This window comes from Tubulanus polymorphus, chromosome 2 (assembly GCF_964204645.1).
Source record: "Tubulanus polymorphus chromosome 2, tnTubPoly1.2, whole genome shotgun sequence".
Classification (NCBI taxonomy): Eukaryota; Metazoa; Nemertea; class Palaeonemertea; order Tubulaniformes; family Tubulanidae; genus Tubulanus; species Tubulanus polymorphus.
This window is the reverse complement of record NC_134026.1, coordinates 4,435,942-4,668,685: the sequence shown is the minus strand read 5'-3', so window position 1 is coordinate 4,668,685 and position 232,744 is coordinate 4,435,942. Positions and strand designations below refer to the sequence as shown.

Below are 232,744 nucleotides of genomic sequence, written 5' to 3'. Positions count from 1 at the left end.
TCGCCCGCCATCAAATGAAATTTCTCTTCGCAACAACACTTACTCGCCGATAGTTACTAGCGTTCGACCGCTGCCAAACCGATGGGGCATGTTGCTTCACCCGCGACTAGAAACTGATAGCGAAAACTGATATATTACTGGTTGATACAACCGCAGAAATCGATGAACACCATCACGGCACTGTGGTGATACGATCCTTCAAATATTATGCTTTGAACGTGGCATGAAAAACCACACGCGCGCGTCGCGTTCGATGGAGTTTCAGTTTCGATAAAACCTTCCTAGAACAATTTTGGCCCCACACCGACGAACGCACACCGTGACGTCACGACGATCAGCATAATTCGGTAACATACCACGTGGTGTACCGGCGATGCGACTGTTAGGTGTTCGCTGAACGCCAAATAGTTTCCATGGTTACATGGATGTTGCAGTATTCATATTAAAGTGACACATAGCTCGCCATAAAATAGTTGAATGGTTGCAGCAGCGACAGATCTGTCTGCACCAACCTAAAACGTCAAACCCTGGGCCACGACGAGCCTACGGTTCGATCCATAATGGATGTAGATATGAAACGAAAGCCAGCCTGTAACAGATGGTTCAAATATATTTTCAGCATTATTCTGCCTTCATCTTGCCATGGATAACAATTTCAGCGAGTTCTTCATATCATAATACAGAACAAGCGTGGGCGTCAATGGAGTTGAAATTCGATCTAAAATTGGCACGTTTTCTTTTTTTCTTTTCTCGAATAGATTTTCATGCGATGGTTTTATAATTCAATTACGATTCATTAAGCGATCTGGCAAAAATCACCGGAATGTCTGCGCATAAGCAAAATATGACGCATGATTCGTAACTCGAAATATCGGCAGCCAAATTAACATCGACCGTTGAATATTTAATGAACAGGGTCGTCTAGTTGTCTACTCGACTAGCCGCAGTCGTCACCGAAAACCACCCGGCATGTGCCTGCCGAAAAAAAACCCGATATAAATGGATACAGATCATATAAACTGCATACGTTTTTGCGGTAAATTGATCTAGTAGGCCTGTATATTATATTAGAACAGGCACGGATTTTGTAGTAATATATATCGTCAATAATGACAGATGTATGTATATATATATATACCGTTTCAAAAGAGACCTGTTGTTGTAATGGCGGCATGTGTTTAGTTTGCAAACTGTATTATAATATTAGATAAGTATATATTATACATAAGCATCATCTGTTTGATGAATCACGTAGATTCCATAGCCATCAATTTCATCTACGTATTTCAGGTATCTAAACATAATATCTGGAGGTATATATCTAAAAAACCTTTCCTGTCTCGTTATTCGTTAATATTGTTTAATTGATTTTTTTGTACTTATATTAAATATTTTCAATGTTATAATGCGCATTATTTCGTCGGCTAGCAGATAAGCGTAGGTACCGCGTCATCAAGATTTCGTGCCATCAAAATCAAATGTGATTATGGAACTTCGTCCTTCTTTACCGAAAAAAATGTTAACGATGAAATGTTGTCTGGTCGGCGAGCAATGCAATAAATCGGTTTTGACCTAGCTTATTCTCGAGGAGCGGGATTTCGATGTAACCATAGAAACTGCACTACGCAGAGACCATTGACTCTAAGTGTTAACTAAGCAGGACCGGCGAATCGACGTTTGAATACGTAGAATTACGATGGAATATTGTTTTCATATGTGTCCACCAATCGTAATGCAATATTCACCAGAAACACAGCCCGTCGTCGGGACTTAATCCCACCCGTTACTTCGGTGAGGTAAATGGATTTGTAAAATGCGCCTACAGGAACCGGGTTCACCACGAAACTGTATACATGTGTTAGCTGAAAGCTTCGTTTGAAATATTAACTTTCCCGCAACAATTAACTCACAATTTCTGCCGAGTAAACTGACTCCGATACTGAATTTATTCAAAAGTGGTTTATTTAAGAAAGATAAAGAACAATAACTTTTTATTAGTATCAATAGGTTTACATATCACAATTGATGGACGGATTGTTAAAACGTGCAAATCACGAATATTCGGTTATGTCAAAAAGAGTGGATTGCTCATGTTTGTTCATTCTGCCGCAACTGCTTTTCTCGTTTTTTATGGTGTTTTATTGCTTCACTCGCATTTTCCACAAATGCCTACATTCGATATAAATATAAAACCACATATATATACTTATACAAAAAGCTCATTTCTAACTGCATTTAGGAATTATACTTGCCATTAGTTCCTTAGACATGTAATAGGGTTTGACGATACCGTCGTTTCTTTCGCAATCTTCGCAGAAACACAGGAATATCGTGTCGATCGCCATCTATGAGAATATGCGAGGTTAGTAGCCACGAATATCCCGCTATTAAACCGTAAATATCTACCCTCATTGACTTACCTCGTAAACAGTGAAAAAACAATGGGCAATTAGGAATGCAAATATACCGGCTATGACCAAAGGGACCCAGATATAGAACAGCTCTTCATCATCCTACAAGAAAAAATGCCAAAATAAAATGATATTCGAGTATATAAATGGTGCAATATAGGCTGTTGACCCGGAGGAAAATCCAGAAGACTGGAATATGGAGTTGGTAAAGATTATAACCATTCTTTATTGTTAAATTGAAAAAACAAAATACGATGATATACATGTATATATATACCTTGAAGAAAAGTAATCCTATTCCAGTGACAATTCCGACGGTAGATAATTTTCCGATAAATAGAACAAAGTCTCCGACTGAATTGATAGCTGCAACCCGCAGGGCGTTACTCACAATCAGACTAAATGCCTTTTGAGCAGCCTTGCAAAAACTGTAACCATATATAGCTAGGATAGAAATAGAAAAATAAATCATGAATTTTCTGGCATATTAATACATGATTTCATGGATGGAAAAAATATGACATTACTACAGAACGAAGCGATATATGCACATAATGCGTGGTAATACACGCGCATATTATCAAAACGTAGAAAAGCGCTCCGGGTTTGAACTGATTAAGGTTGTAGTAAGGTTTACCTATTTCGATGTAGGCGTTGCGGTTTACGAACTTCAGAAACTTCTCAAAACACCATAGGCAGCACTGTAAACATTTCAGTATGAAATCTACGAGAGGGCCAGCCTTTCCCGCGACTCTGAAGATAATCCAATAACTCAAATGAATAAATCCTGATGCAAATAAATTGTGTGGAATTTAATGACATGCGTTGGTTTTATAATGCGAGAATATGCTAGGCGCGTACTTTTTCTGAATATATGCAAGAATAAGCCGGGCAAACTTGACAAGGGCTATAATGAACGACCCGAAAGCGGCGGATCCTAAATGATAGCGAATCAGTCGACCGATCGATGCCAATATTGGCGAACAGCAACCTAATTTCTTTTTGTTCCTGAAAAGAGAATTAGTTTTAGGTAACGATCTTGCGATTTTTTGTCGGGGATAAACATCACGCGCGGATAAACGTATAACGCCATTTACTGCTACAGGGTGAAAGACGGTGTAAATTAGCCGCCTGAGGTTTCAGCAGAATGTGAGCAGATTGGAGACTTATATGAATCGTATTGCACGAAAAATGTAAGAAAAGGTTGATTTCAGAGATAATTAATAGATAACTATCGAAACAAATCAAATCACACGAAAGTATTATTTGAAAACTTGAATTCTGTGTATAGGCCCACGCGTGCGCGCGCACTGAACGGGCTGAGTGACCTCGGACATCGGTCTCTGAAGTGGTCCCCTTTTCAGAGGACTCGATTTCGGTCGGCCTACCCAGTTAGGCATGCTGACCGGGGATTCGGTTTTTAGCCGGAAAATCATTTCGAATCAAACATGTCGTCATTCACGTAAGCGAGATCTCCGGCGAGGCCCTTCCTCGGCATATAGATGTGTACACGAGTAGACGATGGCTTATCGAGATTTTCGACGGTTTCACGCGGATGTAACGATATCGGAAATCTCGTGAAGCCGTCGAGCGTAATAAAGCAACGTTGTTAACACACGGCGAAATACGACCGAGCTTTAATGGAACGTACCTTGTGAAGAACCACGTTGCGATGGCTCCTGCGATAACGATCTCGTGACAAGCGACTACAAACTGCGTCAACCACAGAAACCCAAATACATAGAACCATTTCAAGTACTGAAAATATCGATTAGAGAATTTTCGATATACCGTGTTCAACAATGAGTCCTCGACATTTCTTAAGTTCTTTTACCAGACCTAATTAAAAGAATATCATAGCGTTGTGTGTGAACGAAATATTATGGGTTATTTTCTAAATGATTGTGTCGAGTTCATCACAAAATTACATTATCGATTACAACCGAGATTAGTAGACCGAAATGTATGGATCATGCATGTTAATAATTTACAGCTAATTCAGTATTCGTCTTCTTGATGAAGATGGTATCGACATATATTAGTCGTTTAATTTTACATGTGACGGATCTCGACGAAGAGCTATTTGAAATGAAAATGCAGTCAAGTACAGATATACATTCTTAATCACTAGCGACTGATACACCCAAAATAACAGAGTTTTTTTTTACATAGAATTTCATTTCGCTTTAAATGGTACGTACGAATAATACTTTGTCATCTTCATAGGAAACGAATCCCGTAGAATAATCGACAGTAGGATGTTCTACAAGATTGAAAAGGAATAAAGCGTATTTTATATGTAGACGCATTAAGACTACGTTCGAAAGATGGCTGACTGACTTACTGGCTGTAAGCAAGTAAAGAAATACATATCCCATTCCGCCTACTACTCCAGTCAGAATGATTAGTGTCTGAAAACAGGTTTGAACGAAATACTCTAGATGATTCAATTGATTAGATTTTAATCGTAGGTGAGTTGATACTTGCAGTGAAAATTTACCTACCCATAAAGGTTGTAGCAGCAAAAGTGGCATTTTCCCTATTGCTTTACCGGCCTCCTTGAATAGTTGCACTACCTGAGATAATAAAGCATCTAATTCTACATGTTTGTAAATTATAAAGAATTGCGTTCGGTATTTGATGTAAATTATATCAGTGATGTATTCGTATGAAGTTCTCAATCGGATATTTTCCGACATGTTGGGCACTTACCAATTGTATACGCTTTCTCATTATCAACAAAATGAATAGAATGATCACCTAAAATGAATGCAAAATATATTCAATTCGAAACAGCATTTAGGTTAAAGATTGGACTCGAAATGCTGAATCTCTACTCACAGTTACGCCGGTCGCAACGCCTGCATATATCGTCCAGTTTCGTACGGTAGTTTCGTCCATCTCGTGGACGTATTTCTTCTCGTACCACAGATACCAAAGAAAACCGGTCCCGCCGAGTGAACCGATGGCCAACACGAAAACCATCGTCCAAATCAGGATACAGGCAGCGAACCGCATCAGTATAACCATAAAAAGTGCCGCACCTGAGGTATTGAATATAGGATTACTGCCAGGAGCATATCAAAAAAGGGCAAGGTACTTGTTATAAGCTTTTTTCTAGAAAGTCGAAATGGTCAAATTTTGCTTTAACCTTTAACAGCCAGATAAGTCCAATTACAATCCCCTTGTTTGACATCGAAACCGTAGAATTGGTTCCTATGTATACTCACCAAATCCAATCGCGCACAAGTAGAGAATCTTAATCCAGGTTCTTTCCACATCGCTTACGAATTTCTGGAAAAGAAAAGAAAAATAGATACGTCAAAACATGTCGAGACTAATGAGTTGAAGTGATAATCACAGTGTTGTTAAATATACCTCGGTAAAGTTTGTATCGATTGTATTGAGAATGTTACCAATTGAAGAAAGTAACCCTTTAGCAATGTCCAAGAGTGTTTCGGGTAGACATTTGTGAAGAACCGGGTATCTGTAAGCATGATATTATACTTGTTTCGATAAAATGGTAATCAAGCATAACATCAATGGCAATGTGGGGCTTGTGTTTGTAAAAAGTTTAAATCTCTGCCTTCGTTAAAAAAGTTATGTTGTACTTCAAATCTTAGTTCCGTCTTAGGAATAACTGAAATGCGATGGGGATTTTATGATTTCATATATGGCGACTATATACGTACGTTTTTTGAATCGGAAGAATTGGACAGTCTTCGCTGAGCGAATTAAATTTACTCGTATAATCAGCTGGTAAAACGTCGTAATGACAAAGATACGAATTATTTACGGTGGCGAATGCTTCCACGTCTTCAGCTTGCTGCAGCTCTTGTGTTGGGCATTCCTTGACGCAAATTTTGGGCTTGTTCGTCGCAAATCCGGTGGCTGTCATACTGAAGTAATACAGGTTTCTGAAAAAGAATTTTGAAAATATTTATCAGCGGTGTGACTCGAGTGTTGTCTGTTTTGTTGATGGAATGTGCTGTATTCTAATTAATTCTCACTTCAGTCCAGTCATATCTCTTCCCGAATCGGATATATTTGCAATAGGTTCGTTGGGCTTATTGCATGTATTTCCCCAACTATCGACGCCGTATATTAACCGATCAGGGTCGCCGTACATGTAGCCAAGATAGCCCACATAAGCCTAAAATTTAATTAAGATACAAAATTAATTTATCTATAGGCCTAATCGGCATTGGGGTCAGTAAAAAGTCTTCGATTAAAAGGGTTGAAACTAATTGCCCACCATTCCGCCAAGTAGTCCTAATAATATGATACAAAACGGTACATCACGGCAACTTCGCTTTTTCAAAGGTCCATCAAAATCATCCTCTAAATCATGCTGCACCTGGCCATCCTTTAAAAAAAATCATTCAGAATGACGAGCTTTAATCTAGAATAATTTGCCAACTTCCTGAAATTTGTACTCCCGATGACTTTTTCTCTGTGATGTTACCTCAAGACCAACGCCTTTCACATCGACCGCCGAATGGTTAGTTTCTTCGGCATTCATGCTTGTTAATTATTTCATAATCATTTTTCTCTATCTCCCCGGCATTTTTATCCCCGGCAACAATGAAATCCGATTTAATGTTAGGGCAACGAAACCCGATTTGAATCAATGATTCATTCAAGCATTTGAGATTAATGACATCTCATGTTGACTGAATGTTAGAAAAGTAACCCCTATTTTCCAAAAATTCATAAGAAAGTATTACATAGGCCTAAACGATGAAACATACCTTCAATGGCTGAATTTTCGTGTTTCCATTTCCACAACAGCTCATGGTTTAGCTAGCTTCGTTCCCACTTGATCTAGAAAATTGTACTTAATTCGCATCGATATAGACCTTTCAATTTTAAGAACTTATAATATAAGCATAAATGGATGTTAGTTAATTCATGAATAGCCCCATTATCTAGGCATTGGACGATTTCCAAGTTGGAAGGTGGACGTGGCGATCCATTATTAACGGTTGCGTTGGAAACACTTGACATCGGACAAGACCTATGTACCTATGATATCATCACGCGAAACCGCAAGTGAAGCCTTTATACAACTATGTATTTCAGTTCTAATATCTTAGCATGGATTAGAGCTGAATGAGAGTAGCTATATGCCTAATTAGACCGTCCTTCCATGTAATTTTGGCTACTGAAAATACCATCAAATCACGGAATTGGATTCGAAATATATATACTTTCATTTTCGTAGTAGGCCTATCTTATTGAGTGATTTAACCGAAGAGCATCACAGGACTTACCTCAGAAAATATGACACTATTTTGTCTCATCATCACCCACAACAACAATGCAATCCGGTGGTTTTTGAAAAATAGAATTATTTTCAAAAGGATTTCGATTAAGCATACGTACATGCATCCCCTCCCAACACAGATCTACATCAAATGTGTAACCAACGTAACTGCGCAACTGTTTGCAGTACCTGGACTTCATATTGTTATTATATTACCTCACAAAGGGTTGTATTGATAATCCAGATAGTCGAGGTGTTCGTTATCAGATTAAGTGGGCGCATTGTAGGGCCTATATATAGGTCTACACCGATTAACGGCCTGCTTAAATAGAAGAACATTAATTTCATGTTTAAAACACGATGAAATATTTGTGTCTAATATTAGATCCAATAAGGCGTATTCATCCATTTCTGTCGTATCTTGGGGATATTAACGGTGGTTATTAATCAAACTGTTAATGTTTATACAACCTCTAAAATGTTGACAGGCTGAGCTGGTGGATGCATCGTCGTTGTATATGAAAAAGATAGACTGATTAAAGAGAGACCTCTTGCATCAAGTTGAATTTTTGAATTCGTGAATTCCAAACATCTGTATCCGTCTTGCTTGTCATCCAAATTTGATACTTCCGGTCTATGAGTTTCAAAATTACATTTTAGATAGGGCCTGGGAGTCCAGGTTTTAGTGGGCTACTTCCATTTGATTACAGCATTAAGATCTTTGAGAATCACTTTACCAAAGCAAATGCCATACGATACAACAGGACTCAGGTTGTATAGAAATGAAATTTGTGTATTTGATATATAAACAATGATTATAATGAGTCATAAAGATATAGTCGCCTTGTTTTAAGTCTATATATATGCCGGCGTGGGCGCGTCTTAGAGTTTCTCCTTATCTTAGAACGCTAACTCGTTCTGGCTTTTTGGCCGGCGGTTTTCGAGGTTTCGGTTTGAAGGTCGGAATATCCAGATTCTTCATCACGTTTCGATTGACTATCGCGCTGGCGACGCTTTCCTCGATGATGTTGATCCGGCCGCGCAGACCAAACGACTGTTCGCAATCGACGATCCACGTTTCAATGCGAGCGAGCAAATCTGCCGGCAATTTCGCTTCCAGCTCGTCGGCAGTCGTCCTACCGAGATGTGCGGTTTGATTGAGAAAATTTACAAACTGAATGAGCTTCTGTTGGTCCTCTTCCAAAGCGTCGTCTTTGAACGCCTCGAAACGACGTTTCTCATATTCGCAAAACAACTTCACTTTCGAATAAGACTCTACGTAGTCTAACTTCGACCGAAATCGCATCTCGTCTTGGACGAACGGCGAAATCTTTTGCTTTTTACGGCCCAATCGACTGCTACGTTTCGTCGACTCCTGTTTCTCCTCCTGGTCTCTTGACGACGAGTTTTCTCTCGGATCCCCGACACCTTTAGACTGAAGGAAATTGCTCAAATCGGTCGGTAAAAATCTATGGCGACGACGGATCGTACCGGTAGAACTATCAAACTCGGCTGACGACGTCGTTGATTCGGAGTTAGCGTCGTCGCTGTCCTCTTTTTTAGTGCCTCTCCTTCCCATTTCGCGGCTTCTAATAGTGGACTTCGTTAGACGAAGCGGTGCAGTCGAAGGGGGCTCTTGGCCAGCGAAAGCCACTTTAGTTTTTCTACGCCTGTCTCGGACGAAAGCCGGGGCTGTTTTGGCTCTTTCGTAGAATGGACAATCCAGATTTAGGTTTTGATACATTTGAAAGCATGACTCCAACTGAAAAAGAAGAATTTCTAAGAATTTACATGAATAGAACAACAGTATAACTTCAGGCTTATTTGCTGAAATAAATTCCAAATGAAAATGAATAGATAAAATAATGAAATGATTTCATAATCATAATCTTTAAAATATTATGATAAGACTTATTCATGGAGACTTTACCTGTTTTCTGTATGTTTCTTTACCCAAATGCTTGTTACTTTTTTTCTTTCTGCCCCCGAAATATTCCGTAGATTCGTCACCACTCATGTTTCCTATATGCGTGTATATATAACGTTCTGATATCCAACTACGAAAAATCTACGATTTAAAGTTAATCAGCTTGTTTCGAACAGAACCCTTTCATTTTATTGTGATCATCGTAAAAGTCAGCTTGAAAACAACTTAAGTGGAGTTTTGCCGAAGTAGAGCCGCTTTATATCCGATCTTGTACATACGTAAAGAGTCAATAATCCCTTACGATTTTATAGCTTAAATTGCAATTCGAAAGTGTGACGCATACAAATATAAAACTCACTTAGTTATTACCGTCGAATTGTTGTTGCCTTATATTTATTACTCTGCCCTTCAAGCAAATCGAATATCTTGTGCCGTTGTCGTTGAATGACACTTAACTATTTTATAAATAGAGGTTTCAGTCGGGTCGTTTTCAACTTTAATTTGATTCGCGCTCAAATATTCTATACTTCGTTATTTTGATGGTTTCGAATAAATCAAAAGTTTCACAAAGTTTTCTACTTCAGATATTCGGTGGAATTCAACTGGAAAACACAATCGCACGCTAACGCATTTGCCCCCAAAGCCGTCATTTCTTATTCGGATCACGTTTCTTAAATATCGTCAAAACAACACGCAATCAAACAAAGACTCGGGGCGGTAGGCTTAATGCCCTACAGATTGTTAGGCTTCGGAAAAAATATCGCAAATTTTCTCTCATTACCTATATCCACGCTCTATTCGAATACAAATAGAGAAAAGGAGTGTGGGAACGTTCTCGGGAAATTAATTTCACTGGTTTTTCATGATTGTACATAAAAAGTATGAATACAATGGTACATTATATTTAAACTGTGCGAAGAGTACTTTATAAGTGTATTATAACAAACTTTATCCCATAAATATTAGTTACGGCTCAGCTATACAGTTTCAAAACAGTTCCTTTTGTCCGATATGCAAAAATCCGTAAACCCTGACATATCCATAATTAAACACACTGCACAACGAAAGAAAGACACCAATGAATATGCTTACGGTTCGTTTGACGAATTCAAATTAATCACAAAATTCGCTTTTTGTTCACGGACGACTGTAGGCTAAATAAGGTCATTAAACGCCTAAATACGTTAAGATTTAGTACATCTCGAAACCACGATGGTTGGATTTATAGCTACCGTTTCTACTCGACTAATAGCTTCGCAAATCACAGAAACGAATCGACGTTAAAGTATATGCTAAAAAATATAAACGATATCTTAAAAATGTATGATAAAAAAACCGTTAAGTTTAAACTCGGTTCTCCGAACCTATCCCCACTGTTCAGTTATACTTATATAAAATAGAGATATGGAAAATGATTTGCAAAATAATCGGGCCAGTCATATCATGTATCTATTTACGTATACACATGTATGACCGCTCATAAAGCAACCATAATCTACTTATGAGTATGAGAAACTGAGTTTAAGATTCTCAGTTTTATCCGATCGAAACATCCCGTTGTCAATAATTTACTGCCAACTACCAATTGAATAGTGGCGCACATGAATAACGCATAATCTGTGTCTGACTGAGAAATAATGCTGAACGCCGAGGGGTGTTCTACACGACTGGTAATCATTTCGTGCGATTGTTTTTCCCTGCGACGTATAGTCATCCGAGAATCAGATGTGTTCCCGCTGCTCTAAGCTGAAATACTTACTCATGACCTTCGTGAACAAAAACATTATGTCCTGAGCGTATCAGAAATTATTGTATTTATTGAGAAAAAAACAGATATAACTAATGAACTTAAATTAATCTAAGTAATCCGTTCATTTCATTTTTAAATGTTTCATATCTTGATATTTGGATATCATTGTTGCAGCAGAAAACTTTGAGCAAAAAAAAACACAATGCCATAGAAATGAAACCATTGAGCGGATTTCATTCGATACTTGTTGTCTACGAGAAACGTAAAACATGATGAGATACGCGATGAGAGACGTAAGACGATTACGTCTTGAATTGAATTACGATTAAACCCACTCGTTGATTAAACTTTCATATACTGCGACAGACGCAGCAAAGGAGATAGTATAAAACAACGTTATGTCCCCTTCTAGTTGCTGCTGCGACGTGTCACCGGCGGTACGCAACTGTCGCTGTACGCCATCATACAGGCGACGACGACTACCGATCAAAGTAATAACCACGAGATACCGCTTGATTTGATACATTGCCGCTGCTTCGCGAATATGTCGACTTAGTACCCGTTGATTTCGAAACGGCTTTCTAAGCCGCATTCGGTTGGGTAATAAACGTAACAAGATATGTCCGCATTCATGGCTAACGATATTGTGTGGATTTGTGTTTTTGCATCGTTTCATCTGGCATTTTTTACTTTACCGCCAAAATCCGTGGCAGGTAAGTTTCGTTGCATTCATCTATAACCATCTTAATTCAGATTCTACGTGACTACCTTTGTATTTGTTACTAACTTCAGATGAGTAAATGTTGTAGCAACTACATAAGTAGAATATATTCATTTAATTTCTTATATTCGAAAAACTGAAATCATGGTTTATTTCTGCTATACAGTACAGTGAATGTGCAAGTCATAGATATGAAAAAATAAATATATGATTTCTTAAAGAGTACGAACTTTCGCTACTAGTGCATATAGCAGCTTTATTGGGTAAATGATTTTGACAGCAAGACGGCTCCTCTTAGATCGTGGTAATCTTTCATTCTCAATAATGAATTCGTTTCATTCTCGATTCAAAACCCATTTTATTTTTCTCCGGTTGTTTAGTATACGATGCACTGGCGAGAAGTCAATTCTAATGCATCGGTCGCTTTGAAACTTCAAGATTAACGCGACGCGGCGCAGAATCTAATAATCTACGACGTTTTGTTTCCGCGGAAATTCCTTGACATTAATCAAAAGCCAAAACGATATCTGATACGCTGTATCTTTCTTTGCTGACGGGCACAATTTCGCATTTGACGCGGACGGTTTGTGGCAGCGCAAATCGGAATTGATGAATCTTTTTTTACGAAATAAATTACAATGAACTGTAATAGATCGTTCGTTGGATAGAAGTCTCGATACCCACGTTCCGAGACAAACTCCATACATATATGTGTACATGGGAAGGTGTATCATTGCATCCGTCACAGACGCCTACCGTGACATGGAATCCTTCGGAGCTTTTAGCGAGACGGGTTATCATTAACGATTATTCACATTGGGATTTTTCGCGCTCGCGCAGCCTTCGGTCGGTAAATTGAGTTTTGTCAATTCCGAAGGTGTTGAATCGGCGTGCGGCAAGTGTTCTCTGCTAGATTATGCAGCAGTCGGGCCCTGCGAAAACGAATTATCGCCCGACAGCGAACAAATCAAAATGACAATATGGCGTTGATTTTCGAAGCTCGTTTCACCTGTGCCCTCCGCCTGGATAGTCTATAGGTTTTAATATATGTTTTTGTAGCGTCGTAGTTTGTGAAATAGATGAACATTTTGTATGAATACGATTCAAATCAACGAAATTTCCGAATATAGATTACTGTAAATGATATATGATATTTTTAACCGACACGAATATCCTATCCTAACACGCAATTGGCACGTATTACATCAAATGATATCCTTATTCTTTTTTCATAATCATGACTTAATTTCTCTATACTATCTATACACCCAGTTCCACAGTTGTTGTTTTATGTTTGACACATTTTGAAAGTTAAAATTTGTATGATTCAATGTTTAGACACTAGAATTCTAACCGAGATTATGATCCCGGCTAATATACACTACATTAGCTTTCAAAACGATGTGAAAATTGCTTCTTCCGGCTAATTAGTTAAGAGCCTCGTGATAGAATTTACACTTGCACCTGACTTAATCTACTGGCTCTATAAAATCCACGAATTGACGAAACTATTCGATGGATAATTCGTTCGGCGCTTAGCGATAAACGTGGTTATTTGGCCGGTGGGATTGCTAGAAGATTTTCCCATCAAAGGCAAATCTCCCGGTGGCTTGTTTGAAGTGAATAGGCAGCATGTCATCCGCACACGTATACACAATCCGCCCCGGGGAGGGAAGATAAATAAATCAACTGTCTTATATGTATCCGTCAGTTTTTGCGTGCGGTTTATTACTTTGCTTGGTTGTGACAAATTAATGAAAGCTTCGCTGGATATTGACCAACAAGTATCGGGCTGACATTAACCGGCGCCAATAGCACGCGTAATACTAACAATGGTCAACACGTCTTGCTCGATCTTGTCACCAGATCTGCAACAGGTCATTAGGCAAATAATCTTCCGGATGATACACACCTTTTCTTCCGCCGAGTTCTTATCATGGCCGCGTTTCGGGCTGGCCGCTTATCAGTATGCATGTCTGACTCGCCGATCGTCTTCGTACAGCTCCACGGACTCCTTTGACGAGATGGAGAAATAATAATGAACAGCATTCCTCCCCGCCAGATAAAATACCTTGACGGCAACCCCCAAAAAATATCTATACACTTGGTCAGTAGTACAAATTCCCAAGAGAATGAAACAAAACAGAATAAACTTTCAGGCATAAGAGATCCGATCATAAATCATTGAGCTTCGAGCTGTATTCTCGTTCCTGAACCCTGAATATTTCGAAGTATCTTCAAAGCGAACTCGCATTTCGCTCTTGTTTGATGGTGACGGTCTTCTTTAGGTTCTGACAACTTCAAAGAGACTCGATATTGGTTTATAATACCCATGCATCAAACATGAAAACTAGTAAAATGTAATTACCTACTCTGAAAATGCATTTCCATGTATATCGAGAATCTTTTCATAAGTGTCTAATCCTTCTGTAGCTTCAATGAGTTCCGAAGTAATACGTTTAGCATTGATAGGACCGATGGCGACATCTTTCTCTGCCCGTTTGATAATCTGATAATCAATAATTGTTTTTTGATTGATAGAGATTCGGTTTGTCATCGAAATAATTCCTCTGGTGCATAATTCATATTTTCTCTAATGACCTGTATATATCTTTCTTTTAACGTGTATTTTCTTCGTTACAAACTGACAGGTATTATCGTTATCGTATGACTAATGAGCTAATACATCATATCCACCTATTCTCCAAGCTGACCGGGGAATATCGAGCGATTTGTGGCCGTAATTGCGTACGAGTTTTCTGGCGCAATCCAATTTTCTTCGACTGGCTGATGGTGGCTCGTAGATTTCTATCGGTCACTCTTTCTCAGAGTTTAGGAAAACGGATAGTAATAGAGCAGTGAAACCTTATTTTCTGTTGCAAAAATGTTTTATCTTTGGGTTTAGTGCTTCGAATTTGTTTTTATACATATACTAACAGGCTTTTACACTTTGAGGCTGTTTCTTGATATTTTCAATTTGCACGAGCTTAACTGTTCTACCAAAATAATCCGAATAATCTGCATAGAGATGTCATGAAATTGGCTTCTTGTAGCGATTGCGTGAAACATGCATTCTGATTTTTGTCAAAGCGTCTTTCCTGCATTTAATGATGTCGAACATTTGTTGTGTAGCTACGTAGATTCGACCTCGTCATTCTCTTATTCAATGATCAAATGAATTCTCGGTAAAACATTGAAGCAACCGTTACCGGCTTTCAGGGCAGTATCACGCAAACCGGTAGACTTGAGTATGTGCCGAATGCATGTGTGTGTGGGTGTGTTTGATGTTGGTGGCACAATAACATACATAAATATCAAGACATTGTTTTATTTTCCGAAAAAGGTCTTACATTGAGTAGATATTTGCAAAAACCAAACGTGAAGTCATAGTTAGGATTGTCAAACCTATCGGGAAATTATCGGTTATCGAAACACTCAAAGGATGTTAAGAAGAGCACGTTCATGGTTATCATAATAAGCAGTTCGTGATTCGGAAGTCCCGTGGATTCTACATGTGGTTTAGGGGTAACCATGACGATTATGATGGCATTATAACAATAAGGTGATTTTCGCCCAGTCCTCTGCGATTAATGTGACCGATCAATAATCAATATATCTGTATCGATATCGATAGGGCAGCATATGAATCAATATGAAAATGGAGAGAAGAAACCAGGTCCTCGGAGAAAGCTAAATTTCCGCTCGCAAACGGATATGCCGACTCGCGCGGAACTTCCATCGACAGGCTTCTATGCATCCTGTTTAACCAAATGACCATTCGACCCTTGTCAAGAAACCGCTGCATGAAACAAGACTGAACTTGGGAAATTGAAGTGTGACTTGATCACGTTGCTTTGTTTGATGTTTGGGTTGAATTGAGATTCGTGTACTTTGAAAGTCTCTAAATGTTTCACCTCTTATTGGATTGTGCCACTGCTGCCGCCGGCCAACGCGAGGATTTTTAGCGTCGCAAATCCAATAAAGCCAGCTCGCCAGCGGAAAATATCTTCTATCGATCTAGAATTTAGGTAAACGATCTTCTTCGCCAACGAGTGTTTTGGATTCCACGATGGCGAATAATTGATTTTAGCCGGTAGTTTAAGCGTCTGATCGCCCATCATTTACTTTTCGGCCGGAAAATACTTCAGGTTCCCGAGTCAACACTTGAGACAAGGCGAGACTTAAATCAATTTGGTAGATAAAGATCATATGGCCAATTTTCGGAAATAATCCCGGGCTTTCTCCAGCCCCCTTTACAAAGCTCTATATATGGTGCTTTAAAGCCATAATATCAAGTTAAGGTATAGATCTTATTCATAGGCTCTATACTCACTTTATTATTAGGAAATGAGATTAATTATTTCATAATCATAGACAAAAATGGAACAGATTCCAAGACGTAGAACCGACAGCGAGACAACCTTTCAGTGAGACAACCTGTCAGTGGGATAATCTACCAGTGAGACAATCTGCCAGTGAGACAACCTGCCAGTGAGACAGCCTGCCAGTGTGACAGCCTGCCTACGACGTCCTTTCCAGCGCCACTTAAAAAATAATTATTACAATACCACGTTCCGAAATCATAAAGAAACCCTTAGTATACATGCCTGACATTTTATCTGATGAACATATTATCTTTCAGGAGAAGATGTACCGTTATTGCGATGTAACTTTTCTAAAGATTCCTGTAATTGGAAAGCAGACCCGCAAGGTTCCTGGCTCATCAGTACGTCGAGCAGTTCACCTAACTATAACCAACCTAATACAGGTAAGCGTCCGACATCTACGCGTACGACATCTATGATGTTTGTATATATTGACTATCAGTCTATTCCTTAAGGGGAAAATTTAAGAAAATCATTATGTTTTAGATTCTCGAGAATTGTGAAGTAATTTCATACAGTTTTATCGTAATATCAACATCCAAAATCCTCGTTGAGTGGATCGCCCTGTAGACTTATCTATAGGTTTGTAGGTTTGTTAGTAAAATCCTGACGACAGAAAGAGAGTTTCCATTATCGGCTACGTCAACCATGGTTTCCCGAGTATTGGACGGGTGTCCGGTTGTATTTCCGGCCGTCGGGAATCACTAATGAGCCATTTCTGACGGTAGAGGATTAAGTGATATCCGCCATTCCCGTTGCAAACGAAACTGTCGGAGGCAAAATATATATTCACCTGCAATGTGGGCGGAAATGATCAATCCAATTGCAGCCACTGAACACTGTCAATGCAGTATTAAAACTTTCTGAAAACAGAAGTACTACCCAAATGGGGGAAGCGTTGTAAACAAATAGAAAGGTGTTATTTACACTTTATGTATATCCTAGATACATGGCCATTTACGTATATATATATAATGAAAGTTCGCCAAAATGAAAGTTCGTTTTGGTGGGGGCGCCAAAACGGAATTTTCTCCGTTTTGGCGCGCCAAAACGAACTTTCAGAGAAATTTCGACGTTTTTTTTCGTTTTGGCGTTCTGGCGTTCTGGCGCCCTCATTTACATACCAGGAATTTTACGCTATGGCCCTTATCAGCCACCATAGTATGTAAATAGATTTCAAATGTTTAAAAGAAAAACATCTATATGTATATTGCTTCGATGGCCATGGCGTATACCGTATTTGAATGGTGTAGTATTTCTCTTATGGAACCGCTTCATAGAAGTTAAAAGCAGTTTGAAATGACATATAATGCGCTTCCAGAATTAAGACGCTTACTGACGCGATTGTCATTTTGACTTTGTCTGACGCTCGTATTGCCTGCTGATAATGTCTTCAGATTTTTGTCATAACCAACGTGCTGTTGATTTTGCTGTTGTAGGGTTGCACAACGGTCGTTATCTATACGTTAACGACTCTCATAACGAAACGCGTTGGCAAAGAGCATCGCTACATAGTCCATGGATACCGGCTAATAAAACGCACATTGCCTGCCTATATTTCTGGTTTTTCGCCAGGAACACGTTCGCCGTTCGAGAATCGGAAATAAAAGTGGTCGAATTGCGACGTGGCAAAATCGGTGTATTGGGAACGATCTCACTTGATTCAGACACTGATATTTGGATGAATAGAAAAATCAATTTATATCCCGCCGGTCCGTATTATCAGGTAAATTGTTGGACAAGTTGATATATGGCTGATATGAGATACTACGTAGAAAGAAAACCACCGCTCACTGTATACAGTGTTTTGCAGGTCAGAATTACCTACGTCTGGGAAAGAATAATCGTATCTGATCCGTTGGAAGTATTCATTGATGACGTCACTATAATGGACAACGAATGTAGCAAATATGGTATGTTGTCTCACAGTCGTTTCTAGCTGCTTATAAAGCAGTCGAAAAATGTTTGTTTTTAGTTTTCGTATGTGTATGATCAGCATATTAACTGAACACTATTTTCGTCGGCTTTTCCGTCGTTTTATCACAAAAATTAAATCGATTAGGATAGAACTGAAGGTTTCCTGTATTTCTTTAAGATTTACCGCCCGTCCCTTGTCCAGATGGTAAATTATGGAGATGTCGAAACGCACGCTGTATACCGCTAGGATCAGTCTGTGATGGTAATGATGACTGTGGTGACTATTCCGACGAACAATATGAAAGTTGCGATGCCAGTCGGGGTAAGATATTTCAGGACGAAAACTGTGCGACGATCGTGTATGATTTCAGAGTAATGACTACTTGATAGCAGTTTTCAATTTACATAAAGATTTGCACCATTGTTAACAGCGGTGTTTGGTTTTCAATTTACATAACGCATAAACTATAGATTTAATAGATTTGCATCATTGTTATTTTGTTTTGCTGCCAAGCTTCATGCAAAGTGAATCTGTATTTGTTAAATGATATATATAATGAGCGATTTACAAAACAGTTACCTATAACATTAGGAAATATATCTGGCATACTTGGTGACAAGATTAATCATTTTGGGACTTGGAGCAAGAACTAGCCGAACAATTCGCTGTTATTGCTTCTCATTGATCAATATGAAAATACTGTTGGCCTTATGCTAAACAGCACACGATCTTCTTAATTTTTATTGCAGGGACTGTTAATAGATTTCTCTACCACTTATTATTTTCCAGTGCGATCAATGGCTTGGAAATTAGCGGGTCCACTGACCGCGTTTGTCATCGTTCTCGTTCTACTTTTCCTCATGTGTTGCGTCCATCGTATGAAGACCAAGGAATCGCCGCTAGGTGGCGCAGAAGACCGCATGAAGTACAGGGGCTACGATTTATATACGGTGTCCGATTCGGTGATGGACACTTACACTAATGAAGGTGATGGCGGGAATATGAAGAAATCATCGTCACAGCGATATCTAGTAGATGATGGATAACTTTTAATTCGAAAGTCGTGTTTTAGATTCACTTTTCACTGCAGTTTCTCTCAATATTGATAATGAAAAAACGTTCCAAGAAGATAAATACTAATGTAGCCTAGATCCACGTGTAAACATTCGCAAGTATTTCGGCACCTCTCCACAAAGAAAGAATTGTAATAGAAACATATATGCCTACACCTACGTCGAATTATGTTATCAGTCAATAATATATTGTGTTGATAAGGACGAATTTTTTCTATCCGTTATTTTGTAGACTTAAAGCAATAAAATTGTCAAAATCTCGAACTAAAAAAGTTTCTAATTCCATTTTCCGACTCGATACACTCCTCGTACACCTCGAGTTATGTGGTCAGATACGCTCCAACGAAGTGCGATAGGATTGATGGACCCTTCGGCTCGGTGCTGTCAAACGACACGATCTGTGTCTGCCGATCTACTTATCAAGCTAATTTATTGCGCCAGTCTTTGGTGACATTTCAATGTACATATTACACGATATACGAACCAAAATGTGACGAATGGAACAAAACTACATAATAAGATTTTTATTCTAAGCAAATCTAAATACACAAGTTCGTACTAAAAGACATTTTTAAAATACGCGGTCAAATCTTGAAATGCGCGAACGTGGTGTTCCTTCATAAAGGGATTGCGTGCCTGAATTAATAAGTCAAATGTTTCCAAGAAGGAAGCGATCTACTTACATCACATATCGATTATTCAAAAACTGTTAACTTGATATCCATTTACAGTCACGTATAATGTATGATGTAAATATATGAAACATTGCCGGCAATATTCTTCTGACAATTGAGGGAAGTGTTTAAAAACGGCTCATCGGGAAAATGAATTAATGATGGTTAAAAAATGCGCGCAAATATTAGCGCAAAAAACTGCAGATAAAAACGCGCGTTGACCTCCCGCTATTCATCCGATGGGACATGAACGGAATCGCGTTCTCTTTTTCGGAGAAGAACGTTTGTATCGTAGTCGGAAAGGCGATCAGAATCTGGCTGATGAGAAGGCACCTCCGCTTCGATGGACACCGAGCGCGATTTATCCGTCGAGTCGTCACCGCATTCGTCTTGCGATTCTGATCGGGAACGCGGTTTGTCCGGTGTTTGCTCCAATTCATTCTCAATCGATACCGAGCGAGATCGAGATCTATCGCGGTCGTCGTTCTGTTGTTCAGAAACTGTTTCCAGTTGACGGTGAGTTTCGGTTAGATCGGACTGCGGCGGTGGTAATTTCACTTCATCTTCGCTTTTGTTTTTCTTGTCGGAGCCCTCCCCGCTCCCACCACTCCCACCACTGCCGATTTTCTCGAAGTCTATACCTAGTCGATTCTTCGCAAAGTTGCCGGCTTTCGTTTTCATATTCGATATCAATTCATCGAAGAATTCGATGAATACGTTGATCGTCATTGATATGAGTGAAAGTCCGATGAAAATATAAAACATCGAAAAAAAGAACATTCTCTGATCGTTAGGAAGGACGTCGCCGAAACCTATTGTGCTCACGGATATGAACACGAAATACAAAGCCTCCAAGTAACCCCAATCTTCCCAGCCTAAATACATGAATGTACCATCGAAAAGATAGGCTAGGACAACTATCAACGCAATAGGGACTGGCAGATTGAATTCATCATCAATCTCATAAACATCTTCGCCCTTTTCATCGTCACCCATCTCATCGTCGTCCACGTCATCGTCATCGTTCGCTTCGTCGCTATCTTTCCGGCGGATAAATTTCGCCTGACCGGCCGCAGCTTTTCTACGCAGTTTCTGGCAGTTTCCGGTGTAATAAAATCGACGCACAAATGCCCAGACGAATTTGATAGCGCGAGTGATCAGTTTCCCGAGATCAGCCAGGATTATGAGACACAAGGGAATTCCAATTAAAGCGTAGATTATCGTTGCTACTCGCCCGCCGTCCGTGTTTGGAGCAATATGTCCGTACCCTGACAAAGAAAAAAAAAAGAAACGAGATAAGTTAAGAGATCACTGGATCAGATAAGATGATTAAGGAAAATGCGCCCATGTCAATTTCTTTAAAATAGTTATTCCTCATCACTTGGCAGGCGAACTATACGGCATTCATCACCAGACTAGAAAAAGCGTATTGAATTTCTGGAGATATGTGATGCATAGATTGTGAAGCCAAGCGCTATTGGGTGACGTGATAGGAATGCACATTGATGTCAGTACGGTTTGAAGATATTCCCGGGATAGTTATAGTCGCTTACCGATGGTCGTATAAACTGTGATACAATAGACCAACGAACCCATAAACGTCCAAGTTGGTCCTTGCTCCATCTTCTCTGCATTTAAACCATGCTCGAAAAATTTCTTCAGCTGTTGTTCGTAGCTGATTATCAGCTTGTGCGCCTCTGCAAGATCTCCGCGCTGCAGAACTACGGTCAGATTCCCGAGTAGCCCCTCTCTGTTCAGACTATATTGCTCTATTTCGACAGTCTCTTCGTCGCCTTCTAAATATCTGAAAAGGTATGCCCCTATTACGCTGTATATGCCCAGAATAATGAGCAGCCCTACTGTAGATTTTACGGCCCGAAATATGGCTCTCAGAATTTGATTTATTCGTATCATTAGATCTATCGGTTTTTGCGCCGCTGAGGTAACGATGTTCTTCGCCGTGGTGGCTGCGTTGGATTTCGGCGTCATGATGGGTGACTCGTGCCTGTCGCCCTGGAAATAAGCAAAAAACCATTCACCATGATATCATTTTACTTCGGCAAGGCATGACTGACCCTTGCATCAATAGATGTGAACCCGTAACGTACCACCGGCAACCTATCTGACGTAGAAGTCAGCGTTCCTCGGTATCTAAGCTCCGCCATGATGCACACAGTATTCAAATCCTTACGTAAGGGTATTCCGCATCTAGCACATAGCTTGTAGGTTTTATTGGAAATGGTAATAAGCTTCGAACATAACGCATGCACATATAAACGCCACTATTTGTCGCATATGTTGTCTACATAAGTACTGATAGTGTATGCGTTATGGGATTGTTTTACAGTCAGCAATGGCATATTTTGTCAGAAATCACTACACATAGGGTCAGTGGTATGTCAAACGATCATTGAAAGATAAATGCTGCCACAATCTAAATCACAATCATGTGGAAACTCGCCAATAAAAATGGCTGCATATGTAAGAGTTCAAAGCGCGCGGTTCGAACCAATATCGTTTACTTCGCGATTTCGAGAGAAATACTGCAGAACCAAGAGTCATTGAGATACACAGTAAGTACTGTCTATACTCGAGGTTAACTTCGAACCAATATCTCTACTTCTTGAGGTTAGGATGGAAAAAGTAATAAAGATCGTACCGAAGAGTCACTTCTCGGGGTTAAAATGAATATTACAATTAATAAGGACGAAATAAAGACTGTACCGAAGGTTCATTGAAATGTACGTATGGTATATAGCACTTAGAAAGTCATATTTATCAAAAGCCACAATATCACGGCCTCGCCAGCTATTTATCATATACATTTATATCTGCATCTAAAGGGTTAACTTATTAAGTCTTACTCTGAGAAAACTTTTTGAGGGAATTCCCACTGAAAAGTAGTCGGAAATTATTGTTAATTCGTCTCGTTCAACATTCAAATGAATGATCTAAATAAGTGATCTTGATATTTTCGGTAATTTATTTTCAAAAAGAATGTCCGAACTTAAAATGATTTCCTGAAGAAAATACGAATGCTCATTGAAGATTATGAATAGATTTTTTTGTCTCGATCCATCGAAGTGAATGTCCAAATGAAGCACTTCCTGGCAATATGATCCGACCTGCCTGACTAGTTGCATGGTCTATTGTACACCAGGTTTTACAAATTTTTGTAAAAATCCATAGAACAGCAATTAGTAATAGGTATGCGACCTAAATATTCATATATATGTATATAATATAATATAAAACCAGTCGAGTGTCTTTAAACCTTCGAATGAAACAACATGTTGGTAAATTTGCTGGAGTTTATTGCTGGAAACCAGACTATTGCGTGTGTATTGCTGATTGTAATTCTTTGGTTTATCACTCGTTACATATCAAAACCGCTCAATCTACCGCCGGGTCCGACAGGATTACCACTGCTCGGAAATGTATTCTCTATTCGCAAACTGGCAAACATACACAAAAACATACGTAGTTTTAAGTCAACCTGTCAAACGGATATCGTTCACTTGCGCCTATTCAATAGGCACTTGGTTATTTTCTACCGTTACAAATTGTTGCGACGAGCCTTCCTGAGCGGCGATTTCAACTCCAGGCCGCTGACAATTGCGAACGAACTGTTCGATAACCACGGCATCATTTCGTCGTCCGGAGAACTTTGGAAAGTGCATCGTCGTTTAGCGTTAAAGGTCCTACGAGATTTCGGCTTGGGTAAGATTGTGATAGAGAATAGGATCCACGAGGAATTTCATTATCTCGAAAACGAATTAATTAACGCTGTAGGAACAGGCGGGTTCGATATATGTTCATTACTGGAAACGTCAGTGTCGAACATCATTTGTAGTGTGTGTTTTGGCAATCGTTTCGAATACGGTGATGAAACTTTCGATTGGTTGAGGTCGCTTATTAACGAAACGATGGACCAAGTATCGAAAATGCAAATACTGAATTTTTTTCCTTGGTTGAAGTATCTCCCCGGTGACCGGTTCCACTATCATCGAGTCAAGAAATCTATCGCGGATTTAAAGTCGTACATTCAAAAGCGCGTTGACGAACATAAAGAAGGATTCCAAGTACATCATGTTAACGATTTCATCGCTGCTTACAGCGCTGCGTGTAAAGCAGAGGACGAGACAAACGTTTTGTTTAGGGAGAGACAACTCGTACAGGTGATCCTCGATCTATTCATCGCCGGAACAGAAACCACCACTACGACTCTACGATGGACGATTCTGGCCATGGTACTGAAACCAGCCGTACAACGAAAAGTCCAAGCCGAAATCGACCGAAATGTACCGCGAAGCCGCAGTCCAACCATGGCGGATAAAGCGAGGCTTCCTTATACTTCAGCCGTATTGAACGAAATCCAGCGATACTTCTATATATTTCCGATAGGCATAGCGCGTGCTAACCCGGTTCAGGTGAAACTTCTCGACTACGACATCCCGGCACAGAGCATAATTATGTATTCTTCTATCAATATAATGCGGGATCCGAATGCCTGGCCAAATCCCGATGAATTCGACCCCGAAGGGAATTTCCTCGACGAAAAAGGAAATTTACTACAGCGCGATAATTTCATTCCTTTTTCAATAGGAAAGCGATCATGTCTCGGCGAATCATTGGCTAAAATGGAGCTGTTCATTTTTTTCGCATCATTGCTTCAAAAGTTTACGTTCGGTGTTGATAGAGAAAAGCCCACGCCCAATTTCACAACCGAACCTAGATTCATTACGAAACCAAAACCATTCACTGTTTCAGTTCAGTTAAGGGATTAACTTTTTTTCGCTTCCAATGCAACCAATTATCATTCCTATAACAACGCACGCCGTTTTCAACTCATAAAATTCATTCGAAAAAAAATCTGGGAATTCGATTTAACTCATGCATTTCAGTGATATTCAGCATCGAGTGCTCCAAACGTAAATTAAAATTTCATTTTTTTGTGACTCATAATGTCGAAAACGAATTTATTTCATATCATTCTGGAACGAGCATGAGTGTATTAATGAGATTAGGATCATTTTGATAAGATAAGCGTTAGTCTAATGATATAAGAATGACCGCCGAGGGAGGGCCTCATTTACTTCGCTTGCAAATATTATGGTCGTTCGGCGTGGAATCTTCACTCAACATCATACTGGTTGTAAGAAGATATGCACGTTGAATGAAGTTTCTGTTATTGACAATATAATAAAGCTGTTCTATAGGTAGTTAATTATTCATTAACTAACGCACACACAACTGAAGCATTTTCGCCGATATCGAATGATTATGTGCACTCTTGCTATTTTGCAGTGCAATACAGGAAACTATAAATCGCTTTAATTCCAGCAGTTTTCCTCGGTAGTTCGTATTCTATTTTTTCATATCAATGCACGTTGTTGCTTGAACAAGATGCTGTAATTTTATATGAATATCAAATAATTTATATGAATATATAAATATATATGAATATATATAAAAAAATTTTACATCTAGTTTAAAGATTAACACATTTTCATCTATTGACGGATCATTAAGTTCTAGTTCCCTCTGAAAATTATGTTCGATATTTTTTAAGAAATACATCTAAAAGAGTACAATAATTGCGTGGTTTGCTTGACGTCGTCTTTATTCAGGTTTTCGTTTCAAGACGGTATCTTTGCGAACCGTAATACCGTAACAGGTGAAAACTGTTCGTCTGCAAATGGCTGCCCCACGACAGTCCTTCCTTCACACGAGACAGGATGATGAAAAAATAACATCGCAACTTCGAATCCTCCACAACCACACGGTGCGAATTTTGAAATAGCAGAAGAAGCTAAAAGAGTGATGTATACTTACTAATGATATTCCCTGGCACGTCTATTCCTCCGTAGACATAGCAGTTGCGTTCTCATGTATATATAAATATACTCTCTGTTCAAGCGTCAGCTTCTAGAAATAACGCACCGTATCCCGGATTAAATTCTGTCGAGGCAACATGAGCAAACGCTGATGTTATATACGCAATTCTGCAGTCGTGTATGAACGAAATGAACGGTAGTCTATCATCTAATTGGAATTTTTCAATTCACACGTATCAATTAGAATTCAATTCTCATCATGATGTGTTTGCACACATCGTTCGAAACGGATGTATACATATTTATATTCAAGCGCCTATCGCGTATCATCAGCAGCCGATCTACTCGTCCCCGAATGTGTAATAATGGTTCTTCAAGCAATCATCAAATTGACATTCTGGACATTTACAAGCACTTCAATGAGCGACGGCAGCGACAGATATCGAAGAAAGTATTTTCTTTTCGATTCGTGAAACCCTCGACAAGTTGTATTATGAACACGTATGCCTATACGTACATGTAATAATTTTGACATTAGCTTTGGTATATTCCATAAGGAAGATATATCATTCTGCACAATTTATCATTAGTCATCGCTTCTTTCGGAAATTGTCTCTAAAACAGACGTGGTTTTATTCAGTTTCAGTTTTTATACATGAATGCTACAATATACATAAAATGGATGTTATTTCATCGCGTATGATATGAAACAGAATCCTCATCTGCGGATGAATAAAGCATTAATAGTTAATTGCTCACTTTGCCACTACACTATTTTAATCACGTGATTAGCACGAGTGGCGTCCTTCTATCGCTGCTGATGGGCTATACTTTTGAATAAATGCATTTCGTATATTAGGTATACAAGCCCTTGACTTCATTTCAGCAAATCAGTAATCATTTTACTTGCAAGTACGAGATTAATGAATATTCGCACTAAAAATGGCGTCTTATAGTGAAATGAGAAATTAGGTACTTGCACGAGAAATTGGTTTTTTATGTCGATTGATTGAAATTTGTTTTTATTTTTATACAATCGAGTTGTTGTGAATTTGGCATCGTTTGCAATTGACAGAGTTACACCAGTGAAATGTAACATCTACGCAAGCAAAGACAGTTTTAGGGGGTGGTCTCGGGGTCCAGGCCCCTGCCTTCCCTCTTCGGCAAGACAGAGGTCGTTAAAACCTGCAAGTTTGACGTCGTTGTCCTCGGTCTCGTAAATGCATCTTTTGGCAATTATTTCTTCAAAGATATCTGAAACAGGGGGTGGATAGAGGCCTTTGACATAGTTACTATATCTGAGACGTAATTTCAATTTTCTTCTAGACCCCGGTTTTTTAATTTTCCTAGATCCGTACCTGGGCAGAGTATGGTGGTCGGCACGCATGACCATGCAGTCTCTCAGTCGTTTAAGAATGTTCGTGCTAAAGGTATTGATATATAGAGGGCAGCTTGGTTCTGGATTGAGAAACATTTCCCTTTCGATTCGCCCCTGTACCATGCATCTGTTATCCTAGTTAGTTACCTAATCGTTGGTGGTAAGCTTTAACAACTAAAAACCACAGTCAGGTTACTGGCTACCGTTATCCGAGACGGGGACAGAAAACGACTAAGACGATCTTTAATTTTACTTTTCTTATTTATTATTCCTTTTCCTCAAATTTGAACAATAAGTTAATATGTATATATATAATACGATGATAAATCGGATCTGTCGGAGTACCTTGGATAGATCGATAACATTCTATAAGATTTGTTTATCACAATATATAATATATTCCCACAAATAGGAAATCCCACAATAAGTCCAAATATCCGCTGGAATATTCTCAACGATAAAACGCTATTATATATATATATATATATATATATATATATATATATATATATATATATATATATATATATATATATATATAATATATATATATATATATATATATATATATATATATCCACTTTTTACGGAACATTTCGTCTTTTTGAAATTATTGTAGGATCTTCTAGATATAATCTTCTTGCGCGGAAATTGTTTTTTTTTCGCACAATTTATTCCCATATTTAGATTAGATTACAGTTTCGTATCATATACAGCGACGCAAATGATATATATATATATATATATATATATATATATATATATATATATATATATATATATATATATATATATCTATTCAATATATTTACCACATATTCTCGAGTAAAAGTTACAACAAATAATACAAGAATATAGGACTCATTATTTTGCACCCGTATTCGTGTATAGAAAATATGTATATCACTAATAATCATTGAGTTTTACCCTCAACGTAGTTTACAGGCCTTTCCAATCATTCCACTGCGAAAGGAATGTATCACACCCGTATATTTAATAATAAGGCATTCTCTCGTTTTTCAAATGTTATTTCAGTTTTCTCTGTATTTATGTATATATATTTCACCCGCAATATTCCGCGATGCAGTTCGGCATTCTATTCAGAATTTATAGAGCCGTTGCGATTAGTACGGCTAGCACGATTAGTCGCAGTAACGATAGATGGTGGTGGCTAGAACCGTTGTTGCTGTTGCGATGCTTCACCAACGTGGCCGGCCTCGGTGTTGACTGCGGAACTGGTTTGAAAATCGGGCTGAAATAAAATCGGGAAAAAATGAAAATAGAATTATGTTTGTATTTCGAAATGGAGTTCATCTGATACTTCTATATATAATTGAAAGTATCAATGTATCTACAATTAATTGTATCTCATTAATCACAATCCAATCGAATTTATTTTTGCACTAGCCGAGATGATTTCAATTACTATATCTATTTGTTCTTCTAGACGTTTCTAACTAGAAAATTAATACTAAATTAGTCCGATAAATGTATACAGTATTGAAATATTCAAATCATTTCTAACGAGCACCGATGTCTGTTAATTACCTATTAGGGTCGAGCCGAACCCAAAGATCGTTGAAATTAGCGCCGAAATCAAACGGTCTCACTCGTTCTTTACGCTTTCTCTTTCGTTTCTTTTTCTTTCTGTGTCGCATTTTATGTTTATCCATTCTTCTCCTTTATTTCGAAGAAATAGTAAAAAATCTTCTAGAAATCGTCATTCATTCATAGCTTTCTAATTACGGTATAATCCTCGCCTTTAATGCTCGCACGTGGCCAAAACGGACTTTTGACTAACTCGAAATCATTTTTCTTACTTCCTAACGTATTTACCTATCCATAACTCGGACTTCGCTTGCCTCGGATCAATATTGCTGTTACGAGTTAGGCGAGGGTTTGCTTTAACACGATATTGAAGGCGGATTGAATTCAGCATATTTACCTGGATTTTCGGAATGGCCTGAACTGTTCGCTGATCATTTTAGCCGATAACGGAGGGCCGTTCTGTTCCGTATCTGAAATGCTGAAACAAATATGGAAAATAAAACGTTAACGAATAAACGATTATTCCTTGTTAGCTCATTATGAGCTGGTCGATGTTTGAACATTCGGGTCAACGCGCGACACTTACCGAGCTGGAATGAGGTCAGTTGATAGGACGCGACTTATTTCAAATCCCTTTTGTTGCATATGGTCTAAAACGGTGTTATTCCCCAAAAAGTGGCCTAGAAAAAAAATTATCATATAAGTTTGGACTAACGGTACACTGTGGAAGTGTGGTAAGGACATGATTTAAAAAAAACAATTTTTCTGTCACTTAATTTATTTCTTTCCGATTTTTATGTGACTTTATTTTTTCCAGACCCTTCCGCAGTACACCGAATGTTTTAGAATCGAGATCTATTTCAGAAAAGAGAGGTAGGGATGAAATGTTATCGATTTTACGCTGATTAAATCAGTCAAATTCAGCGCTGTAAAATTGTTTGCTTGACGATAACAATCCGAGGGATCAAGTTCATATTAAGATGACAAGAATCAATTGGCAAATTTCTGTCGGTGTCTTTGATATTCGGCGAACCTGATTAAGAACACGAGAAACAGAAGCGGTTTGGTTAGAGACAATGGGGTTGATAAATGAGCCCGAAGAGGCCTATTGTCTCATGTTGTTGTCTCAGTAGTTCTAACGGGAACACATGGAATACATGAATCTATTCATGCCCTCTAAAATGAAGACCGTTTTAGAGTCCAAGGTTTTAGCAAGATTCATTGTCACATTCAAGTTTAGTCCATTTTTGGGAGAAAGTATAACGAGATGACTATACCTGCTCCGAATGCAAATATGAAACTTTTATTGGGATGAGCTTTGAGAAGCTCAATGACTCGTTCTCCCATCCTTCGGTTACGTTTGTAAATAAGCTCTTGGCGGAAATATTCGTCTATCTTTCTCGCCGTTCTTGTGTCTTTGACGTCGTGTGACAAATTGACGAGATCGGGAACTTTAGCCGTATCGTGATTGAATATAACCGAGTTCAGGTCACCGCAATTGTAGTGTTTAATGAGATCTTCTGAACTGTACGTCGGTCGCTTACTCTTCTGTCGCGTATTCTCGTGATGCCACAGGGTTTGGTTCAGGGCGAATAAAACCTGCAATGAATAGATTTTAAGAATAATCTAAGATTTTTTTTTAGATTCCACCACCAAAAAGACAACATGATTGTACCGCGTGTTAACTTTTTCAAACGTTTTATCTATCCGTTTTCAAAAGGTCTCGAACGTTATTAGCTGAAACATTTTTCGTTCAACACGTGTAAGATCGTCGGGAAACACGGCGAACACGATTTCGAGGAAGTGAGTGGCTTCGCTTCAACGATAAACAGAATAGTTCAACTGCGGCCGATGAACGATATCTAAGGAAAGTATAGTGTTGAAAATTTGCGGTACATTACATGATAAATCAACCTTTTGTACAATCGGCGCTAGCGTCTCTTTGAAATCTACTCGAATTGCGTACAGTTTAATCGTCGTAAAATTGTTTCCGGGTGCTGTTATTTACAGTCGATATCGGGCTATTGTGCGGCCCACGTTTCTTGTTAACCCCTACACGCATCTCAAGTTTGTGTATATCCATCTTATGTTCACTAGAAAATGCTATTCAATTACGTCATGAATTTATACGTACTGAATATATGTGTACGTGCGTAAATCCATGGACTGTAAATCGTTTTATTAGAGTCCATGGTAAATCATCAGACGATATAGAAAGCTTGAAAAGTAAGAAGATTGAGAAAAGGATGTTGATCTGGTAACGTTTCGGTCGTATCCCAACAGCCGATATCAGAGGTATATTTCTTGAGTATTTACGCTCGTCGGAAATTGGGGGTGAAATTGTGCCAGGGACCCCGGTGCCTGCTGCGGACGTGTTGGCCATAACGTGTTCGTCTATTTCCACCGATATGGATGTGTATATATACGGTATCGGTTACATTTTGAGTTCCTCATACAGTTTGAGGACTCTTCGCCACCGGAAAATGCTACTAACCATGCGGATATTGCTAGTTCTGGTTGTAATTCAATGCAGGTTTATTGAGGTGTGATGTAAAAAAAAATCATCGATATTCACGTGAATAATCGACCGAATTTCTCCTCGACGTCATTATTGAAAATTACGACCGCTGTGTACGGCACGATCATTAACGATCGACGATAACATGTTTTCAATTTGAGTTCATTAATCTAATGACAATCAATCTATCTCATGAAAACTAGAATTAAAAATCAAAGTTTGATTTCATCACGCGTACACTGAAAACGACAAAATTACACGTGTCTGCCCCAGAGTCATGGCTTTGATCCCGATGTTCGGATATTGTAGTATGTAATGTATATACCATCTACAAAGGTTCTAATCGGACAAAGAGGTTTTTGATATGAAAATATACGGCCGTAGGTGAAGCGATCAAAGCAGCTATTTTTCACTGAAGAACTTTGTAAGCTGTTGATCAAAACTTTTATTCAGATCTACTGAGGAAAAGGGGAGAATACTGGAACAATCGGCTATCGGCTTGATTGGCGGTATTTTGGAAATTGCTTCGAAGGCGCACAACATTTGCCAATAATGATTCGTTTGTATTTTCTTAAAATGCCACAGCAAATCTAATGGTCGATAAATTCACCGACGATTTCCTTTGTCTTTGTTCGAACCCGAACGAGGTTTTGAGCGAGCGTTTCTTCTTATTTTTGTGTTTTTCTAAGTCACAACCAGACGAAACTAACAGGCCTACATAATAATTGGTGGACAAGTGTGTACTGAGAAAGGTAATTAAGCACAAAAACTGACTAACATTTCGCTCGTGGTTTTCTTTTGCTATACCACCATCTAAGTGAACCACGAAGCAATAAAAGCCGACCCTTTTATTTCATCGAGTTGCGCCATTCGTAACTTTGGTAGCTCGAACGGAGTAAAACTGGATACTAAAACTGGCAACTTAAGCTGACCATTAAACGTGAGGTAACGTCGATTGGGTATATTTTTCACTATCGCGTACTATATACAACCGAATGATACATCTCGGACAGGTGTTGCGCCTCAACTGTTAGATAAACCCGTATCTTCACCAACCTCAGCATTCCTCCGACGCGATGCCTCGTTGGCGTTAACGAGATAATTCATTTTAAAAGTATATTTCACCAGTGATTTTACATGATATTCTATTAAAAATTCATGTCAAGGCATATACGTCGAACGATTTCGTACGTTACGCCATTTCTAGAAAAGCGAATAAAATGCACGGGTTTAACGCTGGATATGACATCGATGTCGGGATTTTGTTCTGGAGTTTTCGGTCAAGAGTACTTAAAAGCGACAATCGGTGAAAATGTACAATCAATCGTTACAACCGGTATATCTGTAACTCAACACGAAACGTGCCGCGCTCACATACACATACTAATCACTAAATAGCTTCATGGGACTCCATGTTGCATCTTAAAGAACAGAATCTCGAGTGATACTTCAGGTATGGCCGCGTCCGTTCCGTCCTCCAGTTTACAAGTACATCTTTATTAGCGGAGTTCGTCAATTTTTCGTCTGAACGTTGCTCGATGTATACAGCATCCACAAACATAAGACTAAACAGTCCATCTAAATCCCGCTGCACATTTTGACTGTGTCGACGATACGCACACTATACCCGCGTCGAGGGTATCTCGTCACATAAGGTCATTTACCTGGCGAAAAGAAGGGGTGCCTTTTCGTCATACGTGCCATTTCCTTTTTTCTTTATATAAAAGCTTATGTGACGTTTGGAATCTTTAGTTCATATTACTTCCCCATTGCAAAAAATTAGATATATTGCTGCTGTTGCCTTTTTGTTGACCCTTATAGAAAACATAAACTTCACCTGTTGAACCACGTCTCACATCAAAGGGTAAATCCTGTCCATCGATCCCGTGGTAACTTATTTTTCGAAAAACCGTGGTCAGTCAAATAGTCGCTATCAATTCTGCGAAATGTAAATGATTGACAATGATAACTGGAAATGGATGGCCGGATCTGTTCGGATGGCCTCGTAATGCTTCCTCGTGACTTCCGACGGAGCTGTAATAGGGCTTTCCGACAACAATGATTTGCAAATATGACAACGAAAATCACGAGACTCATTTTGAACATCATCGATATTATAACATAATCAACCCATTCGCTATCTGCAGTTCTGTGTGCGTCATCATTTATCAGCTACTTCGAGAATTGACAGAACGTACGAAATGTTAACTGTATTTTGTGTTAACCGCAACAGACTTTCTGCCAACGTAACAAACGGCCCATAACTTACGATAACAAACGTTACTTGTAGGCTGCCAAAGCTAATAAATCTATACAGGCAAACTAACTAATAATACGTTCGGGATTTTTTTTTCAAATCTTACCTGAATAAACTTTTCACTTGTAATTAAGTCTACTATGTGGTAATGATGGTGTGCCATTTAGAAGGAGGCAAACGAAAATCAGGAGACGCGCTCGGCGGAACGAATTAACGAGTTTAATGGTGTTCTCTATGGAAGAAGTACAACACTATATCGTCGGATTCTCTTTCAGTTAATTGGCTTCAACTGAGTTTCAGCTTTAGACACGCGCGAAAAAGAACCGGCTGATTAATTGTTAAATTGCCGAAAGAAATTGTAGCGGTAAGTTAAGTTAGGTAAACAATTTACAAACATTTCCTGGCTCTTATGTCACAACTTGTAGTTTGCAAGCGCCGGGTAGCCGAAGACGTGTTTAACTTGTTAGCCGACGAACCTGTTGAAATAGCGCTGCGTGATAAAACTGTTTAATGATACTGTTAAGAAAGCCAATGGAGAATGATCTGACTTGAACAAACGATGTGGCCAGGTGCCCTCATCGCTATTGCTTTCGATACCTTTGTACACATTTCTTTACGGTAAAATAGATTTATATTCATATACATTCATGTGCATCCCTGGGGCGTTATTTTTCCCCAAAAAGTTGCCATTTAATTCATGAATCGTCCACCGGGTGTACATACGTGACGTAGTTTTGCGTGGCCGCCGAAACTTGAGAACATTTGAAAATTCGACGCGCCAACGCCGAATCAATAAGTATGTTTGCTTACAATTAGCGAAAGGGGAATCTGATTACTCGAATAAATACATATACTAGTACACAGCAAATCCGACAACATCAAAGAGAATTTGCCGCTGTCCAAAGTATTGAGTAAATGCGGATTAGTATGGCGTGGTGAAATCTAAACAGCTGATGAGGATTGCCTTCTTGTAAACGGGAAGCAAAACACCATAGGAGCTTGGTTTTCCATGTTTGCATTACGACACGGTTTCCAAGAAATAATAATCTTCTGGCAAATTACTGAGTCAGAAAACATACAAGTTATATCATTAAATGATGCCGCATTTGCTGATATTTCATATTGATATGAAACTGGACTTTTTTCGATTAAGTTTGAACGGCCCTCGACCCAAAAGCATCGGTCCCAGATTGCACGTAGATATGTCACGAATTGTTTTGAAAATACGCGTGAAGTACAAAATCCTCAAAATGTACATATTTGTCGAGTACAATCACTTGAAAAGTTGTCAAATGTACAGGTAGAATCGTTTTTAATGTAAGCGGTCCCTTGACACATGCTGTGCTATTTCCTTCGCCAATTATGTACGAAACTTACAAGGCAATTAATAAAAAAGATACTTCTCAGCGTGAATACCATACCGTAGAGCTAGATCAGCGTTTGCATTTGATATTCAATTTCCGTGTCTTAATTTTTGTTCTATATTTAATTCGACTATTCGTAACGCGTGTTTTTATTCGGTCAGACTTTCTCGGCTTCAGTTACTTATGTAATATTTCGTTCGTGCGGGAATTTCTACGCAAAACTGAACATGATCTATATCTAGACTTTCGAATTAACATAACACTTCAAATATCTTTATTTCATCGCTAAGTTTCGTTGCCATTGAATGCGTAATTCTGAATATTACTAATGTGAATGTTAACTCCTGCAAGAGTTGGCAACAAATTGCGCTGGAAAGTATCTGCTCCGATACTCAAAAGACATAAGATCGACTGTTTAAATTAGGCTTTCTATTTGTGACATAAAAACCTCAACGGGGTAGTTTTTCGAAAGGTCACCGAGTGCAAGCAGTGGATGACAACGCGGCGTCCCAAGAATCTCGGTTCGTATATGTCAGGTCACAGAATGACAGTTGCCAAGTTTGCACACGATTGGCCCCATACCTGTCCATGAATGCCCAATTAAGAATAGACAGAAGGAGAGAGTGGTATACATATACGAGAAAGATCCACCTTATTTCATACCGGCACAAAATAACAATCTGTCGACGCGGTAAATGTGCGAGCAAGCGTGCAAGCAAAACAGCGTCGAACTATGGGAACATGCATTATAATTAGGTATCGTAAATAATGAGAGTGTCACATGCGGTGGTCACCGGGCGTCAACAAGAGTGGAAATAACAGCTGGATTCGTGATGTCTCAATCATAATATCAAAACTACCGAAAATATGCCGAGAAAAATTTGTTTTAATTTTGGATGCAAAATGAACCGAGACCTGCGGTAGTTTCCCGAAGCCAATATTCCTTCGGCAAACTCCGTAATGAACTATCGATCACCGGGACGGGCGACGAGACGACGGGTCGCGACAGTTCATCCGACAGTGCTTCCACCTTCAAATACACTCAGGATCGGAAAGATCAAAGTGAAATCGGTGATAACCAATAATATCCGATTGATACATCAAAGGATATTGAAAACAGAAGAGACATTCACAAGAACTCGTCTCATTAGCGCTATGTGAATATCTACTGGTCAACTAGGCGAACACTGAAATTGACGCAAACACTATATACATATATGTACATGTATATGTGCGGGTTGAAAATTACAAAGGGCCTGCTACATGAGACTGCGTGAAATTCAGGCGGCAAACTCCTTTGATCTTGCCACTCTAATTGCACGCACAGTATCGAAGATGTAATGACATCGCGGACATGCTCTCGCTGAAGACCTTCACCAATCTCGTAATGATAATCCTGTTTAAACGATCTTGCATACAGTAGACATCCTCTTGATCTTTCGATATATCAGTTTGTCGATCATCATTAATCAGTAATCGGCTCTTCCTTCTCAGAGGAAATGACGAATTAATTAAGATATTAATTTCTTTTAATGAAATTTTTCGATCTGAGCCTTTTTGTGTGTATGGGAAAATGATTTTTTTTCGATCTGGGCTTTTTGCGTGAGGAAGATCTGTGTTTTACAAAAAGCTCATGTGGCTTCGAATGGTGCCATAGATGTTTCGCACTTACCTGTGAGAAATTGAGATCGTTTAACGGGAGACACTGTTCCTCGACCCTTTCTACGGCGCCTGTCTGCTTCCCGAGTCTTTCGGCCTCTTGAGCCAGGTACAAATCTAAAACCGGGATGCCGCGAGTTCTGATATCCGCTTCAGTCAACGAGTTTACCAGTAACATCACCCATACGGGACGTTTTCGTTCCCAGTTTCCGGCTAGCGCGTTAAATAGATAATCAGCGTACCATCCCCTCCCTCGCTGGTCAGAGGTCATCCACACGGGCAACATGTCTTTCACATAATCGAAGTGCTTTTTCAGTCTGTAAAACAGCTCTTTCGGCAGAATGTTCGAAAGGTATTCCCCTTGAGGTAACAGTTGGCAGTTGGCAAGGGCCGATATGGTAAACGGATCGGTTAGGTCTAGTTCGAAGAAGACGTATTGCGATCTCAGGAATGCCCGTTTTGTGTTGTCGGGGATGAAGTCCCAAACTTTCGTGTACGGCACGTGAATCGTGCCGAAGAAGTACGATGGCGGATCTCTGTTCTCGATCGTCCATAAGAATGAATTGAGAGAACTTTGCTGAAAAGAAAGAGAGTAAACGCTTTAAACGGCATTCCCACTATACGATACGCCTTGATAATTACCAAAGGCATCTTCTGTGATGTTGAAAATAGAATATATGCATATTGGCAAATCAGGAGCGGGCCCAGAGGAGTTCGAACCAAGTGCCCTCTGGAAAGTTACAGGTGAAAAATTCCACCCGACATGACGAAAGTGCAAAGTATTGCTTAAATCAGCAAAATGCACTAAAATTACGTACATAGATTCGTAAAAAGTTCCCTTCTCATATGAGGTTTTCTTCTAGCCTGGATCCGCCCCTGCAAATTCCACGATGTTATGGAAAACACGAGGCCTGCGTGGAATTTCTGCCGTATTTGAAGAGAAACTTAATCGTGAAACGATTTGAATTTTCAAATAAGATTTGCTTATTTTCACCGTTGATTATCTAATTTTCGCATCTGAATGAACGGTTATAGAAGATGTATGTTTAGAGGCCAAATGTGGCGCGTCACTACGATTACGTAACAAGTTGAGAACAATACTGACTAATGTGTGAAAAGCGATTGATTGCGACAATAGGACGAGATCGGAAACCGTAGAACACTAATGACCCCATTAGCACCCCGCCTTTAATATTTCAATGGCTACAATGTGGAACTACATGTATTTACAATTAACGAATTGAATGTTGTCGTTTCCGATTTAAATCGTCACCATCAAAAGCAACAGCTGCGTGTTTAACATTGGTACGAAACGTGCAGAAATTCAAGAAGGTTTTGATATTTTCAATCTGCATTGAGTACCAGAAATGAAAGCGTTTTGGGCTCTGACTCGAGGATTGCTAAATCAAAATAAATTGAATGTCGACATCTCAATTTCTAACAGTGAGCAGACACTTGTTCTATCTTTTATGATAATATCCATATTAAACTCGCTAGATTTGTAAATGTCGACTATATCTATCATTATTCTATTCTATGTTCATTTTCGTTTTCTATTTAAAGTTTTGTAAATTCTGAATTTTCTAGTTAGAGAGAAATATAGAATATTCTATTTTCTTTTAACGTCTCTTCAAAGTCACGGTTTTTAGACCTTAACCTTCAGTGACTGTGCACCGGACGTACACGCGCAGTTTACCGGATCGAATGCCTTAATTCAATTTGTCGACGCCGTGGCTGTCGTGAAAAACATTTTCCGATCTCAGCGCGAGCGGCTAAATAACTCGCAACGATTTCTGATAATTCCCAAATTAATCGTATTACAATCCTTGCATTGATCGTGCGCGTTGCGTGTGTGGTCGTTTCTTAATTTCTCATTACCCTTCAACTCCGAGCGTCAACGATAATTTCCGATAACGATATTTAATGGACGGATAGAACCAATAAAAACGATACGCCAGAAAAAGTAACTATATCGATCCGGTAAATGATTCTTTTTGGAAATCATTAACGGTTTCTGTCACTGGCGGTTTATTGAATTGCGATTTCAATTTTCCGACTAGCGAAGCTAAACAATTCCGGACGTATTTCGTTCAAGGTTCAATAGATTGCAGGCAGTTTCTTCTATTGCTGAGCTGTGTAATATGTTCATGAAATCAATCAATTATTTCATAAAGCAACTGACCTTCAAAAAACTTAAAGATTGTTAGGTTATTTTCGGAGAAATTCTAATGGCTGCCACGTTGAATGATTCAATTTGTGAATATGTACGACGCGGCTATTACAAAAAATCTAATGGAATTCTTGCCCCTCGCTGATAAACAACGTTTGTTAAGAAAAGTTACGACAGGCGAATTTACGGAAATAATGCGTATGAAGCAGGAATCAATTAATTAGCATCATTCCGCAGCTGTTTATCAGAAACCTGGGCAGAAAGAAGCGAATGTAATATCTGAGAAATCGAGAAATTAGTGCGTTACTATTGTGATAGCTACACCTGCTCGCCATCACGCCTGATGCCCGCCGTGTTCTCTTGTAGTCCTTTTCATGCGAAGCGAAAAATTCCAACAACATTTTCACGCGCTCATAACGCAAAGTTTGCCTTTGAAATCTTTGAAAATCATGTCTTTGGCAATGGCCCTTTTATCTATACTGCTACGAGTATATTTTCTTATACATTTAAGCGTGAAACTGGTGCTTGCCCGGTCGATTTAATTCTACTTTCTATCATGAGTAAGATTAGGTGATAATTCATTTAGATAGTCAAGAAGAAAATCCGAATAAGATTCAAAAGAAACGTTAGTTTGATGTTAATCCACAACGATTACCTTAATCCTCTCTAATGGGGCATGGAATATAGTGCCACGAGTTCTATCAAGGTTTCTGTATTGATATTCGGTATCTTATTTTATATCGATGTAAATTAAATATAGATACGTATGATCGAAACGTTTCTCGTTAACAGTCACTTCGATTCGGCGAATCGATTTGAAATTCGCGTGACAGCGTCCGTTGGTGGTCTCTTAACTTATCGGGAAAATCATCACCTGTGAAACTTCGCGGAAACTAACAGTGAATTATTGAATTATGAAGTCTCGGACCCCTCAGTGTTACCATACACGGAAACGACCACAAATTAGTTGTCAATAATTGCCTGATAAATGAAAGATTGCCCGGAGACGTATGCAGCACGGGCATTCTTCGATTGACACGGCTCCGGTGGTCGCTAAGAGAAAACAAGATATACACTTATAGATTGTAATAGGATTAGATAAATGTTAGGCTTGCCCGATTAACGGATGGAAAATAATGCGTATATCTTCGCAATCGTAATTCCTACTCGGCCGCGTTCAAACAGTACGTCGTCGAGTGGTTGCGTTAAAACACTTATGATCGAAAGTGGCCTACTTGAAATATCTGTTGTTTCTGGGAATTACGGGAGCTAAACGCCTTTAATCTCGGCAGTGACAACACCGAGGTCTCGACAAGTGGAATTAACACTTCAATGATCAACGTACTCTTCGTGACATCTGCGCGTTACAGTAAACAAACAACCACACCCTGTCGTGACAGAAATATTATTTGCTGGTCAATATTGCGTGTGAACCTAGTTTCCAGTTCTCGCTATGACCTATAAATCGCCACGAATAAATCGGAATGCTTTTATACCAAAATGCCTCTTTAACTCCTAAAGTTGTTACTTCCACAAGTAAGAATTAAATTAGTTAAAAATGAATCGAAAAAAAACTTCCGAATAAAAAAAAACCGAAAAATCTGAAAATACTGTACTCACGTTGGTGGAATGTTGGCACGACGGTTTATTCGGCCGATTTTTATGCCTGGGAGTGTGTTTGACGTTATTAGGCCACATACTTTGTAACAAGAACATAGCGAATACCATCCAGTGGAACATGGTTGACCGCGATCCATCGAGCGAGTGACACGAAGTTTCACCGCCAAACGAAGTCACCCGTTTGCCCGCCGAGGAGCCGGAATTTGGCGCTGTGGTCCATCAGTGTCTCGGAAGCTGCAGATCGCGAGTGCTAAATTCTAAATCCGATTCGGTAGCACATTTCGAGCGCAACGTGCGGTGTTCATCCACTGACTCGCTCTCTCTCTGCGTCTCGAGATGCACCTTTAAACTCACGAACGCGATTAGATCGTCTATACGCTTAATAAAACTTGAGTCGATCCAACCGTCCAATCAGCACTAATGATTGCTCACGCCGCTCGCTATGTCGGCATCCGAGTAGTTTTGAGTTTCTTCCTCGTCTATAGTCACCGGCCGACTTTTTATTTTCATGAATGGTCGTTTTTATTGCTAACACCGTATACAGTTCGAACAAGAGTTCAAAGACATTGAACAGGCCCAATAAACTAAGCCTTTTATAGTATCATTAATATTGTGTGTGACTTGCTTACCATTCATACTTCAAACGTCGTATCTATGTAATGTATAAAGGAGTCAGATTTTTCAAAGAAACTACAATCGACCGTGTAAACATAAAAACGCCAGTGAATTCGAGGGGTATGTTTAAAAAAAGAAGTTTTTATGCGTCAGCTGTGGATTAGTACCATAGGGTAAAAATGCGCCCATGTTGTGTGAAGATGACAGAACTAATTTTTGTTAAACTTGAGGTAATTGATCACCGGCTCCGTGGACATAACGAGAGGTTTATTCGGAATATGCTGACAAGAAATGTTTTGAGACAAAATGCATTTACGAAGTGCAACTAATTGGAATGGGAATTTTCACACTCGACCGCATCTTGTTTGTGGCACGCAATTAAAACCGTCAGATTCCCGCTAAGCTTCGTCGAATCCAAACAACATAAACAAGTTCATTTATCGATAGAAATGTTGAAAGTGACACCTCAAAACAAAGCCAAGTTACCATCTCAGACAAACATGCCAAAATTACTATCGGTATCAAGACAATATAAAGCCCCTCGCAGATTAATTACCCTTTGTAAAACTACCCTCACAGCTCCCCCATTGAGAGTGCGCGTAGGAAACCACGTGGCCACAGTCACCCGTTTTTTACGTTCGTCAAGTTAACCGGCGATAATTTGCACATTGTCTGTGGGGGGGGGGGGGGGTGGTATTGTTCCACAAATCCTCCGCGTACTTTGGATGCATGTTTCTCGGAAATCAGAGGTATGAGATTCCACAGAAGTGGAAGCAACAAAAACAACAAGAGCCTCGACGAGAATATATTACAGAAACATGGAAACATATTATTATTATTATCATCATAAAAAAGAACTACACGGTTTGTAAATTTTCTTTACAAAAATTACATGATTATTTTACAGCACACATTCAAGTAAGTTACATAATAAAATACATATCAACGGGAACTGCCGTCTGCGAACTAATTCATTCCACGACCTTTTCCGGGTGGTTTTCCTCGGCCACCGCCTCGTCCGCCACCACGGCCGCCGAATGTACCTGCAATTTCGTAAGATAAAAAGCCCGTATTAATAAGATTTAAAGCCGAAAAAAGCTAAAACGCGAGTGAGATGATGTAACATTCATAAAAAGCGTGTCTAGACATCTCAAGAAATCTATAAAACTTATTTCGTGTACAGATCCGACACTATTATGACCGGAATAAATGGTTCGTTCGTTCTTAATCTCCGAGATAATGATACGAAAACATATGTTCAGGAGCTTCTCAGATGACTGACGCAAGTCTTAACAAGCACTTACGTTGAGTGACTATTTGTAATAAGTAAGAGAACGACTGAGAATAATAAACGAAAACCTGAAACGCATAATACCTAGTTGTAGTAAAACATTACGATGAATTAGTTTTCGTCTGACAGGACAACAAATTTGTTCGCTCAACGTTCTTTGGTCGGTACCATTTATTGGCACTTAGGCTGACAGGAATATGAATATATCGGGGGCTTCTTGCCAGATAAGAATGCTCTGAAACATTTACTGCGTTCGTTTAGAGCTTAATGAAGCCAATATATAATCGCAGCTCGCTTTAAAAAATCCATTCAATGCAGCACTCATGCTCTGAGGGGGAAACGTTTAAAAAGGGAAAACTGTATGACTCAAATATTTATGGCAGTAAATCAGATTTCTGAGAACTAAGACTCACAACATTTTAATTCCTGCATGAAATACAAGTCGTAAATATAGAAGTTCTTTCTTACAGCGATGGAGATTAATTTCTCGGAAAGCGAGAATCATACATTTAATAGACCTTTTGGGCATTGAAATAGCAGAGAGCTATGTCATTCGACAAAATATTCTTGGAGCCAATCAATCGCTGGTTTAAGTCGACTGATAACTGATAAAACCTATGCAATAACAACCTCCGTAAAAATCAATGCCGAGAAACGACCGTAAGATGAACGTACATGGTAACAATTTCCACATAAAGAAGAAACGACTGTTAGACAAATAATTTGATTACCTCTTCCAGGACCTCCTCGTCCTCGCTGCGGTCCACCTCGTCCTCGACCCTCACCACGACCTCTCGACTTCTGAAGTACGTCCTCTTTAACCATGTCGATCACCTCATCGGGTATCCGCAGATATTTTATCGTGCTGCCACGAATATAACATTCAGGCATTTTCCAAAATTTATCACCATCCTGTAAAAAATGCACCCATCTCAAAATATAGATGAAACTTTAAGACAAGAGCCCTTTAATTTTTGATTCAATAAAGTTTTATCAAACCTACCCTTGATGTGCAAATCACTTCTCTGAGATTTATGTTCATCCAATTATCACAACTTACTAAATGTCCATTGTATGTTTCTCCATTTTTCAATTCAACCAACTGTAATTTAGAATTCAGTAATGAATCACACCTAAAATCCTGATTATGGTGCATCGGGACCTGGTTCCACAGTTCTGAATTAAGTTTCACTTTGAAAGTTAAAATTACTTTATTAGATTTACCAATGTTTTAATCATTAAGTCAAATCCCTTGAACTGTGGAACTGGATCGGTATTTCACATAAAAATATCAGAAACAAATTTGCCACGTATAACCCAGAAATTCCTCTTCAGGAACTAGGAGACAAAAAAAGGTTTCTTACCATAGGATGGTTCACTGCCGTCTTCAGTAGTGACAGAGGTAACTGAAAAAACAAAAAGATTTAAGCTTGTGTATCCTCCGTTTGAATTTGATGGTTCAAACAAATTATCCATCAAACTTTCGAACAGAACTGCATTGCCATTCATTAGATGGATAGCCTCTGTATCTAACCATCTACCGATCATCTGATAAGCACAATCTTTATCATTGCTACATTTGCAATAGGAAGAGAGATGGGGAGCGAAGGGATTCCAGGATTGCCTGCCCTTGGGCGCCTGGCTAGCAAAAAAAAGATTAAAGAAACAAGAACCATTCAAATTCGGTAGAATTCAAACTCACCATATTTACAGTTTCGCGTGTTCGGTTCCCTGAAAAATGCTTTGACAGTTTTTGTCAAACAACAAAGCCCCTGAAAAGCCTGTAATTCTGTCAAACAATACAGTTCAAAAACCAACAAAACAGACCCGGAAATGAAACCTCCACAACTTAACGACATTCGAAGCCGTTTTACGATATGAAAATTGTAAATTTCTTCAATAACACTTAAATTTCTATCCTTTGAAAATCAATCGATCGTATCATTATTTTCCCATTCAAAACTTTGAAACAAATCTAAAGATATTTCATCGATTAATTCAATTCTGGACTCTGGTTTCGGAATATGTCATCCAGCGTTTAGTGGCGACTTTCGAGCAAAATGGCCGCCAGTTTTTGTCTTTCTTGAAAAAAATCGGAAAATTTTCATTAATTTGCCAATTCTCGATCGCCAACGTTAGATAATCAATCGAAATTTACTGTAACAATAAAGATCTGAAGTTGACAGCAATCTGAGCAATGACTGATGAGTCTGCTATCGTCGAAGTGGCTTCAGAAGAGGTGAAAGTGCGTGAACTGTCAGAAAATGCAGCGCCCCCTACTGGCCTCACTCGAAGAACAGGAGGGAAGGCTAAAAGTAAAGAAGTTCGAATTTCGCATTTACCTGAAATAAACGTGGAATACTTGAAAGATGATTTTAGACATCAGTTCGCTTCAGCATTTTCTGACAGAAGGAATTTTATGCAAGGAAATGGTGAGTTTTATTCAACCCGTCCACCACATATAGGGCCTGGCCTGACACAAAAAGTTTTTGAACCAAATTAGTATCCTAGGTACTATGTGAAAAATTCATTTTGGTAATATTATTATACAGTACCTCCAGTACTGGGGTCAAATTTCAAAACTTTTTGTATCAGGCCCCCTGTGAACCCGTCCCTACCCAGGCTGTCCCACTCCAAGACCATCACAGATCTGACCTAATTTAATCGATTAGTAATACACTTCATTCACTAGGGGGATAACTAATTTAAGTAGGAATAACCAATCATTGGGATAGCTCCGGGTGAGTGCCTATTTGAAAGATGCTTTATCTTAACTTGTGGTATTTTTTGCTGATGTTTACAGGTAGTCTCATTGATGAACCGTTCCTGTGCGGAACGCTCGATAATTTCATCGCTGATGAACAGTTTCTAGACGGTCTGAAAGATGAATTATTGGATCAGATATTCCACGAAAAGAATAATGACCTCTACAAATTTCAACAGGTAGCTTCTATTCCCTAGGCTGTATCTGATATCTCTCTATATTCTACAACTTATGAGAACATTATGAAAATATCCAAATATTCATTTCAGTCTGAGGACCTAAAAAAGATGTCTTCACCTCATGTGAAATTTCTAAGGTAACTCATTTGATACGTGCTCAGAAACTAGCTATGAAGGCCTACTATCCGGATTATTTTGATTTTGAATTTTTAGGAAGATGTTTAGTACAGAGTTGTTGAATTGGATGAGACAGGTCACGGGAATCCCATTATCGGATAAGATTGATATGACGTGTTCGAAATATGACTATACAGGTAGATATATATATTCAACTGGTTGTAGAGCAATTCATTTTATATTGCAGCCCTCTAAGAGTACGTTTCTGTTGTAGATACTCTATTGTGCCACGATGATGAACTAGAAGGCAGGCGTATTGCATTCATTTTATATCTAGTGCCACCTTGGAAGCCAGAAGATGGCGGCGCACTCGATCTATTTAATGTAGATGGTAAGTAATGTGAAGATGAGAGTTCTATCTGAAAAACTCCGTTCATGGCTCAACTGATATTTCTTTTTTTCGTTCAGATAATGGCCAGCCTAGTACCGTGGCTAAATCGATTTTTCCCGCCTGGAATAAATTTGCATTTTTTGAAGTCAGTCCAGTCTCATTCCATCAGGTAAATCATCATTCATCCATTGTCGACTGTATTACGTTTATATAGTCAACGTATTCGTTATTTCGTCGTCGACTTTCCACAGGTCGCTGAAGTTTTAACGGAAGACAAAACAAGGTTATCAGTAAATGGTTGGTTTCACGGGCCGAATATTAAAAGGCCGTCTCCGTATGTGGAAGCTGCTCGAAGATTTTTTCCCTATGTAACAGTGGATGTAAGAAACCGGAGAAATTCTTCGAAATTTTGATACCTACGGATGCAGTAGACTCGCTACTCGATGCTAGTCAATTTCCCTGACCCTATATATTTTCAGGACAGTATACTCGGTGAATGGATTAGTCCTATATACCTAGATCTGGAAGTTCAAGCACAGATTCAAGACAAATTCGAACAAGAGTCTGAGATAGAATTACAGGGTTTTTTAAAGGCAAGTTCGCCTAGTTCCTTTCTTTTTTACGTGTATTTCTTCTTCACGTTTCGACTTCGAAAAATCTACTCCCATTTTAGGAGGAAAAATATGCAGAACTAGTCGAAGCCTTGAAGATGGGAGCTATAAGATGGGAGCAGCTCGGACCACCTAATAAAAGGTGAGAACAAGATCTTACGTTTCAAATCAGATCTAAATGCAATAGGGGACCATTCAAGTGTGTGACTGAGTAGAAAGGGTTAAAATAATTAAAAAAGGAAATTTGGCATTTTCTCCGACTATCCAAACGTGTTCTATACTGGTAAATCATTTTCACAGGAACTATTGTCGAGCGAAAGAAGACAGTATACCCGACATAGTAAAACAATGTCAAACATTCTTCCAATCGGAGGCAATGTTTCTCGTGCTGTCGAACCTGACCGGTTTATCACTGCACGAATTCGCACCCTGTGATACTGACGACGATGACGATGAAGAGGACAACGCTCGCGCCGAGTCGGAAGGCGCATGCGCGACGGCGACGCCGGATAGCGGCAGCGAAAGCGATAGTAAACTAGAACGGCGGCGTATAAAACGTCGGAAAACCGAAGAAGAAGAAGAAGACAATCTTATTACTTCAACTGCTGAAGAAGAATCCATGCAAGTAGATAAAGGTACTGAATTTCATCCCTCTATAGCAGACCTGACCGCTACTGCTACTATTTGAGAGTTTCTACCGGTTAAGAACAGAACTACTCCCAAAAATATCAAAATAGCGTAAAAATCAGAATAATTTCTAGTTCATTTTCAAATCAACTACCGTGAAATAACATTTTTGTGAAAAAACTACTACAATTGGAGATATCAATTAGTCTGATCTGTTACTAACCTAATCGAATAGATTCTGTAGCATATTCCCCTTACAACTTACAGAATCACCGAAGAAGAAGAAATCTATACGTATCAGGAATCCTCGATGTCGAGTTGAAACACGCCGTTGGAAACAAGGCTGTTATACACTAGTACACGATACTGATCAGGAAGCAGCTGAATACGCCCTGGATCTGATTCTCTATTTGAACTGCAAATGTAAGTCTCTGATCCATTCCTCTTCCGGTCCCTGTTTTCTTGCTCTATAGAAAAAACGTTGACAATCTTTAGCCAAACTTTTTAGCTATCGAGGGAATTCTTTCATTTGCAGCTTGGAATGATGAAGCAGGTGGCTTTACATCTTACATCGCTAAAGGGGAAGATGAAGAGGTAATTACGATTCTATTGAACTCATGAAATCTTTAGATTCGTTTCCGAAAAGGGAGAATTTTAGTCGTTACGAATGAATTTTACCGCATCATCGCCTTCTTCGTATTTCAGTTGTTAACGGTGAACCCAGCTGAGAACTCATTAGCGCTGGTCTACAGAGATAAACATACGTTAAAGTTTGTGAAACATATCAATAATCAAGTGAATAACTGTCAAAGTGATACAGGATTTTATGACATTGCTGCTGTCTATTACGAATAATTGTGGTGCTCCATTGATGTACATTTTCATGCCTTTAGACTCGAGATCAAAGCCTTATTTTCTATTTGTTGTGCATGTCAGAGCTCTGGCATATTTTAAAGATTGAATGTAAATCTAGTCCATTCCAAATATCAATACTCAGTCACGGCGGGGTTACGCTCTTATCGTGCTAAGGGAGTGTTAATTTACTGTAGTTTTTACTTGAAAATTTTTTATTTCTTAAAAAATGTATATAAGCGATAGGTTCACAAAAAAAGTTTAATTAATCTCAAATTTGAATTTTTTATGTGAAACGGGGCCGAGAGCCCAGTTCGACAGTTAACATGATTGAAAACGAACTACGAATCAAATTTCCTGAGAACAGTGCAACTGATTGAGATTTTTTAGCATCAAATCACCCATTGGTAGAGATCCCGCTTTAATGATGGCTGTGAAATAATTACTGCTCCGTTTTGTATGATTGCTGCGCTTTTTTGGTGTTTACATAAATAATGTGTTGCGTTATAATTAGCATATCACGACATACCTGCATTTCATTAAAATCAAAAGAAACGCAGCTGTGTTAACAAAACAGAGGAATGTATTTTGTTAATGGGTATAATAAAAAAAAAACGATTATTATTTGTACATAAAATTCTCGAGTTGTTTTTGTTTGAGGTTGCCTATGTTCTTTCTGGGGAATTGTATCCATAATCAATTGTGGACTCTGTTACTGGGATTCATAAGTTTCACTGCTAAGAATTTGTGCATACACATCACAGGTACACTGGTCTCTTAAGAAGCAACAATCTGAATACAACAGCTGGGAAAGTCTAGCTCTCTTCCATGGACTGTTCTTAGCTGTAGAATTTTCCAAAGGACAAATATTCAGAGCCAGACATTCCAACCATTGATCAGATAAATTAATTATGATGTGAATATATTGTATATATATTGGATTCCCGATTAGTTTCCAGCTGCAAAAATCTGAGGTACAGAATTTCTAGACCATAAAATGAACAATCAACCCGCATGAAAAGAAATTAAAGATCGAAAAGTTTTTTATTTACTGGTTTTTCTATAAATGTAAACATCTTCAGCATTAATATACAATCAAGCAAGAATTGGAACATTACCTTGAACCATTAATACATAGAGAAAAACTGTACACTTGTTTGACATAATGTACAATAACATTCATATATGAATATATCTGTAATAAAAAAATTTGGTTATATATGATATGCACCAATTTACAGCGCTTTTCCGTACATCGAGGGAAAAATTATGCTCACAGCATAGAAAATATCTACATACGAAGTATTGTCGTAGTAGCATACCGGGTATTACAGACAACAGATATAGCACATTCACAATTGTATCATCACTCAACAAACCAGTTAGAAAATTATAATGATTCTAATTGCGAACATTATTGCTAACCAGCAACTATTCAAGCATTGTTTACCCAAGAGCAAAATTGCGTAATGCCGACAAAACTGGTACTTAAACTGATAGAAATAAATATATTGATTACAAAAAATGAATGAATGGATGAATGATAAACGTTTACCAAAATACAGGTACATGTAGTTCTGTTGAGCAGATTAAGGGCGACCAGAATATGAACGTTAAGACACTAGAATTGAAACTTGAGATTGTATAAGTTTTAAGTACGTGTACATGATGTAAGCAGGGATCAGTAGATCCGAAAGGAAAGTGTTACCAAGTATATACCGTACATAACAACCAACAACGTCGATTTTACTCTAAAAAAATTTTAATATCAATATTACAATGATGAAAGAAATAGGCCTATCGCAGAAAATTCTCAATGATACTTGTACGGTATTTCTTCTTAAGAAATGGAGCACATAATAGCCTGCATCCGAATACATCTAACATCGAACACTATTGTGTCTAGAATGAACCTCAACACTATTGCATCAAATATCAATCTACCTCTCTGAGAAAATATATATACTGTATTACGCTCCGATACATAACACAGATATAGCTCAGAGAAAATATTTTAAACTGACAATTGTTGAATTTTTGTCTGGCCTGCTTCCCATTTTGCATAAAGTATTCTGATGTATTATTGTGTATGGACGATTTGATCAAATTTCATAGTTATTTTGTTTGATCTAACAGCAAAAAATCAACACCCTAAATAGTCTCTATAAGGGTCTTAAAGATGCAATTTTGGTGTCCACAAAAATGGCCGTCAACAAAAAAACCCATTTATTCATTGTCCACTACAAAAATGTTGGCATACACGCATGCATATTATAACAAGGTTGTCACTTCAATCGCTACCTCGGGAGAAGAGTACAGGCATACGAAATAGATTTATAGGTCCACGAGGGAAAAAAAGCGGAGAACCCAAATTAATCAGCACGTATTGCGAGATTAAGTCGTAGGGTCATTTCATCTACGACGGGCCGTAATATTCTACTGGCCTACAGAGTATCCGCGTTAATAACAGATCTCGTAAGAAGAGCGACTGCAGCAGACAGAACTCCCTGTGTGTATGAGAACAGCTGCGTCCGATAATATTCATATTAGAAATATCTTTTCATCACGCTCTGCATCAGTCGCCTCTGTTATCTTTATATCTCTCTCATACATTTTCATTTTGACTCCTAACATAGAAAACATCGATTAAATCACTGATCGATAGTATAGGCTGGGTTTATAATTGAATTTAGGAGGTATTTTTTCATAAAAGCCCATGTATAAAACTATACACTATTTTTGAATAAATCAGTTCTTCGTTAAAATCGTTTCTTCGTGCATATCCTTTTGCGATAAACTTCATATTTACAATGGCTATCAATTAAACAAATTATATTAATCTCGCTGAAATGACGATCTACCGAAAAATCATTTAGAAATGACATTCTGACATTCTAATAGCGAATTCATTGAATTAAACATCGCAAATCTAATAGCAATGAACGTTAAAATCCCTTCGCAGTTCGACTTAGCAATGAAAACACGAATTCGCATTGAACTTGATGTGAAACTTGGGAAATCAAAGAGATTATAACGAGCGACCGTTTGAAAGAATTATGAAAAATTACCGTAGTACGCCGAAAATTGAATTAGAATCACACGGCCAACACTCCATTTACAGTTTTAAGTGTTAATGACGCATTTCTATCAACAACCCTGTAATTCAACCTTAACACATTATCATATATATGTGGTATATATCAGCAATAACTGAGATATGAACAATTAATTAATTGACATACTTTGTCACGAGTGGAAAACTAGTCTTCGCAAGATCGATTGACGACTCGAGGGTCGTCGAAAAATGTTGCATTGCCGCAATACATAAATCCCAGGACCTAGTTCCATAGTACCGAGTCAGATCTGACTCTAGAGCATTTTTTTTAAATCACTCTGAGCACAGTTCTGGGGTGCAGAATTCTGGCAAAAAAATCATCAAAAATATTTTCTTGGTCCGCCGCCGTGTTATAGACCAAAAAAATTTCGTTTTATTTTCTTAATTTTTCCATCTTAATTTCCATTCTAGATATTATCAAATGTCAGTTTTCTTCATCTTTCCCATCATTTAAATTCAAGTCAACAGAATTTTGACAAGTCCATCCAAGATTTTATGCGGAAACACTGGAATAATGTAAAAGAATTATTTTCCCCTGTTCCCTTCCATTTCAAAACGCCTTCAACAGAATGTCTTTTTTTATACTTTTCCTTTTATTTTCCATCGCCCTTCCCTTGTTTTTCTTTAAAAAAATGCATATGCTAAACGTCAGAATTATGGATCCGAGTCCAGCAGGTTGATATCAGATATAAAAAGTCGATCTATCTATCTATCTATACATGAATGTATTGTAGTCCGGCGATCAGCAGAAACCCGACGAAAACTAGAACTAACTTAATGATATCTCGATTATGATGTCCGATTTCGTTCGGTAAAACTTCCAGGAAGATGACGTATATGAACGTGCCGGCCGCAATCGCTTGTAATATCGCCGACGAGAGCCCGCCGGCGAACCCTTCGACGTTACCGACGCCGATGCCCAGCCCGACGCCGGCCGGGATCATCAACGACAGCACTAACGACAACTGCACGGCCGCTTTCAACGACACGTTTATCTTCGCGATGCTGACGCCCATCGCGAAAAACACGAGGCTCTCGTGGATGACGACGGCGATGAATAAATTGATCGTTTTCGCCGCGTCCTCCTGTAAACCTAACGCCATACCCTCGAATACGGAATGTACGCTCAACGCGAGCAGTAGTATATAACTACGCACGGACGATTCGGAATCGACGCCGATTCCGGCGACGTCGTGGCAGTGACCGTGGTTATTATCGCGTTCGGGCGCCGACTTATTTGCGAGCGGGTGCTCCTCTTGCGAGAAAACGGCCAGGTCTTCGTCGCTCGGCGGCATATCCGTGTAACTAGTCTCGGCGGTGCCGCCGTTCGCGTCGTTATCTTTCACCGGCAGCGAGTTCATTTCGACGACGGCGAATTCGCCGCGGTGATTCGCTCGTTTCTCCTGACACGCCATGATCAACTGCTCGACGAAGACGATCACGAAAAATCCGAACACGACCGTCAACTCGGAGACCGGGTAGTGAACGTCGATCGCGTTCGTTTCGAGCACCTCGGTGAACTTGTGCGTCAAGGCCGGAATCAAACCGATGAAGCAGACGCCGAGGAACACCCCGCCGGCGAAACAGTTGCAATAGCTCAGAATCTTTTTCGAACGTTTGTCGACGTATTCGGCGCGATTTTTCGGAATGATTTTCAGCGGCAGACAGCAGCAAAATACGCATATCACGTAAATCGAGATCAGGAATATGACTTTCAGCAAAACTAAATCCATTTCGTCGCCTTCGGTACTCAAGGAAATCGGGTTAAATATCTAGAACTCGGTGCCGTCGTTAGAGCACATCACCTGCAAATAGAGAATGGTTCGAAAATAGATCAATAATTTCATATAATCGAAACAGCTGCGTGCGCGACAAAAGCGTTGATAAGCGCGAAATATTTTCCGCGCAGCTGTATGAAATGATAACAGAAATGGAATTTTGATTCATAAAATAAAGTTCAACTCAATTTTTCATATCGAGTATCTGCTAAACTTTTACATGATCCCACAGCAAAAACATTTTACTTTTGCAATTGATAATTCATTGGTTGTTTAATGGTTTCTGCACTGTGATATCTTACATTTGTAGGCCTCTACATGTATGTAGGCTAGTAAACAGGCTTTCGAGAATTTGACGCTAAATACCAAATCGGGATGGCCACTTATACTTGCCATTATTTAATTTTCCCCGGCTATTCCCTGACATGTACCCTGACTCGATCTGCTTAGAATCCAATCAATTAACACAATCAAATACAGAAAACATAGATGGAAAACGTTTGATTATATGCGCGATCTAGCAATCTCAACATACTCAAAGTTGGTTAAAGATAACCAGTGGATAGATACCATAGTAACAATGAAATTGTAACTGTCACTTTGTCAACTATCCACTGGTTAACTGTAAAAAACTTTTGAGCAACAGATCTTTATTCTTTTTTTTTACAAAATTTCCCAACTATTGGCTAACTTAACGCAAAAAAAAATAAATTTCCCCCACTTTTTCCTAATTTCCAGGTAAGTGGCCACCTTATAAACTTAAATAATAGAATCCAGCGAAAGAAAGTCAACAACTGGATGCAATGCAAGCACATACCATGGCGATTAAATGATGGGGTTAGATTTTATGACACTAAGCCATATATCACTCAGTTTGAAATTTACTGCGATGCGTTAAAAGGTTCCGTAACACACTGGATCTCAATAATGAGCCCAGGATAAAACATCATTTAATGATGCTTGTGGGAAAAGTTGAATTCCAATGATCATTATTCCAATGGAAATTCAAGCATGCGATTATCAACCAGTTCTGCGTAGGTACGTCCCAGCTGTTAATTAATTATTTCAGATAAGAACTCATGGACGGGATTAATACGCAAAAGCACTGTATGATTATCAAACTATGAAGCGATATAGTTTGCAATACAGGTATACTTAATTGATACAAAAAGCACGGCAGCTGGCTTTATTATAATAAGAAATAGGCCTCTGCATTGTTATCTATATAAATAGTGAGGCAAAGTAAAAACACACAGCACATCTAGTAGCCTACTACAAATATAGATTTCCTATCTATAATAGTAATCTGTAAATTTGTATAGCGCCTGTTTCATTTTAAAACCAGCGCTTTGCGGTTAGTGAAAAAACTACATCTACAGTCCGGCTTTACAGAAAAGCAGGTGTTTCAGACAGTGTTCAAATCTGTTCAGATCTGTTCTGTTCAATTTTCCAAATCTCCGAATCCAAAGAGTTCCTCAAAGATGAGGCAATAGATTAGGCCTAGAAGCAAGATCTGTTGTGGGGATAAAAGATTGCCAGCCCTTGATCGGAGTGGACGTGCTGGTACGTGTAAAACTATCAAATCCTGTTGGCCTAAGTAACAAGAAGTCCGAGCCAGTTTGTAGACACCTGAACACACTTGAATTATAGCAAGGGGGAAAAACTGGAAAGTGGTTAATCAATACCCAATAGCTAACTTCTCAAGTTTATGTAATCAATGTTCAAGATTTTTCTTGCCAATTTGACTAGTCTTTTACCTCTAAATGATTCATTTAGAGCCTGGAAAATGTCTCTAAAGCCTCCAATTTTCAAAAAGTTTTTTTGGGGAGGCCCACCAAACACCAGACATTGTGCTTGGATGCATTTACATTAACATTAACATTTTACGTTAACAGATTGTGGTCAGCTAAACAGAGATGCTAGGGCCAAAGTACCAAAATTCCGGAATTCAGAACCGGGGTCTTTTTGCGTTTTTTGCATCGCCGGAAATGCGTTCTAGAGCGATCTGGGTATCTGAAAATACGACGGCAGGCATTGGTTGTGCTTCACATCCCTCGCTGCTTATGCCGCGCGCTATCCGGGTGACGAAGAATATCTTTTTTCCAGCCACTACCGTATTTGACCTGGTCTTTACAAACGACGCAATACACCACGCCAGCTAAGTCTAACTTACGAATGTAGTTCGATAAGTAGTCCCCGTTACTGTCCTTACACTCTAGCCAGTGCCAGTTAAATTTATTTTTTATACCGCTGTCAATTGCCTTTATATCGGCCGACTCCCGACTGACAATCTTTCCGTGCGGGCTCATTTTGCAGACCGTCCCGCTTGACAGCTGCAGGCAAAAAGAAAGTTTCAAAGCTGTGTGCCTCAGGACATAGCACGCACGTGGTAATAATTAAGATGATATTTATTAGATATCATCTTAATTAGTACCACGTGCATCTTCACATTGTTGGCCGTCAGTGGGACGATGTACAACGGCGCGTAAAGATAATTGACTTTAATTGGAAATGGCGTCACAACAGTGGCGCTACGCCTACGCACGCACAGATACCACAACAAGCACACATATATACATTGTAGCAGAATGTCCTCGGAAACAGAGACCAAGATAAGATAACACAGAAGCGACGACGAGTACAAGCAAATGAACGCTTTTACGGTCCGTGCCATTACTGGTCGCCGCGAGGAATTCTCACCCAATTTCCGGAATTGACATCGGCGATCCTAAATTTCCGGAATTCCGGATATTTCCGGAAAACTAGCATCTCTGGCTAAAAAAGGTACATGCCCAGGTACATGCACAGTTTAGATTATGGTGTCATTATAAGCAAATCAGAAATTTGGTTTCATCTTAGCCTGGATTTTTTAATTTATACTTTATCCGTGAAATTTGCTCAGCGATTATGGCAATCTGATTTGCGCCTTAAGTTTTTGTGCGGCGAACCTGCGCACCCCATCTAGTGTGGCAGGGTTTCATGTCATGGCCGAGGTTAGTGATGCCATCAGGTTCAAATCCCTGCCTAGAGATGTAGTACATAGCTGTGTATGTAGCGAAAGCTCATAGTCATAGTAGGTCTATGCCTATGCCTGCCTATTCGTAATCATGGTAATATTGCAATGCAAATGAAATCTTCTTATCACCTACTCACCTACATTGGGTCAAAAATTGAAAGTCAACTTTTCAAGTTAATTGTGTTTTGAAAGTTTACCTACCTACACCACATGAATGTCATGATGATTGTATCCGTAAACTCGTATGCACAACAGGCACAGCATCCAACAATCATCAACATATAATTTAAAACAACACCTTTAAATCCACACAACCGGTTCAGGATATCGATGCCAGCAGCATTACCCGCTCTCAGCTATTTCAAACAAACCACTCACTTAGTCAAAACACGGCCAGATCAATTACAAGCTCATCCAGCAACACGTTAGCCAACCAACCGCGTCCACTGCACTGTTAAGTGCTGACTGACAGTTGTCAGTGGTTGAGTAAACGGTAAAACACGGAACTGGAATGCGGAATGCGTTACGCTAGAGACTCGACGACCTTGGGATGAGAGGGGGCTATTTTAAATGTATGAAATCTTCTCTAGCCGAAAAATAATGATACCGAACGATATTCTTGCCAAAAACAACCGATTTGACTCAATGATCTCTGCAATATTGATTATTTAGGTAGTTCATTCACACGTTATTGTATCATGAGCATTTAATTGGTTAAAATTTAAGACGTTTCGTGATGTTATTGTTGGTCGACGTTCTCTAAATCGGATCCCAAATCACATTCACAGGGCTCGTATCATAAGTTTGGGGGTGAACTGTAGCTTAGATCATCCAGTATCCCTGGTCCTTATATATATAGGACCAGGGATACTGGATGATCTAAGCTACAGTTCACCCCCCAAACTTATGATACGAGCCCCTGTGTGTGTCCCAAATCTTAAGACTATACACACTATACACATACTATAATGATACTAACATCTAATAAATGACAGAAATATGACCATTTAAAATATGTAGTAAAGTTAGCCACAGTTGTAGGACTGTGTTTAGGCACTGCCGTTTATCAGAACACGTATTTTTGAAGTCGATTGATTTGTGCGATTGATCATGACTCCTGTTAGTGCAGCTGTATTTGTCATTTGAATTAGGGTTATTATGCTATTATGCTTGTATGCTAGTATCACTAGAAAGGACTTTATTCAGTAGACATGTACAGGTATCATCATGTTCTTCAAATTCTTCTTAGTCCTTGAATTCTGAAATGACTGACCTGTAATAGGTAGGCTACCCTGATTTTGATAATTGCAGAGTTTGCTAAGCTGAGAAAGAGCTGACAAAGACCAGAATGGTGGCTCATAAAGTGAAAGTTGTCGTGCGTTTGAGGCCGAAATTCTCCGACGAAGAGGAAGTTTGTGTTGAAGCCGTTAGTGATACAGCAGTTGATATTCTGAATTCCAGAAACCAAGGAGAATGTCTTCGTTATGAGTAAGTTAATATATTTATATCTTTGTGGAAGTTTGATGACATCGGCTTAAAAAGGAGCCTGGATTCAGTGTGGGTTTGCCCTGCTGTAGCATTTCGACCATCTTGTCTTTTATAAATCTTCAACATTTTACTCTATTCAACTGCACAGGCCCACCTGATCGAATGTGTTCAACTAGTAACAAATCTTTACGAGCCAATATGCTCCCAATGATTATTATTACACAATATATTTCAAAAAGTAATGGCCTGCTGCAAACTAGCTAAAAAAATGTAATTCGACAGCACCTGTCAATCAGTGTGAAATATCATTAATAATCGATACACCGCACTGCGATATAGATGCACTACGGCCATTATACATCATGCTGCAGGGGTGGAATTTTCATAAATATTCAATAGATAAAACTGAACTTATTTTCAGGTTTTCAAAGGTTTTCAATCACGAGACGAGCCAAAATGAAGTGTTCGAATATTGCGTAAAGCCGTTACTGTACGACGTGACGCACGGGCAAAACGTATCGACATTCGCGTACGGCCCGACCGGAGCCGGAAAAACTCACACGATATTGGGAACAGTCGAAGACCCGGGTATAATTCCTCGTACGTTGTTAGAGCTGTTCGCTATCACGTCGAAACAGATGAAAGAAGACGATACGTGGAAATTCACGATTAGATTCTCTTATCTCGAGATATACAATGAGAAGGTGAGTAACCACTGCTTAATCTGGATAACATTGAAATCTGGATTTTGATCCAATCCTTATCACAGTGAAACCCCGTTATCACGAGCTCAGACAATTTTGATTATTTCATACTGGATATTACGAAATATCGGTTTATAACGAATATGTTTTCTGTTCTCCAGAAATTTGTTGTTATGAAGTTCCGCTGTGTCATGTATATCTTAATTCAGTCTGACTACCGTACGCTGTTGGGGAACGGTTAGAATCTAAGATACTAGACTGATCTTGATTGCAAGGCTAGATACTAGACTGATCTTGATTGCAACAATTTTCATCCGAATTTCTAATAAGCCAAGAAGATTTCATTCTGATTCCTGAGTACTACCTGGGCCACCTCGGTTGTCTGAGGTAGTCGACGATAGTCGAACTAAACGAAACTGAATGTCCGGAACTATATGCGGATATAGTTCGAAAATCAAGCGCTTTTGATTATTAGTTCCGACCACTAGTCGACTAGCTACGAAAACCGAATTTGGCCCTGGTAGTCCATATACGTCAGTTGCATGCATTTTAGTACTCTATCAAACTTATTAGTTTAGGAGCAAATCTGAAAAATACATTTTCAGCTTATTCATCTCTACTTGAATCACATACGTGTCTATACTGAATTGAATCTCATTCGACCTTTCTCTGTAGGCAATAGATCTGTTAAGTGAAAATAAGTCTCAAGATTTACCGATTCGCGAGGATAAAAGAAAACGTGTATTCATCGCTGGATTAACGGAATTAGAAATCAAAACCTACGACGACTTCAAACGCGCCTTCGGTCCAGCTTCACAGAATAGGTACAGCATAAACGGCCACCTGCTTTCTGATCTATTTCAGTTCTCTCAGTAATCTTCAGCTTAATTATTTCATCGAATATTAGCAACAACGATGGAAACGTTTTAAACTGATTGCGATCGAAACGATTTATGAAGCTACATCGCTTTTTACAGAACTACCGCATCAACGAAGCTGAACGAACATTCTAGTCGAAGTCATAGCATTTTGATAATCAAAGTCGCCAAACACCAGCAATGCGAGCCGTATAGAAAACTGACTGGGAAAATGCACCTGATTGATCTCGCTGGGAGCGAAAACAACAAACGAACTGGAAACAAGGGTATAAGGTAAGAGCGTTGCATGGCATTGGCGGAAAAAACCGTATACAGTTAGCTAGACCGTATTTCACTGTTCGAGATTTCTATTTCATCTTCGCAGACTTAAAGAAAGTGGTGCAATAAACACATCCCTTTTTGTGTTGGGACAAGTAGTCGATGCGTTAAATCAAGGCCTGGTACGTTTTCTTACATTATACTACATAAGAGATTTCTTTCTAAATGGTCTGAATTTACCTTACTGTTTGTTCGAACTTTAAATATTATATTTTTATAGCCACATATTCCATACAGAGACAGTAAATTAACACGGTTACTGCAGGTAAGTCTCGCCCTGTATAGAATCAATAGCAGATCTGACTACAACTACTGTTTTTGAGAGTAGTCTATTTTTAAGAACTCAACTACGGTCAAAAATATCAGAATTCTCTCAAAATCAGAATTTTATCGTTCATTTTCAATGAAACTACGATTTTTGTCAAATTACTCTCATTTTTGCTGAAAACTACTACAATTAGAGATATCAGGTAGTCTGGTCTGCAATTGTCTAACTCTGCCTTGAAATACAGAATGATTAGTTCCCATTCGTTTGCTACTTTATTTCAGGATTCGTTAGGCGGAAACAGTCATTCGGTAATGATTACGAACCTATCACCGGAAATGTGTATGTACCTGGATACGTATACGAGTTTAAACATCGCGCAGAAAACGCGATCGGTCGTTAACAAAACTATCGTAAACGAGGAGCTCGAAAGACCCAAACTCGGAAAGCGTGTTCTACCCGATAAACATAAGGCGGCAAAACGTGTGCGATTATCCGATAAAGAGAATTCGGACGACGAACTAGACGATATCGAGTCTCTCACGGAGGACGAAAGTTCGTCGAGTATCAGATTGGACCCGGCGCCGTATCTGAGTCCGTTGTTGCGAAAGCAGAACGACGCGGACGAAGCGTTGCAAGTTTTAACCGACCGTTTAGAAGATCTGGAACGGAAATTCATGCAGAAAATTAACGCGGAAAGCGATCGGGTCGCGGAAGCGAATGTCTTGAAAGAGCAAAGGAACGAAATACGACAGTTGAAGGAAAGCATATCGAAATCTTTCAAGACGAAAAAAGGAGCATTAGAAGGTAGGGTTTTGTTCTGGCTTAACCGTATGTGCTGTACCTCTACAACATTAGATACGGACACGTAAACTATGCATTGATACTCTTACAGATATAAAGTCAAATGCGATACGTCAAATAACTAGTAGTCCGTTGTTCTTCAATCCAATCGGAAGAATAAAACGCAAGCCGTTTAAGTCCACAGCTCGCAGAAAAATCTTATCAGGTGCGGCATCCACTGAGAGCTTTGCTCGTGATATTCTTTACGTCTTCAAAATTCGAGAAAATCCTAACCATATGATACTAATCTACTTAGCTGAAAGATTTTAATTCTCGTTAATTTTTGTGTGCATATTCATAGACTCCGAGTCTGATGACGAAAATCGTAGTAATAAACGTGAAACGTCGCCCGTTCAGCCAGCTGTGAACACCGACGTCGTTGAACGATTCAGTAAGTTCATTGCAGCGAGGATTTTCTTCCAGGTGGAAAGAATGTTGTTCAGTTTCCTTAATGTTGGTTAATATTTGTTATAGGTCAGGAAATCCTTAGAACATTGAATACCGGATCCGAGAAGGATATCCTTCAATTGCAAACTGTCGGCAAAAAACGCTGTCTCCTCATAATCAAGTATAGAGAAGTGAATGGAAGTTTTGCTTGTGTAAGTTGAAACTAATTCTTTTATGAAATCTATGAACCAGCTACAGAAGACTCTGCCTATGACAGTCTACTGTCAAGGTCAGATCGGTCATTCCTGGATATAAGCAATGTTTAAACTGAAAATTTAGATTTCGAGGAAACGCCTGCATCACTTTCACATCCCAATAATTGTAGACTCCACCTAATTGGTACTGTTCATCTCTATAAACCATTAACTCGGTGGTTTCATAAGAAAATTTCTATCCTTTACGCTGCTAAACTCGATTTTTTATTCGGTAACCATCTAATGGGGCTAAAAAAAATCCTGGTCCCAACTGTACCGAATTAGATGTAATCTAAAAAATTTCTCAAAATGAAAGTTTTGGGCATTTTGCTCAAATCAAAAGAGCTCCAAGCACCATTAAAAAAATTTTCCAATTAGAAAGAGTTTTAAAGGATTCGTAGGGACCCTGACTGTATTAATTATCGTTGGTTTGCTGTTAATCTATATTTGACATATGCATCTTTTTATCAGATCGATGACTTGGATCAAGTGCCTGGTTTCAGCGCAACTTTCGTTCAAAGTTTTAAAAAGGTAGGTTCACATTTTCTTGTCCCTCGTGTACGAGTCATCGTAACTTGGCGCCACCTTGATCGTATTTTCCTTTCTTTATCTTTACAGAAAAATCTGATTTCAACATGAGACACGAAAATATGGATAACTGAGATTTTGTATTGTAAATAAAATATTTTGATTGTGATTATGTATAACGAACAACTTGTTCATCTGAATGAAGTTTACATGTTTATAATGGATGAAAATTTAATAAACTTTTTGATATATTATTCTTGTTCTTCTGCCGTAATTGTTTCCTCACAGACAACAACATTCCCGACGACTGGTTTTCTCCACTAGTTTACTGAGTTAGCAGCACATAGCTAATTTTGGATCTTTTATTAATTAGTGCTTTAGTCGACAATGCATCCGGTTTTCCTGGTATCATTAACCCACTCTTAGTGCAATTGATACCGTAGAACTGTCATTGGCAATGTACGCTGCCTTTACACTTGATGTATGCTAACTTGAAAACTCGGACCGTATTTGGGGGTTTTCCAACTGTTCATTGAGTAAAGTGCCCCATACCAGCCTTTAGAAAATTTGATCATCAATTTCAAAAGATCCACTCGTTGGTGACACTTTTTCATGCATTTCCTTATGTAAAATGTGCACATGCTTTCAAAATTTTCACCCCAAATATGCTGCAAGTTCTGAAATTGCTTCTCGGTACCCAACATTTGCATATGAGCACAATACGAAAAGTTCCTCTTACATGAAAATCTACAGCACTCCAACTGAAATCATACAACTTTGTTCCAACAATCAATAATTTATTTGACAGTTCACCATTCAAATTAGTCAGTAAATCATGGGATTATTCTACAACCGTAAACAGAGATCAAATTTAAGAACACACTGGATGTTAAAATAATACGTGAATAAATCTATTTTTGTTCAAAGCAAGAACTAGAAAAACTACTTCTATTTCACTCCTGAGCGATAGACTAAGTTATATCGTACATCAGCACATTTTCTACATTTCATAAAAGTTTGTGAATCATCTGAGCCATGTTACTGAAGACCTGCAAAAAGATTGAATCAGTAAAGAACAATATCAATTGCCGAAGGGTGATGACATGGAGAGAGGTTTGAGCTAAACTTAACATGAACATTGCCTTATCCCAAAACTACAATATAAACAAACAAAATGTATGTGTGGAATACAGGCTGCTATAAAGGCTAACTTACCATTAGCTAATTTACATTGTCGCAAAGATTCGTTAAAAGCTTGACACAATGATAAATCGTGTTGATTTTGGGCGCAGTCCATGAATTGTTTCATCTCGAATTCGCAAACTCTTCCCTGATATTGCTGTTGCTGAGGTACATCTTGATATTGCTGAATCTGCTGAGGAGGAGCAGCTTCGACTTCTTGCCTTCCACCACTGAGTGAATTACCTATCATATGTCCCTAAATAGAAAACGACAAGAAAATCAAGAAGACTTTTAAATAATTATCTGGAACGAATTGTTATTGATTAAGATCGTTATCTACATACCACAGCTGAACCAATGGCCACTCCACCAGCAGTCGCCGCCATCTGTCCAAATAATCCAGGACCGGCCGATTGCGTCGGGGCTGCCGGGGTAGGGGAAGCCGCAGGGGCCCTTGCAGGCAACCTCTGAGCAGGCGCAGGTGGTTGACGGTACTGCATCTTTGGTGGAGCACGGCTGAAAAAAGAAATCAATGTCTTAATCTCTTATTCAAAAATCGTGACATTAGCCTCAAGTAAATGTTATTTCATTAAATTGATGAATATTGAATTGAATTGTCCTCTCTGACCCCTCAACGATTTCACTTCACATTCGACACTTATAATAGTTTCTACATACCTCGGGGCTCCTCTCATTCCACCCATTGGAGATGATCTTCTTCGCGGCATTATTGTTTTTTCGATTACCAATAGTGAAATATACTCAACCGAAGTGTCGAGGATGATATATCTTGACGTTTCTTATGCAACCAACACGCCGATTTGTAATTGACCAGCTCGCCACCTGATGGCAGAATAAAGAATTGGTACTGCGCGGATATGGGATCGGATTCACTCCCGGACTTGTCATTTTTTTATTCACAGTCGAGAAGAGTCCCGGGCACAACTTAAACTTAATGTTATTGCTCTGAATAATTACAAATCATATATAGGAGATACATGCAATAAAATATGAACACCAATAGGCCTACTCAATACAGGACGGTACCGGTACTGCATACTATGACTCGGGACTAGACTGAGGCGGCGCGAGTGCCCATGCCCGGTATAGCTACTACGATCCTATGGAGCGTAATTATTTTCAAATGATAATTACTCCAAGCTAATACATCCACTTTTCGAGGATCTATTAAATCTTTGTCGCTTTTATATCTGCGAAGCTTTTGCCTCTCAGGGCGAATTAGATAATCGGCTAGAATGGATTAAAAAACCAAAAGTAGTTCTTGTCAGTTCTTGACCGTCAAGTGCTAACCCAAGATATTACATTGACGGCGAATATGTGAACTAGCCCGCTAACGGAGTATTCCTACTGTGGCATGCGAACAATAGCATAGGTGGCGGCACTTGACGGCCACCAATTCCACCAACCCGGAAAACCACAATAATCACACGAATATATTTTCACTGCACTAAAACGTATGTTCTGTGTGCGTCTTATAATCATGTTCTTTGATCTAAGGCCCCAACTATAGGCAGTATAGTGATGATTCTTCTCGGGCAACTGGCGTGTGCGTTTAAACCCTTATGAGGTGAGAAAGTGAAATTGAATCATCAAAATTACGCTTTTTGGCTTTTCCCTTGTTTTTTTCGGTTGTTCAGCCTCATCAGGAGAGAAAAGTTGAAAAGTTTAACGATGCTGCCAAAAAAAATGCAGACAGTGATCTCAGCATCCAGAGTGTACAGTTGTAGTTGCAGTGTTCGGCCTCTTGTGTATATATTTGTAACTTTGTGGCTGATTTCCAGTCAAACTACGAACAGTAAGAATATCGCAGATACAGCTATCGACACTTCGCACTACCATCATTACGACGAGTTAACGCGACTTTTAAAATCGTACGCCGTGAAACACGCGACGATCGCCAAGCTACACACGATCGGTAAAAGCAGCCGAGGTCGCGAATTATGGGCGATTCAAATAACGGACAATATAAATACGGTGGAAGCCGGTGAACCGATGTTTAAATACGTCGGAAATATGCACGGAAACGAGGTGATCTCTCGGCAGATTCTGATTTATCTCATCCAGCATTTATTGGATAACTACGAACACGATCCGGCCGTGAAAGATTTAGTCGATTCGACGAATATTTATATAATGCCGTCGATGAATCCGGACGGTTTCGAAACGGCCACCGTCGGAGATTGCACCGGCGTTCGCGGCCGGCGCAACGGACAAAACGTCGATTTGAACCGTAATTTCCCCGATCAGTACGAGAATAATTCGCGAAAAGTTTACGCGCCCGAAACGGTAGCCATGATGAATTGGATTACGCGTAATAAGTTTGTGTTATCGGCGAATCTTCACGGAGGTAGCGTAGTCGCTAGTTATCCGTACGACGATTCGAAATCGCACGAGGAATCCGGTTATTACAGCCCCGCTCCTGACGACGCCGTTTTTAAGCATCTGGCGACGGTTTATTCGCAGAATCACCGGACGATGCACACCGAGGTGGAATGTTTTAGAGGAGAAAAGTTTAAAGGTGGAATTACGAATGGCGCGCATTGGTATGATGTACCAGGTATGTGATACCGGCGTTGAAAAAGAGCCCACAATTAAAAGTACAAAATTTCTTAGTATACTTTCTATAAAAGTATCTTAACATTGATTTAAGCCATTTTCAGTCATGATATTTGATTCTAAAGGCTTTGAATTTTTCTAAATGGTTCCTACAGCCCTTAATATTCCTTAGGATCTAATGATTTTTGGTTTGTGTATGGTCTGGAAACCATTGTTTGTGATTGATTAGTTATTTTGTTACGAAAACTAAAGAAACTTTTATTTTGTTTACAAAAACTAAAGAAAGTTTTGTAAATACAATAACTAATCAATAAGTCAAGATTCTTTTCAAATCTAGAAAAGGATTGTGACTCAGTTTCATCATACTTGAACTTCAGAACCGCCCAGCATATCACAAATACGCACCAATAATGATGATAATTTATTAGCTATTGAGTACGGATGTTTATTAGTTAAGCATTATGTAGGCCTACATGGGAAATTGGCCAATTTTTTAAAACTCTATGAATGGCCCCTAAAGCTTTTCCAAATATTTCTTCGGAGTAATTTCTTCTGTTTGTTACATCTGGGAGGTAGTAAATGGTTTAGCTAAGCCTCTTTCTGATAGGGATTAACGATTTGTATTCATTTCATATCTAAATCAAGGTGGTATGCAAGACTTCAATTATCTGCACAGTAACTGTATGGAGATTACTATCGAGTTATCGTGTTGTAAATATCCTTTGCCCGGTAATCTTACTACCGAATGGCGTAACAACAAACCTGCGCTCCTGGCCTACATGCACGAAGTAAGTATTCGAAAAATCTACAGCGCATGCTGTTAGTTGTATTTCAAGGATTGCATAGCTTTTCTAAGTAAGCTTTTTCGTGTTTAGGTTCACAAAGGTGTTAAAGGTTATGTAGTTGATTCAACAAATCAGAATCCTATAGAAAATGCCACGATCTCGGTGAAAGGAATCAATCACAAACTTTTGACGGCCTCGCACGGGGATTACTGGCGTATTTTAGTTCCTGGTACTTACGAAATAACCGCCTCTAAAAATGGGTAAGTTCATGTCTTGGAATTGATGAAACTTAAAACAGAAAATATTTGTAACAATTGACTGACAATTATCACGATTTTGAATTTTTCAGGTATGACAGCGTGACGAAGAATGTTGAAGTTAAATCAGGAAAAGCGGTTGAAATAAATTTCAAACTGAATTCGAAACTGAATAATTCTAATGTACGAGGATCATCAGCAGTCAACGTGGGGTAGGATATTGCAGTTATCAGTTCTATTTCAATCCCCTTAAAAATATATTTGTCCTTTTGTATATGTATCGCATTTTTCATTCGCAATGGAGGATTTATGATTAAATCTTAATCGTGTTATATATAAATGTAACAGCTTGGAGAATCACTGAGTGAATTTTCATTGCAATGAATCAACACAAGAATTGGACTCATTAATATTGATTTTTCCATGTGTTTCACTGGTATATAAAACGTTGTCCTAAGAGGGATATTCATCTGCTAGTTGTTGATCATATTTCAAATGCCTGCTAGTGGCCATCTGCTGGATGACGACGACAGCTGGAATGCGGACAAAAATCTCAGCGATTCATAGTTTCTTGGTCAATTGTTCTTTTCTGGTCTCTTTCCCATCAAAAATGAAATGTGAACCTGCTAATTATTGCGAGTCTATGTTTGAAAAAAAGTTGTAAAAATTTCATGTTTCACAAACTTAAATTTCTAAAATCCATCCATGAATTTGAGCGTAGATTGTTCCTCCCTACTTATCCTGTTAGGCCCTACCTAAAAACTATTGTCATTGGATTTACAGAGAACAAGTTGCTGATGCGGCTACTAAGAAATTCATTGCTTCTCTGAAAAATGTTTCCGATTATTCGCACCACGAAAGACTCAAGTTGATCGAGCCTACCGTATTCAAACACCATAACCACGCAGAAATGATGGCGTTCATGAAAAAATACCACGAAAAATGTCCGACAATATCGCGACTTTATTCGGTCGGAAAGTCAGTCGTTGGACGCAATTTAGAAGTGTTCGAAATATCCAGCCATCCCGGCAAACATGAACCAGGTAAAGAATTGATCGTTATTGGTGTAGATCATTGGGGAACTTCCAACGCTACTGCAGCAGCAATTCAGGATTCCACTCACGGCAAGGTGAAATTCGCCAGGTTCACTAGTAGTAACTCAGTCTTCAGTGTTCAATTTCTTCTACATTTTAATCAATGAATTTTTCCCTTGAATGAATCGATGAAAACTTTGATAATCAGTGAGTAAAAAAGAAGTAATTTATAGTAATAGCATATTTGGTGGGTCCTGTGAGATGTATGGATTCGGGCGCCCAAAAATCCAGTGCATAGTTGATTGAAAATGAACTAATTTTGACAACGACTGAGTGCTCATCACACGATGTAGCAGGATAGCTCGCATTTCGGCTTCCAAATTTAAAGCGTACCATATAGGTCTAAACAAATGTTTGCAAAAATTGTATTTAGTTAGTAATCTGGTCGTTGATGCTTTTATAAGCTTATGCTTTTATGGCCTTAAACCAACCGAAAATATCTAATCGTGAAACTAAACCACAGACACGTTACTGACTAGTTTTTAATTATGATAAATTGCAGGTGAACCAGAGTTTAAATACGTCGGAAATATGCACGGCAACGAAGTGGTCGGTCGCGAAGTCTTACTCTTACTGATCCAAACTTTGTGTGAGAATTACGGAAAAAATGATTTCATTACGTATTTAATCGACCACACGCGCATTCATATAATGCCGAGCATGAACCCGGACGGGCACGAGATCGCGCAGGTCGGCGACGTTCAAGGCGAATACGGCCGCGCGAATCAGAACGGCGTCGATTTGAATCGTAATTTTCCCGACCGGTTTCCGGCGGTCGCTCGACACGCCCTCGAACCCGAAACTAAGGCCGTCATGAACTGGATGAAATCGATTCCGTTTGTTTTATCAGCGAATCTCCACGGCGGATCGCTCGTCGCCAATTATCCGTACGACGATACCGAATCGGGAACCAGCGTGTACGCTAAATGTCCCGACGATAAAACCTTTCAAATTTTAGCTGAATCTTATTCACTGGTAAGGCTCTAAAATACTTAATCATAAAATTCAGGGGTCAGTTGCTCAAAGATTGGTTAAAGATAACCAGTTGATAAAAACCATAGTGACAATGAAATGACACTATGTCACCTTAAAAACCATAGTGACAATGAACTTTTAATGACACTATGTCAACTATTCGCTGGTTAAGTCGAACCAACTTTTGAGTGACTGGCTCCACGATTGCTATAGATCTGAATCATGCAAAATAGTACTTGTTACTAGACTACAAATATACGTGGCCACCCTGTGAACAGACATGTTAAGATTGAGTAAATTTTTCTTGGCTTTTCAGGCTCATTCCAAAATGCATGGTGGTAAACCCTGTCCGAACCTTTTTCCAAATGAATACTTCACTGACGGCATTACTAACGGAGCTAAGTGGTACAGCATACATGGTTCGTATTTTTGTTGTTAATTTCCTGCATTAAACCTCCTATGAATCGACAATATTCGTTGTGTTAATTCTCATTACCAGGCAGTATGCAGGACTGGAATTATCTGCATACAAATTGCTTCGAGGTGACTCTTGAACTCGGCTGCGTCAAATACCCACTCGCGAAAGATATGCAGAAATACTGGAACGCGAATAAGTACTCGTTGCTCGTATTCATGGGTCAGATTCATAAAGGAGTGAAAGGGTTCGTGATGTCGCTGACCACTGGCAAGGGAATACCGGAAGCCGAAGTACGGGTTAAAGGAATTAATCATGTAATCAGCTCGGCAAAAGATGGGGATTATTGGAGGTTATTAGCTCCTGGTATTTATGAAATCACTGCCTCTGCACTTGGGTATGTTAATTTAATTTGCTTAGTTTAAGTTACTGTTTGATTCATGAAACGGGCTCCCTACAACTCCTTCATTCCTTGAAAATTCCTTCTTAACGGAAAATTGTTTTAAAGGTGCTTGAAACTCCTTAGATTTAAGTGAAATGCCCTAAACTCCTAATACGCCTAAATTGGTGCAGTTGGGATATGTTTTCACACCATTAAAGCGGTTACCAAATTAGAAACGAGTTTAGGTAGTCTTAAGGATAAAAATTTGCTTTACAATGAATTTATGGTTCACCGCAGATAAACAGCACCGATTTAGGAAGAGTCTACAGTAATTGGGATATGAAAGTGATGCAGACACTTCCTCAAAATTTGATATTTTCTCCTTTAAAATTCCTTATATCCAGAAATGACTGATCTGTAGGGACCCTGTTGAAAATACATCAATAATGACATTTTTTTCATTTTGGCTTTCAGGTATCAAAGCGTCACTCATAAAGTGAATGTGACGGACAAAGGCGCGGTACAAGTGAACTTCACGCTAGAAAAAGATACGTCGTTAATTGCCTGGTCAGAACACCACGATTTCAACATCACCGAAAATCTTCAATTCAAATACACGCAATATCAGTCAGCGCTCGTAGAATTGGATCATCTCGCCAAACAGAACCCGACGATATTCAAATATTCAGTACTCGGAAAATCTTCGTCGTCGACGAATGATATTTCGCTGTTTGAATTAGCGGAGAATGTGAATTCGGTTGAGGATAAAGTCGAACGTGCGCATGTAGGAATTATTGGTGGATTGAACGATGAGGTTTTCGGATATGAGATGATTGTTAGACTCGTACGACATTTTGCCACAGGTATGTCAACATTAAGTCTTATTTACGGTGTTCGATCTTCTGTGTAATGAGTGTGTCAATGTTTTGGATACTATCCGGCATGGTTGTCTACTTGCTACTTCTTAGTGCTACTTTTTTGGACAAGTATTTGTTAGGAAGACTCTGAATTGTGCTTACTTTTCACAAAAATGTCAATATGTGCTGGAAAGTGCTACTTACAGTAATCTGAAAAATTTTGTCACCACATAAACAAGGCCAAGCATACATCACTTCTGAGCAATAAAGATATCCATGACATAAGTGATTTGTCCAGAAAATTATGGTTTGACAAATCATGATGAGTTACTATTTTATCGTAAGGCACGATTCACTAAAAAGTGCTATTTTTCCTCACAGAAAGTGTTGGGAAACTTTGGGAGAAGCCTTACTGCTACAAATCATCCCGGGGTTTTATGTTTCTCTTTCAGGTTACTCCAAACGTTCCGAAGAAATTCTGGACATGTTGAATAAAACTCATTTATATCTGATACCGTTGGCAAACCCAGATATAACGAATAAACTGACCCAGGGTAATTGTAGCAGTCATTCGAACAAATTCAACGGACTGAAAAATCTGTTCGACAAGCAAACTAAGGTACCTACCAGTATATTGTATTTTAAGAATTCTGTTTTGTTCCCACCACATTCAAAATCCTTGATATGAATATGATGTTCTAATCAGTCTCGGAACTATAGGCCTTATGTATCATATTTATTGCAGGTTGCGCTTCCAAAAGAATATAATGTACTTGTGAAGTTCCTGAATGACTATCCACTGCATATGGTAGTTAGTCTGGAGGCCGGGGCTCTGGCAATGAGGTTAGTACCCTCGGATTGATTCAACCACCATCATTCTCGGGACTTAATGAATGCATATTATAATCAAACACGAATTTTCGTTAAAATGTTATTCCCTTGTTACTTATATCGTAGAATTCCCTACGATCAGAAACAAAGAAACTCGTTCGGTAAATCGACGTCAAGCACCGATGATGACGCTGTTTTTGAAATGCTCGCTCAGACGTACGTCGATAGACATCCGAACATGAAATCCGGCGGTCGATGCAATGTTAAACCGGCTAAGGGAGGAATATTCCACGGAGCCAATCACCAACCGCTTTCAAATTCAGTCATGGATTTCATGTACATAAAGAATGACTGTTTCATGGTAAGACTGATAACATTTAATTAATTTTTCAGTCAACTAGTCAATGGATTTATCAATCTGACCCTATTTTCTGCAGTTAGCAGCCCATATTTCGTGCTGTAACTATCCAAGTGGCTCGCACTTGCCGTATATATGGAATGAGAATTTACTGTCGCTGAAACAGATCATCAAAAAGTCGCAACAAGGTAAACATTCCCAATACAAACTTAAACCTTCAATAAGAAACCAGATTTTGTGATATTTTGCAATATTATAGTACTAGAAATAAAAGATATCTTGTAGTTTGTAAGCTATTGTGTATGAGATCGAATGCTAATGTAATTTTCTCTCTGTACAGCGGTAAAAGGACAGATATTAGATGAGAGAGGATTCCCGTTGAATAAAGCCGTATTAAAACTGGGTAATCGTGAACATAACGTAACGGTGAATAAATTTGGAGAGTACTATCGCATCTTGACGAAAGGCGATCATCTTATAAATATCGTAGCAGATGGTAAGATTACGCTTCATTTTTCGAGTATCATAAAAGTTGGGATTTTGACCCTTTCAGTGCTGGCTAATTAATACCCGAAAGTGTGTTGAATAACAGGCATATAGTGCACTATAATGCATCTACACTGCGGTGTAGAGTATCGTTCACTATGTTTGACTGACAAGTGCTGCTATTTCAGTGTTTTCAATAAGAGCCAGGTCCCAGGTAAAGGACCCGCCTGTTTTTCAAACCAGCTTTTGTTTCAGGGACTGTGACATAGGGGGGACCCTCCTGTTTTTCAAAGGGACCTGGCTTGTTAATTTCTTGAAAACACTGTATTTATGAATAGAGATAACTAGTTACTAATGACATCAATCATCAATACACCATGAGGCGGTGTACTAACTAAGTCCATCGCTGATTTACACACCACATTGCGGTGTAGATGCACTGAAAGGATTAATGATTCAATGATTTAATGATTCTACTACCGGTATTAATGAATTTTTCTTTGTCATAGGTTATAATCCGCTCGTGAAAAAAGTCGAAATCGAAGCGGACGAAAGTACACAGCTCAACACTCGACTTTCTAAAGAGATTAATATGATGTCTTACCACAATTACACGCAGATGACTAAACTTCTGTATAAGATATACAAAACGCATGAAAAGATCGTTGATCTGAGAAGGTATGAATTTCCTATATTGAAAATGCTAAAAAAAACTTTGAATAACGACATTCAGTGAAACTCGCTGCTTTCAAGTCGTCATAGTTGGGATCATGATTATGTTGATGACTTACACTACCAAATGACAACTTACACTTAGTGAATTGAGTTGGAAATACAAATTGGGACTTAGAAATAGTGACAAGTTAAGCTATGTGATGGCTTAAGTAAGTTTGTCTGTAATAGCTGGTCCCGCGCAAGATCCTAGACGAGCTGAGTCTACTGTATTATAATGATTTCAGTGAATTGTTGTTCATTTCAGTCTCGGGAAATCAGTAAAAGGTAATGAAATATGGTCCGTAGAAATCAGCAGTCGTCCGGGAATACACGAGACCGGAGAGCCGGAAATACAGTTCGTCGGTAATGTTCGCGGCGATGAAGTCGTCGGTCGCGAGATTCTACTGCAGTTCATCGATTATCTCACTTCGAACTACAACAAAGATGATGAAATAACAGCAGTAAGTGTAATTTACAACAGATTTTTGAACGATTTTGTGTCAAATTTGTGGCATGAAAATGTTTTCAATTCAAAGGACGGGTTAACGAATGCATTCCTTTTCAGTTGATTGATAGCACGAGGATCCATATCATTCCTTCGTTAAACCCTGATGGTGCTGATTTGGCCAAAGAAGGAGTTTGCTCCGGTAAACCTGATAATGCTAATGGCATCGATCTGTCCACAAGTTTTCCAACATTGAGTAAGTTTTTCTTCAGGCATCATTGATTAGTAATTGACCTTTAATAACCAGTAACTTGAAATCCAGAATACGGGAGTCAAATGCACATAGTTGCCTCTCATTGCTCATGAAGACTGTTGATGTTCATGTTTTTTTTTGCCTATCTCGTTCTTTTAGATGATGTTTACTATGGTCAAGTGGACTTCACGAATAGCAGCGGTCAATTACAGCCAGAGATAATGGCGTTGTTAAGCCTGTCATCCAAGAATCCATTCCTTCTATCCATTGCATTCCAGGGCGCTACGTTAGTCGCCGCCTATCCTTATTTCGCTCCGTTTAATGATACAGGTATGATTTTCAAACGATCTTGATGGGATTACAGATATGCAATCAGCTATAAGAAATTGACTTTGTATTTTCATTGATGTACCCATGTTTCAGATGGATCACTGAGCCATCCTACTGCCGATGATGAAATATTGAAATCGATCGCTGCGTCTTACGCTAACAAACACCCGACAATGAACCTCGGTAAACCGAGCTGCCCTCAACAACCAGGTATGTATATATGTTGATAAATACATACCAGTACGTTGACTTTTGCAAAGTAAATCGAATTTAAGTGATTCAATTCAGAAGATATTTTTTTCTGCTTACAGGACAATCATTTAAAGGTGGTATTGTGAATGGAGCCGAATGGGAATCAGAGACTGGGACTTTACAGGTAATGAACTGTAAATACCGGTAGTTGAAAGTTTCTGTTTCTTTCCAAAATTATATGGGTTAGCTTTGAGATATCTCGTAGAGACAACAGACATTGTCAGAGCTTATATTTGGCAGTCAATGTGTCAATGAATATTTTTGGTATCCTACATTCCCATCAAAGATGAGCTATGATATTTCACTTTGTGTTTCTGTTTCAGGATTTTATGTACCAGATGTACGGAACATTACCTATTGCCATTGCTCCCGATTGTTGCGCATACCCGAAAAGTAATTCTCTTCCTCGTATTTGGAACATGCATAAAGCATCGTTAATTACGATGTTGAAACAGGTATACCAGTATTGAAATGAATCTCATTGAAACGAAGGTTCTCCTGGTGTCACAGACTCGGCGAGCGCTCTTGCCGATTACTGAATAAATCATTCTTGATTGTAGGCACATCGTGGTATCAAAGGTATCGTGAAAGACAAGAAAGGAAATGCTTTAAGAGGGGCTCACGTGCGCTTCGAGGGTGTTAAAAAAGATGCGAAAACGTCAACTCAAGGTGATTACTGGAAGTACGTGTTGCCTGGCACGTACAAAGTGACGGCTGCATTATTTGGATACGGTCCTGTTAGCAAGGTGAGTGAGAAAGTTGCATCTACATTATCGATATCAACCGAATGTTTGCTGAAGATTCTTACTCTAAAAGATTTCTCGAAATGGTGAATTAGATTAAAGCAACGTGAATTTTTTTTTTATTTTCAGACCGTAGAAGTCAAGGCTGGTCACGTTGTTCATTTAGATTTCATGTTGGAAATTGATTCTTTTATTCTTGGAACTGGACCTATCGTTGTGTTAGCAGTATCAGGTTTGTATTTCATTCAATTTTACGTCTCAATATTGAAAATAGTAACATAGAATATAGCCACTATTCACATAGATGTGCCGTGTAGTACTGGTGTAGTTCCTTAGTTGATTATAAAGGTTTTGTGTGCTGGCTTCGAATAGACTGGGTATCAAGACTGTCTCTAGCTCAGTACTAGCTTCATGAAATATCATGCTGTAATACATTATACCACTCTAATGCTTATGTACCAGCCATGCATTTCTACAATCATTATAGAATATTGAAACTACCGTAGTTTATTTGGCAGTTAGTGGTAAATCATTGCTAAATACAATCTGTGGAATCTATCTTAAGTGTGATTTATTTAGTAATTTGAAACCCATATTATTTTCCTTTCCATCCGCAAAATATCCTAATGAATGCAATCAACTTTATGGTATATGAAATATCTAATTGGTAAGTTAATTTGTTTACTAACTGCATGAAATAGAAACTATTAATTATTGAATATACAATCTATATCGCCGCTTGCTGAAAATAAATCATTTAAGCCTTATAGTGCTGATTAATTAATACCCCAAAGTGCTGGAAATAATTTTGAAAATTAAAAAAAGGGTTTGTTTAATCTGAAGATATGTTCACATTAATGAGAATTTATTTCCTATCGAATGATATTTTCTCAGGCGAATTTGTTTTCTGATTTCAGTTACAGCGTTGATGTTGGTTGTCGTATTACTGGTGATTTTGACGATGGTGCGACGATGGGGCGCTCAGCCGGTAACGTACAAACAGCTGAACACGAACGGTTACCCCGACGAAGCGAACGGAATAAACGGCGGCCAGAAAAAGTCGCTCCTGACGAACGAATATCACGACGATTCGAGTTCAGAGGACGACGTTTACTTCAGTCGACGATCATGATCGTTTCCGTTAAGAAAATCAAAATTTAAATCTCGAAAGTCCCGGATTCATTAACTTCTCAGTTTCATTGACTGAACATACTGACTATATCGATTAGTGAAACCAGGCAATGATTATAACAGTGGAACCTCATTTACAATGAACTTCAGAAGCCCATGAAATGTATCCGTAATAACCGTATAACTGGTCGTTATATCTAGTATAACATTTTTGAACTTGTCCTATTTGTGACAAATTCTAGGTTTTTGGTAACCAATAAATCGTTATATCTGAGGTCGTTTTAACGAGGATCCACTGCATAGATATTCTGGCATTTCTGACTACGGTAGTCTTTAAGTCTTAAGTGTAACGAATGTCCAGTTTTAGGGCTGGTCCCTTTGTCACTGATATGATTGAATGTATGAATGTCTATCTATTGGTCTTTACGTGAGTTACTAATTTCACTGGTGATTGGCTTTCAACTATTAACAATAGAACTTGTACCTGATGGACTCCGTGCCACAACTTTGACATCGGGTCAGAATTCTTGTGAGGAAAATGGTATTCTAATGAATTAATAGCATGATTTAGAACCTTGGGTATATGTATTCTGCTAGATAGAAAAAAGATCACAAAGATATAAATGTAATTTTGGGTGAAGGTGTTTAAAGGTATATACAGTATTAGCAAGTGATGAAGGATATATTTTTGACAAATTTTCTCGAATAATCTACATGGTGCATCCATTATTGTATGGAATAGATGTTTGATATACCAGTATAGATTGTATATTATATAGAATTGCAGCTGTATACTTATATGTAGAATATTATGAGCTTTAAGTTTGTATGAGCGCGCTGCCCTTTTCGTTCCCCATCTAGTGCCTTATCTCGCTACTTTTTCCTTTTTTTCGTTCTCGAAAACGTTTATATTTTACACTTGTTTTTTGAATTGAAAAGTAACAAAATCAAAATCTTCTATTCGAACTTGTAAATGTGAAAGTTAATCATTGTTCCGATGAGAGGACTGTATGATCTCATCCAATCATTTGGCCAGTTTGCAATCAAGTAATTTACATTTCACTGTTGAATTTTTTTTTAAAGTTTATGTCGCACTAAATGTGCATGGGGGATGGGGATGAATATTTGTTGTTGACTCTTTAACTTTAATGAGGTAATTGAAATGGGCGAGTTGAACTTGATAAAATGGCAATCAAATGTAATCGAAATATTAAACGCAGTCGCAGTGCCGATTGAAAATTTTTTCTCCAGTTGATTCAGTTAAAGATTTTATTTTAGTGTATATTCGGGTTTGCTGTGTGTGTATTCTGTGGTCGGGGAAAAAAGCTTTATATTTATAATATAATAATGATAATAATAATAATGGAATAATTGCAAGACTATTTATTTGCTTATATTTAGTGTGGCTCGCTCAACTTTTGAATAGTAGAGACTTAGGATTGAGACAATTTCCCTCCGCATGACAACTTTTTTAGTACAGTGGGATTGAGATACGTTCCTCAGCCTGAATGACCCTCCGATAATAGGAGACTTGCGACTGAAAACTGGTGCCTTTAAAATCATAAGTTTCGTTTTCATGTGTCGACCAATTTTAGTATTATTCATCTACTAAGGTGAGCAAAATGATTGATCAATAAATTGTTTAAATTTGAATTTTCCCGAACTCGGATACCCGATAGATCTGACTGATATCGGGTATTGTAGACACCGATATCAAAAGCTTCATTAGCAACGCCGTGATTTTCATGATTTCACGCACTTTTTTGACGACACTATTTTATTTACGGCCGCATTATTAACGACAAATACCTATGTATAACCGTAGTAAAGCTGTGAAGATCCCATATATTGTTTATTGAGATGATTGGTGAGTAGTATTATGGATATTATCGTCCAATAAAAGCGAATAAAAATTCAGAGAAGCTCATCCAACCAAAATCCATCCATTCTCAAAAATCCACGGGACTGCTTAAAAGCGTTAAAAACTAACTCAACAATGAATTAAGAATTTTAAGCCCAGCCCAGTGCCTGGGTATGTGCCTGATTGATGTCCCTTTTTATTTCACAGGAGTGAGATTGACACAAAAATTGTGAACAATTCTTTAAAGTTTGTGTGGAAAATGTGTGAAATTATTTCGCAGAAGATTTTTATCTGCCTTCTCTGCGAAGAACAGAGTGTTCTTTCGCTTTCACTTGAAAAGATGCGTATGTGCATGTACCCGTATTTCGCCCATTGTTTTTACCTGTTGACATCGGCCTCTGCTTGCATCAATAACTAAGTTGTCCCGCTGTAAGAGCCAAGGATACTAACCGTTTCTTAGCTGTTTGATAATGACACTACTCGCCACCAGAAATCAGTGACAGAGTTTATCCTTATCGTTCAAGAATTGCAAAGATCAGCAATCAGTTTCCACCAAGACTCACATAGCTGAAAAGCTGTAGCGGTTGTAACTTATAGAAACGCCTACGTGATTATCTAAATCTACCAAAAAAACTGAATTTTTTACAAAGGTTATTATTTTATTTTTTCAGATCTGGCTACATGCACTTCACTTAAAGTTATTTTGTGTGCAATTGAATTGATCTGATTGAAAGCAGTCGTCTTAGAAAAGAAAGATGTTTACGTTGAGAGGAAGCAGTTCTATGTCCTCTATTGATAAAGGTATATATAATCGTTACACAGATTTCTGGTTTCAGCAGAAAGCTTCAATTATGGTTTCGATTTTCTCTGGGAGAAGAGCCCTGCCCTTAACCTATCTGTTTTGTAACAGTGTGCATTGTAATGTTCTTTCTGTATAAACTGTAATATATGTTGTATTTTAGGTCATTCCTTATTGATAATGGTTTCATAGTGAAAAAACTGAAAATTCTGATTTGAAAAACTTGGTTTTAAAGTTTTGACATTTTAACTTTTTGGCTTCGTGATTGTCTCTATCTGTTTTGCATTGAGCCTCGGGTACTAACCTTATCAAGGCTCTTCTTTTCAAGGCTTATCACCCCTGCCTTTGAAAGATGTACTGTGTAGTAACTCTGTGGATATATCTGTGCGTTCTCTGTGTGCCTGACAGCCAGTGCTTCAATGGCGAGACAGGATTCACTCGGCTTGCTATTAAATCAGACTGTGAAATAATGTACTTGATTTCGAATACCGGGTTTTGAAAACAATGCCTTTTTAAAGGTTTTCGAATTCGATATTCAATTATAGTTTTCTGTTTTCTGCCAGAAATAAGAAAATGATAGCTTGTTTCTCCTAATTGGCCGGCTCATTTTGTAAACAGCAATGATATTAGTAATCAGTTCATTTCTATAACTGTCGGATCTGTTATCGTTAGCTTGACCATGACTTTTTAAAAAGTAATGTACAGGGCAAGCAGAAATGAGAAGCAAAGTATCATATTTCAACCTATCGAATCGTATCGGTTACAACCAACGGGAGGCATTATATGCCTATTTCTAGGTTGTCAAACCCAACTTTGAAGATATTTTTCTTGGGAAAAGAATAAACTACGAATTGGAGCTGTCCCACTGTGTCTACGATGTTGTTAACTGTTTCTACAATATGAAAAATACTTCCATGGTCTACTGTTTTTAACTCTATGACTCAATAGTCGGAGAATAAAGGTGTCGCGATTAATTATTCAACGTTTTATGCAATCAATTTTCGAACCGATCATTGGTTATAAGCGAATATAAGAGAATCCGTAATCAGAATTTATAAACCTGTTGCAAGGTTATCCTTTGTGACTTCTGGAACAAACAAAAAAGTAACCGAAATAACACTTTTACATTCACTTGCGTTCCTATTGACTATTGTGAAGCTATTGTGCGTTCAGTTGTTGGTGAAAGTTTGATAATGCATTCGTAGCGTGAGATAAAGTGAAATGCATACATGACTGGTCTATATGAATATATATATATATATATATAATACATCAACTTCGCTGATATCGGTCACTTAGTCAACACCGTTAAGACATAGGCCGATATGTGATGAATAAACATTTCGTTCGATTTCCTCGGAGGATATCTTGGAAAAGTGATATCTAACGCTGGAGAAAAATGAAACCGGACCGTCGAAAACCGTTCTTTCCGAAACTCGACGCGGAAAAGGGATATATTCTTAATACGGTTGAAGGTATGGAATTGAATGAAGTCGCTTCAACTCGAAGAATGGACCTGTTTCTATCGCTAAATGCTAGGGATGTTTTTAGAATTAATCTATTATTTCCAAAGTAGAAAATGAGAAAAACTACGACAACTGAAACTTTAATTGATTGTTCCCTGGAATTAAAATCATGTCTATCAAACCAGTTTCATATTCCTATTTCCTAAAAATCGGAATTGTTTACTTGATTGTGTTAACACCTGAGGTTCATTATACTGTCTTTACCCACATGATATCAAATCTAAATCCGACACTTTTCTACTAAAAAAGATTTCACTAACATCTTTGTTACTTGAATTACTTATATTAGAGTAATATGATGAAATTGCTAAATTTTTTTCCCCATAATGAGCGTTAATAGAATGTGACAAAATACCCATAACCAAAACTAGCATGTGGGTATTGTTTGCGTAACACCTCATTAGATTAACTTTATTTGCTGTTGTTACAGGCTATAGCCTGAATCTGACAAATATTTCAGGTCTTTCACAGTTTCAGACTGGTAACTGTGTGGTATTAAACACAGGTCAAACACGTTCACATAGTCTTTCGCAATTTTCACCCTGTCTGACATAGCTGAAATAAAAGCCTCTTATAAAAAGCAATTTGCGCTTGGGTGTTAAGATTTTCACGGACTTTCTATTTTAATGTGTCAAGATAATGGATCCATTTGGTATGACACGCTAAAACTTGAAACTAGCACCTTAATTAGTTTAGTCATGATTTATTTCCTAATTGATCGGCCAGAATTTTTCAATATTTAAATCTGAAAAACGTAGCTAAGAACTAAATTGGGTGTTTTCCTCTTTAAAATGGAATCTGCAGAAACTGGTTTTTTTGTGTTAAATTAAGTTCTATATATAGGTAGGGAAGAAAGCAGACTTTTCTACGAGCAGCACTCAGAGGAGAAACTAGTTTTTTTTTTTTCATTTTTGCGTCCTGTTTTGTGATAAAGAGAGTTTTTTACAAACATCAACAATGCTGTATATCGCATGCAAAACTTTCCATTCAAAATGAAACCCTTTTGCCATGTAGTTCACCTTAAAGGCCTACGCGCTTCATTAGGCAACTAAATTACAAAAATTCTCGTTCCCGTATATATGCCGAAGGCTTGTTGTTGATTAGTAATTCTAAAAGTTTCGACTTTTACTTTCGTTTTATTAGATATCACGTGAACAATCGATCAATCCGAATGACTTTTGAGTCGACGTTGATATAGATATCTGTTAGGTATAGACAAAACGCTTGTCATAAAATGTCTTTCATCTGATTTTTATGCGTTGACGTGCGTCCCGCGCAATAATCTACATAAAAATCAGTTTCGCATCGTAAGATAAAGGCCCCTCGCATAAACACGCGGAAAAAATATCCGAATACGACAGGCGAACGGTTAGTTTGTGGGCGTAAAACGAAACCATGCGGATATCTTGTTAAATTTGAAATATTCATGAAGATGTTTGATCAGCTCACAAAGGCTTCCCGGCAAACATTATGAATATTTGATTTGAAGTACCTGACAACGAGTGAGGAAGCCGACAACATATATGTATATATATATATATATATTATATGTGATTTATAGATTTTATACCGGTATATATTCCAAATATGGATATATAATTTATGCTAATATCCGTTAACGAGGAGAATTCACAATGTGGTTGTCAGGTAGGAATGATGGACCAAGTCCACTAGATGGATTGAATTGAATTACTGTGATTATTGATTTAAAGATAATTCATTTTTGAGCTGTTGAAGATTGAAAGTGATGATATATACAATTTACGTTAATGAAAAATACTACCGATAGAAAACTGGAACTAGTAGCAGCTGGATACGAGCTCTGATTTTGTCTGCCAGCTTCTATTCTCACTGATATCATCAGAAGCGGAACTAAAGCCGCGGTCACACAAGTATTTTTGGCCTGGAACAAATTCTGCCCATGCCAAATTTGGCTTGGACCAAGCCCAAGCCAAATCGTCTCCGTGCGATCACTGCTTAAATGAGCCATAAGTTTTTTTGCAAGTATTTTTGGCCTGGAACAAATTCTGCCCATGTTAAATTTGTCTTGGACCAAGCCCAAGCCAAATCGTCTCCGTGCGATCACTGCTTAAATGAGCCATAAGTTTTTTGCAAGTATTTTTGGTCTGGAACAAATTCTGCCCATGTCAAATTTGGCTTGGACCAAGCCCAAGCCAAATCGTCTCCGTGCGATCACTGCTTAAAGGAGCCATAAGTTTTTTTGCAAGTATTTTTGGCCTGGAACAAATTCTGCCCATGTCAAATTTGGCTTGGACCAAGCCCAAGCCAAATCGTCTCCGTGCGATCACTGCTTAAATGAGCCATAAGTTTTTTGATCAGCCAGTCAGTCCAGTAGGGCTTCGCTATTCAAATATCAAAACTCAGGGATTCGAAAAAAAATCCTAAATGTTACAATGAACGGTCGCCTTTCGACACTTTGACAACAGTGTTCTCTGCAACAGGTTTTAGAGGGGGCGGCCACCCCCTTTATTTTTACATCCACCCCTCTGAAATTCAGCCATCCCTTATATCAGCCATCCCGAATATCGTCTGCCCATACCAGTTTATAGAAGATAAACACTTGAAGAATTAAATTAAATTTTCTGTAATTTTTGCGGGAGCGAAAGCCTTGCTACTTCAGCAGCCACAATGTCATGACTTAACAATAAATGCAGCCCATTTAGAATTCCAGCATGTAGGGAACACTGATACACGAATTGTCACAGTGCTTTACGAAACAGAATTATTGGAAATATGTTCAGAATATTAAATTTTCCGTTATGTTTTGAATGCTATTTTTTGGCATGTGTATATTGACAATTGCCTGAACCAGTTACACAGATTTCGGATATCAACGCGGTTTCTATATTTGACATTCATTCATTCTTTATTTATGGTGGGATCTTTCTGTCAGATCAGTTCTTAAGCGTTCACGACAACTTATGGTTTCTTTTTGTCTACAAAGAGCGTAGCTAAAATAACTTTCCACCAAAAAAAAATCTGGTTTGTTATCAAGGCAATTTATGAAATAACAAATTGACAACATTGAAAACTGTGAAGAAGATGTTATAGAAGAAATAAATTTAAAAAAACTGGAAATAGCGAAATATTCACATTTTATTCTGAATCTATATTTTAGTGATGTTGTATCTTTGAAAATGGAACTCTAACGACCAATACATTTCTTCCTAAGATTTAAGCTCTCTTTTCATTGAAAAAAATATCCATTAAGATGAACAATAGGTCTTTCGAAACTCGAAAAATTATTCTAAATGTTCATTAATCACGCTCGTTTCATGATAACAGTCCTTGACCCAGTCGTTTTCAGCGCGGATCAATCGAAGATTAATCAAACTCGAAAACGTCTGATACTTGAATAGTAATCGTAACTGAACGCGGTATTTATGTTCGTAAGAAATCTTCATTCTTTATTGTATGTCTCAATATGCGTACTTCTATGAAAAGACAAAAAGATATAATCCGTAAATTTGAAATCATTTCGTTTCACTAGCTCAGTAGGCAGTATTATGGTTTGAAATCTTTTAATTCGCTCGTATATGAATTCGATACATTTTGACCGAGCTGATATAATCTAGGTATCTCTTTATCGAGGCGTTTTTTGAAAATTAGAATCTCTCCAAAATAAACCACCGCCTGGTCAGTCGAGTTGATCGGCTCAACCATGTAATTTGTCATTCGAATTAATTATATACAGTTATATGTATTGATATATATTATGCCTCAACTATCAACACCGCGAACAGGTGTATATGTAGGCTTTACCTGTGTGGATGTTAGAATAATTAATCAAGCATGAATTGGATTACATCTTATCCAAGACAAACTGGATTAGGTACGTGAGACCTCACTTTTTATTTGGGGAGAAAACGTAATAGTTGTCAGATGCTCCTGATGTCATCTATCTCTGGTTTGGTTGAAATCAACTTCAGCGATTCAAACTTATTTCACTTAATATGACTGTATTTTCCTCAAATTATAAGTTACTTAAACCAAAAAAATGCTCATGAGCAACTGTATTCGGCAAGTTACAAAAATAGGCAGTTTATATACCTGACCAGAATCATGTTGCTATGGACTTTCAGGCACAGTCTATTTTTGAGTCATCAACATAATCGTGATCATGCCGGATGATAACAATCTTGTATCCCAGCTATGACTACTTAAACGATCTGGAATATGTCTACTTTATGAACCTCTCGAGTATTAAGGCTAGCTTACATCGGGCTGAGACGAATCTGGAAAAACGCATGTAGCCCAGCTTATAATCAGATATGCCTTGATTTCCAGTAATGAGCACCAGTTGCATTGGTATCCGTCACGCCATAGTGCAAGAATAGATATATAGCTTTAAATGTTATCTAATTACCCTGCAATTGAACTGAGTTAAAATCAAGATACAACTGTTATTTCTGTTTTGATATAATGATTATGTCTTTCGATGTATTTTCAGAGGTTGCCCTGAACGCATTGAATACTCACAAACGAAAGTCGAAAGAACTGCCTCCGAAATATGAGCACGTTACCCTCGAGGAACCAAGTAAACATAAACGCAAGAAAAAGCGTAAAAATCCGATCACTGTAAACCTCGGTGGTACCAGATATGAAATCAGTACGTGTTATATTCCTATTGATTATTCATCCAACTTTGTTCATTACTTCATGTACACTTATCATGTTTTAGTTCGACATGTGACGACGAAGGCTGGATTTACATTAACAAAAGAAGATGATCCTAATAGGTGCGATATGGAGGCGTTTTCTTTTTATTGACCTACAATGAAATTTTAAGCGAGCACAGAAATGGCAGGACTGTCTTAAGGGAGATTTAAAACATAAAATTTTATTCTGAGCAATCATATATGCTCTGCCTTAATCCTTTCAGTGCTGACTAATTGATACCTGAAAGTGCTGGAGATTTTGAAATTTTAAGAAATTCCACCCCAGTTTGTTGTATAACGGGCGAAACACTTAAGTGCATCTACACTGTGGTGCAGCGTATCGTTAGTAGCCAAAATATCACTATGTTGACAGGTGCTGCCATCTTTCAATTGAGATAAAACCTGATAACACTGCAATGCGGTGTACAAGCAAAGTCCATCACTGATCTATATACCGCACTGCAGTGTAGAAGCACTGAAAGGGTTGATGTGATTCTTTTCTCGAACAATGCGAATCAAAGTCCTCAACGTTTTTGTTTTCAATCTGTGTCATTACAGTTATCTCATTTGGAACGATTGTTTTGTGTCGACTGAAAGAATTGCCGAATTGAAACCGTATCAGAGAATTAATCACTTTCCCAGCATGGGCGAAATATGTCGAAAAGATTCGCTCGCAAGAAATATGGCCAAGTAAGTTCAGTCAGAAGTCAAGAGATGATATTATGAATACCTCACGCTCTTGTTAACTGACATAATTTGTTGTCTCTTTAAGAATGAGTAAAGCACATCCCGATGAATATAATTTCACGCCAAAAACATGGATTTTTCCAAACGAGTATAACGCGTTCATGAACTACACCAGAGACTTGAAGAAAAAACGAAAAACAAAGACGTACATTACGAAACCGGTCAATGGAGCGATGGGAAATGGGTAAATTCTCGAGATATATTAACCATCAAAATACATGTTTAGAAAGAATAAGTGAAATAGTTTTACGTTTTCGTTTTCTAAATTTTTTTTTGTTGAATCGTATAAAGCATTTTGTTCATCATTTCAGGATTCAATTGTATCGTAATTCGGACAAGATTCCTCAGTCAGAACACATCATAGTTCAGGAATACATCGACAAACCATTTCTGATCGACGGATATAAGACGGATTTACGCATCTATGTGCTCGTCACGTCGTGTGATCCGTTACGTATATTTCTGTTCGAAGACGGACTCGTTCGAATCAGCACCGAGAAATACCTTATTCCCCATGAGAGCAACATTGTTAGTATTTTTTGCATCTTTATCACTTAATGGTGATTGAAACTTTTGTGGTGGGATTCTCCACTTTATCATTGAGACATTTGTTATTCCTAGCAATTTGTGTGTTTCTTGTCACATAATGGTAATGGCCAAATCAGGAAGAACAAAAAATTTCATATTGCACTGCTTATAATAATACTTAACCCTAGGGACCTGTTTAAAGATGAAACTCCTAGAGCTATTTACTGTCCCTGATCGTCAGAAGCAGTCCATGAAAATGTCTCACTGTCCTTGCTGGCGTTTTTTTTGGTGCTATCGAAAATCCATTTCTGTCCATGAAACAATTTCTACTGTCCCTCTAAAAATTGTTTTAATTCTTCATTTTTCCTTATTGTGTCCCTGCTGTGGTGTTATGTTGGCAGGTCTGAACTCCAGCCAGTTCATTTAACTATTTCCAGAGGTCTTCGTTTATTATAGGTGTTCTGCGCAACTTATTGTTTTTATTTCATTCATATAATTACAGGAACATTTATATATGCATTTGACAAACTATTCAATAAACAAGCACAGCGATACTTACGAGAAAGGCGACACGACGGAATCGGGCAGTAAACGCTCGCTGAGATTCCTTAACGAATATCTACGAAAAAATGATTTCGACGTCGCTCATCTGTGGAGAAGTATATCGGAGATTATCATAAAGACTTTGATCATAGCTGAGCCGCAAGTTCTGCATGCTTATCGTATGTGCCGACCGGGACAGGCTGCGGGTAGTGACAGTGTCTGCTTTGAAGTATTCGGATTCGACATTATGTTGGATAGGAAACTGAAGCCATGGTTACTCGAGGTAGAGATATAGAACATCTAATACCACCTACGACCCACAATTGAAGAACAACTGTAATAGGATATTAACATTTCGACTCGAATCTATGAGCTATTTTCAAAATGTTTTTCTTCAATTGTGGATTTGTATTCATCAACTGAATTTATGCATAGACGATGATTTGTCTATGAAAAACCAAACACCTTCTGCTTTTCCTTAATGAAACCTGCTTAAGCTGATGCCAATTCCAAAGATTTGGCTCATTTGAGTGCAGTCAAAACAGTTGATGTTGGTAGTTGAACATACAAACTTATTCTGAGTTACATTTAACCCACAACTTTTAAACTAGGTCTCCTGATTGTGCTTAATAGTCCTGTTGAATTTATTAGTTTCGATTTATTTTAGATCAATCGATCACCCAGTTTTGGCACGGATGAAAGGATAGATTATCAAGTGAAATCAAGTCTACTGGAAGATACAATTAGATTACTCAATATCAGGTAACTTTGACGAGTAAAATTACTTGCAACCTACAAATTTGATTACGCAACATAAGTTTGGATACAGCATCAGGAAGCATTACCGGGTGTATACCGAATGTTATTAGTTTCAGTTATACAATTATGAAATTTCAGGGCAAGTGATAAAAAACGTAACATTGCTGCACAAAAAGCTGAAGCTCAGCGGCGTTTATTCCGTCCTCATAAACGTTCAGATGGCGATTTATCTGAATATCAGAAAAAACGAATTGTAGCTGAAAAGAAAAAAGATGAACTGGTTAGTCTTTCGAAAAGATGTATATTTAAGGTCCACAATAAGAATATTTGATGTTCATCTAATCATTTGTATTTTTGCTTGAATACAGAAAGAACTGCTGGGTAGAATAAGGCGAGAAACCGCTCGTGAAGATTATGAAAATCGTAACATCGGACGTTTCCGGCGGATATTTCCACCGGAGGATAAATTCAAACAGGAACGATTCGCTCATCTGATAAACGAGGCATTTTCCTTATTCCTCAGCGGTAGATCAGGAGCGTTACAAAAGGAAATTACGATGACGTATTCAAACAGATTGAGAGTGAGTGATTCTAGAAGTGCTGTTGTATCTAAATCAACTTCAGGGGCAAATCCATGGGGGCCTAAACACCTTGGGCCTCCTATTTTTCTATAACTTTTTGATACTTATTTTGTCCGAAAGAAGCACGGAATTCCCTTTGATTTTTCAGAATTTTCCCCAGACCTCTATGTACGGTAAATATGTATTTTGCAGGAAGAGGATGTTCTTGATATGCTCTCTCAAGTTGAAGCAGATGAGAATGACGGAAGAATATTATCGACGCGTTCAGTCGGTCCGAAGGTAAATTGGTATCTACATTACATTTCCACTTCCATCTTCATTTTTCGAAAAACAGCATCCCATTTCAACTCTGTCTTCTTTTGTTTCTTCTTCATTACTGAAAAGTATGTAAGTTTACAATTTCAACTCTGTCTTCTTTTGTTTCTTCTTCATTGCTGAAAAGTATGTAAGTTTATTCTCACGATGCCTGTAATTTTGTATAGCCATTATTGGAAAGTCTGTTCTTCAGAAATGTTTTCTTAACGCTCATAGAATTCTACGTTTGTTGCTACAATGAAATGCTTAAATGCGTTTATTAATGTTTGATATTGGGAGTATGTGGATCCCCCCGGATCATCCCGGTTTCATAGACTGGTTATCAACTCCTCAGCATAGACAATAACAACAAGAAACCATGGAAAAAAGTGCAAATTCTAGAATGTTCAATTTCCTTAGATGAAACTTATTTAGCTAACATATTTACGTTGTGTAGAGTCTCTAATGCTTTGCTTCCTCATTATAGCCCTTGTCGAGTATGCCTACTTATCAGGCCTCGGTACGATCTGATGATGAGTCCGATTCTGACGAAGATGAAGACGACATCATGTCCATGGATGGTACTACTATGACCGCTACGGATACCGGGGTACAGCCGTCCTTGTCTCGTTCGCATACTACGCTAGCTACAACCGCGTCACAAAAATCGCAACAAAATCTGTCTCGTTCAAACAACAACAAAACTAGTCGACCGGGCTCGGAGCAAGCTGCTACACGACCAGGCGGCCGTGGAAATACCGGTCAGCGTTCTAGATCGTTACCTCGCCCAGGCAGTAGTAGAGCCGCTACGATTATAAACCAAACTCTAGTAAGTCTTTTGATTCACAGCGTATTGTATAAGCAGCATGAACGTAGCACAATGCTTAGATCATCTATGATTTGAAGTGCACATTTTTCACGGTTTTTTCTTCATATCAGAGTCCTTCGGAGGGAACTTCGGGGATGTCGGGTTGATTTGTTTGACTAATTTAGTTATATTACTATTTGTTTATTCTGGCAGAATGAAATAAATCTAAACAGTTTAGACCGAGAGGATGGTCTTTTAAAGAAGACTTTGATATCGCTGAATGAAATGAGAATCAAATTCCCAGGCAAATCTGATGAAGAAGCTGAATGGATACTTGACAAGGTTCATATTAGGAAGTCATTATGAATGACAATATTTTCAACGCATCATTCGTTGAATTGTTACGGTATTCTAGCTATCAATGGATCCTATTTTTTCCAGCTTCATGAAAACTGGAAATTCCATAAGCCTCGCGTAGCGTCTTACTGGTTGGTGAAGCTGGACTCGATCAAGAGACGGAAGGTGTGTGAAAATCGAATCAATCATACGTTTCATTTCTCAGATATATTCGCAATATTCAACTACTGTATGTTTAATGGGTATGGCTTCTAGGTTGTTGATATTGTGCGGTCGAATGTGCGAGCTGTATTACAACGTACCTGGAAAGTACCGGACATCGAAAATCTTCGACTCTACAGAATATTCGGCCGTGTGTTCAATCGTTTGTTGTGGAGCCACGGACAAGGACTGTGGAACTGTTTTTCGCAATCCGGGTATGTAATCACCGTGTTCAAAATATAGCGGTGAAATTGATTCTTCGTAAGAGGAAATATGATCACATTACAACGATTCTTTGGGAGCTTCAGTAAACTTCCACATTCAGCATGAGCTCCTCTGCATATTTATTATCTAATGATTTTAATATTCCGCTGTAGGAACTCGTGGGAAACGATTTTCAGTAAGAGCACGGATGTGATTGCTGTGCAAGAAATGAATTGTTGTAGACGGATTGTAGAACTTTGTAAGGACTGCCTGTTGATTGTTTACCAGTTCGCCGCTGATGCAAAGGGTGCCAGTCATCCTCCGGAGACTGAAAGTGATGCCTATTCCACTAAGTAAGTAGAGCCTCAAATTGTGGATTGATATTGTAATAACATTATCATTCTATACATGGTTACAATATATATTGACTTGTTGTAAAGGTTAACCCGTTGAAACTAAGATTATTTCTTTTATCGTGTTTTGTGTAGCTTGCGGGGCTCGAGTAGTGTGACAACCGCCAACGCTAAACTGAGAGATCGACAAAATGGAATAGCGTCTCCTCACCGATTCAGGATGTACTACCAACAGCCAAAACCAGGGAACACTAGTGGAAATCTGAGCAGTATACGATAATCAGGGCGAATCAGAATGACTTAAAACATTCAATAATAGATGGTTAAACAGACCTGTGATATAAGCATCGGAGTATGGTTCCACAGTCAAGGATAAAGTTTGACAGCAATTGGTTAGAATTACATATAATCAAATTCTAGTCCAGAACGGTCAGGGGCGGATCCAGATACGTGCTCCTGTCATCATTTTTCGGTGCCTATTCGAAAAAAACCACAGCAATTTTTGTCGGGCAATTTTTCGACCTGCAACTAATGGAGCCGCACAAACAAGACTTTGGCCTATACGCCTACATTCTCTTTAATGTCCTCGGTGCCTGGAAATTGCATTACAATGCGCTGCGCTGAAATTTCAAAATTTTCCAGAACCCCATTTTGGCTTCCCTCTTGCTTTTCATGGACTTTCCCCTTTTTCAGTATATACGTCCTTTTCATTTATTTATGTGTGCTACTGTCTAAGTCAACCCCTGGGGCCGGTTGCATAGTCATGACTTACACTTAAGACCAGTCTAAGACCAACTTAGTTCTATAGCCAATCTAACAACTTAAGACCAGTCTTAAGATTTAAGACCATTTTTTTACTTTAGTCACGACTGTGCAACTGGCCCCTGGATCCGCCCTTGACTGTAACTGGTCTTGAGCAGCAAGAGCCACATTTTTTCCGTCCTGTGGAAGATATGCAAACGAACATGAATGTGTACTTCCCGTTCACATTCTCTTGATGGCAAAAATCTCTGCCTAGCTTCTGTTCTGAACAGTAAGTTCTGTAAATATTTCTACTGGGTATGTGTCAGTAATCTAGTACTATGCATTAACCACTCCACTGCTGAAACACACAATGATTTCTACCATAACGTTTTGTCTGAATGGGGAAACTTGTGAAGACGTAGCAATATCATTAGATTCGAAATCTCCAAGTATACATTAAATGTTATAAGAATTGCTAAGGTTAAGGTTTACTTGGTAAGATTTCTGGTGGGCTGCTTCTCAAAATTGAATGTATGCTTTTCATACATATTCATTGATTATTGGTGTACGTAGCCTGCTTTGTACATAGTCTGCATTCACTGTTTACATTAAACACGTATATGCTTGTTATCGAATTGAAGATTCTGTCCGAACTTCAATAGAACATACAATTTACTGTGATCTTCTACACAAAATGTTTAATAAATATTCATATGATGTAGCTCCATATGAAATAATGTTTTAATACGAAGTATCGTATTGACTGGCATTAAGAAAGTATCTTTTCTTTATCAAAGAACGTTCTAAGAATTGTGATTAAAATTTGTTAAAAGGATTATGTTACATGTTATAGTGGCAGCTTTTGTCCGCGTATTGTTTTTCATGAGATATAGAAAGAAAATGAATATTTATATTGAACTTAAGATATTTTTGATTTTTTCTTTCAATGTGTCTTTATTATTGTTAATAAAACACAAATAAACTTCAGTTACTTCAATGCAAGTCATTTCAAAGCTGTATCTGTCATCACTTTGTCTCATCGCTGTTTTGGATGTTCCATTTTTCCCTGCTTTGTACACTTGGGATTGAATCACTACTTTACTACAAAAACCTGGATTCACAAAGCTGCTTCCTTAAGACGACTACAGTTTCAGGCATGAAACTTTTATTAGAGCTAAAATATGAACCCGAGAGGCAGATCTAGATCAGTTCTGATATTATTCACATTTTCCAAACATTTTTTCAACAACACTCAATTGAAAAAGGGAGTGCGCAACCCCCTTCGATTCTGTGCCGATAAATACTTTAAGAGACTACCAGCAGAGACTAGCACGGTAGTCTTCATGCTACCCAAGGAAGATCCCAATGGAACACGGGTCAGCCTTCAAAAATGAATCTTAAACGATCTTTTACACACACATATATCTTTATATATAAATATATCTTTACATTATAATTTCCATTATAATGGTTTATAATAATCATAAAAAACGCATTCAATCTAGAAATAGTCCAGCAGCCAATTATTAAGTTTAGAATCAGGGGAAGTCTTCTTTTGGTTGAGTTTAGTGACTTTGAACCGTGGTTTCTAGAGCTGACTGAATATGAACTGTCTACTGTTGTACATATATGCTATTTTCATGTTTAAATCACAGTCAATTTAACATTTTGCTTTTGAATAATCTACAGTTTAGACGAAATAACTTGGTCAAAGTCTGGTTTTGCATACATAGTCACAACAGCAGCACCGCCGATTCCAAAATTATGTTGCATTCCAATTTTAGCACCATCAACCTGTCGCTTACCAGCTTCCCCTCTGAGTTGCCAAACTAGTTCAGCGCATTGACCCAAACCTAAAATTTACAGCAACAAAATTTCAACAATTACTACATGTCACCATTTTAGATATTGCCAGATATTCAAAAGTTTCACTATTAACAACAAAACGTCAAACCTACTTAAATGAAAATCAGTTAAGTCCGGATAATTGGTCAGTCAAATTCAACATGTTCTTATAAACAGGATGGAATTTTCCATTGATAGATTTGGATAAAGCAGGCTTTCGTTCCTTTCTAAATTACACAAATAAATACCTGTAGCTCCAATAGGATGACCTTTTGATATTAGGCCTCCAGATGGATTCACAACCCATCTATCCATCTTGTACAGTTTTCCACCAGCTTTATTTGTAATCCATTCGCCCGAGTGCAGCAATTCAGTACCTGAAAATATCAGCTCACAACTCAAATCACTAAAATCGAAATGATGAAATGTATAATCACCAGACATTGGTTCTTGTTGTTTTTCCAAACTTTTCCTCTAGGCAATGAATAGATCTGCACATTGTCGTCATTATTTCTAGTAAGTAGGCCTACCACTTTTTGTATATCCAGTTGAATTTACTAACAATAAGCTGTCGACGTAATGATCATCCCTGACGACAACCCTTTCAGTGCTTCTACACCACCACCGTGCAGTTCATAGATTGGTTTGCTAGTAAATCACACGGCGATGGCAATGCCAGTCAAACACAGTTATATGCATAGTTATATGCTGATAAGCACCTGATGATACATTGCACTGCAGTGTAGAAGCACTTAAGTGGTATGCATATTATTCAATGCACAAGGTGGAATTCGTCAAAAATTTTCAAATAATCTCCAGCACTTTACGGTATTAATCATTCAAGCACTGAAAGGGTTATAAGTGAGTTTGACTAATCTAATTTAGATTCAAACCTTTTCCTTCTTCAGCTAGTTGCAGGGCTTCGTACATGAACAATTCGTTACAGGAGAAACAATCGTGCACTTCTAATATATCGAGATGACGTGCGGACAAACCCGTGTCGGTGTAACATTTCTCCGCTGCTTCCTTCGCCATCGAATACCCGACGACATCTTTGAACTTATCGCCGAACGACGACGGCAGATCGGTCACCATGTGCTGCGCGATAATCTCGACGGCTTTGTTCTGCAATTTGCGTCGACGGACGAACGCCTCGCTACAAACGACTGCGGCGGCGCCACCGTCCGCCGTCGGAGTCGACATTCCGAGTGTAATCGGGTGACACAGCGTCTTCGATTCATCGGCGATGGTTTTCCTCGTCACGTCTTTACGCACCGATGCGTACGGATTATTCTTTCCGTGTTGACGGTTTTTGAAAGCGATTTCGACCCAGTCGGTGAAATACGTTTTGTATCGGTCTTCATATTCTCGCGCGGCGTAAGCGAACATCTTTATTACGTCGGAAGTCATTTTGTTCAGTTTCGGTTTTACTAGGCCGCGTTCAGCCCCCAATTTTGTCAAGTGATTGACGTGCCGCCCTACCGGTGACTCTTTTTCTGGATAGCGTTGTGAAAGACCTCCTTCCATTTTTTCAAAACCTGCAGAGTAAATCCAAAAAAAACATGCGATATATTTTCATCTTCTGATCTTTGTCTATAGAACGAGAATGCATTTTCAAGAAAGCAATACCAGGATCTAACCGTCATTCCCAAACAACTGGTTGTAGGGCAACCTGTGCATCATCTGGTATCCATCCAGACTTATAAGCAAATTACCTAGATTCCACTAAATATTACAATTTCTAAGAAATTTACTGAAATCTCCAGTTTAGAAACCCAGTCTTGATATCAATCTCCAACTCAGTTCACTTTAAACTCCAAAGATTTCCTATTTTAAGTAACTTACCCACGGCGAGGACACAATCGTAACCACTCTTTACCAGTAGGTTAGCGAGCATCAGGGCGGTAGAGGCTGATGAACAATTGTTATTGACATTGAATACAGGAATGCCAGTGAGTCCGAGTTCATACACAACACGCTGGCCACAAGTCGGTTCTCCATAACAGTAGCTCGCTACAACGGCCTGAATTGACGAATACGGTATTTTTGAGTCGCGTAAAGCTGCTTCACCTGCGTTAGAAAAAGATAGTCGGTACAAAATATAGCCCAAAGTATTCCCTTCAGACCCAGCATGAGTTGTATTGGGTGATTTGTCTACTAGTAGACGTCTGTCTGGGGGTGGGTAGTCAGTAACCTGTCAGTGGTTTAGTTTCACAATCGGATATTTTCACAAACCACATATAAGCCCATCCGATTATAAAAAGCTTACCACCAACGATTAGGTAACTAACTACTTTAACTAGCCTACAGGGGTGGGCGGCTTGCAGAACTTTGGTGGCGTTGTCAGTTTTATCTACTTACAGGCTTCCTTTCCAATTTGCGGATAGTCCCAATTCTTCGACTGAGGCTTGACAAACTTAGTCATTCCCACACCAGTTACAAACGATCGAGATGCAGACATATTGAAGCTTGTCGGATTCTTATGGAATTAAATGTCAAAATGAAAAACAATCGCTCGGCGACCTTGAGATCTCAATGGCTTCATAAGTGGCAGCACAGTATGGTCCCCTAGCGTAATTTCGGCGAACTAATAGATATTGCCAACTCTTGTGCCGTGTTGCAGCCGTCTGTAATCATCGATATAAATCGTTTTGTACTGGAAATGCATGTATTTGATTTTCAGAGTTGGAATTGTCAAAATTTTAGTCTATATTGTGAGCCAGTAATACATAAGTTCGCATAAAATCCGCTAGGGTACCGTATAGTGCTGCCACCTACGTTCACGAATATCGTTATCTGGGCAGGTACGAACCCCATTAAGTCCTATTAAGATCCGCGCTTCACGCTCGGTATCAGAATAGACCGTATCATCTTTACTATGCAAAGAACCATATTCAAGAAACAGGCCAACAAATCAAACTGTTTACAGTTGACCAAATAGTTCATATTTATTTTTCTACGATAACTATATACACATTTGCACAAAAGTAACATGGAATTCACACCACAGATTTCCATTATACTTAGAACATATCTAGTATTATTCATAAATATTACACAATAATCATGATACAGTAAACTGCAGGGTCCAGTTCCACAGTTGTTGAGTTAAGATTTAACTCTGAGTTAACTCATTGAAAATGAACTAACTTTAACTCAGAGCTAGTTAACTCGGAACTGTGGAACTGTGTCCAGGTTTTTTGTCTTCAACCCTATATCCTTATCATACCACAGAATAAACCAATGACAGTGATTTCGATGTGGAGGAAGAATGACAAGCAAATTAATGGTGTATTTGATTAATAATAATCATTATGCACGAGTATAAGTACCAGAAGAAAACCAATTAATGGTTATTTTTAAGCATAGGAATACTCATAATCACCTGTAGTTTCACTGCATCTATTCCTAAAGTAAACATCTTAAATTATCACACAAGGGAATGTACAGATAGGTGGCTGCTAGTCGCAGTAGTAGAAATTACTACTAAAATGAACTCAAAACAGACATTTACTGACTAGTTATTCAGGTCATTTAGATGTCCTCAATATTTTTATGAAGTATAAAGTTCTTTGATTAACGGAAGAAATCCTTATCTACATCATCTAGGCTACCTGAAATGGGAGAAAAAAGACATTTTATTTGTGATGCGAGGCACCAGTCGATCGGTGAAGCTACAAATTTGGGACTTTCCATACCTGGTTAATTCGATGTCCATAGCTTTTGTAAAATGTACATGTTTTTTCCGTCTAACTGAGGTCCGATTAAAGGATTCAATTGCATAAGAATTGTACATAACCAGCTGAAATAGATCAGAGAACATGAAACAGTGAAAAGTGCTGTTTAACTGTGTCTGTAAGAACTGGTAGATTCAGTTCTTATTATTTTCTAAAATACTTACAACAGATAAACGCAAACAGCTGTCATTGATAACATTGTCTGAATGATTCTGAAAGATATAAAATTTCATGATTGGTAGAACACTATATCCGTGTTGACGCGATGAGGAGAGAATCCCACAATGATAATAAAAAGTCCGAAAATGAAACTTCGAGATAGTAGTTTATTTCAACGTTTCGACTATATCCTAATAGTCATCTTCAGGAATAATGAGATACTACAGAAATTATGAGATATATATACAATCCAGAGACAAAGAGACTAATTCAAGTAATCAGTAATCCTTTAGTTTGTATCATCTCTGATTACTTGAATTAGTCTCTTTGTCTCTGGATTGTATATATATCTCATAATTTCTGTAGTATCTCATATAAAATTTCAATTAAAACTCATTTTTAAATCATAAAAGCAAAATCCTTTTAAATCTAATTTGCATCATCATTTTGGAAATATTTTGGATGGTATCATATCCAATGTAACAGACTGCATCTTCTAGCTGAATCCGTAAAAAGAACATAAGATTTTACACACTCCACAGCATCCTGGGGCCGGTCTCACAGTTTCAAAAGTTGGTATGAGTTAACCAGCGGATAGTTGACATAGGAAGTCCATTGTTACTATTTAGGTCTGTTATTTAACCACTGGTTATCTGTAACAATCTTTTGAGCAACTGGCCCCTGACTTTGTGCTACAACCTAGGACTACTATGTTCATCTTTGATTTTGGATACCATTGTAATTGATAGGGATCGACCTTTTTATTGGTAGATTTGATTTGATTTTTGCCCCTTACAAAACCCACCACATTCAAGCAATCGTCTAAACAGTCTGAACCAGCAAGCGGCTGATTTCCCTTAGAGGCTAAATTGGATACTAGGCTACTACTGTGTTGGAGAATAGACTGGAATACCCTGCCCTGGCAATCGAGGTTTTTGACGCGGAAGTGGTTTTAAATTTACTCTTTTCACATCGTTTCTTACCCTCTGTTTGGTCCCTTCGGCACAACGAACGGTAGAATGATACCCACTACGACGAACAAAGCCGTCATTACTAGAATCGCTATTACGGCACCCATAATTTGTTTTAATTCGCTCAGCAATTTCAACCACCAGATTTTGACAGCGCTTATCAGCTGACTTCTCGAGACTGTGCAGAAACTGCAAGCAACGACACAAATCGAATTCAATTATTACTTTATTGCGTGCTTCTTTGTATAAAAATACTATTATTGGCTATTGTTAGACAAAGTAACAAAAAGAGGAAATAAAAGTACTTCAAAATATAACAAACGTTATTTACAACATACTATTTACATACTACCGGAGGGATCTATATTATACATCTAAATAGACCTAAATTGATAAATTTAGCCAGTTTCAAAGTCGGATGGTTTAAAACATCTAGGTTCCGAAAGTAAAAAATAAAATGCACTAATCAAAACAAAATTTGAGAGGCAAGATATTTATTATCAGAATTTCAACACCGCGCTTTTCGCGGCCTCGGGAACCAGTCCGACTGACGCTGAGAGAACAAAAGTCGACGCCATTTTATCCAGTGTGTTGAGCATTTTTCGTTCGCATTTCTTCTCTGATAAAACACATCGAAATCATGTCTTACAGTCGCTGCGATGGTAAGATTTACGTGGGAAACCTGCCCCCCGATATCAGGGAGCGCGATATCGAAGATTTGTTTTACAAATACGGGAGAATTATCGACATCGACTTGAAGAATAGACGAGGTCCGCCGTTCGCTTTTGTTGAGTTCGACGACCCGAGGTAAGACCGTTTCCGTAATTTGTTGCTGTTGAAATAATGTGTATCGTGAAGTTTTCATTGCAAAACTCGATTCTTGGACTCGCCTTACTAATCTAATAGTATCAATATTTTCAGGGACGCTCAAGATGCCATCGGAAAACGTGACAATTACGATTACGACGGCTACAAACTGCGCGTCGAAAGTCCTCGAGGTCATAACTTCGGCGGAGGACGAGGAGGTGGCGAGGGCGGCAGTCGGGGCCGAGGAATGGGACGAGGAGGTGGTATGGGACGAGGAGGCGGCGGAATGGGAGGCGGTGGCGGCGGTGGAGGAGGAGGTGGTGGCAGCGGAGGTGGTCCGTCGAGAAGGACTGAATTTCGAGTATTTGTTAAAGGTGCTTCAGAGAAATTGCTACGTTATTCCTTTTTGCCCATTCGTTTGACTTGCATAACTCGCGTTTCACTTAAAAAGTTAATCACTATTTTAGTGGAGGGACCAATGACTCTTTTACAATCTAATTAATGTGATTTTTAGCACAATTTTTGAAGTCTTTTAGACTTAAGATCTCTTAACTTGGCTCCAAAAAAACTCATTTCTTATGAATTAAATTCCTTTTCAACTATTCCTTTAGGTCAAATTAATTAGTTATTAATCCTTTCCTTTAGAGGGGGTACAAAAGTGCAATTACTCCGAAAAATCAATTGCTGTGTTGAAGGTGGAGATATATTTGTTAATTTCATTGATTTTAGGACTGCCACCGACTGGAAGCTGGCAGGATTTGAAAGATCACATGCGCGAGGCCGGAGATGTCGCGTTCGCCGATGTGTTCAAGGATGGTACCGGTATGGTGGAGTTTCTTCATAAGAACGATATGAAATACGCTGTCAAACGGTTGGACGACTCCAAGTTCAAATCGCACGAGGTAATAAGGAATATTTTGAGTTCGCCGACGCCTTTGCAAACTTGCCCCGAGTCCCAATTCCGGTGATATTCGTATTCCGAAGTAATTAGGTAAAATACTTTGTCGAGTGCGGAATCACGAAAATAGAGCTCAGTTTCGAAATTTTAGGCTAGAAATATATCTGAAATAGTTTCCAAATTTTGGCCCGGATATAGTTAGACCGGTTTTGAGGTTTTTCGTGAAAAAAAAAAATGTTTTCCGCGCAGGATTTTAAAAACCTGTCGTTATTAATTGTTATCTTTGCGAATTATGCGGTGTATTTAGTTTGTAAGCTCAGAGCCGGTGCCAGAGATTCGCAACGATTGATATCTTTTTTTGTAAAAGAATCCCTCGCCTCGAGAAGGAGTTGGAATTCAAACGCCTAATAAAACCTTCGAGGAGGAGGACAACGAGATTTAGGAACCAAGGCCGAGAGTTGACATTGTATACAAACTAAAACGGCTCAGGACAAAACAAAACTCTCGGAACTCGGTTAGATTGAGCTGGGATCGAGAGGAGGGAAAATATACCATCAATGATTTATTGTGTAACGTATAATAAGGATCTGGAATATCACTTCTTGAACTTTCCCCAAACGGATATTGAATGAATGATTTAGGATCAAAGGATTAATTGTCTTAAATGGTATGTAGTTGTCCCTGCTCTGCTCGCCCTCGTATGGTTGTATATTTTCATACATATTTCACAGTGTGCGTGTAACCTTCCTCGTGAAACCCATCTGAGGGTCGTCCATTTATTACGGGATCTTAGAATATAATGATAATACAGTGAAACCTCATTTTGATATATGGCGAACTCTGGCGATTCATCGCAAATAAAACAAATTTAGAATTGCATCTCAAATGAGACTAATTTGAAATGATGAACAGATTTTTTTAGCCCCATGAGTTCGTTGTAACGAGGTCAAACTGGCGCAGCAAATATAAACAACAAACTTGCTTCCAGTAGCCTTTGATGCTACTTGTAGAATGAAAAATTGACTATGAACTCTACTTATGGCGCTGGGTAGATTTGAGATGATATTGAGACAAATTTTGTTATCGTATGAAATGGATGACCCCTGTCCTGCCCATTGACGCGTGGGCTGCCAATGTGTACAAAGTCAGCTTTATTCTCGGTGCTCGTCATTCTGTCGATTTCAAGCAAGTAACAGCTCCAGTGCCAACCTACGAGTTGTATATTCGTAGTGGCAATTGGTGACAGCACCGTTTCATAAACCTGGCAGCCAACGTGTTAACAAAAACTAAAATTGAAATGGATGGTTAAATGTTTTTAGGGTATTTACCGTTTGTTTCCCTTATTGTCGTATTAAAATGCAATTACGAACGAAGATATGAACGTATTTTTCACGTTGCAGGGAGAAATCACGTACATTCGAGTAATCGAAGACCGTGGTGGCGTTGGCGGCGGCGGTGGTGGAGGCGCGGGCGGCAGCGGCGCCGGCGGTCATTCGCACCACAAATCGAGGTCGCGTAGTCGTTCGAGAAGTCGTAGCTACTCGCCGAGACGAGCCCGACGTTCGCCGAGTTATTCGTCGATGAAGCGTTCGTTTTCGCGTTCGCGATCCAAATCGGCTAGCCGCGAACATTGCCGATATTCGCCGTACTAGACCCGCAACCGGTGACTAAAACTGATGATAATGTACACAGAGAGAGAGAGAGAATGGTTTGCGTTTAAGCGGATGAAAATGTTACTACTGCTCCTCGACGCTTTCAGTTTTTACTGAATCGTGTATAGCTGGCAACTACCGTCTTGTCAGTCAGTAAGAACAAAGTGAATGGGTTTTATTACTATTATTATTATTGATATAGGTATAATGATATTATTGAGCATCATTTTGTACTAATGTAGTGCGTGTAAATATATGAGACGACTTATTTTGGACCAATTTGTAAATATAACTATTTGTCTGTACTATCCCATTATTGAAATGTCGTATTATCGTTAAACGCTAAAGAATTTGAATTCACCGTAACTCCGATACGGATTCAAACTATTATCAAATGGTGTGTGCATAAAACGTTAAATTCTCAAAATAATTGATTAGAAAAAATATAAGTTTAATTCGTACAGCGTTTTTGAAATTTGGAAACATCCCTAAATTGAGACATCACATTTTTGTCGTAACTCGTACAAAAAGATCGGGCTTTATTCTATCCTCCGATCGCTGCTTATATGACCTGTATTTTTGCTTGCTTCGTATGTAATCATTAACCTCGATGTCTAATTATCTGTTTTATTTCTCGTTTATCCAAAGGTCGGGGATTGAAGCATGTCTTTAAAAAGTGGATTTGCTCAAAGGAGATCCTAGGATGCATACTTGCAAACATATAGTCTCTTCGTAGGAACCTCTGATAGGAATTCACTGGATTCTGGAATCACCGGAAATCAAATCTTTGCTTGGATTATCAGGATTTTCGCGGATTCATGTGTGCACTTCATGCATCTTAAAAGTCCTAAACAATTTTGGCAAAGCAACCTTTCGGATGATTGATATCTCAAATTCTTTTAGGCATATTTAGGCACATTAAATCACTATCTCAGAGAAATGGATTACCATCACAGGATCCTGGCAATATTATTAGCAATTTAAGAAACTTCATATTTTGGATATTGGATTGAGGGCTATTGTTTGTAACTAAATATTAACTTTGATGTACTATGACTATGTAAGGAGGGCGTGCTGATGGAAGCATACTTGAGGATTAGTTTCAATATTCGATTCAATCAAACAGTCAAGGAATGTCGTTTTGGAATTTATCTCAATAAGGAATATTCTGATTGAAATGTGTAGCCGTGTGCTCGGAGGAACTCGTGAGTTTGTTTGGATCGCTCTCTGGATGAAACAGGTAGCTTCCATTGATAACTGAATATTTGGCCAAAATATTCTTTCTGATGTAGCGTTAGATAGATTTCCTTATTGCACGTTCAATTCTAGTTCATTTTGGTTGTCGTTTTTATTATTAAGTGAACATTTTTCAACTGGTTAAAAAATTGGTTTTGTTAGAAGCAATATTCGAGTGATTAAAATCAATTGTTCTCGCTTGTCGATGTGTATTTGTAGATTTGTATTTATATTTTAGGAAGCCGACATTTTTTTCAGATATTATACCATCAATGAAATATAAAATCATGTTCGTATGGAAGAATAAACCTTTTTAACTTAAAATCAATCAGATGTATTGTCTAATGTGTTAGGAATGATGGAGAGGAGCTTTTCTGATTCTAGTACATATTACTAGCTATGGCTATCATTTGTAAATTGGTAGCTTTCTGGGAACATTCCGCTGCACTATGAAAAGAATTTCATCGACCATCGAGATTTTGTCTACAGATTCCAACTGACTGCAATAGCCTGCCGAGAATGAGGTACCATGAATGAGGGCTAAGAAGGGCATTATTAATTTTCTTTGCTGTGGCTCTCGCAAAGGGTATTCAGGAAAAACTTCCACTTGCACATGCCTGGGTGGGTACTCCGTAAGACCGATCCTGGGTGCAGCATAATCATTTTACCACAAAAGATGACTATACTGAAGTTTCACTTTACTCCCAAACAAACAGTTTCATCAGGATTGACAAATCTAGAGGTTGCAGCATTTCGACATCTAATATGGGTTTCATTATCCTTTGAATTGACACAATGAATAAAAAAATGTATGTAATATAATATGGTCACAACGATATTTATTATCAAGGAACATGAAGAAAAAATGGTTATCGTAAATTAATCACCGAGTAAGTCAAATAATAAAAAACATTAATGTTTTATGTCGATACTAGATTCTTTATGGTTCATCATTAAACATCACATTGTTCGGAAATAGCACATATAAAGTGTATGATTTTCCATGGCTGCTTTTATGACACCATTAGATTAGTGAAGCTCAACATTTACTTGTATCATTGCATAGTTTAAATAATATAGACATTCCTTTCAAAATCACTATGTTTAGTGAACATAAAAACGTGTATGATGTATTGAATTTAGCCTAGGTTAATGATACGCATAAAAGCTTCGTCAAATTACCATGCGGAGTAATCTTCATTAAGTGTGTACACCATATCCCTGAGGTAATAATGCTCAAGATTTTGTCATTTTCCCTTCGCACTTAATGATATTATGATTCAAATACACTACTGGACCCAGTTACACAGATGGAGTTGGCTCATTTTCAATGAGTAAACTCACGAGTTAAATCTTAACTCGAACTGTGGAACTGGACCCAGATCATATAGGACTGCCTATTAGAATATTCAGATTAGCATGCGTACACACTTCATGAACACACCCATATTGTTTGTTTAATTCATACAATAATGATTTCGACCCTGTTTTTCCTGCGCCCTGTGTTGTATCTAACTATAATTGCTATGTACAGAAGCTAGAAGCGAATTACCTTATGAAAATACAAGCAGAGTTCCAAAACGGTGTCATCTCAAACTTGTAAATTTTGTTCAATACGAGGGAATGTAAATTTAGCACATTAGGGAGCTTAATTCTTCTAATAAGAATGAGATAAATAATACACAGATTACAGTATGTGTTATGGACAATCTAATTATACCTGGACATGTACAATATCAACACCTACGTAACAATTTTTGTACATGAACTGTTTTACCAGTTCTTTATACTCAATACAATCGCACTTTAGGCAGAGTAACCGGCATCATTAAACGCCCCAAGTGATTACCCTCATAATAACATTAATATTTTATACAAATAACATATAAATAGAATACATTTATGATTACAATCTACGATATATTTATGATCAACCGGTATCTTATAAAGAATTTGCTCGTTCAATGTTGCATACATGTAAGGTCGAAATACAATACTAAACGATATACGTAACAAATGTGTTAAACAGCAATTCCGCGACGAAATGATTGCTTGCCTTGTACAGTTTCCAAAAAAACGTCAGTGATGACACGAAAATGGGTCAATCATTTCAAGACGAAACACTTGTCGCTCTGTCCTGATTGGCGATTTCATCATCCGAAGCAGTTGAAGTAGGTTCATCTACGTAAGGCGACGTGTAAGCTTCCATCGGTGGACAAGTGCACACAAGGTTTTTATCACCGTAAATGTCATCGATTCGGCCGATAGTTGGCCAGAACTTCGTTTCCGGCTTCAAGTACGACTATAAATACAAATACATCATGTAACAATATTTCATAACGACATATCGAAAAGAACACTTTTAGGCAGGACCCACACAATACTATGTCTTTCAGTTCATTCTAGGTGAAATGTAGTCCATAACCCATACGCGGTTAGGTTTCACTTTTCACACATATAAGCCCATCTGATAAAAGTTTACCACCAACGATTAAGTTACTTAGGCAAAATGGCCGGTGATACTCTGAATAAACTTACAATAGGATAAGCAGCTTGTTGTCTAGAATATGGTCGATCCCAGTTATCGGATGATATCGCCGCATTTGTGTGAGGAGCCATCTATCAATGAGAAATATAAGATACAGGTACATGTACTAGAAGAAGTCCTTTTTTAAAACTCTTTAGTAAAACTCTTTGATTGTACATTTTCTTATAACATTTGTTTCCTACCTTCAATGGATTATTTTTTGGATCCATTTTTCCTTCTTCGATATCTTGTACTTCCTTTCGGATAGCTGAAAATAATCATATTCAAATATTTGATAATAAAAGAGACGCTCAATATAGCATACAGTTGATGACTATTTCAGCTTACCAATAAGTGCGTCGCAGTATCTATCCAATTCATCTTTACTTTCTGATTCAGTTGGTTCCACCATCAGCGCACCAGCGACTGGCCATGACATTGTTGGGGCATGGAATCCTGAAAATCATAAGAATTTTATATTGAAACTATTAAAACTTTTAAGAAACTATTTCCTTTCAATATGAAATACTAAAATATGAAAATATCAATTTATCAAGTATTTCTGAATATGACACTTGACAAATAAGTGTGCCATTGCAAGCAAGGGAACATTGCAAGCCATCTGATGACATTGAACATGAATACATTTGTAATAGGATATACAATACATGTAACATATGGTGCAACACGTGTTGTCAAACAAAACATCAGCTTAATCTCTAAGCAATAAAATATCGATAAAAGATGAAGAATCACTGATTGATAACTCTACTTACCATAATCCTGGAGTCGTTTGGCAATATCGGCAGCTTCTACGTTCGCCGTTTTCTTGAAATCGCGACAATCGATAATAAATTCATGAGCGCAGAATCCTGTACGCACAAAAAGAAATAGGATATACATTGCATTGGCTGGTTGCTGATATGCTTTGTTACTACAGTACTAACCATTGGCATTTCTAAACAGCGTCTTATAATATCCATCCAATCGGCGACTCATGTAATTAGCACCGAGAATAGCGACCTCAGATGCCTCGCGTAAACCTTTCGCTCCCATCATTTTGATGTAAGCCCACGAGATCGGTAGAATCGCGCTCGAACCAAATGGGCCAGCGCTGACAGTTCCGAATGAGTTTGCATTCGGACCAGTAGTGCCGAAAGGAGGGACTATTGGATGCGTCGGTAGATAAGGCGCCAAATGCTCCTTGCTGGAAATCGAAGAAAACAAAATTAGAGCTTAGATTACAATATTCTTATCAACGTACTTCTTACTAGCTTCACAATGCATGTAATGTAATTTATTTCATCATCAATTATAATTACAAATAAAATGTATAACAAATAAGTAGATTGATGATGAGGGACCTAAACAGAGCCTTAAAGGCTGTACAATCGCTATGACGTTCAGGCCCCCAAAAGAAAAAAAAAAAAGAAGAAGATTGATGGTAATGATAACAATAGTAATAGTTATAGTAATAGTAATAGTAATAGTAATAGTAATAGTAATAGTAATAGTAATAGCATCTCTATACTTACACCCCGATAGGTCCCATACCGGGTCCACCGCCACCATGAGGTATACAGAACGTCTTATGAAGATTCAAGTGAGATACGTCCGAGCCGTAATCGCCAGGTCGACAAATTCCAACCTATTAAAGAGAGTGGGATAGATTGACGGGTTTCAAAGCAATGCTTCACCGTAAGAACCTCACGAGAGCGAATAAAATCTACGTGATTTGCCTGTACAATTTACATAAACCATCTGTTACTACAGCAATTTCTTTTTCATGATCGACCAAATATTTTCATTCAAACAAAAGTTCAATTTGATTCAGTGATATTCAATTTCAAATTCATGGGTAAAAAGAAGTCCACATACCTGTGCATTCATATTAGCACCGTCTAAGTATACTTGACCGCCATAGCCATGAATCATATCACAAATTTCGCGAACCTCTTCATCAAATACACCATTGGTTGAAGGATATGTGATCATAATACAGGCTAGAGTGTCTTTGAATTTCTCGGCTTGAGCTCGCATGTGAGCCATATCGACATTGCCACTTTTGTCAACGTTGATTGGTGTGACTTTCATGCCTGCCATCTGAGCGCTGGCTGGGTTTGTACCATGTGCCGAGGCGGGGATCAAACAGACCTAAAATACACCATGCATCTATTGTGAAGCTATATTAGATAGTTAAATAGAGGATGTCTGGTACAGTAACTTTCTTAACCCATAAGCACTCAGGAATTTCACTATGTAGTGTCTATTACTCTCAGAAAATTCAAGGGAAAATGCAGAGCGGTTTGAGGGCTAATTGTTTAAATCCATCCATGAATGGGAAACAAAACTTACAGTTCTTTCGCTCATGCCATTCGCATCCAAATAGGCTTTGATAGCACGAAGTCCGGCGTATTCCCCTTGGGCTCCACTAAAAATTGAACGGAATACAATTTTCATAATCGAAAGAACATCTCTCGACAAGAAAACCTGGTAAAATGTATCGACAAAATTCTTACCTGTTGGGTTGGAAAGAGATTTTGTCGTAGCCGGTGATTTCGCACAGATCTTTCTCAAGTTCGTGGAAGAGTTGATGATATCCCTCAGCTTGATCGAGAGGTACGAATGGATGAATTCCGGCAAACTCTGGCCAAGAACATGGCTGAAATGCAATTACGAGTATGTTATACCAACTACGTGCCACAAGAAAAGAGGCCAATACCTCAGACGTAATTTCTTTTTCTAATCCAAGATCTTTTTAATCAACCTTTCCAAATTATACCTACCATCATTTCTGTGGTACTGTTCAATTTCATAGTACACGAACCCAACGGGATCATAGAATGTACTAATGATAAATCTTTATTCTCCAATGTCTTCATATAACGTACGATATTCGTTTCAGAATGGTATCTGTAAAATACCGAAATAAAACGATTAATTCAACTCAATCTAGCGATATCTCGTAGCAAGAGAAATAATGAAGATACCTACTGATTGAATACTTGATGAGTCAAATACTTCGATGTACGCTTAAAATCTGAGTTTAATAGACTAGATTGTGGGACTTCTGACATCTTTTTGGCTATTTGTTCCTGGAAGATGAGCAGCAGATATATGTAGAGGCTTTCCCATTTGAAATAATCGGTCCATTAGAGGTAAAAGAAGTAGAAGTGTGCACTTACACTGGTCTTCTTGCATCCAAATACTTGCAATAAATTGTCAAGATCCTCCTTTTCAATGGTTTCATCGAGTGAAATACCAATCTATCAGTAGAAATAAAGCAATTACCAACATAGCTGTATACGGTATTCAATTCATCGATACGAAAAAGAAAACAGTGTTCTTAATTAATTTGTTAGCCATATAATACAACATTTCAAAAGAATTCGGACACTGAAACTAACAAAAATGGCTCTAGATGAGTACAATTCTCAAGAGAATCCCACCAAAACATCACTTTTCTGATTGATCTATTTTTTCTCAATTCTATGTAGGTACTGTATGTTTTATCCCTTTTATGCTGTATGCTCCCTGTATGTTAATTTTGGTAAGTATTTACAGGGCAGCACCTCACTATTTGCAAGATCCGGCGAGTTTAATGGAAAATGCAGTATAAAGCAGGGAAGGGATAGTCATTACTTACATGGCGTCTGTCATCATAATATCGAAGATTTATTTCATTCTGATTGGCACGGAACATAATTTGTTTCACATCACCCTTCGGTGCGATTTTGAGAGTATCAAAGAATACTGGATTAATGATGTGGTGACCGGCATCTTTTAAACCTAGAAATATACCATCATTGAAAATAACAAGACATTCTTTAGAGCACAAAGAAAAATTCATCATTTTTGCCTGGCGAAATTAAGAGGCCAAAATAACATAGAAATTACAATAAATTTCATGAATGATTATTCCACTCAAGTGACAATTTATTTAGAACATTTTCTGAATTACTCTCAGGTGTCACGTACCCTCGGCAAGCAGACAAGTAGCATGGTGAACTCGTGTGCCAATATTCTTTAGACCTTCGGGGCCATGGTAAACAGCGTACATGGCACTAATATTAGCCAACAGGGCTTGAGCAGTACAAATGTTACTGGTAGCTTTATCGCGACGAATATGCTGTTCACGAGTTTGCAAAGCTAAACGGAAAGCCTCTTTGCCAGCCGAATCCCTGAATGAAGCAATCAAATACATCGAAATAAGCAAATTTTGCCATAATAAAACTTATGATAAAATTATATCTACAATTTGAAACAGCTGTAGATAAGTTTATTGAATGCTAACCAAGTAGTAATATCAAGTTTACTGTGCACCTAAATCAATTATATAGCAACAGACACCAGAAGCAGCATAAATAAGTATCATTTTTGAGTGTCCTCTAGATACATTCAGCTAACTAAATCATCGGCATAGCAAAGAGAAAATTGAGGACACTTGTACTGATGGATAGAGGCCGCCACAGGGTTTATTCAGCTAAATGATTGAGAATGGCCTTGAAGCACACGCAACAAGAGAGCAAGGTGTATAAATAAAAGCGCTGAACAGTTGTTTCTACGATTTTACATTCAGCACATTTGTAACAGCATTAAACTGCAGTATACACCAGTATGAGGGGATTGTATGTTTTTTGTTATGACCACGGAAGATACTTCAGTGTACACTGTACCTTGTAACACCGATCATCCGACCAGGCATTAATCGCTTAAAACTATCCTTCGTTGCAAAGAAACCGGCGTGAGGCCCACCGTAACCGAGCGGAACGCCAAATCTCTGACTCGTTCCCAACGCGATGTCCACGCCAAATTCACCGGGAGGTTGAAGAATTGTTAGGGCCAATAAATCTGTTGAGCACACGGCTAGGGTCTGAAATTTCAAAATTAACACTCAATCAAACTCGATGTTGTATATTGCTTAGGTCAGATATTCGATATTTCAAGTACGTATTATCAACAGCTTCGCGAGGGTAGATATTCATTGTAATGAAAAACACTTCACTGCAATGTATCGCAGACAGAAGTACAGGAAACCACTTTACACCCTCTTACAAATCCCCATGAGTTTTTTTTCCATGTGATTTTTGCATCAGAATTCATTTTTCATTGAATAACATGCAGATAAAGAACCATGTAATCAATACCCCTTATCCAAATTTCGGGTTTTTAGGAAAATTTGTCAAATTCCCCGAGTTTTCCCTGATATTTCTGATTCCCTGAGTTTTCCAGGTTTCCGAGATCAGTAACCGCCCTGTCAGATATCACAGTAATTATTTCTATTTATTGATTTACTGCCAGTAAAATCATATACAATATAGATTTCTCATACAACATTTGATTGATTATCATAAACGTTAGATAACCTCAATACTCGACGAGATCAGTATCATGACCTTTGACTGATGGTCTAAAACCCTGGATTGTATGGTTTACACACAACTACATATTATGCAGTCTGACTATTGTGTCTATATTTTTACGGTATGTCCACCATGTTGTAGGCTGTACAAGAATGGAATGTTGTTACAATAAACTTCATCGGAGAGAAAATCATTTCAAAATGTTTTAGTTATATTCCATAGCCAGTATTACACTTTATTGAATCATCCCCTGAAGATCAAAATCTGTCATAAATAGACTCACTCTGTCTACAAGTATTTCTAATTAGGAAACTATAGTAATGAGGTCACAGGAAATACCATGGACAACTTAGAAAGCCTATTGTGTAAACCTTTTTTGAAATCTTATTCAAATCTTTTTCTCGGTTATTCAAGAGTAGAATAATTGATCCAAGTAAAAAGGTCCGATATAAAAGATTTCCTTCCAAGTTCAAAACAGGTTTTTATGTCATCACGACATCGATAAAGGCTCTGAATACACGGGAACATATAAAGCAAAACCTCATCTTTATGGCTGTTTTATATTAATTCTGAAGAATATAGACGACGGCACAAATCTTTACCAGGAAAGCGATACAATATCATTCAGATAAGCTTCATACAAATACACAGAACTATCGTCAATTCAAGTACCGGGTACACGTACCGGTATTGTATTTTTCTATGAATATCAGACCACATGTGACTGATAGTTTGTTGCATATACTCACCCCGTAAGCGTGAGCCTGATCGACTAACGATCGATAGTCCCCAATCAGACCGTCCGTGTCGGGATACTGGAACAACACGCCGCATACATCACGGTTCGAGAAGTCCATATCGTTACAGTCCATCGTTTCAATCTCGATACCCATAGCCCTTTAGAAAACCATAAATTACAACACATAAGAAGATTTTCTGTAAATTTAAGAATTTATATTACCTATCTGTGCGCATCTGCAAAAACCATTGATGAAACACCATACGCGAGTTGTGAGGAAAATACATTGGACAAAAAATTAAGTCCAAAGTGTTTCCAGATGATGGCTATAGGATATCAACTATTATAGTTGAAACTTCAAATAAACTAATTACTCAAGGAAACACGTTTAACATTTTCCATCATTAGCGCGGGATCTTATATCTGCAAAACCTTTTATTCAATTATTTTACTCTTTTATTTAAAACAATGTGTAGTATAGCAGCAATAACGGATTTCAAGTTTTATTGACGGATATTTTGGGCCAAATGCCTTTAAAATGAAATTGAAATCTAATTACACAAGCAGTTTAGTTAGTCGCATTTGAATCGAGAAGGTTCAAATTCAATCTCTTTGAATTGAACGCGATGCCCGCTTGTATGATAGTTTCATAGAAAACAGTTTGGTATGAATACCGGTATATTGAAATGATGGAACGAGTGCCTAACTTGTAAACAAATTATATATACGTGCTACAGTTATTTTTTGGATTGCAGCCAGCACTTAGAAAAATGTTATATTACTGCGTTGAGATTTAACCCGACCTGAAACAATAAGGTCGATTAACTTCGCTGTGTCATTAATGCTAGGCTAACAGGGGATTAACTCTCAAGTTCAGTCAAGTAGTACAACCATGGACTAGTCATGGTCTAGTCCAAATAAATGGTATAAATATTTTAGGTTAAAACTTAACAGTGACAACACAGCTTGAGAGACATTTCTGAATGATATTCATTTAATTTGTGCTTGCTCTTGACCCCGATGACCAAAACTCATCAATTTCATATTACTACTGAAGCACTGTATACACTATCAGAACAAGCGCATCACAGCAGGAAATTAATTAATAACCCATTTATGCTGTAATTCGTAAATGTGCCGTGAATGAACATAAGAACTGTCAATCATGTCCATCTATGATTTTTGTCTTTGCTCCACACGATGTTTATAAATTTGTATATTTGCCTAACAGTTCCTACTGGTTCAAACAATTGATATGAATTCTTTTAAGTTTGTTATATGTAGAATTATAATCATTGCTTTGTCCGTTTCAAATGCGTTCAAAAGACGTTTCCTTAACAGAAGGAATAAACGAAATATATGAAATAAAACTCACTCGGCTCTCGTTTCCACAACAGCTAAATTCTGCGGATGAACCCGATAGTCCACGTAGAACTTACGACGTTTATTGTGTCTGGAAAAAATAGAAAAAAATAGTAAATTCACTATAACAGACCAGATTAACTTATTATAGTAGTTTTCACCAAAAATCAGAGTAACTCGAAATTACATTTTGATATATTTCATACACAAAATCTTAAGCGTGTTAGTTACCTGAAACAAAGCCCCATAGCTTCAGCCGCACCAGTAGCTTCATCTAAGAGTGAAGCATTGGCGAGATCCATTCCGGTCAAATCACAAATCATAGTCTGATAATTCAATAAACTTTCTAATCGGCCTTGAGCCACCTCTGGTTGATAGGGGGTATATTGTGTCGTCCTAAAAAATTCATAATTTTCAACGCACAGGTAACTTGCAGGCAAGATGCTAAGTTAGTCATTCAATAAATCTTCAGGCTAAAACCAACACGAAAAAAACTGTTAACAAAACTTCTCTTAAAATAGCCCAGAATTAGGTCAAAACGTCACCATTCTCATTTTTCATCATAACTATTGGGAGATTTTTTCTAAGGCAAAAAATCGATACTTACCATCCTGGGTTTTCGAATATATTTCTCAGGATAGTATTAGGCATGATACAATTGTAATATCCCATTCCGATGTAAGATTTCCACAATTTATTCTCTTTCGCGATCTTAGTGAGTCTTTCCAATAGTGTATGTTCAGCTGTAATGAGATAATCACAATTTCAATATCTCGCAACAATAACAATAATGTGTGCAATTATTACGCGTTTCCATTTAGTCAACCAGGGCTCGGTATCGTTAGCATCCCGGTATCCTACAGGCACTACAACATTTTTTGTTTGGATTGGGATATCAGAAAAATAATGGAGATTTCTGATTTCACTAGAAGACATATTTTTGATTAAATTCTTTGAATGTTATCTTGGTAAAAAACTTAATTAAAGGCCAACAATTTTGATGTGGGATACTGATAATGGAGGAGACTTTCTAAAAGAATATAAATAATTCACGAAGACTGTATATAAAAGGACCAACTTACAATATGGTTCTTCGAGGTCCATTTCTCTGTTGAGTCTTATGTTTGATGGTACTGCTTTATCTATGAGTTCAGACATCGACTGTAAATATTCCATAAAACGCATAAATATATAACCAACTATTGGGGACTAACTGATGAATTTTAGTTCTAGGGTGATCCCATAAACTTCAGCCTCATCAAAGCATCTTGCTTACCTTTACACCTAGATAATCCAACATCGAATTTTGTTGAGCTACATTTGGACCGATGTGTCGCTTTTGAAATTCGTCGTAACGCGCGAATATCTTATCGACTGCGCTGCTCGATGAAGTTCTCAGTATGATTGCGTTCGTACTATTGCGGCTACCGACCAGTGAAGAGGTGCGAGCACACAGGGCCCGGCCGGCTGCCATCTTACCATTTATTGATACTAATTTATACATTATGTCAATGATGATCCTGTGAACAATGAGAGTGAGATTCTTTATTAATAATAATATAAGTTTTCAACTCGTAATATAGAATTGCCAGAATGTCAATGTCAAATCTTGTTATTTCCCGTGTTTGCTTAACAACAACATTACACGGCTTATTTAGGTTTCTTTATAAAAAGGCGATAATTTACTTACCTACTTTCCACACGATTAATCGGGCCGCGTTCAATTTAAACAGGTCCTTCAATTTTTTAACTTCAAATCACTTTTCAGAATTACTTTCCACTAAGACGTAGGGCGATGTCAGCCTGTCCCGCGGGGTCTAATCGATACAACACTTCGTCGACGATAATGCCCTGGTTTTATATGAGGCCACCTTTAATGACACTCCACAGTTCGAGGGTCGCGATTTATATAATGCAACTACGTTTCATGCCATATTTGGAAAATTCTTCTTCCAAAGCAATTCGCATTTCCGGGTTCTGAATTCTCGATACGCGCTAGAGGGCGCGTTTTAGACTTAGCGCCGCATCGTGTCATGTACTTGAAATTGGACTGGTTTCCGCACTTACTAGAAAAGGCAAAATAAATCATGGAAGGTTGTATTGCCTCTAAAATGCTCAGTAAAATAAAATTACCAATGAAGCAGCTCACTTTTTTACCTTTTACAAAAAGGTATACTGATGACATGTTTTGTCCAACTGGGAAATAAAATACTACGGAGGAAAGTATCTGAATTTCAAGGCGTCGTTTCATCGAGAAATTTAAACGGGTTAAAATGGCGACTGTTGACGTAGAAGTTCGTGCCGGGTTTGTTAATCTTCAAAAATACTGCGTTTTCTCCCTAATCCTCCTAAATTACATTCTGGTTATAGGGTCAGAGAACGGCGTATCTGCATCCAACACAGCGCTGAAAGTCAAAGGAGTCGCAATATCGAGTAGGCAGCCGTACTTTTTCACTCTGCTCGACTAATCATCATCAATTCCAATCAATTTATTGTTCCACCAAGCACTCGCTCCCATACTCACACTTAAAGTGCGTTCGATAATCCTACTCGGGTAGTCTGGATAATTTGTTTGGCCTAATCCAAGTATAAAGTCTGTTAGTGTTGATGTTGATTGATTTCGTTCTGCTATATTTGCAGAATTGTCCTTTTACAACCCTGATATTGATTTTACGTGTCTCGATGGTTCGCGGTCGATTCCATTCCACCATGTTAATGACGATTACTGCGACTGCATGGACGGCACCGATGAACCGGGTAAGACTATGAATAATTCGAAAAGCTTGGTTAGAAAATCACGGACCTGTCGGTCTACGCTTCAAATTATTTTAATACCAAATCTATACTTGAAAATAGTTTTACTGAATATGCAATATCCATTTTGTGGTAGTTATCTAAACGTTCTTGATGTGAATAGCATTTACTTATTAAGATCCATTATCCATATTTCTCTTTAGTTGTGATATCAGTTGATTTATTTGCTCGTGAATTCTTAGGTGTATGAATACCTCTTCTACATACAGGTACCTCGGCATGTGCTAATGGTCAATTCTATTGCGTGAATGCGGGATACAGACCTGAATATATATTCTCATCCAGAGTTAATGATGGTATTTGCGGTGAGTGATATATTCTATCTCTTGTTGTGTCATAGATCTTCATTAATCGCCCACTTTTTCATAGAATATGTAACGTCCCAGTATTTTGCGCGGCCTATGATATTTAGGTTTAAAAATGAAGGGGCTTTAATCTCATATACAGTTAACCACGCCTAACTTTGACAAACTGGGACTGGCAAAATTCATCTGAGTTAAGTGAAAGTCAGAATTAAGTATAGGAAAATGATTTCGCATTTTGTCAGAGTTAGTCAAAAGTACCCAGTTGGCCATGTCCGAGTAAGGCAAAGTTTCCTGAGGTTTACTGTATAGTACAACAATGAGAATCATGGAAATAATCAAATTTAAATTAGAATACCCTCTGAATTTGAATTATACCCAATGGCTACCCTCGAAATGACCAAATGTATGTTTGTTTGTTTAAAGATTGTTGTGATGGCTCTGATGAATCATCGGGACTTGCTAATTGCTCTAATACTTGCAAGTAAGTTCAACACAGAATGTTTAATCTTAATTCATTACGTAAAAGAACCAAGTGATAAGTTAAATAACTTGTTTCTTAGATTTAGTTTTGCTGTTACAAATATTCAGCTAATCTGACAAGTAACTGAATGGTGTAAAGACCAGGTTTCATAAAGTTAATCACAATCAATTCACATTCAAAATGAGAAGGTTGCCGTCTTATGATAATTTAATTTTGTAAAACTGGCCACAGTCTGTTAAGAGGTTGGTGATTATGGATTATTGGAGTCATGGGCTTCTCACCCATACACTGATTGAATCAACTTAACCTAAAGAGTATCATTAGTACAATAAAAAGAGGAGACCTTTCATTGTCAATTCCATTTTTCTCCTTTTTCGTTAGGCTACTTGGAGAAAATTTTATAGTTGTTTTTGTCTTTGTCTTAGTGAGATGGGTAAAGTGATGCGCGAAGAAGCGGAGAGACTTCGCAAACTACAACAGGAGGGCTACCAGTTATATATAGACTACCAAAAACAGGGACTGGAGTCCAAACAGCAAAACCAGGTATTAATACATTCACGGTGATCGAAACAGAGCAGAAATTAAATTGATTACAACATTTTTTCAGTGTTTTCTTATTCTTCAAATTATAGCTGAAATTACAAGAGTTGCAGTCACAAAAGCAAGGTTTGCAAGATGCCAAAAATGAAGCAGAAAGTAAGTAAATAATTTATTCTTACTTGTTTCCACAGTTGTATGCTCCAGCAATGGCTCGAATGCCCTACAAATTCTTTTCATGTTTTAGAAATTAAGAATGAAGCTGAAACTCCTGAAACCGAGGCTAAAGAGAAATTTGATAAAGAATGGGAAGGTCTGTTTTATCATCTCGTTCCTGTAATTTCTATTGTGGGCTATACTTCTGTAAATGGAAATTCATTGAATTGAGAGAAAAAAAACAACTTTGTTTTACAGTTTTAAAAGCGGAAAAAGATGCAGAAAGAGAGACGAAGAAAACTGAAGACTCGTTTAAAGAATTAGATACAAACGAGGATGGAGAGTAAGTTAGCATTCAAACACGCCTTACTCAGACCTTTTGTCTCAGGGGGACTAGAATTTATATTTCAATGCTTAAAACTAAATGATGTTTGTTGTTACCGCTTCGCGTTTCATTTGTAGAATATCTGTACAGGAGATGCAACAACACTCCGAATTTGACTCAAATTCGGATGGTGAAGTTTCCGTCGATGAAGTGAAGGTATATTTACTAGATACAACATCTGTAATATTTCCAGGAATTGTAGCCTTTTCATTTCAATAAGTCAGTTCCTTGTTGTAAATAGCATTTCTCAAAGTTGTTTATTTTGTGATACCATGTTGTTGAATGTTCACCTTTTCAAACGTACTACAAACTGTCACGAATTTCTACTGGCATTGAAAAAAATGCATCAGTTAATTCCATCATTGTATTGCTACAGTATTATGTCATTTTTTAAGGAATACTTCGAAGATAAGGAAAGCATCAATTTCGATGTGTATAAAGGCAAGATATGGGAGAGTATTAAACATATGTACAAGAAGCCACAAGCAGAAAAACCAGTAAGTACGAGCAAAGGATATTGACGAAAGAAATATTTTGATCTCTTAGTTTGTCTTCGTTTTGAAAATCTGTTGAAGTTTGGGCTTTCCATATAGTTTAACGAGGGGTCTGTGAAATTCTTGTCATCTTTTCCTATGTACATAATTTAGTGGGAAAAAATTATTCAATGGACACATTTGACTTGTTTTCCCTACTTAATGAATGGTCGTCGTTTTGGTATTTTCACATTTTCTACATACTCCCCAGACCCCACATTTTCTTTGAATGGCGAAATTTTTCTCATTTCAATTGGTCTTAAAAGTATTTTTTCGATCTTTTGTTGTTTTTCCGATCATCCACGAGCAGGTCGTACAGCAGCAGCAGCAGCAGCAGCAGCGACCTGCCCCTGGCGTTGGTCATGATTTTATGCCTCGCTTGCGCATAAAAATTAAAGGTCATAAAGAGGTATTCCAAATTCTCTCCCACTTCTTATATGCCGGTTGTAGTTTTCAGTTAGCAGGCATCCAGGGTGCAACTCTCTTCATTAAACCTCGTATTAAGGTACATGGGTTTCAATTTGCGAATAATGGACTTAATCTAAACTTCAGGGCCCGGTTCCACAGTCGTGAGTAAGAGTTAACTGAAGAGTTGAAATCATTTCATTTTCAATGTTTTATGGGTCAAATTTAACTGATAACCGGAACTTGATCCAGTAAAATTGACTGGTGCCATAAACTGCCCCTTATTGAAATCTCTAGTTTAGGGTGAAAATATGTATTGATATGCTTAGTTTATTACCTTCAGCTCTTAACATATTCTACTGGAGGTGGTTTCATATAGGCATCCTGATTCTAGAATTCCCTTTATTGAAATACTTTTTTCAGTAATCCTCATCCAATTTTGATGGTCAAGGATATCAGAATATCGTCTGATGTTGGGAAATATGCATACCACTCATTGTTTTTTATGCTGATTTTATGTTATTCAACGTGTGACTTTTCCACTGGATTGTTTTTCGTCGTAAGATGAACATGAAATCATTCCGTGTTTATTCAGAAGGAAGAGGAACTACCTAAAGACGAAGAAGACGAAGATGAAGACCAAGAAGAAGGAAAAGATGAAAATGCTGAAGAGCCAGATGAAGATCAAAAGCCGGATTATGACGAAGAGACGAAAAAACTAATTGAAGGTAAATTTACAGTGTTATATTCATGAGCTTGTAATGGTGTTTGCAAATAGATATATCTGGATCAAGGAAAGCTCTAGGTTTTGCATAGAATGTTACATGAATTTGTTATTTGCATAACTTCATAATACATTCCTTTGAGTAATCCTCTCAAAAAACTGTCTTTTCTAGTGGCTGATCAAGCGCGTGACACTTTCAAACAAGCTGAAGACAAATTGAATGAGCACAATAGACAAATGAGGTAAGATTTTTGTTTTTCCTTGGAATTGTCTGCTAGTTACGAGCATAATCTCTTGGAAGTTGTATACAAAAGAAATCATGTTATTTATGGAATTATTATTGTTTTCAGTGATATTCAAACGACCCTTGCGTTAGACATGGGGGCAAATAACGAGTTTTACCCGTTGAAAGGAGAATGTTATGAATTTACGGACCGAGAATATACATACAAGATCTGTCCGTTTGAAAGGGCTTCGCAGGCTCCTAAAGCTGGCGGTCATGAAACTAATTTAGGGTATGTTGTAATGATATAGAAATTGTTGCCGTATTAATTCATGGCTTCGAAACATTTGAGTAGAATTAATTTTTCTTTCTCATAATCTTTAGAACCTGGGGAACTTGGAGCGGTCCAGAAAATAACAAATATAGTCAAATGAAATTTGAACACGGAACAGGCTGTTGGAACGGTCCTGAAAGATCAGCAACTGTGAGTATATTTAGTTGCTTAATATTTATTTATACAACTTATCCATAATTCACTGACCCAGGTTTAAACCCTGTAAAGAGACATATAGTGTAGTGATTAATAGTAATTTGATTCCTATAGCGCCCTTTTCACTGTGATACAATGTTCAACGGTGCTTTCCAATAAATCGGTGTTGATACCCCCAGACTATAATTCTAACCATATCAGTGATCTCTCCCTGCGGTGAAGTAACACCCGAGCAGCTGCTAGGTGCTCAGGTGTTATCTGTCAGGCCAGGTACCCATTTACTCCTGGGTGAAGAGAAGCAATGAGGATAAGTGTCTAATAGCCATTTGAATGTTCATTATTCTAGGTAAACATTCATTGCGGATTGACGAACGAGCTGTATAGCGCGTCCGAGCCGAGTCGGTGTGAATATTTATTCGATTTTAGAACGCCGGCCTTGTGCAACAGTCAAGGAACGGGAAAAACTAGCGGGCACGACGAACTATAGCACGAAAGACCGTTTAGGTGACATTCCATCCAAATTTACTGAGATACATTTCGTGGACCTTTACAACAACTACAGGAATCGTGCTGCATTGAGAATTCATGAACCTGCTGCCATTTTGAACTGGGTTTATTAATCGTTGTTCGTATCATCGAACCCCCAGTTCAAAGCGGCCTCAGTTTTGATGGAAATTTATTGAAAGCAATGTTGATTGAAACACAAACTTGTTTAGTTGTATTTATTATCATAATTATTATTATTATTATTATTATTATTATTGTCACCATTATTATGAATGTTGTGCTGTTTGAGTTGATGATGGATAACTATTTTGTGCTATTATTTCGAATTCGTCCACAAATTTGTACCAAGGATGCAGTCTATTACAGCAACATTTTAACCCAGAAACCCTAAATGTATCTGGGTCCTGTAAATGAATCGCTTTCATTCTGGCAGTTCTGTCCTACTCGGTACCAGTTCTGTTCACCGTTTTTCTCATTCACCATATAAATTCGTTTCATTTGTCGCAACCAATTCGCAAATCTTCTCCTCTAAATGTATTTTTGGTCATATCTAATATGAGAACAATTATATCTGAGATAATTGCAGAGGACGGTAGAGTCGACAGTCGTTGAAGAGAGTGTTAAAATTTCCAATGATCCCTTACTTATTGAAGTAACAAATATAGAAAAGACAATCTAGAAAATCGTGTATTTTAGCGAAGTCATGATTTAAGTTAACTCATTATTGGTTCGATCGGTCGTAGGATTATTAGGAGTAGGACTGGTCTTAAGGATCTAAATCGTGACTGAAACCCGATAGTTGTCCTGAATGGAATTTAGACCACTGTCAATATTGATTGTGAATGTTGTGTAAAGGTAATGGGGGTTCTTCAAGCGAACACATTTTTTCTTCTAATTCGAAATACGTTTTCTACACATTTCTTTACACGTATTTATGTTCAACGACATGAACCAGAAATCACTGCCAATGATTATGTAGTTAATCAATTTTTCACCGTGTGCTTATAAAATGTCTCTGGTTGCTTGAATGTGCGGAACACGAAACTGTTTAATTCCTGTATTTATATCATGCATGTGCTCCTAGTTTATAGGTTTCCAATAATTTCCCCTATTTGAAAATAGAATATGTTGAGGTGCTTTCATTTCAGATTTGTTTGTATATTTCGTGAATTCTGTTGTAAGTAGATGTAAGGGTTTGGTCATTGGAAGGTTAGAACAATTTTACTTATGATGTCTATTAAACACACCACACACACATTTGAGTTCACAAATGCTTGTTGTTTACATCTTTAAGGTCACTTCTTCGGTTGTGAGAGTATGCGATCAACTACTTTTTGGTATATTCTATTACTGACTAATAAAATCATTTCAATCATCCATTTTCAAATGTTTCGTTGCTTGGTTTTCTGCGAGTTTATAACTGGTTTCGTACTTTTAGTCGGGTCGTTGGTGAAGAAAATCGTTGGGTGTTTTCGCGTTACCTCTTGGTCCAAGCTTGGAGTAATCATTTGACGAATGATTACTCCAAGGTCCAAGTAGCAGGCTGAACTTAACTGTAATAAACCGGCTTTACATTTCCAACGTATTGAAAAGACGTATTACCAACAATAGAAATATGCCCAAATGAGAAATCTAAAACCCCGCGAAAAGTTAACATTTGCTAAATCTACGAATTACAGCGGACTTCACACGACCGTAACCAGAAAATCTGTTCGTTATAACCGATAGTTCGTTATATCCATGGTATGAAATTAATTAATTTCTTACTTGGGACGAAATTCTATATTTGTTATATCCGACGAATCGTTGTATCCGAGTTCGTTATAACGAGGTTCCACTGTAACTCAGTTGAGAAAAGAAGTCCCGGTATCAACAATAGACATAGGCCCAAATAAGAAATTGAAAACCCTGCGAGAAGTAAGCATCTGCTAAATCTACGAATTATATCAGTTGAGAAAAATTTCATTCAAATACATTTCTTGATCATTTAAAATCCATATCTTGCATTTTGTTTACGATGAAAAATAACCTTATCATAACCTTTTTATTAAGTACATTATACAAACATCTACTAATACACCGATAACGGCTATAATCAATCTTTGGGCCCACCGTACAATGAACCAACAAACCGCGTACACGTACATTGAGTTCGATTGTCGCTTGGTCTATCATGAAAACATATCGATGTACTGTAATCAGTTAGGTTTACTTAAAGGACAAATTCCATTTCAAACTGATAAAGATGTTTGGCAGCGAGTAGTCAGAGACTCGATCTATGCATAAGTTACGTGTAATCACTGGCCCAGTGTCTATCTCCTGGCAACGTCATTCTGAACTGTAAGTCAAGAAAGGTAACGTTCGCTTTTCTCTTTTTTCGCTGTTTCAACTTAATAAACGTGGAATAGAATTTTTTCGAACACATTATTTGTCTGAATTGTATACGGTGATAATTTGATAAACACACGACCTTTGGAATTTTAAAGAGCAATAAACTATGCATATGCTGGGTATCTTTTTTTAGATTAATGATCGCTTCTTGATGTTCACAATTGATGAAATTGATGAATCAGTGACAATAAGCCAGGAAAAACATATCTTGACAGGACAACATTTATTACCAAAACATCTGTTACAATATATATAGATCTATATAAGCTTATATATACATGTAATCTGCATAAGATACACACATGAGGCCTAAATACAGCGGAAGAGAACCGATGGAACGATCGTTGATTGTGAGGAGTTTGATTTTAAAAATAGAAGATTCCGTTTAAAAGGTAAAAAGGCCTGTGTCATTCAATGAAAAATATATATATATTTAGGGATACGTGGAATAGGGATATATTTTATTTCATTTTGTTTGAGGGGGGGGGGGGGTAGGTGGTTTCATGTGAACCTACACCGAATGAACGTGTCTTTATGGAAATTCTTACAAAACCCAATTTTTACAACTTAAAACATCTCGATTATCACGCACTTAAAGAGTCTTACAGAGACAGCGAATGCATTGATCTACACGATTGGTCATATATAGACCCTTAAGATATGGGTGGTTACTAAATACGTACATTCATTCGGGCCAAGCAAAATGCCTGCATTCCTCGATCCCTTTAGGGAGTCCACCGATACTTCCGGTAATTGTTTCAATCGGGGGTAAAGTGGACCTCCCGGTTTGAGGGAGATGGCCACAATCGAAAGAGAAAGGTCGTCGACGCGACTGCGGTGTTTTCACCGGTTTATTGATAACCGGTAACGTCGAACGTGCCAATGTGCTACCCATTTCTTGTATGGAGTCGGGACGAAGGAAGCGTTCTTTGACGCTCGACGCGCTCATTCTTGGTGCCCGAGGGCGACCCGGAGAGATTTCAGCCGAAATCGACCAGGAACTCGTGCATTCCGACGGCGAGTCGACCGATACAAACATCGAATCGACACTAGCGCGACTCCGATGTAAGAAATGCACGATTTCCGAATCTTTTTGACCGGACCCGTTCTCAGAATTGGATTTAGACGCATTTTTCACCGAAATCTCACAGGAAATCACCGATACGTTCGACAGACTTCTTTCTATTTCGGATCGATGCGGCGTAGGTTCGGTCGGGTGAGCACCACCCTCGTCCGAATTCATGATAACTTCGATTGTTAGTTTATTCTGGGAAGGATTTTCCACAAGAAATGATGGCATTTCGTACTTATCGGATTGAGCATCTTGGCCTACTCTTGGGGCACGATTCTGTACTTCTCTGGCCGTCACTGGGCCTTTCTTGGAGCCATACACCGAATAACTATTACGCCAACTGTGAATAAGGATGCTGATCGAAGTGCGAAGTCTACTATTGAAAATCAGAAATAAAGGATGGAGCATTAGACAAATAACTCGAATCAAAATGCAAACGAGTTGGGAATAGGGCTCCGTACAATTCGTCGACTGTGAATAGCATTTTATAGCGAAATAAATGAAATATGAAATAGTATTGAAGAGCACAACGCGGGAAAGAGTCGCCGTACTGCGGATTTCACTGGTGACAACTTGAGTGCTGTAACCTGGGATGAACATCGTTGACCGGCGTCTGTATGCCATATCATTGAGTGGTGGTCTGGAAATGCTGCTTTTTCTTGCCGCCCCGCTCTCTAGATTTTCGTTTTCGGCGCTGTACTCTTTATTTACAGACACTAGCATTCGAGCGCAAACGCACGCAATCACAAATGCAGTAACTGATATGGCGATGCCGAAGAAGTATTCCGTGGTGATGTCGTACCGCCACAGATGTACTGACGAGACAAACTCATCAAATTTGCTGCAAACGATCTGAGTCGGGAAAGGAACCGAAGTATAGTTCGAGGAAGATCCTCGATAGTGCAAGGCGCCAGAAAATCCCATGAATAAAACTGAAAATTGAAAAATGAGGTCTAGATGATTTACAAATAAACAGATTACAGATGTGACGCGTAAAGAAAATATACATAGACTTCTTCAAATTTACCTGTAAAAATCCAACCCGCCGCTTGGACGATAACAACCGCTCGCTGGCTAATGTTTTGGTAATACCATTCCAAGTTGTATACAGCTAAAAATCTAGAATAAATCGACAAAATAAGCTTGAAATCCGAAAACTATGAACGTAAAAATGTCTTTACAACGGAATGTTCAATATACTTACCGATCAATGGCAGTCGTAAGAATCGTGAAGTCGTGAACTTGGAATAACACCGAATTGAGTAACGTCGTTGTCCGGAACAAGGCTTGAGTCTGGGCCAGACTTGGCACCGCCAGAAGTGTAGCGATTAGCGGTATCGTTATAACTGCTATCGAAATATCCACTACTAGTAGATTTCCGAGCACCATCCCTAAAAAGAGTTTCAATGAAACGAATCAGTAAAAGAAAACCCCTTGAAATATGATTATTCAATGGCTAAGCAAATAATGCCGATTAAAAAGGAGCTTTGGGCTCACGCGGACCCTGCAGCACTTACCCGTAGATGTTCTACTGCGTGAGTTGTGCATAACTTTCCCGATCAGGAAGTATCCGATTACTGCGAGAAGTGCAGCTGTACATAGGACAGCGGCTGAAGCCTTCCAAACTACCGATAAAACCACCTGAAAACGAATATTATCTTCAAAAAGGGAAAATCTGGCAGCTTCGTTCCACATCGCAAAGTGTCCGAAGATGGAAAAAAAATTATCTCGATGACGTCATTCCATCATGGTGGCTGACTCGGACATTATTCTGATAGAAATTTCTGTCCGGCTAGATGCACGATAAAAGATTTTCACATTGGCCAATTTTTGTTTTCTCGCGCGTGAAAACAAGAATCCCAAACGTTTTGAATTCTAGCGCGAGAAAAGAAACAGTTTTGAATGTAAATATTTTTGATCGTTTTTAAATATTTTCAACATGGCCCGTCCAATTACCCACCATATTCCATTGATATATCCCAAAATCACACAGAATTTCGGTGGACTTACCTCCATAGTAACCCTTGAGACAATATTCTATCGTTCGCTTCTTAAATTCATTTAAATGTTAAGTCTCAAGTGGGGTAATTAACACGTTGAAATATTATCACCACTGTCGACGTCATAATCAAAATAATGTATATACTTCATGTTCAGTTGAATTTCATTGAACGATCGTGGAGCTAATTTGGTTAATTGGGCATTATTGAAAACAATCCAAGTGACGAGAATGTGAAAATATTTTTCGGATCAAAAGTGGTCTTTCATTATAAAAACCTGATTTTGGCTCTGAGAAAAAGTTTTATGGATAATGTAGGCGAACCGTGAAATCTAATATTCACGTACATTCCTCGTTCAAACAAGAATCACGCATTTTCATAAAATTAGGCATGTCTTGTTCTACCCATAACCTGCAACGACGCGATCCGGCCGCCTCTTAGCCTAAATACTTTTCGCGTATAAGGCGAAGTTTATGTTCACGGTTTGTATTATTTTGCAGCGATTGAATGCTTCACATCAATGAAATGGAGGCGAAATGAAACTGATAACTAAAGGCGATGAAGGCTGATGAGACAGGTGGCCATGTAAGTAATATGACAAATTTGCAGAATATTTATATTTGTGATCAATAACTCATTTTATCGATTAATTTCAGCATATTTTCAATTTTGATCTCAACTTCGTGTCTTTATTTGAAACGTGGAAAGTACTCGATGTAATAGGTATAGAAAAATGTCTATAAGTGCTCATTCTTTTCTCTATTCGTCGTTCTAATATAATATATCATATATCTAATATTTTCTATTATAAAGACCTAACCCTAGTTCTATTCCTAACTGTTTCGCTCGCAGTGGGATTAGAGGTAGTGAAATGGACGAAGATTTACGCCCTAAGCCCTCGACACACAGAAACTAGGCAAGTATATACACTACTGCAAATATTGTGTGCTCAAAAGTACTCGACCTCATATATGCGTTTTTACTAAATACGTGAAACTATGAATTGTAAGAATTGTTGCATAAAGACAGTATTGTTCAAAAGCCTTTACGATCATTATACAAAGACAGAACCAGCTCTTTTTGTGATAATCTCAACGCATATTTTGTAGGCTATATCTGATAGGCTTGCATTGCTTCAAAGCATTTCTCCAATGTGTTCAAATGACGATGTCCTATCTTTTGATGCTCCTCATTATGAAAGGCCACATTTGGATATGGATCACGATGGTGCTCGGAGGTGCTCTTGGGTACTTTCTCTGTGGCTGGACGGCTATTCGCGTCAGAAAACTTCCTAAAACCACAGTGAAGTCACCAAATCAAAACGAACGGACAGTTCTCCCAAATACGCAAGAAAAATGCTGTAAAACGTACATTTCGACGACGAAAGCTGGTGATGCAGAACAGCGCAATGGCGGCATTGCCAAATTCATGTCATTGTCGGGTGCACCCGCACGAGAGACATTTGTGTAGCTTTTCGCTTGGGGCTTAATCATTTTGTAATCAAATGCTCTAAAATTCTTTCTAAATCTTAATTCTACTTAAGATGTCAATGTGGTCAACAATCCCATAATGTAAATATGAAATTGTAATGTACATAGCTAAACATATTTTTGTTATGCGAATATATATAATAATATATTTAAAGTAGCTTTAAAAAGCATGTTGTGCATTGATTAAACATGTGATCACTCCACACTTTGCGAAGCGTACATATAGACTTTCACTGGTTGAAGCTCGTGAAGCGCTTGAGGAACGTGATTTGTACTACAGCTATGACGTGACTTAAAAAGCTTCCCCTATCGAGGAACAGCTCTTGAAAAACATGTTCCTTTTCATTTTCATGTTCCTGTACGTAATAATATATCTTAGAATAATGAAGTCGAATAAAGAAGTTTCCAGTTTCTAGGTATACCATATTGTGGCGGTCTCAATGTCCCCATCGTTGCCACGTTTTTTTTTTTTGTAACAAAGGTTTTGATTGAATATCAATCAGCTCAGCAGCTAGAAAAACCTAATTTAGTCATTATTCTTAAAAAAATGTAATGTCGATTTTGCCGGCTATTCTTGGGGTTTTTGAATGTGATGATATGAAACCTGGGACCGCATATTTTGGAAACTTATTCTTTTTTAAAACCTATGATGATAAAGGTAATCCAGAGTTAATTGCTTTCGTACAACTTCGTCATCACTATGCACTTCGTCGCGCACTATAATGAGTAATCCAATTCCAAAGGCGCGTGGCTTTCAACGTGACTAACGTAATAGCGTTATCGTCCAGGAGTCCGGCTTTATCCGATTGTACCAGAAGAACTATTCAAATTCAATAAATGTTTTATTACCACATTATCACATCGTATACGTAGATAACAACAGTAACAAAAATTCGTGTTTCATAAATTAAAATTAAGAAAAAAAAGTATAAATACATGTACTAAACATTTTATGGCTATATATATATATAGTGGCAATTCTAAGCGGTTGGTTTCATTTGGCACATCTGAAACATTAAAAGCGGTGTTCAGCTTTCGGAAAACATAATTTCTATATAAGATGTTTCGGTCTGCCTACGTACATGTTAAGCGAATTAATACAATATTTTATGCAAATTCACGTAGCACTACATTATCAAACAAGATTGAGACTTTGGATTCAGATAAAGATACGTGTCAGACTGAGGCCGAAATCTGGGAATGGGAGTAATTTCGTCGAGTAGTTCCTTATCCGTCTTCCCACTTCTCATGCTGGGAGTATCGCATCGTGTTAGGTCGTCGATTTTGTCCCAAGACTTGGTGCGTTTCAGTTCCGATGATGGCGATCGGGTTGGAATCGAACGGATGAGCTGTGAACGGTTCTCGTACATTTCGTCGATCACCATGTAGGATTGGACGCGACCGTCCGCGCAGCCGATAACGACCGTTCTCTCGTCTGATCCGACCTTGATGCTGTTGATATTCGACTGAACGTTACAGCGCACTATTTCTTTACCGTCCTCTAGTCGAAGAGCGTACAACTCGGCACCGTCTACAAATACCACTACTTTACCACCAACGGCCAAAGCCCAGGGTTGCGCGGAATCCTCGTTCAACTGTCGCAAGAAGTAACCCGAGCTAACGTCAAAAATATTCGACTGGAAATCGATGCAGTATGTCAGATCGGGGCTAAACAGCAAACGGTGATCGATGGGAACCGTCGGTCCGAAAAAGTTTTCGCAGACGTGATTCACCATTTTCGAGTTGACATCAAACAGCACGAGACCACGTTGTACACTGTCCTCGCGGACGATGGCATCATCTTCCGGATAGCTGACGTATATGATCAGAATGATATACGCGAAATTAGTCGGGCGCACGTGCAAAATCCTCTGGAAATTCACCAGTAAAGACGCAAGCACCTCCGATGAAATATTACTTTCCTCGAGTTTGGCCACTTGTTCATCAGAATCACTGATTTCGTATATGTTTATCGTTGGGTTTACGTATCTAGCTTTCGTTCCATCGAATTGCTCAGCAGATAAGGCGATAAGATAGTTATCATCGGCAGTGACGAATGAGTTGCATAACAAGTTCACGACAGAATTTGTAAAATTACTTTCGCGCACGCGGTCGAGATCCAGGCTAAATTTCCGTATGTGATAAGAACCGCCTGCGCTGTCTCCTTGATGGAAGATGTAGAACGCGTTACTCGTTCTATTGGATACGGCAAATGCTGGAATGCTGCCGAATTCATAGATCACTGATCGATCAACCACGCTCCAGATTTTATTGCAATGACACGCTTTGGTGGCTTTAATGGATACAAAAACATATTGGCCGTCCGGGGTTACGGTGAAGTCTATCACAGGCCCAACATGCGTCAGCAAGTCAGTTAACGCGCCAGTAGCGATATCAATTATTCCAATCTCATCGCTGTTTTTACATTTCACCACGCATAGTCGGTCATCTGTCGTTAGTTGCATGTCAACGATTGGATGTGTCATCTTATCTAATGTCGTTGTCCCGTTGCCGATCGTATCTTCTATGTTCCACACATGGATATTTTCGGAGCCTTGTTGATGGGTAATGATCTGTCCATGTCGCTTTGCTACCAGGAGTGTGGTAATGACACCGACAGGAGCTTGGAGTGTCTTCAACAACGTACTATCTTCGATGTTCCATACGTAGATATTCCTGAATATCGTGCCTATGACCTGTTTATTACTTCGGGAAAAGGCAGCTCCCGTGAAGACCAGTTCCACGGTCGTTGAACGCGGCAAACGAAATTCTTTCGGGATATCGAAAGGCCTGTAACAGCGAGTTTGGATACTTTCATCGGCGATATCATAAACCAATATGGTACTTTTTCCTCGGACGAGAACGTATTTGTTATCACCTGATATGGCAATATGTGTAACCGTATCCATTGTGACAGCATGTTCCATCACTACACGATATGAGACATCAGTAACTCCATTCCTCATCAACATGGCCGTGATCTTATTCACATTGCCATCCAGCCAGAACGCTTTGTTCCCATCGGGCGTGTATGCAATTGCGACAGGCTTCGAGTCGTAGACCGCAGTTCCCACGTGTTGCAAAATTCGTAGGTTGTACGCCAGTATGCTAGTCGATGCGTTCACCATAACCAGCGAAGAATCGGGCGAAATCTCGCACACAGTCGCTCGACCATCCAATCCGAGAATCTGTAAAAAGTTACACGTTGAAACTTCTGCTATGCACAGATAACTGATATCGGAAGATACCAGTACACAAACGAAGTCATCAGACACACAGACTCTCGACATCGTAAACTTCTCCCGTGGTTTTAAAGAGATATGATTCGCTGGTATAAGCTGTCCGATGAAATCGCCAGTCTTAGCATCGTGCACTTTGACGACCATTTTTGTTATGTGGTCAACGAGCACGAAATATTTTCCGTTTGGTGTAACGTGCATATCACCCACTGAGACATCAACTGTTGACTGGTGTTCGCCAGTAGCCAGATCGAAAATCTTTACGACGCTGTCCTCCCTATTCTTGGTCATCAAAAGTTGGTCATTAGACGTCAGAGCCAAGAAGTGTACCTCTTGTCCAGCATTCAGCGTCCTTTGTAAAGCTCCTCCGGGTTTCTGGTGGTAGGAATAAGTAGGTATCATAGCACTTTGCTGTAGGCCAGTCTTATCACATTGCTTTATGAGTTCCCTGATGTTTTCATGAGTGCTGTAATAACTTAGAAGACGTCCAGAAAGTTCGGTCGCCATATTGTTGACGTTCTCTTCAATGACGGGAATAGCAGCCTTTAGAGCCTCCTCGACGAGTGTCGCTTCGACGCAAGGATTCAAATTCAAGTCGAAGATCGTGTGATGCACCGATAGCGCTTTCGTCTTGTTGTACAGCCATTCGTAATTAAACAAAACCAACCTATTCAACTCATCCATTTTACCACATAGATAAAGGTGCTGAGGAACTTGGTCAAATTTTCGTCTGTTGAACATCGTATTTGATTCGTCACCGAATACCAACGGTTGGGATGGTACTAACCGATCGGCCTCTGCCGCACAGAATGGCAATTTCTGGTTTTCGATCAGAGATTCTGGCAAGAGAAATGGCTTCTTCCTATTGTTCCATATCCCCAAAAAGTAGTCAGCCATATTTCTATGTATTTCCTGTTTGAATTCTGATTGGTACATGTAACGTACGGTGACCACATACCTATACATGTCGTTTGCCCAACAAGTTACCGTCACCCCCTCGACGTTCTTTTCAGTGAGCACCGGAGAGAGGGCAGTTTTGATTTTCAACCAAGGAAGAATGGGCATTCTCCTCACCGGAGGATGCCAAACATGGAAAATTTCAGACAGAACATCATCATCAAGAGACAGAAGGTCTAAAAGTTCAGAGTCGCTAATTCCCGTGTTTGAAGCAGTGAGATAAGCGATACAGCGGGATACCACTGCTCGACCTAATTCGTTTTCTAAATTATCAAGCGTTTCATTAACCCAGTCAGTTGGATCGCACGGTAACATCTCATTTTTGGGGACGTATGAAGACTGCCAGTCCTTAACCATAGCAAGAACAAGTTTCATATAAGAAGGAGTGGAGCATTTTCGAAACAGAAGCCACACTACTTCCCTTTGTACGTCAGTAAGCTTTCTACCTTCGGTTTCAAGCCAAAGATCTACGACTTGCAGACATTCCTCCGCAGAAAGTGGCCGGATTTCGATGTAATTCGATTCGTTTTTATATCGAAGACGAAGGTTTTCGAGTATTCCGTTTCGTTTCGGATCCGTAGTGATAATAACCTTAACGTTAGTCTTCAGTGTCTCCGGAAGCCAGGTCATCTCGTGAGCACAGACGTTCGGCGACAGACGTTCAATGCCGTCTAGGAACAACAGCAACGTTTTCTCTTTCGGTATCGAGTTGAGAAGATCGTAGAAATATTCTTGTAGCAGTTTGAAGGGTTTCGGCACTTTTTCAGATGTTCTTCCGAGAATAACGGAGAGTTGTTCGCATACGCTGTGCATGATATCTCGTAATGACGTACACGATGCTGAAAGTGCCACATACCTTGACACGATGAAGAAGTCATCTAACCAATTCACTACCTGAATAAAGAAATCGTAATAGAATTAAAACCAAATACATACTTTTGCCTGGTTTTGATTTCAAATAGAATCTACATCGTGCTATTTTTCTAACGCAATTTGAGTAGCATTATTGGGGTCGTTAACACCATGTAGACCTCCCACAGAGGAATGAACAGTGCTGACGCAAAAGCAAGAAATTGAGTTTATGTGAATAAATGTTACCCCGTATTTTAAGGGTTTAATCTAATATTCACCTCTGTTTGCACCTTGGCAGTAAGAGAGGTCGTTCCAACACCGACATCCCCGTATAAAACCAGAGGTTGATTCGTGTTCACGTAGATGTAATCTTTTACTACTTCCAGTAAACCTTCTCTCATGTAGAAATTTTTGCTGTTCAATTTCGTCATATGCCAATGCTCTAGAACATGTTGGTAGAGCCCTTGATCGTCGGACGCGTTCTTCAGGCGAGATTTTAAATTACTGCAATGCCGGTCGATTAGCGCTGTCATTTTATCTTTGAAGATCTGCGCGCTTTGGAGTAAATACTCCATGTGCAAATCGGGATTGATACCGTCGTCGTATTTCCACAGAACGTCGAAGTGATGCCGGTTCTCGTCGGGGATCCAAGCCGGTATTTTCTTTTCGATCGTGTCGGCGAGCATGTCCTGAAATTCGGTGTCCACTTCGATTTTCTCCTCGCAGTCGTTGTACGACAGATCGATGAATTTCGCAGCACGCTCGTCGTTCATGTAGTTCTTTACGTCGACGATCGTCCTATGAAACACGAGGCAGGAATCTTCGGGCGCGTTTCCGTGCATGATACAACATTCCAGCTCTCTGTCGAAGTCTGAAAATATTTCACCAAGATATTCATTTATTACATATAAAGTTTAATTTTCAATACTGTTCTTCTTATGATTCTTGTCCGCAACGGTATAACTATAGACTACACTTACTTCGGAGCCGATTACCCCTGAGGATTATCGCTCGCCCCGGAAAAAAATATTTTCAGATTTTTCCTTTCCTATCAATTTTCGAAATAAAAATCCGTTATTTGAGTCGCTTACGTGGAATAATCGTTTAGCTTTATTTTCAATACAATGTGCTGTATTTCTTAAGTGATAGATTTTGAAAGATGGCTTTTAACCTTACCGGACATAAGTAATTGGTGTCGTTGCATGTCGTCCATTTGTCCCTCAGTTGTCGCGTATTCCACTCCCTTTCTGATCAAACGTTTCAATGCGGTTTCAGTTTCCTGCCAGCTCGCCAGTGCCTCGGCTTGTTTCTCCGGTTCCTCCTGAAAAAATGACACATTTTTCACATCTCTTAAAAGAAAAGGATTCGGATGTTCAACACATATACCCGATATATTATGTGTAGATATTATTGTATCTAAACAATACATATTTCTAAAGCCATCTCATAGAATTTAAGGGTGGTGTTAACTCGTTGAATTGTAAAATCTACACATTAAAGATTTTTATGCACCTTTACGATGAACAACATCATCTCATCAAGGGAAATGATGTGCGGGTCTATGCTATCAGAAAATTATTGATAAATCAAATTCATTTTATTAGTTTATATTATTTCAAAGAACGTTAGATAGTTCTATGAAATATTGCACCTACTATCAAAACATATGCCATTTCCGCACATACCTTCATTGCTATGTAAGGATAAACGTCTACAATGTTTTTGAGCACGTATGTTTTTTCGACGTCATTTTCGTCGATGACGTACCAGTCGGTCAATAAGGGGAAATCGCGGGTGTCCTTATTTCGGCGGCGCTTCAGTGCCGACAAAATTTCTTCCATTGTGCTGCTGTGAATCATTCGAGGTAAACTCCAATTACCGTATTTCTGGCCCAATATTGCCTAAAATTGGTCGTATAAACAAATAAATCATCGATTTGATGATGTGTATTAGCAATTACACACATCCAATTGGTAATGATTGATAAGATCTAACCATAGTATTTAGTAATCATTAAAGGATTTATGGAGGAAACTAACTTTCGTGGAAGTTGGGGTCTCTAAATATTTATAGATATACAAATTTTAGGACACTAAGATATGTGTTTTGAGATATTTTGGGGTAATATAATACTTTGCGTTATTTTTGGATTATGAATGGAACAGGCAGGAGAGGTATGTTTAAATGTGGTCATCAGCAGAAAAGGAGGGTCAGAGATAGAGAATTCCGACTGACTGCTGACTCAGAAAACTCAACCACTACAACATTCCTGTTAGTCGAATTGATCTTAAGTAGTCTATCACCTACCACAAAATATGGACCGACTGACGTTTCGCAACATATGCTAATTTGTGCCAGAGCAAATTCGCAGTACCGACCGTCATGCCAAATTTCGTCACGAACACCCCAGTGTAAATCTACTACCTGTAATTGACGGAAACCATGTAAAAGCTCATTAGCGCTTATAGAAAGGCGAGATTTTTAGTACGAAATGACCCGTGGGTTCAATTGGTTCGACAGAAAGTGTTTGTTTTAGAGTTCTTTCTCATTCAATCGAAATTTTCCAAAATGAAATTTTGCAAATAGATATATACCTGGAACTCAAGGCCATACTGTTCCCTGGCGTATTCTCGTAATTTCGGATAAACTGTCTCGACGAGAATATTCCTCTCCTCGACTGTATCTACAAGAGATCCACGGGACCCGTAAGAGTCAAGGAAAAACTAGCTCACAAAAGTCAACGCAACGCCCCTCAGTAGATGAGGAACTGAGTAACGAAATGAATAATCTAGAAAAGCAAGAATTGATCGTCAAAAAGTAACGATACTTTCCACACTTAACTGAGAAGTATACGGTTCAGTTCATATTAATGAGTTTACTTTGTAATAGAAATCGTATGAAAACTATTTCGGAGAAGATCTTGCACATCAACGATGCTAACACCAATCTAGCCTTTCAACATTTCTAGAGAATCAATTAAGTTTCAATTACCCTGTGAAGACGAACAGAGATAGACGCGGATGACCTTCGATTGGACATCTGGAATATCTCGAACGTCTATGTTTCCAGTGATTATATCTCGATGTAGTTTTCCCGGCTGGTCCATCTTGTGTTTCGTTTATCTAGTGTCCAGTAGAACGGATTCCATCGTCAACTGTTATTGAAATCGATCAGTAATCTGCAAGACGCTGGCTAATTTCGATATAGCGTATAAATATATGCGGGTTCGAAACGAGATATTTGTTTTATTTCAGTACGGTTCTGCATAGGGCCCCGACAGCCATTGAGGTTTGTATAGTGTACATGTCGCCATTAGCAACCACCGCGCCAGTACTCAACCTTTTCAACGGCCTATAAACAACAAAGCCTCGCGTAGCTCCGACAGAAAATATATCCGTGAATAATTAATACAAAAGATCTGTCAAAAAGCTGCCGTATGGAGGAAATACATGCACAAACTACTAAAAAACCGAACGACCGCTTTTCTACACTTGTACATAGGCATATTGTGGAAATACTTAACCGGTTTTTTATTTTCCACATGAACGGTGTTACATTGAATAAACATTCGTGCGGAACAAAGCGACATAAATAATTTGAAATCTATATTTCGTATGTTTATTTCTGTGCATCAGCATTTCAATCTGTACATTCTATTTTTTGTCTCTATACTGCGTTTTCTTCTTCAGCAACGGTAACAAAAATCTGATAAGGTATCTATTAACTAGACTCTCTCTAGAGTCGCTTACCCAGGACTCCCTAACCCCGAAAAATATTTTCAGATTTTTCCTTATCAATTCATTTTCAAATAAGAATCCGTCATTTGATTCACCAACGTCGGATAATCGTTTAGCTCAGCCATACTAGGTAGTTCACTCATAGGTCACTGTAAAACAACATGCGCATATGCTTCTTCCAGTAAATAGGCAATGGCCAATCGGTACTTCAAATTATATCAAAACTTTTTATATTATACCTTCCCTCACGAATCAGTGAATCAAAATATTCTAATATTCTAGGCATTCAAAACAAAACACATCGTGAACATCGCATTCCGGCTTCTTTTTACTGCCTAGAATAGTTAACACGAAAGTTAGCTTTTACACCTCGGAGAAAAGCTATTGGTACGGCGAGATCCGAGGTAAGCGGTGTAACTGTCTGTATCCGATACATTCACTGTTGGTTCTTCTTTTAAAACAAAAAAGACGGTTTGTTTCATTTCAAATTCAAACAATACTCAAACTTGACAAAGAGCATCGTATACAAACGAAAGTGCTGCTGCTAAACATATTTCATTCAGTTTAGACTATAATGTCGACGGCTGTATTTTTGTGTACTAATACAAACTGAAAATCGTCTGCGCTGTTTTTACCAGGTTTGACCGTTGTATATAGTAACTTTTCTAGACTGACGCCAATCGGGGAATAAGCCGGGATACGTAAATATAATCAATTGATTTTGCTTGGATAGATATGGCCGCCGGCTGAACTTTAGCATCAAAGGGCATTAACATTCATTGAATTCGCGAACTATAGCGAAAGAGTTTTCCTTGAAAATAAATGATGTCACCGAATATTCTTGGTCACGACTGGATGACGCCAGAGTCACATGTGGATTTTGGTCAAGCACAGCAATAATCGTCCCGGTAAGCGAGGTCGATGACTAGGACCGCCGCCTGTTCCGAGATCGAATCCTCGCAAGCGTCAGATAAAACCCGTGACAGACTAGGCGAATTTTATCAGCGAATCGCCGAATTACCACAGGACGCGATGTAAATTTTGTTTGTAGTCTCGGCAAATCGACCCGCGCGAATCAAACATCGCCGAATTGCTAATCTAGCCCATGTGTATCAACTCCACCTAATAAATTCGGCGAAAAATACATACTGAATCATCATGTGATCATTTGACCGACGAATTAATTCAGCGAATCAAGTCTTCGCGCCGAGAATCTGCATCGCGTATATCGATTCGCCGAGTAAATTCACCTATGAATTTCACTTAGTCTGTCACGAGAGTCATTACAGAGTTTAATTGGTCTACTCATCCTTTGTCTAGCCTCTGTACGTGTCAATAATCAGGTGACTTTCATTTCTTGCACAACCTCTGCATACCTGGCTAAAGATAATATCAATTTTTACAAACAACAATTATGACATTTATTTCCCTCTTGAATATCATTTCCATCTACTCTTCTTAAATTACAATTTAAACGATTATTTTCAAGCGATTGTTTTTTTACAGTCCTGTAGAGTTACGAGTAACTGGTGCTACTCGTGGTCGGCAGCGGTGCCGTTGTTATGCTCATTCGGTCATCTACGTTTGTCTGCCAACGTTTGCTCCAGAAGAGCAGCGCATTTTTGTATCCTTGCTGAAAGTTTTTGTTCATCGCGCCGTAAACGATCCAGTTTATACACGAATTACTGAACGCCAACCATGTGACTATTTTTATCAAAAGGTTCGGGCAGCCGACATACGAATCGACGATCATCACGATACCGTACGGGTACCATACCAACACGAACAGGAAAAATGCGATAAACAGCATAAACACTGCCCGTCTTTCTTTTCGGTTTGAAGCTGGCGCTTTCCTTGCAGACGAAGGCAACACGCCAGAATTGTTTACGTGGACGCTCAGACGATTGTTCGACTGGCGAAGTTTGCCGTAGATTCGGATGTAAAATAAAAACGAAAGGAGTGAAGGCACGGCGATTCCGATAGCGGTCAGCATGATCGAACACGGTTTTGGGGTGCGGTTATTGAACGTACATACCCACTGTATTGGGTCGTAGCGGTAAACGCAAGCGCCGGAGAAGATACCCAACATAACGACTCCGATGGCCGTAAACCAAACGGCAAGAATCATAAAGACTGTGTGATTTCTTCTGAATATCTTGTTATATTTGGCGCTATGGCAGATACGTATGTAGCGATTGAACGCTATAAGGCACAAACTAAGCAGCGAAACACCGCACGAAGTTACGATCAACCAGCCGGTGAACAGGCACAACTCCCGCGGCAAAGCGTTCCCACCTCGTAAGATATTAGCCAGAACCGTCGCCATCCCGAATCCGGTTACGAACAGATCCGATAGCGCTACGTTGAAAATAAACGCGTTCGTCGTCGTTCGTAGTTTTTTCGTCAATATATACGCCAATATTATCAACAAGTTACCGATAATTCCCACCGATATGAACAACACGATAACTATTGTGTCAACAACTTGAAAAACAGCTCGTGTATCCTCCGCCGCCATTATAGTCTTTTGTTCTTCGAGGCTTTTATCCGAAAAAAGAAAACAAAAGATACAGTATCCGGGCTCCGCGATAATAAGAATGATCAAATTTGTGAATTCTTGTGATCCTCGATCTTATTGTTGTTGCATTTGCTATAAATAAACAGAAACGACATCACTAAAGTGTTAAATCCATCACGTAAATATATGTCGCGCAAAACGGCTGGTCTCCGCCCGTTTGAATATCAACCCATTCTCTCCAGCATTATATTGTTGAAAACCGGTTTTCCTTGAACTTTGTTCTGCTTCGTCTGCGATCTTCCTAAAAATCCCATTGCACATCCCTTAATGTCCTAATTATTGATCATATTCACTCGCATAGACTATTCAACTACTATTGAAGATATAAAATGGAAGTTGGCCAAAAATGTTTAATGTAGCAACGCGGCTCGGTTTCGTAAATGAGAGGCAAACCACGGCGTGTATACCCTTTATAGACTAAACTTCCAGTCACGAACCAACCTTAAAAACTTTCAATCAACATACTTGTTCGATAAATCACACGACCAAATAGCTCGAAACACAAATAATCCTGGGCCAATTACCGGAACAATGTTTTATAATTGTGTCGCTGGCTGATTGGGTCTGACTGCGCCAAATCTTAATCAAAATATTCCGTTCCAACAAAAATGTTCCAGCTCCATAATAATAGATGTATATATGTGTATAGCTATAACCACCGCCTTGAGGCGCGAAAATGTCGTGAATTTTTTTCTATCTTCGAAAGAATGTTAATTTCTTAATAAGAAGAAATGTCACCGTCGAGCATTACTCTGGGATTATTGCAGTTTTCTTTAAAATGTCAACACGAAGAGCTCTCTATGCGATGTACGTGTGTATATGAAAATGTCGCATTTTCTGTACAGAAACGCGATATATATTCTAAGAACAATTGACATAGAAATATATCCAAGTTTGCAGGCGCGAGCATCCGGATAAAGCCAAATCACAGCAGTATTCGCGTTGTTTTTCTTCGTACTGATCGGATCTGATTTTAGCGGAACTCTCGCTAGAAGTAAGTTGAGGTGCAGAATGACAAAACGATATCAACAATCCGAAATGTTTCGTCTGTGTGTGCCTGAGGGATCCGGGTCTGATTCGCAGCTGTAAAATCGGATGCACTCCGATAACAACAATAAGCGACCGGCAGCGAATCAAAACTTACCCGTCCATAAATACATCGCTGTTTAATACATCAGATCAAATCATTCTGATAGTTCTGTTTACACAATGTGCGCCGCAGACCGTTTGCATTATACTAATAATAAGGGGCGAAATAATTGGTACTTAATAAAAAAATAACACCGAAAGGCATAAGCACCTTGTATGTTGACACAACCCAACACTAAGAATGAGTATATATATACCGAGTATTTGATATCCAGACTGAAATCTGGGCCTTTTGGCTGATAAAATGAACATAGTGAATTTAGAACAAATTATGGATCATAGCTTCTATTCAGTATCAAATATATCAAGAGGATCGGCTGATGATAATTAAGGCATTTCGTATATCCGCAAGGCCGGCCACCACACTCCTACAAATAAATTTTCGCTGAAATTCAACAACCCCCCACAATGCAGAGGTGTGAAATAGTAATTAATGGCGTTGAATAAACAGGGATGCAATTATGAACCAAGTGAAAGTATACAACTTTTGACTTCGCCGTAATCGCCAGTCAGTGGTTACCATTTTGCTAGAACGGATGACCGATGGTTTAAAAATGCAATCAAGGGTATCCACATTCTCTGGTTCCCCAGAGTTCCTGGTTTCGTAAATTCGAAGTATCATATATTTGAAAAAAGAATTACAATTCTAACTCAGAATTAACAACTTACATCTATGCAAATGCTTAGAAAAGATAACAAATATATATATATATATATATATATATATATATATATATATATATATATATATATATATATATATATATATATATATATATATATATATATATATATATATATATATATATATATATATATATATATATATATATATATTAATGAATCCCGTTTTGATAACCCGAAAATAGCTCTGTACATACTGTGATAAGGCTTAAACAGGAAATTTGCTGTTTTTTCCGGGTACATAGTTACATATTTATTTTAGGTGGTTCTCTGTTTGTAGAGTTAGATCGTTGCGGTTGGGTAAAATATTCCAGGAGCCGCGTAACGTGCTCGCTCGCACACCGTTCAGGATATTCAGCAGTTGCTATAACTCAACCGGTCTGACCGACGTTCCTTCCTATATCTTCCTATCGAACAGGGCAGGGCGTCTGTCGGGCGGATCAAGGGTCTACGTCGGGGACAGGTGTACCCACAAAATAGGGCGTATCATATGATTAAAAAAGGACACCCGAAAGAAAGCTCACCGGAAAACATTAACTCATTTTTAGAAATACAGAAAACCCGCTTATGAATTTAAACCGTTTTAGATAAAAGTTTAATACTTTTCATTTTCCTGTTCAATTCAGGACAACACTGACATTTTTAGGGGGGAGCGCACCCCCTACTGGATCCGCCCCTGACAGTGTACCTGTAAACGACAATTAAAGTGTGTTGAATATTTCGTTATTTCAGGGAGGTGGGAGTGATTTTTCACTCCCACCTCCCTGGTTATTTCAACAAGGCCCTTTTCAAGTGTGCTCTTCCAGAAGACAGACACCCACACACGGACGAAAAACTTTCAAACGCCGGAATCGGAAGAGAAAGTAGATATTTCCTGTTCTGGAAGAACGCAATCGAAATGGGCCTAAAGATAACAACTACGGACGACTTCCATTCTAGCGGACTTCCCTGATACCACAGATTCCTCGTTGAAGATTCGAAGCATCTCCGGTTACTAAACGACTCTTAAAAAAAAACCGTTCGTCTCCTCCAATTACAACAACTCGAGTCATTTCAGAGTGATATAGAATTCTTTTATTTACACAATTAATTTCCGCAGATGAAAACAATAATATCTCACTCAGATAAACACAGATTCAGAACATGTGCGTAATTCGAAAATCGATCGTACGACGGAGAACTAACAAAAACAGCTGTCTGTGTTAAAACAAAATTACTACACGTTTTACGCACCCATAAATAAAATAAGAAAGTAGATGTGTGGGCTGCGATGATTCACGGACCAATTGAAAGAATATATCGAGAAAATTTCGCTTTTGCGCATTTTGAGAACACTCCTAAATTCATAAAAGCTCATAATAGTCTGATATGCCATACGATGAAAAATTACGATCATAATTAATAGACATAATGAAAGGGTAATTAAATGAGTGAGCAATTAATATACGGCTAGGTCATGGGTTTCCGTAATCGTGATGCGAGTACATAAGTTCGATACTAAGCTATTCTTTTCTCGCGATTTGCGCGCTATTTGCAACCTATATATACCATTTTCAGGCATTTATGATTTTTAATTCACGCTTAGTGACTTTTTCCGAATGATTAACAAGGATAATGATAATAAAAGTAAGAACATGAAAAACTCTTAAAAGGTTTTAGTAATTATGGCTTTCAAATAATATGAGATTTCGATATCTAAACGAGCGAGTGGACCCAAATAACGTTTCCATTTGAACAAAGGAAACAGTCTAGATACGCTGAAGATTTACAATCAAAATTTACAAATTTAAGGTTCTCATCCGCTGTCAAGTCATCAGTTCACCCTTACATTCCGTTTGTCACCCAATAGATACTTGTCACTGGGTTATGTCCATAGTTGTATCAGTAGTCAACGAATTTATTGTTTTCATGAAAAGCTTCGCGCGTTCTTGCAATTCGGGCATATTGTCCTGTAATCGGGCGCCGACCGCTTCTCGGAGTTCGTCTAGTACAGAGCGTGGCACGTTCTTGAACAGGTTATTATCTACAGAATAATGTGAAGTCGTGAGAAAGATTCATACAAACGAAGTTGCGCTGCAACCAAAGAAGAAACGTTACAACTAATTACTTCAGTGGAACCTCGTTATAACGACCTCATATACACAACGATTGTTCGTAATTAGAAACCTAGAATTTCGTCCCTAAAATAGGACAATATTGTAATAACTTCATACCGAATACAGTAAACTATCGGTTATAATCAAGAGATTGGTAGATTGGAAATTACAGTAAACCTTGTGTAAGTCCGATATTTTGGGACCAAGAAAAGTCCTACGGCTTAAGTCGATTTAACTATTAACGATTTTCTATTTTGGGATCAAGAGAAGTACTACGAGATATAGGCGAGTTTCCGACTTTCAAAATCTGTCTTCGAAATGTAAATTTGAAAAAGAGAAGGAAAAATTCGGTACCATCAAAATTGATCCCGACCTAAGCAAAGTTGATTGTTTAATGAGATTCCACTGTACAATCTTAATTCCCTCAAAATGTTGATTCCCGCAAAGAAAATCATAATCAGTAATTGATCATTCATTCCTTATCCTGGTTTTTAACATTTTCATATTTCCAAGTTGTTTCTGAATTCATTGCATATATTTGATTGACGATCACTTGTTGTCAAGAAGATAATTGTGTCTGATAATTACGTACCTCTTATCTTCTTGCATATGATTTCCAGGGTGTTAAACGACTCTTTCCTTATTGAAATATACTTCAATGTACCTGTAAACAGTAGATTAACTACACGTTGAATTGTAAAACCAAATATGGTAAAACAGGAAATACAATTCTGTTACTACGAATGTAATTAAGGGTTAGCGGTCAAGAAGATGATGTATTTGCTAATCAGAGTCGAAGGCTAAACGAGAGATTTCGAAGAAAACCAGTCTTTAATTCCAAGTTGCAAATTAATACAATTCTGTTTGGATAAACAAAATTGAAGGTCAGCGATCAAGATGTATTTGTTAATCAGAGGTGAAGGCATTTTTTCATAACAAACCAGTTCCCCTCGTATTACAATACAATAACAAAACAACGTAACGAACAATATAATATTTGTAAAACGCATAACACGAAAAATTCATCTTCAATTTTCAAGAATATCTAAGCCTTTCATACGCACCTAGTGTAGTAGAAACGACTGGTATTGAATTAGCAGCCGCTTTGGCGATGCGGTCGCCATCTACCGCTTCAATCATCAACCTGAAAAATAGAAAACAGCTTTGAAAATCGTACTTCACTTCCTCGGTGTAAACGTGTCACCGATGTATAAGCACCCGGTCCCAGTGAAAACTGCGTTAACAAGTCAATGAAAAAATGGCACTTGATGTTAAGATAAGTTGACATATTGATGATTCAGGGTTTGTAGCAGTCAGGCCAAGACAAAATTCGGCACTTTTTCCTAAATCGAAAGACTTGTTCACAGCATTTATCTAAATCAAAGATTAAGTGGCAATGTCTCAATAATAGGCCGAGTCGAATTTGCAAATACACAGTTATAGAATTCGTCCAAAAAGTCAGCACTTTTCAGCTTTTTCTCATGTCGAAAGTCAGCACTTTTTACTAGATCCAAAGACAAGTTCCCGACATTTTTCTAAATTAATGATTAGGTGGCAACGTCTACAGTCAGTAATACAATTTGTCAGTTTGTGATGACATCAAGTCCAAAAAGTAAGCACTTTCAGGATTTTACGTGAGAAGTAAGTACTAATCGGGACCTATTCTAAATTTTCCAAAAGTATCTATCAGACTTGCTACAAACCCAATGAGTGTGTTCTATTTCAATGTGCTTCATTAAAATTGCATTTGTCACAAGAATATGTAAAATTGAGATGATTTGATTCAAATGAAAATCACAAAGACAAATAAAACCTTGCAGACGTTCTAGATAACGAAGACAAGTTTACCGTCGATAGCACGAAAGAGTAACATAGATATAACCAATTAGTGTTCGCTTCTTACTGTATTACTTAAAAACAGTATCTTGCCCCTAGAGGGAGGCAAGGATCATCAATAGACGTATGTCCATAATTTGTGTTCTTATTATACCAATCTTCAAACGAAAACGAACACGGTTCATGAGGAGGGCAAGACATCGATGCCAGTAACAAGCCACCGATGAATTCAGCTATCTTGTCTTTGATCGTGATGATGTCCAAGATCGCAGTTACAGTTATCTTAGTACAGCCGATAGTCAAGTTCTGTATTATCAATCCACGGGGTACGTTTACTAACTGATACACGATATTGAAAATCAGAGAAATTGTAGCGATTACCGGAATAACATACACAGGTGAAGACAATGGCAAAATCTTGTGCACAAGGATTGATATTAAATTTCACCAATGGATGAATGAGATAAAGGCAGCTGATAGTTTTATGGTGTGACATACACCTTAAAATGGAGAGGAGACTTGGTAATCAAACTATATTAAAAAAACGTGGAATTTGATTTGAAAAGAATTTTTCGATCTGCTACATGATGATCTAAAAGGTTGAAATTAGGATTAAAATCGTCGGGATTAAAACGCAAAAGAAATCAGGAAGGAATTATTCCACGCAATTTCTGGTGGAGTCTGCATCTATTCATCCGTAAGTCAGCAGCAAGAACGTCTATGGATTAAACCTAACACACAACACAGCTCGACGCGACAAGAATTGGAAGATTAAAGCAAAAACTGTCAATGAACAGCATGGTAGTAGAAGATTAGACACACCTGCTGAGAGAGTTGGAGCGACAGTTCTCACCGATAAAATAGATGAAAGAGTCGAACGGATAGATTCGTCGAAATTAGACGTGTCTGGTACAAACCACGCGATATCGGTTAACAGAAAAACTACATTTCATTTAACAGATAAGTTCAATTGACGTAAGTTAATACTAAATGAATAGTAATTCATCGAAATTGAATCGACAAAATTACTGCTATGTATCTGTTGAGCATAATGGATCATTAAAAATCATTGATGTAAAAGGATATGCTGAAAACCCAAACAGTTGATCATGTGATAAACGGTGTCTGAAAAATTTCATGAATAGATAGTTATTATGATGGAGTGGCTTTTTGTTACATGAATCGTTATCAAAATACGCATCAATATTCAATGACGCCTGTTTTGTTTCTAATAACTGGAAACCAGGAACAAACATTGTTTAAACTTGTGTATAAACTACAAGTGACATTGAAGAGTCAAATCTTGTCAAACAGCGTTGCGAACGTTGTACAACTGTACTGCAAATTGTAGAAAAGAAACAACGAAGACAGTATATTAAATTGGAATACCGGCTTATAACGACAAGATGAAGCTCGTTGAATGTATGCAGAAATTCTCCACCGCTAATGACAGTTTGAACATAACTGAATTCAAACGAGAGTACATTCGCTCTTACGCGTACTGTTTGTATAACTTCGACACGAAAACCTGGGAAACGATTGAAATGACGACGTTGCTCGTGTTTCTCACGATCGTCGGAGTCATCGGCAACATTCTGGTGATCGTCGTGTACGCGAAACACCAGACGAAACCGACGACGACGTATTTCATCATCGCGCTAGCCGTACACGACCTGTTACTGAGCGGTATCCTGATGCCGTATCAGACGATCATCTCGTACGTGTTGATACCGCGACGAGCGATGTGGATCTGCGGCGTGATCGAATGGTTCAACGACACGTTGTTGATAACGAGCGTGTTCTTCCTCGTCGAAATCGCCGTCGATCGTTACTACGCCGTCTGCCGACCGTTGAAGTTCGCGATCACGCCGCGTCGCGCGCGAAAGATCATCGCGATCACCGTGATCGCGTGCGCGTTGCAAGGAATACCGAGTTCGATCAGCGAGGGCGGATTCGTTTACGCGCCGTACCGAAATTCGACGGTCTACCTTTACACCGGCGACTACAAAGAAGGAACCGATCTACGCTACATCAAACCGACCGGTAAAGCCGTCATGGACCGGTATTTCTTCTTTCTGTTCATAGCTCTATCGCTGACGATTATAGTCTGTTACGTGCACGTTTTCGTCGTCGTATGCAAGAGAATGCGGGCGAAGAAAGCTACGCGACCGGCTGGCTCGTCGGACGACGCCGTCACTAACAGCACCGATTCGACCGAAATGTCGACGGTTTCGACGGTCGCCGACGACCGACCGCGTTCGACGTATCACAACACGATAATTCAACCGTCGGTGAAGAAATCCGCGTCGATCGAACAACGACGCGCGGTCAAACTCGCTCAAGTTTTACTGGTCGTCACGCTCGTCTTCATTTTCAGCTGGTTGCCGTACTTCGGAATTCGTCTGAAACTGGTGAAGGACCACAAAGCGTTGAGCGTCACGTATTTCCTGAGCAACGCGCTGAATCCGGTGCTGTACTGTTTCACTAACGTACGATTTCGTACGGACGTGCGAAAATTATTTCAATCGTGCATTTATCGATAGACCCGAGACGTTAGATACTAACTGAAAATGTTACTGTTTGTTATGGCTTAAGTTTTGAAAATGTGCTGGTAACTGTTTGTAATGGCTTAACCCTTTCAGTGCCGACTAATAAATACCCTATAGTGCTGGAGATTATTTGAAAATTTTGGAAAAATTCCACCCTAGTGTGTTGAATAACGGGAATACCACTATGACGCGGTGTATCGTTAGTTACTAGTATTTCACTATGTTCGAGGTGCTGCCATTTTTCAAGAGAGATAATTACTAATTACATCAATACACCGCAGTGCGGTGTACTAGCAAAAGCTATCACCGATTTATACATCGCACTGCAGTGTAGACGCACTGAAAGGGTTAAGTGTTGAAATCATACACAACACATACTCATAAAGAAAATGTATCATCTATGTAATATGCATGCTTCGTGTCAGAACAACTATAAAAAACTTTCGGTCATACCTTTCCCAGAGTTTAGCCATAGATTGTAGTATTGATTGCTGTACTTTCCATGTACTCTGCGGTATCATATTTACAAACAGTGTAGATAAATCTTCGAAATAGGTACCTAAAACGTCAAGAAAATGTTGAATCAAGAGAACGCATACTATTTCAATTGAGCGTTTTATCAAGTTTTGTGCAACTTATCGACATACTTTGCGTTTTTTCACAAGTTGGCCAAGCCTGGCCTACAGCTAGGAATGCTTCTTCTCGAAATTTCAGTAGAGTTTCTTTATTAGTATCTTCAGAGTCATTTGCTGATCCAAGAGACTAAAAAAGCCAGATTTTTATGATAGTCCGTATATATTACCAATACTGGTAACTGTATTTCATGATTTCGAAATACTATCAAAACATACCTTGTTAAGTAAAGGCTTGAGTATGTTGTAAATATTTTCAAATTGATCGATTTGATAGGTTTCGAGAATGGCTCCGTAACATTTGATCGCAGACATCTTATATTCTAAACGTTCTTTCTTACTTTCTCTGTGAATAGCATCTAGTATTTTGTCAATGCTCGGAGTGCCACCTTCATCGTCCGTTAGTGGTATCAAATCTCTGGAAAAACGGTCGATTTTGTTACATATACACATTTGACAATGATTCACCTATTTCAAAGCTCCTTGTTTCGAAGTTTTCAAATCTCGCTGAAATATCTAAACCAGAAGCTTTTCGAATAGATTAAGTATTCATTTGTATTTGATCAATTCCAATCGAGAGTAAATACGGAAATATAAGATAATCTGAAATAAATACTAGTACTTTGTTCACATTATTTACACTAATTATTTTATGACATTACCAGGAAGTTTGCGAGCTATATAATTTAGATAATAATAGTCATGATCCGGTGAGACAACAAAACAATGTCGTTTGACAAAAACTACCAGCAGTTTATGGCAAGGTACACAGAAATTACTGGGAAAATGTGTGTATTAACGATAATATGCTTTTTTGATCGTCATCTGAACTTACTTGCATTCTTTACATATTGCACACAGAGCCTCTATCAATGTTTCCTGGAATAAATGTACTGTACTTCAGAAAAGTGTATTTCGTGGATAATTGATCTAAATGGGTATTTATTTTTCACTTACTTTTCCCGCCCACGTTCGCCCTGATAGTGATGTCAATAGTGCCTGAAGTAAATTTCCCAGATGAGGAGGTTTCAGATTCGAACTAGATTTGACGGCTACGGTTTTCATCGCCGCCGCTGACTGAGCCTTCATATGCCACGACTGAGATTCGATTCCGGTTTTCGTAATCGTGACCAGTTCCGGTAGATAAAGCCGTACTCCTCCCTCAGTGCCTATAAAATACAATATACCCGTATACAAAGAGATATACAAGTCACTGTAGTAATTAAGCTGGAAATTTCGGGTTTCACTTTTTTCAATTTTACCTGGAGTATTTTCGACCCACACATCTTCCCATACTGACGCAAGATTTTCATTCTCTTTTCCATCTGCGAAAAAAATAGGATATCAATCCTTGAGGTTTTTAAATCATCACTGATACATTTACAAACCAGAAATACAGACAAATAGGACTCGAGGGAATATGGTACCGGTATATTCATCTCTCTCTCACCTTCCGGTTTTTTCTCTTGATGCATAGCGAGGAATGCAAGAGGTAATGCGACAGCGGCGTGACGTTTAAGTATATCGGGGGCGTGTTGACCCATTGCTTGCAGCGCCACGCCACAAGCTTGTCTTACACCATCATCTAAACAGAACATCAACTACAATTTATCATTCTAGAAAACGGTTTTTGTATATTGAATTTGATTCAGTAATGTGCCTACAATCAGTGATCAATTTCTACTAATAATCATGCCTACCTTCTTTCTCGAAATACCAACTTTTCAGTTTATTGACTAGTTTTTCAACACTGCTGTCTTTGGCAATCTGAAAACCAACACAGAATCATAAGTAAGGTTATCAACGATACAAAATCTTTTGTTGAACATTCAAGTTGACCTGTACAGCCCCTGATGCTCTCACTACTACCTTCATTTAACTTTCATTTTTCTCCACTATCAATCCATGTAAGTTAAACGAAAATCATTTATTATAGGTTTTCGCGGTATCTCGTATAGAAGAATACCTTGACAGTGTGTCCCATGGTGTTGGCGAATGCTTTCTGTACAGATACGCTACGGTCGTTGAGTCCGGTGAGCAGAGCACTCATCAGTTTACCAGCGTACGGCGATAATTCCTGTGGACACTGATGAATGAGCGAAACGATGAAATTACAACATCCAGCCTTCGTACCGATTCCGATACCGCTACGAATCAGATCGCATAAATGCGGAATTAGTTCTTTCAATACTGATTCATCGACGTACTGTACGCACTGTAAATACAAGATTCAGGGACGAGTCGTGTTAACTTGGTATATAGAATATATACAATGAGACGGATAGTACTTTATATAGGTTAGACTCATTCACCTGATTAAGATACTAGTAGCGAAAGCTCATGCGTCAAATAAACTAGTTAACCCTTTCAGTGCGTCTACACTGCATTGTGGTGTATAAAGCAGTGATAGATTTTGCTAGTACACCGCACCGATACACAGCGCTGCGGAGTAGACACACTATAGTGATATTCCCATTATTCAACACACTAGGGTGGAATTTTTCAAAATTTTTAAATTATCTCCAGCACTATAGGGTATTAATTAGTCAGCACTGAAAGGAATATAAAGTACTATCCGTCCTGTTGTACGGATTAACTGAAAATACAAATGCGTATTTCATTCAGTACTAGTAAGAATGGGTAAGGGTAATGATATTCTAAACCTCCATCCTGGTTAATAAGTATCGGTACGATTTTGTCATGGTCTCAAGTTTGGAACTTACTAGATTTATGGTTTCCATCATAGGAGACATTTTTGAAGCCGCAATTCTGGCATTGTCCAACTGGAAAAAGAATTGTCCAAATAAAGATGATTTCGCGCACTAGGTAAATGTACGCTATAGAGAAAACATGTGATATGTTCACAGATTTGTTCAAGACCATATGAAACGAATAGTAGACTTGAATGACAACTAACCTTCTCTTGGGCTGCCTGACTAGATGCTACATGTAAACTTAGATAGTTCATAACTTGTGGTTCGAGGCCGCTGAGTGACTCCAACAACGCAACAGCCAGTATCGGAATGTGAGGTGCGAGCAATTTACCGGCATTCTTACTAATTTTCACCAGAGTCGTCAAACTAAAATGGCAAACGTGTAAATAAGAGAAAAAGATAATTGAGGCAGGGAGAAAAGATGAACCGGTACATACCTTATATTTCGGACGTCCTCAACGGGACTCCCAAGAGCTTTCAATAGTGAAGGAAGGACGGCTTTCACAGACCGCTCGCCAACTTTTCCATTGGCGACATCGCAGTATTTTATCGATGCTCGTTGCAGCGCTTTACACGCCGAATCAGCGGCATTCCTACAAGATTCCTAAAATAAAAGAGGTGAATATCTATATAACCAACAACCCCAGACATAGATTTCACAAACAGTATTCAGGCCGATCATGTTAACTATTTTTGTACCTTGATGTCATCTCTAACACGGAAACAAGTGTCCCATAGTTCAGGCAGTCTCTCAATGATATCATCCAATGGTTTACCACGAAGCAAATCGGCTAGAGCTAAACAACTGTAAAAGAAGATTGTATCCGTTTACACGTAGGAAAACCTCATACGAATAGTTTACGTCAGATTGAATCCAGACATCGGTATCATATGGTATCATGTCGAATCAGTAGATCACAATATCCATGATTAAACAATAAATGTAAAATCCCACTATTGTTAAATGACGAAAAAGGCTTCCATTTTGGATAAACCTTTTCAGTCATTCAACAATGTTGGTATTTTACGTTAATGGTATCATGTCATTTCTTACCTGGATTCTCTCACTCGCCACTGGTTATTAGTCAGATTCTTAATCAGATCATCGGTGATTTGTGCAAGATACTTTTCAATCTGCAAATACGACAGTTACATTACAGTTATCATTAACATAACGGTAATACAGGTCTCCGATGACTGATTTTCAACATGAATTCAAACTTCAAAGTTGTAAAGTTATGGACGGTACTCACAGTTTTATTGTTATCCGGGACTAGAGCTGTCCAGATACTTGACATCGCTTGCTGTATACGCGGATTAGGGTCAAACTGATACCGATACAGTTTTGGCACGATCTGATGCAAGTAAGGGGCTAACTGTTCACCAGCTTGAGCCGCGATACTACTGAACCCAAATGCTGCTCCCTTGAAAAACGAAACGAGTAAAATTTAGGAAATACAAACATTAACAAACATAGGATGCAAATATACAATTCATGGTTTATAAGACATACAAGATGCAAATAACTTTCCGGGAACCTGGGTTGGATAATTTCCTACCTTTCTTGAATTCCACATCGCATTGTGATTGGCAAGATGCATGAATTTATAGATCAGATCTGGCTGGTTTAGATCGCTAGCGATTGAGCAAAGCTCCTTATACGTCGACAAGTTGCCACTAGAAAATGGAGATTATATAGACATGTACATTAACTGCCGTTAGGCAACTAACTAGAAATGGAAGATAGAGGTAATGAATTCTTACCCATCAGGCGTTTTCCCCAATGAACCGGCTTGAAACACTTCTGTTTCTCCTGTTACTTGAGTGGGAGCTCTGTGAATTCAAAATGACCATGTTTAATATAGATAATATTCAGAATACGTCTTTATCCTTATTTGGGCTTTTGAGCTTAAATCTTGGATCCTAATTGACGAACCTTTTTCCAACCATCAGCGTATCGACTAGTACAGAAACTAGTTCATTCTTCTGTTCCTTTGAGCAGTTTTCGTACACCAGTCCGAGACCTTTAGACGCAATATCCTGAGTAAGCTCTACAAACAATAACAAAGGTAATCAAGCATCTTAGATTTGAGTTTTGCTATGATAAATCAGTTAAGCTCGACTCTCAATACTCTAAATCAGTTCATTTTCGATATCTCAAGAGCCAAGACTGTGGGATGAACTTTGAAAATGCTGGAAGCACTCACCGTTACTTTCTGTCAACAAATTCATGAAAGCAGCTTGAATGTTAACAAGCTTGCTGCGTACTCCAGGACAAGATCCGCATCTCTTTACCAGAGTCAGTAACCAAATACAAGCAGCCTGACGGATATGCGGGTTTGGGCTTGACATGTACTTAGTGAGCAGTTGGTTCGACAGCCATTCTAATTCGATAAGTGGATTAGGTATAGCGCTCTTAAATTCTTTCTCATCTACTTTCCAGATATCCCTGGCCGCCGGAGCAGTGACGCCTAAAGCAGCGTTAACTAATGCCTCTCCAACTGTGAAATGTAATTCCATTTGATTTGGCTGAAATAAATCAAGATCCAATAAGATTCAATGATAATTGGCACTGCTCTTAAAAACATACAAACTGGCATCCAGTTTATGCGATAGATTGATGTTTCGCACATTTTTTACCTGGCCACAATCCAACATGCCTTCCATTGCAAGTTTTCTCTGTTCAAAAGCATTATTTCCAACACAAATATAGCCCAGGGTCATAGCAGCTTTTTCTCTGATCTGAAGAAGAAATGATTGTAGGGTAGGAGGCTTAGGTCAAGGTAAATAAAGGGGCAAAGCATTAATAATAAGCTGAGACCACGCAGCAGGGATGGTTTTACGATGCTGTGGCAAGTGAGGTAAGCCACTTACAGGACCAGTTAGCATTTACGCAAAAAAACTTTTTCTGACAATTTAGGTCCGGCCAAATGGCAACAGTGAGAACGCTTAGCCTGGGTCAAAACACTTGTGTTGTAAACTTACCTTTCCAGATTGTTTAGTTTTCTGAACTATATCCACCAATCTCTGAACAACTGATAATGAATTAACTTTCTCATCGGACAGGTTATCACTCGTAGGAGGGAATGGTAGAGGAGCGATTCTACCCATTTCACCGACTGCATGAATGCTGCCTGCTAATGTCAACGTGCCGCTACTGTCCAATAATTCTTTACCGATCGCATTCAGAGCTCGACGGTGCAGTTGTTCGATGACCCGTGTTTCAGTTTCCATGTCTTCGATGACGACATCGGCGTTGCGCTTGTAGAGCTGTTTGTAAGCGATACAGTAACCGAGCGCAACTAGAGAACCATGGCGGCATTCGACTTCCTATGAAAAGAGAATATTCACAGCATAAAACAGTTCTACCACAATTCGATACAATTCCAATAAATATACATATCTCGAAAAGCAATAGGATGATTTGGAATATTATTTCTCATCCTTCTTCAACGTGCGCCACGTACCTTGTCTTTTTGTAAATTCTTCATTAACTCTTCGATTGTTTGGGTATATTCTTGTTCTTCGGATACAGTCGCAATCAGAATGCCGAATAAATGCGCGGCGTATTCCCTCATATCTTCACGACTGCACATCATATACGTCTGCCAAGAGTGAAAATGGCAGAGCTTTGTGCTAAATATCTTGCAAACACAAGCGAATTTCAAAATATTAAGAAGTCAAAAATCTGTTCACTTATACCTTAATCCAATCAAGACTTTGGATAAACTTTGGTGCCATCAGTTCATTGGCGACTGCGACAATTTCGAGTAAACAATAGAGCGGCATTTCTCCTGAAACCATTGAACACAATGATTTAGAATAAAGTTATCGCCAAAATCTAATCATCTTGATTTGTATCGCGAATACTTAAAATGATGGAAAATGCTTTTTTGCATGTAATACTGACCTCCAAGGGTTTTTAAAAGTGTGCCACACAATTCGACATATATCTGAATGGGGCCATTCTTATCACCAGATTCCTGCTGTAGCAAATCACAGACATATTTTCCGATAGCCGGAGCCTGACTTAGCATCGACGACATTGAATCCATGTCCGGAGTTACTCCAGCATTGTACGCTAAACACATGCGTAAATATGTCAATATCTGGAACAAATGAATGGCATATTGTATATGACAACTAAATGCATATATAGTGTGTATAATTTCTAATGAGAAAATAACCTACCATGGTGTAAGTTACCGGATCAAACGCCAAAGTTTTGTTGCCGACGACATATTTTTGAGATGATTTTGCGCGCAAAGTAGCCTGAATAGATAACATGAAATTTGATAGATGCACGAAAATAAGACTCGTCCCAGTTCAAATTGGAATCCATTGAAAGATACCTTCTCATTGATGTATTCAACAAGTTTAGTAAATGAAGGCATCATCTGTTTATTCGTAGTTGGGTCAATTTGATGACGGTGATCAGGTTGTAGAATTGATTTCAATGCTTTCTTCGCTTCGCTGTTTATGTCTTCTTTCCTAAAAACCATGAAAATTACAACAACTTAGTTATCAACAGATTCGACAGCCGAAGAGAAAAACCATCACCAATGGGGTCGCTGTCTGTTCTGGGTTTCCTATACCGGTGGTACACCTGTCACTAAGCTCTAGAGAAGATATACAGCAGATATACAGATCGATGTACTGATGGGAGGTAATGGTCACTATCAACAAAGAGAATTGAAAGTTATATATAGGAGGGCAATGGAAACCTGTTTTAGATATATAGAATATGTTTCACTAATCTAACCAGTTATACCATATTACATTGTACAGAATGTTAATTTTTCATTTGTTATCATGCTTTGATGGTAGTTATATTCACCATATAACCTTATCAGTGTGTAGGCACTCACTTCAATGAAAGAAAGCAAAGATTTTAATAGTGAGATGAATTGCTTATCTGTCACTTTGTTTTAGATGTTTGCGGTCAACTTTCCTATATGTTTGTAACTGTTAATGATGTTGTATTAGTCACTAAAGACTGTAATCATCTGAAAAATGCAATCAATCAATACTAACGAGTCTCCAGCAGCCAATAGCAGAACGTATCGCGATGGAATGTGATCTGGAGGAAAAACTATCTTCGCAAATTGGACAGCCATCATACGCGCTGGAGGTTCCGGCTGAAAATATAAGCTAAGATAATGAGCAACCCCCACGCTCGATGTTTTGACAATTTATTCTGACAGTTTCGAAGTCTTGACTAAAAACTCCATCATCAGAGAAACCAAAATGAGCGCAGATTCATATCAGGTAATTGCCACCAGTAAGTTAGAGATTAACATTAATTATTACCAGAGCCTAGCTTCACAATCAGGAGTCAGATTTTACTCCTCCTGAGGAGGGTGTGAAAGATGAATGAATTACCTTTACAATGTTTTCCATGACGAGGGCTTCTAACAATACAAGATTGGTTCCTTCTACTTTTCCTTTGATCGACGAAGTCATCATTGATAGCGCCTCTTGCACTGACAGACGCGTTTCCGAATCTTCCTATTTTCCGGTAAAATAGGAAGTAAATTGTTCGAAGGAATTCTCAACTATGATTCAGAAAAACAAATAAAACTGAAAAATTCAATTTTTTGCGGGTATGACAACGGTTTTACCTTTGAAATAGCATTAAACATTGTCTGTAATAATGCAATGTCATTCGCTATCAAATTTGGGCAGCGTTTCACCAACTTTCCAACGGCCATATATGCATAACCTCTTAACTTTGAATCCTTGAGACAAAATAGAAGAAGCAAAAGAACCAAATAACATCATGATGCAGAGAGTAAGATTTGAATAAGCCTTCAGAATTAATACTGACCTCTTTTGCTTCTCCGATCAATTTGACCATACCCGATAACAACACAGCCGACACAGGGGCAATTTTTGGATTTTCAGCGCTATAAAAAGCAGTATTTCAAAATCAGTAAATCAAAAGATACAATAGTTAAATGAAGAGATCAATTGAAATACTGGGAGACTCAGTTCTTTAGTAGTGTGTTGAAACTGACTCAATGAATTTATTTCGCTCGGGAAAAAATGTCAATCAACACAAAACCCCAGATATCTCTTACTTTTCGCACAGATGATGAACGAGTTGCACCGAGTAATGTTTGAGTTTCTGGTTAGTTGTGTTGCCGTAAAGACTGTCAAAAATAACCTGTGGAAGGTATTGGAAAATAGAACCGCGGAAAATAACTGAGATACATATAATATTGAGGATGGTTAATTTTTGTAAATATACCTGTATACTGAATGGGAATGTATTCGCTGCTTCGACTGATTTAAGAAAATATGGAAATATTTTCAATCTTATTCGCGTATTAGCTGGGCTCCGTATTTGATCGGGCTTCAAATTAGGATTCTGTAATAAATCATCATTAAAATGCATTGACTATATTCTTCAGAATTCATGAATTCAGACCAAAGATACGAAACATTTCATAGTCTGCTACAGAAATAGGAAAGCAGATGTCGCCTAATAGTCTCAAAAATCAATTTTCCTTTTTTATGGAATCCAGATGTGACGACACATGAGAATTGTGAAAATGCACTACTAAGGCAATCAATGCAATAGATCTTCCCAGGTTTTGTTATTGAGACATTGGAGAGATCGAGCCATATGCACTCACCATCGTTTTACTCTTTACTGTACCATAGTACACGCGATATATCTTATTGATAAATGTCGAGTCATTTGTATTGACAGACCTACAACGAAAACCATAAAAATTTTGGAGATTTCTGCACATGTGTCATATCGCTTACTTAATATCTGTGATGGTGCCTGGTAAACATGTCGTCTCAATCGAATATAGCAATCTCATATTCATGACAGGTTTTACCAATTTCACACTTCACCAGAGTTGAACTTACCCGACTATACGTTTCAATTCCATATCGGCGGTTGTGGCAACGCTATGTCGCGTGTCTGAAGAGGCGATGATTAAATGAACGAAAACTTCAAGTTCTGGGAACAAATCAGCGCCCAAGAATTTAACAATGCCAAGTTTAGCCTGTAAAGATATGAGGAATCATCATATTTTCTTTGGTTTATTAGTTTATCTAGCCTTACACTATTCAGATCTCGGTTTCCCCAGACTAACCCTATTGGATTATTCATTTAATTTTACATCGGAATGGCGTTTGATGGAGTGTTGCACACTGTACGTGGCCAGCAGGACTAAAACCCCTAATCTGCATATTAAGTATGCTATGAATACCTCTTCAATTTGCTCTGCAGTCGGTATTCCATCGCTAATCAAACGTTTATACGCTTGTTCACTAAGCCCAGCAGGAGGCCCAGATCCAGTAGATGAGGCGGGTGCTGTCTGCGGTCTAGAGGAATACTCTCCGCTAATGGTACCAGTAGGTGTAGTGGCAGAGCTCGGTCTCCCCGGTGCCACTTGACTGAAAAAGTGAATAATTCACTGATTTTATCGGCAGAAATAGCAGTTTCCAGAAAAAAACAAATGTCTTTAATAGTAGTAATTATTGTAGGTTACAATTTTCAACAAATATCTTACTTATAAGGCAGGAATAAATAATCCAACATGAAATTGAGCAGGATTTCTCGGGATTTCGGTTTGTCATGCATACCATACATTTCTTTACGTTTCACAGGATCACTCGACATCTTCAAATGTTTTAACACCGGCATTAAAAACTGTAAAAGACTTCAGAGAAAATGCCATTTTGTATCATTTGAATTTTTCTACAACTAAAAATCCCTAATGCCACCATTTTGAAGTTATATTTCAGGTTACCTGTCTTGTTGTTGGGGTGGTCGCCCTTCGAGGCAGTTCATAATAGTCGGCACAAGTTCACACTGCTTTTCGACGGGCAATCTTGGAAATCCGATCTTTATGTACAAGATCGTGAAATTCTGAAAGTGTCGAGCAAAAATCTTTATAAATCTTATCTTTAGGCCAATAGATATTTGGAATAAAGGACAAGTTATGATTGTCGGTAAGTGGTGCTTCAAGGTTTCGAAGGTATCCGTACTTACTGTAACAAAGGGTGAAACAGATGTATCCTGATACTGGAAAAATAAATCATCAATTGGAAGTTGGATCTTTGGTCGACTTTTGACGCGTTTGTTAACATGTACCAACAACTCCATAACCTGAAAATGAATGCATTTGCATACAATGATGCCCTAGCAGGTACTAATGCAGGCAGAGCATTGGGCGAAACATCCTTGGGGTGGACAGGCTTGGCAGTTACCATTTTAAACACGACAGGCATGGGAGCCAAACCTATTTGCAGGTAGGTTAACTTTTAGACAGGCAGGGCATGGATCCATAAAACATTTATAGACAGGTTCCATTCATGTACAATTTCAGTGCTTACCTTTTTGCGGACTCCATCTTCTTGGCTAGCTAATTTTAACAGAACTGGGGCTAAGAACTTCTTTAAACAAGCCTGGAGTTGATCATCAGTGTTAGCTGATCCAATTCGTAGAAATACTCTTTCCAGTAAATCTGCCAGAAAGAAAACAGGCTATCAAAACGGTTTTCCGTGTTGTTAGGGTCACATGAGCTTAGCACGTGACAAAACTGGGGGTCCAAAATGAAAGTTGTTCTCAATAATACTAGGAGATTAGGTGTTAGGCTAATTGTATAAAATGTAGATTTTGGTGAACGACAATGGCCATCAGTCAGCCATCTTGAATCTGATCAGGCCAATCTTTTGGCGGCAAATGAATTAAGGGTAGATACATATAAAAACTAAATATCAATCCACAAACGACGCAAGAAAACTGGATTCCATTTATAGAATAAATAGCGGATGTAAAATGAATGCAATAGCCCAATGGGTCTGAAGTTCGAAGTGGGCTAAAGGTCTTAAGCATTAACGACGAGGATTCTGGACCAAAGAGTTTTCATAGTTTTCTTTTGGTATTTAGTACAACATCTGACAAGGCAAGATGACATGACAGATTTATCAAGAGATAATTCAGTGGATTTCAGGCATACATCGTACAGAACATGAATAAAACCGATGGATGTTTAGAGACAAACGTTTTGTTAAAACTACAGCAACGGAACATGATGCTACAGGACAGAAAACTTTTTAAACACTGACCAAGTTCGCCTAAGTCCTCCGTGGACGCTGCCATCTTTGATGCTATTTAGCACACGCTTTTCAGATGGCGCCACGCTACGGTTGATCTCCTACCTGTAAATAGATTATCAAACCTTCATTTACCCAGAACCGATAGATTTTGCCCCGCCTGCAACGTTTTAGGAGACGAAGTACATTTTATTAGGGTTTCTGCTGCTTTTGCAGAAACCCTCCTGTAATTCTGTTGATTATTAGGGTTTCTGCTGCTTTCCATTTGTGGCTCAGGGACTTTATTACAAATTACATGTAATATGGAAAAAAAGTTAATTTTGGGACCCCATTTTGAGCCTTATACATTTGTGGCTTGAAATGGGGTTCCAAAATTAACTTTTTTTTCATATTACATGTTATTTGTAATAAAGTCCCTGGCTTCATGGCCTTATTTAGCCATAGGCCTAAACTCAATTCATTATACAGGCATACATCAAATAGCCTATGCATGTATGTTTATAATAAACAGCAACTTTCTGAAGAGAAATGAAAGGTTTTGCGCAAATCTGTAATTCAATGTAATTCACTGTAATCGAGGTGTAATAAGCTGTAATAGCTGTAATAGCTAGATAAAACCAGTAATATTTGGCATAAATCTGTAATTCAATGTAATTCGCTGTAATTAAAGTGTAATAAGCTGTAATAGCTGTAATAACCAGATAAAACCTAGTAATATTTGGCATATAAAGCTTATAAACGTAATTTTTACGCAAAAACGGTTCTGATCTGTAAACGTTGGGCCCGAAGATGGTAATTAAGTACCAATAATTGGTACTTAATTTCCATCTTCGGGCCCAACGTTTACAGATCTGAACCGTCTAGTGCTGCCTGTGAATTTATCATTAGCGGTGAATATACGAACTAACAATATGATACAATATTCCTACTGCGGCATGTGAGTAAAAGGTTAGTTGGACGCGAGTAAAAAGTTAGTTCACACATTTACCGTCTACGATTGATTCTGGGGCAGCACTTGACGGTTAACAATTAGGCCAGCGTGAGTTGGCTCCGGTATAAAACCAACTAGAGAGGATTCTGCGTGTACACAGGGACGCGAGCATCTTCACCCGTCAAGGGATTCGAACCCACTACGCTAAAGCTGTTCCCCGAACTGGTGGAAGCGAGTTCGGGAGTGATACTGGACCCCTGGCAAGCGAGGATGGGACGCGAGTAAAATCATCGGTGGTATCCGGAAAGCTCCGGTAGCAGAGGCAACCAACCCTGGCAAGCAATGCAATGATGCCTTGATCGAGCCACGTGCGTGATTACACTGGTCAGTTTTAATCATGATTATGTAATTCTTACACCAAATAAATCAGATCGAATACGAAAATAAATCTGTAGCTCGGCAAATGATCTTAACTTGTAACAGCACATGCATGGAAAATCCGCGAGTCATCACTTCCGTCGTGGAGTCGTGACCCGCCATATTGAAATTTGGTAAGTCTTGGAATTTTTCCAGTTTTTTATCCTTGAATTATATCTATGTATTAAGTTAACAGTTCAGTATTAACCCGGAGATGCCGGTACAATAAACACCGACTCTAAAACTGACCTGAGACCCGCCGCCAAACTATATTCAAAGTAGTTTTTGAAGTACATCACGTGTGTCGTCACGGTTCGGTGCGGCGTCGGTGGTCCGCACCTCGCCGCCTGTGCTGTGTACCCGTACGTACTATCAGGGAGAAAATGTGAAAGTTTGACCTGCTTGATGTTCAAAACAAATAATATGAAAACGGCAAGTGCAATCATTCTGCTAAAAAAACTTTAGTTGTTGTGTGTAGATCGAAGTTCGACACAAACAGTAACAACAGCAGTATACAGCCAGTTGTGATGAATGAACTAAAATATCGTTTACTGGTTACAGATTATATTGTGGTGAATATTACCAGTAATACTTACAGTGACCTCCTTTTCTTATTGTTACAGATACAAACAACAGATTTCATCAATCAATCCTTCCTTCAACGGTCAGTTTGAATCAATTAAAAACAACAATATAAACTGCCCCCCCCCCCCCCCCCGTCACTGACTGTAACTAGGTTGAGATCTATTAATCATCTTCTAGAAAAGGTTTGTCTCTCATTCATTCAATTGTGTAACTGATATCTGTGAATAGTCTACAATCAACCGATACCACATTGAAATCTAATTTTCTTTATTTCAGGCACAATTCCTGTTTAATGTGGTATGAAATAAGATTGAGTCAAGCGCAACGCTGTAGGAGCATCAGAGGAGGAGTATCGTAGGAGCAGCAGGAGTATCGTAGGAGCAGCAGGAGTATCGTAGGAGCAGCAGGAGTATCGTAGGAGCAGCAGGAGTATCGTAGGAGCATCTGAATGAATCACAGAAGGGATAAGATAAGTAGTTTTAGAATTATGTGTTCATTCATACCACTGATTGATAGAGGAGTTGAAGATGTTCAGGACCAGAGTTCAGTTTATCTTCTAACAGACTAAAACTAAATGTAGAATCATTATAACGGTTATTGAATATATCTCCAGCAAGTATCTTTATCAATCTTCAGCTCACTTCACACACAGCTATAGATCAGAGTTCCTTACAGCGACCACTGAATCAACCTAATCATTACAACTGAAATAATGATAACAGATTCTATATGAATACATATGAAGCACATCTGAAACCAAAGTGATAGAAAAATAGAAAGTTTTGAAATGTTTTCTGACGCAGTTTGATTTGTGTCAGATTGTAACTGTAGAAGTTTCACTCATTGTTTCAGTCTAATAGAGATATAACTGATGTACATGTAACACTGACTGTGTAACACTGCAGTCATTTATTCACTTATTCCTCCTCAGTTTGAAGAATGTTTGTTCTCTCATCTTCATTAGCGATAAGAATCATTCTCATCCGTGTAACTACAACATCGTAACATTTCTATTATTCAATCATAGAGGAAATGAGTAGTATGAGGTTTGTGTATGGAATGGAACAGGGTATGGTGTAGTTGACAGTTAGGGTAGGATAGGGTAATGTGATGAGGTAAGGTCAGTTGGATGATGCAGGGTTGTTTGATGTGGTTGGATTCGATGATGAGTTTAATATAGAACTGTTTGGGGGTAAGTGATGTAAGTGGTAGTGTACGGTGTGTATGTTCGGAGGGTGTATGATAACGGATTGAAAGGTTGCTGGTAGAGGGTGGTACAGTAGCATCCTCACTCACCAGGGCTCGGGTTGCTTCCTGCTGAAGCTCACGTCTACACAAACGCTGCCTGCAACTTTATCCTTCGGTCTGCTGGAATACAAGGAATTATTCAGCCAATGAAAACAGAGGAATTGTCTAGCCAATGAAAACAGAGGAATTATCCAGCCAATGAAAACAGGAATTATCCAGCCAATGAAAATTATGAAAATATACATTATTCTTGTGTTGGACCCTCGGTAAGCGAAAACTCTTATCGACCACCAGTGATGCCAGTCACAATGAGGTGTACATGTTTTACTGTTGGCAAATATCCTTCAATAAACTTTGATAAAGGATAAGTTGATGTCAGCAGCGGAGAATACGGAGTTCTGGATCGGGAAAACAACATCACAGGAAATCATTGTATTTGGCAGTGACCTGTCTGCCCACACGGTAACCCACCCACTCTCTACCCGCCCGACCCCTGGCAGTGACCTGTCTGCCCACACGGCAACCCACCCATTCTCCACCCGCCCGACCCCTGGCAGTAACCTGTCTGCCCACACGGCAACCCACCCACTCTCCACCCGCCCGACCCCTGGCAGTGACCATTCTGCCCACACGGCAACTCACCCACTCTCCATCCGCCCGACCCCTGGCAGTGGTCTAAAGTGGTCTAGCCTTCATCGACACTGCGATTGGAGACAACTAGTTGCCGGGCAGTTTCGGCACATGAGAGCAACTGGCTGGATACAATCAGTGTGAGCTAGCTCACGATTGGTTAGCGTCCATCTATCTCCAGTTCCAGCCAGTTGCTCATGTTCTACTTTTGAGCAACCAGTTGTACTTAGTTACTGTCATATCCATCGATGTGAACCCTCCATAATCAAAAACACATGGTTGTAACTGACTAAAACAAAGCAACGAGTCACATGACTTGAGATGCCTTGAGAATATTTGCTAGATAAAACATCTCAGATGCTGTCGATGTGTGTGCACTATGGACCTAGCGACCGGCATGAGCCATGCAGTTGCTGGTTTTCATTAGATGGGTACTCGCTCACTAGCAACTAGTTGTCTCTAGTTGCTTTGTCGAAGTATGCTTAGCTTTATAGACCTATGAAGGAAGTTTCATCAGTGTTTGTGAGTTTCAGTGGAAAGCAACCAGACCCTGGCGAGTGAGGATGTGTAGTAGTGATGCTGGTATGGTATGTGTAAGGTAGGGGGCGGTGTGTGTAGAGTGTTAAGAATAGGGTAAGGTACAGTTAGAGGAATACGAAAGTGTAAATTTGGGTAATGTGGGGTCAGGATGTTTGGTGTTGTTGAGGTGAGGGTGAATTCAGTAGAATTTATCCATGTCAAGTGTCCAAGTGGCAAATTTGGAAAATTATTTTTGAGTTATACTTAAGAGAATGGGCTTTTAAAATCATTTGACCAGTCTTGTTAGATTGGCTAAAGAACTAAAAATATGGTCTTAAGTTGTAAGATTGGCTATAGAACCAAAATGAGTTCAGATTGGTCTTAAGTTGTAAGATTGGCTTTAGAACCAAAATGAGTTTAGACTGGTCTTAAGTTGTTAGATTGGCAATAGAACCAAAATGAGCTGAGACTGGTCTTAAGATGTTAGATCATTGTTAGAACCAAAATCAGTTAGAACCAAAAATCAAACAGACGAAGTGACAAATTTTGAAAAATGGATTCAGGTCTGATCCGTGTGATCCAGTTGACCTAAGATTATTTGATTAGAGTCACACTCATTGATTACGTAGTGGGTAATAGATGGAACCACAATTTGTGATTTGAACAAAGGTGAGTGATGCTCTTGGCGTTTCACTCACCAGTAGAAAGTCCCCCCCATAACTTCTTTATATAGAAATCTCCAGATAGAATTCGGTTTTTGTCTTATTTGTCTGTGTATATATGTCTGGAAATGGTGACATGGATGGTGATAGGACAGTACAGCCTGGGTGATGTTGGGGTAGGGTAATATGATTCAGAGAAAGTGGTCCAGTCCGGACTGGCATTACCTCCTTTCCTTCCTCCTTCCCGCGCTTACTATTCCACAATCTCTATATGAGATACATCGAGAATGATGCTATTGAAGATTGAATTCATCGATTCATTTAGGAATTAAAACTTGTTTCATTGAACAAATGTCACTGCAAATACACAATATCATCAAACAATGATATGATTGTGATTGACTACAGTGAACCACTGCCCTAGTGCAGTTTTATGTCACAAAAAGCTTTTTTCCACTCGATACAACAGATGATAGTGCAACCAATTGGACTGCCTGTGTAGGGCAAGTAATTTTTGTAGGGGACAAGCAAAATTTCAGATATGCTTGCCCCCCGGGCAAGTGGATTTCATTCCTTAGATGCGACCCTGTTAAAGCACTGATTGAGAGATGGATTCAAACCCAGTTCAATTACTATATTTCCTTTATATTCACTTACTGCCGGGTGGTACTGATACAGAGCAAGGAGAGATAGAGAGAGAGAGATAGAGAGAGAGCCATAAGAAAAAGAAAGAACATGAAAAGAGTGGGGTCCGAGAGCAATTCGAAGGTTTAGAGTCCTGCACGCTTAGATGGCAGGCAGGGGTCTATTCCTACCTCGCCTAAAAAAAAAGAAAAAATATAAAGAGTGGGGTCCGAGAGCAATTCGAAGGTTTAGTGTTCTGCTGGCCTAGATGGCGGGCAGGGGTCTATTCCTACCTCAACTCAAGAAAGGTGAGCTTAAAGCCACCAAGCACAAAAGTGGGTTCCAAAGGGTAGTCCACTACTGGCAGTGGTCTATTCCTACCTCACGTGCTTAAAAATGTTTGCAAAAAATGGCAAATAAGAAAGTGTGTGAGAGTGAGAGAGAGAGTGAGTGAGAGTGAAAGAGAGAGGAGGTGCTGAATTTCATGTATCACTGGGCGTAACGTGACAAATATAAGAAATAATTCACAGAAAATCTTGAATAATTGTGTTGTGGGTTCAGAGTCTATTTCTCATCAGTTTGCTATTTGTAAAGCTTGTAGTCTGGTAAAAACTATTCAGAGATTTGTGAATCAGAAGATTTTGCCGTCATTTGCTTCATGAATCGTTCACTTCTTAAAATGAATCATGTGACACACATATAAAATACTTTTACTGATTTGTCATTGTTTTGATGGTGTCTTAATATTCAATATCTTGCAGGTATCGTCTCCTAGTATTTCACATGGAATTGAGGAGTAGTTTGAGGGATTGGGAGGGTTGGAGAAGCATTGAGATGTCTAAAGGTAGTGGCCTGGAGGAGGCTGAGAGATGGAGCGACCCCATCAATCACTCATCACACTCTGTACTGTCCTAGCTCCACCCCTTATATCACATCACGTACCTTCCACAGACACCACCCCCGACCTCACCCTCACCTCAACAACACCAAACATCCTGACCCCGCATTACCCAAACTTACACTTTCATATTACTCTAACTGTACCTTACTCTATCCTTAACACTCTACACACACCGCCCCCTACCTTACACATACCACACCAGCATCACACCTGTACCGCCCACTACCAGCAACCTTTCTCCATTATCATACACCTCCCTAACTATACATCGTACACTACCACATACACCAACCCCAAACAGTTCTATATTAAACTGATCATCTAATCCAGCCATATCAAACAACCCTGCATCATCCAACCTGATCTTACCTTATCACATTGTCCTATCCTCCCCTAACGTGTCAACTCCCATACTCTGTCTCATTCCATACCCAAGCGCCATACTCCTCATTCCCTCTATGATTGAATAAGTAGAAATGTTACGATGTTGTAGTTACATGGATGCGAATGATTCTTATCGCTAATGAAGATGAGAGAACAAACATTCTTCAAACTGAGGAATAATTGAATAAATGACTGCAGTGTTACACAGTCAGTGTTACATGTACATCAGTTATATCTCTATTAGACTGAAACAATGAGTGAAACTTCTACAGTTACAATCTGACACAAATCAAACTGCGTCAGAAAACATTTTACAACTTTCTCGTTTTCTATCACTTTGGTTTCAGATCTGCTTCATATGTATTCATATAGAATCTGTTATCATTATTTCAGTTGTAATGATTAGGTTGATTCAGTGGTCGCTGTAAGGAACTCTGATCTATAGCTGTGTGTGAAGTGAGCTGAAGATGTATACAGATACTTGCTGGAGATATATTCAATAACCGTTATAATGATTCTACATTTAGTTTTAGTCTGTTAGAAGATAAACTGAACTCTGGTCCTGAACATTTTTCAACTCCACACGATAACTGGTATGTGTATGACAACAGAATTTCAACAGTTTATGTCATGAATTTGATAAATTGAAAAATCTGTTATTTTCATTTCAGTGTCAATCATTGCTGGGGAGTTTTAGAATCTGATATAGAACTGATTTCACAGTCAGCTACACACATTAATGGTATGTATTACATGTGTATGGATACAATTTAAATAAATCACACTAGTTCTGCCTCCTCATCATCATCATCATCATCATCTAGTTCTGCCTCCTCGTCATCATCATCTAGTTCTGCCTCATCATCATCATCTAGTTCTGCCTCCTCCTCCTCATCATCATCATCTAGATCTGCCTCCTCATCATCATCATCATCATCATCTAGATCTGCCTACTCTTCATCATCATCTATGCAGGTGTCAATGAATGACCTGAACCCCCCCCCCCCCCCCCCGATAAGGCATTCGACAGGCATACGATCAATACGATGTCCATACGATGCTGTTTGCCTGTCGTACATGAATCAATTCACTATCGTGTTTTAATAGACAGCCTAACGAAATGAATTTTTGAACTTCTGTATCAATGTTGTATCTCTGTACTGACGGAATATTAATGAAATTGAACAAACGTCGAATAAACGTCGGACTCTCAACGAACCCAAATTCCATTCCGAGGATTCAATCTAATGAACGATGACGTCATATCTCAATCCTGATGGATATAAGACTGGTTGCCTGTCCCATGGAAGATATGGATACAACTGTATAATAAAGTTTTATTGAATTGAATTATTGCGCCCCGTGGACATTGCAAAATCTTCTTAAAACCTGTAATCTAAAATGCTAATATGAATTGCCGCTTGTTGATGCACCGGACCCGTTTTAACGCTTATTGACGCTTGTTGTCGGTTGTTGACGCTAATCAGTGTTACCCGTTGATGGCGATTCTGTTCGTACCGCGTCTTGTCGTAGTTGACGTATAGATGTTGAATGCCTTGGTGCACAAAAATTGACCAAATCTAATTGTGATAGTATGCCTGTCTGACCAGTATGCCCTGTCTGTGAATCCTTGTCATATAAATGAAGAAATCCCACACTTCGAATTTGAAATTATACTATCAAATTTATTATTACGAAACCACAACGTTTCAGCAGTTGACTAACAGCCATCATCAGGTGGAATGTCCAGTATAATTTCAAATTCGAAGTGTGGGATTTCTTCATTTATCTACAGTTTACACGGATTATAGTGTTTATTCGACAACTCCTTGTCATATGCCTGTCGTTTTGAAAATAGAAATAATCGAATGCCTCACCCGGGGGTTCAGGTCATTCATTGACACCTGCACTAGTTCTGCCTCCTCATTATCATCATCATCTAGTTCTGCCTCCTCCTCATCATCATCATTATCTAGTTCTGCCTCCTCCTCATTATCATCATCATCTAGTTCTGCCTCCTCCTCCTCATCATCATCTAGTTCTGCATCCTCCTCATCATCATCTAGTTCTGCATCCTCATCATTATCTAGTTCTGCCTCCTCATCATCATCATCTAGTTCTGCCTCTTCCTCAGTAGCAGTGTGCATCCTGAGGAGGCAATCAGTCCTCCTGCAATCACAGATTGCCCGCTCTTAAGGAGGTCTGGTGACGTTGGGACTTTAGTTCACCTCGGTTTTGGCTTCTCAGTAACTGTTTGAGTTTGGAGCTGCATCTTACCCGACTAGATTGGCTGACCAGCTTGTATCGTTAATGATTCTACATTTTGTTTTAACCTTTGGTCATCCCTGGTCTTCTGGTAATTGGTCATCTCCTAATTTACCAACTACCAGGGATGACCAATTGCCAGATGACCAGAAATGACCAATGGCCAGCGATTACAGATTGCCAGCATAATTGTATGATTGATTTTCTGTTTGTGAATGAACTTGAGAACAGTCGCTGTTCTTTAATCCTATCAGTTACAGCCATGTTTTGATAAAATCTCTTGCACAATCACCTCTAAAACTCTTGCACAATCACCTCTAAAACTCTTGCACAATCACCTCTAAACCTCTTACACAATCACTTCTATCTCATCTCTATAATAAAAACTCATATTTTAACTGTCATCAATCAAAACGTGGTTGTCATTGATGTTCACAGAAACTGAAATCCCAGAATCTATTTTGTAAACCTGAATAAATGTATTTATTATTGTGTTGTGTTGTTTATTCAGCGCGATCTGTGGTGATTCAATCACGTGATCCGCTCAAGTTTTTTTTATGTCAACTCCCTCCAAAATTCTGGATCCGATGTTATCCATTGTAATTTTAGACCATAGAACAGAGTTTTATGTTTATGTTTGGATGAACTTAAGTCTAAAATCGCTTATTTGAAACTTTGTTTAAATCATTATTTCACTAAACTTGTCCAAATCCTCGATTGTCAATCTTCCATATCCGAAACCCGGATCTAGATTTTGGAATGTTAACGTAATGATAAAACTGGTTAAAGCGACAACTTCAGTTGTAATTATCTCTTAACGCCATTCAAACCACTATTCCGTCGCCGTAGACCAGTTTTGTCATTTATCGCTTTCGCATCCTCCCGAACACGTGTGTGGCGAACGAATCGTCACGTGGGGATGCGGCCCGGAACCCATTCATTGAATGTGGGTGGAGGCTCGTTTGTATGTCTGATTGGACAGTTAGACTGGTTGCCTGTCCAATACTGCACCGAAAACCCAAAAGGCTCATCCTTGCTTGCCAGGGGTCCGGTATCACTCCCGAACTCGCTTCCACCAGCCCCCTGGCCTCACGAAGCGTAATTTCATTACTGGCGCTGTTGCGCGTGACGTCATATATCGATTTGCGAAATACTTCCTTGTTCGGTAAAACGTTCGCTGATTGGTTGATTTAACGGGAAACCAACAGAAGTCTACTGACGGATTGTTACAAGCGCTGTGATTGGTACGACCGGATTCTGGTCGGCTAGTAACGACTCGTGAGGTCAAGGGGTTCGGGGAACAGCTTTAGCGTAGTGGGTTCGAATCCCTTGACGGGTGAAGATGAAAAGGCAAGGTTTGAAATCGGTTTCGGTGTGTAGGAAATTCGCATTTGTTCAGTAAACCGCTTTGAGAGCGTTGCAACATCAAACCCCGACATGGCCGAATAAGGAAATTTCTGCGTTTTCGTTCTGTCGCATTTATTCACACTACGGTAAAACCGGTTTATGACGCAATAAACCGATTGCTTCGATGCTTTGACAAATGGACTCTTAATATCCACATATCCAGTATAATGTTGACCCAGGTTGCGCTTCTTGGCAATAGTCATATGATATGGGCTAGAATTATTGCGATGAAATCTTCGTACGCTTCCCAGTTCGACATATGAACCAATTAGACAGAAACCCGTTATCGCTGCTATGCAGCTACATTTTTCGATTGAAATTTGCTAACCGAATCCCGTGAAAACTACTTAGATATAAATACCTTTCGGAACTTGGATGTTTTAAAAAATCCAACTTTAAATTTGGCTAAATTCATCAAAATAGGTCTAGATGTATATAAATCCCTTAGAAGATAAAAAAAGGATCAAGCTCAGCAAGATGACTGATTTAACAGAGTACACACAATACGGTATAACCAATCTGCGACACCTTTTCGATAACCGTGGTACTGTACTAGATCCTGATGAGTTGCATAAAGTCTATGTTGAATTTGAGAATATAAGTTGTATAGGAACAATTTTATCATCCCAAATTTATAGAATCCAACTGAGAGGATCTATATTTCCGTTTGCTCTGTCTGATGCGGATATGAATTTATCTATCGCCCCTATAGTGTAGCTTCGCTACTACTCAAACGATTTTAGATGCAAACTGCCACGACCGGACTTAGTGGCACAGAATATACCGGCGGTAGGATGGACTAGACTGGAGAGTTTCCGTCTATTTTTCCATACTGTCACAATCATAATCTAACGTTAAAATGATTGTGCCAAAACATATGCCACTTTCGCGAGAGATAGCCAGGACCGATAGTGATATTTACCATGTACATATCATAAAAAGAGATATATGCAGAAATAATGTGAACGAAGACGATAGTACTTCGACAATTATGATAAATGATCTCTTTAATTGCCTAAATGCTTAGAATTGCACTCGACGCGTAGATGTTTGGAGATCAAAGAGCTCTCATTCACAACAAAGTTATCGATATCATCGCGAGTTAAGAATAATGCAGCGATGTGAAATTTACTGCGATAGCTTCCCGTCCCGAGGCCGCATATCAGAGATAAAATATATTTGAAAGAGATAAAACTCTTCTGTAAACAATGAAAAACGTATAAATCACAGATGATTTTTTAGCTGCTTCTTAGTGACTATATCGCCACCATGATCCGGGAAACTGTTGTATTCGCCCTGTGCATCGCAGGTAAATAGAAATGTCAAATGAATAAAATTCTGTTGAAGTAAATTCAACCCTATAATAGTCATGATGATTTCTATATGAATCACCGCAGGATGCTACGCCATAAGAGGGTGTTTTAAGGAGGATAATGATGCTGACCGCATCACCATCAGTTCATCTACACCCGTCGCTATCCGGTACGAAGGTGGACGATCACCTTGTTCCGTCATTGTTGAAGCTGCCGATAAGAGCAAAGTAAGCAATAGCTAAGTCTGATACATCTTCATCATCATCATTCCATATATATTTCATGTCCAAGATTTCGATAATGTGATTTACATTTCCCGCAAAAGGTATATATCCGTAAATATTATAGTCTAACCAATAATCCGATTTTGTATAATTTTGATTTTCAGAAATTGGGATTCACAATAAAGCAAGTCGTTACGAGAGCCTTATTTCAAGGTGATCATTACTTCAGCGTGGTGTCGTACAACGATCCAACCAAACTGTACGCGCCCCTAGCTAAGTACCAGTACACTGGGTACGATTACGATGAACAGGCCAGACACAACCCTCAATCGGTTAACGGCGCTCCATTCAAAACCACAACGGATGGTGCTTACCTACTGCTCAGCTACGAATCCGATCGCAACAGTGGATATCGTGTATTTGATATGGATGTTTGGCAAGAATAAGCTGCATTCTATCAAACATGTATATTTTGGTTTAGTCGTGTGCAAATAAATTCATACAAAGATCATATACTGCATATTTTTCAAATAGATTTGTAATGACCATTCCAAAGCGTTAGGTGTGCATTGCGTGCGACGCGACGATTCAAGCGGTCGCAGTCAATCGTGTCGCAGTGAGTCGCAAGCCGTCCCGAGGCCGACCTACGCAAGAGCAAAGACGTGTCGGAATATTTTTCAAGAAAACCAACAACCAATTGTTTTAGATGTCCCTTATCAGCTATCCCTGGAGACAGCCGACCATTGAGCTTGCAGAAATTATAAACGACATTATTACCGAAGTCATCAGCACCATCAACATTTCTAGGCTGAAAAAACTACATTTGACAACTTCCCGTGGCAGTGTGTCTAACAGATATATAAATCCAATGAAATTACAAAAAGTACACTCGAAATTCGAATCAAACAAATATCTATTTGATAATTCATCAATTGGGTTTTTTATATGTTCTTTGGATACTGAAAATAGTTGGACAGCGTGTAGGCCTATGTAGATTTACGGTCGCCAGGGAAATCAAATTTCGCCTTGGCAACAAGACGTCATAAGAATTCATATTTCGTGGAATGTGGTCATAGAATTTGCGATGCTGTGATTTGATTATGATGATTCAGTGATGTTTTCGTTACGGTTTTTCGCAATTTGTTCTTTTATTTTGTTGACAGCACGTGGATACACGTGAGTGTGAGTTTTGTAAGTGAACAGACCGATCTCTAAAGGCCTATAATTTCATGTGATTTCTTAGTGTCTTTGAATATCAAGCCCGAAACATAAAGAAACGACCGGATTTGTTGACACACTATGAAATCTCTTTTAGTAGGCCTACGTAAAATCTCTTTTCAGTTTCTTGAACAGCTTATTCGCGTGCGCGATAGAAATCCTTACAATTTTACATCGATCTGATGGAGATGAAATATCAACAGCAGATAATCGCTTCCAGAAGTACGTTATCGAAATGAATGAAATATTTTTCATTCTTATTGTTTAGGATTGACATTTGTTCCGTTTCTTACCTTCCAGTGTCTGTTTTTCGGGTGCATGCGCTTTGACTCAAAATGATACTGATAATTTCCCTGATTCGACTAAGTTTGATGTATTGGACGATAAGGATCTCACAACATCTACGAATCCAGTTATTTTTCATAATCGATGGGATCTGGGTTGCTCAAAGTTGATATTGATGGAGCTGATTTTATTGCTAAATATATCCCTGAATATTGTTCTGACAAATTTCATGAGCTTCGTATATCAGGGTAAGAGAGCCTATAGATTTGTTTCATTTCAATCACTCTGACGTGAAATACTTTTTTAATATACTTGAAATTTCATTCCGTATTGACACGTAATATCCGTTTGATATAGTTGAATTAGGTTTCGTTAAGAAAAATGGCGCAGCTGGTGAGAGCAAGGCCCCTGCCAATTCCTTTATTGATGAGAGCGCAAATGAAACACAGGAGGCCAACAAAAACGTCCAAGCTCGCGAGAAATTGCCACTATCTATTTCCATCGCGCCAGAACTAGAAGACTTTCGTCTGATCGTCAGTGAATCCCGGGTCAAAGCTTTCATGGAAAATGCAAATATCTCCGAAGAATCGAAACAAATGGCCCTAAAGTTACAGTTCCAGTTGGCCAAAGTTACGAAGGTTTATACTGAATTCTGTTAGGTCGTAGCTGATCATATTCAGTAATTATATCATTTTTTGATCAATAGAAAATAATTTTGATTTGTAGTGTTGGGTTCACATGAGACTAATGCGTGAAATGGCGGTGAAAACTTACAGTAGACCCTGGTTCAAAAGGTAAAACGAAGTATATACAGCGTTTCGAGAATGAGTGGGTCGATATCTGTTTCGACGGTGGATAGAATTTATATATATTCATTCATTTTTAGGGAAATGTTAAAAAACAAGCAACGGTTTTTTCTACCAGAAGAAGATCGCGACACGATACCACCAACCACTGATAATCCATACGACTATGTATCATCTTCTACCTTGTCGATTTGAATTCATCTTCAACCGAGCGATATTTCAAAACAGTAGTTCAAAAGATATAATCAATTGATAGGACAGTGCACTGGAAAATGCTCCGACCTCTGCTATCCTAGATAATTTTAACGTTGTGCTCAAAACATATGTCATTTTCACGACAGATAGTCACCGACCGATTTCAATGTTTGTATAACGATTAGAATAAAACAAATACATATAGTATCATCGATGTTTACATTTGCACGATATGAAAAATGATTTTCTATTTGGTTGAAAATGTATTGAAACGAAACACAAGAATAAAAGTATCGTTTTCTATTTCATTTCTGTTGTTAACCTCTGAGATTCATGATCGGGATGAAGTAATGTTGGAAACTTTGAAATAAGAAACAAACCGGGTCCGGGTTACACAATGGTATTTTTCAGGTTACACTGTTTCCGAGAAAAAAAATTAACAACGTTTTATAGAAAATTTGGTTCATCTGTATTTTGTCTTATGCAGAGCAAAAACCTTTGCCCTGAAAACTAAGCAATCTCTTCGTTCATTCAACGCCCCAGAGGCACCGTCGTCATTCTAATAACATCTAAAAATCCTAAACAGTATCATAGCATTATAATTATAAGAGAAAATGAAGTTTTTCAATAAGCAAAAACAAATCTACATTCTTATTTACAAAATGTTTTACAGTTTTTGGAGTTTGAGATTTTTTCCCTGGGTCCGTCGCCAAATTTTGACCGTCAAGTGCTGCCCCTGAATATATCATTGGCGTAGCACATGCGAACTAACTTAATTGAACAATATTCCCACTGTGGCATGCGAGAATAAGTTTGTTCACATAATCGCCGTCAATGATATGTATAGAGGCAGCACTTAACGGTTAACTTATCACATAGATCGATATTTCTATTGTGCCATGCGGGTAATATACCATATGATACCGGCATCATCAAACGGCGCTTGCCTAATGCTTAATTACGACACTGACCGCGACGGTAAATCGCATGTTTTTGATGTCGATGTTTGGTAAGAATGAATTGCTATTTATCCAAAGCATCCACCACAGCATCCATACCCATCGCAACACCAGGTACCGACACATACTATTAAGCTTATATAAGAAACTCTATTACGGTAAATTCAGTATTAAATGGACGATTGAACTGTCTGACATAGATAGTTATGATGAGGAACCAGCTGTTCCCACGAGATACCTTACGAAAATACTCGTTTTCTAATTGTCAATTTGACAAATTATACACACAAGTTTGTCGAACGTCGACGCCGCATTTTTTGTCCTGCGATCGCGGAGATTGACGAGACTGAACGAATATGGAACAATCATAGATGGCGAACGGTTTCAAGTTAACAGACACTAGTGCGGACAATTCCGCAACCTTTCTCATTTTACGCATCGATTTCTCGTCGAAATATGTAATTTGGAAAACCGTTTTGTTCTTCCTTCAATCTCCATGTAATGCATCGTATAGGCCCTATATGTTTACAAAAGACAAATTTCGCCACACGGATTCTAAAAAGGCGGTTTTGAAATCATGATCATCCATACAAATGCGAGATTATCAGGCGCTTCGCCGAGATTTAATGCTCAGCCGAGTCACGAGATAAGGGCGCCGGTTGAGAGAGAAAAATCAAATGCCGTGTCGTTTCGCCAAGTCAACTTCGATTTAGCTTTCATCTTTTGCGGCGAAGATTTATCGAAATTTTTCATCGCAGGATCTACCGTTCATTATAAAGTCGTCAATTCAAATTTGAAATATCAAGTTTAATCAGAATTAAATTACTCGACATTTGGTCACACAGTGTCCAATTTCCTTTATATTCTGAAATCAAATTGTTGCATTTATGACCGGCCCATAGAAAGACTTCAAATTTGTATTCCCCCAGTGCATCGGTAAAGTCGACAAGCGTGCTTGAAAATCAACTTCATTTCAACTCTACGTTCACTCGCAATCGTTATCAAAATACATCAGTGTAGAATATAAATATAACCTTAATCGCATCAAATCGAAGTTGAATGTTGATATTTCGTGGCGTGAATGCTTAATTCCGCACAAGAAAACGTAAAAAATCTAGAACCGTGATTTCTAATGGAATTTATTCTGTGATCTTAATGATCACCATTCACCCGTTTCGGCGAGCGATTTCAGATTCTAGTAGATGCGACGGTAAGTAAACATTATGACGTTGACAAACGTGTATACAATAGGACCGATGAATGATACACGTGTACCAGAGACTAGAACCAAGAAAGCCAGTTCTGGTGACTCTTCAGTTTACGAGGTTCTTCGACTCCTTATGAAGTCATCATCCAAATGAATTAGAAAATGAAATGTTTCAAGCAAATAATATTATCATCTGATTCTTCATTTTTCTATTTTCATAAATGATTACTTCATTTTTTTCATTTCCTTTCAGAGTTCCTTGTATCATCGAATCCCCTCGTATTAGGTCATGTGGTGCATACGAAGGGAATTAATAGTAAACATATCCTTGAACAAGTTGAGTTCAGTTTTACGACTAAAAGTACTACATGTAGATCCCCTTTTATTGCCCGATTCCGGTAGGTTGTCCTGTATCGGTTAGATTAAGAAAATGGAAATGCCTAGAGAGTAGTTCTGAACATAAAATGTGACGGTGACAATGTAACCGATATTGGACATAGACTTAAGCATACGTAAATGGAGGTCGACAACCCGCGGCAGTTTTTATCTGGTCAACGAGTGATGAATGAGGCGAACTTTGACATCGAGTTTATCGCCATGTTGCAGAATTCCGATACTCGTGGGAAATGGTTCAGCGTCACCATTATATTACCTATCATGTCTTTCGCCAACGAGTCGGAATTTTTGTTGAATCGAAGCGAATAGCAACATTAACAACCAGCGGCCATCATTGATGTGACCCAAGGACGTTTGGTCATGATCATGTTAAAAGGAGCTAGGTAATGTTTCTTGTAAAGCACAACTTGAAAAGAACTTTTAATCATAACAAAGTTTTTTCTTCATCCTTTTTGGCGACCTCTCACTCGAGGTTTCCGCTCGAGAAGTTGCCGTTTTATCCACCGTCGACTTTTTATTCCAGATAGCGGTGAGGACCTAATAGTTTGTAAGAAGAGGCTGAAAACTCCTTTAATGAAACCTGTAATTGAAATGTAGTAATGCCTCTGTATTGTTTTATATTACAATCTTATTGTTTAATTCTGTTTTATCTAAAACGGCACGAGTCTGTGATGAGAATGACGCTACATGTAAATGTAAATAAACATTATTATAATCATTTTTATGACTAAGTTTGTTATACCTATTCGGCCATTCAGGTCAAAATAACTAGACAATGAACTGCTCTTCTCTGACAAAACTGCCATTACCAATCGAAAAGTTACTAGGATTATATCGGATAAAGTGCTGCACGAGACGACAGGCCAAGCCGGTAACATTTTTCACTCGCTAAACAGAATCAGATCATAACAAATGCATGAACATTCTTAATCCCCTTGACCTTTGTTTATGGGAAGACCCAGTAATCGCGCGATCAATTTTACCTAACTCATATTCACGAGGTTATCAATTTCGTGTATAAAAACACGATCTAGAATGCTTTACCTGACACCGATAATTTCGGATAATATGTCCACAAAAAATTTGGATTCTTAGCCGGATAGTTGTCCCCACGTTTGTTCCATTACTGATGATGATGATCATCATGATGATGATGATAATGGCTCATTGCGATTTCGGGCAGCAAATGACTCGCAAATCCGAACTTACAGGAGAACATTGGGCATAAATTGGGTACATTATCGCATTTGTGATCACCATCAAAATCGCATTTGTCAGGATATTGGGTGGTATTGGGTGGTCGATAGTCAGATTACGGGCCGGGAGAGAAAGCTATTGCAATCATAAGTAGTACTGCCGATACTAGTTACATTTCAACCTTTCGCCAATAAATAACAAGCATGGGATTGGTCTTAAATGGGATGAAGTTTGAGTGAGGTCTCTCGAACGCCGCACCTATATGTTCCATGTCAAATTTGCATACGTACGATTTACGTCAGTTGTGCACCGATCCTTTTTTGCAACCGCACTGGTTGTGGTCACTGTAAAACAATCATGTTTTCTGTACCATACACAATCAAAAACTGCCACATACCTACGCCATATCATTGTAAATAAAAACAAATACCAGTAAAGTTCCTCATTTGACAATTTGACAATATCTAGCCTTTTCGGTACTATCATATTGATATTGTCGCAGAGTTCAGATTGGTTTTTCGGAAAAGCTGAGGCATGTTTGACCGATTTACGAGCGCGGCAAAAAGTAGATGTCAAAAGGTCGCATGGGAACTGCCGCACCATAACATGACTATATTGGCATTGTACATCTACAATAAACGATGGTTACTCGTATATTTGGTCCCGGTGGACACATCGTAGTAGTTCCATGTAAAACAGTACCGATAATCAGAAATTCACTTATGGATCGCCGACGACCGACCATTATCCCCGCGACGAAACGAGGTCGACGAATAGAACCTATACTCGACCTGGTGTTATTGGATGGTGCCGGCCGCAGCGTTAACCGCCAAAAACGTGTGACCTACAATAAACAGGAATCGATCGGAAAATGCCATTGGAAGAAATGCCTCTGGAGAAAATGATAGTAGGAAAAAATAAGAAAAAATTCAACCAATGTTTTTTTATCAATTCAAAATGAACAACTAGTTTATTTTTGAACTTTCTGTCTTCCATGCAGGTATGATTCACTACTACTGATACGAATTTCATTCAAACTAGTAATAGAACATAATTTTACTTCTTGTCACAATTTGTGCAGTCGGATAGTATGGCTGTTTCAGATATCTGCAACGTTGAACAGCTATCTCTTCATCTTCTGTCATCATAGACGTGAAACACGGAATCGAAACTATAAGCGAGGAGGAATAAATTGCTCTCAAGCTAGATTACAGCAAACAATTGTCGTAGATTGAAGTTCTTGATAATCATTGTAGTTTAACTTGAATTTTAATATTCAATTTACTTTCTATCGTTCCTGTTGGTTCCTACGGTGCAAAAATTGGCATTTTTTCCGCTGGAATTTCATCCGTTGACCGTATATACGGCTCTATCAACACGAGCGATGGAATTATTGCCGTTTCAAATATTAACCGATTTTAAACACTTTGGCATTGATTTTATTATCGCATCCGTCGTTTTTAGCAACACTTCGCGAACCTTAAACGACTGGTCGGTGCTGTCATCTAGAATGCCAATCCCAACGCAGTCTTCTCGCCTTGTTTTGAAATCAACGGTTATACTGCGGCGCAAATCACATCTTCTCATTCTCTGAATATACTTGATCTGTATTCAGCTCAAATATCATTTCGTGCATCTAAGGTTTCATTTCTCATCATCGAAAAATACTGAAGTCAGCGTAGTGTTTTCTTTTCAAATAACGTCATCCGCTGTTTTTCATTGACTTGCGTAGCGAAGCCCATATAGCTATCACCATATAGAATAGATGCATTACTTGTTTGGGAGCACGACAATTTGCGATATGTAGGTGTTTCCTATGATCTTGAAATCTTGACTTATTTATTGCAGCTACAATAGCTTGGTTTCTTTCGTATACTTCGTAAAATTAAGCACATTTGAAGACCTATTTTGTGGTTTTCTTCTATTGATTTTCGCTCGCGTTAGTTTATTTGTTGTGCCCCATTCATTCACTAATGAATTTGTAATTGTTCTGTTTAATGCGTATAAGTTCCACCTATTACGTGTTGCCATTATATTGGCATCACTTCTAGCAGTCCCAGGGCTAAAACGATCAGTGGTTTATGGGTTTAGTGTCTTACAAATTACTGTTTGAAGAATATATTATACATGTACCTACATAAAAATGAATACCCTAAAGGACTAAGGTCATTTGAACCAATTACAATGTAGTATCTGACGTATAGATAAAATCCTTAAAAAAACTATTAATTTCGTTGTTTCGTATTTGATAGAAGTTACGTATATCACAAAGGAAAAATCATGTACGTAGTGCACCAACTACATGGAAACACGAAAAAAGGGTGATTTATTACGAGTTGCGCAATCCAATCACAAATACATTCTCAGGGGGGTTATAAAATGAAGACACACTCTGATGAACCATGCATCCAATATAGTATTCGCCATTTCTCACGGTTTTCACTTTTACAAATTGCTACAAAATGTACTGCCATTTAGCCGTCGTAAAATCGTCGTTAACCCAAATCGCATCATAAACAAACTAATTTTACGACGAATATACGACTTATTAAATAATTTTCTTTCCAGAGGATCTCACACGTTCTTACGTATACGGTAGCTGTTCTTTTTCCCGATCCCTCATTGTATCAATACCCCGAAGGAATTCTTAGATAAGCATTTCTGGATTAAGCTTTAATCTCTTCCATCCTCCCTCGCGGGGACTTGAAACTTTGGCCATGTTCCAATCCCGCGTGGGAGGATGATCCTTCGATCGTAAATGGCTCCGTCGATAATACGTACATCTTTTTGTGACATTTATGCAGTATAGCCTACTTGAATCGGTCGTATACTCAGTCATTTCTTGTAAAAGTATCAATAAGTTTCATTAGTCTCCGTAACGTTGTGTAATATTCAATATGAAGCATTAAATGCTCTCGAATTTCCGTTTCCAGGTTCTCGATTATGGTATGTATTGAAACGTGACCTTTAAATAGGACCAAGCGTCTCTCTCGGCTCGTTAGTGCGTCGGACAAGTCAATATAAATAGCTACCGTTCGCATCCGTTCATTCCGTTTAAAGTCTAACTGCAACCCCGTCATTGTTACCGATTTCACCGCCTTCCGCTAAAGGTAATAGATTAGGGGTCGTTTTGACAGATGGCTTTTGTAGTATCGTGAAAACAGCGTCGAACGATTTCATATTAGACGCGTATGACTAGAGCCAATATACGTACCAAAAATGGCCGTTGGTACGGTGTATACGCGGGTCCTTCTTAACGGTAAATTTGCGATAAAGAACATAAAAGCTCATACTCAACCGTGTTTGCACAGCTTCTTGATTTCTAGTTGTGGTCCATTAGGAGATATTATCGTTCTCTTGCGGCAGCTATAGAGTTTATTTCGTCTTGATACGTTCGGGGGCAGGTGTTTTTCTTCGACCGACATGTTTCGACATCCGTTTGCTCGACGACAGAACATTAGCGATTTAAACATTACTGAACAGTGCGCCCGGTACACCCGGTATATTTGCAATCGAAAAAGAGACAATTCGCATTTCCTGACAAGAAACACGACAACATTTGTAGATATTTTCTTACGCTACAATGAGAAATGAAATTTTTGCCACACCCGCAATCGATGTTAGGAAAGGTAATTAGAAGTGGGTATTGCAAATTTCAAATTCTTTTCCTTATCCTCGTTAATCTAAGGAGTATTGAAAATTTCAGTTATTCATTCAGATGGCAGCTTGAAGGCGCGGATTTATGAATTATTTCATTTTCACGCATCTACGAAGCTGAGCACGGAAAATCAACAATTAAAAATTGAAGTGAATCAGGCGGAAATTGGATGTCACGAATATTTTTCGCAGTACATTCATCACGGCTGGGATTTCATCGAAATGAATTCATTCAGTGCAACACATCTGTTTTTGCCGTTTTGACTATGGCAGACGAAGTATCACTATGTCGTTAAATATACACCGGATTATTCATTAAGGTTTTCAGTTACTTTACAGAAAACCCTGTTAGCATTCCTGTGATTACTATTATTTTCCAGCAAAAAGCGTTCATAAAATGTCAGTTACTGGTTATCGAAGTATCAAACGTTTCTGGTGATTAATCTTTCGAAAATATCTCTAAGTTGCCAGACGAGACTGCTCGTATGTAGATGCTCCTGGTATAATTAAACCGACAACGGCTTCATGCGTTTGACGAATGGATGATTTGATTTTGAACTCCATTTTAGAAATTGGAAATCAAGATTTTTTTTCTTTTTACAGAAGATTCCCATACGGACATAAAATTTACAAAACAAAGATTTCGAAACGTTCAGTTTAATTTATAATGAAGGGGAGGGTGCTGTCAATCAAGATGATTCATTTCCTTCCATCTTCTATACGCTAAACAAGGCTGTTGGCTAAACATACGTATCTTTCGTCGATATGTAGACGGATGGACAACACCGAGTATACACGTAGCGATGTCCGTCTGGTGGTTCACCGACAAAAACAATAATATCGACGTACAAAACGTTGCTGGGGATAATTTGTGCCCCGCATCATCAGCAAAGTATTCGTTTCAAAGTGATGTGGCACATAGGAAATTAGCCGAAGCTGATCTATAGTTGCTGTGTGAGGTTATCGCGACTGCGTACAGTGATTGGCAATTTTCTGATCTCATTGTTAGCGAATAATGCATCCGAGATCGCCAGCCATACGCGTGAATATTTTCTATGATTTACCGAACGTCTGTGAATATACATATGTGTATATCATCTGATAAGACATCTCTCCGTCTGCGTTACTCGTATCGCATCTACCCAGGAGGGTTCGGTAGATAAAAACCGAGTCCGATGCGAAGAAACGAAATTGTATCGACTTTCCAAAACACGCATAACTAGCGTCAAAACGACTGGCATAGTTATTTTTCTCGATTGGGAACCTGTAAAAAACGAGAACACGAATGTTTCGCCGATTAGTAGCGGCAGGTAGTGAATAAACGGAAGAGAAATGATGAAACAAATCAACAGGGATTCGGTATCAGATTACAATTAATGTGTTTAAACTGTCGACAATCTGCGGTTATTGCGGCGGTGACACGTTGCAGAATCGACTCCAGTATCGCGTTTTGATTAATTGGTACCATTTGTCATCCGAGTATACTATTTCTATTTCGTAAAAATCATGCCTCTCGTACAAATCATTTCAGACGGAAGCGTCTCGAGAAATGCAGTTATTGTCGTGTTGTCGGGCGCACTGGTAACCGACCAGAATAAATGGCTGCTTTCTATTAAACTCGTTTTCAACGCCGTCTGACGACTACCAATTAGATCAACCGATGCATTACTATGTATGAGGGGTATTTCCTTTGCCTGAGATTTCCGGTGTCGAGGGACATCCCGAACTAACTTACTGAGCGTGGAACACATAAGAAAGCGGATATTTTGACCAGTATGTTCGCAGAAATGATGGATGCTTCACACCGGGGGAGATCGTGGTTTAAGCTCTAGTTCTAAATCACCTATAATTGCGCGAATTGGCGAATAGGAGGATTTTGGCTGCATTGGAGGGTCGTGGTTATTGTTTTTTTTGTCTGGCAAAATGATTGCATTCGTAGTACAATAACCACACTCAAACGTGGTGAACGGATAACAAGATAAAAACCCAAATTAAAAGAAATTTAAAATCGAGAATTTATTTATTCAAAGAAATAAGACACGACGTTTCTATCTCACTGTAGAGATCATCGTCTGGTTTTTTTCATTCGTAACTGACAATCTCGGAAATTGAATCGAATCACTTTATTAGATAATTAACGATAGTATTGATCTAAATTTGAATTCAGTACCAAATTCAACTCACACCGTGGGCGATTAAGATATGGATAATTTCATATCCCTCCATATAAAAATACTATTCCTGCATATACCGAGATTTTTTACCGAGTTCAAATGATGGATGGATTTTTAGAGAGGTTAAGGTTGTGTCTACTCAGTTTTAAGAATCATCAATTCATCTCGTAGTAACAATGATAATCAATACACCATGGCATAATTCGACATGAATAAAGGAGTCTCGATTTATTGATTATCGAAAATATATTAAGTAGAAACACAGCACAAATCTCTTTGGCGCTCGATGATTTTCTATTCGTTGCCGACCTGAAGCGCCGTATGACAAGCCGTCGTCTGAAACAGCCATGTTGCAGCAGACCTGGATTACAGTTGGCTGTAAACATAACAATTTTTTGCATCGATTGCGGAAGCTGGAGGCATAAGTGTCAGAAAATCGACAAAATTGATCAGCGAAAAGCTGTCAGAAAGCGGTTTGGCCGAAAAATATGTTTTACGACAGATCAGACTTGTCGGTGCCACTCGTCCGACACCATCAAATTCCAATAATCGTTAGAAATGTCTAGCTGCCCATCATCCGCAAAAACGGTATTCACTGCGTCACAGTAGAGATTAGAAATACATTTTTCCGTGTTTTATCTGCAATAAGATTAAAACGTCATGTGAACTTTATTAAAAAGTTAAAAATCTGAAGTATATAGTTTTGAAAAAATGATGACGTTAAAACGACGTGAGGATTGAAATTGGAATGTCTACATTTCACATCGCAAAATTCGCTTAAGATCTTAACGAACAGAAAGAATTGCGTGATAGTGTAATCATTACATGCTGGAAATGTAAATGTGGACGTCGGGATTCGGTATTTTGACCAATTTACACTTATTCGTACTGAACGTTTCTTCGGAGCTATATAATTACGCGCTGCGATCAATAATTTCATCGTATCACGTGTTTTCGCCATAAGACTTCATCCGGATATATCGGATTCGCAAAGTAAAACACGATGTCTTTGTTTATAGATATTCATTCGTAATACTATTGCTTTACTCATCTAAGGCTTCGTTAAGAAAACATCAGTGTATTGTTTTGGTTTCCTATTTTACCTCATTTTCATAATGGGATCGGTTCTTGTATTTTGGTTCGTTTGCAAATTATTCAATACGTATCATTTCCTTTAGTTATCTTCAGGACACGAAAGATCTGTAGAGTGCAGTTTAGGTAACTAAATGGCGTTCTATTAACCGCAAGAAGAAAATGTTCAATTTTCCGCGAACGAATCCGTTCATCATTTCCATTATGTACGTCAATAAACAATGCCAATCAAAAGTCGTTTGGATGTTTCCTATTCGATGTAAATGAAGTGAGTGGTCATTGCGTGACTGATCAAGCAAAGAACCTGCTAGGAATATACAATCAAGGCGCCATATGATTGACTACACCGACTCCATCGAAAGAATTCCCGAAACGCATTGTCCGCTCTAGTTACGGTACAAAAAGATCTAGCCAAATTAGATCTACGCACATTACAAACACCGCATATCCGGCTACATATGTACCATCAAAACACATATAGAGTTTATGTATTTTTAATACTATGACTTACGCCTAGAAACCATAACAGAAATTGCATGTCTATCTAATAAGGAACTGTCCATAAAAGACGCAAAAGGTCGAGGAGGAGTTTGTGAACTTTTGACTTATTGTGGGGTTGTTTGGATTCGGACGTTTTTTTCAAGTTAGCTTCCTTGTTGATACTATGACTTAAGTCGATTTAGCCGGGATGTAGTAAAACAGAACATAATCGAAAAATGCACTGACGGTTTCCAGTATAACGAGGCACCGAATTTCGCCAAGGGATCGTTTTCTTGGCAACGAAGCAAAAACGAACTTAGCGAACTTCTTTCATTTTGTTCTGCGTCTATAACGAATAAATGATTCATTCTCGGCGAATATTTCTCCCGTAAACATCAAGTATCGAACTGCTACCGAAATCAATTGCCGGTAAGTTGTTTCGATTGATTTTTCGCGAGCGAATCGAAACTGTTTGACTGCTTTTCGAAACTGTAAAGCTTCTCGGAAAAAGAACTTTTGTCTATTCCAGCGAGGAGCGGCGATGGGGAATCGATGTAATCAATTAGTTAATTCGCCTGCTGAATCACAAAGAAAAACAACGGAAAATAATCAATTTAGAAACATTATAAACGTTTGCAGGCCTTTATTATACACTGTACTTCAATTCTACGAAAAGATAACCAAATATTGAAGTTAATAGCTCATTTTTTTTATAATACTATATACAAGTATTTCTTGATCCAAAAATATTCTGAAGATGTTATACAGATTTCTTGGCTACTACCATAATTGATATATCATATCATATCAATTATGATAGTAGCCAAGAAATCTGTAACGATAACGTATATTGGAATAAAATATACCGCTACCAAGCAGGATTACTTGTTCGGTTTGGCACGTCCCTTTCAGAATTACCTGCCAGTCAGAAAAACTGAGATCTATGAACTAGTTTTTCTAGAAAGTTTGCTGGTTCTCGTGCCTGATTCGTCTCTAGTATAGTTTGCCAAATGACATACCCGTCATATTCACGTTTTAAATATGCTCTCAAAACATTTATTCTCTTTGAATTTTATCATCCATCACCTCATATCTTTCCGTTATAAAGATACCGCAAAATTTATGCCCAAAGTTTCCCAAGAACTGGTCAAACTAATCGAGAAGCCTAATGACGCAGTTAGCCATATAATCATTAGTTAAAACTGGTCGCTTCGTGCTTTGTGTGTGGAAATAGTTAGGCCATTATCTTGCGCCTTGATCCCCGGTTGTTGCGGAGGCGAGCAATCGATGCAGAAGAAACATTTCTCACAGACAAAGACTGGTCACTGGATCAACAGTAACAAACGTCTAAATCATGTTCTGGTAAACAAGGGTCCTGAACGTCAGAAAATTAATCAAATCCTATAACGATGCGCCGCCGTAAGAACGAGTTTTAGACAAAGCGTCTTCGCCATCGAGGATATACTAGCGATTTATGCCGAATGGATTTGGGTGAATCGAACGCGTCAAGCTTTTTTGTTGGGGCGATTAAACATGGAGTAGAATAAATGCGATGAACTAAGAAGAATTGGAAAGGCCTGAGCGTGATAAGATGAACAATTGGAATCCTGATAAACCTGACAAAGCTTGTCAAACAATGTAACCTAATATGTTTCACCTTCAATTTTCGATCTAGACACCGCACGTTTAGGAATTCAATTTAGACTGTGCGCGTAAAAATAATATGTTACAGGATTTTGAAGCTCGAAGGCAAAATTGAAACGGCACTAATTACCAGTTAATCACGGCGATGTGATCACGTGACTGTTGTTTTGTCATTTTGTTGATTTCTCGGAGGCTTTCAACAGTGTAAAGAATCGCAGATTAAGATGCGTCAAGTTCTCGTGTGGAGCACGGCTGGTCGCAAACCCACACCAGTCAATTACCAGAACCATCCGAGTGTTTTGGCAACTTTTTGCTAATCGATGATGCAAAAAATGCCAAACTTACTCGTTGAACTAACACGCAATAGGTTAAACGCAAGTTGTAGTTTTAATATTTTCAGATTCGTGTTGGCCTAATGCTTTCTCGTAATAGAAGCGCATTTTGCTATATTTCTATACTTTTGGATATTTTCAGGTTCGTAGGTCTAATGACTGCTAATCCCACTGCTTGTTATACGATTCTGATAAGAGGAATAAATGATCTAGAAAATACCCTTAACCCAATTTTCCGTCTCACAAAAAATCAATGAACAAGCCCGAACAGTACTCATATATTGATGATGGCCGTGTACGCCATTGCGGAGTCAAGTTGGCTATGGAAAATGGTTGGCGCTCGAATGGAAGCGCACCTATCGATTCGAATTAATTATTTCCAATCACTGTGCGTGTTTTCTTTTATTTCCGTCGCAAAGAAAAACAAGCGTCCCGATATAGTCTTTCATCGTCGTTCGATCAGCGCAGAAACTAATCGTGTACCGGCGATTAGCATAATATATCTCTGCAACGAGTAACGTGTACGCTGTCCTCTGGGTGGATCAATGTTGGCTGCAAACACGATGCTTCGTGCCACTGTTGCTCCGATGCACGACTGAACACCAGCAGAGAGACAACGACACACACCGTTTCCAGATAAACCCGACGAATGTCGTCTCTGCGATCTTTTTCTTCGGAAAATATCTGAGTTCGTTATTCATTGCTGTTCGGTATCCGTACGCGCACGGTAGCTGGCTTTATTTCGTCCGAGATAACATCAATTTTTTACTCTTGGTCGATTACATCGACGCAGTGACGATTTGTCGAATCGTAGCGGACCGGGTGTTTTTATGCCGTGTAGATCATCAAATCATTCTTCGAAACTGGTGCCATTTAAAATCGCCATCAGTTTCGATGTCGTGAATTTAATTCGCATGAACAAAATATCGATGTTTTAATACTCTTAATAAACAGCGACCAACATTTCTGTTCGTAACTGGTGGTTCCATTACGCCACTAGACGTCTCCACGTGGATTTTCATACTCGATGGTCTTTGCAATGGAACCGTGCGAAGTTTGAGGAATACTAGGCATTTTCGCGCTAAATACCAGGTAGGACGACTTCGCAATATATATGATTTTTTTGCTTGAATTCATTGTATTATGGAAAATTTGGTTTGCACGGGTTCACAAGCGAAAATGAATGCACGTAAAACGACTGCCGCAGCAACAAAAAGAAATTAATTAAATGATAATTATCAGTCATTTGATAATTAATTAGCCCTTTCTAACAAACACGAATTAGATGGATCGGCATGGCTGCAGTGCGGAACGCATTCCCATAAATTTGAGTATCTACGTACACGGAGCAGATGTGTTTTCAGTTTTGCCAATGAAGTTCACTGATTGAAAATGAATTCATTTTCACTCTTGAGTTAAATCCACTAGAGGCACGCCGCAACGAGACCGAGACTCGATTCTACTGGAGGTGATCGTTGTGAGCGGCTATAAATTGATTTGACTCAGCGGTATTAAATTCAATGAAGATCGTTAAATTGAATCCTGAACATTGGGTGAACTCATTTGAACATCATTCGGCTTTTTGGCGAACGATCACCCCTCCCTCGCAGCGCACTTGCGCGCACGAATTTAAGGTAATACATTTCGGTTCGTCCCAACAACACGCATGCTCTCCCGCATGGTGGAATTGATGAAACGACGATTGATCTCGGTGAGATACGGATGTGATTTCGCCAATAAAATCATTGCATTACTCGGTCTTATACACACCGAAACAGCGCAAGGTATCCATAAATCAGAATTCTATCTCGGTATTATACACACATATAGATACGTATTGCGTATTGATATGCGCATGCTGCTAGATTTACCGCGGCTCTGGAAGCAGTCGAATGTAACATATATATCGGTCATGCACAAATGAATAAATAAATATACGTGCACGTAAATCTAGCAGCAGACAAGCTACTTCAGTCTCTACTGATTGACAATACAATTACGAACCGAGGCAGGGATGTCGGTGTTACAGCCAGCGTCTATCATGACCTGGCCCTGAAGTGGATTAATCGAAGCATCAAAAAGACTCCCATTGTGCAAGATTTAAAAACAGTAGCGTCTCAGAGGGAGACGTCTCAGATCGGAGGTCCCTTGTAAATCACATCGTCTGATCGTGACGCAGCGGCGTTGGTGATGTTATAGGAGAAAAAGCGTCTCAGCAGTTGTAACTCCAAGCTATTACTAATTTGAGAAAAAAATCATTGCTTTGCTTCATAAGATTTCGTGGTTATATTTTTCATATTTTGAAAAGGGGGCCCCGATGGGGTACGTCGGTCGGAATCCATTGTTTTAACAATTACTTAATCCAATCGCTAAACCTATACCCAGAAGATGCACCTCTTTTATATAGGAACTGTTGTTTTGCTCGTTTGGTTAGTTGAGCGCCTTATTGTGGAGCTACCGTACTGAATTCAATCAATATTACTTAGATTTCGATAAGCGGAAATTCAACCTCTAATGGATACGTTATATCCAGTGCGTATATGGGCAATGTCTAACTGGGGAAACGTTATGATGTTTTATATCTGATGATGATGATAATTAAGCATGCCCCTGTGATTATTGTGACGTCAAAAGAGCAATTCCATCGGCTATGAATGAAATCATCACGCATTCCCAAGTCCAATCAGGGACATAATGTCGCATGTATATGTATATATCATTAAACTAAGATTTATAGAAATCCGTGGACTCCTGGTAGTTATTATGTTTTTAAAGTCACTATGCGACTAAGAAAAGAAATCGCCCAATATGAATTTGAACTCAAAAGGCCCTTTCATCAGCATTGCTTAGCATCCAGTTGCATGACTTCGACTGAAACGGTTAACTGCCAGATTTAAATTTTGATATTATTGGTCTCGCCAGAAACGTCTTGCCGATCTGAAAAATCCCGCTGTTAGATTCTCAATCTAACGCATAATATCAGAAGTTTCTACAACTCATTAATTTCTCTCGTGCGGTGCAATTTTTTCACCCCATTTATCAAAAATATGAGTACATCGCATAAAAGCGTATTGAGTGCTAGTTAGCGTAGTGAATGCGTCGGAATTGCGTTATTTATGCATCTTCTGCCGCCGTAAATCTTCGCGAATATCGCGAACAAGGATATCGTCTTTAAAAACCATGAATACCCGAATGTTTGATATGTTCCGTATAGCTGGACAGGGCATCATGGTTATTAGATCATCCCATACGTTCACTTAAAGACGAAAAACGTATTTCATCTTTCGAGCGACAAAGCATGAAATGAGGCGCAAGAAAAAGCACGTATCTATCTCAATATGCATTAGCGGCATTTTCCGGATTAAAAAACGATGCCTCATAATCATCAAAGCCACTATAAATATAATTCTCAGAATATCATATCACAATCTGATCAAAGGAAATACACTACAAATAAGGGTCTACTTTGCCTATACGTGCTATCTATAACAACGTATAGAATCAGAGAGAGAGAGAGTGAGAGAGCGTGGTTTCTTATTGATCACACTCTGCTTTTATACCACTTCAAGAAAAAACGCTGTTCTCGACGATTGCGCGCTTCTTGAGTATTCTGAAGTATTGTCTTTCCTCTTTCGAATTTAACATCGAATGCCGCTATAAACGTAATATGAGCTTCGCATATAGCAGAAAATCCGAAGCGTGCAAAATAATTTCATTTCTTCAATTCTGCCTTCATTACGTCGACGAAAAACAGAACGTCGTGGTTACTTTTATCGGCCATAAACTAGGTGGAAATATTGCCTTGTGATTTTCTGTTAAAATAAAGCGCGAGCATTCGATGGAATGAAGATACTGCGTTCATGTCACCGGTCATAATATGGTGACACTTATTAGCCCGTGATCGAATGGATATTTATATATTTTTGCAATTAGGGCACGTTTTTGACGTAAACGAATGACTTCATTAATGGCAGGCTTACAACCTGCCAAGGGAAGGCTTTTTATACGATAATTAGCTTTCTAACAAGAAACACGCCGGCAAGAGATCGATCTGATTCGGTGCCTACAACACGAAATACATGTATCTACACGGGGATGACATATCGAGAAGATAAGACGTGTCAAAAACAGCCCGTCACTTATTATCTCTTCATCAAACACAAAAAGTCAAGGCGCTTATCACATATGGCGGCTCGGGGAACGTAAGAAGATATTCATTCAAATGAGCAGAAGTCAGGGAGAGGGAGAGAGGACACGTACCTAGATAAAACTGAACAGACGGTTTAGTCAGTGCTTCTATCCTCGTTACAGAATCTATTCTCCTTACTTAGCTTTTCACTTATCTAGCTACCGGTATATACACCCTTCATCGCACTATCTATCACCTGTCTTCTGAACCAACTGCGTTTAAAAACAACAGTGTTAATGACAAATTTCAATTAAATATGTCTCCATAGACTTTTCTGGAAAAGCGTTCTCTTGTTAACAAGCTTTTAAGAAAAAATGCAAACAAATCCAAAAAATGAATATAGCTGTAAAGCAGCTATAACGGATTTTCTAAATTGGAGTTTTTCATTATGCAGTCCATGTTTGATGAACTGATTATAATCATGAACGGCATGCTGCATATATTCATGTGCCTTTTCGAAACTTATTACGTAGGGTGTTGGTTGTATTGTGATATTAGGTACATGTAGGTTGCGCGAGTTACCTAGTCAAACCTCTAGTAAAGGGCTACAAAACATTGCAACCTCTATTCTATTCTTTTCCATTAAAGAGCCAGCTGCAATGTATTAGAAATCGGGGTACCCATATTTGAATCCCTAGGGCCGAGCGTTGCATCGTGGACAGGGCGCATAACTAACTCAAATCAACTTCGGGTTGATAACGAATAGCTTCCGCGCTAGCGCGAAGCTGAAAACTACACAAATTTTCTCACAATTAGTTGTCAAAATTTTCATAAGATTCATCCTCTGGTGGTCGAGCGGATTGACCGATCCAAAATTAGAGTTATTTGTTGAGGCTTTCGTTTCTAACAACTTACGTTAGTCTGACGAAAATCGGTTTAAAACTACTGATTTCGCGCAATGCTTCAGCTGCGTTTTAGTGTGATCAATGATTGGATATTTTCGGAGCCAACCCTTTCTCGCTCCATCGCCTGAATCGCAAATTGCGTCATTATGCTCCATATCGGATCGACATCGGTCGATATATCGATTCGAATCCTGTAATTTAAGTATCTTTCACTGGTCTTTGTTAGACAATAGATGACAGGCTTCTATTGATTGGTGGTATCAATCGGTTCGTGTATCGTTTGAATTAGTTTGGTATTTGTGGTGCCTTAAGATTTTAAAAATTTCAATATACACTATATATAACAACATTAATCAAGGGAATAAGAAAATGGTTTTCTGTAGATCTTGTTGTAGATCTTGTTCTAATCTTGTACAATTTTGTATAAATAAGTCAACTGTTATGAATTGTAATATGATATGGGTAACCCTTAAACACTTATGATCTATGCCGCATTTCCTACGCGATGTATTTTCTGTCGCAAATCTGAAAGGGGAGTCATGTATTCGTGGTTCGCAGACTTTCAATGGAACTTCCACGCATCGACGTTATGAAATGCATGATTTATCACGACGGTCGCCCCCACATTTTCAAGAGCTTCTTAAGTTATAAGCCACAAGATCAGTGATATTTTAGCTGCACTGTGGTGGAAAGAAAATAATCCTATACAGTCGTCCTTAATACATGTACCACCACTGCCAGTCGAGTCATGAAATATTCACGAATATTACAAATTTTTTCCTTTCGGATAGCCCTTTCATTCCTGACTTATGATATATCTATTATCTTTCATTCTCTTTAATACGACGAAGTTCGGACCCGAATAAACAGAATCCGGTGCCTTTTTTTTACATTGTCATTGTCACCATGGAAACTAGGCAAGACAACATTGGGAATGAATGAATGTACAAATCATTCTAAAAAAGCGGCCTCGATAACAAAATCAAAGGCCTCAATCTAAAGCAATTTGTCAGTTTATTCAATTTCTTTCAACATCCTGATGATATGTTTGAAATAGTGAAACGGCGATAATTCTGTCTCGTCATCAGATGGCACGGCACCAGTCGTGATACATACATGTATTATGTATTGATCTTTGACGTTGTCACAACAACAACAGAAAAAAACAACTTTTCAAATGAGACGTGTATGATTTATTCTAGAAAGCCTTCGGCAGAAATCAATAATGAGCACAATTTTTAGAATATACTTACATATTTTTAGGTTGGTACTTCATTTGATATTGATATTGTCTGTGTTTTCATGAACACGCTTCCTTGGGGATTGTATGTAATTTTTTCGGAAACTATTCATATATGATTCATACATGTATTTTAGTTTCTAATTTCAATAGCTCTAATTACAACAGATAAATATCACCTATATAAAACATATACATGAATTAGATCCAATTCATAAAAGAAGTATCGTTATTCAATGGCACGTGATACTTTTTCGATCGCAATTTCAGTGTTATTGCGAATTTTTTTACAATCTACTTCACTCTGATGACTAATCGGAAAGTAAATCTACGTATATATCACGAATGTATGAATTTAAAAATATCGCGGTAAAAATCGATCGGTCTAAGTTGAGTCATTTTTGCTGGGAGCGTCCTGGCAACTGTTTATAAATGGTTAGAATAACGAACGTGCATATAAACAGTAGTAGTTACCTTGTATTTTCAGTTCTAAAGGGCGTCCTAAAAGCAGGAATGATATAGCCCAGACAAGATGGCGCTTCTAAAATTACAATATAGATCTTCGTGCCCCGCGGTGTCGTGAATTGATTGTACGATGAATAACACACCTAAAGCATCTCATGAGGTAATACGTCTGTTCATGGTGCTGTGGTATTTGCCTCATTTTCTGACATGTTTTCCCCCGTCTGGTTTAACCGTGTTGGTGCAAATCTGGCCTCGAGCTGAACCCTTTGTAGGAGTTTTTCCTCCATGAAGACGGAATTGTCCGGGTTTTATTTCTGTAAATGCGTTAATAGGATTTCGACCGGCTTTCATCCAAGGAGCGGATGGCAGTGTCACTGTCGTATATGAACGAGGCCATCTTCAAAGGAGACCATTACTGAGTTCCATTACCCCATTCTTGAACGTCAATATTGCACGGCAACGTCTACAGCCGCAATAGATATCACCTGATTTTAATGGCTATATTTAGGTCTCTTTATTTTTCTGCGAGTTGATTCATGGTAAATGCATTGGCATATTTTCATAAGCAATAATTAGAAAACCACTATACGCGATTTGATATTATCAGGAAAAACAAATAAAACAAATCACATGCATATTTTACGTTTATGAAGCAAAGCGTAGTAAAACAGATACATCGTTTTTTTCTCTATCTTTCTCTCTCTGTCCCACTGCGACTAATTTTCTGCTTAAGAATGAGCAAAGAGCTAATACGTCGATCAAAGGGACAGCAACACGTTTGATGATACACTCATAAAGTCTTTATTCTTTTGAAATTGTTGCACGATATGATTTGCACCGATTCAACTTCGCTTTTCAAATCCCTAAAATTCTCCGAATTGGTCAACAAAGCCATTGTTCGCAACATTGGGAACTAGACGAGCGTCCTGGTGCTGAGGGCGAACGAAAGCCATTAACTCTTATTTTTAGACGACGAGAGAGAATTAAACAAAATTGAATTTAGGTTCATAGCCAAGGGGGAAAAAGAGAACTGCGTTAGATCGTTGATCAGATTAAACGTAGACAGCAATACAAGGAAAGTGAAGAGCTTGCTGATCGTCTATGTATTTAGATCACAGATTCATACAACCCTTCCGAATAATACTGACGATTGTTGAAACTCCTGGAAAAAGTTTTGTTCCACATCTTTTAACGACGTTGAAATCAACTAGGTTCTAGCATTGCTGTCTATTGCCTCTGTTCTGTTCTATCCCCAAAAGCCCTTGTATTGATTACAACAAAATCGAAAGGCCAGTATCTAGGTACGATGCAAAAGTTTGGTAGAATTTTTATCTAATGTCCTCCTGAGCCAATTCTTTTCCCAGACATTTCCTTGAGCTGATTTCCTGGTAATACATGCCTCTAATCCTATGGATCCGTTCACTTTCCTTTCCCATGTCAATCATCCTGTTCTTCTGCACGGAAATCTCTCTGTATAGTTCTGCCACTCTATCTTACGATTATTTCCTTTCTTTTATGTGTTCGTTATGCAGCGTGCTTTGATGATATGTGATTTTTGCTGCACCTTTGGGTAGAGGCCTGGCCAAAATACAATCCAAGCCGGACGAAACCGTAGTTCCTTTTCGATTGATGATTACACTTCGCAGTCATAAAAGTCGACCGAACCGACAAAACCATCCCCACAAAATTCCATTGCTCGCACCATTGACGATAACATTCATTTAGTATAGCGCTTCCGACGGTGGTCTGTTGTGTTACCATTAAAGGTTACTACGCACCACAAATTGAAGATCCATATCGTTTTGAGCCCCGGTATTCATCGTTGCAACGTCAACAGTGTCGTTACTATCGATTGAAACATCGGATGTCGATATAACCCCGTCCTGGGCCGTACCGATAAGCCTTTTGCCGTTCGTGCACATTCCGATTAAAAACCCTCATTCGAATTGGCAGCCGCCACGTTCGTTATTACCACGAGCCGGTTGATGAAAAGACACCTGCAGTCAATGTATTGACTTTTGAACGATAACTTTTTCATCGGTGCCAATATTTGTCGAACACAAATATATCGCGCCAGAGTCACTACTGGGACGGATGATTTTACATATTTACCCCTCGTAACATCGTTACTTTACTTCGTCTGGCTCCACTTGTCTTAGAAGACGCACGGCACCAAACGAAAAAAAAAGAACTTAGGTAGAACATACTTCCAGAATGGAAATCAGCGAAACAACTGTACGCGTCGCAATCAGACGGAATAATGCATTTTACCAGAGAACGAAAGTTTTTTCTGTGACGAAAAAACTCTTTGTACGAAAACGAATGGAGAAAAGAAAAGCTGCATACTAAACGCGATTTGCATACGAAACAACTTAATTGACAAAAACAGTATGACAGATACTCAAAGCTTCGTGAATTAAACTCGATGCAATTAATCAATCACGGCCCGCTGTGACAGTGCGAAAATGCAGCATCATTTATCATAAGATTTCCAATATGTTTTAATTCGGAATATGATTTATATCGAATGAATTTGTGTTGAATCGTTGGTCGGTCGGATGAAAGTAACAGCCACGAAAATCTTAACAAGACAACGAAATAGATCATTTCGTTGGGCTCGTATTTTATCCCCGCGTACAACCACTAAGTAATATAACACGACCGCACTTCTCGTAAAAATTAGGGTTTTCCGGTTTGATGGCGGGTATCCTGCTGGCAAAAAACGTTCTCGTGTCCTCGTAGCCATTAGTATACTACGCTTGGGACCAATAAGTAGTTGGCTATTACAATAATGTCTTCCGTACGACCCCAAGATTGTTCGCTACCCTTATACCACATGGCGTTCCGTTCAAGTCGTTGATGGTATAGTAGTTAGTCTATCTTACCTACAACATCTTTGTCTCCGCTAGTTTTCATATTCAATGAATTTACCGATGTTAGCACTTTCGGCAGGAAAAAGAATGGTTGGAATAGTTTCTACCAGGTTTACTCCCAGAAACGCCATTAGTACCGGAATAAGGTTACCAAAGTTGCACGTAACTGAAAATGTTCCTACAGAATGAAAAGTAGAATTGGAGGTAGTTGATTGCCATGAGACTGACACGTCATTTACGTTGGTTTCAATGAAAAATACATTCTTCTTCATTTTCTGGCGACCAATTTAGCTGGCGAATTTCCCGTTAATGTTAGGCAATGCAGTTAAAACGATTTCCACTACGTCTCGCGGTACTTCAGCAATTATTCGACGTAAAAAGCTGTGCGTGTCAGAAAGGTCGAATAGACACTAATGAATCTATTGACGAATGGTGCTATGATAAATCTCTGGACTATTTACATCTTGTCTTCATCGTCGCCATTGCCGTGATTCTTGGCGTTTCGACATCACAATCAAGGGCAATTCGGAATGGAAGTAAGCGCGGATTCAACACGCTGCAGGTGATCATAATCGTTTGAGTGATTTTTCTTGTTGTATTAGGTTAAGTATTTGTGAAATAACCACCTCGACGATCAGCGAATGGTGCAAATGAACACTATGCACATGTTTAACACCCAGATTTTCCATGCATTTGACATTGTACCATTTATGTACAAAAAGTTACGACTGCCACAAGCTTGGTTATAGAGTATATCGTGTACATGAGTATTGTCTGAACTCGTCGTACTATTCCTTTCAAAATGTCAAACTATCGTTTGACATTTCAAGTGGAATGCTTGAATTTGACAACGTCCTAAAATAGATACAATGATGAGGCCTCCAGGATAAACATGATACCACAGAAGATAACAAGATAACAACAAAAGATGATATTGTTAATTACAAATTCCGGGGATCTGTCAAGTAAATATCGTGCATTGACCGTCAATATGGCGTCCGTCACTTGGGCACATGGATACACGATATCGCTATAAAGGTCCTGCAGCCATGTGACTACGCCATTTTGGTTGGCAAACACAACAACTGATTTACATGACAGCCCTCAAAATCCGTGAATTCCTGATTATCTTTTGCTGTTACGCAACGCAGGTCTCAAATACTCGCGTGCAAGACCTCTATAGAGGCACAGTATATAGGGTAACTTAAACACCAAAATGAACACTAAAAGCTTCACCAAATAAATCATCTTGAATCAGGCAAGTAAAAAAGTAACAATGGTGCAATGAGAGTTCTCGCTGGTTGTTTGCGACTGATGCGATTGATGTAGTGTTTTACTGCGGACAAATTACGGCTATTGTTTGAACAACGAGAAGTCCAGTCACCACCGACGTTTGTCTCACCCGTTTTGGTGTCTTTGAAATAGCCGAGAAAGATTCTAGAGCAAATGAATAAGCCCATGTACAACCGCCGTGCACTTACTCGGAGTAAAAACACATCAGCCAGGGTATTTATTGAAGAAGCAAAGCTTGGTCGTCATATTCGTCAGAAATATGCAATCAAAGTACAGGTTCCCTAGAGCTGACGGAACTGACTACCTCCGGAGATGCCGGAATTCATTTCCTTCGTGTGTGATTTAGCGTAAACTTTGTGGTCTTAGTGTATGGTCTATTGGTCCCGAACGTTGATATATTATTGAGTCGTTTCAGCGACGATATTTCACTTAAAAATGAGCCTCTTCGGTATATATAAGCGCGCGATAGAATTTTCCATTCAATCGTCGTAATCTTTTTCAAAATATCAAGCGTAAGAATCTAGCGTTCATTTAGTGATGAACTCAAAATCATTTCTATGGTGTCGCGGATTTATGAATTGATAAAAACCACAGTGCTGTTTTACAAATGAATTCTGAGAAGCCCCTCCCTCCTCAAGCGTTTAACACCGGCGATGAAGATAAATTCGGTATTGTTGTCTATTTGCGAACATGCCTCGGGTGAATATTGGAAATGTATCGGTGAAACTGGTGTGAACAGTATAGTCCGTTCTACATATTTATCTTAGTGATATTTGAACCCCTCCCGATTCGAAAAAATATCTGGATGCCTTAGGCGAATTACAGTCGATTGCTATAAAAATTACAGGGCGGCTCCAGAACGAAACCCAAAAATGTACATGTATAACTCATGAGTACATGTATATGTATATATAGACATAGTGTTAATAGGTTTCATTAATTATTTAAACTAAGCTGTCGTGCTTTTCGCCTGTGATATCTTTGAGGCAACATTAATACGAACGAGCCCGTGCGCATCGGCAATGGGGAATGATTTGCATTCTTATTTATCATTCTCGACTTTAGCCGGTGGCGTACTGTCGTTGGTCCATGTCAAGGGATGCGCATTGTCTCTCTATATTAATTAGCCGTGCTGATGACATGTGTTCCGCGGGCTAGTAATTGACATTCGATACCACGTGATCAGAATGACGGCGATTACAAGGGGTTTAACCGTGGTTTTACAATAGAATCGAACGGAACACGACTTGCACACTAACCAGCGAAACAGGCAAATGATTTCCGCCAGGAAACGAAAACGAATATCCCAGGTTATCGCTTGGCTTCGTTTGGTCATCAGGACGATGCGAGGTAATACGCAGTGTGGAGTTCTTGGAAACTGCACTAAACCCGTCGTAATGTCTGCGAGGTTTTTCAGTAATCAACGCGAAAAGCATGTGGGAGTGGCAGGTGGGATCGCGGGGGAATTTTGAAAATTGGGTTACGTGACCTCGAATGTATCAATTTCTACGAATCACACAAAAAGGCTTTAATCATATTTTTTGTAGTGCATATTTTGTTTTTACTTTATTTTCCGATAAACTAAATTGTAAAAGCTGCTATTAATATCATACCCAATGTTCAAAAGCTTATTTGGGGGATGGTTCATCTAACGACAAAATACGTTTTGGAGATTCTTTTTTCATAGAACGGTCTACGATGGCCAAAAAGTTGACTCTGCGCATTTATTCTAGACGCGTAATATACCTTTCTGGAGATGCACTTATGGAGATACAGGATAAGTGAACCGTAGCTGGTGACCGGCAAAATGCCACCATTCGTCGTGAACTTGAAACTTTGTTAATGACGTCCATTCAGTATGGGGAAACACCTTATTAACTGTCAGTAGACTAGAGTATCCAATTCTTCTCGCAGCTAAATCGACTTTCTCTCCCTAGCAAATTTAGCGGTCGTGCAGTGGTAGTTTTTGCAACGCTTTTTTTTCTCGTGTAAGTGGTGAATGCGTACGGAGCAACCGTGACATTGACGCTGACATATTATGACGGAAAACCATTACTTTATTAGAAGATTAACGGATAATTCAACGCTTGCTCTATGTTGCGCGAATGGGTTTGATCGACGGAAAAGAAGTTAATCCCAGATTGATGAAAGACCATTTTCATATAGACTTCTATGATGTAAATCGATTCCCCATTAAGCTAGGCAATGAATGCAAAGATCATGAATGTGACAACATCTGAAATGAAATAAATTTCTACAAAACCATGATCACATTCTAAAAAGGAATTAGAAAGGAATAGGTCTGAAGGTCATTTGTCGAAGTTTGAACGTTCATTTGTAAATTGATAAAATCTTGATTATCTTTGAAGGCATAAATCTTACACAATTTCGAGTAATGTTAAGAATAAGTGTAGTAAATTAGGAAATGAATCGGTCTTAAGGTCAGTTGTCGAAGTGACATGTACACAAATTTCTTTATAAAATCATTAACTCTTGCTTAGCGTTGAAGGCATAAAAAGTACACAATCCGAGTAATGTTTAGAATAAGTATTTGTGATTGGAAGGATCAGAAAATTGTTGACGCGGTGAATAAGATAATCACCTTCTCACAAATAATGTAGTAGGAGGAATCGTTGGCATTCCCAACTCGACGCCAGACGCTATCCGTTTAATGGGATGAAGATCGTTGAGTTCATCATCCCGAGCATAATTGATTCCTTATACCGGAGAAAAAAACGTCTTTCCATTTGAATAATTGAATTCCTAACAACAGAAAGGGAAAGTCAAATGACCAGAGCTGCAGATAATATTTACTGCCTATGTGCGAACTGGTAAACTAATAAACTCCTCAGTTAAAGAAGATTCGATGATAAATGAAGAAATCCCACAATTCGAATTTTAAAATTATACGATCAAATTTATTATAATGAAACCACAACGTTTCGGCTGTTGACTAACAGCCATCATCAGGTGGAAAGAAGACCATTCCACCTGATGATGGCTGTTAGTCAACAGCCGAAACGTTGTGGTTTCATTATAATAAATTTGATCGTATAATTTTAAAATTCGAAGTGTGGGATTTCTTCATTTATCTACAGTATACACGCTTATAGTGTTTATTCGACAACTAAGATTCGATGATTTTGTATCTTTTCAAATTAAACCAGTTCATAACCTTTTCGATTTCGATATACTGTACAGTAGACTCCACCCAAGTCCGTTCAACTTGTTCTTTAAAATCTTTATTTGTGACGCTATATATGAAGTTCACGACATCCAACTCGGATATCACTCAAGTAGATCCGAATCGAGCAATTCTAGATATGAAAACTTCAGAAATGACAATGACGTTGCTTAAAGTAAAGAACATAGCGCTTCAGTTTGTATTTGCCACCATCTTCGTTTGACGTCATATCGAAATAAAAGACCGAAAAAATAGATTATTAGATTCTACATGTGTCGTCGAACCACTGCAGACAAATTGGCCATTTTGTACATCATTTGAACTGTTGGTAAAATGTGGGGGTAAACCAGATTTATTTAAGTGACTTACATTGATTACGTGGGCGTGATTGTCGGGAGTATTTCCGACGTAAATTACTTTTCCGTCGAATAAGAAAAATCCATGAGATATGCCTTAGCTTGTGATATTAAGCATGCACGATGATTGCTTGTATCTGACGGGTGAAACTGTTTACTGCTCATCACGAATTTCTTCGCAAAAAAGCCGATATGATAAGAACCCATTAAAGGTAGTATATCGATGTGCAATAAAATCGGTGCATATTAGAAATGATGTTGACTCAGCTGGTTTTCGAAGACAATTGTACGATACGGCAATAAAAGAATGGAATCTTATATAAGGACCGCGTGCATCGTCTCGAGTAATACGATTTTACGATTTTCAATGGCATCGCATTACGAGACAAGCACCGCTCAAAACGTTCGAGCGAAAATAGAAGTTTGTAACACCTGATGTTTTCACATTGTACAGCGATGCTCAATGATTCCGTCTCCGGGGATCGGCGGTAACATCATCAAAGAACGAGGCAGACTTGAAATTGATGCGTAATATATCAGTGCTATGGATATAATTTGAGGACGGACGTGTAGGCTCTCCAGACGAAATGAATTCGATATTGTACGGCTGCGCGTTCGAGCTGGGAAATAGATTTATCGTCGTTTACAAGATGCAATGATTTCTCTAGTATCCGCGTGACAGAGAATGAAAAATAATCATCGCCGCATTCATTCCAAATGTGCGTAGTTTACATAAAATAGATATTGCTGAATCTGTAGTGCTCATTGATGAACCACTGGGAACACCAATACTATCATGATGTATCTAGAGAATCTCCTAAAGAAGTCTCACAGGCCGCGTGTACGGTGACTTCTATTCCTGACACATATCCACCGACACCAGTTCTGATTACCGAAACGTAAAATGAAACACAAGCCATTGAGATCTATTAATCCCATGATGAGATCTCCTTTCACAGTTGGATGATGAAGTTTCAATCATGTACGATTTGGACATTATCTACGCCGTCTGGGCCTACAAGCGAATTATCGAAGGTTCATCTGAAATCTCGTTTCATAGTATCTATGAAGCCCGGTATAAGTATTCACAAAAATTTGTTTTCTCGCTGATCAACCAGGCACCAGCATTCTAAATCTACGTTTGACTCTTATCCGTCATTTTGTGCGGACAAATCGATTTTTCAGATTCATCTCAAAATACGTCGCAGTACTGCGATATACAAATCCTTTCTTGAACCACGTGCCATTCATATTATATCCTTATATCCATCGTTTATGCCTTCTACGTGAATCTTCTCGATAAAGAAATTACTCGTACACTTAGTTCCGAGAGTTAAAGCCGATTACCTCTGGACGAGGACGTAGACAAGGTCAAGGTCGTCTTAATGGCGTCATACATGGCGGCTGCGTGGCACTAGTTGTCAATTCGTAAAAATGTCGAATAACAATATTGAGGGATGAGAGATTGGTCGGTGAGAAATGTAATTTGTCAATTTATGACGAATCAGGCGCAATTCGAAACACAAACGAATGGATAAACGCGCAGTGGATAAAATGATCGAGGAGGCTTGCTATTGCGCGAAATGTGATTTTTTTGCAAACATCGTGTCATTATGCGGTAGAATGTTTGTTGGCAATGTAAGCGAGAACGGGCAAATTCGCGAAGGGAATTCGTTTCATAAAACACACGATGAGCGGGTATTTTGTTGAATCTTTCTATTTAACCTTTCGCTGTTTATCTAGCCGAAGAACGCCGACCCTGACATTGTTTCAAAAAATGGCCGACTCTTACCTAAACACCGTGCGTGGGCACATGTCAACATACGAATTGTAATATTCTAAAAATTTCATTTAATTGAAATGATTAACGTTAGTTTTGGTAAATTCCGCTTTCCACAGTTTGCCACAATTTGCCTCGCATCGTCGTTTCGTAGACAGATGATTCAATGTTCGTCTTGCTTCAAATCATCCCGCTCCAAATGCTCCGGAATTTGGAGATATCCGAGGCTAGCGGAGTCTACTGCACATGTTAACTATGCTAACTACGTATATGTATTTTCTGAAAAATTAGTGAATATTTTGTTGGCTTAGCAACCAATGGTGACCGCCGTAATTTTGTTTTTTTCATCACGAAGATGTTCATTCAACATGTTTTAAACTTTGCAACAGTTGATGCGTTGTCGGCACCATTAACTCGTTCCTTTTCGTTGGTAGTGGGGGAGAGAACTCCTTCCCTGGGGCAAAGTTAGCTTTTTCTTTCATGAGTGGTTGCTGTAGCAACGCGCACTTGTCTGCCAAACACGGATGCTGAATCAAGCCCGCAAAACGGCTTATGAAAAAGACACCGTTTAGACTGTCATACCAGTTGTAAGCACCGAATAATTTCTTAGATTAGTTCGCTCTTGATTAGATGATTGGCGCTTTAAGCGTATAACGAGGGTTCATTCAAATGTGGCATGTGACACAACTCAAAGCAAGCACGTACTGTTACCATGAATAAGCACTAAATTGAGTTAATTAATTTCTCGTTTTGTTTTCTTCAACAAAAGTTGATGTTTGTGGCGGTTGGGTGTTCATTTTTTTTTTTAGATAATAATCATCAGCAGCTTCTCGCTGTTGAACCGACGACTGAATCAGTGATGCTGGGACTTCGTTCGAAACTAATGAGTTCTTTGAGGTTGAGTGTTAAAAAGATTCTAAACATATTTAGTTGATTAAACTGTGATTGAATTTACCTAGGCCGTCTTCTTCAGAGGCCATTCTTTTCCTGTTGGAAGTGAAGAAGCTTTTAAGCACCTTAAACCGACCGGGGATGTATCAGACGAAGAAACACACAAATCAGATAATTTGATAAGACGACATCTCGAACTCGTTCGGCATGATTTTGGCGCTCGCGGACTATGACGAACTTAACCTAAAGATTATTATAACTGTTGAAACCTCACGCGCACGATGCAGGGAAACGGGATACAGAAATATGTTTCCGGGCGTTTTCCTGCGTCGCGTGCGCTTGCGACACCGAGAAACATTGTTTCGGGATACAACGTTTCAGAAATCAAACGGTTCGATTCTGTGTTTCCTTGTGTCGTGTGCGTTGGGCTTTACCTAACTAAGCTCTGGATACGAGAACATGGTACATTCAAATGGATGGATATCTTCATTATATTATGACCGCAATGCTCTATTTGATAAGTTTTCAGCTCTTGGCGATGGGTATCACACATTCACTGGGCATCGAATAACCTTATTTAGTATTTTAGATATATTTATTTGATTTGATTTGATTTGAACACTTTATTTTTCAAATATAATTTACAGCATAGTGTACAAAGCATAATACAAAATACAGTAAATTAGACCTGGAGGGGTCTGTAGAAACTAAGGAATAGTTTGTATAAAACAGGTCCCTCAAAAGAGAAAAGAAAAAAAGAGAAATGCAATAAAGAAAATAATATGCTCACAGTCAACCCTTAACACACAAAATGCAATCAAAGTAAACTATGATAACAGCTTGATTAAGATATAATCATTTAATAAGCCAGTTATTTTCTGAAATATTCCAAAAACAATAATTTTAGTTCGAATAACTGTATGATAAAATCAAGCACAAAGTTGCTTTCTATAATTTCTTAGGAACAGTTTAGAATTTTCCATGTTTTTTAGATTTTCACTGATGTTATTCCAAAGTAAAGGGCCGGATACTTTTACTGAAAATTTTCTTCTTAGACTATTGAAAGAAAGTGTTTGTAAATCTTGACGTCGCCGAGTATTGTGACTGTGGATTTGAAAATTTTGGTTCCAATAATTTTCGAATGATTTCGGTAATTCGGAGTGGACAGATCTGTAGATAAAAGTACCTAGTATTTATTTTCATCAGATATAAATCTTACAAATTGATTTTCATTATTGATATTGACATTTTCATATTTAGATGCCATACAAAATGATATCTCACTGACAATTGATTTCTCCTATTGGTTCATTCATTATCCAGTTAGCAGCGTAGGATTAATTAAGCGCAAACGTCTAGATTAGACCGGATGACTTTGAAATGGACGCGAGTAATACGATTCAGTAATTAACAAACACTTACAGGATGACAAGTGCGGCTTCATATTAACACGACCAGTTGTGCATTGCTGGAGTTTCCATGGTACTTGTCTTCAATGCAAAAATCAAACTGCAAAATTCAAAAGGATCGTCATATTCATTTTAGATACCCGAAAGAGACACCTGATGAGGATCAGGTTCAACGCTAGTTTCATACACGACCTATTCAACACGATGTCTTGTTTACACCTGACAGTCGGTGCTGATTCCGGTTTCACCTATGTGTCTTGGCAGAATACTGTTTTCTCGGAAAAGCGAATGCGTTCATCTCTTACCTAAACGAACGTATCAGTCACGTCGTCTTTCAACAAGCCTACGAGAAAAACTGTTTGACAAGAATCCCAACGGCTGATTCAGTTCCGCTGTGATTCAGAAACAGAAATAGACAAAATTAGTATAATCAATACAGATTTCAAAGGAGATTCTATATATGAAATCTCGACGAAATCGGAAACAGTTTCGTCGAGCGGAATGGTTGTAGACGCTTGCTAGTGGTTCAGCTGTGAGTAAGGACAAGGATGATCGAGTTGAATTTCATGAACATCGTTCTTATAATTCATGCATCGTTATTCATTCAAGACGAATCTTTCATCCCCCAATATGGCTGCAACTCTGAGTATTATAAGTAGGTTCGATGTTTCTTCCCTCTCTTTAGTACACATCACTTCAACGGGTACGAAAACTCCATCTTTCGCGCGGTCGGCAACAAGGTCACTGCCATCGATGTTAGGTTCGGTGGTTGTCCGAGTTCATTTCAGACTATGTCAGCTACTAGATGAGGGATTGAGATCGATTCAGGAGAGTGGTGTGATGGCCTTCGTCCAGTTCACTATCAGATCCAACGGTGAACAATCGTACGTACATGTATGAATTGCGTCGTGCACGTAAATTACCATGGAACACTTCTATCCAATATGCGCGTAGAGACGTGTACTAAGTAAGTGCTTCGGAATTTAGAAATGATCAATCCCTTGCTGTTCATCGCTAGTATACTTTATTATTGATAATTCTTGCGTGTCTCCCGGCTACACGATTCGAATCAAATCAGTGAGACGGACTGGTTGCCCTATAAAGCCCATACGCATTACTTGACGGCATGATGAGCGTCATATTAATGATGCATCAGTTACCAATGTATTAATTATGCCATACACAGAGTTCAATGTCACGATAAGTGTGCCAAGTAGTACACTGTGTTCCACTCATAGACCTTCGAAAGGAAATTACTTACATTTTCGAACTGAACGATTTCTGCATTGATCCTTCATTCTATTAATGCCGATACATGTAAAACAACTTAACTCGTTCTGACATTGAGTTCACCGTAACTGTGTCAAGTTGTGTGCATGATTATTTCTGTCGTTTTTCCGAACTCGTAGTTTCTTCGCTGATTCATTGCATATCTTCGTACTAAAAGACGTTTGCTCTTATTCGAGTATAGCTATGAGTCATCATCCTCACAAAACTTTCCGTCTGATGGTGTTGTAAAATTCTTCAGGGGCGGATCAAGACGGGACCACAAGAAGCACGTCTTCCTGTCGCAACTTTACCGAGCCCATTCAAAAACACATTGGGAATATTTTTCAGGGCACTATTTCCTCCCGCAACTAATAAGACAGCAGTCCGTAGCGTAAGATTTAGCTTATATTCTCTTAGATGTCCCATATGTGCCTAGAAATTGTATGATAATGCACTTCCAGATCCTTGTTTTTGCTGGGTCGATACTTAACCTGCCCTTTATATGCCCTTTCTATTTCTTTGTGCTCCTGTCAAAGTTTGTCCCTGTCCCTGTTCGTCCTCATCTGCGCCGATTTCTCGGCATCATTTAAGGCAGTGGGATCCGGCAATCGATCAATCGTTCCACAAAAACGGAAGGCGTCGTTCAATATTTGATTTTCCGATGGTGGTATACATACAACAGATAGCTTCCCGTTTGCGTTCCCCAAGTTGTTGAATCAAGAACTGCCGAGTAGGATGTCACCGTGAAGACACGAGAAAAAGTGTAATTTCGGTAATGTTTGCAGCTACGTCCAAACCAAACGCTTTTAGCTTCGGTGCAGGATCACTATAGAAATGTATAAAACCATCAACAGTGAATTGAAATAGAAAAACTCAGATGTGCCTCGTAGGCAAAACTTTGGCTTACATTTTTTCTCCTACACGTAGCTTACAATGTAAATGTAAATGAACCGACTTGTCCAATAAAAGATTAACGTAAATACTATACTGAGGTTAGATATGGTACCATACACTTTATCATTGCTTATGAACCAAACTCGCCGTAACATAGACAAGTCGTAATAGCGCACTGGGTTGGTCAAGAATCTGTACTACACGCGGATATCTTCGTGGGTTAAATTAGGTGATGCATAACACTGAGATCCATTACGGCAGCCGACCATAAATCTGATGGTGTCATAGCTATCATCAGCGATTCTATGAGACGGTCGAGAGCTGCTCGAGCATGCTTTATTTAATACATCAGCAGTTGTAGTAGATCGACTAGCCGGCGAAAATGTATGAAATGCGTGTACATCACCAGTACAGTGCGCATTCTTACCTCGATTGCATAAACCCTTGACTTGTCTAGCAACCTCTTCTTTGATTAACGGAATACATATGGCGCGGTTTTGGAAGGCCTCTCTGTCTCTACACGTGCCCAAAGGCTTCGGTTGATTGACATGTTATTACTCGCTCGATCAACGAGCACGCATACTCAATCAATACGCGCGTGCATAACTTGCATAATTGCGCTATCGGAAAAATTGCTGATGCAAAGATGGAATAGGTCAATTGGCGTGGCCGGCGACGATTGTCGGTTCAGTACCGGTCAACGTGTGGTGTCGTCGGTTCGAATCCATAATGATTTATGACATTCGTTTGAAGCTGCTACGCGCGATAATGACTCTTTTATATATTCAAATATTCGAATCAGTACAACTTAGAGATGATAGTAGACCTGCTTTATAGGTTTAATAGTTTATTCGAGCTAGATTCGAGCTTTCGTTACTAGTGCGTAGTTAGCTTCACCGGGTAAAGTGAGTACAGTCAATGCAGATACAACAGTAGTTAGGTTAAAGTTTTTACTGCGTTGACTGTACTCATTTTACCTGACGAAGCTACTACGCACTAGCAGCGAAAGCTCGAATCTCACTCAAATAAACTAGTTAACCGGTGAAGTAGATATGCTCTACCGTTTTACTGATTCGATGCCAGGTTAACACGGCTCCTCTGCAAAATATTCAAACTACTTCATGCCCATATTTCACGTAAAACCGCACCTCGATGATAAACTGGCTCGAAAAGCATCAACAACGCGATCTTCATCAACGGTTCGTTGAATACGAGCAATAAAGAAAAACTAAACGACGACAACGAAGATGCCGAAAACGAAACTTAACGGAATTGGAAAGTTATTTACTGAGCTCTACGTTGTGAGTGTCGTCAAATAGTGGATAATTATTTCCATCAGTTTATTGTCATCAGGTTTCCCGATCGACGTCGCGTGGACTCGGCGCTGAGTATTTTGATCACCGTGCGACGTGCGCTTCGTGGTGCGATCGCAATTAGTGTTATGATACCCCGATGAAACGCGTTCGTGAACGAGTACATCACGCATGAAAATACGCTTTATCTTGGACCTTATCGTTTCTGGGGATGCATCCTGCACGCTTCCGTTTCATTTGCGTGTAAGAGAAACATAACGCATGTTCTCAACAATGAGGTTGTGACCGACAGATATTAAGCCAATTAAGAGTCGCCGATAACGCCATACGTAGGTTGTAACGTGGAGGAAAATCTTTCTATTACCAAGACGGAGAAGACGCATTGAATGTCTTCGGGCATAGTTATCCCCCATTCATGCCATCATTTACTAACCGACGGGATGAAGCGAAAGTAGTAGTCATTATTTGTCAGCGCTAAATCCACGCGCACGTCCGTCAACGCGGTCATCGATTCGGTCTTTCCACTTATAAAATGCTGATTATTGCAAAAATGTCACCTTCTAAGAATGGAGACGCCGAACGGAGTTATTAATTCTCAATCGCGTCGGGGTTCCAGGTACGAAAATAAACCGAGGAGTCACTTCAAGGCCCGATAAAGAGACTAGACTTAAGATATACTTTCGATTCCTAATTCAAATGATCATGATTGTGCTGCTAAATGCTTATAGCCAGCAGTAAATGACGTAGTTGATGTACACAATAGACACAGTTTCAGCACCAACAAATTCCCGCTTATCTATAGACCGTTTCCATTCTAGTTAGAAGACACCCAGGGTTTAAAGTGTATGACTGTTAATTCAGTCTTATGCTACGAAAAAGCTATTACCAGAATAGTGCATCAAGGAAATTTACTAAATCCATGCACTGATGTCTAAATAGGGAAAGGAAATCTGATTGAATATACTACCGACAGGTATAAGATAAACCACGGTTAAACTGTCCAACACGATCTAACCATGGAAGTCTAGTTCGTCAGGATCATGACCCGGTCTAATTATGCCCGTACCAGATTTGACCCGGACCGATCTTGGAACAATTCACTGTTTAGGATTTGCGTGAGAATTCTAACTGGTCCTGGCAGTGACTGATCGCCTACCACGTCATCGTTTTGGTAGCATTTTAGTAATGACTGAGTGATTTACGTAGGCGTGAATGCATCGCCCAAATGAGCCGGGCCTGGTGCGGGTCAGTTTGACCCGGGCTACATCGTCTTCGTATGATCGTTGCTCATACGTCCATGATGTGACCGACGCTCATCAACCAATAACGTCTGGTATACGGCGCTAAACGCGGCACGTAAAGTACTCATTAATTGTTAATGACATACAATTACAATTAAATCACATATAATCACGTATTATCGCATCAAACGATTATACGTCTTGCGCAGTCAGTCGCAGCTTGTGGTAAATGGATTTCTACCGATGAAGTGGTGGCCGTATATTTCATAGCTGATGGCAACATTACTGATCACACTTCCGCCATGTACGATTGTCCGTATCAAGTACACTAAAGTACACGAGGGTCCATTTCGATGACGTGACATCTTTTCCGCATAAACGTTAAGTTCTTCGCTAATTGGAATTATCAAGGGTGGACACGCGCGTAGTTGGGAGTCCTGGGAATCCTCCCGGTAAACATAGAAAATGATTCAGTACTGAATTTGTACATGTTTTTACAGTCCTAAAACTTAGATACTGATGGTCATTACACTAGGGTCCAGTTCCACAGTTGCGAATTAGAGTTAAGGACTTGAAATCAATATATTTTCAGTAAGTCAAAACTCAGAACTGTGGAAATGGATCCAGGATATTAGCAAGCCCATGATTTTAGTATTTCCTTCTAAATGTAAGTCGTCTCTTTAACTTTCTTTTGTACTGTAAGTAGAAATGAGGGGCTATTCACGTGGGCTATTCATGTTCGTTGTTTCAGAATATATAAATGATCAATGCTACAAGCACTTGTTCCACGCAAAACTATATCATTATCTATACCATCTAATATTCTGTTTATGATAGCTTTTTTATTACGTCTCCCACATCGGTGAATTATGAAGAAGAGAAGCTTCTTGTAGCAGTTCATTACGAGAATGAAGCTTACCAATTACAAATTGACGGGGCAGATACTTTTGTGGTTAGCATCTTAGTAATGCGTCACACCGTTGGTCGGTTTTATCAGTTTTTCGAGACCTCGAGGACACGGATGCTTGAATTATATGTGACAAGCTATCAAAGACTATCAGAACCAAGCAATGACCGAAATTACCCAAGTAAATCATTAACGCTTTCATATACTTCGAAAAGATAGAAAATCTCGATGATGCTACACGCAGACCAAAAGCCTAAGGGCTGCATTGGTTATAGGTTCGGTTTCGGTTCATCATAAATGATACTGAATTCCAGATAACGCGGTTAATTTAAACGATTATCGCGGGATATTCGAGAACGCGCGTACGTGCCGACAGCGTGGGCGAAACTGGATGAAAATAACCGTCAGTTTCAACTGTATATCAAAAATTACTTCCAGTAAATTGAGTTTTTGTTGAAAATACGTCTATTCCGTTTCCACGAAAGAGAGCGTACGTGACTCGCGCGAAGTCCAAGTCTGCACAGCTGTTATTGCTTCGACCTTCACTAAATACGGAGGAGAAATGAAGAATGATAATTTTCTCAGGCTGATAATCGTCAACCATATCATCACCGTATGCGTGTTCACGTCGCGTTAGAGCATCACGCCACGAGGACGTCAGTTGATTTCCACCATAACCGGCTTGAAGTTTTATCTCCCTTCGCTAATTTGGATAAAGAAGCGTAGTCGCGGTTGTCTTCGCTTTTGTGATCGATCGAACGCAACGCAACGCACAGAAGTCGTTAGTTTGTCATGTCGTCGAATAGTGATCCGCAATGCCGACAGGATTACCGGACTACCAGCCAATGTTAAATCCCATTTGATTAGTCTACAACTACGATATTTTGTATAAGATATCCTCAAAATAGATGGTCCGCGTATGTGAAAACGACGAATATCATTAATTGAATTTCAAGTGCATTCTTAAATCGTTTGTTCAACGTTTTCTAAACTGAATCTTTTTCTGAGAATGTAATGATCAAAGGCGATGATTATCAATGATATATTACTTAAGCTTTAGAATATCTTATACTGGTCATCAAAACAATATAAATATCGTATCGAAGTCGCTCAAGAACGGTTCGTAAAGCGAATTTGATTTGAAATTGATGAAGAAAATTTAAGGTATGGCACCCAAGTAGTACAGATTGTTGCATTAAGCGAACTCTTTTTCATAGAAAAATAATGAAGCATAAAAGCCGCACAGCTGCAAGAGCTTTGGAAGATGACAGTGTCACCCTGGCCATACATGTATAAAGGGATTGCCGAGAAAAGGCTTCTTCGGAGCATCCTCAACATTGAAGCTTCAAAGGCCAAATATGATTGCTGCGTTTGCACTTTTATCATTAACCGACGCTGCGACAGACGTGTGATCTCTTTTTGGCGGCCGAGAAAACTCCACCAGTCTGAGCTGGAAATATACCGTCGCGTATTTTAGACCTTTCGCTTCACTTGACTCGTCTTCCTGACTTTCGACGTAATCCGGACGCCTTATCACCATGACATACATCGGCATCATGATGCAAATAAAGTATTCCTAAATGAAAGGAAATTAAGCACCTTGAAGCATCTTGAAAATGTATGTCCGTCAGACATTAAGCGAGCATCCGAGACGTATATTCAATCGGCGAAAAGAAAATACTTATATTCATAAACCGTATACAAGATTGTTATCGGAATAATCAGAGGTGAAATGTAAAGATGACGTTTTTCGATTTTGGTACTAAACGGCTTTATTACATTTAGCCCGACCATTGATACAAGTAAAGATGGAAAATCCAACGCTTAAGTAAGAGGAATGGCCTGGTGTGTTACATCGTCCGGTACCACTTTCATGGAATACTTGTCAAGCGATATTACCTCCCTGGCCTTGTTGTCGTAGCTATTGGCAATACTAATACAGCATCTCGACTGTCATATTTTGTCAGCAAGACTTCTAATTAACTACCAGTGTCTCACAATATGTAGCTTTTCTGTATGTATCGTACGTTAAGGTAACAACACACGTCCTCTTGAATGAGGAGAATCTCCATATAAACCAAATTATCGAATCCCTCATTTTATCACAATTTAAAAAGAGCAAACTTAGTCACTAAGTATTTCTATTAAGATCAAAAGCTAATATGACTTAGTTATTTATGATTAGGGGGAGTTCCAGCGGACTACCGGAAATGTGCAAAAAGTCGAACCACGTTAAAAATCAGTTACCAACATGGTGTTAGATCATACAACTCGCTGAACGTATCCATGGTAGCTGGTAATCACGCTTAAATTTTAAGCCGCGCTCAATGGTAATTCATCTTTCGCTCGGGTGCCGATATCATCCATTAAATCCACAATAGAATCTGATGGTATACGCATTTTCTCTGGCATTGTCATTTGCACCATCGTTAACGAATACCGCGTTTAGTTGAATATCAACAAATATTGATTAGTATAGATAGGAATTGGATGTGAATATACTAGAGCGCTGTGTGTCCGGCTGTGGCCAATGATCGATGCGGGAACATGGGTATCGGATTGATGTTATCCGCAACTAGCATCTCTACGATCGGTTATCCCTGTGTTTGACTCCCCGTGGACAGGCGAATCAGATTACACGCGAGAGAAACATTCCCATACCGACAAGACGAGCAACTTACAACGTCTACATTACTTGTGTATCCAAATGTCAATCCTTTCTGCGTAAATCAGATAGAAAGTACCTAGAAATCGATCTTCTCGTCTGTTAAAACGCAGGAATCCACTGGAATCAGCTAATGATTCTTTACGATTGGCTATTCGTTTGTGCCCTTTAAAGCAAAGCCCCTTGATCTACGAAACACGACTAAATTCTACTACATGAAGGCTGTGAATGCTCGCTGGCATTATTAGTCGAAATTCGTGACGTGACGTTTTGCCAATCTGAAATAGGTCGAAATCTTTGGTCGACGAGACATTTCATGTCTGTCTAGCCGCGGCATAGAAGGTTCTTCGTGACCATTCTTAAAAACGCATTTTCAACGTCGCAAAAACCGTTACGATAATGGTTTTATAGATAGATAACTAAGCGTTAGTTTAAAAGGGGTACTGCGTCATAAATATCATCGTCTCAAAATAACAATTATAATTGTGAATTTTGGCGTTTATCTTGTAATGAAATGTATTTCAAGTCTCTTAATTTCTATTTAATAAATTTGTCTTTTTGATAATGGATTTTGAATGGGAATGTGCCCTTTACGTCATCGATATTGGAATAAGCATGGTTAGACTGGTTGCCGGTCAATTCAATTCAATTGTCGATATATTCAAATTGAAATTGTACTCTATTGCTCCTCAATATAATATTTGCTTATTCATTATCAATAATATCAGGCAACATAAATGTGTCATCTTTCTCAAAGGCGTCAATAAACTTTCAAATTAGTTTTCGTGTTAATTTTTACCCCAAATTAAAGTGTATCGTCGATCAATTACAATTCATTGCACGTTTCTCATTTTAGATAGTTCAAACCATACATCTAAGATGTTTAGTAAAATGAGACGGGTCAACGACATTGCGCAGGTATTTTTAACCGGATACAATATTGGAGGATAAAACTCCGTGCTAAAAATGTGCCATTCACAATTTCATTAATGCGTTCCATCGATTCATTCTATTTTCGTAATAGACGACCGGCGTCATTGCCAGGCACCACGAAGCGTGAAGGCGAAAAATTGATGCTCGTATGTAACACACTCCGCAGATTTCGAGACCTATACCATCAATTGGCGAATATAAAGATTGATTTATTCGCGATGAGGCATTACCCTTGCAAATGAGAGTAGATTAATGAACTAGACCCGCGGACTAATCTGATATTGAAACCTCTTATGCTAAACATGTTTTCTTCGTAGTCTTCTTGGGCGTGTATCTTTTTAATTCGCTACGATGCACGACCGCTTATCTGGCAATAAAGCTGATCAAACCGGCGCAACAGATGGCGAGCATGTACGGATACGGTGTACACACTCGTTAAAAAGGACGCGTACGTCATTCGCGTACCTTTTTACCTAACTTATAGATAGAAGTCATATTCGACATAAAGAGACTAAAATGTAAACTGGAATATGCTTAGTTTTACAAAAGGTTGGCCGTAACACTTGGAAGAACTATAAAACAACACAAAACATGATGACTACAGTTGATTGTTATCCAAGATTTTCCTATAAACATCTTCTGCCATCTCTGCGAGACGGGTTGGAAGCATCGCTAATCCCAATAGCCGGGATTGGAAAATGTATTTTTCTGCTCGTCTCATATTCATCTGTTTGATTCCGTGAAGGCATAAACTTTTCCATATCATCGTTATATTTGTTGAGTTGATCATGTTGAGGTCGATGATTCAAGTAGAATTATCTGATATACTCTTGAAACGAGTCTATTTGACTTCCTCAATTGTACGTGAATGCCATTGGAGTTTCTTGTTTTTAGTATTCTAGTGATTATCTCGTCGTTCGTATAAAGCTTCCAGTACGAATGGACCAATCGAACGCGATTGTGATCGGTTAATTGTCATCCGCCTTTAATTTCCTGAATGGCAATAGAAAAAGGAATCAGATTCTCGAGGGTTCCCTGTGCCGTTGACAGCTTAGTTTTTCTGCGCCGTTAGCTTCTGTCGTAAAGAATAACCACGTTAACGAGCTATGGTGAAACATAGTCTTCGAGCAATTCTTTCACAGTGATGTACGCATTAATAACGTTAATACGACAGCTGGTGGGTCACGCACCTTCCCTGACTAAGTGCACATTACAATATCTATCTACCGTACGTGCGCTTTTCTTAAATCCCCAACGAAATTGAAATCTGCGAAATCATTGCTCTAATCAGTTTACTTCATCTTAGCGGTGATATTCAACTCAAGAAAATGAATCTATCATCAGCAGAGCGACACCTTAGCATTTCTTGCAAAGTGAGCGCTTTCCCGGAAACATGGATGTTACATGTTGTTGTAAAAACGGTGACAGATTCAATTAAAGCTCCTCCAACGCAGGCGCTTGAGTCCTTTTATCAGCAGCGAGGCGTTGATAGGTTTTCTTTCCGATATCGACACGAAACTGGGGTGTTTATTCAACATGTTTTATATACGTACTATTCATTCAATAAAAGCTTACATTAATGCAAAACAGAAGTCACTGATATTAATTCAATGTATATCGAAAATGTGTCGTTGCCAATACTGCAATAGCTCGACTAGATTTAATCGAAATTGGTTCGGTTCTCGAATAACGATTTAAATAAGCGTGTGACGACGTAATTGAGAATGAAATTTACGTTTGCGTGTCCTCTCGCAGGTTTATCCTTCAGTTCGAACTGCGGTATGCGGAAAAGTGCGCAATATGTTAAATTCCGGAAGCTGGTAAGATACAAATTGAATTCACTCGACAAGCTTCTGCCAGACCACCTTTTCGTGCGATTCGTTACTCTCTTTCTATCATCGCATTTTGCGACGCACTTATGGATCTGTCAGTTCCGATGTTGCTTCGCGGATTCAGGTTATGCGTAAGTGTCACCAGGCATTATTTTAAAGCAGAAAAGTAATGGCCCACTGTTCAGCATATCTCGTTAAACACGCGTGTGCTAGCCGAACGACGGTTCGAATCAAATTCGTGATGAAAAATTCATATTCCCTCATCACGTAATGGCCGCCTATTTACTCGTTTCAGAAATCTACGTCGACTTAAATCAAATTCAATTGTTTGAAATTGAAACTAATGCAGTGTTTGTGACTCTTCGTACATTCATATCTGCCCTTGTGACGCAAATCATTTCATATTCTTGCCGTAGTTTTTTTTTAAAGATTTGAATCAGCAAGCCCTACGGTACAGAGCACGTACACTGTTAGCGCAAACCGCTGAATTATTTTTGAGTACGCCAATTGCCCCGTTAGTGCGCACGTTAACGAAGAAACCGTGGCTTCAGATTCGATGAGTTTCTGTCGTTCAAGTGTCGCTATAGCTGACAAATAAGTTGACACGAGACGACAAAATATCGTTAGTGCGCGTTATCCTTAGATCGGTAAGCGGTATGCATCGAGAATCGACGGCAATTTGCGACCGTGCTCGGGGAAAGTCGCAACTTTCGTCGTCCATGTTAAGGGCGTCAATATGATAATACGCCGATATCGTCGAGATACCAGAACGCACACACTCTATCGCGTGTAACATTTCGTGTACACATCAAACACTTCATTGCTGGAAATGAGGAAATGTTTTATAGAGTCGCTGTTTTCTCAGTATCCCATCATGGCATTAGCTGAAATAGAGCTTGTAAATAAACTGTTGCTAAAGCAAACATGTCTTTGAGGGACACATGGGAAGAATTAACACGACCGACGAGTGGATACATTTCGATTTCGATCCAGGAACCGAATTTTAACGTCGAAACTTAAAATCATGTAAACTGGTTCTGAAGATTTAATTTTGCTTTTTGAATCTTAAAAGATCAACAAATACATTGGAATCTATTATCAGTGTTATAACGTATAAGAAGTAAAGCATGGTGTTCTTTTGCCCTTTCAATCTCTCTAAATTAGTATCTAACGTTATTACTATAAAATGAACTATGACTGGTATTCATACTAAACTGAATTTCTATGTGTGTAAAGTAACTTGTAAGTTCACCTTTGGGCTGGATACAGGTTATAGTAATTGATACAGGTCTTTTTATTACATGTGTCACTATATTGAATATAGATAAACAATAACTCCATCAGCTATATGTTATTTGTAAAAAGTGGATAACGATGTGTGGCTTATTGTCGTGTTTCCATCACTGGTACCTGTTCTACAATTTTCTCTGAACACTGTCGCATGAAGTTGGGGAAACATTTCTTTCGATTACATCAGTACAGTTAACGCGTGGATGCCTTTAAGGACTCGGTGTGTAAATTCTTAATCTCGCGGTACCGTACATTAAAGTTGGCCTTGGAAAAATATCCATATAAGATCCCTATCTTAGCTGCCTTGGAAAAAGAAGAAATGCATTTGGTAGCCTATTCTGTTTTTACGATTTCTACGAATGCGGACTTATAGTGCATGTAGGATTATTCTGCATTATTCGCCCGAACGGGTGACACAACCACAAAAACATGAGGCTACTGCACGTATTCATTGTCGTTCCTGGAATGAATCATTCGGCTTGTGCTTCGTTTAGTCAGTTAATGGCTGCTGATTATGAGGGTTTTAACTTGATATCTGCGGCCCATTTCGCAGTGACGGTAATTATCGGTGAGATCACAGCATGACGGCGACGTGGATCAAGCCGGTCGCGGGCAAATGAGGTAGCCTTCATCCATTCGTGAGCAAACCATCATCAAAGAACCGGTTTCCGTACGCAAACCTTTAATGAGGAATCAAGCGTACACACGAAATCAAATATGAGTTTACTTTCGCATGACGTCTTATCAGATACGTGTGACTAATGAGATATGACCGATATTCTGGACCGATTTATATTAGTATTAGTCGAATTATCTACATGTATGATTTCCTCAGCCTATATCTATCTATCTGTACTTGGACGTATTACCGATCTGCGCGATTTTGTAGTACGTGTTGTAGGATGAATCGGTTTTCATCCGCATAAAAAAAGATTATAGCATCTCAAAATGAGAAATCCTCTGGACAACCCCCCTTCTGTCCTGTGCTCGTCGTGGAACAGGTTTCATAGTGTAAGATTTCATCGAAAAACAAATGGACACCGAATGAAATAATGTGTATAGATTTGCAACTTGGTTTTTAATGGGCAAAGAAACATGGAAACATGGAATGATCCCCCGCCGTTGGATCGGTAAACAAAAAACTTGTTTTCAAGCTTCTCGTTGCCCACGTATCGGTGAAGAAATAGATTCAGCGTGGCTGTACATATTTGCTCTACACCATTCATCCATTTTCTCGTCGCCGCAATTGCATCGATCCGCCGTTACTTTAGCGCTAAATATAGCTCATTTTATTCCCATCAGAAGTCAAATTTAATAGCCACCACGTAACGCGAAATGCTATTCCTCATTCCGCAGTTACATGGTCTGACGGAAAAGAATCGCGATAATCGACCATGTTCGTAATCATTACGAAATCTACAATGAGCCCATCTATGTCAGCTGAATCCACGGACGTTGTCAAAAGCAACAGATATATTTCCAGCAAAATAGTACATACAAGTAACCAGTAATACTAGAACTTTCTGATCAGATCGGTCGGTGTAAATGTCACTCTCATCGAGCATGTCTTTCGTGGACGGGCATATCTCCTCGGAGTTTTATTTTTCATCGTCTAACAATACCTGTGGCACATCGACGTGGAGAAGCATCTGACGTGACGACATCAGTAGTAAAGATAATTATCTAAGAATAGAAAATAGATCAACGCCCCCAAATGTCAAAATGCTCAAATAAAAATGAAGTGAATAACGTTTCTAACGAGTTTCTTGGAAAAGTCTCGCGTTGAATATTCAAACCCGCAGACGATCTATACATTATTCGTCTCCAATTTCTACTTTGATCATCTAGCGTGGATAGAAATTTGCCACGGCGCTGTTACCTACAATTTACGTTGCCCAAAGCTACAGGTGATCAGGCCGCCGTCTTGGCGGGGGCGAAACCTACTTATCAGGTACCATTCTCGGGTTCTGCTAGGCGCCAAAATGATGAGATTTCCATCAAATTGTTATAGACGTGTATGTATGTACACATTCGAGCGGTCCTAGAGGGACGTACATATGCCATTTCGAATTGGTTTAGCCGTAATTGCGTCTTGTAAAGAAAGAAATGCACCGCGAAAAACTTGGCCGCCGGATGTGCATCGTCACCTTCTGCGGTAATATCGCAAATTGTCCGACCGGACCAAATACAATTATGCCTGCGAGGAGCAAGTGGTTTTCAGAAACTATTCCTTTTTGCTGTACGTTATTGACGACTGTCTAGAGAAGACTCTGTTTATCTCAGAACCACTCCTTGTCTCTATTCTAGTCTATATAGAGTAAACTGTAGCTGCTCTTTTGAACCTAAAATGAAAGATATAATTCGATTTAAATCGAATCTTCGTTCGGTGTCACTATACGTTTAGTTTATATAGAACTTCTTCACCGCGACAATGATGTGAACGGCTGTAGAACGGCTGTTGAAGGAATTCGAGTCTAGTGTTACAACGATCATTACAATATTATCAATGAACAGCCATGATCATCATATTTTGATCCGTCCCCTATCGGGACTCCGTATCAATACAGCCTTGGGAACCATTATCCGATCGTTGCCGGCCTACTATGTATATGTTTCTTGGATTGATTTCCTCGATCTGACATGCACTTCCGACGATGGCGCCGATGTACAATTCCGGCTAATTCGATCAGATCCGAATTCAGACTAGTCGAGTAAAATGGAGAGACGATCTTCTCACGCGATAATAGGTATATATGTTTGATATAGATAGCTGGCTTAGCGTAATCAATATGCTGTGATTTCATTAAGGCAGACGATTCCTCTCGATATGCATTACTGATGAACGGATCTGCGAGTGACAAAAGGGCAACGGATGCAAATGTGGCCATTTCACGCGTTTCTAGAATACGGTGCGGAATCGTTGATGTAGATCCAATCACCCGTCAACCGGAAGTGGTGTTCCGGAACAAATGAATTGAAGCCATACTTAAAAAGAGTGGTTTTACTGGTTTGACCAAGCAAGGTCCCTGGTATAGATGGACTCACCATAGAGTGCCTGAGAACGGCTGTTCTATTGATATATATGATGTTTTTCTGTCGGTCTCCCCGGTCGGTCGTGAGCATTCAGACGGCTTCATTAATAAATCTATCATTCCTGAATGTTTTATCACTTGCCACGTGTGCCATGGGTTTGATTGTTTAGTACCGGCTCTAAAGTAGTGCCCGCATTACGATAACAAAGATGAATGAACAATCGCCACAACGAAAACCAGTACTCGTCGCACTAACGCGAAACATATGGGCAAGTCTAACCATTGCTTGTAGATGCTTTATTCGAGGCATGGATGGTTAGACAATGCATAAAACAATATCGAATGAAACGATATCTTATTCATAGGCTAGTAAGGCGTACGGGGTAGCACCGACCGACATATTCTTTAATCAACGGAATGCCGTCTTTTGTTCATCTAGATCTAAAAGAATGTTCATCTCGGAAAAAGAGCCACTTTTGTGAGCGCGGCTAGATGTCCTTCGTTACATGCCTTGCTCTTCAATTTCCTCTCATCGTTGTAGCCCTAATCATTCGAAGGAGGCGCTGTCGACTTCACTGCGGCGTTACGTGTATTGCATCGCATGTCGTAGACGCTGAGCGCTAAGTGTCATTATTTAACAAAAATCCAGCACGATCAAAGTCGACGGGAAAATACAACGAGTCGGATGACAGTACGGCTTATCAACGGCTCGGAGATCATATTGATTTTCGGCAAGACCGGAGAAATCCTAATTCTTTCTTGTTTCTGATCAAGAGAATTGGATCAACCCGCTGACGGCGACAAATTATATTCCGATGATTTAAGGTAGCATTTACGTATATATCGCAGTTGCCGTATTACTTTCACGTGCCAGCAGACATAGGTGTTCGAAGAATAGAATATTCATGAAAGCCAAGCATAATTCAATATGCAAATGCGTAGATACGGGATGATCTTTCAATCTGTTAGTTATATTCCTATCTTATAGAGGCGGCCAAAACATTGGGGACAAATATAGTTTGATTTACTTCATACGGTTATAGCCAATGAAAAATCGGTTCTATAAATGACGAGCTATTTTAGTCATGTATATATAATTTCTATTCCCATGGAGCAGAAAACTACAAAATCAATTTTTTGATATGGTATCGACATTTGTAGTTTCTGCTCGGTTGCCAGAGAGTTTACGCTGTTTCCCGCCGCTTAGCGACCTTTCCCTACGGCCAGTGATCTTCCATACTCGCTCGATGAAAATAACTTCCTTCCTCGGTAGTAGGCAGCCATGAAACTACGTCTCCCTTTCTGTACATACACAAACATGCCTTACTTTCTTTTCCGATTCAAATAAACGGCCGTAGTTAATCCACGGAAGAAAGAAACAAGAAAACTTACTTGAACGTTTATTGATGCTTTTAAAAAACATTTTTGCTGCTTGATAATGTCGACAATTATATTGAGTATGAATAAAGTTATTTTGAATTGAATTGACTGGCAACCAGTCTAGTAATAATATTGATGACGTACTGCACGTCGGCTCTGTTTCCATCATTAAGAAACGAAAATTCATCAAATGAAAAATAGGAGTCATAGAATTGAATTTATTAAAGAATGAACGACAATATACTCAATTGTAATTGTTGTTTTGGAACGCCAAAGTTTATGACGTAGTAGGCATTGACTCGCACAGCACCTCTTAAATAACGCATAGTCAAAACAATTTTACGGCGTCGAAAAAAAATCAAAAATTGTTGTTGCGGTTAGCGTGAGAAAGATTTTCAATTTCGATTTCAGCTTTGGTCGTCGTACGTAGCCTACGCAAACGCAGCGTAGGCCTATTCACGCAAATAATGCAAGGTCGCTCTGCCGTAATCGAATTGAAATATCTTTTGCAGATGGTGATTTATGAACGAGATTCGGTCGTTCGGAAGCTCGATGAGCATTTATAAGAGATATATCTATCATTACCTCATTAGTAAAATAGATAGCATGGGAGAAGAGAGAGGGAGATAGAGAGAGAGAGAGACGGAGAGAGACGATTCTGGCTTAATGATCCGATGTTTAGTCATGGGTAATTATTTGCATGGTCGAATCAGAGATGGCATGATAATGCTTTAATTGTCCAGCGATGCATGTAAAACCAACTCGTGTGATATAATTTTTAACTGGTTACAAACGATTTTATGTTCTCATCTCTGGAGATTCGAAGCAGCTCGAATTCCATACGTTCGCTTAAAAAGATTTCAACATGCGCGCCTTCGCTGGATGAAGAAGAAAAACATCTAATTAAGAAAATTGTTCTTTAGTATAGAAACACCATACGGTAACACGCAAGTCCAATTATCGAGAGTGTAACTGCACGACTCACACGAAGACGCCGGGATGGTTGCCTTATCTCTCAAAAGCGACGTATACGTTTGACAACTTCTCGTCGAAATTTGCATTAAATGCGTGTTATTCAGCTCGCAAGTTGTATTGAATGTCAGCGATTCTGTATTCGACCTGTCACCGTATTGATGGACCGAGCGCCGGGCCGCAAAAAAACGCTTCGATACGCATTTATTCCACACGAAGGCCACGCTTTCGATCGATTCCGCGCGCATTTTTAGCCCTAATTACGAACCGTTTTGTTTTAGTGGATCGCATCGACGGGTTTAACGGGTCTACAATTAAGATGGAAAGTGCACAATCGTTATGCATATAAGGCTGCTTAAGTAGCCTGCTTATTTTGCAACAACTGATATGAAAAACAGGAACGTGACGTAGACATAATGATTCTATTTAGTCGCTAACCACGCTCGTTGAGCATCAGTAGTGATTTTTAAAAGTCTCTAATTAGAAATGTTCGCTGCACGGTTCTCAATGTTGGTTTTTCAAGTACCGCAGAAAGAGGGCTGATTTCGCTCGGAAATAAATGAACCGAATTTCAACATCCGAAAACCATGTTTGTCGCGAATAGATGAATAGAAAATATCAAATGTCGTTGCTTTTGTTCGGTCACAGCATTTTAGTTGCTTTGTAAGATAGAACGTCGTCATTTTGTATTATTCGTGGATTTTCGGAAATTATGTACCCATATAAATGCAGTTCGTACGTTTTTCGTAACGTAGCAATTTTTCTTCCCATGTGGCAACCGGTAATTTCATACAGGCGCCGAATGTTGATAACGACGTCGAGGCGCACGTCAGCGAAAAAGAAATCCTACAATCTCAATCTTCTTCTTTGAAACACTTTATTTCCTATTCGACAGGCCATCGTGTTAAGTGGCTCAACTTTTAAGTACATAAAAGCGTCTCGTATCAGCCAGGCGAATTTTCATACTCCAATTTCGTATCGCGGCAACTTGGCTGTAAAATATTTAAACCACCTTCGCGATGTAGGCTGATTCTGAACGTATTCATAATTCTATTTTTCAGAAGTAGAACAGATTTTTGATTAGATGTTGCCATGTCACGAGGTACATTATAAGGTAAGCTACAAATACGCTTATTTTCAGTTCAGAAGGTTAATAGGCCTTCCATCATTATAGTAAACTTAAATTCCGGCAGGGTAGGGGCAGGGCTGGTGTTCTCCAAATTTACCATGCAGACGCATACTCAGATCACCACCGTCTCTTATGCCAAAAATAGTTAAAACCAATAACTACATTATGTGAAGTTTCAACAAAGACAACCTGACTATACGGGCATATACCAAATATGAGTACTAATCTTTAAACCATAGCAATTAATTACGCTGACTCGCCTCCCCTTATTAACCTGTTCGTGATTAAACTATATTGCATGTTTTAAATTCCTCGGGTGAACATCCCGCCCGCACGATACGTCTATCTCCGGAAGATACTTGTCTCAACATAAATGCCATTTCTCCGTCCGTTTGCTGTCCGATCTTGTCTTCATCCTGATTGCGTCGTGATATTTATGTACGACGGCGTCTGCTGAGAGATGCGCTGTCGTCTCGATTTCCACTCGACAGTTGCTATTTTACTGCAGTAAAATGATCGAATATCGCCTGAATAAGAACGCAAACCCCGGGCAATGAACGGATTAAATTTGAAGCAAGAATCGCATAGTAGCAGATATAATCCGATCAGAAAATGTTCACTGTCGTTTGAAGAAACGGATAACAGGATTGTTTCGGTGTTCGACGTATATTTCGATAGAGGCTCCTGTTTTCTAGAAAATTACTCAAAGACAAACGTTTCAGACACGTACATACATCGAAGATAACACGAAGAAAAGAAATTTGAGATTTCTGCCTCGTAAAATCGGTTTTTCTACGAATAGACACCGAAACCAATAGCAAGGTTAAGGCACTCCGTAAAGGTCGCTGAGCTATTCCGCTCGAGTGAGTGAGTGCTGTTAACGATAACAAAACTACGGAAAATTTTCTAAAAAAAAATCCGTCTTACTTTCCTTCCATAACGTGCTTAGAATATGATGTAAGCAATGTGCCGTCATGAGTTACATGACTTGTAATAACGTTTTTTTTAACGGGACATCGCATGATGTATATATCATTGTTTTTGTCAGTGCTTGTCATCTGGGACATAAAACGCGATTCGGTCCTAATTGAGATGAGGATGTATGGCGTACGGCGACCGGTTCAGATATAACTTATCCGCGCAACAACACTACGACAAGTTAATATTGCTCATGGTCATCGGTGATATTGGCAAGACTTGTCGCGTGGTGGATGATATTGAATCAGGCCGGTGAGTTATTGCGGGTGTATTATGATGACGTGAATTTGATTCTGTTTACGACTTTATCCTAGTGCCTCATTTGCGGCGGACCGGATTATTGTTATTGAAATATTATCCGAAAGCGTCTGTCTCCGTTTGCAGACGGAACACGCGACGGCTCCGGACGAAATGAGCCGTAAGCGTGACCGCCGTATGGCTCCGGGATACGAACAAATTGGTCCCGTTTCGATATATGAGATTTGTATTAGATTTTTACCGCTTTCCGTCGACGCGACAGAAAGAGAAGCGAACGTTGCCGACGTAATAATCGTTAAAAAGATAGCGCACGCCATTTACGACAGGTTTATCAGTATAATTTATACGCAAAGTCTTTGAGGTGAGAGAGCGCCGCGCGCTTAATAGAAGTCTCATTTCGATGAATTTTCGAGGCCCATCGAAATAGGAGAAAATTATTCCGCGTAATTCCGTCTGATCTTAATTTGACACTGAAAGCTATCATTTCAATTGCTGATATCCGTTCCTAGGGTATTTACCACCTTCCTTTCTCTATTTCATTATTATATATGATAGACTTTGCTACCTGGGAATACCACCCGTGCATATGGAAATTTCGTGTTCGCTAAATAAAACCGCGTCGAGTTCCTCGCCCGTTATATCTGTATATCTATGAATGTATCTAGAGCTGAAAATCCAGATCGATTGCCAGCATTACCTGGCCAAACCCTCAGAGCATCGTATATCATTTGTTTCACTCCGTTTATAATTAGAATGATAATTCCATTTCGATTTTTAATCAATTTGACGCATCGATTTTTTTCCCTATCTTTGCTCTCCATTCCTACGCGCTTCGGGTGATTTAACGTCGTCCAATGGCGATTGGACGTATAAATCATATTCATACGCAGGGAATATAGACTTGTTAATCTTCAGAGCAACTGAATAAATGAATTTGATAAATACCTGCCTAGCTTAGCCACGACTAAATACTAAAACCGAACGATTTATTGTCGAATATATCTATAGTAATGTAATCGGTTTTGAGTATTGGGTGGTTTGTATGATTTTTCGACGCCATAAAAACCGTTACAATAATGTTTATATATAACATTTATACCTAGTATGCGTTATTCAAGGAGTTCTGTATAAGTCGATATGCACTACGTCATCAATATTGGCGTATGAAAACACTAATTACAATCGTGAATTCAAGCGTTTATTTTGTCATTACATATATTACATCACTCTATTTTTATTTTCGATAGATTTGATGATTTCGGTTTTGGGAAGTTGTGCACTTCGTGTCACCGATACATCGGGACTAGACTGTTCACCGGTAAATTAAATTTCCGATGTATTCAAATACAAAATAACTTATCCGTAATATTATATAATTTCCATTATTTCACTGAAGACTATTACGCAATGCATGTGTTATTCGTCAAGGCCTCGATAAACTTTCAAGTTAGTTTTTCTTGTTCTCGTATCCTGCGCGAGACAGAACATATCGAATGACCTTTTCGTGCAACAGGCGGTAAAAGTCATACATTACAATGGCCTTGAACTTACAATGACCTTGAAACACGAACCGCGTTGGCGAGAGGCACAGTGACCGAGTCTAAAACGTCAGAAACTTGTTTGCAAGCTCTCCAGCTCCTGTGGAGTAAGGACTGATGAAACGTTTCCGCTGGCCATTCAGCTCGCCTTTGAGAGCCATTTATTTCCGGGTGAAGAAAATAAGTGGTATTTATGTGATTGAATGTGTAGAGCGTCGTCGACGTAATAAATCTCGCAAGGGCACCGTTTTGTTGCGTTGCTTTACGATGAAGACCGTTCGAAATTAAATTATCACCAGTTAATGAAAGTGTGATTGCAGGGCCCGAGTCATTAGTTTAAACACGTAATGGAGTCTGACAGGTGATACAAAGTGTGTTAAGTGGAGAGCGTATCTTGACAGGCGAAACAATCTACAAGTAAATATTGAGATGGCGCACGTCTGAATTAAATTATTCTATAAGCCACAACGCGACTTGATTATTAAAGATACTCCGTCGTAGAATGGATGAATCCACTCAAGAAACTTTCGCTGACAAAATGAAAGGCTATGAATAGCACCAGAGAGACGACGAAGAGAGTTCACTGGTTTATTAATGACGTCGTTTACTCTACTGACTAACCTATATCTTCAAATGGACAATCAATAGAGTTTAATGATTGTACTGTAATCTATTCATATAGACCAGATCAAACCGCGTTCCAGTTATATAATCCGATTTCTGTTCATTATAAACATCATTAATGCGGAAATTACAGTCTATTAGATAGGTCATAATCCACCTTCACTTTCCTAACTTCGGCTTCAATACGACTTGAGTGCCATTCAGTGGCCAACTTCGGTACTAGGGCTAACTCATTCGCCATTTCATTTTACTACGAATGAAATATGTACGACGTATGCCTATATGCGTTTACTGGGTGTGATACAGCTTCAAGGCAAATTATTCACTTTTACACACATCATCGATTCAAGTATATAACCTATTATATTATTACGTATACCGGCGATCAAAATAAATGAGTATCAATGGTTTCAAATATCTTCGCAGAAATACCTTCAGCGGTATTTAATTGATCACATCCCACTCACTGACCTGACCCACCTGCATTTCCATATAAACCTCGCTGCAGAAAATCGAATTCCGCTCGTATTTGTATGGCAATTTATCTGGGTGTGTCTTCATTTTTCTCATCGCGTGATTTAAGCGTCTCGTATCCTCACGAGAAGAGTCTTTTATCCGTGTCTTTCTCTTTAACCGAAAGGTGAATCAATTACCCTCAGAATTTAGAATCTAGAAATGATGACATTTTCCACGAGATTTTCGTATTCCACAAATATAACCTTCGGTTAAGTAGAAAAGTGAATAGGACATAGTTTTGACATTTCCAAATCTCCAGCCCCCCTTTTGCCATTCGATGAATGAGTCATTTCCTATTTTACCATTTCACTCCAATGCCATTTGCGCTTGTTTTTGCTTAGTATAATCGATGAAACAGAATACACTTTACATTTCATTCTTGCCCAGTCTGGCTTACATGGTAATTCAGGATATATAACCATGAAAAGATTAATTATACACGAGTTTCCAAATGATAGCTGTTGGATTTCAGTTTGCATGATGGCATTCAATCGAAAAGTACTAAGTGAATCTTAGGTAGAGAGAGTTCATGGCCTTATTTTCTATTGAGAAATGACAGTTTGTAAACACAAGCGTTTTCGCTTCTGTGGATATTTAGTTTTTTAGCGGTTGTTAGAAATCTCAATCGTCATTTCAAGAGTCACACTTATATCAACACTCTGTTAATGGTTCCAGATATAATTATGAGTTAATTGTAATTGGACGATGACTCTTCAGGCACGAAGTTTAAATATCCAGCAGTAATCAGGAGACGCCGCCGCCAGGGAAAGAATCGATATCAGCTCTCGTATCACCCAATAACGAATAGTGTATTGTAACTATGTTACTGGACGTGTCTACAGTATTTCGGCCAATTGGCGGATAGTTCAGACAGAATATATCGAATTTATTCGTATTTCTAACTATAAAATGCTACGTTTTATCACTTTTTTGTAATTTTTACGTGTCACGGGCCCATTCCCGCATCGCACAATGACAGAACGTTTGATGTAAACACTCCAGCCCCCAATTGACCAATGTAACACTAACCGTAATTCGTTTTAGACAGTTCTCGCTATCAGTATACTGCGGAATATGCTGTTTTTGATGTCGACGAATCGATCGGTGCCGTTCATTACCGTCTATACGCGAAATCAGATCATTCCGCTAGATCGATTCTAAACCGTGCCATGTTTTATTCATCTCGGTAAACGATCGCCAGGACGCTACGACTTGTAACCATGACTACGGCTTTATAGAATATGATAGGTCTCATATCACCTTTTTTCAAACTTATATGGCATTCAACAAAATATGATACTATTGTAACGCGGTATGTGTATAGATTTTCGAATCGCCTTGGTATCAACGTTAGCGGATAAACCGACTTCGACTGCTGTTGTTGGTTGTTGTTGACGACCGGAAGTCACTGACGCCATTACTGTCAAAGTAAATCTATTCGTACGCGTCTAGCAATTCTAGATTGAGTGGTGGGATTGGACCGAAGACAACTTGCGGGTTTCTTCATATCGCTAGAAACTATAACAAACATTATTTTACGCCGATATATTAACAGTATGTTTAAAGGTCTGCTATGAGATCGGATGAGAAAATTCTAATTCGTAGAAAAGAGGATTTATTTCGCCGACGCATCTGAGGTCATCAGCTGTCTGGTTATACTAAGCCTCAATTATGACGGAGGTCCTGTAGCCCTGTATATTCTATCGGTATCTCATTTGTGGATGGCTGACGAAGACTTAATTGCTATATTATCCAATTTCTTTATCGGTTCCGGCCTTTGGATACATTTTCTCCTCGAAGCGTATGAACAATTTGAAAATATCCATTTCTCTCTAGATAGCCTTTGCGCTAATCATGCGAACAAAATTCGGAAAGAAGCCTCAACCAGTATTTCCCGAGGGGCTCATACTTACTGGAACAATAAAAAAATGCATCATGTATCTTCATATACAGTCTTTCGGCTTCTGTTTCGTAAGAGTGACAGTAGCTGTTATTATATCCATCGATTTGGTGATATCGGGTTCGGTTTTCAGTCTAGACGGAACAAGACTCGAGTCTTTGTTGAACCAAAGAAATGACCGTTAATCGCGTAAACCGTGAAAGATATTTTAAATAAATCGCTCCTCTCGGTGATATTTATTGTATATACTTCATGAAAAGAAGGGCATGATGACATAAGATTATAACGTTCGTTAACATTTTTTGAAAAACAGGCTTCACATTTGATAGACAAATAATCTGCTTTTTGGACCAAGATACATTAGGCAATACATATATTTCTGTGCATTGATTCGAGTGCGTTAAATTGGCTCCTTCTCGTTATCTAGGCCAAGGTAGAGAATTAAAAAAGGCAGAAATGCTTTCCACACAACGACGACCGAATACGCTGGGGTGAAAGATCAACTCCTGTTAACCTGAATAGGGTTAATTTGAAAAAAAATAATTTACAAGATCGATTAGAAATCAATGATTCCCTAAGTTGGAATTTCTTTCTTTTCGATCATAATGCCTTCATGGACAAAATAGGCCCGCTATGTTATTTTATCGATTCGTCTGAAACGTGCACACTGGCCCACTCTTAGCGTACCCCTTACTCACTACGTTTTTAGAGAAATGGACAAGCTTCATAATCATTAGGGACCCAGGAATCGGTATGTATAACGGTCATATTTTGGGCATTCGGGTTTTGGCAGTTTCGCAAAGATCTCTCATGCTACAACAGCTGGGTTGTGCTGTTGTTGTATGTAAGGCCCATGCCCTACTTGTCGTAGCCTTCCTGCATTCTTCTGGGGTCGATTTTTAAAGACTTTTTTAAATGAAAAATACCGTTAAAAATTACTATAAAATATATTTTTGTTAATTTTCGACAAAAAGGGAGAATAATACAGATCCTGTTTTGAAAAGAATCCGATTTCTTGATATACTTCAGTCATAAACCGTGCGACAAGCTATTGATCGCTACTTCAGCACTGGCACTCTATAGATTTATTCAGCAAATGAAAAGAGCTATTATTTCTTCAGGCAGTCAAGAAAACCGAATTCACAGAATGCCTGCGTATAAATCATAGCGGCCCCGAGAACAGTACCGGTCATAGATCCCAATGTGGTTTTACAATAATGGTTACGGCTTGGTGCATTTACTGAAACGATTTGGTTAATGGGAAGGACCCATGCACAGTTAGAAGTTGCTTGATTATAAAAAGAAAAGCGCTATTTCTATTTATTAACGTTAGAACGCCTGGTTTATATAGGTCTTACATACACACGACTTGTTAAAATATCTGCTATCTGAGGGGTGTGAACACCTCGCTATTGATTGCACACGCTGCCGGCAGATCTAGATTTCGACATAATGTATTTTGAAAAATAATTGTTTTTCGGAATATATTCGAAAACCTTCTCGTTGATTTTGTATTATCGAATGAGGTTTTTCTTTAAATTTCAAGTGTGTGGAATAATTTGCTTTGGATAAGTCCGTTTCAGTATTTTATTTCGGATTATTCGTTGAGAAAAGGAAATTACGTGCGTACGTCTATTCCGGACGGAGCCGACGAATAAAAGGTAATATACCGAACATAGTGTGTTACAATTTCATGTGATATTTTCTTAAAGCACGACGGTAATAACAATAATAACAATAATGATAATCGAATAGACGATTGAGTCCCGAATTCCGTGATTGATCGGAATTCGCCTAAATATCGTTTGAGAATTATCGGCGCACGACCCGCGCTGTCGCACAAATTCATACAGATGTCCGTTTGAATTAATATTAATTGGACATATTTCACATCCATCAATATGGTCCATCCATAATCGCACTAATAACACGAGTAATGGCACGCCGGCCGCGTTTATCATGAAGTTCTGTGCCAAATGAGGTTGTCAACTGGAATTATACTAATCAAGAGTCATTTCGTTTACATATACACGTATATATGGGGGCGATATCTTAGTAATAAACTAATGTACCGTAGTTCTTAAACTTCGTTCAACTAATGACACGATCTCTACAAACATACAACTTTGCATCCTAGGTCAGACTAAATCATATGCCTTATACCCGGCTCAATTACTCCCAAGGTCTTGCTTACTGCTTAGAAGTATCGATATGTGATGTCGCCTTGACCTGTCTGAGTACGTACGAGAGAATTTCTTGATAATTTGCTAGCAAACTTAATTCCTTTCAACCAATATTTCGTTTTACCGACCTAGATTTCACTCTTCTTTGAGTTGTGGTTAGTTTGACACTCGGACGCATCCCATGGGAGCTGAATATGAAAATCTTAGTCTCCAAAATGAACGTTTGGTAGAATTCATTCCATATAGAACACGTTTCAATTACTCTATAAGCAAAATACGCGTTGATATTCGGTATAATCTTCGTTGAGATTAAGAATTGTTAATGTAAGTATCATAAAAATCTTCGATGACGCACGATTTCAAACCGAAATCTATTTGACAAGATTTTGATGTATTGATTCTGCTATCGGCTTACGCGTTATTTCATAGTAATAAGGCAAACAAGCAAGTGCGATCTTCATCTTGACTATGACTGATTTGTGGTGAATGGGGACATTTACTTAGTGTTAACTATATATCGTATTATGTGTACACGTACGGCAACGGGTTTAATGAGATATTTCCATGTAAACACATTTATGAAATATGAGCTCTTGCTTTGCATGCGGTGAAAAATAAAATTTTAATAGCTCAAATACCACCGGTTTGATGACAGTGTAATGATTATAATGATAATGTTGATACTAAAAATATCATTTTTGCAACAGAAAATAAGTCGGAACAAATTGTTAGATGGAAAAGGCCAAGCGCCCCAGCTGCTTGACGTTTATTTGAAAAATTATACCAAAACACGTGACAACCTAATTTGCTGTCACGTACAAAATTACAATATCATCAATCTAACAAAGAAATACAAAGTCATACAAAACTAACTAGGTCAACCGCCCCAGCTGGATTGACCTAGTTTCTGATTTAAACAATTATCGGAAAAAATACTACGCGGTCAAACGCCCCTGCTGTTTGACCTATTTATGAATACAAGTAACTACACCACTATTACTAAGAAGTCAAACGCCCCAGCTGTTTGACCTAGTTCGGAGTAAAAAGTCCTCGATTAATCGTAAGTGGGCTATAAAAATGGGCTAGAAAAGATTAATCGTAAGAGGGCTAACAAATGCCGTAGGCGCAGGTAGGGGATGGAGGGTGGTAAAA

At 38.8% G+C, this 232,744-nt stretch overlaps 23 protein-coding genes and 1 long non-coding RNA gene across 32 annotated transcripts; 12 read left to right on the top strand and 12 right to left on the bottom strand.

The window, feature by feature from the left end:
* Nucleotides 1-2,026: 2,026 nt before the first annotated feature.
* Nucleotides 2,027-7,207, bottom strand: LOC141898299 (choline transporter-like protein 1). The gene is made up of 18 exons (XM_074784142.1): nt 7,163-7,207; nt 6,667-6,777; nt 6,422-6,564; nt 6,104-6,328; nt 5,790-5,898; nt 5,642-5,705; nt 5,253-5,455; nt 5,124-5,171; nt 4,916-4,987; nt 4,756-4,822; nt 4,613-4,674; nt 4,063-4,169; nt 3,273-3,419; nt 3,049-3,164; nt 2,689-2,855; nt 2,421-2,513; nt 2,253-2,345; nt 2,027-2,169 (listed from the first exon to the last, which is right to left on the bottom strand). The coding sequence occupies exons 1-18, from the start codon at nt 7,205-7,207 to the stop codon at nt 2,089-2,091; spliced, it is 1,953 nt and encodes a 650-aa protein (XP_074640243.1). The 3' UTR covers nt 2,027-2,088.
* A 1,266-nt stretch (nt 7,208-8,473) lies between these two features.
* On the bottom strand, nt 8,474-9,975 carry LOC141900192 (uncharacterized). Of its 2 annotated transcripts, XM_074786971.1 has the most exons (3): nt 9,963-9,975; nt 9,608-9,699; nt 8,474-9,439 (listed from the first exon to the last, which is right to left on the bottom strand). In XM_074786971.1, the coding sequence occupies exons 2-3, from the start codon at nt 9,692-9,694 to the stop codon at nt 8,573-8,575; spliced, it is 954 nt and encodes a 317-aa protein (XP_074643072.1). In that variant the 5' UTR covers nt 9,695-9,699; nt 9,963-9,975; the 3' UTR covers nt 8,474-8,572. The 2 variants fall into 2 exon arrangements, with proteins under 2 accessions (XP_074643072.1, XP_074643071.1); XM_074786970.1 differs by lacking the exon at nt 9,963-9,975 and having other exon boundaries at nt 9,608-9,888.
* A 7,956-nt stretch (nt 9,976-17,931) lies between these two features.
* Nucleotides 17,932-19,666, top strand: LOC141900512 (uncharacterized). The gene is made up of 4 exons (XM_074787436.1): nt 17,932-18,186; nt 18,274-18,373; nt 18,556-18,699; nt 19,168-19,666. Exons 1-4 carry the CDS (start codon nt 18,142-18,144, stop codon nt 19,422-19,424), a joined length of 546 nt encoding a protein of 181 aa, XP_074643537.1. The 5' UTR covers nt 17,932-18,141; the 3' UTR covers nt 19,425-19,666.
* Nucleotides 19,667-20,008: 342 nt separating this feature from the next.
* LOC141899768 (TWiK family of potassium channels protein 18-like) lies at nt 20,009-26,085 on the bottom strand. 2 transcript variants are annotated; one of them, XM_074786282.1, is made up of 3 exons: nt 25,961-26,085; nt 21,679-22,138; nt 20,009-21,393 (listed from the first exon to the last, which is right to left on the bottom strand). In XM_074786282.1, exons 2-3 carry the CDS (start codon nt 22,112-22,114, stop codon nt 20,354-20,356), a joined length of 1,476 nt encoding a protein of 491 aa, XP_074642383.1. In that variant the 5' UTR covers nt 22,115-22,138; nt 25,961-26,085; the 3' UTR covers nt 20,009-20,353. The 2 variants fall into 2 exon arrangements, with proteins under 2 accessions (XP_074642383.1, XP_074642382.1); XM_074786281.1 differs by lacking the exon at nt 25,961-26,085 and adding an exon at nt 22,234-22,345.
* On the top strand, nt 23,416-25,530 carry LOC141898298 (cytochrome P450 2J4-like). Its single transcript, XM_074784141.1, has one exon. It carries the CDS (start codon nt 23,416-23,418, stop codon nt 24,910-24,912), a length of 1,497 nt encoding a protein of 498 aa, XP_074640242.1. The 3' UTR covers nt 24,913-25,530.
* Nucleotides 26,086-28,447: 2,362 nt separating the features above from the next.
* Nucleotides 28,448-44,262, bottom strand: LOC141898296 (metalloprotease TIKI1-like). Its single transcript, XM_074784140.1, has 12 exons — nt 44,085-44,262; nt 43,747-43,788; nt 43,386-43,484; nt 43,114-43,294; nt 42,072-42,134; nt 40,477-40,685; nt 36,700-37,263; nt 30,166-30,487; nt 29,475-29,568; nt 29,286-29,366; nt 28,889-29,020; nt 28,448-28,592 (listed from the first exon to the last, which is right to left on the bottom strand). Exons 1-12 carry the CDS (start codon nt 44,085-44,087, stop codon nt 28,448-28,450), a joined length of 1,935 nt encoding a protein of 644 aa, XP_074640241.1. The 5' UTR covers nt 44,088-44,262.
* Nucleotides 44,263-44,431: 169 nt separating this feature from the next.
* Nucleotides 44,432-48,520, top strand: LOC141899508 (prolyl 3-hydroxylase OGFOD1-like). The gene is made up of 13 exons (XM_074785869.1): nt 44,432-44,814; nt 45,186-45,325; nt 45,416-45,462; nt 45,539-45,639; nt 45,717-45,833; nt 45,911-46,002; nt 46,085-46,213; nt 46,313-46,426; nt 46,507-46,586; nt 46,745-47,079; nt 47,339-47,494; nt 47,607-47,665; nt 47,777-48,520. The coding sequence occupies exons 1-13, from the start codon at nt 44,580-44,582 to the stop codon at nt 47,924-47,926; spliced, it is 1,755 nt and encodes a 584-aa protein (XP_074641970.1). The 5' UTR covers nt 44,432-44,579; the 3' UTR covers nt 47,927-48,520.
* Nucleotides 48,521-49,012: 492 nt separating this feature from the next.
* LOC141900484 (zinc transporter ZIP3-like) lies at nt 49,013-56,301 on the bottom strand. The gene is made up of 2 exons (XM_074787401.1): nt 56,034-56,301; nt 49,013-52,843 (listed from the first exon to the last, which is right to left on the bottom strand). Exon 2 carries the CDS (start codon nt 52,769-52,771, stop codon nt 51,752-51,754), a length of 1,020 nt encoding a protein of 339 aa, XP_074643502.1. The 5' UTR covers nt 52,772-52,843; nt 56,034-56,301; the 3' UTR covers nt 49,013-51,751.
* A 137-nt stretch (nt 56,302-56,438) lies between these two features.
* Nucleotides 56,439-61,682, top strand: LOC141898738 (kinesin-like protein KIF22). The gene is made up of 13 exons (XM_074784807.1): nt 56,439-56,504; nt 57,144-57,320; nt 57,742-58,024; nt 58,700-58,848; nt 59,002-59,175; nt 59,267-59,342; nt 59,441-59,485; nt 59,770-60,292; nt 60,381-60,494; nt 60,630-60,719; nt 60,803-60,927; nt 61,441-61,500; nt 61,588-61,682. The coding sequence occupies exons 2-13, from the start codon at nt 57,181-57,183 to the stop codon at nt 61,606-61,608; spliced, it is 1,800 nt and encodes a 599-aa protein (XP_074640908.1). The 5' UTR covers nt 56,439-56,504; nt 57,144-57,180; the 3' UTR covers nt 61,609-61,682.
* Nucleotides 61,683-62,285: 603 nt separating this feature from the next.
* On the bottom strand, nt 62,286-63,522 carry LOC141898739 (coiled-coil-helix-coiled-coil-helix domain-containing protein 2-like). Its single transcript, XM_074784808.1, has 4 exons — nt 63,358-63,522; nt 63,024-63,195; nt 62,713-62,935; nt 62,286-62,546 (listed from the first exon to the last, which is right to left on the bottom strand). The coding sequence occupies exons 1-4, from the start codon at nt 63,405-63,407 to the stop codon at nt 62,536-62,538; spliced, it is 456 nt and encodes a 151-aa protein (XP_074640909.1). The 5' UTR covers nt 63,408-63,522; the 3' UTR covers nt 62,286-62,535.
* Nucleotides 63,523-64,118: 596 nt separating this feature from the next.
* Nucleotides 64,119-76,936, top strand: LOC141898576 (carboxypeptidase D-like). Of its 2 annotated transcripts, XM_074784552.1 has the most exons (25): nt 64,119-64,154; nt 64,338-65,257; nt 65,902-66,044; nt 66,132-66,301; nt 66,391-66,510; nt 67,082-67,341; nt 67,895-68,367; nt 68,684-68,786; nt 68,867-69,179; nt 69,639-70,027; nt 70,474-70,640; nt 70,767-70,864; nt 70,979-71,213; nt 71,290-71,398; nt 71,551-71,706; nt 72,206-72,374; nt 72,676-72,871; nt 72,976-73,111; nt 73,268-73,438; nt 73,532-73,648; nt 73,750-73,814; nt 74,014-74,145; nt 74,251-74,436; nt 74,563-74,665; nt 75,351-76,936. In XM_074784552.1, the coding sequence occupies exons 2-25, from the start codon at nt 64,372-64,374 to the stop codon at nt 75,563-75,565; spliced, it is 5,112 nt and encodes a 1,703-aa protein (XP_074640653.1). In that variant the 5' UTR covers nt 64,119-64,154; nt 64,338-64,371; the 3' UTR covers nt 75,566-76,936. The 2 variants fall into 2 exon arrangements, with proteins under 2 accessions (XP_074640653.1, XP_074640654.1); XM_074784553.1 differs by having other exon boundaries at nt 64,121-65,257; nt 75,357-76,936.
* Nucleotides 76,937-77,347: 411 nt separating this feature from the next.
* On the top strand, nt 77,348-91,507 carry LOC141898688 (tubulin polyglutamylase TTLL7-like). Of its 3 annotated transcripts, XM_074784728.1 has the most exons (18): nt 77,348-77,431; nt 78,097-78,226; nt 84,222-84,380; nt 84,453-84,510; nt 84,988-85,119; nt 85,202-85,360; nt 85,488-85,704; nt 86,207-86,530; nt 86,915-87,009; nt 87,145-87,286; nt 87,375-87,587; nt 87,780-87,866; nt 88,369-88,710; nt 88,903-89,031; nt 89,131-89,211; nt 89,302-89,462; nt 89,625-89,804; nt 89,940-91,507. In XM_074784728.1, the coding sequence occupies exons 2-18, from the start codon at nt 78,181-78,183 to the stop codon at nt 90,082-90,084; spliced, it is 2,670 nt and encodes an 889-aa protein (XP_074640829.1). In that variant the 5' UTR covers nt 77,348-77,431; nt 78,097-78,180; the 3' UTR covers nt 90,085-91,507. The 3 variants fall into 3 exon arrangements, with proteins under 3 accessions (XP_074640829.1, XP_074640830.1, XP_074640828.1); XM_074784727.1 differs by lacking the exons at nt 77,348-77,431; nt 78,097-78,226 and adding an exon at nt 79,511-79,699; XM_074784729.1 differs by lacking the exons at nt 77,348-77,431; nt 78,097-78,226; nt 88,369-88,710 and adding an exon at nt 79,510-79,699.
* Nucleotides 91,508-91,607: 100 nt separating this feature from the next.
* Nucleotides 91,608-94,905, bottom strand: LOC141898689 (sterol carrier protein 2-like). The gene is made up of 5 exons (XM_074784730.1): nt 94,755-94,905; nt 94,239-94,463; nt 93,287-93,931; nt 92,642-92,770; nt 91,608-92,401 (listed from the first exon to the last, which is right to left on the bottom strand). Exons 1-5 carry the CDS (start codon nt 94,852-94,854, stop codon nt 92,232-92,234), a joined length of 1,269 nt encoding a protein of 422 aa, XP_074640831.1. The 5' UTR covers nt 94,855-94,905; the 3' UTR covers nt 91,608-92,231.
* A 416-nt stretch (nt 94,906-95,321) lies between these two features.
* Nucleotides 95,322-97,438, bottom strand: LOC141900049 (V-type proton ATPase subunit e 1-like). The gene is made up of 4 exons (XM_074786756.1): nt 97,273-97,438; nt 96,295-96,342; nt 96,092-96,195; nt 95,322-96,007 (listed from the first exon to the last, which is right to left on the bottom strand). The coding sequence occupies exons 1-3, from the start codon at nt 97,365-97,367 to the stop codon at nt 96,096-96,098; spliced, it is 243 nt and encodes an 80-aa protein (XP_074642857.1). The 5' UTR covers nt 97,368-97,438; the 3' UTR covers nt 95,322-96,007; nt 96,092-96,095.
* Nucleotides 97,439-97,824: 386 nt separating this feature from the next.
* Nucleotides 97,825-102,149, top strand: LOC141900546 (serine/arginine-rich splicing factor 1A-like). Of its 2 annotated transcripts, XR_012618717.1 has the most exons (5): nt 97,825-98,067; nt 98,182-98,441; nt 98,797-98,969; nt 100,366-100,770; nt 101,266-102,149. XR_012618717.1 is itself a non-coding variant. In XM_074787500.1 (4 exons), exons 1-4 carry the CDS (start codon nt 97,901-97,903, stop codon nt 100,615-100,617), a joined length of 852 nt encoding a protein of 283 aa, XP_074643601.1. In that variant the 5' UTR covers nt 97,825-97,900; the 3' UTR covers nt 100,618-102,149. The 2 variants fall into 2 exon arrangements, 1 of the variants encoding a protein (XP_074643601.1); XM_074787500.1 differs by having other exon boundaries at nt 100,366-102,149.
* Nucleotides 102,150-102,680: 531 nt separating this feature from the next.
* LOC141900545 (glycine dehydrogenase (decarboxylating), mitochondrial-like) lies at nt 102,681-113,811 on the bottom strand. Its single transcript, XM_074787499.1, has 23 exons — nt 113,535-113,811; nt 113,121-113,364; nt 112,927-113,005; nt 112,452-112,587; nt 112,076-112,240; nt 111,858-111,935; nt 110,493-110,640; nt 109,057-109,253; nt 108,359-108,561; nt 108,027-108,169; nt 107,566-107,646; nt 107,375-107,475; nt 107,167-107,293; nt 106,900-107,042; nt 106,736-106,811; nt 106,259-106,534; nt 105,916-106,028; nt 105,328-105,587; nt 105,157-105,252; nt 104,729-104,836; nt 104,584-104,648; nt 104,392-104,472; nt 102,681-104,155 (listed from the first exon to the last, which is right to left on the bottom strand). The coding sequence occupies exons 2-23, from the start codon at nt 113,346-113,348 to the stop codon at nt 103,964-103,966; spliced, it is 3,096 nt and encodes a 1,031-aa protein (XP_074643600.1). The 5' UTR covers nt 113,349-113,364; nt 113,535-113,811; the 3' UTR covers nt 102,681-103,963.
* A 306-nt stretch (nt 113,812-114,117) lies between these two features.
* LOC141900206 (glucosidase 2 subunit beta-like) lies at nt 114,118-120,776 on the top strand. The gene is made up of 15 exons (XM_074786988.1): nt 114,118-114,277; nt 114,485-114,601; nt 114,868-114,963; nt 115,387-115,444; nt 115,870-115,987; nt 116,077-116,140; nt 116,229-116,294; nt 116,396-116,480; nt 116,600-116,678; nt 116,918-117,019; nt 118,056-118,188; nt 118,357-118,426; nt 118,535-118,699; nt 118,792-118,891; nt 119,244-120,776. The coding sequence occupies exons 1-15, from the start codon at nt 114,118-114,120 to the stop codon at nt 119,382-119,384; spliced, it is 1,554 nt and encodes a 517-aa protein (XP_074643089.1). The 3' UTR covers nt 119,385-120,776.
* Nucleotides 120,777-121,603: 827 nt separating this feature from the next.
* Nucleotides 121,604-126,573, top strand: LOC141900120 (uncharacterized). Of its 3 annotated transcripts, XM_074786866.1 has the most exons (6): nt 121,604-121,758; nt 121,929-122,187; nt 125,368-125,452; nt 125,524-125,590; nt 125,681-125,783; nt 125,977-126,572. In XM_074786866.1, the coding sequence occupies exons 3-6, from the start codon at nt 125,426-125,428 to the stop codon at nt 126,335-126,337; spliced, it is 558 nt and encodes a 185-aa protein (XP_074642967.1). In that variant the 5' UTR covers nt 121,604-121,758; nt 121,929-122,187; nt 125,368-125,425; the 3' UTR covers nt 126,338-126,572. The 3 variants fall into 3 exon arrangements, with proteins under 3 accessions (XP_074642967.1, XP_074642968.1, XP_074642966.1); XM_074786867.1 differs by lacking the exon at nt 121,929-122,187 and having other exon boundaries at nt 121,607-121,744; nt 125,977-126,573; XM_074786865.1 differs by lacking the exon at nt 121,929-122,187 and having other exon boundaries at nt 121,608-121,758.
* A 681-nt stretch (nt 126,574-127,254) lies between these two features.
* Nucleotides 127,255-134,641, bottom strand: LOC141898967 (NACHT and WD repeat domain-containing protein 2-like). Its single transcript, XM_074785117.1, has 7 exons — nt 134,397-134,641; nt 134,000-134,088; nt 133,713-133,829; nt 133,091-133,306; nt 132,582-132,726; nt 131,684-132,276; nt 127,255-131,447 (listed from the first exon to the last, which is right to left on the bottom strand). Exons 1-7 carry the CDS (start codon nt 134,509-134,511, stop codon nt 127,485-127,487), a joined length of 5,238 nt encoding a protein of 1,745 aa, XP_074641218.1. The 5' UTR covers nt 134,512-134,641; the 3' UTR covers nt 127,255-127,484.
* A 1,948-nt stretch (nt 134,642-136,589) lies between these two features.
* Nucleotides 136,590-138,061, bottom strand: LOC141899862 (melatonin receptor type 1A-like). The gene has a single exon (XM_074786444.1). It carries the CDS (start codon nt 137,658-137,660, stop codon nt 136,659-136,661), a length of 1,002 nt encoding a protein of 333 aa, XP_074642545.1. The 5' UTR covers nt 137,661-138,061; the 3' UTR covers nt 136,590-136,658.
* Nucleotides 138,062-140,617: 2,556 nt separating this feature from the next.
* Nucleotides 140,618-167,509, bottom strand: LOC141898295 (proteasome adapter and scaffold protein ECM29-like). The gene is made up of 46 exons (XM_074784139.1): nt 167,240-167,509; nt 166,146-166,312; nt 164,269-164,273; nt 158,474-158,515; nt 157,739-157,869; nt 157,395-157,511; nt 157,153-157,271; nt 156,913-157,062; nt 156,610-156,796; nt 156,263-156,402; nt 156,019-156,097; nt 155,631-155,750; nt 155,461-155,546; nt 155,208-155,286; nt 155,002-155,118; nt 154,763-154,888; nt 154,415-154,518; nt 153,733-153,871; nt 153,572-153,652; nt 153,291-153,489; nt 153,083-153,174; nt 152,848-152,985; nt 152,366-152,710; nt 152,021-152,122; nt 151,588-151,909; nt 151,317-151,431; nt 151,145-151,213; nt 150,940-151,057; nt 150,634-150,804; nt 150,435-150,514; nt 150,080-150,185; nt 149,818-149,984; nt 149,584-149,746; nt 149,390-149,449; nt 148,633-148,881; nt 148,367-148,433; nt 148,117-148,251; nt 147,929-147,991; nt 147,624-147,835; nt 147,502-147,545; nt 146,886-147,084; nt 146,682-146,796; nt 146,488-146,593; nt 142,714-142,793; nt 142,242-142,313; nt 140,618-141,576 (listed from the first exon to the last, which is right to left on the bottom strand). Exons 1-46 carry the CDS (start codon nt 167,507-167,509, stop codon nt 141,410-141,412), a joined length of 6,015 nt encoding a protein of 2,004 aa, XP_074640240.1. The 3' UTR covers nt 140,618-141,409.
* On the top strand, nt 144,779-146,903 carry LOC141900825 (cholecystokinin receptor-like). The gene has a single exon (XM_074787874.1). The coding sequence runs from the start codon at nt 144,892-144,894 to the stop codon at nt 146,026-146,028; it is 1,137 nt and encodes a 378-aa protein (XP_074643975.1). The 5' UTR covers nt 144,779-144,891; the 3' UTR covers nt 146,029-146,903.
* A 1,467-nt stretch (nt 167,510-168,976) lies between the features above and the next one.
* LOC141899989 (uncharacterized) lies at nt 168,977-171,082 on the top strand. Its single transcript, XM_074786666.1, has 4 exons — nt 168,977-168,999; nt 170,277-170,343; nt 170,432-170,574; nt 170,736-171,082. Exons 2-4 carry the CDS (start codon nt 170,304-170,306, stop codon nt 171,015-171,017), a joined length of 465 nt encoding a protein of 154 aa, XP_074642767.1. The 5' UTR covers nt 168,977-168,999; nt 170,277-170,303; the 3' UTR covers nt 171,018-171,082.
* Nucleotides 171,083-172,630: 1,548 nt separating this feature from the next.
* On the top strand, nt 172,631-173,249 carry LOC141900798 (uncharacterized). The gene is made up of 3 exons (XR_012618784.1): nt 172,631-172,712; nt 172,781-172,868; nt 172,961-173,249. It is a non-coding gene; the product is annotated as an uncharacterized LOC141900798 (long non-coding RNA).
* Nucleotides 173,250-232,744: the final 59,495 nt, after the last annotated feature.

What these genes read in the sequence shown, in the direction of transcription:
- LOC141898295 (XM_074784139.1), bottom strand. Translation starts at nt 167,509, where the DNA reads ATGCACACTGCTACTGAGGAAGAGGCAGAACTAGATGATGATGATGAG. An exon ending in AAAGTCTTGATTGGATTAAG is followed by an intron (nt 152,986 to 153,082) that starts GTATAAGTGAAC and finishes CACTCTTGGCAG; the next exon opens with ACGTATATGATGTGCAGTCG. An exon ending in AACTTGTGAAAAAACGCAAA is followed by an intron (nt 146,594 to 146,681) that starts GTATGTCGATAA and finishes TTGACGTTTTAG; the next exon opens with GTACCTATTTCGAAGATTTA.
- LOC141898688 (XM_074784727.1), top strand. Translation starts at nt 79,624, where the DNA reads ATGAAACCGGACCGTCGAAAACCGTTCTTTCCGAAACTCGACGCGGAA. An exon ending in TGAAGCCATGGTTACTCGAG is followed by an intron (nt 86,531 to 86,914) that starts GTAGAGATATAG and finishes GATTTATTTTAG; the next exon opens with ATCAATCGATCACCCAGTTT. An exon ending in ATTAGATTACTCAATATCAG is followed by an intron (nt 87,010 to 87,144) that starts GTAACTTTGACG and finishes ATGAAATTTCAG; the next exon opens with GGCAAGTGATAAAAAACGTA.
- LOC141898739 (XM_074784808.1), bottom strand. Translation starts at nt 63,407, where the DNA reads ATGCCGCGAAGAAGATCATCTCCAATGGGTGGAATGAGAGGAGCCCCG. An exon ending in GGAATGAGAGGAGCCCCGAG is followed by an intron (nt 63,196 to 63,357) that starts GTATGTAGAAAC and finishes TTCTTTTTTCAG; the next exon opens with CCGTGCTCCACCAAAGATGC. An exon ending in TGGCCATTGGTTCAGCTGTG is followed by an intron (nt 62,936 to 63,023) that starts GTATGTAGATAA and finishes TTTTCTATTTAG; the next exon opens with GGACATATGATAGGTAATTC.
- LOC141900546 (XM_074787500.1), top strand. Translation starts at nt 97,901, where the DNA reads ATGTCTTACAGTCGCTGCGATGGTAAGATTTACGTGGGAAACCTGCCC. An exon ending in GTTGAGTTCGACGACCCGAG is followed by an intron (nt 98,068 to 98,181) that starts GTAAGACCGTTT and finishes CAATATTTTCAG; the next exon opens with GGACGCTCAAGATGCCATCG. An exon ending in CCAAGTTCAAATCGCACGAG is followed by an intron (nt 98,970 to 100,365) that starts GTAATAAGGAAT and finishes TTCACGTTGCAG; the next exon opens with GGAGAAATCACGTACATTCG.
- LOC141900192 (XM_074786971.1), bottom strand. Translation starts at nt 9,694, where the DNA reads ATGAGTGGTGACGAATCTACGGAATATTTCGGGGGCAGAAAGAAAAAA. An exon ending in AAGAAACATACAGAAAACAG is followed by an intron (nt 9,440 to 9,607) that starts GTAAAGTCTCCA and finishes CTTCTTTTTCAG; the next exon opens with TTGGAGTCATGCTTTCAAAT.
- LOC141900049 (XM_074786756.1), bottom strand. Translation starts at nt 97,367, where the DNA reads ATGGGTGCCGTAATAGCGATTCTAGTAATGACGGCTTTGTTCGTCGTA. An exon ending in CCGAAGGGACCAAACAGAGG is followed by an intron (nt 96,343 to 97,272) that starts GTAAGAAACGAT and finishes TATATCTTTCAG; the next exon opens with AATCATTCAGACAATGTTAT. An exon ending in GCTGTTTGCGTTTATCTGTT is followed by an intron (nt 96,196 to 96,294) that starts GTAAGTATTTTA and finishes GATCTATTTCAG; the next exon opens with CTGGTTATGTACAATTCTTA.
- LOC141898738 (XM_074784807.1), top strand. Translation starts at nt 57,181, where the DNA reads ATGGTGGCTCATAAAGTGAAAGTTGTCGTGCGTTTGAGGCCGAAATTC. An exon ending in GAAAAAAGGAGCATTAGAAG is followed by an intron (nt 60,293 to 60,380) that starts GTAGGGTTTTGT and finishes ATACTCTTACAG; the next exon opens with ATATAAAGTCAAATGCGATA. An exon ending in TCGTTCAAAGTTTTAAAAAG is followed by an intron (nt 61,501 to 61,587) that starts GTAGGTTCACAT and finishes TTATCTTTACAG; the next exon opens with AAAAATCTGATTTCAACATG.
- LOC141899862 (XM_074786444.1), bottom strand. Translation starts at nt 137,660, where the DNA reads ATGGCGGCGGAGGATACACGAGCTGTTTTTCAAGTTGTTGACACAATA.
- LOC141898296 (XM_074784140.1), bottom strand. An exon ending in CATATTTGCATTCGGAGCAG is followed by an intron (nt 29,569 to 30,165) that starts GTATAGTCATCT and finishes TTTTTTTTCTAG; the next exon opens with GCCACTTTTTGGGGAATAAC. An exon ending in AGGCCATTCCGAAAATCCAG is followed by an intron (nt 29,021 to 29,285) that starts GTAAATATGCTG and finishes TTCGAAATAAAG; the next exon opens with GAGAAGAATGGATAAACATA.
- LOC141900120 (XM_074786867.1), top strand. Translation starts at nt 125,426, where the DNA reads ATGAAGGCTGATGAGACAGGTGGCCAT. An exon ending in GAAAGTACTCGATGTAATAG is followed by an intron (nt 125,591 to 125,680) that starts GTATAGAAAAAT and finishes TCTATTATAAAG; the next exon opens with ACCTAACCCTAGTTCTATTC. An exon ending in CCTCGACACACAGAAACTAG is followed by an intron (nt 125,784 to 125,976) that starts GCAAGTATATAC and finishes CATATTTTGTAG; the next exon opens with GCTATATCTGATAGGCTTGC.
- LOC141898298 (XM_074784141.1), top strand. Translation starts at nt 23,416, where the DNA reads ATGTTGGTAAATTTGCTGGAGTTTATTGCTGGAAACCAGACTATTGCG.
- LOC141898299 (XM_074784142.1), bottom strand. Translation starts at nt 7,207, where the DNA reads ATGAGCTGTTGTGGAAATGGAAACACGAAAATTCAGCCATTGAAG. An exon ending in TGAGAAAGCGTATACAATTG is followed by an intron (nt 4,988 to 5,123) that starts GTAAGTGCCCAA and finishes TTATTATCTCAG; the next exon opens with GTAGTGCAACTATTCAAGGA. An exon ending in CTTGCATATATTCAGAAAAA is followed by an intron (nt 3,165 to 3,272) that starts GTACGCGCCTAG and finishes GATTATCTTCAG; the next exon opens with AGTCGCGGGAAAGGCTGGCC.
- LOC141900545 (XM_074787499.1), bottom strand. Translation starts at nt 113,348, where the DNA reads ATGTATAAATTAGTATCAATAAATGGTAAGATGGCAGCCGGCCGGGCC. An exon ending in GTTGTGGAAACGAGAGCCGA is followed by an intron (nt 110,641 to 111,857) that starts GTGAGTTTTATT and finishes GGTTTTCTAAAG; the next exon opens with GGCTATGGGTATCGAGATTG. An exon ending in ATCTCTTTCCAACCCAACAG is followed by an intron (nt 106,812 to 106,899) that starts GTAAGAATTTTG and finishes TTCAATTTTTAG; the next exon opens with TGGAGCCCAAGGGGAATACG.
- LOC141900484 (XM_074787401.1), bottom strand. Translation starts at nt 52,771, where the DNA reads ATGGATTTAGTTTTGCTGAAAGTCATATTCCTGATCTCGATTTACGTG.
- LOC141898967 (XM_074785117.1), bottom strand. Translation starts at nt 134,511, where the DNA reads ATGGACCAGCCGGGAAAACTACATCGAGATATAATCACTGGAAACATA. An exon ending in ACACCAATTACTTATGTCCG is followed by an intron (nt 132,277 to 132,581) that starts GTAAGGTTAAAA and finishes AAATATTTTCAG; the next exon opens with ACTTCGACAGAGAGCTGGAA. An exon ending in CTGCCAAGGTGCAAACAGAG is followed by an intron (nt 131,448 to 131,683) that starts GTGAATATTAGA and finishes TTCTTTATTCAG; the next exon opens with GTAGTGAATTGGTTAGATGA.
- LOC141900825 (XM_074787874.1), top strand. Translation starts at nt 144,892, where the DNA reads ATGAAGCTCGTTGAATGTATGCAGAAATTCTCCACCGCTAATGACAGT.
- LOC141898689 (XM_074784730.1), bottom strand. Translation starts at nt 94,854, where the DNA reads ATGTCTGCATCTCGATCGTTTGTAACTGGTGTGGGAATGACTAAGTTT. An exon ending in GCAAATTGGAAAGGAAGCCT is followed by an intron (nt 94,464 to 94,754) that starts GTAAGTAGATAA and finishes TTTCTAACGCAG; the next exon opens with GTGAAGCAGCTTTACGCGAC. An exon ending in ACTAGCTGAAGAAGGAAAAG is followed by an intron (nt 92,771 to 93,286) that starts GTTTGAATCTAA and finishes TGATATTTTCAG; the next exon opens with GTACTGAATTGCTGCACTCG.
- LOC141899768 (XM_074786281.1), bottom strand. Translation starts at nt 22,290, where the DNA reads ATGGCGGAGCTTAGATACCGAGGAACGCTGACTTCTACGTCAGATAGG. An exon ending in CGTCAGATAGGTTGCCGGTG is followed by an intron (nt 22,139 to 22,233) that starts GTACGTTACGGG and finishes GCTTATTTCCAG; the next exon opens with GGCGACAGGCACGAGTCACC. An exon ending in CACAGTTTATACGACCATCG is followed by an intron (nt 21,394 to 21,678) that starts GTAAGCGACTAT and finishes TTTCTTTGTCAG; the next exon opens with GGTACGGACATATTGCTCCA.
- LOC141900206 (XM_074786988.1), top strand. Translation starts at nt 114,118, where the DNA reads ATGGCGACTGTTGACGTAGAAGTTCGTGCCGGGTTTGTTAATCTTCAA. An exon ending in AGCCACAAGCAGAAAAACCA is followed by an intron (nt 117,020 to 118,055) that starts GTAAGTACGAGC and finishes GTGTTTATTCAG; the next exon opens with AAGGAAGAGGAACTACCTAA. An exon ending in GGTCATGAAACTAATTTAGG is followed by an intron (nt 118,700 to 118,791) that starts GTATGTTGTAAT and finishes CATAATCTTTAG; the next exon opens with AACCTGGGGAACTTGGAGCG.
- LOC141898576 (XM_074784552.1), top strand. Translation starts at nt 64,372, where the DNA reads ATGCTGCCAAAAAAAATGCAGACAGTGATCTCAGCATCCAGAGTGTAC. An exon ending in TAAGTGGTACAGCATACATG is followed by an intron (nt 68,787 to 68,866) that starts GTTCGTATTTTT and finishes TCTCATTACCAG; the next exon opens with GCAGTATGCAGGACTGGAAT. An exon ending in GAGCTGCCCTCAACAACCAG is followed by an intron (nt 73,649 to 73,749) that starts GTATGTATATAT and finishes TTCTGCTTACAG; the next exon opens with GACAATCATTTAAAGGTGGT.
- LOC141900512 (XM_074787436.1), top strand. Translation starts at nt 18,142, where the DNA reads ATGAATAGAAAAATCAATTTATATCCCGCCGGTCCGTATTATCAG. An exon ending in CCGCCGGTCCGTATTATCAG is followed by an intron (nt 18,187 to 18,273) that starts GTAAATTGTTGG and finishes AGTGTTTTGCAG; the next exon opens with GTCAGAATTACCTACGTCTG. An exon ending in CAACGAATGTAGCAAATATG is followed by an intron (nt 18,374 to 18,555) that starts GTATGTTGTCTC and finishes TATTTCTTTAAG; the next exon opens with ATTTACCGCCCGTCCCTTGT.
- LOC141899508 (XM_074785869.1), top strand. Translation starts at nt 44,580, where the DNA reads ATGACTGATGAGTCTGCTATCGTCGAAGTGGCTTCAGAAGAGGTGAAA. An exon ending in CCTCATGTGAAATTTCTAAG is followed by an intron (nt 45,463 to 45,538) that starts GTAACTCATTTG and finishes TTGAATTTTTAG; the next exon opens with GAAGATGTTTAGTACAGAGT. An exon ending in ATCCATGCAAGTAGATAAAG is followed by an intron (nt 47,080 to 47,338) that starts GTACTGAATTTC and finishes TACAACTTACAG; the next exon opens with AATCACCGAAGAAGAAGAAA.
- LOC141899989 (XM_074786666.1), top strand. Translation starts at nt 170,304, where the DNA reads ATGATCCGGGAAACTGTTGTATTCGCCCTGTGCATCGCAG. An exon ending in ATTCGCCCTGTGCATCGCAG is followed by an intron (nt 170,344 to 170,431) that starts GTAAATAGAAAT and finishes GAATCACCGCAG; the next exon opens with GATGCTACGCCATAAGAGGG. An exon ending in AAGCTGCCGATAAGAGCAAA is followed by an intron (nt 170,575 to 170,735) that starts GTAAGCAATAGC and finishes TTTGATTTTCAG; the next exon opens with AAATTGGGATTCACAATAAA.